General features: G+C 43.8%; 2 protein-coding genes across 2 annotated transcripts in view; both read right to left on the reverse strand.

Annotated features, from left to right (window-relative positions):
* Positions 1 to 11,039: 11,039 nt before the first annotated feature.
* Fbn1 (fibrillin 1) lies at positions 11,040 to 226,607 on the reverse strand. The gene is made up of 65 exons (XM_059261299.1): positions 226,421 to 226,607; positions 197,737 to 197,819; positions 195,988 to 196,086; positions 185,964 to 186,059; positions 182,377 to 182,472; positions 127,054 to 127,251; positions 122,923 to 123,048; positions 114,921 to 115,046; positions 112,074 to 112,232; positions 107,400 to 107,582; positions 106,643 to 106,783; positions 104,692 to 104,811; positions 101,461 to 101,586; positions 99,828 to 99,950; positions 96,451 to 96,573; positions 95,242 to 95,394; positions 91,694 to 91,747; positions 90,132 to 90,257; positions 89,128 to 89,253; positions 88,498 to 88,617; positions 88,141 to 88,278; positions 87,730 to 87,780; positions 85,697 to 85,822; positions 83,475 to 83,702; positions 80,664 to 80,789; positions 80,401 to 80,529; positions 79,429 to 79,554; positions 79,196 to 79,321; positions 77,939 to 78,061; positions 76,832 to 76,957; positions 75,074 to 75,199; positions 68,140 to 68,262; positions 67,869 to 67,991; positions 66,310 to 66,435; positions 64,114 to 64,236; positions 62,370 to 62,492; positions 61,897 to 62,061; positions 60,108 to 60,176; positions 59,889 to 60,014; positions 58,849 to 58,971; positions 58,043 to 58,201; positions 57,319 to 57,390; positions 54,105 to 54,230; positions 51,162 to 51,284; positions 47,935 to 48,060; positions 46,470 to 46,586; positions 45,122 to 45,250; positions 44,170 to 44,289; positions 40,932 to 41,057; positions 37,437 to 37,586; positions 37,010 to 37,075; positions 36,671 to 36,787; positions 34,843 to 34,962; positions 33,262 to 33,384; positions 30,949 to 31,080; positions 28,765 to 28,890; positions 27,981 to 28,187; positions 26,258 to 26,383; positions 25,432 to 25,554; positions 23,316 to 23,432; positions 22,941 to 23,069; positions 22,049 to 22,168; positions 16,976 to 17,207; positions 13,497 to 13,671; positions 11,040 to 12,321 (listed from the first exon to the last, which is right to left on the reverse strand). Exons 1-65 carry the CDS (start codon positions 226,582 to 226,584, stop codon positions 11,932 to 11,934), a joined length of 8,619 nt encoding a protein of 2,872 aa, XP_059117282.1. The 5' UTR covers positions 226,585 to 226,607; the 3' UTR covers positions 11,040 to 11,931.
* Positions 226,608 to 279,262: 52,655 nt separating this feature from the next.
* The window catches only part of Cep152 (centrosomal protein 152), an 83,907-nt gene continuing 74,811 nt past the window's right edge, over positions 279,263 to 288,358 (reverse strand). Inside the window, exons 28-29 of the mRNA XM_059261305.1 lie at positions 287,064 to 287,144; positions 279,263 to 280,546 (exon numbers count right to left, since the gene is read on the reverse strand). Of these exons, the coding sequence (XP_059117288.1) occupies positions 280,497 to 280,546; positions 287,064 to 287,144 (131 nt within the window). The 3' untranslated portion in view covers positions 279,263 to 280,496. The remainder of the gene's footprint in view (positions 280,547 to 287,063; positions 287,145 to 288,358) is intronic.

A 288,358-nucleotide genomic window follows, 5' to 3' on the forward strand; every position in this document is an offset into this window, starting at 1 on the left:
TGTGTACCCCAGACTGGTGAATCAGTTACATTTGTGAAGTGGTTAGTGGGCTGCCTGGCCCATTTTAAAGGCTCCATAAAAGACACTCATTTCTATTGAGCACACGTGCCTTAGGGGCCAACAGCACAGAACAGCACTTCTTGGCAGTCAGAGCTCCCTAAGGAGAGGGCGGTGCCTTAGAAGCCAGAGAAGAGAATGGAATTACTTAGCTGACACACACCCGGATCCTCCTTGGAATCTTCCACCCCAACACAGAAGTCTGACCCAATTTGTTGGGCTCTTCTCCTGAGACCCCCTGGTTCCAGCATTAAGTCCAAACCTTCATAATAGCCTGTGGCTAGGAAGAGGGAAACAGAACTTGATCCCCCTAAGGGAAGCCTTAAACCTTAGCTCATCTCCTCCCTGGGGCCAGGAGGCTGCAATTTCTGTTTGATGGGTGCAAGACCTCCCCTTGGTCAGAGACCAGCTGGGTCATAGTCACCCTGCAATTCATTGTCTTAGTTAGGGGAGAAGAGACCATAACGTCAATGCTGGGCTGAGTGGAAAGTACCCACCAAGCAGACCCTGGACATGATGTCCAGCTGGAGGACTTTTAGAACTTTCAAACATGGGTTTCTATGACATTTCTCTCAAAGTGGGTGTTCACATCAAGCATTTAAGCCAAGTTGGGTGGAGCCACGCATGAGTTAGTTTCAGACAAAGGACATGGGAGCTGGCAGGCGAGGGTGGTAACCCTGGGCAATGTTCACTAGCTCCAACTGAGGCACAGACCCCCCCTCTCCCCCCACGCCACCTGGCCTGTGGCGCTAAAGAATCTCCTCCTGGAAGCAACAACATATCTGTTCCCTCTATTTATGGGACATTGGTGATCCTCATATGTGTTTTTGCCCTGGTGGGAGCAAAAGGGTGTTGTACCCTGGGTGCCACACCCCCGAAGAGATCACCAGAGACACGAACTCACCGAAATGCAAAAGCAAGGTTTATTGGAGCAGTTCAAGCCGCACGGCAGGGACCTCGTCAAGCACCCCATGCAGCGGAGACTAGAGGAGGTGTCCGCCCCTCTGCAAGCTCAGTTTTTAAAGGCAAGAATCACAAGGTTACATCAGTTAAGGGTGCTAGGACGGGTACAATTCTGATTGGCTCAAGTTTTAGGGGCTTTCCAAAATTTCTGTGTTAGCTTACTTTGCAGTTTGGATTGGTTGTTTGTCAAACTTTATAGACTATCTCTAGCATTGGGGCATTATGTAGTTAATCAATTGCTACCAGATAGTCTCTCAAACATCCTAAAATTTGTACTTTTGACCATCTCCGGCATTAGGGCATTCTGTGGTTAATCAGTTGCTACCAGACGGCTCTTCAAAAATCCTGACTTTGTACTTTTGGGTTCCTGGGACCTATGTCAACAGTTCTGAGAATTTTGAAACTCAGTCCTGTTTCAAGCAGGAGTGAGGGGCTTGCTTGAAATGGGGGTGCTTTGGTTCTTCAAGGGAACACAGATGGACATAAAGTCTTTTTTTTTTCTTTTTTTGGTTTTGTAGTTTTGGTGCCTGTCCTGGATCTCACTCTGTCGACCAGGCTGGCCTTGAACTCATAGAGATCCACCTGGTTCTGCCTCCCGAGTGCTGGGATTAAAGGTGTGTGCCACCACCGCGGCTGGAACATAAAGTTTTTAATATTTGTAAAACTGAGGAAGATAACAGGAAATGACTGAGTGCGGGGAGAAGAGGCAGAGGTCTGAGGTCGGGGATGAGTGGCTTCTGAGGGGCACAGACAGGTTCTGGAAAAGATATAGAAGTCCAGGGCTTGTAAACCGTAATAACTGTGTGCATGTGCATCCTCTTCCTCTGCAATTAGCAAGATCTATGCAATACCTTGCTATTTCTAATCTTCTGCAGTCCCCTCTATGACTCTACCTTCACAATATTGACATTTAGGGAACTGGGTAAAGGTAGAGAATCTGGGTCCCAGAAAGAAGTGACTTTCCCTGGGTCAGTATCAGAAAAACTTTCTCTTAGTCAATGTGCCTCTTTCTTGCACTTCCCAAACCACTCCATTGCTTAGGGCCCTCCTGCATAGGATTGTTCCTTTCAACAAGAGATTGAAGTGAATACAGCTTCTACCCTCCTCATGCCTCAGTGGGATAAGTAGGCGTGGCCAGCCAAGTGATTGTACACGAGCAATGATGAGGGAGGAGTCAGGACCTTCCCTGTGTGACCTATCATCTCAGTGCTTCTCACTTCAGACATATGCCTGCCCACTCCATATAGATTAACGTTCCAAATGTTCCTGAAGCAACCCTGGTAGCCAAATTACTGTAGAAGTCACGCTAACCCTACCCCGATAGCCCTAGTCCCTTTCCACATCCAACCTGCCAGCTGGCCAAAGACCACTCTGCCTGGCCATTCGAGGTATCCTTTCCATGTAGAAGCCCAGCTGGGTTGTTATGGCCCCATGAAGGGTCCCCCAGAATCTCTGATCACAGATTATTATGTACTACTAAGTCTTCATACCATAGTTGAAGACTTCTTTCGTGGAAAAGATGCACCACACAACTGGGGGGAATTTACGGCTCCTCCGGGTGATGAAAAGCCCCCTCGGAGACAGAGTGAAGCTGGGAGGCCCTGGATTGTTCACCTCTCAGCGCATTTTTGTAAGCTCACTCCTGCCAAGCATTTCCAGTTCATCTTTTTTTCAGTCATCACTGCATCGTGGGGGCCACGTGGCAAAATGCAAGTGGAAAAGCCGTGTCTGGAAGGATACAAGCAACGTAACACAGACCGCCTCTGTCAGTTGACATTTGGAGAAGTTCCTGGAAAGGGTATGGCGTCAGCCCCCATTTTAAATCTGTCCCTCCCCAGGAATTCAGCCTGGAGTACGTATCACTTCATGTGGTGTGTTTTACCTGTGGGAAGCCATAGTGCAGCTGTGCACACGTCTCCCTGGCTGACTCTCTGTCTCCCGGCCACAAGGGCCTCCTTCACACCCCCTTTTCAGCACCTCACTCAAGTTCCTCTTTCCACTTTATTCCAATGATCCCCCACTCGTTAAAAATGTTTTCTGTTCTTGGTTTAGCTCCACATGGTTTAGCACTGCCGCTAAAGTGACTTAGAAGCCGTGAGGTTTGCTTGGTTTGGAGCCTACAGGAGGGAAAGCTGGGTACTGCCTGTCCTCTGATAGGGCAAGCTGTTCCCCATGGCAACCTTTCCCTTCTGCTAGAGGTTGTCGCAGCATCCTGTGTGCCTGGAGCACTGGCTCTTCCTCTCCTCTTCACGGTCTTGGATGCCATACGCTGGGAGTTGAAGTTCAAGAGCTTCAAGATGTGTTTTGACATGAATTGTCAAAACACAAGGCTTAGCAAATGTTTTTCAACCTGATTCCTGGGTTACCACTTGGAGAACTATGTCTCCAAATAGTCTGCCAGCCAGGGACAGCTGCACAGGACTTAGGGCAAGAAACAGACTTGCATTGTGTTAAGTCAATGAGTTGTGTTTGTTTTTGTTTTTGTTTTCTGACCATAACCGATAAAGGAGACTGAGTCCCACTCTGCCACTGTCAGCTGCATGCTGGGAAGGTGGCTGAGCTCGCCCAGGTTCAGACTCTCCAATGATAGAAACTGATCAAGAGATCGAATTGACGAGGATCAACCACCTCATCATACCCAACTGTGCAGACTGAGTGTGAGGAGCGAATAAGATGCTTCTGAAGTGCTTGCAACATTGTGGAGCCCAAATATGTGCTCTGTCTTATGTGTCGTGTGTTTATGCATGTTTCTACACAGCAGTTTCACAGCTCAATCTTACCACTGGATTGTATGTTCTTTGAATAGTCACTCAATGTTGTTGACTTTCTGTAGACACCAGAGGGCTCAGTACAACTCACAGAGGGCCTCAGTAACTATGTATTGAGAAGGACATCATCATGGCATCTCCCAGCCCATCACGCAGCTCTCTTTATTCTCTGCCACCTATGATCTTCGGCTGCACCAGTTTGTCCTCTGGTTTCTCACAGATCAACACCTTTAAAGTGCATTTTTGAGTATGGCTGCTTCCCAGTGGGTGAGCAAATGGGTGTGTCTCCTTGGATAAAAGTGCTTTTGTGGTTTGTAACACATGGATGGAGGCCAGGCAGGGGAGGGAGGGAGTCGATGACTGAGTTCTTGGAGGACACCATGCTAGAGATGACCTTGTTTTATATTTTTATAAATGAGCTGTAGACATGAGTTATGTGATGAAATCTCTAAGTTGGACGATGTCACTAAAGCCTCCTGCCCAGAATAAAAGATCGAATTGACGAGGATCAACCATCTCATCATCTTGGTATGTTGCAATCTTAGGCATCGTTTCAAGGCATTTTTAAAGAGGACACATATTCAAAGAATAAGAGCAAAGAAGGAATGAATGATGGATTATTTTGTGTCGCTTTAAGCCAACATGATTCAGTAATCTAAAAGAAATTAGACACTGTCTTCCAGTGTCGGCGAGGCATGCACAGCTCCTCTTCAGACTGGTAGTTTTGACATGCCCTTTGCATATATCTCCTCACCTCATCTATAAAGGCTCTGAGAAAAGACAGGATTCTAGGAGCATTCTGTTGACATGTGGAGAATAAATGTCCACCCAGTTAAAAAATCTTCTCATGAGATTCAATTTAAAAAAATGTCTTAAACATGTAGCCTTCACTTTAAGAGTGTATGTGCACAAGCATAAAAAGCCCACCCGGGAGTCGGCAACTTCAACTAGAGTCAAGTATTTAAAACTCATTTCTCTGGCCCAGGAGGAGTTGCATTTAAGGAGAGCTAATCTCAGAGAGAACGTTGGTGTAGTTAGCATGCATTCCAGTATCTCTGGCATTTGGGGCCTTTGAACATATTTTCTGTGATATGAGAAGAGGGAATGCCCAGTGGAGGCAGGCTGCGAGGCAGAGCTAACTGATGCTTTCTAAGGTGAAGTCCAAAGAGACCCTAGATTAAGAAGCATAAACAAAAACTGTGCTGTCTAAAGACAGGACAAGATATGATTGGCACACTGCCCGACACACCAGAACCATGATTCAGGATATTTTAAATCTGTACTTAAGGTGTGCAAATGGCAGGCTCTAATGTTATGGGTTAACTGGCTGTGAGTTCATTGGCATAGTGTGACCATCTTATGAGCGTTAGAAATCCAGACTCTCGGGCCTTATGTCAGCTCTATAGCTGTCAATGTTCATTAAAATCTGCCACAGGAGCCTTGAACATAGACAGGCAGTATTGACTTGTGTATGCTCCAGGCAGGATTTGGTACCTTCAAGCAGATACTCATTAAACACTTATTATTTATCATTGGCTTATTAAGGACCTGAAAAAATTAAAATAGGTCTCTCTTCATATCCAACACGAAGGGAACTCATGTCATGCCTGGAATAGCATTGAAAGGTGATATCTCTGTAGCGTGTCTTTTTAGTGATCTGTAACCACACAATTGTGTGCTTTCACTCAACGCACATAGGCAAGTCCCTTTTCCAACTCTCAGTTGGCAATGGCAGCCTACTTTTTTTGTAATTCTTATTTTGCTTTGTATTTTTATGTGTGGTTTGCTGAATCAGAAGGCTTCCTGGGAGGCATATTAAAGTTTACATTCAATAATCTAATGCATTGCCCAAACCACCCTGTAATTTATACATTTCAAAATGGAACCACTGGGGCTGGGATGGGTGGTGGCCTGGTCTGTATCCCACCATGCAGCTTGCACATTCTTAGCAGAAACTGATGGCTAGAAAAGAAAGTGTTTGTTCACTCCTTAGAGAACTGTCTACTTTGATGGAATTGGATGGTATTTCTAGGATACATATTTCAGAAGGTTTCTTTGACATTTTGCTAGGACCACACTTCATGTTAAAGACATTAGCTTCCTGTGAATAAACCAGCACAGGGGACAAGACTTTCTCATAGTGGCTAGTATAAAAGGGAAATTGTACTTGGAGTCCAGACAAAGTACCCATCAATGTCTACCAAAACTCACTGCTGCCTGTGAGCTGCCAGCTAGTGTCACAAAAGTCCAGTGAAAAGTTACAGTCAGCAGAGGCAGGAGATGTCTTATGTTACTATGTGATAACATAAGGTCCCAGAGATTGAGTAGTAGTAGAAAAGGGGAACATCTGAGTTACCCAGAACAGTAGACCCTTGTCTGACTGATTTTCACAAAGGGTCTAAATCTTCAGAGCAGTGGTTCTTAGTCAGGGCGGCAAACTGGCATCACCTAGAAAACTTCTAAGACTGGTCATGGCTGAACTACACACCCAGAATCTGAATTAATGGGTTAGGGATGCAGCCTAGAACCAGTGATCCTTTTAAAGAGCCATCATGGTTCTAATGTGCAGCCAAGGTGGAAATCCATTCATGTATGGTTTCTTCATGGTAAAAGGGTGTAGATGTGTGTATGTCTTTATTAGAATAATCAACAGTCTGTGTTGTAACAAAAATTCCCAGGCTATCAGAGACTCAAGGCAATGAACTTGATTTCCTGTGGGAAGGACTGTGTGTTTTTGTTTATTGTTTTCAAATAGACCCGGAGATAGTATATATTTGCTGTGAAAAATCCTTTTGTACACTGTGAAGATTTGTCACTGTGATTGGTTTAATAAACAAGCTGACTGGCCAATAGTTGAACAGGATAAAGCTAGGTGGGAAAGCCAAACTGAGAATAATAGGAAGGAGAAGGGCGGAGCCAGGAGTCACTAGCCAGATGTAGAAGGAACAGGAGATGAATGTGCCATGCTAATAAAGGTACCACCACATGGCAGAGCATAAATAAGGAATATGGGTTAACTAGTTAGTCAGTAAGCCTAAGCTATTGGCCAAGCATTTATAATTCATATTCAGCTCTGAGTGGGTTATTTAGGAACTGGCAGGTGGGAGAGAACCTTCATCTACATATATCAGTTCTTCTATGATCCTCTTGGTAAGCACCCTGGCACAGGGCCCCAAACCATCTGTTGAGATATGATCTTTTTGTGGGTTCAGGAGGAAGAAGCAGGGTTGGTGACTACTTAGTTTCTGCCCCAGATAAACACTGTGAAAATATTGAAAACACCTTTCCTTTGTAAATGTGTCTATAGACCCCTAACTTGAGACCATGTCTTATGTTAATGTTCAATATTAACCTTACATAGCAATTTCCTCCTATGCTTATAGAGGCAATACTACTCTAAAGGTCATTTTGGCTATAATTTTTAGCAGGAACTGACAGGATCTAATTTTATAAATGAGCTCACCACTTTCTGTTCAGACCACCACAGTATTTGCTGGGGGTGATACAGTAGATATGGGTTGCTGACTGTGGGGATTGATAGGAGTCCAGACATATACCCTTTCAGATGTGCATGGTAAACACACCCATTTCCTGCATGTTGTCTGCTAGGGATGTGAAACTGATGTTCATAACACACTGGCACTTTAGGTCTCAAGTGATATGTCAACTTCTAGCTTGACAGATTTCTGCTTTGCATGAACATCCTGTACTTTAGTCATTCATTGTCCCCACAGTGATTGGGTACACGCTGCGTTGTTGAAGATTAGGGTGCTTTAGACTCATTTCAACCTCTGCAAAGTGAGAGACTTTTGGTCTCTCTTACTTGTGTTCCAATAAATATCGAAGCAGAGATGAGAACCAGAGAGGCACAGATCCCAAGGCTTAAATTTAGAAAAAATATACATATATAGGAGGTAATAAATATGGCAGGATAATACAGAGAGGGTGACACTGTTACTACCAGTTACCAGACTCAGAAACACAAAGGAGTTGCCCGGGCCCGCTGGCTGGAAAGAGATGGAGTTGAGCAGGTGCAGGACTCAGCCCTCCCACAGGGTTGGATGGCTCTCTCAGCGCACTTCCTTTGTAGGTCAAAAATCATGGACTCTGGGGAGAAAATCTTGTCAATGATCAATGAAGAACATTGAGAACAGTGGACCAGGCTTCCTGGTCTTTCAGTAGGTGTGAGGTCTGTGTGGGCGGACACTGGGCAGGATCTAGAGACGTTTTTTCCTGGGGTGCTGCGGCATAGGCATCGACTCCACCCGGGAGTTGGTGCAGCCTGCAAATGACCCTGGAGCAGCCAGCCCACAAGAACACAGGAAGCAACTGGCCAGAAGGGGCCTATTCTCTGCTGGGGCCTGCAGCCCTGGGGCTTGCTCTTGGGACCACCTGAGAGAAGCATAGAACACATCCAGAAAGGATAGTCTCGAGGCAATGGCAGACATAAAGGTAGCCGCCTCAAGCTGGCTTTGTGCAGTTATGAAAACACACAGTTCTGACATATGAAGATCCCATTAATCCTTGCCACAGAGTTGGCTTTCTTCCCCAGAGTTCAGCTCATCACGTAGACACAACTCCACATGTCTATGACCCCTTTTCAAGGGTGGATGGGAGGTGTGATTATGATCAGGATGTTTTCAAATGTCTCCATTTCCAGACCAAAAAAGTTTAATCATTTAGGTTCAACTTAATTCTCCCCAAGCGAGTATTTTAGGGTGAAGAGGAAACGGATCTCTTCGAATTTCTACAACTCCCAGCACAGCTGCAGAGAGGTCAGGTGGGGATGGAAGTCAGGCAGGAACTGATGAATGGAGACATCTTCTCTGCCAAACACCCCACCTCTGTGCTACTTAATCTTGAACCCCAGCTCTGGTCTGAATTGGAGAACCACTGAGAAACCTTGGTGCCTTCTAGCTGACACTGTAACCGATCCCGGGGGGCAGAGAAGAAGGACGGTGTTGAATACTTGCATGAAATACGAATAATCACAGGGGTAAAAAATAATAATGGCTAATCAGCCAGCATGAATCACAACTTACCTGCTGGGACTTGACTCAATTAGCAAAGATGATACACCATCCATTCTCCAACAATCAAAAATGACCTTTACATGCACATGGAAAGGTCAAGGGTGCAAACAGCCCACCTTCTAAAAAGATGGTCATGGCTTTTTTTTTTTTTTCAGAAAAAGAAATTGGATTCATGAGTGTTTCATTGAAATAACAGATTTTGTGGTATTGTCAGGTCCTGCAGTGTCAAATGGTCTAAACACATGCGTATGCAGACATGTGAAAAGCCAATATTTCTAGTAGTATTGCTCTCCTACCACTTAAAAACAAGCCAGTGAATAACTGTTTCTATTCTGTCTCTAAAAACTACAGTTAAAGCTAGAATAAAGTACATGATGTGGACAAAGCTGACCTGTTATTTGAAAACCCCAGCAGTTTATAGATATGTACATATTTGTATTATCAACCCAATTGTCCTTTATTTTGGCCCATCTAGTTTACAAGCATGATTTCTGAAGTGAGACAGTATTTGTCATGGCAGCATCCAAGTACTTTTGGCCGAGTGAAGCATGGTTTGTTGCACAAAAATGTAGCTGTTTATGCAAGTCTAAACATTTCACAAGGGCAGCTGAGTTCATTTCAGTGCTACTTACAGAATAATTATTGGCGAATGAAATGGGCTGTGGGAAAGACAAGGTATTTTTCAAGCTTCTGAAGAGTGCACAGCATCAGTTCTTTGACTAGCAAAAGTAAAATGGAAAGGTCCAGGACGATGGAAAGGTGCAGGGTAAAACCTGGGGACAGAGGGGGTTTTTCAAGAGAGTATTTTCAATGGAAGAATGAGGGAAATGTTGTGTTACAGTCAGAAACATGGAAAATATGCCGTTAGACACTGCTGGCTCTGGAATAAATAAAATCCAGATTTAGACTATTAAAAATATCAAAGTGCTCTGCCACGTGCCAACTCCATTTTCTTCTGTTGTTTGTTATGAAGAAAATCTATTATTGAATGGAATACAGTTCTGGATAAATTATCAAAGACATTTTCCATATGCAAACCATAGTTTGACATGTGTTATCAATTCTTCTCTAGCAATTTTAATATACTTCTATCACAGAGAGATAGGTGCAGAGTTAAAAGGAAATTCCAAGTTGTATTTTGACCACCTCTTCAAGGCACTGATCCCACGCATTTTCATCTCATCTCTACTGAGCAACAATCATGATCAAGATTCTTCTGGACAGCAAAATCAGAGATTTAAAAAAAAAAAAAAAAAGAGCCTCAGACAAACCAACCAACAACAGTGAACTCCTTAACCTATCCGTGGGCATTAAACAGATGCCAGCACCCTTGTCTAACCTAGCTAAACTCAACACATTACAAGGAAGCCCATCCCCCCCAATGGGTAGCTTTCTCATTAGGAAGGTATATGTTAAACTGAGGCTTATAGCAGTTGATACTAGCTTTGCCTTCTGGAAAAGCATCAATGGTAGCCTACTCCCCTGGCTTTAGCCTAAGCTTCTCAGAATTGGAGAGGACTTTCCCATGGCTTGGAAAATTCCACTCTCATCCTCTCTTCATGCAACAAGTTGAATTCATCTTATTTTCACTACCAGAAACTGTTTTGCTGGCCTGAGGGCTTTAAAACATTTTTTCTCCTATTAACTGAATGAGATTAGCAGTTAAATATTGAATATTGCATTTAAAATAAACCAGCATTTTTCAAGTTAGGACATTTGAAAACCAAGAGTTGCAGCATTCAGTTGGATTCAATTGAACATTGGCTCTCTGTAGTCTAGCACTGCCCAACAACAGATGTTCAGGGGGGAAGATGGAACACCTTGCCAGGGCTGTGTACTTGATGGGAAGGGGCACAAAGGTCAAATGCTCTAAGAGAATGACTGAATTTTATATTTGGAAGTTCTTGAATCTGAGAGTTTAGAAGTCACACGATTGATTAGGTCACAGTTTTTAAATGATGCTACAATCTAAATGTCTTCCTAGTAAGCCAGATAAGGAACCAAGCATTTGGCAATCTGTAATCACTATACAAAGGGCCAACTGAAGATGTGATTTCTTTCCTGGTGCTTATGGTGCATGCCCACAGAAGCCATAGATAACAGACCAAGGATACTTTAAACCCAGAAGACTTTATTTCCCCTCCATAAAGTCCCCTACCCCCCCAGCCTCCAATCCACACAAGAACACAAAAACCAAGGAGTAAACTAAAAAAGGGAGGGAGGGTAGGATCACTTTATTGTGACATCATGACATTAACCCCTTGTTGACAGGAATGACTGAGAGTGATTTTGGCATATTGCACATGCTGGGTGATGTAGGGTGCACTGGTGATCCTCTGGTGGCTGAGGCTGTTTCCTTGTCTTCTCCAACCTCAGTGCACAAGCGGGCCAGTCACAGATTCCACTTCCGTTTGGTGTAGACGTTGAACAAGTCTTTGGTCTTAATAAGCACCATTACAAACCCTCACATTAAGGGCTTTATTATTCTAGTTTATAAATGTTTCAATGATAAAAATAACACGATTACAGTATACACACACTTAATTTACATGTAATGTATTATACTCATAAGTGAGATAAGCTACTGAACTAACTTTGGTTGATTGAAATGAAGTATTTGAGCTGAATACTTGGCATTTTGGTTTCTAACTTGTGTACTTATTACAGTGCATCAATAAATCTATTTTGAGAATTTACTAGCACCAAATAGACATCAGAAACGGCCAACCTACTGCTTGCACTCATAGAAGCAAAGTTTCGAAATCTGAAAACAAATGGACCGTCAGATGGAAACACGTTCCCGTGCGGCAGCTGGAAAGGTAGGTAGGCCGTTGGCATGAATGGCCAACCTCAGTGGATATTCATGTCCCAGTTTCCAGGAATCAACACGTATGGCAAGGTAGCTGAGCTACTCATGAGAAGCCTGAGAAAGTGGTTGTTTGAACTAGGGTCATCACTGTACCTTGATGTCATTCAAGAATAGTGCTCATTTATACAGATTGACTTGGTGAATGATTGTACCATGATGTGAAGGTTCTGGTTTGGAGAAAATAGAATTCTACCTACCTACAGTCGCTTTTATTTTAATTATTTGGTCTTTGGATGGTGAATTAATGAAGCAGGATCTGAATTTTCATCTTCAGGTTATCGCCCAGTTCACCGCTGAGGTAGTCTTTGTCATGCCTGTCCTCTAACTGATTAAGTTCTTTCTTTTTATAAAGTGGAGTACTGCTGATTTGTAAGGAGTAGCTTCCAGCCACTGGCTTCTTCTTCGTGAAGTGGAGGTAGCTGACTCCTTCTTTCTGGTTGATTTTAAAGAAGCCATCTTCATTTCCAGATTCAATCAAGTATCTGTTGTGGTTCGTCAGAGTTGTAAGGGCCGGCAGGAGCTCTAAGATTCGGACCTTGTGGCTGATGTGGGAAATATTGAAAGCAAAGCTAGCTGGCTTCTCCACATCCCAACTCGCGAGACTCACGTTGGCTTCCATCTCCGACCCATCCTGGAAAGACACGTGACAATGCCTTAAATCCAGCTAAATATGTTCTTTAGTTCTCATACTAAAGAAAAAGTCATTCAAGTCTCAAGCCAAATAAGGTTTCTGCCTAGGCTGTGTCCGCTGTGCGGACTCAGAGTACTTTGTTGAAATCACAAATGTGCTTTCAAAGAATTGATGGCAGGAAGAAACTGGAGTTGAAATCAGTTGTATTGAAGGAGGGAGAGACTCTCAGTAGATCTAAAGTGTGGTCCCTGAACGAGTAGTCTTAGCACCGCCTGGAAACCATTAGACATGCAAACGCTTAGCCCCTCTCAGACCTGTTGAATTAGAAACCCTGGGGCTCTTCCCAGCAATCCATTCTAACAAGCCTTCCGGGTGACTCAGATGCAGAGATTTTTTTTTTTTTTTTTTTTTTTTTTTTTGAAGCGCTGTTCATAGATTGTTTTCTTTCCAAAGACTTATTTCCCAAACCACAGCAGGTGGGTTGCAGAGCGGTTACTCAGACTCAGAACTCGTCTATTTCAATTTTGCTCACTGACACAAAAACCATCCCCTTTGAAGGATACACCTATGGACCCACTTCCTGGCTGTGATGAGCTGTTAAGGTCTGTGTTTTTTTTTTTTTTTTTTTTTTTTTTCCCACCTAGCTTTCTGCTTGCCTCTTTGGGACCACATAGGCTAAATGCTCCCAGCCTGGAGCCAAAGAATTGGGTGAATGCTGCATGTCTGACTTGACTTAGCATCATATGTTCCTGCTCACCACCCAAGCTCCCCCACACTCCCTGTGGCTCTTTTTCCGCAGAGGAGCCTCTAGTTTCCAGACCTTGGCTTCCCTGTGTGGGGAGCACTACTGTGTGTGCATGCCATTCTGCCTACTTGCTGTCCTTTCCGCAGACACTGGGTGGGCGTTTGACTTTCTTCTTGGTGAGACAGGAAATGAGCAAGTGTGTGAAAACCTTCCAAACTGCCATTCTCCAAAGGCGGCCAGAACAAACAAATAAATAAAATAAAACAAACCCCCAAAGGCCCACAGCCTCTTGTAAAATGCTGCTAGAGCCAGGAGAATGACTGGGCTTGCTGTCTGGGGAGAGTGTTCACACTTTGGGGTGACCTTGGAGGAATGCACAAGAGCCCAAGAGCCCTTACCTATCATCAGACAAGGAGAGACTCCGACCTACCTGGATGTCCGAGGCATCCGTTTCGTTTGTGCTTCTCCGTTTCCTGCCTCGTTTGGGGTAGCCGTTGATCTTACACTCGTAGCAGGCTTCTGGGGACAGTGAATTGTCATCCATCTCAGTGCTGGTAGGTGGCTCTGGGCCCCCTCTGCCCATGCCCATTCCGGAAACACAATGCCTACCATAGGAAGGAGCACACAGACAGTTTGCATTAGAATCAGTAGCTCTAACGTCCAGCTTCCTGGCTGGTAACATCACATTGTCCACGGGACGATCATCTGCTTCTAAAAAATCATACAAATGCCCTCTGTTGTGAGCTCCAAATACCCAATCCCCTGAGTACAGAGTCCTTTCTCTCAAGACACTGGTTTTCATACTTCCTTATCCCTTCATCTCCCAGCCTACTGGCCTAAACCTTTGCAGTACTCTGCAGAGAGGGGACACACTGAAAACTGAAGATCATGTGTCTTGGTGGATCATTGAAACATGTCTTCTTTTAAGAATCAGGCCCCGCCGGGCGGTGGTGGCGCACGCCTTTAATCCCAGCACTCGGGAGGTAGAGCCAGGCAGATCTCTGTGAGTTCGAGGCCAGCCTGGGCTACCAAGTGAGTTCCAGGAAAGGCGCAAAACTACACAGAGAAACCCTGTCTCGAAAAACCAAAAAAAAAAAAAAAAAAAGAATCAGGCCCCATGGGAGTAAGGAAGCTCCCTGGCAGCTGTACCTCTAGAAGAGAGCAGTGAGTGGACAGGTGGGCCAGATCTGGGGCCTCTTTCCTGGACAACATATTTTTTTTTCTATGCTGTGACCTTGACTTTTATGTTTTAGTTTTTAAAATCAGCACATACTATGTCAGATGCTATTATGACATATTATGGACAGAATGTTTCAGTGGCTTTCTTTCTCCCACGTCTCCCACCATCCTGCTGCTACCTCTGCTCCTACCAGCCCTCCATCCCAGTCTTTTACCGTTTTATGTCCCATGTTTCTGGTTTACGGCCATGGCCTAACCACGGCCTTCACCACCACTGCTGCCCCCTGCTGGCCCAAGAGGGTATGGGGAAGAGTGTCCTGCTCTTTCTCAGGTTCTTGTAACCCACTTCTTCCTGCTCCACTGTCACCACCACGCCTCCCCAACCCCCTTTCTAAGCAATCACATCTATTTGACAGTTTACTCTTGCAGGTGTTACTGCGGCAGGAAGAGAAGTCCAAGTGGTGACTGAGGCTTGATATGGTCCTGTGCTGTGAAGATATGCAGTATTCTCTCTCTCTCTCTCTCTCTCTCTCTCTCTCTCTCTCTCTCTCTCTCTTCTATCTCTCTCTCTCTTCCTCTTCCGCTCTTTCAAGACAGGTTTTCTCTGTGTAACAGCTCTGCCTGTCCTGGAACTTGCTTTGTTGACCAGGCTGGCCTCGAACTCACAGAGATCCGTCTACCTCTGCCTCCTGAGTGCTGGGATTAAAGGTTTGCACCACCCGCGCCTGGCTACACAATATGTTCTCACATACAGCATGAATCAGCACAGAGCTTACCCAACTGTGGGAAACAGTTTCAAGTCATTGAAAACCACTAAGGCCAGTGGATTTGACTCATGCGGAGGCTGATAAACAAACCCAGACCCAAGAGAGATCTAACCCTTATTTCCTTGCTTTTCAGTTACCGAAGCCAAAGGAGCTTCACACAGCATCCGATTTGTTTTTGTCAGGCTCCCTTTCTGAATGTGTTGAGAACCTAGGGATTATCCTAAACCAACCCTTAGTTTGGGGGGTCAAGCTGGCTCAAGTGACATCACAGAGGGGCCAAAGCCATTACGAACGGGTGGATTTCTACCACGAAATGTACACCAATCCCTACTAAACTGCTTCTCTGTGATGACTGACCTACTCTTTACAGCTCATGTCCTTGTTTGTCCACGGATTTTGAAACACACCAGCAAGTCGCTGGCTCGCTGCTGCTGTTTCTCACTACACTTCAGCGCTTCTCTCTACTTCCCAGGGTCTCCCTGGTGCACACATTTCCTTTCCTCTTCACCTAGCAGCATGGAACATAGATAAACAGAGAGGAGAATGAAGGGGGAGGCAAGCCCAAATCTACAGGCTTGGCTTCTTCCTCAGAACTTCCCTCCAGGATTTCCTTGTCCCAGGAGCACCACTTAGAAGAAATATGACTACCAAGTCCCACGGGCAAAGAGCCAGTTTGGAGTATCACAGGTTTTGGTTTTTTTTTTTTTTTTTTTTTGGCTGGGAAAAATGGTTCTGGCATTAAACTGTAAAAAAATAAAGGAGTCAATTGAGAGCCAGACAGACATCTGGGAATTTGGGTCCTGCTGCTGGCATTCCGAGAGCTTCCCACGAAGCATTCTTCTACCTTGACGTTTATACAGACTGGACTAATTCCCTGAAAGCCAGTGTGTCACAAGACCACTGGGTTCATACTTGGTATAAGTGTGAGTGTGTGTGTGTGTGTGTGTGTGTGTGTGTGCGTATGTGTGTGTGTGTGTGTGTGTGTGTGTGTGTGAGAGAGAGAGAGAGAGAGAGAGAGAGAGAGAGAGAGAGAGAGAGAGAATTAAGAAGTTAAGATTCATGAACTAGATGTGCACAAGTCATTAGGGAAGACTTCAACTTAAAAAACTTACTAAAGTTTTAAGCCATTGAGAAAAACAGTGTTCCTTTCTGCCCCAACTGTCACATACATATTCACTTCATTTGGTAAAATTTTCTACCCGGAAATTATAGTTAATTATTCCAACTCATACTTAATGTGCTTTTGATCATTTCTAATGTAACTCAAGAGTGAAGGGCAAAAGATGCCTTAAAAACTGTAAGAGCAGGCCAGGCGGTGGTGGCACACGCCTTTAATCCCAGCATTTGGGAGGCAGAGCCAGGCGGATCTCTGAGTTCAAGGCCAGCCTGGTCTACAGAGCGAGATCCAGGACAGTCACCAAAACTACACAGAGAAACCCTGTCTTGAAAAACCAAACCAAACCAAACCAAACCAAACCAAATCAAAACAAACAAACAAAAACAAAAACAAAAAACTGTAAGAGCTCTCCAGCAAAAGGTATCCATGTGGCTTAACCTGATGGGAACCAGGAGGGAAAGAAAGCATTGTAAGTTAAGAGAGAGCCCAGTGTGCTCCCAGAGAGCCCGATCAGGTGTGTAGGGTGGGCCCAGTTCTGCGGGGGCTGACGCAGCAGTGCATCCTTGGAGAAACCAATTACTTCTCAGCAGGATGTGAAGCTTAATAACACAAGACAGAGAAGCTATACAGTGAGATATGCACAGTGCTGCATTATGCTGTTGGGTGTTCTATGAGTTTCTAGCAATCTGGATACACCCCTTAGAGATGCTCCTCTCAGACTTTCTCAGGGATAACTGGAGTGACCCTGATGGTTATGGAAAATGTAGTTCTCTAGAAGGGCAGGTACTTACGTAGAGATGCACATTTAGTGAGTCATTAATCAAGGGCAGGAGGAGAAGTACTTACCCTTGGCCTATCCGGAAGTAGCCTGGAGGACAGCCGCACAGGTAGCCACCCTCTGTATTGGAGCAGCCATAACTGCAGGGGGCCTGCGATGAGCCACACTCATTGATGTCTTGGCAGCCTCCGCTGAACTGCTCATACTGGAAGCCAGTGGGACACATGCACTTGTAGCTCCCCAGGGTGTTATGGCAGGAGGCTCCCCCACAGACGTGTGCACTCAAGCATTCGTTTTCATCTGCAGCAAAACCAAGAGAACACTACATGTGTGATGTTGCCATAGACTTCCATGGAGGAATTTGGGTCATATTGCTCATGACTCACCAACTGGCCTAGAGGGAGGGAGGGAGGGAGGGAGGGAGGGAGGGAGGGAGAAAGAGAGGGAGGGAGAAAGAGAGGGAGGGAGAGTATGAGGGAGAGAAAGCAGGCAGTGTAGCCAGAGTAGAGAGACCAGCTGTGGAGATGGAGGGAGCCTCTTGGCATGCTGACTAAATATGGTAGAGGGGGTCAAATGCACCTAGTAGGGAACATCCAGGATGGCACTGTGAGGAGCATCAGACTCCAATTCTCACTGAAAGCCAGTGCCAGCATGTTCTGCTCCATGAGAGGCAGGCCCACAGCTATAATTTGGGGTTTAGGGCAGGTGGGGAGGGACCATACAGTTATCGGTGTTCTTGCCTCACAAACGTCTGCAGGATGGTTATCCCGCAAGCAGGGACCCACCACTTCTGCAGATGCTGCCCGTGGGCCTTCCTGTTGCAGGATGTGAATGAAGGTCGGGGGAAGGCTGATATCCTACAGGGGAGTCCACCTCATGTGTACTTCCTTTTCAAAAAGTCCACAAAGGCCTCCAGGTGCTCATTCTTAGGCTATGTCGCACCTCCCGGTATGGCTGTTTTCTCTCTGAATGCCTGTTCAAACCAGCTGTGCCTCTAGTGTCTGAGCCATGACTAAAGCTAAGTGTGGCAAACTTTTCAGGCAGTGACAGGGGACATCTATGAGACACACATTCTGCAGGGCAGCCTACCCACAGAAAGCCTACATAGTCTAGAGGAGATAGGAAAATAGAATAACTCTTAAAAAATGTCTTTTAAATTTTATTTATATATGTACATCTGTATGCCACATGCATGCAGTGCCTATAGAGGCCAGGAAGGGCTCTAGATGCCCTAGAACTGGTGTTAGAGACAGTGTGAGCCACAATGTGGGTGCTGGGACTCGAACCCAGGTCCTCTGGCAGAGCAGCCAGTAAGCCTTAGTCACTGAGCCATCTCTCCAGCCCTAGAAATCTAACTCTCAAAAACTTCAGTTCAAATGAAGACAACTGTGACTTTCTCACTATTTCAGCCTACATGCTTTTGAAATCTCTACTATTCTTCCCTAGACCTGCCATTGTAGGGCATGCTGGGAACTTGCTGTTAAGAGTGGCCACTTCCAGCAGAAGCAAGGTGTGAAAGGAGCGGAGCGCTCCCTGGAGCCATACGGGATAGATAGGATGTGGGGGTGTTTCACATTCCTTTATGGAAGCCTTCTGACCATCCCAGGAGCTTTAGGAATCTTCTCTAGGACTCTACACAGAGCAGCAGCCAGGCCAGGGCCCTGACGGGGCTGTCTAACTGCAGGGACCATGTTCTTTATACCATAGTGGCCTGCAAGGGCACAGCTATGTTGAAAATGGTGTTTCTTCTCTCCTGTAATTAACTTGACCTTCTTCGTTCAGAGAAAACGACGCTCTTTCTCTTTTTCTCCAAATGCTCCAAATAACTAACTTTTTAAAACATGTATTTATCGTGGCATGCACACACATGAGAGAGTGTCACGGTGCATGTGTAGAGGACAGAGGACAACTTGTGGGAGTCTGTTCTGTCCCTCTACTCTGAGGACCCTCAGGGCTGCATTCTTGTCACCGGCATTGGCAGCCACTGAGCCAACTCACCGGCCTCAAACACTTACCTAAGTTGGTGTATATTCATGTACACAGTGAGTGATGAATCTAATACATACATTATCATCCAAGTGTATTGTGCAGTTCTACCACCCCTATCCTCCCCTCCCCTCTCTCCGTCTCCACCACTACCCCTTCCTTTTCCCTGTTCATCCTTCTTCTCTCACATCATGTATGTGAAGTTAGGACATAGGTATGTAAAAGTGGAAGGCCTAGGGTTTTTGCTGATAATACAAATGCTTAGTATCATGTGTGTCTGTGTGTCTAGTATTATTCATGGGCATGTACCCTTCCCTGCTTCTTTCCCCCTTCTCTCCAGTCACTAGCCTGACTTTGCCTATTTGAAGATTCTCTACATCCAAAGAACTCAAGTCTAAATCCAAGGTCCCTTAGGCTATAGGGGTCCTAAAATAGAAAAATCAAATATAACATTGTCTCTGTTCTTTTCCCTTATTTTAAATAAGAAATGAAGTATGATATAGATACCAGTGGAGGCCATAAGCACCAGACCTTATGCTAAGCAAACAGTAAAGAGTGGAGGGTGTTTACTCAAGTAGGAGAATCTGGGATGACCATTCTCTCTTGACCCTCCATGGCCCCCTCTACCCTCTCCACCTGCTCTCAGCCCCCACAAACCCCATCTGTGTGGAGCATCAGAGCCTCTGATCTCTTCTTCTCCACATGGGTTTGGCTCATGGGACCCAGACTAATAAGCCATGAGGCAAGGGTAGATACAGGGCAAGACCTGTCAATCTATCGCTAGATTTATTTTGCTTTTTGCTAATAGGCACAAAGTAGATCAACATTAGAGGAAGGGAAGTAATTCATTACACAAAAAAGATGCTTGTAAATATTAACTCTACCCACTCCTAGACAGGACGATCAGGGAAGAAACCGAGCGCCTCTCGGTATGCAACTGAACTGGCCTAGACTGGAAGGCTGGAAGAGTTCCTCTCTGAGGCAGATGCCAAACTGGAGAGTCTCCAATGGTCCTTTTAACCTCTCCCTGGGCTTCTGTAAATATTCATTTTTATGAGGAACTCTCCTCCCTTTTCACAGACTTTTTATTTTATTTTACTTCTTCTCTGATAACATTTTACAAACATTTAAATTCATATTGCTCATCTGGGTTGGGGCGGCAGGACACAAATGAAGATCAGCAGTCATCAGTGCTCAGTGTCTGCAGCCTGAGAACAACATGCTCACACATGTGGCCTTTGCCATCTGCAAATGCAGTAGTTTGGTTGACATGTACTGTACTTCTGACCCCTTCTGTCCTATATACCCTGGGCAACTGACTCCGCAAGGAATTTAGTTTTCTATCCTTCTCAATATCTTGATTCGTTCTTCTATCTGCAATTTTATTAGTGAGAGTTTCCTCCTTTTATATAAAAAAGAGCATTCTAATTAATTAAAATATCAATTAAAGCCCCTGAAAACCACTCCATAGGACAGATTAAAACCCACTACCCTGACCTGCAGCACCAGGGTCACATGATGTAGGTTAGTGGTGTTACCGGTTGCCAGTAGGAAACTCCCAAATGTAGGATAGGCTTTTTTGATTGCTTTTGGTAGGGTCAAATGGTTTCCACTCCAGCTGAGAGTTGAAATCTACTATTTGCTTCCAGAAAGGAATGGAGTTAATGGCCCCTGACTTCTAACTCAGCCACCAGGATGAGTAAACTTCTGACAAACTATGAATGGGCACCCAGGTGGGTGGTCCAAGAGATCTGCTCTGGATAGCCCCATCCTGAGGGAACCATTCCAGCTCATGACAGCACTCATTGTAGATAACTTTATTTCTTGAGAGTTCTGAGCCCCATGTGGGGTTTGGGGCCAATAAGAACCCCAAACTCCTTCTAGCTTCTTAACTGACTTATTATGACCTGGCCATGATCTTCCTGGAACCAAAAACCTTCAAGGAACTAGATACTGTAGAGAGATCCCCAGTGTGGGGTGTTAACAGTGCAGTGTGGGGTGCTAACAGTGCAGTGTGGAGTTCTAACACTGCAGAGTGAGGCACTAACAGTGCAGTGTGGGGTGCTAACAGTGCAGTGTGGGGTGCTAACAGTGCAGTGTGGAGTTCTAACAGTGCAGTGTGGAGTGTTAACAGGGCAGTGTGGGGTGTTAACAGTGCAGTGTGGAGTTCTAACAGTGCAGTGTGGGGTGCTAACAGTGCAGTGAGAGGTGCTAACAGTGCAGTGTGGAGTTCTAACAGTGCAGTGTGGGGTGCTAACAGTGCAGTGAGAGGTGCTAACAGTGCAGTGTGGGGTGCTAACAGTGCAGTGTGGGGTGCTAACAGTGCAGTGTGGGGCGCTAACACTGCAGAGTGAGGCACTAACAGTGCAGTGTGGGGTGCTAACAGTGCAGTGTGGGGTGCTAACAGTGCAGTGTGGGGTGCTAACACTGCAGTGTGGGGTGCTAACACTGCAGTGTGAGGCACTAACAGTGCAGTGTGGGGTGCTAACAGTGCAGTGTGGGGTGCTAACAGTGCAGTGTGGGGTGCTAACAGTGCAGTGTGGGGTGCTAACAGTGCAGTGAGAGGTGCTAACAGTGCAGTGTGGGGTGCTAACAGTGCAGTGTGGGGTGCTAAAGTGCAGTGTAGAGTTCTAACAGTGCAGTGTGGGGTGCTAACAGTGCAGTGAGAGGTGCTAACAGTGCAGTGTGGGATGCTAACAGTACAGTGTGGGGTGCTAACAGTACAGTGTGGGGTGTTAACAGTGCAGTGTGGGGTGCTAACAGTGCAGTGTGGGGTGCTAACAGTGCAGTGTGAGGTGCTAACAGTGCAGTGTGGGGTGCTAACAGTGCAGTGTGGGGTGCTAACAGTGCAGTGTGGGGTGCTAACAGTGCAGTGTGGGGTGCTAACAGTGCAGTGTGAGGTGCTAACAGTGTAGTGGACTAGGAAGGCTGATGGTGTCGAGAAAGCCTAAGGGTATTTCATCCCAGCTATTCCCAAAGCATTCTTCATCATGTGCTTTTTTTCCTAAGAGATTTTTCCTTCCCTTTGGTTTCAAGTGGGGTAGAACAACTTTCAGTGGGCCGTTGTTGGCTAAGTAACCTTACTTCAGAAGGAAGACACCAGCTCTCTGAGGAGTCGGCAACCATGCCTCTTTTAAGGACTGGGAGCTACTTGCCTACACACTGGTTCCACTGGTAGTGCTGGAGGTAGCCCTGGGGGCAGCTACACCTGTAGCCGCCGATGATGTTCTGGCAGCCATGCTGACAGCGGTGGTTGCCCTCACATTCGTCCACATCTGTAAAAGAAGCAGAGCCTCCCGTGAGCCCCATCAGCAGCTGTCTCCCAGGCCCTCTGAAGCCTCATCCATCGGCCTGGGGAGCTAAAAGGCAGTTCTAGAAATGAATCTCCTAAAAAACTATTCTAGCAAAACATCAGACATGTCTACATTAATATTCAGGGATTCCTGGTAAAGTCTACAGATAAAAATGATGTCAATTCACCCCAGAGCATTGTGGGGTAGCTCTGGAAACTATGTTTGTTTATTTGTACTAGAATTAGAAACATAAATAAGAAAATAAAATCCTAAGAATTAAAATTTAAACATTTAATTATGCATTTGTAGAAGAGTTACTTCCTGTATGTATTGTCCATGTTGGAGAAACCTCAGGGCTCTGGCCCCAAATGTCAGAAGTCAAGGTATTTTTGCTGAGTTATTCCTATTATGTTAGATTGTTAACTAAACAAAATCCTGATCTACACAGAAGCATGTAGGTTTTTTTCTAAAACCGGGGGGCCGTGTGAATAGCCCCAACTTCAATTGGCTGCTCTCTTTGTTCAGAGTCTTTTTTTCCTTTTCCTTCTTTTTTGCCCTTTGGTTTGCTTATTTGTTTTTTATTTTTGGCTGACCTCCAACTTGTGGCAATCCTCCTGCCTCTGCCTACCAAGCGCTAGGATTACAGATATGTACCACCACACCCAGAAGAGATATTAGTTTTTGCAACTCACAGAAGTTGACAGCCACATAGGCCACCTCAGCAAAGAGCGTCTTGTCTTGTCCCTGTTCCTACCTTCACAGCTGGCGCCACTCTGATCCAGTGAGAAGCCCCGCTGGCATTCACAGGTGAAGCTTCCCGGAGTGTTCTGGCAAACGCCCTTGGAGCCACACAGGTTGATGTCAGATGTGCACTCATTGTTATCTGGGAGAAGCACGGGAGAAAGGAGATGACACTTCCCAAAGCTGCTTTGCATTGTTTGAAAGGAAGGGAGGAGGCTGACCCAGGGAAGTCCAAAATCGGGTCAGTAACTTCACACTGTGTGTTCACAGTCCAACACATGCACCCCCACAAGCTGGACATGGTGTACTGTTACCCGACAGCAGAGGGAGTAGAAAAGTCTCTTAGACCAACAGCTGTGCTCCAGACAGGGTTTTCCTTGCTGCTTACCAATGCAGGCAGTGTGGTGCTGGGTAAACCCAGGAGGACATTTGCATGTGAAGCCACCGATGGTGTTAACACACAGGAACTGACAGTTATGCTGCTTGGTTGCACACTCGTCGAGATCTGCAAGAAAATGCAAGATGGAATTCACGTGTGCCCAACGCACTGGGACAGGAAGCATCACTTCTAGTCCTCAAAAGACACCAGGGCAGCACGAGGCCACAGCCAAAGGCTGGCAAGAAGGCAGGTGATGGACTTAGAAAGAGAGGACAAAGTAGCTCTGTGGGAGCCAAGGATGAGCAGTTCCCTTTAGTTAAAGAAACGTAGGAATGTCTCTACAAATTTATTTGAAAGACATTCTAAATGTTTAAATGCATGATAAAATGAAGTAAAAATTCATTCTGAACATTTTCCATAACAGCAGAAAGACCTAAGTAGAGAAGTCAAAAGTGATGTGGAGGCTGGAAATTTACTTGGTCCTTTAATTATTGCTTCTCAACCTGTGGGTCACGACCCTCAAGGGGGTGGGCAAATGACCTTTTCACAGGGATTGCCTAAGACTACAACATGGGGAACTGTATTGAAGGGTCCCCACGTTAGGAAGGTTGAGAACCACTGCCTTAATTCCTTTCTGTTGCATTTAGAACAAACTCATATGAGGTCGTGAGTATGACTTCTTTGGTTAGCAGTTTTTCTTCGAATGAAATAAAATTTAACATCTAGGAAAGACAAAAAAAGTCTGATTTTGATGAGCTGAAAACAAACAAAAACCCTTGCCTATACTACTGACCCAAGGCTATTTTCATCTCAGTGCAATCTCCCACTTTAACAGGGTGTTAAATGCCTGGAAATCCCCGTGTTGTGGTGACCCCCAACTATAAAATTATTTTTGTTGTTACTTCATAACTGTAACTTTGCTACTGTTGGGAATTGTAATGTAATATGTGTGTTTTCTGGTGGTCTTAGGCAATCCCTGTGAAAAAAGGTCATTTGACCCACCCCTTTGAGGGTCAAGAGTGTTTTATCACAAATTCAGCCCCTCCACAGAGGACAAGCGGTGTTAGATTTGCTAGTGGCTGCCTTTGCTCTAGTGGCCTTCCTGGCTGGAAGGACACCTGTCCTAACCTGAGAGGACCTCCCTGTGTCCATCCCAGCATGGAGGACTCTCAGATGGAGCCTTTCTTGAACTGTGAGAAGGCCGACTTGTACAGTTGAAAGGCTGACTGATGTCGCTTCTCTCCAAACCAGATGGCCTTCCCCACTGGGACCCTTGTGCATTTCAGCTGCTGGTGAGGAGACAGAGCCGCGGTCCCTCATAGCTGCCTATTCCACTAACGGGAACCATTCAATCAATACAGCAACACTTGCTGCTCTCATCCTCAAGAACGTCTTCTCTCTATCTTCACCCCTCTTTCCTTTTTATTATAATCAATAACACACACTGTACAAATTAGTTGGGGTTTCACTGTGTTATTTCCATACTTGTATGAACTTCGCTCTGATCTCTTGCAAACTTAAAATCTACCTCAGTGGTTCTCAACCTTAATGCTGTGACCCTTTAATACAATGTCTCATGGTGTGGTGACCCCCTACCATAAAATTATTCTCATTGCCACTTCATAACTGTAATTTTGCTACTGTTATGAATTGTAATGTAAATATCTGATATGCGACCCACAAAGGGGTCAAGACCCACAGTTTAACACTAGTTTAATCAATCAGACACACCTCTGAGATCATGGCATGAAGATCTCCTAGACTACACTGATATTGAACAGACAGTGAATAAATGAAGCCAATGGGAAAGGAGAGGAAATCAATGGGGAATCAGCCTCACCAGAACCTTGGAGAGTTGGTACCAAGGAGCCCCTCATGGACAGCATCCATGATGCTCATAGGTATCCAGCAACGGTAGTTTCTGCTCTAGCCTTCAGCAGCCTCCCTGGCCTCAGCTTAACCCCCATCCCCAGGGACCCACTTTCTACAGGGGCACTGAGCCCAGGGAAGCAAGTCTTCCAGCTTGTCTCCCGATACATCACAGGTAAGTCTTCCAGCTTGTCTCCCATACATCACAGGCATGCTCACCTGTGGCAGGTGAGTGGACGAAGCCCGAGCCCCTCACCTTTGCAGCTCCGTCCATCCTCTTGCAGAATGTAGCCTTTCGGGCAGGAACACTGGTAACTCCCCTCTGTGTTTTTGCAGATAAAATTGCACGGTTTGGGAGCCTGGTTGCACTCATTCAGATCTGTGATCAAAGAAAGACAGAGTAAGAGCCCACTTAGAAGATTTTCTGAATGCTCAGCATCTAGACCTATAAACTCTGTGAAGCATCTGATCATTGCCTCATAATTTTCTATTAAGTATAGATGCGGTTTAGATTTTTCTGTGGTGGTATTGTGTTCCCCAAAATATTGTGCACCCTAATAAACTTTTCTGGGGTCAGAGAACGGAACAGCCACTAGATACAGAGGCTAAAAAATGGTGGCACTCACGCCTTTAATCCTAGCATTCCAGAGGCAGAAATCCCTCTGGATCTCTATGACTTCAAGGCCACACTGGAAACAGCCAGGCATGGTGACTCACGCCTTTAATCCCAGAAAGTGAGCTTTTAATCCCAGGGAGTGATGGCAGAAAGCAGAAAGGTATATAAGGCGTGAGGACCAGGAACTAGAAGCATTTGGTCTGGTTAAGCTTTCAGGCTTCTAGCAGCAGTTCAGCTGAGATTCATTTGGATGAGGACACAGAAGCTTCCAGTCTGAGGAAATGGGATCAGCTGAGGAACTGGCAAGGTGAGGTGGCTGTGGCTTGTTCTGCTTCTCTGATCTTCCAGGTTTGATTTTATTAATAAGAACTTTTAAGATTCATGCAACATTTTTTAGTGTGGGGTTTTCTTTCCTGTAACCGGATGTTTCTACTCAGGAATCAAGCACTGAAAACAAAGCACCTACCTACACAGGCGGTCCCTGTAATATCCGGCGTGTAGCCAGTTTTACAGATGCAGTGATATGACCCTCTGTCGTTGACACACTCCCCGTTTCGGCAAACATCGTGAATAACCTTGCACTCATCAATATCTAGGACAGACATAAATCACAATAATAAACACATTAAAATATATAATGGCAACAGGGATAAACAGGGGTCCCTTGAGTGTAAAGTTTCATAGACCATGTTACTATACCATGGACCAAAGCATTAAACCAAAAGGAGACAGAGCAAATGTTACAGGCGATGGTAACTCATTGAACAGCTAGTGAAGACTTTGTGAGCTGCGGACGAGAAGCTACTCAAACAAAGGGAAAGGCTTACAATAATTGGTCATTGAGACATGTTTGGCCCTTTGCTCCATCTTGCGTTCATTCTTGCCTCCTGTGGGCATCACAAGAGCAAGTCACAGCAGAGGGCCCTTTGGACAGGAAAGTCCAGTGTTTCTTTCTAATGTTGCCTGTTCAAAATAAGAAGGAACGCTCTCTAATATTCTCTTTGTCCTGTTTGAAGTTAATCCTGAAAAATATCAAATTACCTAACACGGGGCGGGGTGAATGGGATCAACTTCCCTCTTTTGAATGGAAATTAACCAGGGCCCTGGGGTAGATGACAGGGCCGGGTTTTTGCAGTTTGCTAGAAAGAGACATCCTTATTCCTGTCTCCATGACAGACAGAAAGGTTGGGTCAGTGTGCACTGATGCCATTAAAGCCACTCCCCCCCACCTCTTGACCCAGCTAGCTCAGGGCACCAACACAAGCAACTTGCCTGAGTTATTATCAGCCCTTCACTGCCTAATAATCATCTAGTATCAGCAGATGAGTGTGCCTGACCCTGTTCACCCTGAGGTCCAAGTAAGCACTTTGTCACTGGTCTCAGGAAATGCGTCTTCCACCATCTTGTTTCAGCATCCTCCAAGAAGCAGGAATTGCTTCTGGTAACTCCATCTTCTCTGGCCCTTTCTTCCTTTACATACCCAGTGCCTTCATCCTGCCATCAGCCACATCTTCCCAATAATTGTTTCCTAACTCTCCTTTATTTTCTTGCTTCTAATCCCCGTCCCCAAGGAGCACAATGGAGCACCAATGGGACCCTTTTCTCAGTCCTTCTATGAACTAACTGTGATCACTTTATAAAAGTGGGACTCACACGAGGCTGGCAGGTCTTCAGAGCTGCCTCAGACACCTCCCCGGCCTCCATTCACATCTAGATTGCTAGCTGAAAGCAGCTTGTGCGTTTCAGACACAAGTGTGCTGATTCCTAGCACACAGCAGTCTTTGTGCTTCTTGACACAATACATCTTGGCTAATTTTGAGTGACAATGAATGCTGGTGGAGGGGAATGACCATTTGTTTCATGTTATTTTTAAAATTTGAAAATGATATTTTATTTCATCTATAAACTATCTTATAGCAGTTTTCTGCTGGACCCTTGCAATGCGGAGGCAAGGATCCAAACATACCAAACTCAGTCAACTAGGCCAAGGGCATTTGGCAAAAGGCCCTGAATGTTTACAGTTCTAGAAGGATTTCTGTCAATCTCAGTCACACAGACAAGACAAACCTACACTGTCAACTCCACATTTCCATCGTTTCCCAGAGTGACACACAGATTCCTTGCAACTAATTCTGCCCCGTGAAAGAAGAGCCTGCACCTTTTGCCAACAACAGAAAAAAAGGAAGTACCTGCTCCATTGGTCATGAAGCCTCGGCCATGAGGACACAGTTTCTTGTAAGCCACAGTGCCCTCGAAAGGGCAGATCTCACACTGGGGTCCCCAGCCTCTCCCTCCATCACAGCAGCACTCGGACTTGGTGACGGGGTTCCTGTTGCTTGAGCCGATCTGGCACATGTTCTGTAGAACCTCTGTGAAGCAGTACCCTTCCCGGTTGTCTGGAAGAGACATTCCATGGCAAGGAGGAATTGAGAGACTTTTCTGAGTGCGTGGGGGGTTAGGAATTTGGTTGGATATAAAAAGGGTGTAACACTTTACCCTGGGCGAAGAGGAGCAAGAAGGAAAAGCTGGAAACAGCAGGGAGAGAGAAAGGAGGCGTCTGAGGGAAACAAGACAAGAAATCCGTGAGTTGGCAGAAAGGCATCGGCGCAGACAAGCTTATAACTCTTTGTGCCCCCAGACCTATGGAAGAACAGTCGCAACAAGCCATGCTACAGCAAAGGGGGCAGGAAATCATATGGAGGTTGGCATGATCACAAGGCCTTAAAAGGCAGCAAGAACACCCCAAGCTAGCAATTCCGTGTGCAATTAGAAAATCCCAAGCTAGCAATTCCATGTGCAATTGGCAAAGGAAGAATTTTGTTGTGGGAAGGTCCTGAGCCCAACAGACACTCAGTCCCTAAGTCATCTCCCAAGGAGGAATGTTTTCTCTTATTTCAAACCAGAAACACTGTTTTCGAGTGTCCCAGCGTGGAGGCTGAGGGAAGGCAACAGCAGGGGCAGGCAGGTACTCACCCAGGCACTCATCCTGCGTGGGGCTCGCTGTGAAGCCATCATTACACTCACAGGTGTAGCTCCCCAGGGTGTTGAGGCAACGCCCGTTCTCACAGATCCCGGGCTTGGTCTGACACTCATTCTCATCTGTGGAGACAGAGAACAGGAATCATCAGACATTTCATAGAAAGACTGTGTTTTTCTTCGTGCCTGCCTCCCTCCCTCCCTCCATTCCTTCCTCGTTCTCTTCTCTCACTCTCTCAATTTACTTTGCAAACAGGTAACCTAGTCACCTGGTTAAAAACTGGAAATCCAGGAAAGGTCAGGAAGAAAATCCATCAAGTTTTCCTTTTCCTCTGTATTCCTCAGCCACCAAACAACAAGCACCCCCCAACCCAACCCCACCCCTGCCCCAGACTGCCAATTTCTGACGTGCCCTTCCAGAGATAGATTATGCACATAAAAGTACACACACACACACACACACACACACACACACACACACACACACTGTTCTTGTAAGGCATCCATGAGCATATTGTTGACACATCTAAAGTCAAACAGCAGCATTTTAGGCACACTTACATTTTTTACTTAACTCTTGCCCTATCTGTACATATAGAAGATTCCTGAAAGGTGAGTTGACACACTGGAGGGGCCACTGAAGCGTGACTGTCATTTTAAAGAGATCTATGACTTCATCAGAATAATGTCAGTAAGTTGTGCTGACCCAGGAGCCTTTTTCTGGATTGATTTTCAGCTTCAACAGGGCTTGTTTGTAACACTTCAGCAATATTATTGAGAAATGATGAGCCATAATTTAATATCCCTGATTAAAAAAAACCACTAAAATAGCTGGAGTATCTTTGGATTATCTGGTGATTGTTCCGAGCTGAAGACCATGAACAAACTCCCCAGTGTTTCTTCCATTTGAGAACAGCTTATGGCCCCGAGAACAGGGATCTCGCTGACAGAGGCCGAGAATGGGGAAATGACACCAGAGCTGTAGGAGAACTGCTTACAAACCCCAACGCTCAGCCAATCCTGATGGTGCAGGCTTGGGAGGCTGCGGTGTGCGGACAGAAAATCAAAGGCTCTAGGGGGACCCCAAGGCCAGGCTGGGAGGTTTGTAAACTCTATCGTGGAATAAAAACCAAAATGGCCCGGGCATGTAGTTTAGTCTGGAGCATTTTCCTAGCACATGGAAAGCGGTAGGTTCAACCCCCAGAATGGAAACAAACAAACAAAAGTCCCACTGCCCATGCTGACCTCAGACCAAAGGAATCTGAATGTGTGAAGGGAGGCCCACCTCCTCTGGAAGCTCAAACTGCAGCTGAGCCTGCCACCTACGGTCCGGGAGGGTTCAGTATGTGACCACTGGTCCCCAATTGGTTCCTCTGAGCTTTCAGAGTCTGCTCTTAAAATTACCACTCAGTTATGTATCTTAGAGAATACCAGGATAATGGGAAACAATCTTTTTGTCACTGACAACATAAAATATATCTTTTGATGTCATTTACTTCTAAAAGTACATGTGAGAGCATCCTATTTTCTCCTGTATTTGCTGTCTCAAGCAAATGTTAAGAAACCTTTTTAGAAGAGGTTGGATGGTAAATATGTTAGGCTCTGTAAGCCCTATGGTCTCTTCTGCAACTACCTGATTGCCTCTGTGGCATAGAAACAACCACTATGACATGCACATGGATTGCTAAAAGTGTGTTTTAATAAAACTTTATTCACAAAAGAAGTGGCAATTTGCCATTCCCTAGTCTTAAGGTTGTGAGTCTCAATACAGGATACACATTAGTATCACCCAGGGAGCTTTTAAATACCTGTGCTTGGACCCACCTCAAGGTAACAGCAGATTTCTTCAAGTTAGAGCCCCTGGCTTAGAGACAGTCCTGGTTCAGGGGGCTCTAGCATAGGATGTTAGTAAGACAATTGAGTCAACAGTGGTGAGGGCAATCAGTGGAAAGAGCTATCTCCTGATGGCCGCATGCACAAAAGGGCAAGGGTCAAAAGTGGGTGACCCAACCCTGGCATCAATACAGGCCAAGAGAATAGGGGAAGGCCAGCCCAGAGGAGAGGACAGCAAGGCCTATCCAGCATGAGCTATGAGATGAGGTAAAGACTCAGAGTTCAGGTCACTTCTGCCCTCTCTTACTTCAAGTTCATAACGAGGCATTTGTACAGAGATAATCTTACCAATGCAGCCCTCTCCGTCAGGCCTTCGCTGGTACCCAGGGCCACAGATGCACATGTAGGTGCCTATGAGGTTCTTGCACTCCATTTGCTTTTCAGTACAGTCATGTTTTCCCTCTGCACACTCATCCTCATCTGGAAAGAATGCATAATCACAACTTACAAACAAGCAGCATTGGATGTTTGCCCTTTAAATCCAAGATGATTATCTCTGTTATTTTAACACTGAACTTATTTCCTTTGGCATCTGTTGGGCATTGATATATTAAAAATGGGAGGGAATATTCTAACCACCTTTGAACTTGGTGAAGAAAACACTTCCTGACAACTGATGACCTCATCAGAAGCATGATGCTCTATGCAGGCCCTTTCTGGATTCCCTTGCTTTATGTTTCATACTTGCTTGTTGAAGCCTTTAAATTCTTATGACTAAATAGAGTAAAAGGGCCCTACATTATTTATTATAATACAATGTTATTTCATAACAATGATAAAAGTATTAAAACTGCAGTGTGATAACATAATGATGTTATGTGTTATAAATATCATGGGTTATAATAACAAAACAAACCTGTTACAAAATAATTATTATGATGTAATATATTATATGGTATTATTTTAATATGGTAGTATTAACTAATCTAATTAGTATAATACAATATCAGAATAGTCATTGTGTAAGTGAAGCTTTAGTTTTAATTTGAGGAAAAGACAAGTGTTCCTGAGTATCTTATTCTCCATCTGAGTTCTCAGAGAGCATCTAAGCTCTCCCTCCTTCATTCCCGTCTCTTTGGATTGGTTGTACTCTCCCTCTCTGCTTTTAATAACATTGCACTTCCCCTCTTCCTTCTTCCTTCTACATTCTAAGCTCAGGCACTTGAACTTGATTCTGCATGGCGAGGCACTCTCAGTCAGGGGAGCTTCCACTTCATACAAAACTGGACGTTAGCCATTTTGAGAGACAAGATGTCTGCTCATTAAAAGAGCAAATCTGGATTCTGTGGTATTGTATTCCCCCAAATATTGTGCATGCTAATAAACTTATCTGGGATCAGACACAGAGCAGCCACAATATTAAACATAAAGGATAGGCAGTGGTAGCACATGCCTTTAATCCTAGCATTCCAGAGGCAAAAATCCACGTGTTCAAGGGTACAGACAGGCATGGTGACTCATCATGCCTTTAATCCCAGAAAGCAAGCCTTTAATTCCAGGGAGTGGTGGTAGAAAGCAGAAAGGTATATAAGGCGTGAGGACCAGAAACTAGAAGCATTTGCCCTGGTTAAGCATTTGGCTGGTTAAGCATTCAGGCTTCTAGCAGCACAGTTCAGCTGAGAGCCATTCTGGATGAGGACACAGAGGCTTCCAGTCTGAGGAAACAAGACCAGCTGAGAAGTTGGCCAGGTGAGGTTAGCTGTGGCTTGTTCTGTCTCTCTGACCTTCCAGCATTGACCCCAATAAATGGCCTTGGGTTTGATTTTATTAATAAGAACTTTTAAGATTCCTGCTACAGGATTCTTCAAGAATAATCCCAGTTCCCGTGATTCAGCCTGGTTCCACGCTCTAGAGATTGCCAGTGTTCAGTAAGACTTTTTAATGGAAATGTGTTAAGGAACATAGGTTTGTCCCCAATTTTTGAAATGTAGTATCTCTTTCTTCCCTTGGGTTCTCAGATACCTGTTATGTTATATCCTCTGAGCATTTTGTTATTTTGTTTTTTAAGATTTTTTTTTTATTAATGTGTAAGTATGTACCTACATCCAGGTACCCTTAAATCCCAGAAGAGATGTCAGATATCCTGGAGCTGGAGTTACAGGCAGTTGTGAGCTGCCTGATGGGAGTGTTAGGAACTGAATTGGGTCCTCTGCAAGAGCAGCAAGCACACTCAATTGCTGAGTCATCTCTTTAGCCCCTCTCGGAACATTTGGTATATACAACTCTCATCATATTTATGATACTAGGATTATTTATTTATATTTTCATCTTTTGTATCTACTTCTACATATTGAGCTCTGAGGATACTGGAAAATATCTTTGTACAGAGAATATGTACAACTTCATAGGATGACTGACATATCATAGACATGTAATTCATAGCAAATTCATTCAAGGTCTGCAGTGCAGCCCTCACTGGGCTTATTGTTCCTCTTGTTACAATCTAGGGGCAAAGGAAGAAATGGCAGCCCTTACATTTGCTATGGATTAGGAGACTACACTCATTTCCCAGCCCTGTCTACCAAGGGAAGCTTTGGGACATCTGCCTCATGCACAGAGACAGAATGTTCTGGCTTGAATGAGCTCTAACAGGACCCTCACCTTTGCACATCCTCCTGTCTTCTCGCAGAACGTATCCAACAGGGCATTTGCATTCATAGGACCCATAGGTATTTACACACCGGAAGGCACAGAGTAGAGGGTTCTGGGCACATTCATTTATATCTGCAGCAAAAGAAAGCAAAATAGTTGATCAATGACACCAAAAATGACAAAAAGAGAGAAATGTACTTTTCTTAAAAGTTGGAAGTCTTCCCTTCCAGAAAGTTGTAAAAATTAGTTGATTATTTTATTTCTGGCATAAATATTATGGTGGCCATATGTCTGCATCTCTCAGTACCGCCCCCAAGCTTGTTGTCCTGGTGCAATTATGAATTTGCATGAATGAGAAACAAGAGGTCCACCTTGCATACTTGGAAGGCTCAGGTTGACCAGTTGCCTCTTCCTTTGTACGTGGACTATGGATCACCTTTGTTTCCTTCAACTAAAGCAATTATGGTCAGAGAAGCTGAGTCCTCTAATACTCTTAGCCACTTCTCCTTCCGCAAACAAAGGTTCCTATGGGACAGCAGGGATTCTTCTGCCCAAACAGAGTGTTCTGGTGATTATATACTTAGAGAAATGTAGTTTACACAGATGCCCAGGTTCTAGCCCTGATTAAAGAATGGCTTTACCTTTACTGGACAAAATTACTCTTCTAGAATTCATGGTATAGAAATATCAGGATGCATTTTCCAAAAGTAAGAGGGTGAAAACAAACCACCTCAATAATCATGTTGCTTCCCAAGAACAATGATGTGGATGGAGAACAGGACTGAATGTCCAGGTCACAGTTTATTCACAACTTCTAAAGGCTTACACCTCTCTGGGGAAGGGCTCCCTTCAGCACCAATGTTCCCTTCCATTCTTTTCTTACCACAGTGACCCTCATCTTGAAGAGCACATGGGTCTTCCGGACAGCTGCTGGGCCCTACTTTTAGAGTTTGTGATTCACTGATCTAGAATGAGGCCAGAAAGTTTGCATTCCTCATAATTTCCCGGGGGAGGGGAGTGTGCTAAGGCAAATTGTCTAGGGACCAACCACTCTTTGGCACTCCCTAGCCTTTCCTTCTTTTCCATACTCCCTTCTAGGCAGTCATACTGACAAATAATTTTCAGATGCTTCTAGGGGTTAGGCAACCTCTCCCTGGGATTGCCTCCAGATGACCACAGGACATCAGTGGTTATCTAGCTCTGTCTGAAGATGTTTCTAAAAAGAGAAAAGGACAACACAAAAGAGGAGGAAAAAACCCTTGGAAACAACAACAACAAAGAGAGGAGATAGAAAATAAGACAGAAGGTGGTAAATGAGACAGGGGTCATACTGAAATGTAAGCAACAGAGACACACTGATAAGCACCCTAATATAGACAGTATAACTTCTGTCAATAGCCTCCTATATTTTTTTTTATACTTCCTGCAAAGATGAGGCCACATAGAGAAGAAATGATGCAACAGTCTGCTAGGCTCAGATGTTCTTGATTCTTAATTAATTATGAAAGCTATTTGATTAGGAACTGTAGTCAAGCAACTGTTCCCATGATCAGCCTAGGCAACCAAGTCTTCTGTACTGGAGGTACTTGCCTTCACATGTCATCATTGGACCAGGCTCAAATCCCTCCTCACAGGTACACTCAAAACCTCCGATCACATTCTTGCAGGTCCCATTTCCACAAGGATTGCCCACGGAACATTCATCAGTATCTGCAAGTGATCCAAGTGGAGATAAAATGAGTGGAGACAAAATGGACTCAGGTATCACTTTTCATTCTGTCCTCGTTCCTGGATCTGCATCGTCTTGCTTGGATCTCCCGTTCTTGCCAGGAGGGAGTGCACATGCCTTCTGATCACAGGTTCATACCTGGAGTTGCCCTTGCTCAATGGCAGAGACAATGAGAGCTGAATGTCTAGCCCTTATCTTTCCCATGTGGTTTTCTGCAGCCTGGCCTTACGAAGAAGTGCATCTTTCACGGGGAGTAGATGCTCTGATGACTAGAATAAAGTTCCTACATGCAGCCAGGGGTTTCTGCTGGTTTGAAGACAAAAATCTCCAACTGTCCCCACATTACATCACTGCACAAGAAGGCTTACATATGATGGCGTCTTGCCAGGTATAAAATAGAAGACTAAACTTACGCAAAATAAGAGACCTAAGGTTAAATAGAATTAATATACTGGATAAAAACCAACATTCAAATAGATTTTGTTGAATCTGTTAAAACCAGATGTTTTACATTAGACAGAAAAAAAAGGCTAGGGAAAAAAAAAGAAAATATGTTTAGGCCATGACCTTTCTAAACAACTGTGGAGAGAGAACACATTTTACCAAAAAAAAAAAAAAAAATCTCTAAAAAATACAGATGTCTTCTAACCCATCCACCTGGAACATCCACTGTTCTTATTCCTGACTTGGGCCTTAGGGAGAACATTTTCCCTTGGGAAAGGAAGAGCCATATTTTTAGAAACAGCACTGCTATTTTAGATATCTAAAGACCAGGGAAATAGGAAGCTCTGGGTAAGGGTTACTTCTAGGCAAGGAGGCTCCTTTTGCACATACACAGTAGCAAGCTAAAGATTCCAAAAAGGTAACATTGATGAAATTGGTTTCTGTTTTACTACTAAACCACACTTGAGGGCCAAGAATACTGTGTCTCCTTTGATTTAATAAAAACAACAGTGTCATTGCAGGTTAGAGCTGCCAGTATAATGTGAAACAAATCACTTCATTTGCACAATGACACACTCAAGTGGGAGAGGGTCGCTAGGACACTCAGGTTCCCACCCTCAGCCTGCACTGCAGTCTTCAGACCTCCACTCCTTATGAGAAGACAGTATGTTTTAATTTGTACAGACAGACATTCAGTGTTGATACCACACTTAATCCATATTACGGCAACATTGCTTTAGAGTCCTTGACCATAACACTTGAATCTAGCTTATAGTCAATGTAATTAAGAGTCAATGGTCCATACAGGAGCCATTCTTGGACATTTTAATGAAAAGTCCGAAACAAGAAACTGAATGGGGTGGGTGGTCTTTCATATTGCCAAATATGCAAGATGCATTTAAAATTTGTATTTCTATATATCAGAAGTATAAATTATGGCCACTAATAGTGCATTTTTATTGTCCTAAGATTCTGTTTGCTGTTGTCCTTTTCAGTATCTCTTAGGACACGTCTATTATCTGCTGTCCAAGTTAGACTACAAGGGCCATGCAAGGAAGGACCGTCCTTGCTTGGTTCACTGCGGGAGCTCCCTACCTAGCACAGGGTAGGGACCAGCTAACCATCTAATTGAAGAATTTCTCAATGGAGGGACAAAGCTAGACTTCAACCTTGGTAGAGCAAAAGCCAAGTAGCTCAATTCTTACATAGTACAATTCCAAAGGAAGAGGCTGAGCCACTACTCACCCACACATTCATTCCCTTCTAGAATGTAACCGAAGGGACACTCGCAGCGATAGGAGCCATCTGTGTTGATACACTGTCCATGTTTACAGACATCAGGCTCTTTGCATTCATCCATATCTTAAGGGAAGGAAGAAAAAACAGTGAAAAACAAGGTATTTTTCTTAAACTATTGTCAGTTCGGTCTGTTCACTCGGTGAATATCTAATATCACAATACAACTATCATCCAAGAGATGTAACAACAACTAGAAGAGATTACTCCTCCCAGGTAGATGTGGAGAAATAAGACCTGGAGGAAGGACAAAGAAGAGGCAGGGAGGACCTAGCGTGGAGCACTCACCAACCGCTGAGTCATCGGGGCCCACGATGATCCCACTTCCAAAGGGGCAGATCTGGCGGAAAGCCTCTGTGATGGAGATATGCACTCATTAGTGGGCAGACCAGAGACAATAACAGGCTTCCTAGGCCCCCATCCATTGTGTAGTTTGGCCACATGCTGCACACACTAAGAGATTGAATAGGACACCCAGAAACAAGGAGATATTACCAAGACTCCAAATGATGTGCCTATTCTTCATCTGACTGATTTGTAGCATAATTAAAAAAAGAAAATAATTACCAGGCTCCTTTGATAAAAATATGTCTAATGGACATTCTGATTACACTTGGAATTTGATGATCCTACTGCCTTTAACTTATACTGTTATTCATTTCATGGTCCTATGTACATGGGATCACGCAATGAGAAACAAGGGTGTTCGACTCACCATCTGGCTCAGTGGGGCACAACTCACAAGGGTCTCCCCAGCCTTCTCCCTTCAAAGCACAGCAGCACTCCTGCTTGGAATGGTTTCTGGATTTGGGTGATGAACACTTTCCACCTTCAAACTTCGCATAACAGTAGCTCATTCGCAGATCTGCAAAGCACATCCACAGTACACTTCAGTTGCTTTCCTACTGAACCTCCACTTTATGACAGCGGGTCAACGCACGCTCTCATTAACCATAGCTGTATTCCATAACTGACTGGAATTACGAAAGAGCTGAGACTGTTAATGTCACAGGGAACCAACAGTAAGATAGGATGGACAAATTTATGTTGCTTTATCCTTATTCCTCAGTTTACCCACTACTTCAAAGTAAGCTGATATGAATATTACAACCACGTCAGTCTTAATAGTAATGACTTCAGGACAGCAACATCCCCAGGTAGAATGACTCATGAAGAAGCCCCTGCATGATGGCTTTTCTTGCATGGATTTTATACAACTTTCAGCAGGCAGACTAAGGCAGGAGAGCCTCCTGGCCCTAAGACATATCGTCATTCCGTATCCTATATACCCCAGAACCAAAGAAAACCCCACACCACAGCACAGAACAAACAAAGAAGTGCTAAGTGTGTGGACTGGCCAACTGTGCCACCAGGGGGCATTCGCTGAAGTAGCTACCCATGGAATTGTGGGGACAAAACTCAAGTGGGACTTTTCTGCAGACTTTACACTTATGCGCACAGCTCCATCAAAATTAAATTTCCAACTGGAACCTGTTTAGTGCCCTAGAAAGAAGAAAAAGGAAGGCAGGAGGCAGGGCTACGGGTGGGTGCAGAAGAGTCACCTTCCTTTCAAAGAATACATGCATTTCTTTATATTCATTACTGCTCTGGCAACACCAGGGAAGAGGAGAGCTCTTTCTTATGAAATGCTCCGATGTTGCATGACATAATTTTGGAAGCCGACTTCTCCAGTTCTTACAGAACAGACTGAGTAGCTCTGAGCAGTGAGCTCATCTAGGGGTCTGGAATGTGTCTTCTTCTTCAAACTTGACTTCCAGAGCCTTGCACAGCTCCTCCTTCATTACACGGTGGCTAAAATCTGCAGGTCTGAGGACAGGCTCCTGCACCCGTTTGTACCATTCCTTTTTTTTCCTTTAGTTTCAACCAACTCTGACTTCTGCATTCTCTCCCATCAGTTTTTCAGCCCAGAAAGCACCCTCTCATAGCAGTGCTTGCCACCAATATTTCCTTTGTGGAGGAATGTCAAGATTCAACTAATGCTCGTTTCTTGCGGACACCCTTTTCATGTGCTTTATTCTTCCAGTTCTTTGTCACGGCCATTGTTCCGCATAAACAGTGTTGTTTTTACCACATCTTCCTACAACTGTCCTTGGATTGCTGACCTTACTCTAGACCCGGTTTTATCTCCTCCACCACTCTCCTCTGCACCAAAAGAAAATAAATATCCTGGATTCAGACGGAGACTCAAATGCATGAAGTCCCAGGTCCATCAAAATGACAGACTCCTTCCCCTGAATCTCGCAGGTAAGAATGTTACTTTTTAATGTGGCATTGAGCACCAGAGTCTGCTCCCTGAGTACAGTGACATTTGGTGCTGCAAAACCCAAAATCAGTGGTTCTGTGGAACTTTCTCACTTTATGGCTAATAGAAGCCCGATTCCTTACAAGAAAAATTTGTCACCTTACAAGAAAAATCCCGGTTTTGAATTTTCAGGTTCTAGCAGAACCTGCACTGAGTAGAAGACTTGCTTTCTTTCTGTCATGTTGATCCTCTAGGTGAGCTTATCATTCAAAGGTGCCCTACACGGAGAAACAGCTCTGTGCTCCCAGGGACACTTCAGCCAGCTCACTAGGATGCCTGTTACCCGTCCATTTGCAAACAGCCTTTTCTGACCTCTGAGATTTCTTTGGAATTATGAAAGTCCCCGCTTGCATTCCTCAGTTCTGGCTGAGTATGTGGCAGGGTTCTCGCAGCTGGACTGGTTCTGCCTGCGATGTCAGCTTGCCCTGTGACAGGCCAGTGCAAATTGAATTAATAGCCTTGGAGTTTCCCCTGGCTTGCCACATCAGCAGACTTGCACCTGGCTTCTCACTGCTTTCTTTCCGAACGCAGGCCAAGCCAAAGACACAAACGAGGGGGCAGGAGTCAGGCTGGATCTGGACTGGCCTGTAGCACACAGGCAGGTTACCTATTGAATACAGCTGTACCCCAATCACCATTCTGAAACACTGACAGTCTTCTGATAGTGCGCTACGAGATCAAATTAACCAGGGAATTTGCAACTTTCCCCTTAATACTTCTGCAATAATCAACTGAAAAAGTTAACCATAACCAGACAGAATAATAATAACAACAACACCGCGGGTGGTGGTGCACGCCTTAATCCCAGCACTTGGGAGGCAGAGGCAGGCGGATCTCTGAGTTCGAGGCCAGCCTGGTCTACAGAGTGAGGTCCAGGACAGGCACCAAAACTACTCGGAGAAACCCCGTCTCAAAAAACAAACAAGCAAGCAAACAAAAAGTGACAAGCGTTCACAGGAGATGCAGAGACAATAAAACTTGATGGTACACACAGGAGGATTGCTTGGGTGGGTACTGGTATGTCTTGGGTGAGCAAACTGCATTTCTACACCATTAAATGGCTCCTCTGGGCTAAAACTTGGCAGGCCTAGAACCCCAAGGCCATATTTTAGAATCTTAAATTATATTCTAAACCTATTATTTGGTGACACGAAGCAAACCACACACACAAAACAAACAAACAAATAAAAGGACAAAGCAACATATGGACACTGACATAAATTCTAAATGTAAACACTTATGGGCCTTCCCCACCCTGTAATTCACTGAACTCGTTTGTATAAGTAGAGCCAAATAACAATTGCATTGTTTAGGAATGTCTAAACAAGTTTCTGGGTTTTAACCAAACATTGTTTTGTGTTTACTTTCAGAGTCCTTTAAAGTTTTTTTTTTCCTTTTATTTTAAAGCTAATCTGGCAAGCCCTTGAATATTTTTGCCACTGACAAGTGTTATTCTGTTTCCCCAGAGAATCTGTGAGGAAAAGATGGGCATCTTTCTCTGGAGACAAGTGATCAGTTTGCATTTTCTCTGTCTGAGGGTCTCGGTTTGCACCCATGTTCATGTAGGCTGCAGATTTCTCTAGCTGATCTCCTCCAGGTTTTGGGGTGTCAGTGACTCTTGAGGACACCCCACCAAGAAGCCTGTGAGCATCTGTGCTTGGGGGAGGGAGAGGGTTGCAAGTGCCAGGGAAGTTGTATAAGCGACTGAAACTTGATGGATGAGTTTTTAACCTCAAAAGTAAAAATGAACCTTTGGGCATATGGAAATCATTAGACCTGTGGGTGAATGAAACATCTTCCCGTTCTCGAAGAGTCAGAGCTTTGCCATGTTTAAAACATAAGACCACAACAAATAAACACCGAATAATGAAAGTCCGAAGCATTTACCTTGGCACCTTCTTCCAGTTGAGGAGAGGGAGAACCCTTCTGGACACAGACATTTGAAGCTTCCCTCAGTGTTGCTACAGGTCCCCAAGGCACAGATTTCTGGTTCTTCAACACACTCATCGATATCTAAAAGAGTTATACATGTCAGAGTCAGAACATCATGGAGACCCCATTACTCACCAAATTGAAAACATACATGTTCAGTGTTTGAGTGGCTTCAGAACCCTTCCAACAGGGAAGCGATTGCCTGTGATATTATTTTAAAGTGAATTTTTAGAAGTTACTTTGGACAGATCTTGATGTAAAATAGAATCTGTAATAACCTTCTAAGAGTTGTAATAACCAGCCCCTTAATCGTGGAGGTGCAGAGTTAGTCACAGAAACGACAAATTCCTTACTCATGGAGGTGCACAACCAATCAGAGGTGTTGCACCAACTCCAATGCCACACTAACCTGGGAGAGAGGTCAGAACTCCAACACCCTGCCTCATCATTGGACAGCACAAGTCCATGGCTGATCTCGGTGTAAGCTGATTTCCCTCCACTCACTGATGGAGCCTTCCCCAACACCCCATGCTGCAGCTTCCCCAACACCCCATGCTGCAGCCTTAAAAACATTAATAGCCATATAAATAAGCACAATCCCATCCAAGATGACTCGGATCTGCAAGATAGTTTTTCTGAAGATACGAAAATCCCTTTCTTGTATAGACCAGGGCTATTCCTTCATCACAGAGCTACTAGAAAGGGAGACACATGAATTAAGGGCTCTTTCCTTCAGCACTTAGTACATCCTATCACTGTAAGGGGTAGCGATTGAGAATTCAGAGTGGCTTGGGCAACCAATGTGTCATAGGAGTTTTCCCAAGAGACTCCTAGCCTGTGTACATTGGCCTGACTGTAATTACATATCCCCTTTCTCTTTCAAAATTATCTCGGTTTAGTGAGTAAGTTACATGATCATTCCACTTTTGGGAAAAGCATAACCACTCTACTGTAACAAACTTACCCATTTCCTGTGACTTTCAGCCAGAATTCATAGTGAAGGAAGGGACTAGTCTTAAATGTGGGCTGTACTGTCTAGTTAAAATTTTTCCAAATATATTAAACATCTCTTAGGTCATGGAACTCTTGTGCTTCAGATCTGTGCAGTTCTGCTTATACCAAGATGTATTTACATGACTTTGTTCTCAAAAGGCCCACCTGAGGGCAAGTCCAGAAACTAACTCCATTACCTTGCCTTACTATTGTAACTACCATCCATGAGATTTTTCTAGAAATAAGCAATCCAAGTGATTATTTTCTTACACAATGCAAAACCAGCCTCCTCATCACTCCATGTTGTAGTGTATATTTTTAATTGTTGTTTTTTGGTTTATTAATGAGTTTAAACTTTTCTTCATTGAATCACTCATCCTTAAACTTCTTCCGCCACTCCCTCTATCCTTTCCTTTAAAAAAAGACATCTTTTGTAAAAAATGCTCAAATATTTCCTTTTGTAGGTTATTTTTATTGTTATCATGAATCTTTTGTTATTACATATATATTTGCATATGTATATGCATATGGTGTACGTGTGTGTGTGTGTGTGTGTGTGTGTGTGTGTGTGTGTCCACACAGATGTGTGTACATACATATGTGTTGAGGCCAGGTTGACATTGAACGACTTCCTAGATCATTGTGCATTTTATTTACTGAGATAAACTCTCTCAGTTGAACTTAAAGCACGCTGGTGTGTCTAGTCTACTGGCCAGCTTGTTCCAGGGATCCCCTGTCTCTATCTCCCAAGTGCTGGGATTATAGGATGGTCACCACACTCACCTGGGCATTGATGTGGGTACTAGATTCAAACTCAGGTCCACAGCTTGTGCCAACTGAGACACCTCCCAACCCTATTTCTTTTTCTTATATTAAAAATTAGCCAGTAGGTACCATGTTCTTAATAATAGGTACAGATGTTGTAGAATGGGCACATATATTGATCATCTGGGGAGTTCTTTTCACTTCTCTCTAGCTCTATTCTAGCTATTTGGGGGAACTTATGTAGTGATCATGAAGTAAGTTAAATCTGTCATGAAGAAAGGCAGAACAAGTACATGTGAGATGCGCAGAGGGTAAACGCCCTTGCCATCATGACTTGAGTGTGGACCTTAAGCCCCCCATGGAGGAAGGAGAGCACTGACTCCCAAGTGTTGTATTCTGACACCCACTTCTTCACACACATACGCAAGCACATGCACACACTCATGCACACCTACACACAGAAATAGATAAAATAAAGTGGGTTTTTTCTTTAAAAAAAAGAAGTGGCTAGAGAGGCAAGTCAGCAGTTAAGAGCAGTGGCTGCTCTTCTAAGAGGAAGCCTGGTTTGATTTCCAGCATCCACATGGTGGTTCACAACCATCTCCAATTCCCAGAGACCTGTTGCACCAGGCATGTTCATGTGCACAGACATATATATAAACATATATATAAAACACCCATATATATAAAATAAACACTTTTCAAAAAAAAAAAGAAAAAAATTTCAACAACTCTTTTAGACTTCATTTTGATAAAATGTTTTTGCTTAAAATATCACCACTGAAAGGTGGTATAAATTGGATTTGTAGTAAAATTTCTCACTGACAGTATTAAAAGTAGAGAAAACCAACCCATTGTGATGACTGGCAGACCTGTTTAAAGGTAGGGCTGTGAACTATGTGACTTCTTGAGAATCCAACCAACCTTATTTATTTATGAAGTTCCTGTAATGACTATCCTTCACTTAATGAGAAGGAATCTGTGCTGAGAGCAGAGAAATGGAATGCCCTGTAAAATCTGCTGAGAATCTATTCCCTAAACACATTCTACCAACCTACAACTGCAGAAATCACAGACAAACTATACAACCGCTTTAACCCAACCTAAGGAGCTTAAGTGGATGTGGGAGCTGTTTTCAGTTGTCAACTATGGCCACTTGAAATCATCAAATTCAGGAACACCATCAATAGGAAAGAGCCAGGGTCACCGAAGCAGCCTGTGCATGGAGAAAACTCACACCCCCAGTGATCAGGACAAGAACTAGCTGCTCCTGTCTCAACAGAGGATGAGGTCATAAGTCATAGCCTCTGACTTAGATTTTAAAAAACAAATATAAAAGTATTCCAAACTGAAACCGCCATTGCAGAAATTTGTGATGTCAGTGATTCTAGAGCAATGCCCCAATCCTTCTCATTTCCCACCAGCAGCCCCTTACCTTCACATTTGTCCTGCTGTAGACTATACCCAGGTGGGCAAATGCATCGGTAGGAGCCATCCAAGTTCTGACAGGTTCCAGGCGCACATTTCCCAGGATCCAGAGCACATTCATTGATATCTGCAGACAAAAGAAACCGGAGAGAGGCTTCTGCTGGTATGATTTCCATCAAACAGAGCAAACTCGTCAAAGGAACCGGAATCAAACCAGAGAAAGCACACAGCTCATTAAGAGCCACAAAAGTCTCCCAAGGAGAAAGCAATTGCTTTAAAAGCTTTCCAAAGTGTGCGATACAGCCAAATTTCATTCTATCTGCCACAAATTAAGTATCCCAAGAAAAGTGTAGTGTGTGAAAGGGGTTTTTATTAAAAGATTCTGTGAACTTACCTCTGGAGAGGTATTTTAAGCAAAATATAATGCATCACAGCTATTATGTGTAACAATTAACAGTTAAAATATTTTCTGTTACTATAATCTAATTTTAAAACAAGAGGAGAAATAATATGTATGCATTTTTTAAAATTAAAAATAAAGTCTTTACAGGTAAGATTACTTTTTTTTTTCCCTCTAGCTGCCCACAGCAGGATTAGAACAGACACTGCCTGATTCTGTGTTGGGCCTCTGGGGACATTTTCTCAGGGACTATTTTCCTTAATTTCTTTTTAATTTTGAGGATTTCATAAGTACAATGTATTTGCATACTTTTCACCTTCCCAGGCTCCCTCCACCTCCTCCCCGTGTTCTTCCAACACTGCTCCTGAATTCATAATTCTATATTTATTTTTTCTGTTTTACACACACACACACACACACACACACACACACACACACACACACCCCATACCTATGCCATTTAGTATTTTCCTTATTTGCACATATCACAGCTGACCCCTCGGGACTGGCCTGCTCCTCTCGCCCATCCTCTCAGGGTCTTCCTGAGCCCTGCACTCACCCACACAGGTCCGGCCGTCGGGAGCCACCTCGTAGCCCTCATTGCACCTGCACTGGAAGGACCCCACCGTGTTGACGCACTGGCCGTTTCTGCAAAGGTTCCCATTTCCAGTTGCACATTCATCAACATCTTAAAAAAAAAAAAATCTTCGTTAAGTTCCAAAGAAAATGTCAAAATCCCAGCCCTCATTCTAAACTTTGGTGGCCTCTGTGGACTTGGCCAAACATAAGAAATTACAACGAAGGTCTGGTTTCAGCTGCAGACCCAGCTACAGGAACCCATCCAAATATGATGAAAAGATTGCATTATCATATTAAAGCTGGTAATTTGCATGATAATTTTGTAGCAGTTTTGCCTTGACCTTGTATATTTTTTGCCCTTTTCCATTTTTTTTAGTTAAAAAATGTAATTGGTATCCACAGAATTAAGTTTCAATGTGAAATTTTCAAACAAAATTTGTTTTTGTGGATTTTCTGCCCCACCTGGACTCCCCCTAGGCTCCTTTCACCCCAGATCTTTGGCTTTCACTCCTAATGTGTACTCTCTGCCTTCCTCATGCTTCCTCAACCCCTCCTGTCCCCCTATTTCTGGTCTCTTTGTTTCAGATTTTATTTTTAAAAGGTAAAACTGATTTACTAGATACATAATTCAGACGAAGCCATACTTTAGAATTGCAATTAGAAGTATTTATAATTAGCCTCTAACTCTAGACAGTATTTGAGTTGCTGCTGTTCCTTAGCATCCCTTCTTTAAATTATTTAGTCTAAGCAGTGGGTTTCATTATGCTGGTTTCATGCATATTATCCTTGCATCTTGCTCTCATGCACATTCCTAGTACCTTTCCCTGTCCTTCCTGCCCTCCCACTGGCCCCTTCCTCATCCCAAACCTTCTCCCTTCTGCTTCATGTCTTATGTATATGTGTTTTCTATAGTACATGCATAGAGCTAAATCTAGACTCTGCATCTGAAAGAAAATGCCTGCCATGTCTTATAAAGGGGATGTGATACACTTAATGCCTTGTTTATTTGAAGAGAGGCTGCAGAGAAGCAACTAGGCAAGGAGTTCCACACCCTTCCACAACTGTGTAATTTAGAGACCTGCTTTTGCATATTGTAACCTAAAGTGTTTATCTTGAAATTTAACTTAAATCAAAGTAGCTATATAGCAGCTGATACACAGTTTAATAAAGGCAATAGGGTTACTAAACATGACTTTTAATTAACACGTTACATTTGACAGTTATGTGACCAACTGTTGGGTAGAAGCTTGCTTGCACTAAAGAGCGGCCTGCACCCTGGTCATGATGCAGGCAGACGCATGACTTGGTGACATCTCCAGCACACTCACCTATGCAGTCGTTGTTGTGAGAAAGTATGAAGCCATGATTGCAGCGGCAGTTGAAGGACCCGATTGTGTTTCTGCAAGTCCCGTTCCCACAGGCGTCTCTCTCACACTCATTTATGTCTAGGAGGGAGAAAGGCCAGAGAGAGAGACACCATGACTAAAGGAAAAAGTGATTATGTGGTCACTGCTGCTGAAGAGCAGTGGGCGCCACACAGAATCTCCCCCGGGAGGCTGGAATGTCCTGGTTGATGGCATCGGTGCCCTGGAGAGGCTGAGGTGAGAGCCTACACCTTGGCAGTCCAGTGCTTCCTCGGTTGGCACGTGGGAGGAGGCGAGATGAGGACATGAGAACTGGACAGGAATTTTATTCTATTTGCTTCTCAAATTCTCCACCCTTGCCACTTTGCGCAAATATTTTCACTTGAAAATGGAAAAACGTCTGTGTGCATCTGGACCTTCATTTCTCGCCACCTTTGGCATACTTCAGCTTTCAGGAACTCCAAGTTACCCCAACGTTGTGACTCATCAGGCTAACCCGCCACTTTGGACACGTCTCCTTTTTCCCATCAGTGATAACTTAGCCACCCCTCTGAACTCAGCTAAGGGATGAGGTGGTACTCAATCTGGCTCAGTTCAGAGGCTCTGGAGCTGTTTGTCTTCTTGGCTGGCCTATGACTCTTCTCTTTGGTGCACTGTGAAGCCAATTCTGGCAACGTGAATATTTTTGCACTTCCCTACAGCAGTGAGCATCTTCCTTACACACTATGCTAAGGGGGAAGTAGAAAAAGGGAATTATTTGTGAATCTGATGGAAAAGTTATTGCTAGCTCCCAGGGCCTTGAATGTGGTCTGAGCATCACATCCAAAGAAGTGGGCCACTCCACCAGCCACCTGAGAATTGGGAAGGCACCGCAGATCTGTTGTGTTCACCCACAGCCAGGCTTCCTAAGCTCTTTGTTAAGATATATTCTTTATTGGCAGTTTCCGGAAAGTTCAAATGGAGAGAGTCTGCTCTGATAAGTGAGCCCTCCATGAATACTATCCAAAGCCACACACTGTTAACATTAATTCAAGTGAAGTTGTTCCAGTACAGTTCTCAATTTATCTGTTAGTTAAACATTGTTTCCTGTGGCTGGGAATGTGACTCGGCAGTACAGGGCTCCCCTAGAGTGCCCAAGGCCGTAAGTTTGATCCCAAACTGTAAGAAGGGGATTTCTACACACTGGCAGTTTAATGAATATCACGGAAGATGGTTAATGTGCTCGGATTGCCCAAGATGAAGTGGTGTGTCACTGTATAGCCACTCTTATCTTTATTTTGTAAAAAAAAAACAAAAAAAAAAACAAAAAACCCAACCCAAAAAAAACTCCCTAATTAACAAACAACTTAGTATTAAATCTTGCACTCACTCAGATGTGAGTCCTTCAATAAGCTCCGAAGAAAAGCATGGACTATGAGCGCACACTTACCCAAGCACATGGTTTGATCTGCATTTGTCTTGAAGCCGGTGTGACAGAGGCAGTAGAAGCTTCCCACCGTGTCGATACACTGCCCGTGGCTGCAGATGTTGGGGATTTCTTGGCACTCGTTCCGATCTGTAAATCAAAGGCATCTTAGGTGGACACTATTTACATCTTCATGTTTTCTTACACAGAGACTTAGGACATGAGATCACTGCACAGCTTTTTTTCCAGGCAGTGTCCTGAGAGTTAATCCTAACTTGAAACGGAGGTAGTGAAGCAGACACAGGCATTCTGTCTATTTCCACTTTGACAGTTAGCTCTTACTTTAGTACCAAGTCAACCAATGAAACAGCTCCCTCCACCAAAAGTATCTTGAAAAAGGAAAAAAAAACAAAAGAACAACAACTTAGAATGGGGAGAAATGTTTTATAAGGTGCCTAAACAGCATCTCAGATTGTGGAATTCATGTCTCCAGGTTTTGTTACTAAAGATCATAGAGACTGTGGGGCTTCCTTTGAAAATTTATAGCGAAGTCCAGCACGTTACGCTGTCACTGAAATGGGATAATGTCATAACTGAATAGATGCTTGTAGCCTTCCTGCTTTGTCTCCCTTCTGGAGTTTTCATTCCAGCACATCCTGGTTTTAGTTGCAAATCCAGGCAGCTAATCTCCTGGGTCTACAGAACCACCATTCACCATCACATCAGAGCAACAAGGCCTGACCCTGGCAGAGATCTTTCTCACAGCCATCTTCAAACAGAACAGATCAATCAAGACACTGTTTAAAAGTCTCAAATGCAGGAGGCATTGGGACCACACAGCTCAGAAACTAAAGCTAGCCTATAGAGAAAACAGTTAACAAATATCACTATTCTCATTTGAGAAAATATTCAAAATGAAGAATGGATGGGCAAAAAAAAGGGCTTTTCACTTTCATGAACTGAAAAGGGAGCTGCCCTTGAGGCAGGCTGGTCACCATCAGGCGTTGCTGGATTTAGGAGGATGTAAGGACCAGATATTTCATCTTAGGTCTCTCCTCTATCCCATTTTATGACTTCAAAAAAAAATAATAAAACATGGAGTACTTGGAAGTTCTGGTGATAAAGCAAAAGCTACCATTTTTAGAGAGCCTACCAGTGGGGTGCTCCCTTCTCTGGGTCTAGAAAACTAGCAATCTGTAAGAGCCAGACTTCTAATCCCCAGGAGGTTACATCTGAGGTTTCTTGGGAGGTTTGGCCAAACTTTGGAGTAGGGGCAGGATCCCAAGCAGAAAGAGCAAGATCAGAAGAAAGTGGCTGGGGATGTAGCTGGGAGAGACATTTCTACAGGGGTAGGATTTGCTACTGAGGTCAGAATGTGACCTGAACTCCCCCTCAGCACCCCCCTTTAATCACAGCTAGGACCAGTGTGACTTGGCATTTGAAACAACGTGCCTATGGATTCAAATTAAAATCTCACAGCATGTTATTTTTATTTTAAATAGAGGCAGAAGAGAATGCTTTGCATTATGCCTAAAAACTACCAGGACAAGGCAGTGCTTAAAAATGTTTTAAAACAGGATGGTGGCCTGGCATGATGGGCAACAACTGTAATCTTAGTGCTCAGGAACTGAGACAGGAGGATTGTGAACTTGAGACCAGCCTAAGCTAAACAGTAAGATCCTGTCTCAAAAACAAACAACAAAAGTTAGATGGAAATGAAGATGTTTCTAGAATAAAATCTTCAACCCTCAAGGCCGAAGAGTTACAAAACTCAAGGGCTCCAATAACTGAGGGAAGCTGAATTGTGGGCTATATAAACTACTCACCCAGGTTTATCCTGATAGTCCCAGATGCAGTCTATGTTAACATTCAATAAGAAAACACAAAGAGCTTACGCTGCAGTAGGCTGTAGCTGGTTGACTTTTGTTGTCTATAAATAGCCCAACTTAACGGCCAGAGTAAATGGTCTAAAATGGCACACTCAGTATGACCAGCCACTCTTTATTTTAACTGGACTTACTTCAGCCAGCTCCAAAGAAATATAAATTAAAAGTAAAATGCAGGGAAGTAGAGCTAGAGTCAAAGGCACCGGGGTATTGTGCTTCCTATCAGCGAGAGCCGAACTTTTCCTGTTCTGTATGTTTACTTTAAGGATAACCTCAGCTCCATTGAGGGAATGCTGACTACTCGCACATGCTCCTTTAAACCCAACAAAACAAATCTTGATTCACAAGGTAATTTTTTTGTTCTGCTCCTACACCCTCTTCCCACCAAGGTCTCATTAAACAATGGAAAACACCCTTCAGAGAGCAGCACACTTCCTACCACTTAATCACGGCTGGCCAGGAGAGCCAAGGAAAACCTGACCATGGTCTCCCCCCGCCCCCCCGAGTTGTTTCATTCACAAATGCACAAAACTCCAGGAAACCCACTTGGAAGTGAGCCCTGAGCAGGGTGACACATTCTTCCTGACCTTGAAAGTGCAACGACTGTAACCATGCTGAAGCTTACATGGAGACCAGGCTGAAGTATTGGTTTGCCTCTGAGTTGCGGCTAGCTATGGGTATCATCAAATGCTGACTGAGTTTACCACCTATGGAAGTTGATGACACACTCCCTTCTTAATTATACCACATCCTGACAAAGGTTGCCAGCCCACCTTCCAAACCACCGGCTTACTGTAGGTAATGGGGAGCTGAGGAGACTGTCGGTGGATGCTGCCTTCAGGGAGGGATTTTTGTCAGTGAGATGTTTGGGAAGACAAGGGTGTGGTGGTAGTGGTGTGTGTGTGTGTGTGTGTGTGTGTGTGTGTGTGTGTGTGTGTGTGCAATCTGTTTATACAGGAAGATCTGCTCCAACTCAAGGGAGTGCAGCCTTCTAGCATAAATGGAGGTGGTGAAAACCTCCCCTGTCTGAGGGAGATTATGTAGAAGCAAATATGATAATAATAGTAATAATTTGGTCATGAACACTAATTTTATATATGTGGGGAGGTGGGAATCTCTGGGTGGGGTAGGGATATAGGCAATTGATTATATAAATGACCTCTGTTTTCTTTTGCAAATATCTCATTTATAAAGCTAAGTTTACACATTCCAACAATTCTCCTGTTTTGTCTTTTTTCTCTTTAGCTACTTTGGGTTTATCAACCTAAACCTTGACTTCTGTTCCTTAGTTTTATAATTGCAGAGGAAGAGCAGGTATCAGAACAGAGATGGCGACAGGACAGGCTCTGAGCGGATGCTACTTACCGTTGCATTGACCCGTGGAGGTGAGGCGATAGCCTGGCTTACAGTCACAGCGGTAGCTGCCTGCGGTGTTGACACATTCAGCATTGCGCTGGCACACGGGGCCGTTTTGACACTCATCGATATCTGGAAGCAGCAGAGAGTTTAATTCGAGGGAGAACAGAGTCTGGTGTTGAGTCCGTGACATATATCTTATTTTGGCTCCATCTTTTGAAATGACAGCAAGGGAAATTTATAGCAGATTCATTCATAATGGCAAAAACTCAAAGCAAGCAGGATACCCTTTGGTAGGTGAATGCATTATAAATGCATTGTGATATACTGAGATGGTAAAATATCAGCCAGTATTCTCGTGAGCTACCGGAAGACATGGAAGACACTCACATGTGGATTAAAAAGTGAAAGAAGCCAGATGAAAAGGCTGAATACTCTTCTGATTCAACTATTTGAATTTCTGGAAAAGGCAAAACTATGGGACTAGAAAAGAGATTAGTAGTTCCCAGGGCTTAGATTGGGGTGGAGGGAAGGGCAGGTACGTAAAACGCAGAGACGCCTTAGGGCTGAGAAACTATGACACAACCATAGTAGATGTGCATCACTATAAAATCATGGTAGATATACATGTCACCATAGATTTGTTTCCATCGCCAGCAAGTCCATTACCAATGGTGGATCCCAATCCCTGGGAGATGAGACATAACAAGCCCAGGAAAGGAACAGAACTTCGAAGACAGTTAAGTCCCAAGGGAGAAAGGCAGAAACAGTGCCTGAGAAGAGGAGACTGGCTGAGGGCCAGCCAAGCTGCCTGTGAGCCTTTTAGCAATCAGCTTGCATGAATTGTCCCCCACGTTGGGGGAGAGTAGGATTTTCAGTGATGTAGCTGCCTATGGCCAGCCATGCTCTTGTTTGGAATCCTTCCTCACCCATGCTCCTGTATATAACTTGGTAAACTTAGTTCTCTTCTTTGGTGTGCTGTCAGTGCCCTACCTCAAGTAAAGAGATGTGCTCAGACCTCCCCAGGAAAAGCCACAACAGAAACACATCAGGATGTCTCTCAGGCCTGTGCTTTTATGGTGGGAAAACGTGACCACCACTGGGGGAGCTTCGAGGAGTGGGAATGTCTGTCTGAGGGGGCAGTGCCAGTGTCAGGATGGACACGGCGCTGTCTGACCCACCAGTTTTGCTCTGATTGTAAACTGTAAGGAAACACAGAATCAACCATGCCATAGAAGCCAAGTGGTGTGACAGGCAGGCGCTTCTGTGACACGCGAGCCTGACATCTGCTCATGCACTTCCTCGTGGAAAGTATAAATATGGAAGTCCCCCAGAAACATTCCTGGAATCCATTCCAGTTTCAGGATGGCTAAGACATGCATGAAATCAACCCTCATTTTCTGATTTATTTTGAAGGCTAAGAATGTGGTGGGAAAACCTCAGAGATGAAGAATTTGTGAAATGGGAACCCAAAATCAGAACACCTAATCTTCTGATTGTTCTCTGAATGGGACTAGTCTTGACACTTTTCTAGGCAGAGCCAGTGGGTGGAGCATGCTGGGTCTTCCCTGGCAACAGGGGATCTTGCCCTGGCCCAGCTGCAGGCTTTCTATCCCACGTATGTTGCAAGGTCTGGGTTGACTTTTTGCTCATGGGTGGCCTTGCCTATGTGTCCTGGCCAAGGGCAGCACTTTTGGCAAATATTAGTGGCAAAGGGGTATTTGGATAACTATCCAATGGGCCTCTAAATGGAGATAAGAGAAAACACAAGGAAAAAGTGGCAGGCAGCCTTAGATTCATACCAGAAGGGAAGGGAACAGCCAAGAAGAAGACAGCCACCACTAGCGTGATAAGATCTGCTGTCCCCTATTCTTCCTACATCGGCTTTCTCTGCAGGAACCCGATTCTTGATGGCTCTTGGGAACCGCCCCCCTGCCCCCCAAGCTGGGACCATGCTCTGAACTGGCTATCTCCTGAAAAAGGCCCAGACTGGCTATCACCTCTGCCCACAACCCACACAACAAGCAGGGTAAGCGATGCGTGCCCAGTTGGCCACAGTGGTTGAAAGTTGGCAAGAGAGTCTAATAAGCCTGTGGTTACTAATGGAACGTAACTCTATGTGTGGATCGTAAACTGTTCCTGATTTAGAGGAAATGCTTTGTTAATGTCAAAATACTGACGTGTGTGCCATAACACACGCTCCAAGGGGTAATAACACAACCTTTCTATAATGTGTAAAACTTGGCTAGAGGCCTGCCGCTCAAGTATTGCGGAGAAACCGATTCCAGTTATCCCAGAGAACATCACCTATTTAATACGCAGCAACGTCTCTTCCACTAAAATGTAAAAGAATGCTGTCTTTCCTGTTGGAGGGGGAAAGTATGACGTGTTATAAGCGAGACTCAAGAATCTCTGTCTATATATATGGCAGCATCAGGCAACCGGAGGTCCATCTGCCTGCATGCCAACATTCTCCATATAAAATCAAATTTGTTCTTCTTGTCATGTAGAATTCTCTCAGGTGTTTGGAATATTGGTTTTACCATTGTTTCCATTCTGGGTAAGTAGATCTCTGTTTTGAAGAGAACACTGGCTTTGACATTTAGCTAAAGATAACTATCCTCTTGTGTTTTCTCTATCAGCTGGGAAACTAATATGTTGTGTGTTGGGGAAGAGGCTCTAGAATGAACATCTTAGTTTCCCCCAGGAGTTCATGAAAAAAAAAAAAGTGTTGTTGTTTTTTTCATGAAATCTCATGTTGGTCTCTACCATGTGCTTTTCTTAATTAATACATTCCTAAAACGTATTTTTGTCAACTCTGGGAGAACTTCCTATGATTTTTTTTTTTCCATTCTAGCTCTTGAGCTGAGTCCAGTGGTGTAGAATTCGCAAGGGTGTTGCTAAGTCGCCTGCCAGGTGCTTCGTTTGTGGATGTGGTACAGTCACACTTACCTTCACAAACCAGTAACTTGTCGTTATAGAAGAACCCCACTGGACACTCACACCTGAAGCTGCCGACCATGTTGATGCACACCCCATTCTCACAGACCCCTGGGATCTCCCGGCATTCATCAATATCTAGAAACAGAGAAGCCCCTTGTGAGCAACAGTGTGGTCCACGAGCCTGTGAGAGCTGAAGACAGGATTGGAAAGACAGACCCACGTGTGTTTATGTGGATTCCATATCTTTGGGGTTAGATTTTGTTGCAAAGCATCCTATTTGTAAGGTAGGAACCACGTTTGAGTGAGCAACTACTGGGCAACATGTACGCCAGATGAGGAGGGATTGATTGAAGACTGTTTCCTAAGGTCAGAGGTTTGGGCTTGTCGGCATCTTCTCCTGGAAGGCTCCTCTACTGCTTGTCAGAGTTTGACAGACCATGTCAGTTGGACAGGCATGTAAAGTATGGGGCTACACTCACAAGCCTCTAGTTCCTGAGGCTTCCGTTACTCTACAGAGGAACTTTGTTTTCTTATTATAATCAGGAGGCTCCGTAGGGAATTTGCTTGTCAGAGTTGTAAGAAGACAGCCATGGGCTAGGTGGAGTCTGTTTATTTTTATTTTATGTGCATTGGTATTTTGTCTGTATGCATGTCTGTGGGAAGCTGTCAGATCTAGTGGAGTAGGAGTTATAGACAGTGGTGAGCTGCCATGTGGGTGCTGGGAATTGAACCCGGGTCCTCTGGAAGAGCAGCCAGCGCTCCAAACCATTTAGCCATCTCTCTAGCCCTAAGGTGGAGTTTATAAGAATAGCAGAAACCTCAAAAGAACACACCCTGAAACCAACCTGGCCGAGACCCCTTTTCAAGAGTTTGACTTTGTCTGAAGCAAACTGACCTCCTTAATGGAAAACACAGCTTGGCGTCTCCAAGGGAGACAGAGGCTGTGAAACTAGAAGGGGGATGGGAGTGGAGGAAAGGTTCTCAAGGGAGGTGAAGTAGGGTAGTGGGATTCCTGTAGCAAGACAGCAGAGGTGGGGCTGACTGGAAGGAGAGAGGGGACCAGCCAAAGGCACAGTGGGAGTGGGACACAGGGAGAGGAGTGGGTGAGAAGTGTAACCACACATGTGTATGGAAAATGTCATGATAAAGCCCACTGTTTTACATGCTAATCTAAACAACCAATTAAAACAAAATCTCCAAGGGTACAATTTCAAAACATCACTATTTCAAATATAGGTAATTTTGTCTTTAGATTCTTATGCCTTTGACGCCAATGTTAAATAGCCATGCGAGGTAACATCACCATTATGTTTTATCTGCAAACAAGAACCAATGTAGAGTCCATTCTTTTAGTATAGATTAAAACATGAAATAGGGTCACCCACATCCGTTAGTTCTAAGTAGGAATGATGTGTTATTACTCAGCTTAGTAAAAACAGTCTGGACCAAATCCCCAGTCATTGTCAGGTACAAAATAGCGAAAGGATGTTATTAAATGTTTTCTTTTTCTTTTCCTGTCTGGATTTTATTTCCATTTGGAGAAGTTTATATTTTAAGACAAGATTAATAAACATGCTATATAGTTTTAGCCACCCAAGAATGGACGCTATATACTAACAGTTCCAAGACCTTTCAGAGGGAGGCTATAAGCTCAAATAAAACAAAGTCTTATAATCATCTAACTATTTTGTCGTGGCAGAATTTGGTAACACTAAGTACATTGCAAAATACCATGTTTCTAGTTGCCCAGAGCTAGAAGCCAAGCAAATTGTGAGTCAGAACTGGGTTCTGGTCCCAGCTCTGTTACTAATTAGCTAGGTGGCCTTGGGTGAGTCCCTTCCCTTTTCTGGGCCTCTGTCTCTTCCAGTGGAAAGCAAGGAATTTGGACAAGATGGTTGGAGGTCTTCCCAGGTCTACTAGTGGATGGTGCTAATGCCATTTCAAGTCTTTGCTGACTGCCAAGTGTTGGGGCCAGGCTTTGCCGGGTTACATGCCTGGACTGCCCATGGAGACCCATTACCATTAGAGGCCACTTACCTCCCAATCATAGATTCTAGACAGATTAAAAGATGTTTGGGGAAGGAGAAAAACAGAGTAGCTAAGGCCAGGTGTTCCATGCCAATGTCATTTAGCAGTTTTTCTTTCCAAACCATGAAGTTTCTTTGGATGTTGACTGGCCTGTGGAGCCATATGGATTTGGCGCTATGAAAGCCTGCTGATTGCTGGCCCAGGTCCTTGTTTTCTTAAACAAGGTCACTGGAAAGGCTGATGTGGATTTCGGCTTTACTTACTAGGAATAAGGCAAGACAAAGCAAGTGGTGGTGTCTGCTGGCAGACGCAGTCGCAGAGGCTTAGGGGGCATCTAGGGATGGGCATAAATCACAGCGGGGAGAAGCTGAGAACGCAGCAGCGTCCATTGACTTTGGTGGTGTTTGCTTCTAAACCGCAAGGGCACTCACTGCCTGTGCTGGCCGACCTTGTGCACCGCTTCTCAATCCACGGTGCTTCTCGATCTAGTCCAAGCTGCTATCCCACCACAGCGTCTGCTTCAGCTCCCATGTGGGACCTCATACTGAAAAGATTTTTTTTTTTCTCTCAAGACAGGGTTTCTCTGGGTAGCCCTGGCTGTCCTAGAACTCACTCTATAGACCAGACTGACCTCGAACTCAGAGATCTGCCTTCCTCTGCCTCCCAAGTGCTGGGATTAAAGGCATGTGCGCCACCATGCCTGGCTCTGAAAAGATTTTTATACCCATGAAATTCTCCAAGGGAGGGACCCGAAGAGAGGTCAGGGGAGGCAAAACTGATAAGCAGGGGGGCTTTGTGTAACAAACCCTCATAAAAGAACTGAAAGGTCATGTTAAACTTGGAAGGAAAGACTGGGGAATTAAGGTAAATCCAACAGCATCTGGCCCTGTCATCCCTTTGTTGATTCACTAAGGTTCATTAAGCTGGACTGTTATTTCCTGAAAAGCTTCCCAGGCCCCTTCATCATGAGCAGTGAAGGCTTCTATCCATTAGGTGGCGCTGCAAAGGGCGTCTCATCGTTTTTTCAACTGACGACTTCGAAACTGCTTGAGGCATCGTTGAACAATTTTTTCCTTCTCAGAAAAGGGAAAAGTGAACCTAGGAAAATGGCAGTGTGTATATCTCCCCGCTTTTAACTCAGTGGCTGAAGCAGAGGACCCCCATCATGCTCACAGGCGCACAGGCTGAAACTCACCCACGGGTAGGCCAGTGTAAATGTCAATGACAAAGCCTGGCCTTTGGCTTCCACAGAGGGTAGCAAATTCATCTGCAAGAGTTAAAGAAAGAAGGGGCAGAGGTCAGGGATGAGCAAGAACTCAGGGAGAGACATAACTATGTAAACAGTTGTGAAAACGTTTCCATCTGGAAATACTGCAGATGTAACCTTGTCTGTAACACAGACACTGAAGGAAAAATGACCCCCCTGACACTGTGGGAGAAACAGGTTTCCTTATCCTCCATCCTGGTGGTTGTGGCTGGCTTTCACGTGAGTTCTCAACATCCCTACTCAGGTCCTTACACTTGTGTAGCAAGTGATTTTATACACAGAGCCTTCTCCACAGCCCAAGGTTAGTTTTAAACACATAAAAAATTATGTTCATTTATGTCTCATATCGGTTTCCCTGATGCTTCCAATGTCTTAATATAAACAATGCCAGCAAGGTTTATGTTTTTGTGATATGTTGAATTTACAGGTCTGGTTATAAATTTGGATGTAAGTTAGGAAATTTATTCTGTCACTTGGCTTTCAGCGGACAGGACCACAGTCAACGGTAAGGTGAATGTTTGCCCTTGCGGGTCAAGTTTTCCCTCTGAAAAGAAAGAATACACTCTCTTCTCTCGTTAGTAAGATCGACTTTCTAGACAAAGTCATTCCTAGCCGATGTCTCGATGGCGGTAGCCATGAAACCCAGTGTCACCTGTGCTCGGGACCGGACACTGCTCGCAGGGCTTATTCCAGGCTCTGCCGATGTTGTAGGAGCAGCAGCACATCTTCTTGGTCATGTTGAACAGGAGCTCTCCGTCACAGGTTTGGTTGTCAGCGTAGTAGTTTCTGTAGCACAGACTTCTTCTCATGTCTGGAGGAAAGGAGGACAAACGCACCGGTGACCCTGCGGGCTCTGCACAGCACGGCAGAGCTTGCCGCAGTCTCCAAAGGCAAGCACATGTGCCGGTCCAGCTGTGGTAAGAGCGTCAGACCATCCCGCACACAGCTTCTCGGCCAGCCATGCTGCCACAAGCAAGGCACCCGGAGAAATGCACTCGCTGGTGTTCTGTGCCACGGAATGACGTAGTGCATTATGGAGTGCATCATTAGCAAACTCGACAGAGCCCTCCACCCACGCTCCCCATAACAATTCTCCACTGCTGTTTGGGAGCGAGTCTCTTATTTCCGACTCATGATATGTTAGTGCTGTAGGTCAGTGCTGTGATGTAAGTGTATAAAGACACACCTACAAGTCAAACGAAAGAAGTGCTATTAAAGCGTTCGGCATCTTCCAACAGCATATTTTACAGAAAAACCCTCGACCACCCACCCACAGTGGCGACCATGCCAAACTTATGGTCTGCAAGCGGCGTGTTGGGGGGGGGCGGTTGAACTGAACTACAACAGTTCAAAGGAGGGAAGCACGCCGATGAGCGGAACAGCGCCAAGCCCCAGGTGCTTGACTGGCCTTTGCAGGCTGGAGTCGAGCCCACAGGCCCGAGACGCACTGAGACTCACCCATGCAATTGTTTCCCCCGTTCACTTGCATGTAATCTGGAGGGCAGATGCAGGTGTAGTTGCCAATGGTGTTGTAACATGTCCCTGGCCCGCAGATTCCAGGAGTCTCACATTCGTTCACATCTATAACCCAGAAGAGAGGGTGTAACGTGACTATGAACGCATCGCTCTGGAACGGGCAGGTGTCCGGTGTCAGTGTGGATGTTGATAGCCAAGAGCCAAGCCTCCATCTAGGGGACTTGAACCCCAGATGTGAACAGCAGGGACTTAGCTATGGGTGTCCAGATTTTCAGCCAAGAAGGTCTACAAAGGGACTCATGCCTTCTGATACGAGGGCTTAATAAATCAGTCCTTAATGTTCCCCCAAAGCACTGAGAGATGGAAACGGGGCAAAAATCTTCAGAAAGATAATGATATACGTCCTATGTTCGTAGATAGAATCTAGACTGAAGCCATCAGTGACAGTCAGCTTCCTAAATCTTCACTGTACAGTAATGTAGGAGGGATTCTTAGTGCATCTCCATTTTCAAACAAGGCGGCTCATAGGAGTATTTGTTGGCTGCAAGTCTGAGCACTAATGCTAATGCACTGTGATGTTTAAATAATTCTTACTGAAGAGGTCTCTCCCCAACTGGTCTTGTGAATCCTGGAGATGGATTCCTTGCCCCCATACCCAGTCCTTGGGCTAATTGTTCTCAAATCGAAAAACGATCAAAATTCTTCATCTTTAAAAAGTTGAATAAGGCCATTTGTTGTATCTTAAAGACAAAGCCCTGCCTGCTAAGGTGGGCTCATCTGAACACACTTGCACAAGTGACAAGTAGTTAAGGACAAGAAGGAGAGCCTAGAACTTCCCTGAACACGGAGATAGGAGGCTTGTTAGTGTAGTGAAAATGGGTTTTCTAAAGAACATGGTTTAGCTCAAGTTTGGCTTATGAAGCCATGCCGTTAACCCCTCAATTTCCGGGTAACTGTATCCTGGTTTGGGGTGTTAGTCATCCTCGGTATTTGAAAGACATTTCCTACAAGGGATCACTCACCATCACACACTCGAGTGTCTTCGTTCAGGTAGTAACCAGTCGGACAGCGACACTGGAAGCTGCCGAAGGTGTTGATACACTTCCCCCCTTGGCACAGCCCTGGAAGCTCCTGGCACTCATCAATGTCTATCAGAAGGAAAACAAGGCATGTCTTCGGGATGCGAACCAACCCAGGTCATCCAAAAGGTGTGCGTATTGAGACAAAGGAGAAACGTTTACCTTCCAATATAACGGTGATGGGGTTTGGACGAAAACCTTCTCCTCCAGGGCAAAGGATTTTATACTCAGCTATCGAAACAAAAGGTTCCACGTGAGTTCCTAACATCTTCAGGAGAAAGGTTGACACATCTGACAGACAATGCTAACCTTCCAGAATCTTTCACTCTTATTTAGCCATTTAAAGCAAGTGAGCATCTTAGCGTACATGGACTGCTTCCTAAACGTAAGGCCGCTGTGCTGATCTCAGAAACCTGCAGTTACTCTCCCAGTCCTACATTCTTGTGAGGTAGTTCATGCTCTATCTCTGTCGCTGCTTTTAAAAACAGAGTTCCCTTCCATTTCTGTTTCCCGCACACTTCACTCCGTCCTGGTTGTCCTTAGCATTCCTTCCTGGGTGTCACCATCTCCCTTAATAATGATCATCAGCCTGTCCCTAAGACCCTTTCCAAACAGAGCTTAGGAGATTCTTCATTCATTGTGTCAGCCAGCCCACTGCCCTCCTTGATGTCTAAGATAGTTTTCTCACTCCTCTGTTCCACACATGTAAAACCCAGATTTTTTTTAAAAAGCTGTCTTTCCCAGCATCTTTGAACTCCCCCATCAAGCCATGAAGATCCACATAGAACAATTCTTTCAGTGTCATGCCTCAGCATATGAATGACAGGGATGCAGCCTATAAAATCGTCCTAAAGAGCCCTAGACTCATCTTTCATAATTATCAGTCTTCCTGAGCTTGGCCCTTGCCCTGGCTTTGGGAAACCATGTGGACTCATATATATTTAAATTCCTATTCTAATTTTGTTGATCATTATTAATTTATAAAGCTGAATTCCATATTCCCAAGTCCAAATCTGGGTTTTCCCTCCTAATCTCTTACTCTCAGTGACATCGGGTCCCTCCCCCCTTTGGTTTTTTTCTTCCCCTTTTGGGTGTCTCCTCACTTAGGACATGTCCTTTTTCCAAAGCGAAGCTCAGAAGTTCACAGAGCGGTCCGCACCCACTTCTGACTTGAACTAAGCCCTCTCTGAAGAGGAAAGAAGAGGTGGTATCTGCCAGGCTGTGTCTTCGGTTCTGCCTGAGTGATTGCATCCATACTAAGAGGTTAACCTGGCCGAGGTCACAGAGCCACCCCTCAGAGGCTCCTAACTTGAACCTAGTGCACATTTCTTATCAAATGTGACTCTGTGCCTTCCCTCGTGGTGGAGGCCCATGCTGAGTTAGAGCTCCTACATTTGGGTCCCATTCTGCCTAACAGACCGAACATTCTCAGAGGGCAGGCCTCTGACTACCTAACCTTTCTCTTCTCAACTTAATTGGTGAATATTTTGAGAAGTAAATGCATGACCCTTCGTCAAGAAATGACTCAACGTTTATCCAATATACCTTGGAAGTGGCAGGCACTGACTTTGGCCAGACTGGCTACGCCTGATCATAAATCAAAGTACAAGATAGAAGCCCCTTTTAAAGGAGACGTATTCTTTACAGCCTTCAAATCGAATTATGAAGCTTCCATTCAAATATACTTGAAGACCTAGCCCTGGAACATTACAGTAATTCTATCTTCTTCCTAGGACAGAAGACACTCCCTGCCCTATGTAAGCTTTTAGGACAAGCCCAAGAGGGAGTCTTTGGACTGCTCTGTACTCAAAGTGTCCTGATGGGAATGACCTGCCTTTTTCTGTCATAAACAGAGACACCCTCAGCTCCCCCTTCAGTGACTTCTGCTTTATGGATCTAGAGAGACCTGGTCTGAGGTGGAGTAATAACAGACCGGAGGCTGTCCACTTACACGTGTTCACAGCAGGACACAGCTCACATGGAGTTCCCCAGGCTTTCCCCAGCGAACAACAGCAGGAAGCCTTGGAAACGCCAACTCCGATTTCATTACTACAGGCCATGTCTCCGTTGTCTCCTCGGGGCCGGATATCCAGATAGCAGTTTCCAGAACGAGTGTCTATTTATCATCCACAAACAAACCAAAATGTCAGGCAAATTCTTCCTCTTGGAGGGGTAGGAGGAGTAAAGTGTCAAACTCATTTCTGAAAGTGCTTAAAAATCATAATTACTTTTGTTAAGAAGCTGAAAAGTGCCCGAGAATATATACTGATCATTTTCCTTCAGAAATGCTCAAAGTATACAGTATGTTTTGAGAAATATTTAAATTTCTATACTACTACTTTTGAAAACATCAGAAATGAACATTCAGTTATACTTTTAAAATAATAAACAGTATGTGTCTCAGACAAGTTTTAAGGGTCTTACCAACACAGCCAACCCGAGTTGGATTCAGCTCAAAGTCGGGTGGACAGTCGCACGTGTAACTGCCTGGAGTGTTCACACAGTTCCCACTGATACAGGTGGTTGGATCCAGACACTCATTAACATCTACAGCCAAAGAAACGGGCGGAATTACCCAGCGTCGGTGTAGACTGACATCACCAGAGGCAGGAGCACCTAGTCTAGGGCCCCTGACAAGAACTCATCAATTCTTAGATGCGATCATGCCTAGTGACGCAACCTCCCACCTCTGAGAGGCGCTTCCCCAGGAAGGAACTGGGTCACAGCCTTGATCCAACCCCCACCCCCAGAACATGTTTACCTTCGCAGCTGTCACCAGAATAAAATGTAACTTTGGAGCTAAGAAAAATATTCCAATCAAGGTAGCTAACGGCAAAACATTGTTTTGACATCGGTCAACCAAAATTTCAGACATAGGTTTATAAAAACAATACATTTAATATGTGTGGCATGTTATTTTGTCAGATTAGAGCAAGATGTCCCAGGGAACATTTGGGAGCAGGCTGTGTGCACTGTCTTCTCTGAACACACATGCAGGAGGCTTAGCATGTTTCTTTAAGCTCATGGAGGCTCTGCCTGCACAGATGCTATCCCAGACATTTCCCTTTTGGTTTCTAGTCCAAAAATATCTACAACATTCCAGATATTTAGGACATGGATTTTTTTTGACAGATTCTAACTCTGTACAATCCTCTTCTCTATTTTCTTTTTTTAAAATTTTCTTCTCTTCTCTATTTTCAATGCTTAAGAAATCCCCTGAACTAGACAAATGGCTTTCGAGAGGACAGCCTGAGGAATCAGGACACTTGTCCGATGGTGTTTCCTATGGTCTGGATGTCCTGATGTCCTCCAGAATGGGACCTGCTTTCTCTGTACCTTGAGTGGAGGGGCAGACTAAGAAAGAAACTGGCCATGATTGTCAGCCTTTTCTTGGTACCAAAGAGAGCTGTGAGGCTGTAATTTTTCTATTTTTTTTTTTTCTTGTGCTCCTTGGGAGTCCTTGGCTCTACAAAAAATGATCTTTTGTATTAAATGGAGCTAAGGAGATAGTTCAGTGGGTGAAATGTTTGCTCTGCAAGTATGAGGACCTGAGGTGAGATCCACTACACCCACATAACCCTAGAACTGGGAGGAAGAAGCAGGAAGGTCCCAGGAACTCATGCCCACCAGTGAGTTCAGGTTCAATGAGAGAGCATGTCTCAGCAAATGAAACAGAAAGCAGAGGAAGACACTGGATGGTGACTCTGGCCTCCACACACCTATGCACAGACTCCTGTACTCCCAACCACCGCCACATATAGAAGAAATGCATGGCCAGCCCATGTGTATCAGGCACTCTGGTGGTCAGTACCCGGAGCAGGGTGGGAAGGTATGGGGATTGCATTGGAAATATACAAGAAGCAAACCAGAGATCCCAGGGCATGGCCTTTGAAAGGAAGCTCTGAAGACATATTCAAGAAGCCACAGCTAGAGCACCCCAGAAAACATCCCTGGGGAGCCACAAACTCATGTCCAAGCCTGTAGACCTGTCTCTTTCCTGTGCCTCCTCACGCCGCATCAGTTTCAAGTCTGAGAAAATGTACCCTCGACTCTTAATGCCTTACTCTTCCTTTGTTTTCCTCTGAAGCTTGTGTGGTCCTGGTGACAGGCCCAGCCATGGCACCCTGGGATACCTGGGAGCCGGTGTTGAACGTGAGCGACTCCTTACCTGTACAGTTCCCACCACTTCGGTCCAGTTCATAGCCGATCTCACACTCACAACGAAAGAGGCCTGGGAGATTGTGACACGTTCCAAAGACACAGATGTTTGGAAGGGAGCACTCATCGATATCTTGGGGGAGGGAGTACAAAAAGAGGGAGGGTTTTTTTTTTTTTGTAAATTTCCATTTTAAAAGCTACTCAATAAAATTAAGCCATGGATATTAGCATTAAGCAAACACATTCTACCTGATATCAATCTAAGCAGTTTCCCTGGACTCTCAGGGGATTTGTCTGCACACAGAAGCCTTGCTAGTGAGAGGCTCTGATGGGCCCCATCACATCCCAGGCCACAGGCTGAACATCTTCTTTGTGCCATTTGATATGGGTCTACATTACTATTGTAAAGCAAGAGCCAAACAGAACAAGGTAGACTAAATTCTTGGGTTCTTATCTATATATTCCCCCAATTTTGGCAGAGAACTAAAATTTTAAGGCCCTTTTGGGGCAGCTTTCAAATTCAGTTTTATCCTCTGTCCCGGGTTCGCCGGTGTGTGCTTGCTGTGGTCCATAGGAGACCCACACACTGCAGACGCCTCTTCCAGGCCCACACCACTGCTTCATCTGAGCGCTGTGCTTGTGATGAATACACCCACTTTCAGACTGGAGACTGCTTTAACTAGGCGTGACCACTCTGCCAGGGATGATTTATATTAAGAACAAACAAACAAACAAACAAAAACCTCCCTGTGAGTTTTAAGAGAAGCAACACTTGCCCTGTGCCTGTCTCTGTCAGGAGAGGTGGGACAGTACCTATTTCCCCTGGGTTTGGGAGCACAGAAGTAAACAAGGCCTTAGGCTCACCAGCATGGTCATAATCTAGTTTCTTGCCTTAGAAATTTTATATCAGGGTGCATTTTTAACATGAACAGGATAAAGAAAACACCCAAGGGTTCCATAACTAAGGGTAGTACAGAAATCAGTGTGTACACACAAATGAACAGTGCTTCTGAATTCCTATTATCTTAACCAGGAAGAGCTATTGGCTAATGCACTAATCGGGGCCTTGCCTAAACGTCTGTCAGTCCTTATCATTTGTTTATTTCTCCTGAAATCATTTTAGTTCACAGTAGGTCCTAATTACTTTTAATGAAGATAGTGTGCTCACATTTGACAAGTGTGAGGAAGGAGAAGAACCTGTTCTTTCCTGATTGGATCCTTCTTGAGTCATGGGGTTTCCAGGACTCTTCCTATCTGACCAACATGCTCCAGAAAGACAGAACTTGAAGCCAAGGGACAAAAGCAAGTGGTGCTATTCCAGGGAATTCTCCTCCAGGGACATGTCAACTTCCATTCTCTGTCCACATATGTGAGATATTTAGAGACTGTTCTAAGATATATTTAGGACATTACTCCACACAAGGAGCACACTCTCTGGTGTCGTTATCTGGAAGCCTTGACTTGTGGAAACCAAAGGCTGGCAGAGACTAACAGCCATGTTTCTGTATTTATAGAAAACCCTCAAACAGAACACCAGGGGTCCTATGCTTTAACAGTTCTTTTTTCCAGAAGTAGGGATGACTGAGTTGCACTGAATTAACTGTGCATGGTCATCTTTCTCTCTTATGTCCATCCTATGGTTTAACCTTGCAGATCACTTGGCCCAGATTTTCTCTGCATCAACAGAAATGGTCTTCCTGAGGGCTTACCCCCTATACTAGTTACTTGTCTTGTTGGTGTGACAAAATACCCCCCAAAAGTAGTAAAGTTAAGAGCGTTTATTTTAACTCGTGCATGTTCATGGAAGGGAAACCACGATGGCAAGAGCTTGAAGCAGCTGGTCACATCATGTCCACAGTCAGGAAGCAGAGAGCAATGAACACTAGCGTTCAGTTCACTTTCTCTTATTTTAGCTAATCCAGAACCCTACCCTATAAAATGGTGCCACCAGAATTGATTTTCACCTCAGTTAACCTAATCTAGATAATTTCTCACAGGCATGCCGAGAGGCTTGACTTTTGCCCCTTCTAAATCCTCTGAAGCCAACAATACTAACCATCACATCCTCTACCAACTGAACTAAGCAGCTTAAATATGAAGGCAAAATGTATTTCAAGTTTAAAATAGAAAAAAAGCCAGTCATGTTTGAATAGGTAAATCTCATCCAGCCCTGAAGGCTCCTTACAGCTTCCCCGTGGTTACTTACCTTCACAGGCCTTCCCGTCAGCACTGGGCACAAAGCCCATGTCACATTCACAGCGGTACCCGCCAGGGGCATTGAGACACTGGCCATTGCCACAGAGGTTCAGGTTCTCAGAGCACTCGTCGAGGTCTGCAGACAGAAACACAAGTCATGCTTTTGCAGCTGAGCGCTTTCCAATGCCTCAGGTCCTATAATTTTTATAACTGCCAAGTTCCTGAGTATAACTGCACTTCATCATAATTCCTGTTTGACAAATTTAAATTCACTGGTTTTTCTCTTTTGAATGCCAATATTGAATATGCAGCAGTATGGGATACAGATTAAGAACCCTGAAGGCTAAATTATCAGTAGTGCTGCAAAGTGAGTATGGAGTCAAACTCATTATTCAGGCTAGGATCTTTTCACAAGAAGGGTCACTCACAGAAAGGACATATTTGAAAGAACATGTCACAGTGCGTGCCCATTTCTCAGGCACTGGGCTCAGCTCAAAGAGGTGACAGAGGAGGCGGAGTGGCAAGGTCACAAGCATTAAATACCAAGCATGTGAAGCATCGATACCCAATAAGTGTAATTTAAATATTTTCCCCAAGATGATAAGACAAAGCACTCCTGGGCTGGGCAGCAACGATTTCAGCTACAGTAAAACTTTCAGTAATCCACTCAGTGGGCCTTAGCTTCTCTCGTACTTACTTGGCACCTTATTATTAATTTCACAGTGCCAGGCAGAAATTAGTGCTTCAATTTATTTAATTAATTTAAGTTTATGCTATAAGTCACGTACTTTATGGACAATGGGTCTATCTTATTTAATCCCAAAGCCTTGAAACAAGAGGTACTGTCTTTGTGGACATGTGCATATAACTATCTGCATAAATTATGCAATCACGTATTTATGTGATCCTACATATTTAAATTCACATAGCAAGTTTATGCTAATTCCATGACTTTTAATTAGAGCTAAGAGGGAAGGCAATTTCATGAGTACATCATAAAGTGAGAGAAAGTCTTATAGAGCAGTTCTGAACTGTTGTTATGCCAATAGGCAGTGATGGTGATGATGTGGTGAAAGTCTGTACTGTTTTCCTCCAACAGAACACCACATCCTCTGCCCTTTCACATCCTCCTACAGCAAGCTTCTCCTTGGGTTTGATACACAGATACACAGACAAGTCACCAAAACACAAAGGTGAACACATATAAAAAGGAATATGATTTGCTTTAGAATAGTGATGCCATTATATAGATCGATGTATGTGCATATAAATGTATATGTGTACATATGTATGCATATATATGAGATGTGAGAGATAGCAAGACAGACAGACAGACACACACACACACACACACACACACACACACACACACACACACTGTGCTAACTTTTTGAGGGCACCTTGGTGACTTGCCTCCAGGTTTTGTTCCATGGGGATCTAATCTCAGAGAAGTAAGTAGTCTTTTCTGTTACTCCACCAGCATGCCCCAGTCTTCAAAAGGAACTGTTGGTCTGATGTGGGCTATGTGCTTTCCAACACAGTCACCCAGTTGTTTCCAAACAAGCCTACCTGTGCAGGTGAAGCCATCTCCTGTGTAGCCGTCCTTACAGAGACAGCGGTACGACCCCATGGTGTTCTTACAGTCTGCGTGTTGGCTGCACATGTGGGTTCCGTTAGAGCATTCATCCAGATCTTAAGAACAAAGTTTACATCATTATCAATACCATGACATTTACACTGAAATAAAATTAAAATTAAATTTTACTTTACAAAATTAATATTTTCGTATTTCTAATCCACACAGTTCATGACTGCAACTTCCGTTGTTTTTCCAGTTCACCTGTGCACTTGACGCCGTCTCCAATCCACCCAGGGCTGCAGCTGCACTTGAAGCTCCCCGCCGTGTTGGTGCATACAGCATGTCTGCCACAGTTGTGTGCTCCGATCTCACACTCGTTGATGTCTGGAAAATGCATAACCAGTGCTTTAGAACAACAGCTTTGGTCTTTTTAATGACTTGGCAATATTTAAAAGCAGATTCTCTCTCATCCTCACCCTGGCATAATACAGATGACTTAGTATCCACATAGATGCTAAGATCCCTCCCTGTTGAGCAGCTTTGTGTTTTAATTTACGAGGAAGCAATAATGTGGTCATTGCATTTGCTGTGGATAACTTCCATTCGTCTCTGTATTTCTAATGGGAGCACCCAGGCACCTCTCAGCAAAGCAAACCTCTCTCCAAGTGACAACTTAAAAGGTGAGTTGCCTAATGCCCTTCTGGTTAGTTAGTGGTCATGGTCATGTTTTTATTGGCAACATATTTTTTTTTACAACAACTATAGGTAATTATGCATTTTTCACATCTTTATAGGCAAAGGAATATAATGTTGACATATCAGAAAACTTTGGAATTGTCTGTTTTTTTATTCTTAAATTTAAAGCATTGTTACTCCATTATGTTTTACTCTTATTAGATCCTTATTTTAGGTATTATCATTTCAATCATGTGCAGAAAATGTTGCGTAAGACAATGTGTAACTCTTCTTAGCTTCCCGAGAGTCCCAGCACACTGGCAACCTAAGCCTTCTTGCATATTTCATGTACAACTCAAGTCAACCTAGAGAGAACTTGGGTAAGACTAAGAAATACCAGAGTAGGTGAAGTTAGTAAAAGATCAAAAATGGTTTCAAAATTCTCCATCCTCCGAAATTTCATTTCAAATTTAGCTAGGATAGACTATACAAAAATGTTATGGTGATTTTTTTTTTTGTTTTGGTTCTTCAAACAAACTCAACATATACGTTGTTACCTTCACAATTCACTCTGTCATTCACTAGGAACAAATATGCATGGAAATGAGTCTATGATTTTGAAATGTAAACCAATGCCTCACACCAAACTCGGGTCAAGAAGAAGACGGGCACAGGGAAATGTCGCAAGAATCTCCAGCGATCACTTGAACAGTGGCTTGAAAAAGACGCCAGGTAAACGAGCTGTGTTTGCCCTTCATTTACTCAGGAAGCTCGGTTCAACAGCTCTAAAGTGTTAAGAAACAAGCGGCTTGTCAAAATGCTTCATCTTAAGCCTAGAATGGTCTTGGGCACAAGCACAAGATACAATAACAAAAGGTTTCTTTTATAGAATTCTTTTTGTTATGTCACCGATAATCAGGACATGAAAATACATAGGAGAGAATGTTTTTACTATCATTTCAAGTTGTTTAGGCTAATTTTAGTGTGGTCTCAAAGGTCACATGAACTGACAGAGGTAACAGGGCAGGACAATGGAGACACACAGCTTTTGAACTTGTGACTGAAACCTCAAGTAACTGGACAACAGAGCCCACCATAACCATAGAAATAAAGAAGGCCGATGTAGGGATAATCATGTTGAATGTCACACAGGCATTTAGGAATGCAAGCCTTCCTATGCTGGTCTCACAGACTCCATAGAACCAACACAGATGTCTCCAAGCATGGTAGTCATATATCTCAGAAGGAAATATACAAATCACAACTTTTGTGAGTTCTGTCTTAATTTCCTTCTTTTATTTGTCATAATATTTAGCAAATAATCTAGGTGGAAAGAAGGAGCTGCTGTGTGTGTGTGTGGGGGGGGGTAGTCTGAGTGTGAAATGTCCCCACAGGCTTCTGTGTGTAAACACTTGCTCCCCAGCTGTGATGCTGTTTGGGAAGGTTGATACCATGGCCTAGGTAGCAGATGGGATCACTTGGGCAGGGCTTAAAGAAGACATCTGCTTCCTGGTCAGTCAAGATATGAAAAGGTCATCTTGTAAACTACTGCCACAGGCAGAGCTGTCCAGCTGTCATGCCTCCCTACCATGGTGAAATGTCCCTTGAAGTCAAGAGGCAAAAGAAATCCTCTTTCTCTTCGGTTGTTTCTATCAGGTGTTCCATCCCCACAAGGAAAGTAATGGAAAGTTTCTAAGTGCAAAGAACTAGAATTCTGCTCTCAGAATTTTTAAATTTTCAGAGAAGGCAGAGATTGGGCCCCGCAGACAGTAAAGGGCAAAGGTAGAGTAAGCCCGGACTCAGTTTCCCTGTGCACTGACACTTCTCTTGGGGCCCAGGTGTAACAAAGATCATTCGTTTACTAACTTCAGTTTTTTTCTAAACTTTGTTTTAAAGACTGAAATGCTGATGAGAACTGTCAGCCTCGGAGAAACATCCACGAACCTCTTCTACTAATTACAATTTCACAGTTAATCAGAGCCTATCGATCTGTAATTCCACACCACCTCTCCAACTTTCTCTTTTTAGTAGCATACATTCACTGTATAAAATGGGTCTGATTATATTTTCATATATATCTACATCATGTTCTTCCATCATTCAACCCCCAACTGTCTCTGTTTTCTCCCTCTGTCCAGTTGTCTACTGGTCAAAGGCAGCACGATTTTCACATGCTTTTACCTTTTCCGCTAATCTTGCTTTTAAGAAAACAACCACTTCTTTTGATAGAGGAATCTCCTTTAATTATTATTATAAAATGTAATATAAAATTCTAAATCAAGAAAATATTTTTAGATTTTTATCATGCTTTCAAGGTGGAAAGAAATTCTGTTTGCAAGAGGCTGTGTGTCGCAGGCTTTGGAATACCTGGAAAAGGTCAGTTCAAAGGTCATATTCAAGTCTCACATGGTGAATATGACTCATCATGTTAAGTAGCTTCCGTGGTCGGTGTGTAAGAAGCAGATGAGAAAGCCAGCAGGTCACACACACACTGCAACCATATTTCTGAGCGCGCGCACACACACACACACACACACACACACACACACACACACACACCAACTCTTATTGATGAGCTGTTTCCATGGCAGATTGGCAAACAGAGGGGAAACTGAGCCGCAGGGAAAACAAGCAAACAAAAGCACTGTGCTGAACCTCTCCTCAACAGCATGAAGGAAACAGCACGCGTTTGCCAAGAACATCTCTCTGTACAAATGTTCTCTTTGCTCCACAAGTTTGCTCCAGACAGAAAATTCATTTTTCAGAATTAATGGGAGCAAAGTAAAGCAAAGCAATTCAAATTCAGGCCGACACTGCAGTCTCTGCAGCCCCACGGGTCCTCTGTCACGGAGGCTCTCATGGGTCCTTTGTGCAGGGCCCCTTGAGGGGCAAGGGTGAGTGAGTTACAAGCAGACTCCATGGCAGGGCTCTGCCTAGCCCAGAAATCTGTCACCCAGGTATGGAATATGTGGTGATCTTCTGTAACCTCCCACAGCCATCATACACAGAGAGAGAGGCCATGCCTGCCTTTCTGCCTCCCGGACACCATCTGCCCCAAGCGTACTGACATACGAGGAATCTCTAGAATTAGGAGTTGAGGAAGAGAGCGTGGCAGCCTAAATGCAAGGACTACTTGGATTTCTTAATTTGGGTCAAAATTTGAGCCAAAACTATTCACTGAAGTGAACACCCATGGAGTTTCCACAGGCTGACAGCCAGCGGAGGAGAGCGATAAGACGGGAGGAAATGGCTGGCTGTTGGTGCAGAAGCCTACGTCTCAGACCCACCAGGAACAGTTCTCATGTGAAAGGAACAGAGAGTTTGAGAAATGGATTTATCCAGAAATCTAGCTATTTCAACAATCCTGATTGTGTCCACCGGTAAAGTGTGCATGTGATGCCAGGTAGGTTCTTAAAATTGAGCTTGTGAAAGGCGAGACCCACTTGGGTGGCACCCTGAAATGACTCTTTATCTTCTTCCCATTACAGCTACTTAGCATGAGCAGCAGAGGTCACAGGAAAGCTGTGACCCCACCCACTTAAGCCAGAGACAGAGGAGCCGCGTCCTAGGTTTCAAGCGAACGTGCATTCTCTCTCCATTAAATCAAACATTCCCCTCAGCAGTATCCACAATTTGGACAAAGCTTAAGAAGAAAAAAAACGAAGCCCTTAGCATCTGTGTGGGCTGGGAATGTGAGTCAGTGGGTGGATTCTTAACACTGCCTATGTGATTGGGAGAAGAAAACATATTTATTTGTTAAAATGGAAACAATCAGTAATGACAAGGGAGCTGGAATATTTAGACAGAGCTGTAATGGAGCCCAGAGGGTGATTTTAGTTCTCATGAAACAAAGTCCCTTCTTAGGAAACAGCATAAGTGTTCTTAATAATTGCTTCCCAGGGTACTCATTTTAAAAATCCTATCTAAATAAGCAAGGGTGGGTGTGTGCATGTGCGTGTGAGTGTGAGTGTGAGTGTGCGTGTGCGTGTGCGTGTGTGTGTGTGTGTGTGTGTGTGTGTGTGTGTGTGTGTGTGTATGGTTAGGATACAGTTGAAACGTCTCTGTTATTTGTAGTATGTCTTGCTTATCCAATTAGGCAAGATAAGTATCTCCGTTTACATTAGTTGTCTAGGATATTATAAACACTTGTCTTTAACACAACCGTCACCAAGGTGACCCAATGGCGCTCAACGCTGTGAGTAACACTGATTTGAAACCAGCCTGAAAGAGCCCTAGTTATGAGGGACTGAAAAGACATTTTGGCTGAAATTTTAAAACTTGTTTTCAAGTGTGTGAGGCTTCCTGCCAGTTCCTGTCTGTGGAAGTCATTTCCGGTCCAGTGTGATACCCTTGGCTGTTACTAACAGGATTATTCACAGAGGATTTTTTTTCTTCTGGCCCTAACGCAGCCCCCTCCTCCCATCGGTCACTGCCAAGATCTTTGTTCAAGGGGATTGTTTGATTAAAGGCAGAGGACCCTGGTTATTTGCTCATGATCACAAACCAGTGGAAGACCCCCAGAACCAAATCCAGCATTCTACTCTTTCAAATGTGAATATCATAAGCCATCCCACCATGATATTGAAGAAGCCACACACCCCAGGGCTTCTTCCTATAGTACTTGCTGGATGGTGTCAAACTGAAAAGTCATTCTAGGGTGCAGTTGGAAAGAATAGGGAGGTACTGGCCCTTCTGAAAAGACAATATTTCTCTGAGTATATTTCTGTTTGTGGGATTTACTGAAAGGTGACTGCTGTACCGTAACACTGGTACTGACTCTCCAGCACGCAGTGAGTACTTCCTGTCCCCCACAGTCTCAGCATCTCCGCAAACTCAATTATAAAAACAAGCCTTTCTGCACACAAAGTAAACATTTCTCTTTAATAGTGGATTTCACGCATGTGTGGCAACAGTTACACAGAAGTTCAGGTAGACTTCATGTTGCCTCTACATGCTGTATCTGGAATAGCAGTAAGTTACAGAACACGGTATCTCTTGTACCTATGATATGACTCCAGCATGGACATAACCTTCCACCATGGTAAAGATCCTTAAATAACCATCCACTGCACATTTACCAGTTGAAATGACTCGGGATAATGGAGTTCTACACACTCTTTCCCTCGAGTCAATGAACACTGTCCCTAGAGACTCTGTCTCTTTGGGATCATCATGATGTTCTGTCTGAACTTCAGTGAGCTTGATTTTTGCCTTTATTCATTACAAAGCAGGATAGAATTAGTCTACCTTCCTCTTCATGCTGCCAGACCTTAGCAAGCCTTATATTGACATTGGCAGCTGATAATAAATGTTGAACCTAAGAATCATTTGTCTCTGAGCGCCTACATGGACGAGTTGAGGGGTTAAGCATTCTGCCAGAAAGGACCCTTAGCCAGCCTTTCTATGAAAAGCAATAGAGGGAGCATAAAAGCAGTTCAGTATTATGCCTCTTTTAATGGCTTGGGCAGGCTGACACTTTTGAAGAATCACCAATAATATTACTGCCGTGTATTAGCAAGTTTGACAATCAACACAGTCACTTTATAACTGATAAGTATACTTTGATGCTTTCTTGAAATACAATGATATAATTAAGAGAAGGACCCACACATTCTCAAACTGCCAATATTAAAGTTTAAGTCACAAGGGCTTGCCCAGCAGCTTTTAAAGTTCAAGTCCAGCCCACTACTTGTTAATTTTTTTTTACAGTTATCTAATTCAAACTCACCATGATCTCCATGATGTTTTAAATGATGTTATATGCCACAATGGGTAACTTTAATATAAGTTATTATAGGAAAACTTTACTCTGTCTGCCACTCCATGTACTTAATTTCATTATTTCATGTTTGAAAACAACAAAACACGAATAAAACAACATCATGGCACAGAGTGGCTTCTTCCATTTGGCATTTAATTGTATAGTCTCCTGAAAATATTGTGAAATGTTTTTCTTAAGTGCTACTGATAACGAACAAGAAGACCGTGAATGGTTCAATTCCCTTATGACATTAGCTAAGTCACATAAATAAAGACTCATTTAGGATAAAAAGCTAACGTGTCAAAGGCACTCTAACTGGAGGAAGGGAAGACTGGTAAGAACCGGTGAAACATAGGGCATTTTCTTTAGAAGACAATGTTAGTTGTAAAATGAAGTGTTGGCAAAGAGGATTATCAAAAGATCTTGCTCTGATAAAGGAGTATGAGCATTCAGGAACTAGCATGGTCACTAATGTGACCTGAAAGTATGATTCTTAACCTATAAAAATCACATCATTAGTCGTGTTAACTTATCCAATGCAACACATCCTTATTTTCACAGATAGAAGAGACCTCATCTTGGGTCTAATAGAGCATGGAACGTTTCAAAGGCACATAAGCTAAATTAATGAATATAGTATACAAAATACCTACAATGCAGCTAAAATGGGAAGTTTAAAAACTTGTGCTAAACTGCAGTCATTATGGCAGTTTCTTAGCTACTTGATATTTTTTTGATTGGTATGAAAAGGAAGCATACCTGTACAGCCCGTTTTTCCTTTTTTCCCTGAATAGCCCATATCACAGTGGCAGATAAACGAGCCTTTGGTGTTTTCACAGGTCCCACTGAGGCAGATATTCGGATTCAGGTCACATTCATTGACATCTGCAAGATAGAAATATGATTCATATATCCATGTTTCTGCTGTAATGGATACTTTCTTCTTGAGATAAAAGAACTATGATAGAAAATTAAGAACAAGTGAGATGCTTTCACTAAAAAAAAATCTTGGAAAGTAAACACTATAAAATATTATATTTAAATGTTTTTACTCAGAAAAAATACATATGGAACTCCATGTACACTGGCATTTTTTTAGTGCTGACTAATCGTGTAACCCGGCTCTTATGTTTCCCACAATGGGGGCTCAGGTGGTCAGTAAATGCACTGACTCCTGCTGAATAGAAGCTTGTTCATGTGATGGTTTCTCTAGGAGCCAACATTCTCTGTGGTAAAATAGCTGATTCTGACCGTGTGATGCCAGCAATTTAGTTTCCACATTTAAAAAAGAAAGGATAGAAGTGGGCTGGAGAGATGGCTGAGCGGTTAAGAGCACTGGCTGTTCTTCCAGAGGATCAGGGTTTGATTCCCAGCACCCACATGACAGCTCACAACCCTCTGTATTTCCAGTCCCAAGTGATTCAATGCCCCCTTCTGGCCTCCACTGGCACCCAGCATGCATGTGGTGCACATACAGACATGCCAGCAAAATACCCATGCATATATTGAATGTGCACATGACCCATCCTAGGCTCCTACTTTTGGCCAAGAGGGAATGACCTTTTCACCAGAAACAACTAAAAAAAGTTAAAAAGAAATTGCACTATAGATAGAAAGAATGCTTTTCTAGGGCCTGGACATTAAGCAATAAAAATACAGCAATTCCTAAAATAAAGAAACTAAATTAAGTGGGTTCAACGTTATTCTCAGATTACCGAGGAACAAATTCTAGGTCTGAGCCTGTAGGAGATGATACCACATAGACCAGATGACATCACAGACCCAGCTAAAACTCAGAAGGGAGAGGCACAGAGAGGGCACCAGTGACGTGCAGGTGACCTCTGCAGATGTCCAGCGCATTGCTGAGCTCACTCATCCACCCCAAGACACACATCACCCAGGCTGGGGGAGGTACTGTCCATCCAGTCCAGCAATCCTCGGCCTTCACAGAAGGCCTACAATGACGCCCCTTGCCCACAGCTAAACTAGAAAACCTTATACTTCCCAGGGACCCAAGCAGAGTTCCAGAAGGGTCTTGCCTCAGCAATGCTGCAAAAAAACAGTTCTGGACTACGTGCTGCCTAATAGTGAGAGGTGAGGAAGGCTCAGCCTGGTCCAGATGACTGACGTAACTGCATTCTCACAGTTCACCAATACTTCTAGAATACAGGCATAGCCAACATTTCCCAAGGTGGAATTTAACATGACTGGCTCACAATAAGAAAAGATCAGGCGCCGGGCGGTGGTGGCGCACGCCTTTAATCCCAGCGCTCGGGAGGCAGAGCCAGGCGGATCTCTGTGAGTTCGAGGCCAGCCTGGGCTACAGAGTGAGTTCCAGGAAAGGCGCAAGGCTACACAGAGAGACCCTGTCTCAAAAAACCAAAAAACCAAAACAAAACAAAAAAGAAATGATCAGGCAGGAGATGAAACAGGGAGACTGAACAAACCGATCTTTGCGTGATTTCACAATACTTGGGACTGAGCAGGCGAGTTAGTCCCTGCCGCCTTCTTTCTTACCTAAACAAGTCTTCATGTCTTCAGACGCCATGAACCCATCATAGCACAGGCACCTGTACTCTCCAGGTATGTTTGTGCACTGGCCGCCATCACAGATGTTGGGGTTATCTTCACACTCATCAATGTCTGAAGAGAGGAAAATCAACAACATGTTGTAGACATTGATACTGGCTCCACTATCCAGTGAGGAAGCAGTAGCTACCCAACCTAAAGAAATTCAGTCTGCCTGAATAAAATGAACGCCTCCTTAGCTCTGTATAAAAGACCCCATCAGGTTATCCTGCAGACAGAGGAGGCAGGCAATCTCAAACTCTCAGTATCCGATCTGAGGACAGGACAGACCCCACACTGATCTGAAAGACCAGCAATAAGCATTTAAACAAATGAACTTGTAATTCAAAATGATTGTAAATTGTATTTTGTCACTGTCCAGTTACAAATAGTTACTTTCAACATTTACTTTGGAGAGTCAAAGTTACATAGAGGTGGGTTTGGGCGGGGACTTTTAAAGGTCAAATAAAATCATTGTGGTTCCTAAGTTCGATTCTGTCCTTAACCAGAGCCAGAATCAAAGGCTGAGTCACTCACTCTACTTTTTATCTCTCCTCGGCTGTCTGACTCCTCCAGCATAAGGTAGGAAGGTAGGAGTGTAAGTTAGGAGAGGGATTCACAAACTTCAGCATCTATCCAAACACACAGATCAGCAAGATGACCCAGTACTTTTCAGTTCAGTAGATGTGGAGGGAGCCTGAGGCTTTGTATGTTCACAAATCTTTGGGTAATGTGGCTACTGCAGAAAACACACCTAGAATTGCACCAGATTAGGTTCAAGATCCAACTCTCCAAGATTCTGTTTAATGACAAAAATGCTTTCTATTCCATTCATTCCAGTGCTGTACAAACTTTTCTTTTCTCTTTCATACAATCTCAACTACATTGTATGAATGATGATCTGGTGCCAAGTGTCTTGCTTAAGACACGCAGCTAAAATGTGCCACAGACAAGGGCTTGAACCCAAGGTTGTTAGATTCCAAAGCCCAGGCCCTGAGCAACTCCGCTGGGGGGAACTGTCACTGAAGGACATAAGCAGAGGGTAAAGGTGCTCACCTGTGCACGATCTCTGGTCTGGCATGAGGGCGAACCCTGGCTGACAGCTACACTCATAGCTGCCTTCAGAGTTTGTGCAGAAGGTCTCACAGCCACCGTTCATTATACTGCATTCGTCAATGTCTAAGAGAAGAGAGGGCAATGTTAGAATGCTTGTTCTCTCCCACACTCTTGTGGAATTTAATTACCGCCATAGAAGTATTAAGGGATGGGACTTTGCGGAGGTGATTAACTATGAGGACTCCATTCTCTGGGTGGCATCGGTGCCATTATAAATGGGTGAATTTGGACACTTTCGTTTTCTTTCTCTCTTGCCTTTCCTACATTTTGGTGCAGCAAAAAGGCCCATGCCCAATGCCAGCATTTTGCTGTTGCTTCCCAGCCTCCAGAGCTGCGGGGCAAAGAATTTCTATCATTATAAATTAGCCAGTCTCAGGTATTCCAGTACAGCACAGAAAACCCGGCTGAGACACCTTCTTTTGTGTTCACAGTTATGGCAATCGTCACGGTCATTGATTCAGTTATAAACTTGAATTATGGCTTGATGGGCTAAGGTTCTGATCCTCTGCAAGAACCCGAATTGAAGTTTTGAGTTGTCCTTGGCTAGATTTCAAAAGAATTTGTGCTGATTTATGGTTTTGGGTGGAAACCATCTAAGACTTGGCAGCGCCACAGGGTGTACATCCCAAGCCAGCCCTAAACTGGCAGCATTTATACAATTCCACTTCGACTTTGGGCATGATAAAGCCACAGGGTCTCCTCTGTCACTCTTCACAGCAGGACTAAACCTACAGAGGACCAACCACAAAGCAAAATTCTTGTCCCACAAAAACCCACACTTCGGGAGTGCCAGACATGGCCTCTGTTTCGGGGAGAGATATGAACATTCCGTGGCCTTCTTGCCAATGGTCACTATTTGAAAACTTGAGATGACCTCCACCACGTGGGGCAGAGACCTCACCTCATGCCTTCCTGTGTTTTCCCTGGCACTTGCCACGCTTAGCTCATCTCAGGGTTAATTGCTTTGACATGCATATGCTATGTTCATTATTCAAAAAGCATACATCAGATGACATATCTTTCCTTCATCTGCTTCTTTGAAAAGTGAGGTGTAAATATTGTGAGCTGCTATGAGATTTTACTTCCAGTGAAACAAGAAAGATGAAGGAAAAGCTTCTAGCTGACAACGGAACTGGGGTGTTCTACAAAGGGAGGAAATACAATGCACCATGAAATAAAAAGGAGGCTAGAACTTACCAACACAGAAGAGCCTATCAGGAGTAGAGTGGTAACCCGGGTTACAGGCACACTGATACTTCCCTATGAGGTTCACACAACGACCATTGGGACAGAGGTGTGCACTCAGTTCACACTCATTGATGTCTGTGTGGAAACAAAGAACAGCATAGAAACGTAAACGTCCGAATCCGGCAGAGGTACAGGCCAAACAACTGACCTCGCACAAGTGGTCTGAAAGAGTTCCTCCTTACCGATGCACGCGGAGATGTTTGGGGACAGTTGGTGACCAGGAGGGCATTCACAGCGATAACTTCCTTCTGTGTTGTGGCAAATGCCTCCTCGGCATAGGAGAGGATCTCTCTGACATTCATCAATATCTGTAAAACGGAAATGCTCCACAGTGAAGATGTTGGTGCCCTGTTCTCCTCTGCTGGTCCCCTGTTCTCCTTCACTGGTGCCCTGCTCTCCTTTGCTGGGCCATGCCCCTTTCCAACCCTCAGCTGCTGGGACTTATGAGTTCCCTTCTGGGAGAACTGCTGTCCACTTCACTCAGAAATGCCTGTGAAGTGAGAGGTCACAACACTTTCCCTCATTAGAAGCAATCCACAGCCAGTCATTGATTAACTGGATTGGAAATAAAAATCCTTGACCTTGTCTCAATCCTGGTGCCATTCATACCTCCAGAGTGCCCTGTAAGGATCTGAGTGTGCCACAGTGCAGCCAGACTCTGTACTGTTCTGCTTCTCTGCCATTCTGAGAGGTTCCTCACTCAAAACAGACCTTCAAAACCCATAACAAACCAAAACACAAACAAACCAAAATCCAAACCAATATCCAGGTCCACCACACTCGTGTGCAGGAATCTCATCTCTGATTCTGCTCACTGGGGACCTGACCTAAGGCAGCTTAGTTAACAGTGTCTTCTAGAACTGTCGGACAGACACCCCTGAGATGGGAGTCCTACTACAGCTTATGTCTGAATTGTTCTCAGTTCATTCCGTCAGGTGTTGAAGTCGCTCAAGGTCTCACAGCTTGCCATTGGAGTCATCCACGATTCTTCAGCCCCCTGGTGTCTTCCTATGAGTCTCCCTCTGCCACAGACTGCCCTTCCTGGTCAGAAGGTTGAGTAGCAAGGACTGCCTGGGACACTACAATCCCTATGAGGAATCCAGGCTTCCCGAAGTCCTTCGCGTCCTGTGCTGGTTGAAGCAGCACACACTTACCCATGCAGTTCTTCATCATCATGAACCCACTTTCATAGCCTTCGTCACACTTGCATTCAAAGTCCCCTGGGGTGTTCACACACTGGCCTCGGCCACAGAGGTCAGGAGAGATGCGGCACTCATCGATGTCTGCATGAAGAACAGCAGGCGGTGATAATGAGGGTGGGTGGGGACAGCCTGACAATGTGAAGCAACACGGGAAAGAGGGAGCGTCTGGAGAGACGCCCCGCATGCCACCGCGGTCGGGAGAGCCTCACACTGACCTGTGCAGTTCCTCTCCTCAGAATCCAGAGCGAAGCCGCTGTCGCACCTGCACTTGAAGCTGCCGATGGTGTTTCTGCACTTGCCGTGCGTGCACAGGCTGGGTATCATCTTGCACTCATTGATATCTTCAGGAAAAGGAAAGACGCAAGGAAGAACAGCTTATGAGCAACCAGTCAGGGCATCTCAGGGTCCACACTTTAAACCCAGAATGCTGGAGGGCCTTGATTTAATATTCAACTTTAAAAATGTGTGATAATCCAGGGTCTAGGAAGGACTCCATAAACATCCCTAGCCATCCTGACTTCCACATTTCAAGAGAGCACTGTTAGGAAAGCTAGGTGTGCTGATTTGGACTTCTAGCACCTTGGTCACTTCCTGGGACACAGCAAGTGCTTCATAATCACTGGCCAATGAATGTCTGACTGGTAAATGCTGCTTAGAGCACACGGACAATGACAAATACAGCATCCACCACAGCCACCACCACAGCCACCACAGCCACCACCACAGCCACCACAGCCACCACCACAGCCACCACAGCCACCACCACAACCACCACAGCCACCACCACAGCCACCCACCACAGCCACCACCACAGCCACCCACCACAGCCACCACAGCCACCACCACAACCACCACAGCCACCACCACAGCCACCACAGCCACCACCACAGCCACCACAGCCACCACCACAGCCACCACCACAGCCACCCACCACAGCCACCACAGCCACCACCACAGCCACCACCACAGCCACCACCACAGCCACCACCACAGCCACCACAGCCACCACCACAGCCACCACCACAGCCACCCACCTACCCAGCCACCACCACAGCCACCACCACAGCCACCCACCTACCCAGCCACCTATCTACCACCACAACTCACCCACCACTGCCACCACAACTCACCCACCACAGCCACCACAACTCACCCACCACACCCACCACAACTCACCCACCACACCCACCACAGCCACCACAGCCACCACCACAGGCACCACAGCCACCCAGCCACCTACCCACCACAGCCACCCTGTCCCCACCACAGCCACCCAGCGACCCATCCCCTACAGCCATCACGGCAGCAGGATGAGGCCCTTATTTGGCTCTCTGATGCTGTCCTGCACACAACTTAGCATGACCTGGAGAACTTAAAGATGCTGTTTACAGTTTAAATTGTTCACAAATAATCCATACTAATTTTCTCAGCATCACACATCATTACCACCATTTAAAGAGCTTCTTGTATATAAGAAGGCCATATGTCTGTAGCATGTGACCAGGTTTTTCCCTACTGGAGCCTTCCCAAAAGCAAGAAACAGAAGTTCATTTCTGCACAACGTCATGACAGCGAGAACTGGTGGGCTAGATCGAGACCCTCGAGGACCTCGCAGTGGAGACTGCCACAGCCGTGGGCCACACTCTTTTGAATTGATTTAAGAGAAGTTTAAGGTAGTCATCTAGAAACTGCCTCTCTGGACAGGACAGTTTTAGGGATCACAGTCTCATAGAGTAACAGTTGAAAAAAAGAAGAGGAGGAGGAAGAGAAGAAAGGGATGGAGATAAGAAAAAGAAAAAAACAACCCTCGTTTTTCACAAAGACAATTTTCAATGTGTATGTACTTAGCTCCCCCTTTCCTGACTTGACTGGGTCATGGAGACCATGATAAGGAGGTCTCCGACTTCCAAAGCCCAACACGAGAGACAGCGGGCAACACCGACCCAACTCTCCACTAACAGCAAACACTGGGGCCTCTGCTTAACAGAATCCTTGGCAAACTGGGGCGGGGGAAACAGCTTACTGGGGAAAGAACTTGCTCTTTGAATCCCAAGCATCCACATAAAAAAGCCAGGGATGTCCACATGGATCTGTCACCCCTGTGCTGGGGACAGAGGGTGGAGATGGGCAGACCCTGGGGCTTGCTGGCTAGCTAGCCAAAGATGGTGAGTGAGCCTTAGGCTCAGGAAGAGACACTGTCTCAAGAAATAAGGTGAAGGAAGACACCATTTTAGCCTCTGGCCTTCATTTGCACACACACGAGTAAGCATGCCCTATGACACACACACACACACAGACACACACACACACACAGACACACACACAAGTAAGCACATCCTACACCACACACACACACACACACAGACATACAGACACACACACACACACACACACACACACACACACACACACACACCACCCCCTGGATAAACAGAATTCTTGGTAACAACATTTTTTTTCATATACTAAAGTAAACAATCACTACGCCATTGTCCATAGAAGTTAACCTAGTCTTAGAATTAGATTAAAGTTATAACTTCTTATTTTGACATGGACTTCAGATTATGGCATGACAAAAAATAATAACATTTGAAACACAGTGAGCTACAGAAATGAGACTCACTGCATTTGGACAAAGAGTACCTCTTAGTGCATTCTCACACCACTCACTAGCAACAGGAATGCTTTAACTAGGGACAAAAGGTCAAATCACAGCATTTCAGCAGGTGGCCTTTGACTTCCCTTCAGTTCTCAACTAGGATAGTATTACAGATTTATTTTACTAGTTAATGGATAGAAGAGGTAGGAGACCTCAAGAAGTTCTGAGAAGTGGGCACTGGAGGGAGCTTACCATTGACAAAGGCGGGGGGGGGGGGGGGGGGGCGCGGGGGCGGGGATAGGGAAGGAGAGCAGGAAGCAGGGATGGGAGAGGGGCAGGAGGAAACTGAAGGAACAGCCACACTGGGCTACACATGTTACATCTCCTGGTCTACAGGGAAAACTGGTCAGCCACATAAGCAACGCACCTTTGAAGAACGGTTTCCCATTTGTAATCTCTTTTGTCGCAAACCCGGGTCCTCGGGGACAGAGCTCCTCATACTCTGGGGTGTTTCTCACTGGACACTCCTCACACTCTTCGGTTCCCCAGGCTGCCCCAACTGAACAGCAGCAGGCATCCATACGGTGACGGCCAGCGATGGGCAGGGTGCACTCCTCATCATCATACCTCAGGTAGCAGGTCTCCAGGCGGATGTCTGTCAGAGGGGGCGGGAGACTGAGGACAGCTGTCCTTCACAGTCCAAAACTACCAACTTTTGTTAGGGAAAATACAACACATGCTCATTTTCTATATCCGTGACTACACTTTTTTGTTTCCCAGATGACAAACAGGGTTATGTAGTAGGTATTCTTGCTAATGAAGACTTTCTTCCTTTCCTCAGGCATGTTCATATCTCCTATTTGTGAAAAGCTCTCTTCTGACTTTGGGTGTTTTTTTGATAATTCTACACAGGCAGCCAATAATGACTGAGCAGTGTCACTTGGCTATTTGTGGACATCTTCTTGTAAAGTCAAGTTCATCACCAATGTATGCATTCCACGATATCTTGGCATCTCCTCTCTACCCAAGAGCAAACTCACTCTGTTGTTGGAATGCATCATAGCATTCGAACACTGTGGCCTCAGACTGACTTCATTTCTGGAGAGGTGGAATACTGGTCTGGAATGAGGGCTTTCCTACTTAAGATTCAAGAGAAAATGGCAAACAAAAGCTATCCATTCTTCTAAGGCGTTTTCACTTCAATATGTGTGTATGTGTACACTCTCCGAGGGTACTCCTATTCCTAGCCCCAAACTTAAGGGACTGTGAAGAAGACTGACAGACCGGGGTCCTGAAGACCTGCATTCTGGGACTGTTCTGCAATAAACTGTTTCATAACGAAATCAGTCTGCCTGAACCCAAATCCCCATGCTGCCTGAAGGATGTTGCAGCCATCTCACAGGAAGTGTCGTGATGCTCCGATGAGATTATGTACCCAAGAACCTCGAAATATTATCCAAGTGCACCTTTCTTCTCATTTGCCTTCACAATGTGGTCCTAACTATTTTTCTTAGTGTTCAGTTTACCCAGTGGTTAAAAAAAAGTCTTCTGAAGCATCTAAGCATCCCTATGTCCAAGTTTCCCAGACTAAGACAGGTAATTTAAAGTAAACTCCACATTAAAGACTGGGGCATCTTTCAATTGAGAATCTAGAAGAATGTTTTCATTAAATAAAAATTCCTCCTAAATAAGGAAAGATTTGGAGTTTGGTTTGCTGATATCCTTAGTTTCAAAAAGACTCTAGTCTCTGAACTCCCTTTCTGTTCCATATTGTTGACACTTTAAAATTCTGTCTCTACAGGTTGCTCTCATTTGTAACTGGCCAAAATTCCTCAACTGTACAGCATGTCTTTTATGCACTAAAGTGGTCTTCACTGGGGATATTCTTCCGAGTGATACAGCGTCGGGTATGTACTACAAGTGATGTCATCTCCAAGGTCAAAGGTAAGAAACCAGAGATCTTCTGGACATCGTCCTGGCAGTGAGACGCCATGGTAGTGACACTAGGAGCCAGGCAGATACCACAGCTAAGAGCCATGGGGCAGCCTTCGGAAGACTCCAAGTCTAGATTCTATGTCTAGTCTCTTCCATGTCACTGGGATGGGATGACTGGATGTGAAGTACCCCCTGGACTCTAGCAGTTGGCATGGAGATTCCCAGACAACCAGTAGAGATAGTGCTGTGCCCTACCTTCCTCCCTCCCCCCTACTCCCCTCCCTCCCTCCCTTCCACCCTCCCTCTCATAGGAGGATTTCTGCTCCTGACATCAACAGGGATTTCCTATAAGGACCTATCTGATCAGTTATAGCACAGGCCTAGAGGAAATGGGGTGCAGCTCCCCATTAAATGCAAATGTTCTTCTCTGTACCACTCAGCATGCATGCATTCTGCAGCTCATGGCATATGGGCAGTGCTGCCATAGCAACTGTGATGGCAGTGATTCGAAGAATGGAGAGAACAACAAGGAAAGACTAAAGCCTTTCCTCCGTGCTTCCTAACTCCAAAGAGTCGGGAAGTCCGTTTGTCAAGAAAGCCATCATAGAGCTTAACAGAGGAGCTAGACACCCCCCCCCCTCTCTCTCTCTGTGTGTGTGTGTGTGTGTGTGTGTGTGTGTGTGTCTGTGTGTGCTGCATCTTATTCATCCTCACCAAGGCAGATTCTTCCTGTGGCATCCAAAGTCATTCCATTGGGACACTCGCACTTGAATGAACCCCTGGAGTTGACACACAGGCCATTTTTGCATACTCCTGGGAACACTTCACATTCATTGATATCTAAAGAAGAATAAAAAAAGAGCATTAAGTCAATATATCAGTGTAGTTAATCCTGGCTTACCCCACTCATAGAGTCACAATGATTATCACCAAAGAAAGGGCCTTTTGGCCGGGCGGTGGTGCCGCACGCCTTTAATCCCAGCACTCAGGAGGCAGAGGCAGGCGGATCTCTGTGAGTTCGAGGCCAGCCTGGGCTACAGAGTGAGTCCCAGGAAAGGCGCAAAGCTACACAGAGAAACCCTGTCTCGAAAAAACAAAAAACAAACAAACAAAAAAAAAACAAAAAAAAAGAAAGGGCCTTTTGAACCTGAAAAGTTCAGAACACTAGCTTGCCTCCCAACAGTCTATACAAACTTCTGATATGTCCGAGTCTGTTCACTAAAGCTAGGAGTCTCTCCACTGGCCTTTGGGGATAGTGTTTGAGTTGTAGAGATGGGGCTCATGGGTTTAGGGGGACAGCTCTGGTAAATAAGGTTCTGAGAGTTATAATTAGCTTTAGGAGACAAGATGACTGGAAACAGACAAATAAGTGTGGCCTTCCAAATTATCAAAGAAGAAAAGGCTTGAGTTTGAGTGTATAAAAATGAAATCCTGCTGGGCGGTGGTGGCGCACGCCTTTAATCCCAGCACTCGGGAGGCAGAGCCAGGCGGATCTCTGTGAGTTCGAGGCCAGCCTGGGCTACCAAGTGAGTCCCAGGAAAGGCACAAAGCTACACAGAGAAACCCTGTCTTGAAAAACCAAAAAAAAAAAAAAAAAAAATCAAATCCTGCTGTGGGATATGTGGGCCGGTCCAGGAGTATTGAGCCCAGGTGGTTGGTTGGTTGAGGGAGAGTCAACACACATGAACACCCATTCATCATCCAACAGTGCTGCCCAGACCTACCAATCCCTCATGGAGCAGTGTGTTCTCTGCACTTAATTTGGAAAAACAGACATCATCGAATTAATCCAAAGAAAGGCAATCCAAATGCCAAAAAGAGGGAGCCTTAGTTAAGAAACACACACATACACACACACACACACACACACACACACACACACACACACACACACACAGTGTTTATTTTAAAGAGGTCACTCTCCAAGCCAAGAGCCTTGAGGAAAAGTCTCACTGCTTTCTTGAAGGAAAACTAAATGGAAATGAAGTTGAATCTACTTTTGGGGGTTGTTCCTGGGGCCTTTCCTCTGCCATTTGTATACAAAACGTGCTGTTAAAGCTCAGATAAGTTATGAACCAGAAAAACGCCAAAGGATTCAGTCATCATTTGGAAAGCAAGCCCTTGGGTGGGGGTTGCAGTAGTCCTCTTTGTTTTACCAGGAAAAAAATTCATTTTGTCCCACATACGGGACTAGCTGTTGTTTTTTTAAATATTTCAGCTGCTGTGTCATTGTCAGGCACTGTGTTAGTCACCGTGACCTATATCTACTCAGGCCTCCTCCGTGAGAAAGAAGCACAGCACACTGGAGAGGGTGCACATAGACCCTGAAAACAGGCAACTGAGCTCAGCCCTCCAAGTCACCCATGAATGTGACACACATAAACAAGCAACGGCAATAAAAAACAGGGCTAACCAAGAACGCAAACTCAACAGTCTGTGAAAAAAGGAAAATCTTGCTTTCTTGCTCCTGATCTGCAGATAGGATTTTGAAAATGCAGCCGCTCCAAACAATGTATGGTCATTCTAAAGCATTTCCAGCCACGCTGTCCTTTGGCTGTAGTGATCTGACTCTGGCAACAGCTTGTGCATTTAACATCTGTTCTGTTCTCTGATTCTCAGTCATTTTTTTTTTTTCTCTGCAGTGCATTTCTCACTGTGAAGTTCCTTTACTCCTTTATCCAGGCTAAGTTAACACAAGCATTCTTCATACACACAAAAATGTATGATTTACAAATACTAAGAAGTACCTTCACACTGTGTGCCTTTGATTCTTGAGTAGCCTTTACCACATATGGGATCTGTGGGGGAAACAGAACAAGATTAACATCTACCTATACTTCCCAGGGGGTGCCTGGGACAGGAGCTGGATTTTGCTGCTATGAATGAGCATGGGATTGCATAGATAAGGAAGAGCAGTAATGGAATAACTCCACTAGCAAAGCCCAGCTTGCGGGAATTGGTGCTTCAGGAAAACACTGCAAGCTAACCACGTGACCACATGGAGCCAGAAAACAGCAAACTGACCAGAATCACATCAAATTGATATCCTTGACACTTCTCTGGTTTCCTTCAGGAATATGTTTTATCAAGGTCATCTTTAAATATCTCATGTGGACCTAAACAAGTGAAGTAACCAACGAGGTGGTGGCTTCTCTTACCAACTTGACATATGGTACACGGGCTCCCCCAGGCAGCACCAAGGGAAGAACAGCATTCGGACTTCAAGGTGGCTCCATTGATATTGATCTCACACCGCCCATCAATGACAGTCTGCCAGCAAGTGCCCTTGATGGTTTCTGCAGAAAGAGGGCGGTGATGGACGGTGAAGAGAAGCTTATCAAAAATTCAGGTATACACTGGAATTAAGCTTGAATAGCATTATAAAACAAGGAACAATGGTCATTTTTAATGTCTCTCCTCTAAACCTCTGTTGCAGTCAAAGCAGCCATTAAGCATAGTAGCACTGAATTAATTATTGATAAACACTGAACGATCATCCTCAACAGGATAAATACCTATGCAGATGGTTTTGGTTGGATCCAAAGTACTTTCAGGAGAACATTCACAAATAAAAGAGCCAGGGCTGTTCTTGCAGACTCCATTAATGCAAGGGCTTGATTCACATTCATCAATGTCTGAAACGAAAGTCTCCATTACTACTGAAAGCTCCTCTTAGGCATAAAATGCATACCCCGATTTCGGCCTTAATTGTTACCACGTATTCTGCATTAGATAGTAAAGCTGGCCTAGACAGGTTTTTCCAAACTAGAAGGAATGTCAAAATACTAATTGAGCATATTTCTTTAGTATAGAAACTGGCATATGGTTAAGTCTTCGTATTCAGAAAAATCTGGAGAAAATTATGGATTCAAATTATACATGCACAACATTTTCTTCATCTATTGAGTGATGGCAAATAAAATGCCAGCTAGAGGCAAATGAAAATGAACGCCCTAAAACCACCATGAAAGGGTGAACAAGATGCCAAATGCAAGTAAATACCATCTGTGGCTAGAGTTTGCACAGAAAGTCCCAACACAATTGGTCTGATTCGCTGAAACAGAAGAGACTCCTACTCCTCAGATTGTCTAAGAGCTTTCCCTGACAGAGTAAAGCACACAGAGCGGACACAAAGGCCCGGTTACCTTCACAGGTCTTTAGGTCCGGTTTGTATACAAATCCCTTGGGGCAGGTACAGACGAAGCTCCCAGGGGTGTTTCTACATTGTCCATTGTCACAGAGTAGACTGTTCAGCACACATTCATTAATATCTGGAAAGACAGCAAATGGGAACATTTGCAAGAGGCTGTCCCTCCCAGGCAGCCCCCTTCTCTTTTGGGTTAGGCCTTCAAGTTCCTAATGGTAAATCAAGTCCACCAAAGAGGCAAGACTCTTGTTCCACTGGTTTTCTCCAAATAGGAGCTTCTTCTACTTGTCCAAACTAGGTATCTACAAAGCCTCAAGCTGCTGGGTGCTATTTAATTCAATTCTTGGATTCTCTGAAAATTAGTAACCTTTACTTTTGTAGTTGTTTTTATAGCATTAGAATTAAAAGGACTAATCTTGCTGGCTCAAGGAACTAAATAAATAGAAAGAAGCCTCAATATGATGGTGCATGTGTGTGTGTGTGTGTGTGTGTGTGTGTGTGTGTGTGTGTGCATATTGTCTATTTAAGTACATTCACTGCTGTGGCTGGAGTAATTCCACATGGCCTTCACATAGCCTCCCAAAGCTGGGGCTACAGGTGTGCATTCCACACAGAAGAGGTTTACAGAAAATAGTCCTAGCAACTAAAGAATGCTGAAGAAAAATACAATGCCCTAGGTTGACGGTTTTCCTCCCAACTAAATGATTTACTTAGTTTCTGGATTCTTCCTTCATTAAAGGCTGTTATCACATGGAAAAGGTGCTTGCTAAAGTTAGTATACAATCATTATGACTGAAAACAAGCCGGGCTTTCTCTGCTTAAATTTAAGGAGTGGCTGGAGAACTGTTTAGGAGTACTAGGAATGGATCTGGAGCCATGTGAGAAAGGCTCCTGACACTCCGTGCTTCCTACACCTAACAGATTCCTCTTTTACCAAGTGAATCTGGCATACGATTCTTCACAAGCTGTCAAGAAATGTCACAGAAAGCAAGCTCAACTTACCGACACAGTTTTTCCCAGTTATGTCTACTTCATATCCCGAATCGCATACACATTTGTAGGTCCCACGGAGATTTTCACAAATTCCATTTGGGCAAATATCAGGATCTAATGCACATTCATTTATATCTACAGCACCAAAAATATTCAAAGTCAATCACATTCTAAAACAATCATTAAATGAAAACAAAACAGTACAGTATGTGCAACGACCTTAGGATTTCTCACTGGGGTTTGAGTTCACTTGGAAGAGAATATTTCTTTCTTTCTTTTTTTTTTTTTTTTGTTCACTGTAAGATAGTATGAATCAAATATTCCCCCATCCCAGACCCTGGAGGGAAGCTGGCATCTGAGCTGTGACTATATGATCACCCATCATCCTTGAATTAAACTGAAGAAGATGCCCTGGATGGTCTGAGCACCAGGATGGAAAGTGGATGATACACAGAGCCCAAGTCCCTGACACTACGTCTTCCCCATCTCTCTGCCTCCCATACTGCCAACAAGGTGATTGCATCATGGCCTTGCTTCAGATTTTTATTAAGTTCAACAGCATTTTCAAACTGAAGCATGAATAGTGTGCTTATTGGCTCTAAATTAGGTGTTCATGCAAGGCCCCCACACTACTATGTGGGGAATTCCTTCAGCAGGTCCCTTTACAGACTGAAAGCAAGCTTGGAGTCTCTGCTTCGGCCCTGAGGAGGCCAGGCATTGCCTCTTCTGTGCTCTCCCATATGGAGCAGACCTCTCCAGTGGTAGAGAGGGAGGAAGAATGACAATACGTGGATGGATGGTCCCTGTAAGTCAGGGTGGTCATTTGCTGCATCTCCACGTCCTTATCAGAGCTTATTTGATTCCCACTGACTCCTTCATTGCCAGCTTCCCTACTTCCTCCTCTCCCTTAATATTCTCTCCTCATCTTTATCCACTCATGTCATGGCTAAGTGAGTTAGCCAGTCTCGTTCCCCCCAGAGCTCCCTAGTCCAATTGCTTAGTTTCATGAGTGAGGAAGTCCTTTCTCCTTCTCACCGTCTTTACACCCATCTCAGTAGTCTCTCGGTTCTAGTCTTTTTGATGACACTCAACATTTCTCCAATTCCTAAACAAATAGTTCATTTTCTTTTAACTTAGCTAGTTGCTGTTACTTCTTGCTACAAAATTTAAGTGGCATCTTACGACTGAACCGTTGAGAATTGGGAAATCTTTCAGATTGTGAATGGGTTAACTGCTTGTCCAACCCCACACCCTCAGCTTTGATTTGATATTGGAAATCCATGAAAGGCTCAGACTGCCACTTCTCTAGAATGAGCAATGCCAGCCATTGTATCTCACCTACAGCTCCCCATCGACTGCCCCAGGAAAGGCCAGTGAGAAAGCTCCCCACCCACAGTCATGGGTGTGCCACAGCAGCTCTGCCATGGGGGCTTCTAGACATCCCATGTACATCACCCTGTGATGACGTAAGGTGTCAGGCCAGACTGTCACAGAGTAACTAGATACCCACAGGAGACTCAGTACTGCCTCTGCACATGCTTAAGTCAGTAAATTTCAAAATGACGCCTTACCAGTGCCTGCTGAGGTCATGCCCGGCCCACTGCTACAGAGTGCCTGGTATTCCGCTGCAATAAATTACCAGACAGTAAATGAGTCCTTGTTTGCAGAACAGGTCAATTCTGCCATTGGCTCACACACATCATTTCCTCCAAAGTAAGGAGAACCGAGCTAGAGTGGTAACAGAAGGCGGAGGAGTCCCCTGGGGGAGTCACCTTTATACGGGGCTTTCATTTGAAGGGTTCCACAGCACCGTTGCCGAGGAAATTGACTTTGAAGGATACAGGGAAGTCATATAGCACTTTCTTGGGCAAAGCACTTTTGGAAAAGGTGTTTTTTCCTACAACTCAATTTGTTCACCAGGGAACACTTTACACATACAGTGAAACGTGCCTGTTAAAATGTGGTTTCTTAGCTGTTAATAAAACTTTTCCCCACCATCCTGGGAATAGTTCTGTTTCTCAGTTCTAGCTGTTTTTCCAGGACAATCAAGTTCTCACATTTCCTCAGTTCTCTGCAGATGCTCTGGGCTCTCCTCACAAGGACACAACAAAGCATCTAATGTCATGTGCAAGTGTATTTTTGGAATCATTGGGATACCATGTTCATTTTCCAAGGTGATTCCACAGGAAAACTTCTGATAAAATGCTAAAATCATGCAGTCTTTCATAGTACACTGACCTGTGCAGAATCACTCCCCAAACTTGTGATAGAATCAGCTTTATAATGCTTGTAATTATATAAAGTTTTATATACCACTCTAACAACATTCAGAGGAGTGAAATGTTGAATGATGAGAAATGCAATCTGGAATCACACTTTATACAAGGAGGAGGCTGAGCTAGACCTTTGCCTGCCCATGGATTTTGGCAGCCAGAATCTGGGTCACAGATGTTTGTGTTCAGGAGACCTGCACAGGGGGAATGGGACTTTAGCAGAGAGAGCAAACACTTGCTGTACTTCTGATAGTGCTAGATATAAATGTGTTTTGAGAACATAAAATTAAAAATTAATCTTTTAGTCAGGCATGGTGGCTCACACCTTTAATCCCAACACTTGAGAAGCAGAGGCAGGAGTATTTCTGTAAGTTAGAGGCCAGCCTCATCTACATAGTGAGTTCCCAGACAGCCAGGGCTACATAGTGAGACCCTGCCTCAAAAATAAAAATAGCACGCGCGCGCACACACACACACACACAGACAACCAACCAATCAATCAAACAAAAACAAAAAAACAGCATTAAAAATGAATCCTCCAAAGTGTGTGTATTGTAACAAATGGTAATTTGAGAAAAGCAGTCAATGTTTTTATTTTTTTAAAAAGCATTTAAAAGGATGCCAAAAGAGAACAAGGAGGACTGCTGTGGGATGTTCGGTATTCAGTGAATGTGTTGCTCTGACTGGTTGATAAATAAAATGCTGATTGGCCAGTAGCCATGCAGGAAGTATAGGCGGGATAAGCAGAGAGGAGAATTTTGGAAAGAGGAAGGCTGAGTCAGGAGACACCAGCCTGCCGTCCAGAAAGCAGCATATAATGGCACAAGGTAAAGTCACGGAACACGTGGCGACATATAAATTAATAGAAATGGGCTGAATTTAAATGTAAGAGCTAGTCAGTGGTAGGCCTGAGCTAATGGCCAAGCAGTTTTAATTAATATAAGCTTCTGAGTGATTATTTTATAAGCAGCTGTGGGGTCCGTGGGGCTGGGCAGGACCGGAGAATACTTTAGCTACAGAGGACCATGTCAACTACTGTATATTTAAAAGCCAGACATTGAAAGACAACATCAAGAACAGAACAAAGCAATATCATAAATAAAGCATAAATATAAGCCAGAAGTTAGTGGCCGTGGCCTTCCAGATCAGCTTCCGCTAAGCCTTACTGCTTCAAGAAACTGGGTTTCTTTAGTGACCTCCTAAACCCAGGTTTTTTCTCTGAGTACAAGCATTCTTTGGACATGCTCATGGTCCAGAGGGGAAAAAGTTAAAGAACGGTATCTGTTGCTTCCACTCCCGGGCATAAGCACAGTCACCTCCCAGCTCTGCTGACACACACCTGTCTCATACATACACAGTCTGTGAGAAACGTTCTTGAAAACTTAGTGCAACCAACGACAGAACACACAGCTAACTATGATTTTGTGCCATCATTCTGTTTGAATAATTTTTATATATGATTGAAGTGTATTAAATGTGTATTTAACTAATTTTTGATGACATACAAATAATCCTTCTTTCTTTTAGGTGGAGTTCCTCATTTTTTTGAAGTCCTCCTTTTATCTAGCTTCTTATGATATTTAATTTTGAACATTGTAATTTCAAAAATTATTTTTATGTATGAATCCTTTGAGATCGTACTTAGGTTAATTTTTAATGAATTTTACTTAGGAAGGAGATGAAATAACTGAATTTTACATGTAAACTCACCAACTGTGGTATTTTTTAAATTTAGTCCAAGCTTTATTTTAGGACAATAAAAGTCAGTTGCTGGGCTACTTTGAGGTCATATTCAAACAGTAAAAACCCACCATCTTCACCTCAGTAAGCTTCTCTTTCTTCCTAAATGCATGTCAGCCTTACTCCCCCAGCATCCTTCCCTCTCTCTCTCCAGTCCTCTTCTTTCTCCCAAAGTCCTTGTTACTGCTTTCAGGTCATATATTCCAGTACTCTCTCTCTCCTCCCATCTCACTGCCCCTTTCTGCTATCCTCTCTCTCTCTCTCTCTCTCTCTCTCTCTCTCTCTCTCTCTCTCTCTCTCTCTCTCTCACACACACACACACACACACACACACACACACACACACAAAATTTGCATATGGGAGACATCACAAGATATTTCAATAAACTATTTTTTTCTTTATAAACATAAATAATTACATCTGCATAAGGCTGTCTAGTTACATCTAATGAAAATTTATTTTATGGGTGAGAACATTGAGAATTCCTTGTCCATATAATTCCATTTCATAATTATCTTTATTAATGAAAGTCTTCTCAAATATTTAAATGAGCAAAAATGCACATGAATAGCGAACCCCTCAAATCCCTCTGCCTGAGATTTGGGGAGCAGAATTTTCACTCACTGCCTGGCTGTCTTTCCACTACGTGTGCCACTCCCTAAAGTTGAATAAAGCCATTTAAGAAAAGTACACCAAAATCAACATGTGGGATGTGAACAAAATTCACAAATGGCCTTCTGGGAAGCTGTTGGAAATATTCAGGTCATCTGAAAGTTATTTACTTTTGCACTGTGTAAAATCCTGCTTTTATAATAGCTCCTGCTTAAAAAGCAAGCATTCTGAAGCTGCATGTGTTCCAGGGAGTGTGACCAGGATTGAGGTGGGTTGGTTCCTACAGAGGCGCATGCGCTGCCTATGGCCAAGGACTGTGAGGACAGGGAGAGTAACGTGTGTCTAAACACTGGCTAGCCACTGCAAAGACCCCCGGAGTGTAAACAAGACACCCCTGGAAGCATAAAACAGCCTTCCCAGTGACTTCTATGAAAGCAAAGATCATGGATGGTGGCAGAAAGTGGCAGTATGAGGGTACCCCCATATCACTCACCTGAATTCTGTGCGGGACATGGCTGGCAGGGTTCCCCAAATGCGTACTCGGTGTTGGCACAGCAGCACTCGGATTTGGTGACAGCGCCGAACAAGGGCTTCACACACTGGCCTCTCCTGTAGCCCCCATAGCATGTGCTCCGCATGTGTGTGTCTAGACAGGAGGAAGTACTTGCCATCATACCGCCATTTTAGACAGATAAGAAGCCCCACATCAGAGCCAAAGCTGCCTTTATTTCTCCATGGTCCCTGTTCTAACTCACAGAGAATGCCTGTGTTCTCAGAACTCAACAACGAGAAAACAAAAATAAAACAAAACTCTAAAAACACATTAGCTTCCGAGCAGCGGGAACCAATGGCCAGAGTCAACCAGTTTCCTCCGGCTATCATAGTTGAGCAAATTGTGAGGCCCTTAAGTGCTGGGATTATTTTTCATTCATTTTTGTCTTCCCAGGCATGCTCAGAGCAGAAACTTTATAAACACTGCATGAAGGTTGGGTCTCACACCATGATAAATAAGACCTTTATTAGAAATGTGGCTTACTTGAAAATAAACATGCAGTTATTGAATGACTAAATTGGGTTTGCTTTCCAAAAAGGAGAAAGTTTAATCTGTAAAAGGGTCATTATATAAACCTGCAGATGTTGGTCAACTAAGCTGTGTTATCTTTATCTCTAAAGAAGGAATTTCCCGCTTTGCCCAATCCTTTCCTAATTCAAAGGGCTTATTGAGTGTCTTTTAAAAGTAATTTGGATAAAAGTCTTGTTATTAAACAAATCTCAAAGCCACATAAAATTATCATTGCATGTTTCTGAATTATCCATGTTTCCATGGCATGGCAACATGCACTTTCCTTGGACATTTAGTTCTAAATTAAAATGTATACCATGAAATGTTGTACCTATACGAACCAACTCAAAAGATCATTATCCACCAAGGAAGGTGGGAGAAAATTGAAGACAGGTATATAGTCAGGGCAGAAAAAGAGGAAGAAAAGGCAAAGATTCCCTGGCCTTTCCTTTATTTAACCTTATCTTTCTAGTCTTAACATTAGTATCCAATTTATCCAAGAAGAGAACTGAATTGGTTAGATTATTGTTCTGCAAAAATCAGTGTATCTTATCTGCTTGGGTAGGACGCATTAGTTATTGACATGCATTGCTGATTACTGGAGTATTTATCATAAATTGGGCTGTGGCCTTTTCTTACCAACGCACACACGTCCATCGAGACCCACAGCCAGTCCGGGAAAGCATTCGCATCTGTAGGAGCCATCAGTGTTCACACAGCGCCCGTTCATGCAGATCCCAGGGGTTTCACATTCATTGATATCTGTAGAGGGAAGAGGCATTTCTTTAACACCACTGAACAAGTTCACTATGACAATACCGGAACACAGGTGCTGTGGAAAATGACTCCCAATGGCCATAGCAGCATGGTAGTGGGATGCTGCTCAGTGTTCTTCTAGAGATGGGAAATGCAGAAATCAAATGAGCTTGCTGCTTTTCCATTAAAAGCCATCTTGATAGAATCCTCCAAAGATGCTTCATATCAAAATAAAAACACAAAAGCCAGACAGGACTGGTGGAGGAAGGAGAATGACCAGTAGAAGACAAAGGACTCTGTAACGCATCCCACTGTAGCCATGCTAGGAATACAGGTTGACGATAAACTGCATCTTTGACTGAGGTTAAAAAGCTTTTCCTTTCCGCAGCCAACCCCCAGGCTGGCATCCCAGCCTTGCCTGGTCCCTCTGGGACAATTAGTGAGAGGCAGACATTCAATGCCCGAAGGAGCACCACAGAGAGAAGAGAGAGGAACACAGGATGCCTTTGATGACAGCCCCTGGTCAGCACAACACTCAAAGCCACTGGGACACAGTAAAGTCTTTCTTAAGCACTGTTGAGGACTTTTAGTGTCGTATGTGTGTCCTTAAGTACTGGAAAAAGGTGTCATTGGATCCATATTAACAATAGTGGAGATTTCCCCCACTGATAGGTCCAAGTAGAAAGGGTACCCAAACTGAGGTTTGGAAAACAAAGATGCTTAGAAACAAGTCACTTTCTAATAGTCCTTTTAAAGTGTACAACTAGAATAGGAGACCGTCCTTTCTCCTCCTCACTTTCAATTGAGGCAAATGGAGAGTGAGGCACCTCTGGGTTTCACTTCCCTTGTGTTGTTTGGCACAACATGCATTCCGATGGTTCAAGATTTCATGTTCAGATGGTATTTAGAACAGCAATTATATTTAAGAACGTGACCTCAGATTGGTTCATTTGTGTCAGGCATCTTTTTGTTCAAGCAGAGCCCTACAGTACACCAGTGGAGCATATATTCTGAAAAGCAGCCTGGAGGCTTTCCAGCAGGACACAAAGTCCTTCAGTCGGCAGAGGCTCTGTTGACTGGGCTTTCGGCAGTCATGAGTTTGTGGGTTCTGTCAGGATGACGGATGAAAAGAAAATCTCATTCCACAGCAAGAAGAGGAACGTGAGGTAAATAAAAGCAGCATGTGATGGCCGCTTCCTTTTCCCTCCTGTGTGTTTATCTGAGCTCTTCTGTACACTAGGGGGAAAAGATGGGGACAATAATATGAACTGATCTCTCTCCTCTTCCCTTCCTCTCTCCTCCTCCTTCCCTCTCTCCAGAATGCCAAGTCCAGGCGAACCAGTGCAGTTATCAGTTCTCCCACAAAATTCAACACTCTACTCAATGGAGAAGACACAGTTTCCATGACTATCAACGGCTTTGGAGCCTCCATTTATCTTTGAGGTCATAATGTCCTAGGAAACAGCATGATTCAATGCCAAGAGGCTGTCACATGGGTCACCAGACCTTGGCATTTCAGATAACCCAGCAATTACATCCTGTCCTCTTCTTTCTCACATGTACAGCACTTAATTTGCACAACCTGATGGTGTACCTTACTGTAGACTGTTTCTGTGTCTTGGACCTTTCTTCCCTGTGTCAGATCCTCCTGGCCAGAGTTCAATGTGCATAGAAACCATTTCCCTACTTCAAAATTTGAAAACCTCAACTGTTTTCAACTGAAGACAGGTTGTGGTAGTTTGAAAGTAGTTGACCCTCGTAAGCTCCCAGGGAGTGTGGCATTCTTAGGAGGTGTGGCTTTGTTGGAGTAGGTATAGCCCTGCTGGAGGAAGTGTGTCACTGTGGGGGCAGGGTTTGAGGTTTTCTATGCTCAAGATACCACCCAGTGTCACAGTGGATTTCCTGTTGCCTTCTGATCAAGATGTAGCCAGCACAATGTCTGTTTGCACACCACTATGCTCCCGGCCATGATGGTAATGGACTGAACCTCTCAACTGTAGACTGTCACCTTAAGTAAATGTTTTCCTTTATAAGAGTTGCCGTGGTCACGGTGTCTCTTCACAGCAATAGCAGACACAGGTTTTCACAATACTATAAGCCATCAACGTGAAGTTCACAGAGAATGCAGGGAAAGAACCAAGGGCTGGGAGCTCTTAAAAGCTTGGAGGCAAGCCGGGCGGTGGTGGCGCACGCCTTTAATCCCAGCACTCGGGAGGCAGAGCCAGGTGGATCTCTGTGAGTTCGAGGCCAGCCTGGGCTACCAAGTGAGTTCCAGGAGAGGTGCAAAGCTACACAGAGAAACCCTGTCTCGAAAAACCAAAAAAAAAAAAAAAAAAGCTTGGAGGGAGCACACCTTGCCAAGAACTTAAGACATGCAAGGCTTTCTGCCATGACATCTCAACTAGAGCTGAGAAGTAGGTCCACTCAGAAGAGGTGCCCTGTGACTTTATCCTGCCTTTTCAGCACGTGAGGCTACATTTCTGAAGCAAAAAACTGTGAGCAGAGGCTCTTGGCAACTTCATAGACTTCCTGAGCTAACGTTACATATAAAGTTCTGAGAAGTTTGATTCCAGTTCATATCTTGTACCTACCTGCAACAGTTACCCATCCCTGACTCCATACAGCAGGAGATAGGAACAAATTTGTCACCAACAACCCTTGTTAGTATCCAACAGCACAAACAGAACTTCCAAGTTTTGCTTCCAATACTTGAAGCAATGAGATCTAGTTCAAAAGTTATCAGGCTACCCCAGGACTCCTGGTTAGTTCTTCTGCTTTCTCCTTCCTTTTTTTTTTTTTTTTGCTTATGTGACTGGGTAAAGCCTACATTCATTGTTATAGCTAGATGAAACAGTAAGGAATACAGCACCACAAGTAAGTCAGCATTTTCCCCCAAGGGAAGATGTGGGGAGTGGCCCAGGGTAATGACCAGAAAGGTCCCCAACTGTCCTTATTCTCCAACTGGAAGGAAAAGGCAGAACTCGGAAAGATCAGAAGGAGCGGCAGACCCACTGGGACAGGTCGACACCTCAGCTCCTAAAATCGCTCCACCTCAGCTGATTCCAGGCTCCTTTGAGAAGAACCCAAACACCCTCTCTGAAATAAGACTAGCCTTGTTTCACTAACCATGGCTGTCTGGATCACTGAACATAAGAAGGAATATCAATCAGGTTTCAAAATCAGAACCCAACCTTCAAGGAAGGTGTGGAGAGAAGGAAAACGGAGGCAAAGACCACACGTGAGGGTTTCCTAGCACACACCTTTGCAGTAGCGCCCGTCTGACGCCAGCTGGAACCCAGGTTTGCAAATACACTTGAAGCTCCCATCTTCGTTGATGCACATCCCGTTGAGGCACATGTTTCTGATGCTGCACTCATCCATATCTGGAAACAGAGACACATGCCCTTCGGTCAAGAGATGAAGGCTGCCAGGTGAATAGAATTCTGGCTTTTCACATTTCTTTCTTATTTTCTGTTATTAAAGCCCAAGGCTAATGTTCATCCAGATGACAAATACAAAGAGAAGACAAGGCACATGAAACAGGTGTCTCAGGTCCAGGCTGACTCAGCCGAGGTTAGTGGGCTCTTTGGAGGATCGCCCTCCACAAATGAACAGGAGTGCTCCCTGCTTAGTGAGCTCAGACTTAGTTCTGGTACACTGAAAATAAAACAAAACTGAGGCTACTGGGAAGGAAAATGTATGTAGGCTAAATCCTGGTACTTTTCAAAAGTAAAAGACTATACCTAGAAATAATATGAAGTTGTGTGGGTCGGGAGGGTCTGGGAGGGGTCGGTGGAGGGGAAAATATGAATAAAATACATAGTATGAAATTCTTAAAAATAAAAAAATCTGAAGAATAATAAAAAGTCGAAGAAAGCTTGTGATTTTAAGCAATTTGAAGCAGATATTGCAAAGATGGATTTAGTAAGCGCTGGACTGGGCTATGGGATCCAGCTGAGCCTACTAATATTTAGACCCCTTTGATCACAGAGACAGTTCTTAATTTCATGGGCATGCTGGTCTGTGAGCTATTGAAGCTATCCCAGGAGGCTTGCACCTCTCAACATGACCTGTTTTCACTTACAGGCTTTTAGTCAGACTCAAGTAATTTATGATTTTTCTTTATTTCTTTTATTTAAAAAATTTTTTTTACCCTAACTGGGAATTTTGGCATTAAGTCTGTGGATTGAATCACTGAGATAATATTCTGCCAAACATGTTCCTAAGAACAATTTTGAAATTCTTTCAACATATTAACAGATTCTTGGGCTCTTTCCTAAAGAAGTTGGAAGACACGATAAGGAGCACGCTCCACTTTTTGCTAACGGCCCACAAAGTGGAAAAGTCATCCGCAGCAGTCACATTTACTTTGCAAGGAAAAGCTGTCCACAGGATGAGTTCAGAAGTCAATACAAAAGGCTGCCTCTCCATACCCATGTTTCTCTCAAAGCAATTCCACATGCCCAGACGCTGATCCGTGGGTCTTATTGCTAGGCAAGCGCTTTACACAAAAGGATTACAAGTGATTATAGAAGATATGGGCTTAAATGTGGTTTCATTGTTATTTCGCTCTGTTTGCTATTGTAGAAAACTACACAATATACAAACTTGATTGCATAAAGATAGGAAGGAATGCTACACTCTACAAAAGCTTCACCACCACTGGGTAGCTCCGAGAGCTCACTGCTACTAGTGTGTGTAAACGCTGTTTGACACACACAAGTGTGACGGTGGCCATGACAATGTGGAAATTTCGGCTTGCCTTTCAGACAGAAGTATGTGAGACACATTTGACAGTTTGACCTTTCACGCAGCACTGGGCTCTGCCTTGTTCAAGGCTGCTGGTACTGAAGCTGAAATGGGAGGGGAGCCGCCTCATGGCCCAGCCATTACCTTCACAGTTCTTTCCATCCCGAGTGACGTGGAAGCCCGCGTTGCACACGCAGTGGAAGCTGCCGTCGGTGTTGATGCAGCGCCCATTGTTACAGATCCGGCCGTTCTGCAGACACTCGTCAATGTCTGAGGTTAAAGGTAAAAAGGATGAAGATCATTTGGAGGACTCGAAATTATTTTCTTTCCCCTCCATTTCCAAACTTATGACCTTAATCTTGGATTTCAATGATAAAACCCATCACCATACATGTCATACCAAATAACAAGGTATGTGGGATCATCAGTATCAGGAAGATATGAGACAGAAAAAAAAATCTTTACATGATCACAATCACTCTTACTTCCTATTAAGGCTACTCAGACGTCAACTGTATGAAGAAAATAGAGTTTTCAAGATTTTTTTCTAGATAATTTATTGAGTGGTATATATATTATCATATTATATTATATTATTATTTATATTGAAATTTGGCTGCTATCATTTCTAACATGATTAAAAGGGAAATCTTATAACAGTAAGAGAAATAATAACAGAAAATGCTATTTTTTGAGAAATTGCTCAATTCCTTCTAATAGTCCTCCATATAACTACAAGCTGTTCTGGACCAAGTATAATTTCATTCATATACACACAACTCTTAGTCTAAACTCTATGCCTATTCTCCCTACCAAACAAAGCATTGGTCCTGTGGGGGATGTCCTCTTCCCCATTTAATAATCATAATAATATAATAATCATAATAGATCTTAGAAATGTTAAAAAATGACATAAACTCAAATAACCTGTACCTGATCTCTAATTTCATGACTAAACATGCACCCCTAATAGACTCGGGTAGCCTACGTCTGGTCCTTCTGTCCTAAGAACTACAAAAGGATGACCCTCAAAGAGGATGGCTCAGACAGCCTTGTCTCTGCAGCATACAATCGTTCCCATGCCTGTTCCCAGAAGATACAGAGACGGGCAGAGCTGGATGAGAGCAACCCGTCCATGTTGAGCGGAGGCCCTGAGTGCCTGAGGGTGAGCATCCTGCACACCCTAGAGAGGAATGTGCATTTATGGTCTGTCCAGTTATCCTGTCTGCCCAGCGTCTGCACGGTGTCTGTGGTTGACCCTCCTACGCACTTTCTTTCCAGCCTGATCCCACAGTGGTTTCTACATGAGCCATTGGACTAGTTGAAGCAGTCTGGGCTTTTCTTCTGTCTGATCTTTGTGCCAACAATCCCTGATTTCTTTTCTTCCCGCTCCTTTATTCTTAATGCTCACTAAAATCTGTCTTGCTCCACAAAGAAAAATAGTAAAAAAAAAATCCACATATTCTTGAACCAACTTTAGCATTCTATAATTTTTTGAGATTAAAATAAACAAGAAAAATAGTCCATCTTTCCTTCTCCCATCTTTCCTTCTCACTACAGAATGCCATAGGGGATACTGTGTACTTCTAGCAATCTAGACAGTACAGAAGTTTATATGCTCAAACTTGCCATTCTCTCTCTCTCTCTCTCTCTCTCTCTCTCTCTCTCTCTCTCTCTCTCTCTCTCTCTTCCTTTGACCCAAGCACATCCTCTAAGTTAAGGATGCAGCCTTCTGGATCCCACTAAAAAAGACTCCTATCCTCCAAATACCACAGATGTGCTCTTACACTCTGGGTGTGTTTAATACCATGTAGAAGATGGTACTGGAGCTGTGGGTCAACCTCATCTCTAACCAGACCTCAGTTTGAGGGGAACAGCATGCCTTTACCCTGGCCAGCCCTTGCTCCAGCCAATCCCTTCTCAACAATTGTTTCTCTTTGCTTATTTAGCAGCAAAGTCTCTTAACAGTGATTTCTTCTATTGAAAAATGTCCAATACATCACTGACATGCTAATTATCTTAACTAACAGCTAAAGTATTAAGAAGATTCTCAATTCAACTAAATACTCAAACTATTCAGATTTATAATTCAGACTGTAGGCTGTTAATAGAAGTATGTAGAAATATTGTGCTTCCAGTGATGGTGATATATCTCTAAATTTGAGCAAATTCAAAGATTTTGAAAGTAGTTCAGGAATGAACATCAAACCTGCTCAATTCAGACAAAGGGCTTTTGCCAAAGGAAGCAAATAAAATCATCTCATATTAGTAGATTCACATTTTTAAGTGGTATAAAGCTCCCTACCTGCCTTGTGTTTAATAGAGCTCACTTATCTTTATCTAGTTTTACTGGATTAATGACACAAGTCAGTCTATGCTGAATGTAGAGATAAAGCTTTCAGTTTTTGAAGGGTGGGCACAGTGTCTTATTCATTTCCACTCCAGAAAGTTACTGCATAAATGATATTTAACCAAAAGCATATTGGACAGCTTAATAAATGATGTGAGAACTAAACCTGTGACAGGCAACATGGACGGAACTCTCACAAGGTCCCACCTCTACATGAAGAGCTACAGGAATCCAGTGGTGTTGAGAGGGGTACTCTGTATACTTCAGGGCCTAAGCTTAGATGAGTTATCTAATCCCCAGCAGCCAGCCCCAAACATATATACACGAATTGGATAGGAGGTGGGGGGCACAGGAGGAGGGAGAGGAGGGGGAGGGAAGGGTGGAAATTATCTAAATACAGTACTGATGTCCCAAACTCTCCAAAACATTGTTTTTCATCTTTAAGTTTTGGAAAAAGTGGAAGAAATAAACCTGAAAGTTGACCTTTGTGAGGGGACAATTACATCAGTGCTTCTGAGATTTCAGCATGTATACAGATGGCTAGGGGATCCTGCCAAATGCTGCCTCTCATCAGCGGGTCTGAGGAAGAACTAGAGAATCATTTTAGGTAATCCTCAGTTGATACTGCTCTTGGCTGCTGACCTCTACAAGGACCAGAGCCCCCCGAAACCTCCTTTCTATGGAGAAACTAATGACATACAATTCTACCAGAGGCTATCCCCGGATTCTGTCACACAGAGTGACCACATCTCCTACTTCTCGGATGAACAACCAGCAGAAATAACTCAAAAAAAAAAAAAAAGTGAAAATAAGTTATTCCCTCAGGTGCAAAGATAGCTTTTAAAATAACTGAATGCTTGCCATGTTTGTTAGCAACATCCTCAAAGAAGTGATATTTGGAATAAGGCACTCAAAAAGCAGCAGGGGTGAGGAGATTAGCTTCTTGCCTTTATGTCTCACTGGATTCCTTCAAGGCAAAGCCTTCATTTGGGACAGATGCTTCTCAGTCCCCAAGAGGCCCTTACCTCTGCACTCTGTCCTGGTGAGTGTGCTCTGGTAGCCAGCTCGGCAGTGACACGTGTATGAGCCCTGGTTGTTGATGCATTCTCCACCAGTACATGGGTTTTTCTCACACTCGTCAACATCTGCAAAACACAGCGTATCTTCGTGAAAGTTGTAACAGCTCACAATTCTAAGGCTTTGTAGGTTTCTTACACATATAAAACTTTTTCCTTTAAGGTAAGAAAATAGCAGAGCTGGGCATGGTGGCGCACACCTTTAATCCCAGCATTTGGGAGTCAGAGGCAGGTGGATCTCTATGAGTTTGAGGACAGCCTGGTTTACATAGTGAATTGCAGGTCAGCTGAGGCTGCATAGTGAGACCCTTTCTCAACAAAGCAAAACTTGAAAAAAGAAAGAAAGGGAATTGCATAATCAAAGTAATTTTTTCCCTTCCCACTACAATATACCATGTCTCTACCCATTGTGAGACTAGCTAAGCAGTTGACCTGCATTCTTTTCCCAAGTCATTTTCACAGAATATGAATATGTTTTGAGATAATAAACATTTTTTTTCTTCTGTGAGTCTTGCCTAAGAAAATCAAACAGACACATGAAAGCACAGGGTTGTTATTCCAGCTACTAGAAGTCTGGGGCAGGAGGACTACAAGTTCAAGGCCTGCCTGCACAACTTAGTAAGACCCTGTCTCAAAAATAAAAAAATAAAGAGAAGAGCAACAGGGATGTTGCTGAGTGGTTAGGCACTGGCCTGGCACACGGGACTCTGGGTTCAACTCTAGTACTGGAAAAAACAAAAACAAAAACAAAGAGACTACCATTTCCTTCATGGGTTCTATTTTTTTTTTATTATAAAGAAAGTATGCCTCATGCCTAAGCATCTGTTCTATTAAAAATGTGAGAACAAAACATGAAGAGCTAGATGGCTGTTTAAAGGGGGTTCTCATGTAGCACCCATCCAGTTGGTCTCGGTAGCCTTAGACCCAAAGTGCTCCAGGTACTTTAAATACTCAGTACCAGGGCCCGCTGGTCTACTTTGCTGTTCATGGGTAAAAAGGTTCAGCGAGGCTTATTGATCTTCAAGTCTCTTGGGGACAGAGTCAGGTCTGACCCTGAGCCACACACTCCTTCCTTCTCCGGTGTCACTTGGGGTGACCTCCAGAGGAGTGCCCATATGAGAAGGAAACAAAGGTTTTAAGAAAACAAGAACTAACAGAACTAAGAAACAAATCTCTTTTAAGACAAAAGAGCACATGCCATCTGGGTGTCATCAGACCCAATAGTCCAATCGTCCTTGTGTTGGACTTCTGAAGACATTGCCCTCCTGAATGTAGAGATGAAGGGCTGTGAGGCCCTACTTGCCTCCCCAGTCTGAAACATACTAGAAGGTCAGGAAATCCTCTCTCTGAGGTTCTGAAGACACACCCTACCAAAACCTAGCTTTTAAGCCCTGTATTGGAAGCCAAAGATAATAGAGATCTATTGTTTGGAGCCACTGTTGAAGGGGATTTGTTATAACAGCAACAGATCACCAATACACACTGAGGTGGATTGACTAGGAATGGCCTCCACAGGCTCAGACTTGAATCCTTGGTCAAGAGTGGTGCCACTTGACAGGGATTAGGAGGTATGGCCTTGTTGGAGGAAGTATGTCACTGGGGGTGGGTTTTGGGGTTTCAGATGCTCAAGGCAGGCCCAGTGTCTCTCTGCCTTCAGATCCAGATATAGAACTCTCCACTACTCTCCAGCATCATGTCTGCCTCCCCACGCAGCTCCCCTCCATGATGACATTGGACTAACCCTCTGAAATTAAAAGCCAGCCCCCATTGAACGTTTTCTTTTATAAGCATTACTGTGGTCACGGTGTCTCTTCACAGCAACAGAACACTGACTAAGACACAGACAATTACAGAAGAATCACAGTATCTCTCAGTGTCAATCAAGAGATCAATGGCATACCGATGCACTCCCCGCGGATATCCAGCTGGAAGCCCTTGTTGCACTCACACCGGTAACTGCCAGGAGTTGGAATGCAGCGCCCATTTTGACAGAGATGGCGGAACAATTGACAGTAGTCAGTAACGTTGAAAGGCAGCACCCCTAGAGGAACCAGCATTGGACGCCATTAAAATGATTCACACCTATGACATCAGCTCTTAATCTGCTAATAGTGAACAAGATGCTGGGTCCTAAAGGAAGAGCCACTAAGGGTGAGCCAGTCACTAGAGCACAGTCCCATTCAGCCTTCAGAGCTGATTGGGGGCTCCTACCCCTGGCACAGGAAAGGTGCTGTAGCCCAGAGGCTTCTCTGCCTGCCTTTTCCCATCCCATCCACCTCCTCACTCTCAAGCCTCCAGTTTGGGGAAATAACTATGCCAGGGAGGTGTTGGCAGGTAACTACTTTGTACAATAAATGACCTAAAGTATAATGTCATGCATCTTCTGCCATTAATTCGCTCTCTGAATCAGTCTTCCCCATACCCTCCCATATTTAATTGAAGATATCCATAACAAAAGAACATTCATATCCGGAACATACAAGGCTCCCATTCTTATTTATAAAATGGGAAAACTTAGAAACATGCAAAAACAATGTAAAAATTTTTACCTAACAACTGGTAAAAATATTTAATGATGGACATGGCACAAACCAGAAGTATGACTTGATTATTAATGCAATGGAAAAAAAATAACAAGGTGGCTTTTGGATTCTTACTTGGTGGTTCCCGTGATGGAGATGGATACGGATAGTCTGGTGGTGGCCGAGGGACTGGGATCACAGACCCAGGAGTAAAGCCAGGAGGAACGACGGGCTGAAGTGGAGGGCCAATGGGTGGGGGAGGATATTCTGGTCTCCCAGGAATTACCAGAGGGACAGAGCACAGCTTGTTGAAATCCTCTGGAAGAACACAACATAACACAACACAGTCAGCAGAGCCATGGCTGTTGGGAGGCCAGAGAAGACGCCTCTTCAAAGAAATCAAAGTGCACTGGCCAATCGGAATAAACACTTCATCATATTTTTAATATCTACATAATAACCACATTGAGACAACAATTCAAAATTTAAACAAAAAATGTCTCCAGAGCAGGCACCATGCGTTCCTTTCAAAATCCAGAAAGACATTTACGCATTGAAATTCACCAGGAAAAATGTTAGGTGCCACTTTCTCTGCCCAGCCCCAGCGTGGCTGTCACAGGGATCTAAAAAGCACATTGGAAGGCTTTCATCCTAACTAGAGACAAGCACAATGACATAGGTGAATGACAATGCTATAAGGAAACCTGTTACATTGTACGTTAATAATTTTAAAACTCATACGCACACAGAGTAAGGGCTAGCAAGACACACAAGGAGTGGAACAGAAGAGGAAGTTCAAAGCCTGGGCTATATGAGGTCCCCCCACTTTTTGGGGGGTAAGACTTTGGTTTTTATTTTATTTTATGTGCAAAGGGAATCCAGTTCCATCTCCTGCAGGCTATGATCACATGAGTCCTTTCAGATCACTCTTGCTGATATATGAAGTACTAGAGGGAAGAAAGGCTGGTGTGGAAAACCAAGGACAAGATAATAATGGATGCACAGGGAAGGTAATGATGGAATCGACAGAGGCCACAACCTGTCTCAAGGATAATTTATAAATAAATGGTAGTGTTTGGTGATGGGATAAATGCCAGAGCCACGGGACTAAGAAACCAAGAATGACGACTAATGTTTTGGTTGCTCAGATAGCTAAATGCTCTTGTCCTTTACCCTGAGAGGGAAGCTGTCAGGAGACAGGGGCTGGTGTGATGGGCAGAAGCCAAACTTCAAGTCGAGCATTTGAGTTAGGAGATGTCACGCAGCCAAATAGAGATAACACACAACAGTTGTTGAAGAGAGTTTGGAGCCCAGGGAAGAAGTTAAATTTTTCATTTATTAGTAGAGAGGTAATATGTAAAGCCACGAGATGGATGAGTTCTTCTAACCAATGTGGAAGGTAGGAAGTCCAGCACAGAGCCCCAGGGATTGGTCTGTTAAAAACAAGTAGATGAACGGAGAAGGGAGGTCACAGTAGTGTGGCTGTGTGAGTGCAGCACAGGATTCTGTATACTGGGGCTCCCTGACTCCATCATGTCTTTCCCTGGGTTTGCACATTTTGGGGTCGAATCCTATTTTTAACAATACCAGGAATCTATCAGAATAAATCTGAGTTGGCACATGACATCTTTTTTCTGAGTTTCCAGAACAGTATTTTAGACAGCATCTAGCTCCAGGTATGTCGGTTTTATCCATTTGCAGCTTCCCTGCACAGCTGCAGATGACCACGGTCCCCTTCTACAAGCAGAATGGTTGATTTTTAATCTTTGCTTTCTGTCTACAATGTCGATAACTTCATTATCACAGTCACAAAGTGATTCTTATATAGATATTTCCTACATAGTGTTAGAGATTAACATAAATTAGGCTAATGTTTTCCTTTACCTATGGACTACTGAAATGCATTCATAACTCAATCTCACGGGACATCCTGCCAATTTACATTTGGCTAAACACACCAGACTCCATGTACTCTACTGATATTAGCTAGTCCATTTCTGAACCTTCTTCAGTCATATTTCACACCTATAACACAGACCTAGTTTAAGCTTCCAGAGAATTCCATTGCTATGCTCTATTATTTATCTGGAATTCTGACCCACAAATTCTTGGTATCTCACTGTATTTGAAAGAGATTTTTCCTTGTCTGTATTTTTCCTGACTCGGGATGCTACAGTTCCTTTTACTAAACCACAGTGACTCTTCCTACAGAATTATCACCTAGAGCACCACATCACTTGCTCCCAGAGGATGTTTTCACTGCATTTCTATGCAACTCTTTAAGTCTGGACTGTATATATGTATGCCACAACCAATTCTTACTCTCAGCATAGCCCCATAAATTACATATAAGAGGATTTCAGTATGTGTTGGATTTAATTGAATCCTGACTATATTAAAGGAAACAATTTGTTTCCAAACACTTGTAAGCACCAGGTCAGCCTAGTTTTAACGTTCTTTCATGATTTATAAGAGAGGTTGGATGGTTATCAGCATTTCTGCTAATTAGGTGACTATATTACTTGAAGAACTATTAAATTCACCTTAGCCATGTACAAAATGTATCTCTTTTTTTTTTTTTTTTTTTTTTGTTTTTCGAGACAGGGTTTCTCTGTGTAGCTTTGCGCCTTTCCTGGAACTCACTCTGTAGCCCAGGCTGGCCTCAAACTCACAGAGATCCGCCTGGCTCTGCCTCCCGAGTGCTGGGATTAAAGGCGTGCGCCACCACCACCCGGCTACAAAATGTATCTTACTGGGCCCTAAACTCCTGCTTTTCTATAGATTAATGATTTTATCTGTGAGCCCCTTTACATTAAGGATCAGCAACCAGGGATAATTTTTCTCAATAATCTTTACCTTTTCTGTCTACATTCAACGTAGAGATGAAATGTAATTTTTTAAAAAAGAAAGAGTGAAAGGCTGTCCTTCTCACATCACCGCTTTCCATAGGCAAGCGCTCAATAGCACTGTCTTGAAAGGTCTGAACAAACGAAAGCTGACCTGCAAATTCGTTTGCATGATCAGTCTGCTTTGCACTATGCCTGTCAGGCTTTGCCTTTCAGCTCCCTACAAAGTCACACACGAAAGACAGTGAGTCTTCTTGTGCGAGGTCTTCCTGCTGACTCCTGCATCTGCTGTCTTTCTTCCTCTACTCCAGGTCTCCACACAAGGAATCCAATCAATGTTATTGACCCCCAAATTGACATATACATTTAAGAAGCAATTCTGGTACCCAAGTCATGCATCCTGGTAGAAAAAGCCATGTGCTTCTAAACAGTGATCTAGTGAATATATCTGTGGCAAATTAAGAGGAACGGTTTTTAGTGTGTAGACAGCATGTCCAAAATGCATGACTTGTTAATCATACGTATGTATGTATAGAGACCTAGGAAGATTGTATTACTTCTTTAATCCCCACATACAATTCTCAGTAATGAGCAGCATTTTATACTGACACCCATGAACAATCCTGTCATCTGCGATGAGAACTGCATGTCCTAAGAGCAACGCTCTCCAAAGCATTTCATCAACTCTGAGTTCCTCCACCATTTCACCCTGCCTCTCAGTGCCCTGATTTAAACATGTCTTTCAGGAATCAAATTAAACAGAGCTAAAAGGTCAGTTTTTAGTTGGAATCTGTGGTGAAAAGCATACTTAATGAGCTGTACCTTCTACCTGAATGTCTCTTACAAGCATGATTTTGCTAAATGCTATGGAAGTCAGAGAGTGTGAGAAATTTAAGATTACAGTAATGACTAATACCTCTTAGTGAGATTTATTAACTAGTGACAGAGCAATACATGAACACAAGTGGGCACAAAGCAGAGCAGTACAGATCTTGAGTACAGCCAAAGTATCAACCAGAACCAGTGTGTCATGAGGATGAGGCCACAGTTCCCGCTGTGGTTATCTTGGCATGTTGGCGGATCAGGCCATGTTTGCACAGACCCTTGGCCCTCTAGAGCATATGTGAACAGCAAGGGTTGTGGGAGAAGGGAGTAGAAGGTAAGGCATGAACTGTGCAGATCTTTTAGGAAAAGAATAACCAATTTACTTTAGAAATACTAAGACTGTTTAAGGGAAACATAACTTATAATTTAATTAGAAAATAAAACTCATTATGTTAACAACTAACATAACTGGGTTCTGATTCGGGGACTCCAAATGCTGTGCCAAATCTTAAATATTTCTTTGTAGGAAAAGGTGTCATTTGGACCACCAAGTGGTGCCTGTGGTCACCTTAATGAAAATATCCTGGACATTTTTCTCTACACCCTCTGAGACACCTGTTAAGGCTATTGTCAGGTGAGCTATACTTTGGGAATTGTATGTGGCAGGATCTCCCACTGGCCACTTGGGAAGCCACCCCAATCATTCAGAACAATACACTTTTAGTGGAAACGAAGGGAATACGGCAGATAAATGAGAAGCTATGAAGAAAAAAATCAGGACTCGGCAGAAGGAAGAGAAAAGTGAAAACTGTTAGGGAAAGAGGAGATGTGTGTGGTAAAGGAGTTGGGCTTTATCCCACTGAACTGGTAAGCCCCACAGGAGGGCCACCAAGTCCCCCAGTGAGACTAAAACAGAGGCTTCCCGAGGTTGCTGCTGTTCCCCGGCAATGAGAGAACTAAGTCGCCAGCAGATATAGAAACAAGCCTTTACCTGTGCATCATCTGGGGGATTCCTCCGTGCCCACGCTTCAATTTCCTGGAATCTTATTTATTTACCTGGGTTTCATTTGGATCTGTACTGCACACTCTGCCATGGCTGAGCTGGGATGTGCTATAGATGCTGTAGACGGGCTCTTACCGGTTGATCTGATGGGACACATCTCAGGGGCAACAGTGACCCCTGGAGACCAGCACCGGCCAGCATCACAACAGCACTGCATTTTGGTTATGGACTGTGGCAGCTGGTTAGAGCAGCGTCCATTTGTCAGAGCCGTGTAGCAGTAACCAGGACGAACATCTGAGAGAACCAAAAAAAAAAAAACCACATATAGCCTTTGTGACTGAGCTTGAGACAACACTCCTTGGCCTCCACACCCCCATGCTTCACCATGGGGCTATGACAGACTGACCCATGAGCAAGTGCTCTGGAAAGGAAGCTTTGAACATCCCACTGGCCCAGTATGCAATCAGAAATGCCTTGTCTTTCCCCTTGCCTCTGCACACTGGGACACTTAGCCAAAATTCCACATTCCATACCCAAGGTGAGAAGAAATGGTTAAAATCAATGTGCCATAGGGAAAAAAAAAACCTAAGAAAATCACTGGTGGTGACAGACACTTATTCCTAAAGACTTGTTTCTATATTAAAGACAGCCTGGGTTGTCTTTGGCTTCAACTACTTAATTTGAGCTACATTAGGCAAAGATTTATCTAAATGCATTGGAAAACAACGTTAATCTGTGGCATGGGTTTTTAGTTTGAAATTGTGCCTCAGACTTGTGAGGTTGTCTTGATGGGATGAGCCAATTTTCAGTCAGATCTAATGCTTATTAATCAGGTTCCCTTTTGTCCTGAGGCCTTAACTAATTTTTTCAAAAGGTTTATTATTAATAAATTCCAAGACATCAATGATTGCAGATTCCTAGTCCTATAGGATCCAACAGTTCTAGATGAGTTCTTTTCTTTTTGGCAGAAAAGCCTCCTGTGAAAGCTGCATGGAGAGGCACACTTCTATAGATCGCTTTTATTGGATTACATCATGTCTGATTGTCATGACAACAGCTGACACACTGTAGTACAACTCTCAGCTACCAAAAAGAGCTCACGGCACAGTGAAAACCTTTGAGACGTCCCTGTGAAAAGAGGGGACACATAGCAAAGTGCAGACACCTATCTCTGTCTACACAAGTGGAGGTTGTGTCTCTCCAAGTGAAACACATCTCTGTGCAGCCTTACACACAATCACATTGTGAAAAACAAATAATATCTGAAATATGCTTCTCATTTGACAGATGGCATTTGTAAAGTGAAGACATTTCCCCAGTCAAAACCCCATCCCTAAGTGCCATAAGTCTGAATATTAAGCATCAAGTTTTGCCACAGAGGGTCGTTCACATATACTTGTTGTCCTAAGAATACAAAGCCTTTAAATATTGATGGCTTTAGTGGTGAAATACATAAAGATAAACATGCATAATTTAGGAACATTTCCATTATTTAAACAAAGAGGGGAAAAGTAAACCTAAACAAACCATAGAAAAGAACTGAGGGTCAACATCACAGATACAAGGTGATTTCTGAGTGGTACTTATAGCCACCAGCAAGCGTAGATGCAATTCCCAGAAATGTTGGTTCTGGTTCCTGTACCTCTGGGCAGATGTCTCAGCAAGAATGGGTTTTATTCCAGCCAGATCCAGGAAGAATAGCTACAGAGGGTGTGCAGATGAGCCTGTTCTGTGAAGCCCACAGTGGGGCGGGCATCTCTCCATGAAAATGGTGGAGTGATGGAAATCCTTCATTCTAACTTTAAGAGCTTCAATGCTTCCAATGTTTACATGCTGTGTTAGTAAATGTTTGGGGCATGGAACCCAAAGACTATGAAGAATGGGGAGATTCTCAAGCATGGTTTGTATCCCAGCTTCAAATGGATTTGGTGGTCAAAACCCAGTTGTAAATACTTGACCAAATTATAAAATGTGTGCATATAACTTGCAGATGGATGGTTTCTCCTTCAGAGCAAAGCTGGGACCCACAGCTGCCCATGGTAAACTCTTAATGGGTTAATGACTATTATTTTGAAAATTAACTGATACGTGTTGTTACAGATCTGGCTGACTAGTATGCTAAATCAACGAATCAAAGACTCTTAGTCAGTGTGATAAAATGAAGACTGTTGGGGCTGAAATTACAAGCTGTTATTGGGTTACTGACAGTCATTGATTTACAAACGGCATCAGCAGAGGACCTGAGTTTGGTTCCCAGCACCTATATCAGGAAGTTCACAACTGCCTGTTAACCCCAGCTCTGGGGGATCCAATATCCTCTTTTGGCCTCCACTGGCCCTTGTGCTCACAAGTTCATGAAGTCACATACACACACATCATTAAAAATAAAATAAATTATTTTTAACAAAGAATACATTAAACCTTCATTTAATTTCTTTCTTCATGTAAGCAAAACACCACATGATGTGTGTGTGTGTGTGTGTGTGTGTGTGTGTGTGTGTGTGTGTATACTGCCCTACCCAGAGTATGTATGTATATATGTAGGTACTGACATGGCTGCCGTGTATGTAGAACCACTGGACACAGATTGAAGATCACTAGTTTCCATGTCCTCGTGAAAAATACCTGAGATGTTTGGGCAAGAATGTTATTTAACCAAATCACTATTTTAGGAAGGTAAATCTGGCAAAGTAGATTGTGTAGAAGCAAGATCAATTAAATAGTACTACAAAATGTCAGAGCTAGATTAACATAGATTCTGGGAAGTGACTAAAGGTAGTCATAGCTGTGCCTTAACTCCCAGACTGAGGACACGGGCAACAAAGCCACAAGCAAGGACACAAGACATCTCTGCTGCTTAACATTTGTGTTCATTTCCACAAATGTTCATCTTCCCCTGTTCCCGTTAACAAACTTATCCAGAGAGATGTTCATTATGGATGATGTATAAAAACCATGCCTGCTGTCTGTAATTAAACCCACCTATGCATCTGGTGCCATCAGGAGAGGTGTAAAAACCAGGGGGGCATTTGCAGAAGTAACTGCTGACTGTGTTTGTACATTCCCCGCCATCACAGACTCCAGGAATAGTGCTGCACTCGTCGATGTCTGCAATATAAAGAAGGTTCTGTTATCTGGAGGGTCCGACATGAAATTTCACGGGTACAAGGATGCAGACAGAGTGCTTGTGAAGTCAAGCCCCCAGACGGACCTGTCTGCACCGAATAAAAGCTGCCCAGAGAAGAGCCGATTCAGACACATGTTCCCGAGGGTTTACCAAATTCAAGAGATGGAGCCAAATAAACCTACTCTCTTTAGAACCTATAGCTGACAGGCCAGCAATGTGTTGATATTCCAAACCCATTTGTTTTGAAAGCTTGCTCTCTCTTTCTATGCATATGTTGTACCATATTAAACTCCTCTGCTAATTATTCTATACTCCTCAATATTTTCTGTATTTCTTTTCAGATTACCCACAGGACAGATACTTCAATCCTTCAGAGGAGACCTCACGACCTGAGCACTGCTTGGGAGTTGGTGACCTGGAGTGACCAGACCAGGGTTAGGAAATACCAACTTGGTTTCTCAGGAGCACATCCAGATGGCCATGATGATGGTCCTATGTTGGAAGAATGTGTATTTGGTGAGTGAACCCCACTAGACACTGGGCGCTCCAGTCAGCTTCCTCTTCAGGGAAGGACTAACTTTTGCTGTTGGAGATGTGGTCAACAGGCTGTCTTTGACTTTTGGTCCTGTCAGGAATCATTGAGCTGCACAGGGCTGCTTTGCCTGAGGTCACACCCTGCCCAGGTACCCCATATCTAATAGGAAATCACGGAAAATTGGGCAAAAGTCTGGTCGTCTCAACCCAATGAGGGACCTCTTTAAAGGCCACTTCATGCCACACCGCCCTCTGCGATTAGTTGATACTGCTTCTGGGATGTGCCACAGCTCACCCAATCTGTCTTCTTTTTCTCACACATTAATCCTAAGGACATTCCTTAACAAATATCCTGAGTGCTACAGAGGCCAAAGTGGATCAGCTGCTAGGGCCTGAAGCCACTGGTCTCTTCCAAGGAAACAGTAAGTGTCCCATTTGGGAAAAAAAATCTAACCATTTCCTCAAAGAGAGTTTTTCAAAAGCCCAAATCTCTCCCTGACATGTATCAGTAGTGGCAAGGGAATGGAGGAGAAGAAATAGAGTGTGCACTGTGCTGTCTAAGACAAACTAGAAGGATAGCCACACCTCTCCTTCTATGCATAGAGAAAGGAAAGGCAGGAAGAACCTCTTGGGAAAACCACTGCAGCCAGACTGGCACTGCTGACACTCAGGAAGGCGTTGGACCACAAAATGAAAACACTTCCCTTCCAGTCCATGTGTTCCTCTTCGTTTAAAAAACAAAACATGGTTCTAAGTGGACCACATTCAAGTACATTCTCATACATTCAAGTCTATTAGCATTCAAGTTGACCCCTACAGTCACAAAGTCAGCAGTGACACCATCTCCATGCTGTTTAGCCTCTTGAAAAGCGAAATCACCCTTCTTCTATGCTAGCCTAGAGACTGAAGCAATGTTTCACTGAGCACAGAGTCAAAGCTACGGTACCTGGCACCATCACTGTGAATCTGCCATTGGTAAAGGTAAAGGTATTCCAGGAAAGAAGCAGCCTGGCTGGGATGCTGCCATGGCACAGTGTAAGACCCAACAACATCCCCCAAGACTGTCCTTACAACAGCTCAGTTTTCAATGTCCTCCTGTCTTTCTGCTGCCCCGCTTATTCTGGGCACAGAGAATCAGTGTGCTAATGATAACGAGCCTGCAAAACTCCAAACCTTATCTAACAATAGGAAGACATAACTGCGAGGTAAGATATTTGTGGTGGTGTGAATGAGAACGGCCCCAACAGACTTACATATTTGTATGCTTGGTCCCAGTGGGTGGAACTGTTTGGGAAGGATTAGGAGGTGTGGTCTTGTTGGAAGAGGTGTGCCACTGGGGATAGGCTTTGAGGTTTCAAAAGACTTGCACCATTCCCAGTCTCTCTCCCATTCCCCCTTCCTTGTACTTGTGGATGGAAGCTCTCAGTTACTTCTCTAGCGCCATGTCTGCCTGCTTGCTGCCATGCTCCCTCCCCACCAAGATGGTTATGAACTCCAGCCCTCTGGAACTCTGAGTCACAGATGAAACATTTTCTTTTATAAGTTGCCTCAGTCATGGTGTTTTGTCATGGCAATTACTCAGCATGCCTTTCCAAAGGGTCTTCAAGTGTTAATATCACATACTGCTTAACAAAGATCATGTGATGATCTGTTAAAATACTTTTTCAGTCTATTAACAAGGACAAATGCTAGCATTTTTGTTTAAGCCACTTACATAATACATTAGTATCAAAAGAAATTAAGATAACAACCAATAAAAGAAAAAGTTATTTTGGAAACATAACTAACTTTGGCAGGCCGTGGGCATATCTTCCACCTGCCAACCAGTGAGACTGGCATCGTCTGTTAAAAATAACAACAGTGATGACAATGAGAGTTCCAGTGTGTTGAGAGCCAGGCCACGTTGAAAATTCTAACTCATCTAATGCTCACCCTGTTGGTGTGGTTACGGGACCTGATTTCCATGTGTCTAATGCTCAGGTGTGCCCCTCTCATGACTGAGGCCTGCAGAAAACTAACAAGAGGTAAACCTTGAAATAGGAAAAGATCCAGGCCTACAGGGGCAGGCCTCTATGCCCAGCTATTTGGGAGTCAGAGGAAGAAGACTCATGGGTTAAAGACCAGCCTAGGCTACAGAGCAAATCCAAGACCAGCCTGGGCAACCTGGTAAAATTGTGCCTCAAAAGTATCAGTAAAACAAAAGGTGGTGGTAGAGTATGTTCCTGATAGGCTTAGGCCAAGGTCAAGCCAAAGAGTCAGGGGAAGCAAACAGGCTCCTCATTTATAGTCACGCTAAACCCAAGTCTCCAACTGGCTAGGACTTGAGAAGTCCACCTTTGCTATATGTCCTCAAATGCTACCGGTCAGGGGCTGTCTGAGAACACACACCTTAATGTTCACTCCCAAAAGTGAAACAGAATGAGACAAAATTGTCACACATGAAGGCGTGTAAATACCTTTGAATTCCCTAATGTTCCCTCCGCAGTGATCTGTTCTTCTTCTGCCTTTTACACTCACGAACCACCCTGCTTCTCAGTTTCATAGCTACAGAATGATAATGGCTGGAGTTGTGATCTCATCCTCATCAGACGATGGAAATGCCTTATGGGAAGGGCTATGTGCAAAGGTTTAACTAGAGTCATGGGCTGGACCTCTTCCTCCTGGTGCATTATCCTCCCAGGCTCTTACAACTCCACACTTACCTTCTTTTACTAAAATTTCAGATCTCCTAAGTAACAGAATCCAAAAACAGTGACTTGAGTATGATTTTCATAAATCAGTCTTTATCAAATGCCAGCCATAAACATACAATAGTTTGGGAGGCCTGCTGGGTGCAGCAAGGACTGGCAGGCAAGAGCTACTTCTGCAGTCTGGAAACCTCCCTAAGTCTCTTCGATGCTGGAGGGGAGAGGCCGGACTACTGTGAGAAGTTCCCCAGGGTGGCTGCAGCAGTCACAGTAGCTTCTGGCAGCTCCCTCCTCCCTGCTGGCTGTCAGTCCTCTGCCCCACTTCTCCCTCGGCCTCACCAGCTCTCATCAGGCTTCTCCACCTCCCTATCCTGGGCTCTCTGGGGAAGAAGACACTTAATGGAGCCTGTCTCAACTCTGAGGAAGATATTCCTGGACACTCACTCAGGTGTCGAGAACTCAGTCCACAAGAGCGGCTTGGCACGGGAACCAACTACCTGATCCTGGATGTCTCCACTGCTGCTCAAGTGGGGGTGGGGAGGCATTCTTTAAAAGAATCAGGCGACACTACAGATTTATGCACCTGTAAACTTTGTTTTACTGCACAAATGCAGCCTATAAGAAACCTTCAATTGACGAGCAGACACTCGATGCTGTTTTAGTCACACCATGATACCATCAATCACAGATCACAACTGGGAAGGACTAAGTGGAGAGGCAGAGTCTGGACTACAGAACTGGAAAGAGCCTCTATGCATCATCTTGTTCACAGAGTTGGCATGTGACGTCACTGAGACCGTATAGTGAACTAGGGACTTTACCAGGCCCAGGCCCACCTTACTCTACATCACTACTCCATTAACTGTGCAAGGGGCTAGCTACACTGAGCAGAAAGGTGAGCACTGTGGCCAGGAGTCCCACCTGTGGTGATGGATCAAACAGCCCCAGGGATGCTCATTGGTGCCCAAGAGGACAGGTGGCCCTAAAGCAAGTAGCCATTAGATAAATATGGCATTACTGCCACAAAGAGAAGTCCCAAGCACTTCAATTCACGTATCAGGGAGTGCATGGATATAAGAACCACAAGGTTAAAATTCCTTTGCATCATGCCATGCTCTTAGGATTGCTGGAGGTTGTGCTGATGATAATTTAAACCCCTAAACATTAAAGGTTATTTATTAATTCAACAGACTCCTTCCAGAAATAAAATTTAATCCCTTAACTACATTTTTTTATTTCTTAATTTCCTTCCACAGTAACCTATGCAAATATGGACTTGGTTTCCAGAAGGGGGAGGTGCATCTGCTCCTTCAGTACATGAGCTCCACCGTCATCAGAAAAATCAGCAAAAAGGTGCCTGTGAGCTCTGATCCCCTTACTCAAATCACAGCTACAAATCCCCATCTTTGACTTTTAAAATGTTTAAAATCTAATATTGAATAGCTCTGGCTTATTAATTTACATTTTAACTGTTCTAAATTGTATGTGCTTAGTAAGCCATATTCTATTGAGTTTTATTGGGGTTTTAGGAAGAAAGGGAGAATTCTGAAGAGGAAGCTCTCATGAAAAGCATTTGAATAAAGCTATCCTGCGGTGGAACAGTGGTGGCTGGCATCTTGGGAATTTGCTAACACCCACTGGACTGAAGCAGCTTTTTTATTTTTAAGGTAATATAAGAACTACACAATTTCTTCATTTCTAAGCCAAGGGAAAACACACTTAAAAAGCCAGTTACAGTGCCAGTGACATGACTCAGTAGGTAAGGGCATCTACTGCCAAGCTTGCCAACCTGAGATTGAACCCTAGGACCCCCACAATGGGAGGGAAGAGCCTACTCCTGCAAGCCGTCCTCAGACCTCCACATGTGTGCCACGGGTACAGGACACATACGAGCCTACTCCTGCAAGCTGTTCTCAGACCTCCACATGTGTGCCACAGGTACAGGACACACACATACACAGAAACCTTTCCTCCTCTTCAGCTGATTACCTCAGGTGTTTCGTCACAGTAATGAAAAGCTGACTCACACACATGGGCACAGAATGAAGTCTCTGTTATGCCAGGCCCTCTTCCCTAGGCATTTAGAGGACCTCTCAACCTCTTTGTGGTTGTGTGCCAAATCCGCTAGGCTCCCTCCCTTCACCACAGAGGACAGCCTGTGCCCGAATGGTGCCATTCCCCCAGTGTGCTGCTCTAACTGAAATACAATAAAAGGATTGAAGGAAGGCACCCAGCTTGCAGAAGGTTCTGGAAAGACCTTCTGATGACGCTTCTACCAGGGAAAGACAGGTCAACAGTGTTCCAACCAATCCCAGGTCAGAGCACACGTAGTATTAACAAGAAAATATCCTACCTAATGCCAATTTGCATAGAAAAATAGAGAAGGAAAAAAGCACCACCTAAATTTAATGTAACCGCAGACGGCAGAGGAAAGATGAACTCTAGTTCAAGGGTTCTGCTCTCTGTCTTGCTACAGATTCCATTGTGCAGTTGAGAATTTGGTCTTGTTGTCAGGAATATTAAATAATTCGCAGGTTGAATTTTTAATGTATGAGATATACCACAAAGTAGGTTTTTTAGCATTAATAAAAAGATCTGAGTTCCCTGTTTTTGTTTTGCCGTGTGAACATTACCTCTGCGTCTTCTGTGTGAAACACACCCATTGACTATTCCTGACTGTTAACTATTTTAATCAAGCAAAAAGCAAAAGGTAGAAAAATCCATTTTTGCTCAGGCTGGAAGTTACTGTGACTCTAGAAGACAAAACACAGGCCAGACAGGCCATATGGTCTCCATTGCCCTAAATCTTAAAGCTGATTGTAATAGGGTATATAGTTGCTCAATATAGTAAGCTGAGAAAAGCTTAAATATGTTAGACGTAGCCCGCTGTTGATATAGATTCTACATGCAAGAAACCTCATTACATTGTCACAAAAGATATCCATAATAATGACTGAATATCCATACCTAAATATTTTTACACAGTTCCAAGTATTAGGAATTAGAATTAAGGGTCTGTATGGTGACCCATGCCTTTAGTCCCAGCATTTAGAAGGTAGAGGCAGGTGGACCTCTGTCAGTTTGAGGCCAGCCTGGTCTACACAGCAAGTTCCAGGGCAGCTAGGGCTAAAAAGTAAGTGTCTCACACACAAAAAGAAAAAGAAAGAAAGAAATATTAGAGATAATAGATCTCATCTACAAAAAAGTGTCAATACAATCCACTCAATGAGCACCAGAGTCAAAACGAAGAAGCCCCTGCAGCTACCTGAATGGCCTCACTCAACATCCTCAACACTCCCATCATCTATAATGGTGAAAAGTGGAATAGGCCTTTGCCCCCACCAATACCAACATCCTCTAGCACGTAGTTACATCTCAGTTTCTAAACTCCATTCTCCTAGAGAAAACCACCGTTACTGTTCTTTAAAACATGGGATGAAGCCTGATTTCCAAAAGGAACTAAGACCATTTCAGAGTTCAACAGTTGAAATAACTGAGTATAACATATTCTTGATTGTAGCAGCAATTATAAATTATGTCAATTAGCCATTTTAGAAACCACTGTAACCCACAAAGGCGATTCTATGACAATTAGAATTAGATGTTTACTGGGCAAGCCATAGTAAACGTCTGACTATAGTTTATTGATTGTACTTTACATCAGAAGTTGTCTTCCATTGCTTTGATAGACTGTGGAATGTACAAGGAGGTTAAGAACCCAAGGAAAGATCTACTCTGAGTAAAGTGTTTCTTTGCTAGAGCCTAAGAAGGTAAATAATACAACCATGCTCAACAAAAACCACAGACTTAGGACTGAAACCTCAGGCCACACCCAGTGGGATGAGAAGCTAATAAAGGAGGGACCTTCTCTGAGCTTGAGATAAGATGAGTCTTTGACTGTTGCCCCCACCCCAGGCTTTCAGACCATACTCCATGAACTCAGCAGAAAGAAGTCAGAGATGTCTACGTATGTTTTGAATGCTTCCATCTCAAAAACAAATCACTGCACTGGAAGCCAGCCCACTTCTGCATATAACAGTAGGGCTAGATGTAAACATGTGTCCTGTGTATACATTGTAGAAGCCTACTCTACGAACCAAACACAAACAGAAAAATCTACTTCAGGTTTCTCCTTTTGCTTGGTGAACATTGGAAAGTTTTTCATTCGGTAGACAATATGTCATGGTCCAGAAAAGGAAATCCTAAGCTCTAACTAGGAGCACACATGTGTATGTTAATATGTCACTCCCTCAAAATTCTGCATGTTAACTGGAAAATATCAGTGGTATAATTTGTAATGGTATCTAATGACCAAATTTAAATCCATGCCCCTAGAACTATACAAAACATGCATCTTGAACATTTTAAACCAAATATCATCCTAAAATATTTCATGTTTTAATATTTAATTTGATTCAGCTGGGCCTCTTATTTTGTGTCTATAAAAGTAGAAGAAGCTGCAAGGGTTTTTCTAGTTCCAAAGGCAAACAATTCCTACTGGACTGTCATATTTATGCTCTCATGGGGATGACGAAGACAGAAGGTCCTGGGTATCATCTGCAAATAAGCTTGCTGCTGATGCCACATTGTCTGCCCTCCCTCATTCCCTGTAGCTGCAAAGCATGAGGTTGCTTACCTTCACATTTTTGCGACACTTCATTAAATTTGTGTCCAGCAGGGCATTTGCACTCAAAAGACCCAACAGTATTAATGCAATTTCCTCCTTGACACAGCCCAGGGATAGCCTGGCATTCGTCCACATCTGTCAGATTTGGGAAAACAGAAAGACTCATTGCAGAAGAAAACTTAATAGTTTATCCACAATCATATTACCAAATTCATGTCAAGGCATCCATCACAGTTTCCAGAATATGATGATAGCAAATGTTATGATTACATTATGTAAAATAAGTTATTAACACAGCTTAGTCAATAATGCTCAACAAGAAGGAGCCCTGGTTTCCCACAAGCAAAGGAGACTATTTCTATTAATTTTGGAGTTTTTTTTTATACACAGCTAAGTAGAACACGTAATGATTAAAATGATCGTTTTTTTTTTTTACTGTGTCATTTTCACATTCAGATCGGCAATAATAATCAAAAGTATCTAAGATATACTTCAAAGTCAAAATGTGATATACGTCCATAAAGTTATCTTTAAGTGTTACATTGAATGTCAAAGGTAACACGAAATTTACTTGAGAACCCTGAGATTTCCACAATAGCTAGCCTAGTGTCTTCATACATATGTCCTTTTACGTTCTGGAAAACTGTCTTGTGCAGGAAAAACTCATCAGGGCTGGAAGGGAAAACTGTGCCGGATAATGTGTGGGCTCATCAACCAGAGCAGAATCCAGGAAGGACCCTCCAAAGCTCAGAGCACATCCCTCTCTGTCACTGCTAAGTCAGAGAAAGTCCATGCCTTTCCACTGTCTGCTCTCACCTCCCTCTTCCCCCCTCCTCTCCAGGTTTCCTCAGATATACCATGGATATGCTGCCTTGAAGTTCTGTAATCGTGGCCCCTCTTTCTGAAATATTCTCCCTATTGGAGCTTCATGGTTGGTTCATCCTGACTCCTCTTTTAGTCTCCAGTGCAATGCCACTTTGCTCCAGCCAGTGTATAGCAACATCTGGTGTCTCAACACCAACCATCCTAATAATGAATCTGTCTCATGGTTCAACACACAGGCTTCCCTGCAGCAGAGACTCAGTCCACCTTGCTCAATGCTCTATCGAAGAACCTAGGGACTAACTTCTGGTCCTATAGACAGTTCCAAATTAACTTTCCCAACAGAAACCTCCTCCTTCATGATGCTGGCTGTCTGGATTCCATTGTAAAAACAGCATATGCAAGTGTATTCTCTCCATTTCTTCATTCAGAACACAGAAAATCCTGGTTTAATAAATGGGAGTCTTAAGTTTCTTCCTCTTGGACTGTCTTGTAGACATCCGTGAGTGCAGTACCCTCTTTCAGTCCTGATGCTGAGAGAAGCAACTGCCATTGGCAGGCTCTCAGCCTATGCTGCTGGGAAAACTCACCCACAGTAAAACGGGAACTAGAGAGGAAATATTTATCTGGGCATAAAAATGCCACTATTTTAACAGAATGTCCTGACCCATGAATGAATGACTATAATGAAACAATTGGAGTATGTTTTACAGTCAGTTTCATTTTTATCTTAGACCAGGATTTTCTGAATGCTTATTAAAATGTTACTTGAAATCACAATTTAAAGTCATATAGACAATTCTAGATACTCTTGTTGATTGTGATTTTTGGTCAACAGGAAATGTGTATGAGGGCAGTTCACCGCTAACCATGTACCCCCAGACTACACCTATATATAGGCCTCTGTCAACCCATTTGCCCACAGCCTACGTCCGGCCCAAGGACTAGAAACACCAGCAAGAAGACATTTTGGCCACATATAACACTTTGAGAATCTCTCCCAGCAAAAGAAGAAATTCCTTTTGCAAGTGATCATATAGACTGCTATTTTGAGGTCATGGATTTTCACTAAGCTACTTTCAGTCTTCCCCACCTTAGGTGTTGAAGAACAGTCATGAGGGAACAGGAAGCAACCTTGGGGAAAATCCAGACCGTCTGAGCTAATAACAAGCTGAGGAGAGTCCCCCTTCCCTATCTCTCCTCTCCTTCCTCTCCTCTCACTTCTGTTGGTGCCCAAACCTTTGACGGTAAACTCACTGACAGGAAGCTGGGAGCTGGAGATCGTCCTTTCTAGTCACTGTCAACAATTCATGGGTATTCCAGCCTCAAAACACAATGACCAACCAATTCCTCAAGACTCAAGACTTTCTAAGAATGAGAGAAATAAGACATCAAAGGAGAGGCTTTACTCCTAGCGGTCCTTGACGAATCTAGGATTTCAAAACAACCTCTTCCGGCTGCTCCTGACATTCAGAGGGACACATTCAAGGGCATCCAGAGGAGTGATGCCTGGGAGGCAGGCACATTCAATTTAGTGCAGCCCACAGCACAGAGGAGAGTCGCTCAAATCCTGTTTTTGTTTTCTGCATCCTAACCTTCGGAATGAACACGTGGGGCAGAGCCAAACTACTACCTACTTCCCTCAAAGAAGCACAGTTTCTGAATTTTACAAAAATATTGCCGTTATCTTTAAAAGAAAAAAGTACTTCAGACGTCTACAGGAAGCAGAGATAGCCTGGGAGTTTTGGGGCCCATCAGTTTGGTGTGGAGTGGCCTCTGCTCACTTCCTCCTCTTTCCTGCCAGACATCCAGACAATGAAAGAATTTACACAGCTGGGGGAACAGAGTCCAAGCCAAAACCGGGATTCTAGGGGAGGGCAGAAGAGTTCTGAGGCAACATCTGGGGGTATTTAAAACAGGGAAACCAATTCTAATTTATTTCTGACTTGTTAAAAAAAAAAAAAAAAAGCATAATGTAGCATGTCGAATGTCCAGAGGAGCAATTTTCTTCAGGTCAGTTAAGTACAACCTCAAGCTCAGGACTCAGAGTTTCAAATGAAGAGAAAACAACAACCACTACCTTGTTCACCGTGTTCCTACACAGCACTGCCGTCAGGCCCACATCACCCACACACAGCTGCTACTCCTGTGCCAGAGGCACAGGGAACCACTCCTGAGGCCAGAAGAGCCGCTGGCAAGGCAGTCTTCGCCAACCTTCCTGGCTTTAAGAACCATGCTACTGAGGGCTTCAGCTGTACTGTCAGGCAGGGGACAGCGCATTCTCAGGAGCTGGGCTGTGTCCTCGGGCAGGGGACGGGGCATTCTCAGGAGCTGGGCTGTGTCCTCGGGCAGGGGACAGGGCATTCTCAGAAGCTGGGCTGTGTCCTCGGGCAGGGGACAGGGCATTCTCAGGAGCTGGGCTGTGTCCTCGGGCAGGGGACAGGGCATTCTCAGGAGCTGGGCTGTGTCCTCGGGCAGGGGACAGGGCATTCTCAGGAGCTGGGCTGTGTCCTCAGGCAGGGGACAGGGCATTCTCAGGAGCTGGGCTGTGTCCTCGGGCAGGGGACAGGGCATTCTCAGGAGCTGGGCTGTGTCCTCAGGCAGGGGACAGGGCATTCTCAGGAGCTGGGCTGTGTCCTCGGGCAGGGGACAGGGCATTCTCAGAAGCTGGGCTGTGTCCTCAGGCAGGGGACGGGGCATTCACAGTTGCTGCACTGTGTCCTCAGGCAGGGAACGGGGCATTCTCAGGAGCTGGGCTGTGTCCTCAGGCAGGGGACAGGGCATTCTCAGGAGCTGGGCTGTGTCCTCGGGCAGGGGACAGGGCATTCTCAGGAGCTGGGCTGTACACCCTCAGGCAGGGGACGGGGCATTCTCAGGAGCTGGGCTGTGTCCTCAGGCAGGGGACGGGGCATTCACAGCAGCTGGGCTGTGTCCTCAGGCAGGGGACGGGGCATTCACAGCTGCTGCACTGTGTCCTCAGGCAGGGGACGGGGCATTCACAGTTGCTGCACTGTGTCCTCAGGCAGGGGACAGGGCATTCTCAGGAGCTGGGCTGTACACCCTCAGGCAGGGGACAGGGCATTCTCAGGAGCTGGGCTGTGTCCTCGGGCAGGGGACAGGGCATTCTCAGGAGCTGGGCTGTACACCCTCAGGCAGGGGACGGGGCATTCACAGTTGCTGCACTGTGTCCTCAGGCAGGGGACGGGGCATTCACAGTTGCTGCACTGTGTCCTCAGGCAGGGGACGGGGCATTCTCCACAGCTAGAGAATGGCCCCCCAGTGAACAGAACGTGTTCCTTGTTATTCCCGCTGCATTACCTTGACAAGCTCCGGTGCGGATGTTGGGAATGAAGCCGCGACGGCAGGGGTGAGGCTGGGCAGGACACATCTCACACGGGTGGCCCCAGGCTCGGCCCACTGTGGCACAGCAGAGTGTTTTGGTGCAGACAATCCCACTGAGCTGTCCCTGGCACATCTGGTTGCTGACCACCGTAAAACATGGTCCTGTTCTGTAATCTGAAAATAAAGAATAAGACTCTCGTCAATGTCCAGAAGACCGAGGGGGACCGGTACACAGAGGGGCAGCTGTGCCCCGGACTGCTAAGCTCCAAGCTCAGACACAAACTTCGGGCAGCTCCCACATCACTGATTGTGTAAAGTCCCAGTGGACCGTTCTACCTCTAAACTTCATTCTACTCACCTACCAAAGGGAGTAACATTGGGTCCTGTCCACTTTGAAGATGCCTTTGTTAGGGTCAGATGAACTTAGAGTAATTCTTTATAACTCTGAATGCTGAGGCAAATCAGCATCCTGGCATTGCCATCCAAGCACTGGGTCTAGAAAATATCTAGGTATCTACATCACATCAGCCCCTTCATGTGCCATAGGTACTTAGTGAAGGGAGAACCATGTGTCAAAGAAACATCTGAACTCCCATTGCCATGGAGAGTGCCCATAATTGCTAAGAACAGAAGCAGCCCACGTGTCTATCAGCTGATGAATGAATGAAGTAACGGGGTGCATACACCCCATCAAGTATTACGTAGCCCTGAAAAGGATGGGATCTTGTCATTTGAAACAGCAGCAGGGAAGGTGCAGTTGGCTATGGTGAACTAACTGAGGCGGCACAGAGAGACGAGACCCGCATCCTGCCATTGACATGTGGGCTTTTAAAAGTTATCACAGAGAAGTTGGGAGCAGAACGGTGGTTCCCAAAGGCTCGGCAAAGTAGGGGGAGAGAAGGGATGGGGAAGACGTCATCATTTGGTACCAGCTGCAGTCAGTACAGTAGTGGACTACAGACAACAGCAACGCAATGTACGTGTCAAAGTGTCCATCAAAAGGAAACGCTGAATGAAAAGGACGTGTTTTAAGTGGTTTAATATTTTTTTACATTTATTTCTATGTGGGGTGTGGGACGGGGTGGCTCGCATGCCGTGGCTTGCATGTGGAAGTCAGAGAAGCTGTGAGAGTCTGTCATCTCCTTCTACCACGTTCATCCCTGGGGTCAAACGTAGGTCATCAGGGTTGGCAGAAGGCACCTCCACCCTCCGAGATATACCACGGGTACATATTATTTCACTCTACTGGCTTTTTAAATTTGCATGTAGTTGAATTCTAGGTATACTTTCATACTCCACACAATATGCTGGATTTCTTCAAAGCTCGTCATCTTCCATAGGTACTAAGTTTAAAAGGGGATTCAAAAATTTACCACTGATCTACTGACTAAAATCTCAGCTTTCGTTTTGTTCTCCCAAAAAGGAGGTCACTGGACTCTGGGGTAGACTACCACAAAGTCATTCACATGCAACAACTATGTGGACAAAAGGGGACACTGAAATCATCTTTACAAACATGGCCCCATGCAACCATTGTCTGAGCCTATTATTTTGCTGTCATAAGATCTCCAACTCCATCCATTTTCCTGAAGATGACATAATTGTGTTCTTTTTTTATGGCCTAATAAAACTCCATTGTTTGTATATACCACATTTCCCGATCTGTAAGTAAATTCTACAGCTCAGCTATTCGATAAACCCAGTGTGCAGGTGTCTCTGTAGTGAGCTCACTTAGCCCTTTTTGGGCATGTACCAGGGAGGGGTACCGCTGGACACTGTTTTTAGCTGGGTAAGGCAGCTTTGCGATCATTTCCACAGTGACTGTGTTCATCGACTCTCCCACCAGCAGTGTGTAGAGGTTCCTTCCCTCTCATCCTCACCAGTTACTTGTTGTTGTTTTTTTGTTTCTCAATAATGGCTGTTCAGCCTGGGGTGGGACGGACTAGCAGTGTTGTAGTACAGATCTGCATTTTGCTGGCGGCTAAGGAATGTGTCACTTTTCTTCGCTTGTATTTGTTGGCTATTTGTACTTCTTTCGAAAGTTGTCTCGTCAGTTAATTTGCCTCTTTATTGATTGAATGATGTGGCAATTTTTGGTGCTAAGTTTTTTGAGTTATTTATAACGATTTGGCAATTTTTGGTGCTTAGTTTTTTAGAGTTGTTTATATATTATGAATATCATTCCCTGCAGGCTATCTCTTTACTCCATTAATTTTTTTCTTTTATAATTTAATATTTTATCATGTACTTTTTATTCAAAATTAAGAAATTACTTTAGACCATTAGGAAACGGCAATGACACACAAATAAGAAATCTAACTGTATACAAACCCTTGATTACATATGATCACATTACATATAATGTACAATGTGTGTGTGTTATTTAAACCACAACATAATGAGTATATGATTATAATCTTCTTTGCAAGATAAAATCTTGTTTTTCTTTCAGGAAATGTTATCCAAACTATTCTTCCAAGTAATTAAGTATTATTCCAAAATATGAGTTTTAGTGTTGCCTAATTTTCATCAACCTATGATATAATTTATTCAATCAGTTTCTTACTGTGTGTCATCGAAATCACTTCCAATTCTTCATTATTATACAAAGTGTTAAGTGTGTTTAACTCAGGCAACAACCATCAAGATTTGTCTCATTTTACATATCTTAAACCAAGTCCAGAGTCACACAATATTTCTATGTGATGTAACAGGGCAGAAAATGTAGGCTCGTCTCCACTTTCCTGCTAATTTTCTGAGGCAAGCACAGATGCACAGATTTGTATTAGCGTGCCATTTCCAATCTTCTTTGCAACAGCATAATGGAATGTGGACTTTAACTAGCAAGCCTTCCTTCATCACTGCTTGGATCTGTACTCATTTCAATAATGCTCTATTTGGAGTATCATATACATGAGTGATGCAAGCATTCAGAGTAACCTGAACATGATGTTTTGTGGGTAGCATCAGCAAAGGCCAGGAACATCACATGATGCCAAGAAAAGTCCCCTTCAGCCCTGCATAACACTGGTTCCAGACCTCAGATGTGAATTCTTGCTTAGACACTCTTAACATTTTCCAGAGTCAACACAAAATGTTGAAATATACGGAACAGTATGAAGTGCAGGGAACAGAGAGGATGCCTGTTAATTCCCACCATGTCTATCAGGCAACTCTACAGCCCACATGTAGGTCCATCCTAGACAAAGATTGTGTCTCATCGATGCTGTTGTAATATCTTATTACATAAGATATTATAGAAATTATTATTCTTAATATAAGTAAAACATGTTATTAGAAAGATTTTCTATTTGCATACCACTCTACAATTACTTCCTTATGAGATCTCCATGAACTAGGGCACCAGGCCAGCCCTTCCCAAAGTTAAAATGCAAAATTGGTGGTTATCAACTAGTTTACTCTAGTTTGTATCACTCTGGGACATCTTGCCTCTATGCGATCCATTGTGAGGGTTGCCCTCTAGTCTCATTAGTTTGGGAGTTTTGTTTTATTTTATTTTTATTCTGCTAGAAAGAAGGCTCAGAAATTAAAAGCATGCACTACTCTTGCAGAGGACCCCAGTTCAATTCTAAGGTCAAAGGATCCCTGACCGAAGTCAGGTGGCTCACAACCATCTGCAACTCCGACTCGAGGGGGGATCTCACGCCCCAGGCCTCAGCAGACACTTGCACTCAATGGACACATAGCCACACTCATATAGACAAATCTACAATTAAAAATAATTTAAATTTTTATTAGACTTATTGGAGGAGGGGGATGTGGTAAGTGTGCCACTGTGCACACACGTGGAGATGAGAGGACATCTTGTGGGAATCAGTTCTCTTCAACTACCGTGTGGTTCCTCGAGATCGAACTCAGGTCATCAGACTTGGCAGCAAGCACCTATACCCACTGAGCCACCTTGCCTAGGCTTAAGTTCTGGGCCATATAGCTGTGTTCCCTGATGCTCAGCTCACTCCCCGCTCTGCAGTTCTGTTAGCTTGAACTGCAGGATTAGTTCTCTTTCCTCCATAATCAGACTTCACCCTGATGCAAACTCGTCATTGACAGGCAAAGTGTTCCTGTGGTCAGTAAATTCCTGTCACTCATGCCCAGCCACTGAACCACAAGCTACGGAGAATCAGAAGGATATAATTTTGGGTACTAGGCTCCAATTATTTAAAACCCTTCCTTTCATAAAAATTATATATAGAAGATTAAGATATCAATTTATTCATGACAGAGAAGTCAGAGCAGACATGTTCCTGCTAGGAAAGCCGGCCAATAGGATTTCAAGTCAACCCTTAGAGTGGGGAGTTCAGAAAGCTTCTGATCTAAAGAAAACAAAAGGGATTGGAAGCAGAAGCAGCTTCATTGCTACTGTTGCTATTTCTGATTCCAGCCACTTATCCTTGGCACATCATAGATCACTTAAGAAGTTTCTGCTAGCCAGGCGGTGGTGGCGCATGCCTTTAATCCCAGCACTCGGGAGGCAGAGCCAGGCAGATCTCTGTGAGTTCAAGGCCAGCTTGGGCTACAGAGTGAGTTCCAGGACAAGGTCCAAAACTATACAGAGAAACCCTGTCTCCAAAACAAAACAAAACAAAACAAAAAGAAGAAGTTTCTGCAAATTAGTGGTGCCAGGAGCCCTGTCCCTGTTCCAACCAGCCTCACTGTGGACTCTTACTCTACAAGGTGTGTCATGGGATATTTTGTTATTAAATTCTTCCCATAAGTGAGGTGTTCAGTAGTAGGCTTTATTAAAACAGAATAAAATAAAAATAAATAATCTATGCTATCAAAGACGTTATAAAAATATACTGATTACAACCATTCCTCTGCAGATCCACCCACTATGTGTCCTCAGGAGTCAGCTTCAGAGAGACAGCAGAATTGTGGCTGCAAGTGACATGGGGAAGGAAGGAGCAGAGAGTTTGTGTTCAGTGAGTACAGAGTGTCAGTTTGGGAAAATACCAAACATTTCTTCGTGGAGATCACCTTCATGGGTGGATGATACCAATTCCAGAAGCCATGGGTTATCAAACAAAATTCCCAGTGCCTAACAGGGGATACCTCCTTACGAGTTGTTGGTCAGGAAGGGCCCAAAGGCTCTCAGAAGAACGCAGGCTATTGCCTTTGGTCTTAGATGACCACCGTAACTAAATGGTAAGATCTTATTGCTGAAAACACCATATATTTTGGTTAGAAGACAGAGGCAAATCAAGCCTCAAGTGGAGTGGAAGCTTCCTCACGGATGGCTGACTTTCCAATGCTGGAATGTGCAACACAGGCAACCGGGGGAGAAAAGTCATCAACAGTCTCACCCCGATGTGAACTTTTCCTGCTACAACACTAACCTGCCAGGTAAGATGTGCACAACGGGGCCATAGCGACGTGCCTGTTGTGGTGATAACCAACTGCTTCCTGACTGTATCTGAGGTTCCCCACACCCCACAGGAGGAAGCTCATACCTAGAGCGTGGACCCGGCCAATGGCCCATGGTTTGGGAGGTCCCAGGCCCGAGGGGGTGAATCTATTGCTTTCATTTTGCTAAATGGACATGATGTCAAACTGTCTCCTATGTTTATATCCATAGATAACCTTGATCAGAGAGGCTTCTTTTCTGCAGAAATGAATGCAGAGGTCCATGGCTGTTCAAGGTGCTAAAACAAAGGACTGTCGAGCTCTCAGTCCCAAGAGGGATATCTGTATCTTGAAAGAGGGGTTGGAAAGAATGTAAGGGCCAGATGATGGAGAGGAGGACTATGAAATGCTACTTTCTGGGAACGATGTGGCTAGTGCGACCTTGAACTCACAGCAGCTGCAGTTACTTGCACTGGACCTGCACAGGGCTAGGCCTGTCAGTACGGGAGGATCTTGTGGAACCTAGCCCCTCTCTTGGGAACTATTGACTGTTGGCAGTTTCTAAGAGAGTGGAGACGTTGTCTTCAGTGGTTAGCCATTGGTGAGCTCCCCATGCCTCAGTGGATAGCTCAACGCCATGCCCACATGGCTGGCCCACAGACACGAAATGAGAGGGGGACTTTCAAGAAGGGACTTGTCAGTGGTGGGAGAGAGCTATCAGAGGGTGGAGGGATGAGTGCAACCAGAATGCATTACACACATGTCTGGAACTGTCCAAAATGAATTTAACTTAAAAGGGAAGCTCTGGAGACGGACAGTGGTGATGGCTGCCCGACAAGGTGAATGGATGTGAAGGGCGGTGATGGCTGCCGGACAAGGTGGATGGATGTGAAGAGCAGTGATCTGCCCGACAAGGTGAATGGGTGTGAAGAGCAGTGATCTGCCCGACAAGATGGATGGGTGTGAAGAGGAGTGATCTGCCCGACAAGGTGAATGGGCGTGAAGGGCGGTGATCTGCCGGACAAGGTGGATGGGCGTGAAGAGCAGTGATCTGCCCGACAAGGTGGATGGATGTGAAGGGTGGTGATCTGCCGGACAAGGTGGATGGATGTGAAGGGCGGTGATCTGCCCGACAAGGTGGATGGCTGTGAAGGGCGGTGATCTGCCCGACAAGGTGGATGGATGTGAAGGGCGGTGATCTGCCCGACAAGGTGAATGTACTGAAAGCCACCAAACTGTCCATCTAAAATGGTCACATTTGTAAATTTTATTTTATGCGCATTTTAGGATAATAAAGAAGACCATGCCACATACAACAAAGCATTTGTTAATATGACTGCATGGGTCTAAGGAGTGACCACTAGAATCGGGGCTTCTTTATTCATTCGACAATCCCTACAGAGTAGCTATGCTGTATCAGTGAGGAGTGCAGTGAAGTCCCTGGAGCACGGAGTTCACAGTTCGCTACAGGAGGTGATCAAGTATCAAAGCTTATCGGGGTCCAGCCTCTACGGCCCTTTCCCAGAGTCTGTGGAAGAATCTAACAACCAGCCGAGGATCTAAACAGGGATACAGAAAGAATCTAAGCACACCGAGCTCTTTAGTCCATTCACTTTATTCTTCTAAGTCAATTCCATCTACACAGCTTCTTTTCTGTTCTCACACTTAGCTCCTCTCCGTCCCTTCTTCTGCTGTTCTCTCATTGTTCTTAGTTCTCTCCACCTTCGTTCTCCCCCTAGTCTCTGAAGTTTCCGGTTTATACACACACACAATCAGGAATTCTCTGGCCAAAGCAAGGTCACAAGGCTTGAATTCTTTCAGATAAGAGTTTACACCAGGCAGTGACTGTCAGGCTTTCTTTTACAACCCAAAAAGGGGAGTGACTAATGGGAGTTCTCTGGTAGGGTCAACTAAGGGCTAAAATCAATTAGGGGATTCTAAAAAGGAATTTATGTGCTCCGAGTATAATCTTAGAAGTAGCTAGGTAAGTAGGTTAGGAGTCCGTATGTCAGTATAAGTCACTAGTAAACTAAAATGGTTTTCTTTTCATTTGGCTCCTTTTCTGTCTCAGCTTTCTCGGCTATGCTGCTTTCTGGTAGGGTGGTGGTGGTGGGGAGGTTACTTGGTTGCTAGGCAACCTGTATCACAATGTGTAGTATTTGGTTCATAAAGGCACTTTCGCTTTGAGTTAATATCTAAAGGGAGGAATCTTTAGAACTAGGGGTAACACCTGGGCTGAGATAAAAATAAAAGGATGAAAGCTGAATTTGCACAAGAAACGAAGCTTGGCACCTATCATCTGCCTGGCCTTGTTGTAGTCTCCTTGGGTCAGTGGGAATATTCACCTTTTCTCAATAACTAGCAGGTGGCCAAACCACCATCCCAGAATTGTAAGCACTAAATCTCTTAAATTAGGGTCGTGTGTTAATAAACCAGGGTGAAGATAAGGAGTTAAGGATCTAATTGTTAGTGGTTATTTTCTCTTATCTGTAGGTGAGATGAGCTAATGCTTATCTGTCTGCAGTCTGTCCTTGGATGTAGAGAAGTATCTCAGATGAAATATTTTTGTCTGGAGATGGCTGTGAGAAACAGGTATTGACTGTGTGATTGTCATCAAGCACAGCTGGGTAATGTTATCCAAATACCCCATTGGGGAAGTTGTGCCCAATACATGATCAACCTCACTGTTAGAAGTTCTTGGGAAAAGAATCAAATGGGAAAGCTGTAACAGCACACAAGAAATTCACTGCAGGAAATACATTCAGAAGCCAATATCACAAATATTCCTTGAGTTTGGCTTTATCCTCTGGAAGAGTTCTTGGCTCTTCCAGGTAATAGCTTTGCCATTGTCAGCTGAATTCCTACTTCATATTTCTGTGGCTCGCAGCAGTCAAGAAATAGGTAAATATATTAAAATAATCATTTCAGAGCCAGGAAGATTTGTGCTTGTTGTATAAGCCTAGTGACCAGAGTTTGACTCCTGGAACCCACATAAAGGTAGAAGGAGAGCAACTCCATGGGACTGTCCTTTGGCTGCCATTCCCATGCCATGGCACATGCATCTCCCCATATACACACATATGCATTGTACACACACACATCATACACACACACACACATCATATACATATATCATATACACATATGCATCATACACACACACATCTATCATACATACACACATCATACACATACATCCATCATACATACACACATCATACACACATACACACACATCATACACACACATACATCACACATACACACATCATATGCACACACACATACATCACACATACACACACACACACACACACACACACACACACTCTAACAATGAATAGAATAATTCTAAACATCAAAAAAAGAATTCCAGACATGAAGTTGTGATTTAGTCTACAAATGGTGGCTGTCTTGGTGAGAGGACCAAAGAGGACTGAGGGAAGGTGACAAAGGAGCAAGCCTAGAGGACGAGGACAAGCTGCACAGAACAGAGCACAGGCTTCCCGGGTATCACAACGACAGCGAGAGTGGTAGCCCCAAGCTGGGAGGCAGCCTGGCTTCATGGGTGATAAGAGGCTACTTGACAAGAACAGATGCTAAGGGAACACCATGCTGCCACACTAGGCAGGAACTGAATTTCACAGGAGGCTCCAGGCAACAGTGAGGAGTTTGGATTCATCTCTAAGTTGGCAGAAAGTCAGCAGTGGACATTACTTAAGGGGCGCTGCCTGGTGGGCTCCCACGTGGAAACAGGAAGCTTTGCAAGAAGGCCACTGAAGGACTCGGGGTGGACATCAGCAGTGGCTTGGCCACTGGTGTGTAGGAATGAGGAAAGGCTATGGACGGCAGATGTTCTTGGGTAACAGGATCAACAAGGCTGCCGGTGGATTGGAAGTGAGGGACGAGGGAAACGACAGTTGATAGCCTGACCCTCCAGCTCATTTATTAAATGGAGAAACTGAGAGGCTAGATTCTGGTAAAAGTAAGTATTAAAAATTGTTCCCTTTTATAACAAAGGAGCTATTATAGGACCAGTGATGGGAGCTGAGAGGGCTGGCCCTGAGTGAAAGGCAATGGTATGTAAATCCCGATGCTGTCAAAACAAAATAAAACCTTATTAAATCATATCTTGACCTATATACTTTAACTGTCTCACTAAATTTATTTTCCTTCTTTTCCTCTTAGTAAATAAGCATTTGCTCATGTCATAGATGTATGGTTGAGACTCTTACTTCAAACGCATTTGGCCATTTCTCACAGAAATCTGAGTATTAAGCACAGACCAGCGATGTGTGATGGAATCCTGGCGCTGTGGGAGGGACGGACTGCCTCCAGAGTAATTTCACTGCTGCTTTCAACAATGACAGCCATGGGAATCCAAGACCACTAGTGTGTGAGCTGCCAGCCCAGCGTTCATTCCGCAGTAAACGGATACACACCACATTCCCATGATATCATTAATCTTGAGAGGTCTAATAGAAAGCATACATCAAGGACAAAAGTTCGGCCACTATTAACTGCACCTGAGAAATGTCTCACATAAATATGGACTTTCTGTAATATCAAGCCAGAATAACGGCTGTGAGACCGTTTACATATACTGGTTGGCAAGCGTTATTTCTTGAGTTGGCATTTCTACCAAATATGCACTTGCTTATGGAGTTTATAAGTCTCTCTCTCTCTCTCGCCTCTCTCTCTCTCTCTCTCTCTCTCTCTCTCTCTCTCTCTCTCTCTCTCTCTCTCTCTCTCTCTCTCTCTCTCACACACACACACACACACACACACACACACACACACACATTAATGTACTATCAAGTAACTTTCAAGGTAGCCCCAGCAGTCTCAGACCTTCTCTTTGGAAGTCAATGCCCAATAAAGGAAATTTCCTGACACTGTTTCCAGCTCAGGGCCTGGCGCTGAACTCAACGGAAGAAAGACACATTGGAAGAAAACACCAACCACATCACAGACACCTAAGTGAACTGTGCAGCAGTGGAGAGAAGGGATGGGATAAGCAACGGGCCCAATCCAGTGATGCAGATTCAATTAGTTAGGAAAACAAAGGAACGAACAAACCCACCTCCCAAACACCGCAAAACTGATCTTAAGAAAGATCTGTTCATGCTCAGTCACCAAAATCTGGTACACGGACTTTCTCAAAGTCTGGGCACACTCTGGAACCTGGTGGCTGATGTTGGTGTTGATTCATGGCCGTCCACCCTTAAACACAGGTGCTCGGACTGAGAATGTGTCACTACAGGATTGTCATGGCCTCTGTGAGGCCTCACTAGAATCAAACAAATTTTGACTTGGTTGTAAATGTTAACTGTTCTTGATCAGAAATTACACAAAGTACCCCGCCCTTTGGAATTAGTCACTGTGTCCCAGACATCGCAGGTAAAGGATCAGAAGGGGGCAAATATTAACAATAAGTGGCATAGACAGATGGTTTCCCTGTAGCCAGTAGGAGAATGGTGTGTAGCTCAGAAACTTCTGGAAATGAAAAGCCATGGGAGAAAAGTGAATATGGCTAGAAAATAATGAAAGACCCCATTGAAAGTAGTCTAACATGCCCCAAGGGACAAGCTGAAGACCATAATTCTCTCTACTTGTAGGAGAGTTTGGCTTTCTGGGTATAGTAACAGGTCTACATTGTATACCTTTGGATATTTATGAGGCACATTAACAATAACTAACATTGAAATTTCCAAACTTTGAAAGTTAGAAATGCACCATTGGTAAAGCATTCTAATTCCACATGCTCTGCATTACTGTCCTGGGCTATCACTCCTCACTGGGATTCTAGACAGGCGCTCTATCAGCAAGCTTTCCTATACACAGAATTCACAGCTTCTGGATGCAACAAGTACTTTTATGCTATATGGCTGTGCAAACTTTCCCTACTAAATTGTATTTTCAAGTTTCTGCACGTGTTTTATGGGTAAAAAGTAGCCCTACTGGGCTATCAGCACCAATTTTGTGCAATCCAAGAGCTGTCACTCAAAGACCATAGTGGGAACTCTGGGATCTAAAATAATCCATAAAACACATGCACAGGTTTAATAACTCTGAGTGCAGGTGATAGTCACCTGTTCTTCCTAGAACTTTGGAATAACGATGGAGGCACACCGCTTTTCATCCTCACACCTGCCTGGGACTTTGGGAGTTAGAGGGCATCTATTGCTTGGGGAGGCAATGCATCTGCATGGAGAAAGGGCAGGTGTGAGGGAAGCAAGGGCACAGGGTACACACACAGCTCAGAAAGCCCGCAAGAGCATTTGCCCCCATGCGCTGCCTCAAGCAATGCTAGGCCTCACACCTGCTCTTGAAGTATGTAGGAAGCAGCGTGCCCCATGTGGCATGAGATAAATTTTTTTCTGCTTACTTACTGACTTACTTCCAGCTCAAAATATGATCTAGTAGAGTGCATATCCTGTGGGGTGAGTGCCATGTACCACTTTCAGCTGACTCTCAGATCCCACAGTTCAGCAGGGTCAATAAAGCACCCCACGATTTAATAAAAAACAGTTGATAAGAGAACAGACTACCTGGTTTCTTGGAGAGAAGTTTATCTTCTTTTCATTCTCAAAGGAAAGTTAGATAGATAGATAGATAGATAGATAGATAGATAGATAGATAGTAGATAGATAGATAGATAGATAGATAGATGATAGATAGATAGATGATAGATAGATGATACATAAATAGATAGATAGATAGATAGATAGATAGATAGATAGATAGATAGATAGATAGATAGATAGATAGATAGATGATAGATAGATGATAGCTAGATAGATGATAGATAAATAGATAGATAGATAGATAGATAGATAGATAGATAGATAGATAGATAGATAGATAATTAAACAAACAAATAAATAAAATGTCCCAGTTAGGAACATATGCACTCTCTTTCCCTGACTCACAACCCAAGAGGACCACACAGAAACAAACTTCATGAGTGTTACCACAAGTAGCTCAGCCGCTGACCTCAGAACACGTGGCAGCTGGTTTTCCGAGAGTAGCAGGTGATTTCTGATGGTTTTACCTGGCCAGCTTATGCTACAGGAAAAGCTAGCAGGCACAGCCAAGTCAGGAGGTCTATGTGCTAGTCTCAGGTCAGCTTGAGTTAGACAACCCACAGGTTTGCTGGGATCAGCGCAGCCAAGAGGTGAACTGTGGGTGGGTGCTGCAGGCCCTTCTGTGGGCCTGAGCTCAGAGAGCAGCGGACAGTGGAAGGGGCAGAAGGTCAGTTATTCTATCTTACAGAAGGGATGGTGTGTAGATGGACGGCTGACAGGAGCTTCTGTCACACATTTGATTACTCCCTAAATAGATCACCATAGTTCAGCTTTCCAGGCCACAGACTTGTGAGAGGACACAGCATCCTTCACACTTGGTGACCCACAAGTCCCAGAAAAATTATTGCCTCCACATCTTTACCTATCCTTCCTTTATAAACTACTGGTCACTGGTAGGTAGCCCCCTTTCCTGTCACCTGTGGAAGACAGCGTACTTGGCATCAGAGTCTGAGGTACCTGGTGCAGGGTCCTCCCATTTGAGCTCTGGCTTCTTCCCTAAATTGCAGCTCCTCTCCAGAGAGGCTGGGTGGACTGTGGTTCCTCAACCCATGCAACCATTTCCTACCCATGGGTCTCTGCACATGTCTTCTTCTCCTTTCCACTCTCTGTTTTCTAGAAAATTCCTCCTCCTGGAAGATTTCTCTGACTACTTCCTCCTTACCCTCTGTAGCACTGAGTAAATGCTATGGGAATCACTCAGGAATAGAACTATCTTTTATCAGATTATGAGCCTTATTGATAAGAATTCTGCCTTATTAAACTATGTATCTCAACTGCCCAGAGGGGTTGCAGGCTCATAAAAAGCACAAACATAGAGGATGGCAAATGATCTATTTTAAGTAAATCTAAATTCCCCCAATTTTTTGCATTATTCTCTTTCTTTACTCAGGCACAACTAGCTATTCATGCTCTGTCCCAGTTATCTCTCTGGGTTTCATGGAGGCTGTGGACAAAATCAGCCTTTACATCAGTTTTCTCTGTCTCGAGCTAGCGAGTGAAACTGTGTATATATGATACCTACCATACTCATCTGTCTTCTTTAACCCAAATTTATCATCTACAGACTCTGTTACTCTTAAAAACAGATGATATCACCAACTCAGACTCCAAGGAGATTCAGAGACTCGTATCCTTTAGTGTACAGGAGTGATCTTAAGTGATCTTTCCACTCTTGCTTGGCCCTCTCATGTCCCCAACAGTTGAGAATTTCAAAATACAGCAAAAATATAAGTAACAGGAATTCTGATTAGATTCAAGGCTCACTCCACAGGAGAGTCCCCACAGCCAGTACTGTAAACCTGATCAAAACCCATGCCCATAAAGATCACACACACCCCACCCCCAGAAGGGACTGAATACTGTCGTTTAGTTAAGTTGACATAGCATCCAACTCCCTTCTAAATACTTATGCTGATATTTGAAGACAAATGCTATCTTCAGCCTTACCCAGAAAAGCATCTTTTTCAGTGAACAAGTAGATAGATGATCCATCACCAAAACAATCCCTATCTCCTTGGCCACCTTCCAGTTAGGAGTGGACTTTTGCCCAGGACTGGCCAATAAGATGCAGGGAGAGGCCTGAAGAGGATAGAACCCAGGAATGTTTTTCACTGTCTGAGGAAATGAGATAAGTCCATCCAGACTACCCTGCCCTTGCCTCTTTCATCTTTCTAGAAGATATGATGCCTGGGAGTACTTTACCAGCTTGCAGGCATGAGGACATTTGTTCGCATCCTAGGACGATAAACAGAAGGAAAGGAGCACTTGGTTCCTTGATGGCATTCCTGAGCACCCAGACCACCGCCTACTGCCATTCACCCCCCTGTGCCCCTTCCCCTCTGCTGCCCTCCTTTCCTCTCCCTGCCTCTTCTCCCTGCTTCCCTCCCTCCCTCCTTCTCCCTCCCTCTCCTCCTCCTTCCTACTCCCTATCTCTGTCTCCACCTCTCCCCTGACTCAGAGCAAATACTCCACCACTGTGCTACCTCTTAGTCCTTTAACACTGAAAACAAAGTTAACTTTGTATTCACCTTGTCTGTTTAAGTTGTGGCTGAGTTTTCTCAGTTTTTACTCCCATCCAAACTCATTTCTGACTGAGACACCAGTCTGTGAGTTTTGTTGCCCTTTGACATTACGTATGAGAGGGATCCAAGAATAAGACATTACAACTCTGAAAATCCTGTAGCCTGAGTTGTCAAAGATTGAGAGCAAAAAGCAAGGTGGGTCAATTGTGCAAATTTCATACAAAACGCAAGTGAGAATCCCAAAACTTTCTTTATCAGCTTGCATTTTGAGAATCAATTGAATGTTCTTTCCTGGAACCTGGGGAAGGCGGCTGGTGTTGGGACATGATTCTGAAAATGCACTTTAACATACTTCTCTCTGATACATGCCTATTTTTCAAGTTAAGTCAACAGAAGAATGGTTACATGCCTCACTCCCACCAGCTCTCTTTTGTAAAATCCATTCCATTTTTGAAAACAAATTTTGTAATATCTCAGTCATCATGTTTGCCCATTCTATTTCCTAAATAGTTGAGATATTTGAATGTGATATACCTATATAGTGCTCTCAACTGAAATTAAAAAAAAAAAAACCTCACAAACCCCTCCCCTGGGTTTCCAAATATTATGTATTGAATTTGATACCGTTACAGTCATAAGGACATAAACAAATATAGAAGATATATTGAAAAAAATGAAGCACCAGAGCTAGTCCCAAACAGTGGCCAAGCTCGAACTGTGCATCAGCAAGAATGGATTAAAAAAGGAGCAAAGGTCTATACAAATGTCTTCAGACATTCATGCATTGGGAAGACACGGTACCAAAAGGTACCTGTTACCATCACAGGAACACAGAGAATTATTCAGTCATTAAATGGGCGACAGATACTTCACATAAGCATAGATGGCCCATGAAACAAACACACAAAAACCAAACTCTTAGCTATGGCAAGGGTGTGTGTGTGTGTGTGTGTGTGTGTGTGTGTGTGTGTGTGTGTGTGAATGAGCTATTGGATTTTTCTCTCCACTTCCTTGTCTTCACTCTGAGTGTGAGAGGACCAACCCCCTCCCACTTCAATCCCAGATGTTGTTATTAATTTGAAAGGTTCGTCCAGATCTCAGAAGGCCTTCTGATGACAAGTCTGATTGGAGAGAACCGCTGAGCCCTTTAATACAGGAAATGCCATAATTATGAGCTGTTTGTGCTTCTAATGTTTATGTATAAGATGAGCTTTGGATGGTCTCACTTTAGAATTGGAAAGAAACGCAGAAGGAGAAGAAAATAGACATTTATGAACACAGTGCTGGCTGCGCCACACACTGACTCACTGAATTCTCAGAGTTCTTGCAGGGAGACTTGTCCAATTTTACAAAAGAGGAAACTGAGGCTCAGAGTTACATTGAAGAACTTGTCCAAGGTTATACTGAGAGTAAGCACCAGATTGAGAAATTCAGATTGGAATGTTTCTGACTTTAAAGCTACAATTTCCCTAATACTTTGTCTTTCTCAAGGAGATCAGGCATGTGACACAGGGGCAAATAAAATGCATGGGGGTTACTTTTCTCAGTGTCACCAGACAAAGTCATGTATGGTGGGAATAAAACCCAGATCTCTCAATCTCACAGCAAGCCCTGTTTGACTTCATCGCTCCTCACCAGTCTCCCTTTTCCCCTGCACCCACGGACTGCATCACAGTTGTTGGAACAAAGCAATGCTTGTATACGTCATGTCCTAAATCTTCCGCTACTTTTAAATCCTCAGCGTAGTCATAGCCATTGTCTGCCTTACGAACTATCCTGATTTTGCTTTATTAAATATATTGACCTGAACAATAAGAACATAGAATCAGTTTGATGTCATCTGAAAAAAGGCACATGTTGAAATGTGACAGAAGTTACGTCTTGAGGGGAAGTAGGGGATACAGTGGAGAAGTCCAAGTCTATGCAGCATGCCTTCATGTTCTAGCTCTTAAGTTGGGGTCATCTTCTTAATATACTATTATTAACATATATGCTGTATATTTTAATGTCAAATCATGTATTGTAAAACAAATAAAAGTTAAGAAACATGCACACAAACACAAAAAATAAGCAATATACATAGAAACATTTGTGTGCCACGAGAGATGGAAGCACCTTTTGTAACTATGTGATGTGGGCAAACCATTTTCTCTCTGATCATCAGTTTTCTTAAATAAGGGTGACAGTGGAATATTTGTTAGAGTTATATGAGACAATGTACTAAAATATTAAATGTAGGTCTTGCTATTGCATGCCATCATAATATGAACAGAATCCATTGCCAAAAACACATCCTTTGATTGGTTTCTGAGACAACAGATTGAATTTGTCTTTACTAGCACATTGCTCTACTATAAAGCCAGATTAAAAGTTACGTGGCATAGCCCACTCACACATGGCAAGCAACAAGGATGTAGAAATTTCTCACACTCTATCTGTATGCCTTCACTCTCTGCTGTCCCTCTTTTGTGTTCCCTCCTTGATCCTAGACTGAACTGTCCCACGACGAAGTCTCTGCCAACCTGGTTGCTTGTTACCGAGGAACACAACCCCCTTAACTCTGCGAGAGTTTCTAGAGTGGTAATCTACATCTAAAGACTCATTCACCCATGTCCACACAGGGCAGCAATCTGGGCAGGCACAGTCTGGCACTGGCATTGCTTAGATTACCTATGAACATATCTGGCTTGCCTCATTCCAGAATTCCCTTCTCTCCTCCAAAGCCTTTTCATCTTTGAAGACTAAATTTAAATATTACATTTTAGGAGCAATTTTACATCAATCTGATGCTCAAGGAAGATGAACCTTTATCTTCTGAGCTTTCACACTGTACTATGCACATGTACCTATGCACAGGGCCATACCACCTTGCCTTGGGGTACAAAGTAAAGAGTATAGGTCACAGCCTCCTGGGTACCAATTTCTCTAGGAGGAGAGAAAGTCTCTTGTCTATCTCTGGACTTTTGTCCTCTATTTGCAACTGTCAATAACAAGAGACATTCAATAAATGTTTGCTGAATCAAACATATTAACTGGGTACAGAATCAGTTCTTATATCCATCTGGGTCATTCATAATGACCAATAAGAGTACACATTCCATAGATGAGTTCATGTGAAGTTAATTAGACAAGTTAGTTAAGTCTCCAACCGAGCAGGTTATCAGAACTGAATGTCTCCGACACACATAAGTGCAAATATAACAAACACACTTTTTAAAACATTTTATTAACATAATACTTTATTGATTATTTGGAAATTTCACATAATGCACCCCCATCACAGTCACTTCAGTCCACCCAGGTGCTTATGACCCACCCCAAAACAGAAGAAGAAGAAGAAATACCAAGTCCAATTTGTTCTGCCCATACGCTCACTGGAGCATGATCAAACTCCCAGTGGCCAGTCCCTAAAGAAAACAGAGTCCTTCCCCAATCACACCCCTGCCAGAAGCCAACAACTGTGAAGAGCTACACTTCAGCATCTCTATCACAATTTTAAAGAGTCTCTTCAATGGCTTCCGGTCTAGACTGTTTCTTTTGGTGGGGGGGGTGGTGCCACAGAAGCCTGCTGTATCTCATTCTCAACTGTGACGCTGCAGTCATCAACCACTGCAGAGGAAGCTTCCTTGCCCTTTATAGTCACAGCAGCACAGATGGTGGGCTTCTCTTGCCTTCTACATGTTTAGTGAGGGTTTCTGGAGGAAGCTTTGCACTAGATATACCACATATACCACTCTAGGATCTGGAGAGTGAAAAATCCTACATGTAGAGTACCAACATGTCTAACCTACACAATTTCCTTCTATTACAAGGACAGTTTTGCTCAATACATCTGCAAGGGGAAATGGATTATCTGTGAATGTAGTTTTCTTCTCATAGATCGCATCTCTACACAATCCAGTCACTTAGGACGGGAAGACCGAGGTGAGTGCTGTAAGCCTCAGAGACTGGTGACTGTCTCTCTGTGACGGTACATCTTTAGAAGACACATCATGACTCATCTTTAATTGCCATCCACTCGTAAGATGAAACCACCATGAAGCAGCAACTAGAGAAAGGACTTAGAGTCAAGTCTCAACTCTGACAGATTCAAATTCCAGCCAATGGCAGCCAAATTCAAGCTGGAAAGTTCTCATGGGTGGAGACGAGGTTTACTAAATGACCCTCTTCGATGAGTGATGTACAAGTCCATCGGAACCATGTGAGTTAAATTCCCCTGAAAAGGCTGGATTTAAACTAAATGGAAAGGTGCTGCCTTCACAGACTCAGGGTATCTATCTACGAAGCTGCAAGAAACCATTTCCTCTGAGACCCTCCCAAGGTTTCCTGACACCTCTATCCAGAGTGCCAGGTTCACCGTAGGCATTGCTTAGGCTGTGGATGGATGAGTGTGACCTGAATACAGCCTACCACTGTCAGCCTAGCACTGCTGGGTCACCATAGGAACCCATGTATATCATAGATGTTCCTTCTCGGGTTGTTTAGGTTTAGGAAAGACATAAAACACTTTGTCTCAAGCATGAGGGATTTCAACGATGCTTGAGTAAGTATCGCCCAGGAAGAAGCAAAGTAACTCCATGTGGACCAACCATGAGAGACAATTAATAAGTTGCACCTGCCCTATCCTTCCGACTTTAAGATGCCCTTCTTCAGTGTGGACCGTTCAGGACAAAGAAGGGCTCTGAGACAATAAGCCCGAGATGAAAGAGAGGAGCTGCGCACAGACTAGGAGTCTACACAGAAGTGGCCATGCTCAGTAGGAAGGGGCGGGGCTCTGCAGAAAGAACAGCCAGTGTGCAGAACACAAATATCTATTCATTCAAGAGTTTGCTAACCTTAAATGAATCCCTCACTTTCAGGATCAGAAAGGCCCACGGGGAACATCTGGCCCCAATTATCCCTACAGAAGAAAACCCTGAAGCTGAGCAGTGAAATGATTTGCCCAAGGTCAATATGGCTATTGAGAGGCAGAGCCGACACGGAACCTGAGTTTCTTGCTTCCCTGCCCAGGACTATTCTCACTAACTCATGTTACTACTTTGGATGCAAGCCTGATGAACTCTGCTGCCAGGTGGCAACTTGTTTCCCTCCAGAGGAGCAATGGAGGGGGCAACAGAGGGTTTTTTTTTTAATTTTTTTTTTCACCTTGGCACATACCAGAGATGGCGTCAAGAAAGCCAGGTTTAAACCAGGTCAGCCAGCAGGGTTTGTCTAAAGCACAGCTGAGCAACCGCCATTCCAGCCAGGATTCCGTCAGTACGATGGGTGTGTCAGCGACAAAGTTGAGCTAATGAAGTTCAAGCCAAGAATTCATTGAGGAGCCTGGGCAAGCGAGGTCCAGGTTGAGGACAAGAAGGGAAAATGATTAGGTGAAGGGTGAAGGGAAGGTTCTAGATAACTGAGTCCTTCTAGGGCCCCTTTCCTAGCCCAGGGCTGCTCTGAACATACACACTGCTTCTGGAAGGTCTCCAGGCTACTTTCCATCACTTGATATGTATGCACTTGCAAAGATGTTCACATTTAAAGAGAACACATAGCCCTCGATTTAAATAGTATGTCTAAAATATAGTCAAGACACAAGCAGGAGCTGATTTGGCCAAAATCAAGGCTCCACAGTCTGAATAAATAGGCTTCTCCTGTAGTGGCCAAGCCATTCACATTGGATGTCCTATGGAAAAGAACTCTTAATCAAGATGGATACAAACAATAATTAGCATCCCACAACCTACTTGAATTCTTCCTCCATTAGAACTGTTAAATTTTTGATCTGATGACACATTTCAGACACCCCTATTCAAACATTTTCTGTTCCTTCAACTATTTCCTGTTCTTCTCTCAGTTTATCCAAACAAGGAAGTTTGGGATGTAAAGAGCCACTGATACAGGGGTACCATTTTGAACATCAATTCAATGTCAACATTGTTAGCACGAGACTTAGTTTTATATGTTAGTAATTCCCGGAGAGAGTGTTTAAATCATTAGCTATATTTCAAGCCAAGACAGAAACTCTTTTGAAACAGGTACTCCCTTCGGGGTGGTGAAGAGCAACCGAAACCAGCTCAGTCATCCCACGGTCCAGCCAAGCAGAGTACCAAGTGGTTTTGCTAAGGGTGAAGGCTGTTTTGGCACACTGGCAATTGCTTTGGAGATTCTCTACTGAAGAAGTTGGGTAGAATCATAAAAAGGCAAAGAAAAATCAAATAAGCTAGGAAAATATCTGGCTTCGGTATATACTAACAGCAAACCAGAAATGTAAGAGTGGCAGAGCTCAGCAGCCTCAAAGAGAAGGTTGAGGGGGAAGGGCTATCAAATGTGTATGCAGAGAAGCAGTGCCTGCTGGAAGAGAAGGCTGAGTGTTTCCTGAGAGCTACTGAACAATGCCACGAGCATCTCTGAAGTCATACAGGAGACCTATAGTTACCAGAGAACTCTGCCTTAGTGACGAGAGTGTGAGCTACAGGGCAGTGTGTAGCCATTCAGGAGTGCGTCTGTAATGACTCACCTTCGCCGTCAAGGTGACTGGATTCAGACTCACCATGGAAACATCCCTCTGGCTGTAGCTATGAGACTGTTTCTAGAAAGTTTTTACTGAGCAAAGAACATCTTCCCTGAATATGGGGTGGGTTCCCGTAGGCTGGGGTCCCAGACAGAATAAAAAGGAGAATGCCAGCTAGCACTGGCTCCTGCCGTTCTGTGTCCTGACTGTTCATGCGACGTGATCAACACTCCGGAGTCCATCTGCCACAGCCACAGCCACTCTTGCTGCCGTGGCACCCTTGCCACGATGGACCACATCCTCAAATTGTTTGTTATATAAACCTTTCCTTCTGTGAGTTAATCTTCTCAAGTATTTCTTCAGGGCAGCCAGAAAAGTAACTAATGCAGCGCCCTTGTCGAGAAATCTCAGTTGCCTGATTTCCCCAAAGGCAGCTGTTGGAGGGATATTTGCATCCACTCGGGAAGCAAGCCTGAAACAGGTAAATAAAAACACCTCACCAGCCCGCACCAACAACTTTGCACACCAGTGACTGCCAAGTGCAGAAGCCTGCTGCTCTCTGCTTTAAGGGACTGGAAATACCAAATGCGGGGCTCAAGGCTCAAGGGAAGGCAGTGGGGGGTGGGCCTTCCACACCAGTTCCCTCTCTCTCTCTCTCCTTCTCTCTCTCTCTCTCTCTCTCTCTCTCTCTCTCTCTCTCTCTCTCTCTCTCTCTCTCTCTCTCCTCTCTCTCTCCCCCTCTCTCTGGCATATGCTCCTTCCATAATTTATTGGCTACAACAGCCTTGTTCCTTTCTTAACAAACTGTAGTCACAAATATTTTATGTCTAAGGAATTTTGAGACCCCTTCTAAAAGGAGCTGGAACCAGTTCTCCAGGCTTGAGCACTTTTGAGCAAGAGCAGAGAGCTCTCCAGAAAGCCTGGCTGATGGAGGCTGGGCTCCCCCAGACTGAAACCCAAGAACTCTCATTAGAAGAGTCTGACTCCAGTGAAAGGCCTGCCGAGGACACAGGCAGAGGACAGACAAGCAGACAGACTCAGAAAGGAGCCAGGGTCCCAAGCAAAGCACAATTTTACAATCTGTGTGAATTCTGCTAACCCAGCCAAGCTGCGTACCTCACTGTGTCCATGTGAATAAGGAAAAAAAAGCAAATTCCCCTGGCTTCCCAGAGCAATCGAGCAAATGCTGAGACTCTGCTGCCAAGCGGTTTCTGCAGCATTCAAGGGCAGAATGGACTGACTCTGGCAATGGAGAAGGGGATGAAAGAATAATGGCATAGAAAGTGAGGGTGATAGGGGGGATTTCATATCTAAGTATCAGAAGATAATGAGTAACATATACTGAAGGGAAAGAGTCAAAGTATTCCATCCTAACAAAGCCTTCTTTTATAGGTTGCTGTCAGGTCATTTAGAATGCCCAATAGTCATTTTCAGTCACCTGTCATCTGTAAGAATGAAGTACACCTATCTCTATTTACTATGTACTGAAGGTGAAGTTTGGAGCCAGAATGAGGAAAGACAGCTTCACTGATGGTGACTCAAATTGCCCCTGTAGGAAACCAGTGTTGCCATGGACATCTACAGAAGTTAGCTATCTTCTCAAGATGCCCATCTGTCAGGCCCATGCCTTCTCAAGCATGAAGAGAAGACAGGAATGGAGGTGTATATGATATACCCCAAATCAGCACAGACTCCTCCTTCATGACCCAACTTTGCAACCTACGAGTCAAATAGCATCTTCCTCAGAAGGCTGTGGTGAGGGTTGGGTGTAGTCATATATAACACTGGCCACCACTAGCCTTCAGATGAGGACATACCACCTACAGTGGTTCCAAGGTTTCAAGAAGGGCCATACAGGGATATGGAAGGGAACTTCCTTTTTGGGCCTCTTTCCTCAACAGAAGATGCTAACAGTGAGAAATAGTTTCATGGACCAAACACCAGTCACTATTATTATTTAGGAGATGGATTAAAAAGGCAAATGACATTCTGGGGGGAAATTGGGGCTTCCAAGTCTCTTGGTAGCTAAGTACAGAATTTGTGCTGTGTGATATAAGATCTGGTATATTTGCAGACATTAGTATGTATCCCCTAGTCTTTGTAGGATGCTGTTCTAAATACAATGCCATTTCCTAACCCCAACGCCTCATGCTTCAATTTCTTTGGGATTTCTGTAATGGACACAGATCATGGCTGAGCTCCAAATATCTGTAGATTATAGGACTGTAGCGATGGAAGGAGCCCTAGATACCATCTCCTACAAGTCACACTGGAAAGAACCCAGTAAGTAGACATCCTCCTACTCCTGGGTGAGCCTTCTTAAACCAAGTCACCCTGTTGACCACATCTCCTCATCCAAATAGGAGAGACAGCAGCACACCGCCCACACCCAGAGCTGCTTCAAGGGCTACTTAAAACAGTGTGTTCACAACAGACAACAACGGAAGGGCAGGGAGAGCCCCCAGCCTGGAGAACCACATCTGGAGAGAGTTGAGAGATTTGTCAGAGGTCACTCAAAACCCCAGTGATGAGTGGTCTGTCAGGGAGGGGCTCTAGGCTTGTGGGTGCCAAACTACAAAGATTTATGTTTTTAAGACAATTAGTGACTTCCTGCAAACAAGCTGGATCAGTAGATTCTGCCTTCCTGCCTCTGACCATCAGCAGTGTTCATTACCCCCTGTTTTGTGGGAAGATGATTCTAGAACACTGGGCCAAATGAGAGAAATTAGCTACAAGCCCTACAGTGAATTTCAATGCTTAAATTGTTGTGCCCTCCTAAATTCTGTGAGTAGGCAGTGCATTCACAGGGGCCAAAGACCAAGAAGTAGAGACGGTATTTACTGAAAATTCTCCCCCACCCTCTGCATAGCTCTTCTCACTTAACAGGGAACAGCTTCATTAATGCCCATCCATTCCTCTGAAAAGGTTTGTTTGTTTTTTAATGAAAACACAAACAAGTTAAACATATTCACCATCAATCCAAGATCCACATTCTTTATCAACAATCCTAACTGATCCCCTGAATTGACAACCTTCTGGTAAGAATTTTCTTAATCTTAATCCTGTGGGAGAAAGTTCTCTCTCTTCATGAGGGGTTTCTGCTTCTGAATGATACCATCCATCTTCAAAGCTCACCCGTAAGTGGTTTATACAGTCAATATATACATCGAAGAGAAGAAGCAGGAAGGCAGATCATTCCAGAACCCCTGGGCAAGTGGCTTTCCCAGGGAGGCAGTCCTGAGGCTATATTATATACAAACATTTGAATTCCTGAACTGGACCCCCAATAACTCTGATTCTCCTGGGATACAAGAATCGTGTTTACTGATGGCCATGGGATGATGATGCAGTGAGCCAATAGACCACATTTGGGGAAGGAGTGGACTAGGTGGACAGTGAGTTCAAGCCTGACTCCTGCCAACAAGTGCATGGCCCCTGCTGGTAACTCTGGCTTACTAGACTACCACAGGATCCACGACAAAAACAGACAGCAGACAAGTGGCAATAATTTCCCCCCCCTACAGGTCTATACAGCAAGGTTATGCCACCCTGGGCAACTTTGACAGACAGTGGACCCCAGAGAGTCTGTGTTACTGTGTGATACACCTACACTGACCTACAGTTCTCTGCTTTATTATTATTGTCGTTATTTTGCTAAATGTTGTGTATTACAAATGGGAATTGAATCAGTATCAGATGCCTCCAAATGGATTAGTCCTTTGTGCTGGGATAGAAATACCACGTCCTGCCAGCAGCCAGGGAAATGCTATCCACTGCCTTGGGATTTATCCAAAACAGAAGAATATCTTTTAGACCAAAGCACTTCCATTCTCAAGGAGAAATGTCTGCTATTTTTACAGATGGCTCTGGGGTAGTGACGGTAAACAGCACATTGCCATTGAAGCATTAGCACGCCAGCTCATACTATTACAGCCTATGGTTTGAGTAGAGCTGGGCCACCAGGTACAGATTAGCCCACACAAACCCACTGGCTACAGTTAGGAAGGTGTCTTACTCAGTGTTCTACTGCTGTGAAGAGATACCATGACCACAGCCGCTCTTATAAAAGAAAGCATATAATTGGTGCTTGCTTATCGTTTCAGAGGTTTAGTCCCTTTACCTTCGTGGGAAGAAGCACAAGGGCACGCAGGCAGACCTGGTCCTGGAGAAATAGCTGAGAGTTCTTCATCTGCATCCACAGGCAGCAGGAAGAAAGGAGAGTCCCTGGGTCCTGCTTGGGCTCTTGAAACCTCAAAGCCCACCCCCAGTGACACACTTTCTCCAGCAAGGCCACACCTACTCCAAGAAGGCTGAACCTCCCAATCCCTCCAAGATAGTGCCACTCCCTGCTAATCAAGCATTCAAACATATGAGACTATGGGGGCCATTCTTATTCAAACCACCACAGAAGGGAAATTTAAACGATTGCATATTTTTGAGAGACTGGAGTTTTTAATGAAACATTTCAACTCCAGCATTCAGAACCCAGCCTTACAGTTTATAGCACAAACAAAACTCCCAATAAACACTTGAGGGATAGAAGAGTGAAAGGGCAATGCGTCAGTGACCCAAGAAAATATCTGCTCCCCATGTTCCTGTCAAGAATTTGCTATAAACCAAGGTTTTCTGGGTTTGGTTGGTTTGTTTTCAATTTTTTTGTATTAAGTTAGGCCTTGACATTTCACACATGTAGATAATACATTGTTTACTCTCCCCATCCTTTTTTCTCCTTCCCACACTTATTATCTCCCCTCCTCCCTACTGCTACCTTTCCTCCATCTGTGACTTCTGATTTTGCTTTGCGATTGGAACTATCCATAGGAGCCTGGTGGGGTAACAAGTGGGTACACAACTCAAGGCAGTGACCTCTTCTCACCCTGGATCCATCAATAGAGAATGAATGGTTCTGCAGTGCGGGTAGGGCCCCCTGAGCCTTTCCTCTATCCATGTCTGCTTACCGCCTATGGGCCCACTCTTATGCAGACTCAGTGCTGGGAGTTCCTGATTGCAAAGGTGGTCTTGCCCAGAAGACAGAGTTTCCGGCCCTCCTCCCTATCTTCCAACTATTGCAATCACTCTGCCCCCTCTTCACTGCCGAAACTCTGAAGGAACAGTATAAATGCCATGTTTAGGACTGAGCACTCATCCATCAAGTATTCTCAGAGTCTTGTACAACTTGAGTCTCCGCTATTTGCCACGAGCTACTTTAAGCATTGAAGATATTTTACAAACAAAAGTAACAGCTAACTAGCTCTTGCTCTTCTTCTCCTCCTCCTCCTGTTTCTCTTCCTCCTTCTCCTCTTCCTCTCTCTTCTCCTTCTCTTTTTCCTCCTCCCTTCCTTCCCCTGTGAATGTGGGTGTACATATGTCACGGTGTCTGTGGAAGTCAGAAGACAATCTCTCGCGCTGGCCCTCACCATTCACCTTGCTTGAGACAAGGTCTCCTGCTGCTCACTTCTGTGTATACCAGGCTAGCTGACCCATGATCTTCCGGCATTCTTCTCTGTGCCTTCCATCTCCCCACAGTGGCACACAGGAATTACAGAGAGCTACAGTGTCTGGCTTTTGTGGGGATTCAGCTCAGAAGAGAAACATAATTTGGGAGAAATATTTTTGAAATAAGGTTATGTGATGAACTTGGACTGGGGGATAACATTAAAAAGGATGATGAGAGAAATGAAGGGTTTATGATAAATAAATTAATGAATGAGTGTCTTGTGAGGGGAATTAATTGCTTCCCATAAACCTGCTATCCTAGGGGAGAGTGAGGAAGCCACTTCTATAAAGTTGGTTTCGAACGAGCTATTTCAAAACCATATTCCACTAGTTAAACCACCGTGAAGCTGCCAAGTGGTTGAAGTTCCAACTACCTACTCATTCCTAAAACATGTATAAAATGAAACATTTTTTACATTTCCAAGAAAGTAGGCTGTACACTGTACATTGTCTATATTTAGTCATCTGCTTATACCATAGTGTAAATGCAGTCTCCACATGGGTCTGGTACTCTTTCCTTGTGGCTCTCTCTCATGTATATGACATCCTCTGCTCTTTCGGCCTCTCTCTGCCTCTTGTCAGCAAAGGTTAACATGTATGCACATCAAATAATCCATTTCTCCTCTGTTTATAGAGGACTACTGAAGAGATATAGAGTGGAAAGACACAGAGAGACTTTCAAATCAAGCATATTCTTAAAATGCATATATTTCATGATACGTATTAATCCTGATACATTTCTAAAACAATCGTCAGACAGGGGGGCTGTGAGATGACATTTGGCTTCTTTAGTAAGCCAGCTATGTTAATAGGGCTCTAGATCTAGAGGGGCCAGTGGGAGAGTGCCATGCACACTCTACACTTAGCCTTACTCTTTCTAAGCATCTGGATCCTTTTACATGCTATAGAGTACCAGTGGGTGGTCTGGAAATTCTAGGGGAAGGCAATGATGTTTGGTCTGGGAGGCGGGCATGCAGAATGCTCCAGGCTGGTGCTATAACTGCTTCGCTGTGGAACATGGAACTTGAGATCAGACCAACTTTCCTCACCCATCATCCTCATCATCACATAGGCCAGCTCCACCCTGCCACTCAGTGATCACCCAAGAAGGCTTTTTACGGAACACAATTAGTGGCTGGACAGCGTCCTGGGCAAGCAATCAATAAAGGAAGCTTATTGGAATCATCTGTTGGGACATGGAGCCTGTCTGCAACACAAAGTCAGGGGGGCTTGATGTGTGATTGCTATGACATCACAGGAGAGATGCTTTTCTGACTCAGTGTCTACATCTGAACTGTTCAGATGACCCAGGACATATTTTTTTTCTAGTTATTGATTTGTTTCCCTTCAGATGTTTGCTATTTACTAATAGCATAAAAGTGATTAGTTAAATCTAAGTGACCTTCACATAGCTATAAAATAAATTTCTACAAAATAAAAATAATAGTTACATAACTACAAAAAAGCCCTTATGATAAAGTTAGAAAAGCATTCACAAAGTCCCTAAGAAACTTAGCTAGACAAACTTCTGGTCATTGTCATTTAGAATCCCGCACCAGGGCGGAGCAGCTGAGGACTGCCGGGGGAGCAATAATGCCTTGTGCCCAATACTGACTGTGCTGCACACTCCAATAACTGTGATACTTCCCACGAACTAAGTATCAACCCAAGTGCTCCACACACACGAATCAGTCACCCTTCCAGGTGGGAGGTGCAGAATTACTGCTTCAGATGGTAATATTTTATTGAGGGTACCATATTCCCCATTGACCTGATTTCAAATGATGAACCACAGCCTGAGCTCAAGGGAAATGGCTCGCTCTTACCTACCTCTTCTCCCTGAATTCAAGCAGATGCGCTGGCATACTGTATACACACTACATATGATAAACAAGTGCCTGAAAAGTTCCTGAGAGAAAAATAAAGTCAAAATCCCTAGATTTTTAAAAATTTTTTTACATATAAAGCCTTTAATTAAAATAAACAAGGCCTGTCTAGAAGATTCAAAACATATATAGGAAATTAGAAAAGAGGAAATAAAGTTTTGTTCTAAGTCCATTGCCAGGGAGAACCCCTGGAAACATTTTGAGCCATGTCTGCCCTAACATTAATGGAAGTGTGTTAGCACAGAACATACGCAGTGTTAGTTAATTAAAAATAAAAAGGCCTGGGCCTGGAGAAATGCCTCAGTGGCTAAGAACACTGGCTGCTTTTTCAGAAAATCTAGGTTCAATTCCCAGATGGTGGCTTCCATCTGTAACTCCAGTTCCAGGTGTCCCCATAGACAGCAAGCACGCATGTGGTACACAGATATATATGCAAGCAAAACATCCATACATATAAAATACAAAATCAATAACAAAAATGTTCAGATAAAAAATTAAATGGCCTGTCATAATGATCGCATTATTACTAAATGAATACACAAAGCGTACACCTAAATATCTTACAGAAAAGGCAAGAAAAAAAGAAATACAGTATCTTTATCATTTAATTAAGTGTTCAATGTATTAAACTGAAAAACGGAAAATGCTAACTTTCTATTCTGTAATTTTATATTTTAGAGTCTTCACATCTCTACACTAAGATAAAAATGCTAGTGGTGCGTGAAATTAAAAGTGTGTCTTACTTTGACAAGCTAACCCAAATAAAATAATAGCAAATGGATATTTCTCTCCAAGACCCTAAAGTTTTTTGAGAAATTTCTAGAACAAGGTTTTCATTCTGCTCTTTTGTGCTGAGGACCAAACCCAGAGCCCCATGTATGCTAAACATGCACTCTGCCAATGTCTGTTCTTCAATTTAGATGGATGATGGCATGTAAGAGCTGATTTGTACTTGAGTCAGGAAAATAAAACTTTTAATAGGGTGGCTGAGTATTTTAAACCCTTTTGAAAGGACTGAAGAAAGAAGGAGCTCTCATACACCAGGGAAACCAGTATTTTGTTCTCTTACCCAAAGACTATGTTATTTATGTGCCCAGCACCTTATGTCAGTTACTAGTCACTTTCTCTGGAGGCTGCCCAAGGTCCCCATCCATCAGTGCAGAGCAGAATCACACTCACACGTGCTGAAGGCTGGGTACACAGGCCCCAGAGCTTGTAAGGAATGAGGGAGAATGTTTCAAATGTCTCCGTAAACGAAACCAAATGTAAAGGAAAATGACATCATTGCATGCTGGCTGGATTCCTTTCAGCTGTTTTGTGTGGACTTGAATTTCACAATACAAACACATACTTTACTTGTCCTTTCACAGCTTAAGCACAGTTAATTATGTTTTAATCAGATTTCCAACTCTAAGGTTGAACAAGATCCCACCACTTCTTCCAGATATTAAACATGGAACAATGCTTGGCTGCTGATTGATCTTTCTGTATCATGCTAACTTTAGTAAAGCATACTTACTCTTATTTTTTCACATCATGTGAAGAACTGTTACAATAGAAAACTCTGAGTTGACATTTCTCTAGGTTTATGAGAAAGAAAATGTGAGTTTAGTCATAATTCTCCCTTGACATAGGTACTTAAGATCACAGACATAAGATTTGGAAGGGACCTGAGAGACCTCTGTTCAAATCCCTCAATCTATAAATTTGCAGTTGGAGCCCAGGAAGGCTAGGAACCAAGAGAAACAACTGTTATTTAGAGAATTACGATGGCTGAGCAGCAATATAAAATCCAAATATAGGGGCCAGAGATGTGGCTTATCAGGTTAAGAGCATGTAGTATCATTGCAGAGGACCTGAATTCAGTTTTTAGCCCCCACAGCAGGCAGCTCACAACCACCTTTATTTCCAACTCCAGGGACTTGTAGCTAGCGGCCTCCACAGGCACCCACACATATGTGCACAAACCCCACACAGATACATGCATATAATTATAGTTACATCACATATATGTTTTACTATTTCCATTTTCTTTCATACCCATGGACCTAAGTACAGTATGCTGACAGTGCCAGCACCTGGAGTTTGATGGACATGCTGAGGCTCAGGCCAGACTCCCAGACCTATTCAAGAAGGACTGCTTTCTACTTAGCAAAATTCTTGGACGATTTCTACATATATCCACGTTTAAGAAGCCCAAGCCTATATCCATTCTACTTCAGGTTGGTTCACAAATTTATCAGAATTATTTCCTGTCTGTGAGGAGGTAAATACAACAATTAAGAATAAACCTTTAGAAGACAGGCATGGTGGCATACACACATAATCTCCAGAACGTGGAAAACAGAGCTGGGAAAATCAGGAGTTCAAAGTCATTGTCCCCTCTATAGCAAGTTCAAGATCAGCTTGGGCTATGTGAGACACCAGCTCATAATACCAAAGGAGAAAAAAAACAAAACACATAAGCCTTTGTACTTGTATCAATTTGTCCCAGTAGTTTCAGACAGGCTAAATCTATCTTGTAAAGAGGAAGTCTTTATAAGCTGTATTTGTATCTGTGTAATTTTTCAAATGATTCATTTTTATTGTATTTTATAAGAATATCAGCTCACAAGAAATTAGAAATTGTTTTAATGGAATTTCACCAAAGACAGAGTAAGAAGCTCTACACCATCCGTCCTTCCCCTAACTGAAACCCTGGGAAAACAGTTGACTTACTTCTCAACTTGTCTATGAGCCCATATTCTCTTAATGTGAAAACCAGGATAGACAGTGAGAGAAACACTACAGTTCATCTCCTATGACCAGAGATGCAAAGACTCTGAACACAGCACAACGGAAGCAAAAGAACAATACATTATAAGCATTATTTGCCACACCAGGCAAGACTTCTTATAGGGATGCAAGGCTGGTTTAGCATCTGAAAAGCAACAACTATAATGTACGATATGAATGGGCATTGAGAAAAACACCATTAGGTTGATAGATGCCGACAAAGCATGTGCCAAGCCTAATGTCCACTTGTTTTAGTGAGACTCTGTCATGTACATGTGTGTATACGTGTGTACATCTGGCTCGAGGATGCAGCTCAGTGGTAGAGAGCTTGACTATCATGATCAAACCCAGTAACACATTCACACGAGAAAGGGAGGAAGGGGAAGAGAAGGGGAGGGGGGAGGGAGGGAAGGTCCAGTCACAAGTGCAGGACCCCTTCCTATGAGCTGTAGAAAGGGGGGACTCAGAGGCCTCTGGAACAATAAGGCTAGGACTACTGCTCTTGGCTGCCCACCAGAATGTGATGGTAGGATCCCATTGTTGAAGACCTCAAGCACACCTTGGCCTCAGGACACCGGACATCAAGCTGGCACTGGGCTGGAAGCTTTCTCCCTGCAGGCAGGCTTTCAGTGTTGGAAGTTATGTGCAGAGCCCTCGGGGAGGAAAAGCCATCCACAGCCCTACCCAGCTATGACCTCTACAAGCTACAATCTGCACATGCCAAACAAGACGGGTCCCGGGTACAATCCTGGTGTGGTTATGGTGGAGTAACCAATCACTTTCTCAGTGGACTTGAGGGTCCATAGAAGGAATTCATGCTGATACTGTAAACCTAGTAAAAAGCCCATGGGTGAGGAGATTCTAAGCCTAGCAGGAAACCTACCACTGTTGTTTTGTTAATGAACATGTCAAACTACCATCTAGGTATTTGTGTTTCTACCAACAGATTAAGGCTGTTATCACCTTTCATCAGAGAAGTTGTTTGTTTTGTTTGTTTGTTTTTTTGTAGCAGGGTGGAGTAGCAGTTAAGGCAGGAATTGGTAATCGATCCAAGTACCAATAATATGTGATGGCAGAGTGCTCAGACCTATGTGAAATATCCATATTACCCTCTCCAAGGCTCAGGGATTGTCACAGAAGAAGGTGAAAAGAATGTTTAAGAGTCAGAGGATAGGGAGATGTGCAGTAAGAATGACTATTTCTAAATAGGAGGTGGATCTTGCACTTAGAAACCCACTGTAGCTGAGGCTACCTGCAGAAGACCAGCAGAGGACTGGACCCAGCAATACTTCATCATGGGTCAGAAAGGGGCTCGTGGGACCTCTTTCTTCCCTGAGGGATTTGTGGAAGTTAGTGATTGCTGGGGGAGGAGGTATCACTTTCCTCAATAGTGTAGGCCATGATCGTGCCAATAATCGTGCAAATAGCACTAGTTAAACTCAGTGTGCCACACCGCACATGCACACATGCACACAAAGAAATGGAAGTAGAAGGGGACACATTGAGAAGGCTTTCAGTGGACGAGGGATGGGGATGAGAGTAGACTGTAATGGGGTTTAAAAACAATTAAAATGTATTATATGTGTATGAAACTGTCAAAGAATAAAAATAACAATATTTTATCATTTAAAACATATTTATATTAAAGGCAATTATGAGAAGCAAGTTTCAGACTAGGGAAAATGTTTGCATTTAATACAGGACTTCCATCAAAATAAGAAACTCTTAAAATTCAGTAAGAAAAAAATTTTAAATCAACAAAATAGTTAAATATATATATTTACCAAAGAATGTATATGAGTAAGCACATGAAAAGATGTTCAATATCATTTGTTATTGGGGAAATAAGAAAGTTTAAGCTATCATTCCCCACAAATATAATGAGTGCAATGGAAAACACAGGCAGTAAGGAGTGATTAAGAAGATGCAGAACCACTAGAATGCTGCACACTGCTGACGGGGATGGCAAATGGTACAGCCCCCTTGAACGTCATTTGGCTTTTTGTTGATGAAGTTACTCAGTGGGTTTCTGGGTACCACGCTGAGATAAAAGCAACAAGCTCAAGTGTCCTGTTGCACAGAAGGCTGATGTCAGAGGGGAGCACAAAATTATTTATAAAATTCATAATTTTTATTTTTAGTTACATATACTTGTATATATTAGAGGAATAAGTGTTCAAAACACATATACAGTGTTCAGTGATCAGTTAAAACTAATTGACACCTATCACTTTAGTCTTATATCACTTATTTGTGTTAGTATCATTCAAAAGCCTCTCTACCAACTACTGTGAAATAATCAATTGTTGACGAGCATTACTATTCTACTGTGCTACAAAGAATACTAGACATTATTTCTACTATTTAGCTACAGCCCTGTACCTACTGGCCATCGGTGGGCATGGGGTAGAGATTTTCTCATAATAGATAAGAGGTCACTCTGGCAGGGAGTGAAAGGAATTGAAAATTAGACTGTGGTAAGGGCTATATCACTCAACTAGAATGTGCTGAGCTATACACAGAACAAGTTTATGCATGTAAATGATAGCAATGTGCAGCTGTTTTGAAAAACATTAACTGGTGAATCAATTCTTCTATTTATTTACCTAAGAAGCTGCACAGACTGTCAACTGACTCCACAGTAAACTTTACCATCTACAGTTAGGCATCCAGAGGCAATGGCCGCACTTGTAGGGCTTGTTGGAAGTGAGCTTTGTGTGTCTAACCACCTGAGGCAGATTAAACTTGTCCCCAAGCAGGTTTGTCTACCCATTTTAGAATCCATTTTCTCCAACTGGCCCTTCAACCTGAAATTTTTGTTTTGTGCCTCGGCTACTACAAATGTCAGGAAAACTTGGAGAAAGGCAGGAGAAATGGGAAGTGAGGTACACTTGTAGCCAAAGAGGTTCCGGGTGAGGAGGGTCCGGGGGAGTAATCACATCATTGCATAAATCTTGCTTAGACTGAAGTCCGTTCTTGGTCAATTATTGGATCATTTGCCTTTTAAAAACTCCTTTAAAGATGGGGGGAGGGGAGGGAGGGGAAACTGTGGTTGGTACGTAAAATAAACAAAAAATAGTAATAAATAAATGAATAATAAATCAATAAATAATAAAAACTCCTTTAAAAAATAAAATGATGATGTTGCTATAAACAGTATTTTAATTTACTCTAGAACAGCAGAGTTGGAAAAGAAGGCCTTTCAGCTAGCTAAGGAGGCAGAAGTGGCCTACATGTGCTGGCCAAGCCAGGCAACAAGCAGCTGCCAGCTAGGCTGCAGGATGAGGGGTGAGCAGGTCCCCTAAGCCAAGTGATTGGAAGGGATTCTGCCTGTGGATGAATGATTGCCGACCAATGCTGAGCACCCATTTTTTTCTTGCTGGAAGGTAGAGTTCACAAGTCCAAGACAGAAGCCAAAGGTTTGGCATGACCTGGCCAGAGAAACAGAAAGCATTTTTGAGAAACAAATGCCAGATTCTCATCAACAGGAGAAAAGCAGTAGGGATGTGGAAAGTCCAAGGTTAGACCAACAATCAGTGCTGTAAGTAACACTTTCAGTAAGAGTCAGGCTCCCATTGGGAGATGGATCCTGGAGTTCACTGCCCACCACTGGTCTCACACTGGATTGGAGGAGACACAGCAGAATCCTGCATCCCACCTAGTGTCTGTGCTTAGCCTGCAGCAAATCCAAGTTAAGCAAAGGCATCAATACATTTAAAAATCAACATAAAAACTAGAATGTAAATTAAAATATTTATCCAGTCTCCGGAAGCTAAAGGGATCTGTAATCCCAAGAACAATAGATGAAAATATTACCATGTAATAGTGAATAAAAATAAAAGTATCTAAATATTGAGCTGGATATAGTTTGGTTGGTAGAGTGCTGGCCTACCATGAATAAAGTCTTGGGTTTAATCCTGAGTGCTGATCTCAACACTTTAGGGGTAGGGACACAGTGAGCTCAAGGCTAGCCTGGGCTACATGAGACCACGTCTCAAAAAAAAAAAAAAAAAAACCTGACTACTAACAGAAATTAAGCATCAAGAAAAAACATTTCAAGTAAATAGAATAAATATTTAAGAACCTAATCCTCTGAAGATCTACTGTCAATTGATAGACTGAACAAAAGCTTTAGATCTGCTGTTTATTGGTAGGATGAACAAAGGCTTTAACTTTGTATTATTTAAAAAGACCACATGCTGGTTGGAATGAGGCCAAACCAGAACTCAGACGTTCAGACACATGTCACACTGACGAGTTATACTAAGTGATCTAAGGTGTCCAAACTGTGTCTCAAGAAGCTATGCCAAATACAGAGAAATCTCTGTGCACAAAAAAAAAAAAAAAAAAAAAAATGTTACTCATTGTGACACAGCAGAAAATGAAGTTCAAGGACAGATTCCCAAAGCTTAACAAAACAGAGACGTGGGGTCACACTGCTTCTTAAAGGGGTACAGAAGGACAAGCAGGGAACACAGACTGCAATCTACGCTGATGGCAGAGGAGATCATTAGCTAAAGAAAACCAGAAACAGACTCAAGGACACCCTGGTGAGACTGCATTAGCATGGTGGGCGCTAGACAAGCTTTGGCAAATGTGAAATCACAGTTCTACGGAAAACAGCCCATATTCACTTCCCAAGATGTAGCTCTCGGTTACAGTTTGTGGTCTAGCAAGGAAATGTTGGGTTCTCAATGTCTACTTCTTTTAGGGAGATGTTTGACAGACAACTAAGGGAACTCTCTTGTGCTTCTCAATGATCCTGATGTCTCAGGAGAGTCACTCCTAGCAAGTGGCAGAGGCGGTGCTCTGAACTCAGCTAGGATCCAAGGCATTCCTTCCAGAAGACAGCAACGGTCATTCTTTACCGCAGGCTGCAACCAGGCAGAACCCAGAGGAAAGAAATTCTGAGCAGGGCCCTGTGATACCCCAGCACAGGATGAGGTCACTTTAGTCTCATCCCAGCCACAAAGATCAAGCCACACTGTACGTAGCATGGACCACGGAACTAGATTTTTCTCAGGCCATGACACTGACCTACTCACGCTATTTAGGAATTTAATGCAGGGTTAGACACGGGCTTAAAAACCAACAGCAGAATCCACGTTGCATACACACTAGAGGAGGTGAATCTATAAAGTGGAATGACCCACTGATGCATCCAAAATGGTCTGGGAGTCCTGAAATCATTGAATACAGGATTATTAGCAATCAGTTTCTCATCTGATAACCAGTAAACATGTGTCTGGTGGAAGGAAAGAGTGGAACACAGTTCTTTGAGCATATACTGCAGACTGGGCATGGCCGTGGCGGCAGGAGATTGGGCCACAGAAGGCTTACCAGCTCCAGACACTAAATGACACAGGGACTCTTGCATAAAGTAATCTGGACTTTTGCCCAAAGGCAGTGAGCAGATACTTGCTTTAGAAATATAATTTTGATCTGCTTCTTCAACAAGTACATTTTAAGCACATATTTGATGTGAGTACCATGTATGGACACATCAGGGCCCTGAACATTTCCCACAAACACACACACACACACACACACACACACACACACACACACACAAAACAACAACAACAACACCCAGACCAATATAAATGTTATAAGCTATAAAAGATTTGACAAAATGTTATAAAATGACCAAGAACATGAAAAAGCTCAAGAATGCAGCAGTTCCCAGGGGCTCAGAACAACCAGTATCATGAAGGCCACCGTCACTTTGTTCACATAATTCTAAATATCAGCTCAAGTGAACAATAACTGATGATGAATCCATCACATACAAAGATATTAATAGTAAAAACTACTAAAAATGAGAGCTTTTATAAGATCAGATCAACACAGAAATATCCATTTACTAATAGGTACTCCTAGAGACTAACTATAAAGATAGTTTCCACTAGGGAACACTCTCAGATTGGAGAGTGGAAATGGTCTGTGTCTGCCATGAGGTACATGGAAACTCCAGTAAATGACATGACAGACCTGGTGTGCTCTTAGAGGAACTCCCTGCCCACAGCCAGAGATAAGAAACCAGGGGAACTGACTGGGGAGACGGGACCAAGAAAAAAATAAAACATGCAGGAGGACCCCTCCAGGAAACCCATTGCCCTCTGTATATGAATCTAAATAGTAAACTAACAAAGAACCTAGGCTGAAAGAGGCACTTTTGATACGGACTTGACAGCTTTGAACTTGGTTATCAAAAGCTACAACAGGAGCTGGGGGAATGACTCAGTGCGTGACTCTGTGAGTGACATGCTTGCTAGGCAAGCCTAAGGACCGGAGCTTAAATCCCTAGCACCCCCACAAAAGCTGGGAGCAAGGAAGGCATCTGGGACCCCAGCGCAGGGGAGGAGGGGCAGGGATAGGTGGACCCCAGGGGCTAGAGGGTTGCGCAGTAGATCAGAAATAGCGAGTGCGAGGTTCAGTGAGAGACCCTGTCTCAAAAACATAGGATAGAGAACCATGAAGAAACACCCAATATTAACCTCTGACCTTCACACACAAGCCCACAGTCGCATACGCTACCCCCAACACATGCACACATGCACGCGCGCACAGGGAGAGACGGTGAAGGGAAAGCTGAGAGACAGACGCGAACTTCAGGCTTGAAATGACTCCATCCATTCACTCAACAAAGTTTACCACCAGCTACCTGGAGTAGCAACTTTGTTGTGACTACAACAAAGAACAGGAATGTGGGCCCGGTGGGGAAAGTTCCTGACCTCATGACGCCCCATGGCCTAGCAACAGAACCGAATCATGCAAGCTGTGCAATGTGGAAGGAGTCACTGAGAACTGCCAGCACAGAGGGCAAAGCAGGGGTCTTGGAGGATGAGCTGCTACCAGGGGGAAAAAACCCACTGGTTTCTGTGTCTCAAGCTGGGTATCCCCATCACAGAAAGAAATCACCTTTTTCCTCTTCAGCTACCCAATGGCAGATCTTCCAGAAGTCAGAGTTCTCAAGGCAGTTTAAGCCTCAGCCTTCTTTTTATTCTGATGCCCAGCATCAATTGGGCCATAAATCTGTCATATACTCCCGCTAGTTTGGGTCCCTCCAAGTTATAACCCATGCAGTCTGGCCAAGACACGGAGACTCCCAGAATGCTTTCATCACATCCCAGCTGGAAACTCTTAATTCATTATTTTCAATCCTCGCCAATACCTCCTATGAGTACTCCAAGTACAGGAATAACTAGGTCACAATCATGTTCTCAAGATCCCGAATCCCTAATTGCAATTCCCCCATGATAAAAGAATCTGCCTACGAATTCATGTGAACCGAGTTCCTTCCGTTCTCAAGCCAAATAACATTTTCTCTTGTGTAACTTGAGTCTGAAATTTGGTTCCCAAAACAAAAAGGCATTTTAAGTTTATGAACCACTGATTAACTCCAAGGAGGTGGGCGTTTAAACAGCTCCTGCCGCTCTTTGCTGGTCCACTCCATTTATCATTTTCCTCTTCCAGTTTTCTCCGTTGTCATATACTGTGGCATTTTCACAGTAAGGAATACAGAAACTTGCAGACCAGCCTCTTAAATAAACAAAGCTTGTGCTTTCTCAGAGTTAAGTGGCCCTGAGAATTCTCATTACCCCTCTAGTCAACGGTGCTATTTCCACCTTCATATTTCATGTGCTGGTAACTCTCCATAGCACATGAGTTGATATGGCCAAGGAAGTAAGCTGGCCAGGGAAGAGGAGACGTCCTGCTTGGCTCCTTCCCACGGGGAACATACTGGTAACATCGGTACACTTAACACATCTTATTGTAAAAGCAGTCTTCAGCTGGCACGGATTGATGCGCAGCTTAACAATTCAAAGGAAATTAGGCTGTTCCTATGTACTTGTTACCAAAGTAACGCCTCTTCCCACCAACACGCAATTCTGGGGCATGCTGTTTACAAGATCTTAAAGACTGGAGTCCAGGAGGTGAGTCTAAGCAATCATGAGGGGGCCGTTATTCCAAAATTTCAGAAGGAGAAAATACTTAAAAGTCCAACCTTGCGGTTGGAAAATCTTTCAAATTCATTTTTAAGTTTTTCATTAAAACGGAGAAGTAGAAAGGATAACTGTGTCTCCGTGGTAAAAAAAAAAAAAAAAAAAAAAAAAAAACTGAAAGTATTCTACATCCGTGTCTGTGCAGAAAGGAAAACGGCTGAACTGTTAGGTACCTTTACTGGTGATGTTATCTGGGGGCCACAGGGCAGTACTGTGAACTGGACTCTGGAGGAGACCCTGACTCCCCCTCTGACACTGCCCCATTCATGGGTGCTCACTCTCCAAAGTGTGTTCTGTGACTTATCTTGAAGTTAACTATGTGAACTCGGAAAATGCATCTCTAGCACAGTAAAACTCCAAGACGCTTTCAAGGATCTGGTACCAGCAGGGGACTGTGGCTTTGTAGGGGAGACAGGAAGGAAAAGCACATTGAGAGAGCCAAGACTGTCAGGGAGGAGGGCTCTGTGTCATGGTGATGGAAGAGAAGAGAAAATTCTTTACACACTCATCATTGGTCATTGCTAATGCTGCATCAATTGAATTTAGGAGTCACTCTATGAAGCTAGACAGCTATATGATTCTTATTAGGCTGCTGCTTGGTTTTAATGACTATAATATTTTCCTTTCGTTGCTGTGATTTCAAATACAGCTGTACATGTATTTACAGATAAACCAGGGAGAAATTTGGCATGCTTCATTTTAATACTTGACAAAGTCTCAAGTCCTCCAAAGCCAGTCTTCTGAAATCCAAAGGCACGTGGAACCCACCAAGATGATGAACAACAATGGTCAGAATACTTCCGAAAAGCATTCACGTCAATGTGGAGATCTTTCGTTACTCTGTAAGTCTCACCGCAACCCACACTGATCTGAGAAAGAACCGAGCACAGTGCCCATCTCTTCACAGTCTCAAGGTGGGAAAAGCAAATTAAAGCTTGGCTCCTCCAGGCTGCTTGTCCTAAGACAAGCTGTTAACTGGTGAGTGTGCCCAAGCTTCAACTATTCTCAGTATATCAGGGTAGATGACTTTTCAGAACCATCATGTCTTATAGCGCTGTCATCAATATTAACTTTATGAGTTAAGAGGGAGTCTATTTTAAAAATAACTTCTAAGCTCAGAAAGCTCTGTATAAAGGCAATTATTATTCTAAAATGGAATAAGTTATTGAAAGATAACAGAGGGAAGGAATCCAGACAGCCATGTAAAGGACGGAATTGTGATGCATTGAGGAACAGCTTCTCCATTGTTCCTGGGCAGCTGTGGGCCTGCCCTGTAGGTCCTGCGCAATGCTTTGGGCGAGAACTCTTGCTGTGTGTATGTAAGGTATACTAACCATTTGCATTGCTTTAAAGAACTGCCTGTGCTGTGTTCAATACTGTTATTACAGCATAAAGAAGAATCCAGTGTGGACGGCTCTATAGAGAGGGTGATTGGAGGGAATGCCAACGCTTGTCCAGTCTTCTTCCTCTGAAGTTACTGAAGCTAAAAGCAAAAGCTTAAAATTCCCACACGCCTCTTTTTACTTCTCACCCAACATCTTAGTTTTCTTTCTTTTTACTCTGATTTTTCCACTTGCTCCTCAGGCACCTACCCACACTTTGACACCATCAAAGAATGTACAGCCTATGTACACATCATGGCTGAAAGAACATACATAGTCTTGGCTTCTGACAATCTAACAGTTGTGATAACTGAAAGTCATCTTTCATGATGTTTGCTACTTCCTAGCCCCAGAAACAGAACACAACCACTGCCTGTTAGCCTTCAATCAAGCACCCCAATTTCCACTGCCCTAGGAAACCTGCCTTATATAATCCTGTGCCCATTTCAAAGGTGTTTCTGTCCAGTCCCTACACTGGCCTGTGCACTCTGCATGCTGCCTTCTCTGTGTGCCTTGGCAAAGTAAGACTCAGTCTATGGATGTAGATAACCCCACAGGCAGGAAGTGTGTCTTGCTGCACACCCCAAATAAAGCATGGGAAAAAGGATACCAGATGTACATTAGGCTGTCCCAGTGATTCGAGACTGTGCCAAACACCACACACCCGAATCTGAGTTTCTTTCTGAAGTCAGATCTTTTTGTGACCAAATGTTTCTCAGGGGAAGAGCATTGGCAGCATACTAATCATGTCACTCTAGGCTACCCAAAGGAGCACACTGAATTCCTGTCATTCTCAGCCCCCTCTTTTCAGCCACAGATTAGCTCCAGTGACCATCCTGTTAGATAAACTAAGGCAACTTCATACTCACACACAGCGAGTGGAAGGAGAGGCAAGCACCCCACAGGGAGAGTGGCTGGAAACATACACAATGTACAGCAAGGCAAACACTTACTGAGAGTTTTACGTTGTTGGGCTGTTAACAGCCACGCGGCCACTCACACACTCCACTGTGAACCACAGAATAAAGTGGGAACAGAACAGATCCATGCTTTCAACACGAATTGAACACGTACTGGGTGTAAGGCATTTTCTAGTTATGTGATAAGACAGCCCCAAATCTTTGTTCCCACGGAGACTTCCAGCTTTAAATTCTCAGTTGTTTCCACGAAAAAGAAAGTCCAAATCTCCTGAGAAACAAACCAAACTGATCACAAGAGAGAAAGAAAGCTGATTCTCAGCCTTTCCCTGGCTCCTCGTTTCAACACCCTGTTCTCGCTTCATACCCGTAAGAGGCCAGCGAAGTGGCTTAGTGGGTAAGGGTGTCTGCTGCCAAGCCTGATGACCTGAGTTTGATCCCCAGAAACCACACAGTGGGAAGAGAGAACTGACTCCTGAATGTTCTCCTCTGACCTCCACACACCTGAATGTTCTCCTCTGACCTCCACACACGCATCATGTACATGAACACACACACACACACACACACACACACACACACACACACACGATATCTCAACCAGGACCACATTTTCTTCCTACTTAAACCATAGCTTGATTTCCATCAGGTCTCACACCTCTTATATTTTAATGAAAACTATATTCACCGCAGCCTCAGCCGGAGTGCCTACCATACAACAGCCCCTTACAACTAAAGACAACCTCTCCCAATAAACTCAATCCAAAATTTCCTAGTCATATAAAATTGAGAATTTTAAACACTGATCTAAAGACTAAGAGACACAGGACAGAAATGACAAAATGTCAATCTAAAATCAAAGAGGTGTGGACTGAAAGGAAGGAATAAAGACAGTTAACACCAAAGGGTTCATTAAAACTAGCTAATGAATGAGAGGGCTGGCCACAGGTGCTGAGGGGTGGGTGAATATCCCACTGGCAATTGGGCTATGTTTGAAGCCACAGACCTCACTTCTAAACCCACACACACACAAACTTTGGGGTTGGTTTCTGGGGTTCCCTCCAGCCTGTTTCTCTTGGCTATAAAATAGGATCAACTCCTGGGACTGGATGAAGTAGGGATCTATACGCACTACAGATGGAAGGACCACGTAAAGTAGGCTTCATGTAGGTAGACGCGAACACTTTCCAAGAATTAATTCACTGGCTGTGTTTGACACTGTTCATGGTTTCAAAAATTAGAGGATCTTCAATATATATATATATATATATATATATATATATATATATATATATATATATATATATATGACATGACAAAACCCGTTATTTTTTATACTAACCTAAAGCCTAAAAGAACCCTACCTACAAGGGACAGAGGGTAGATCAATCATTTCTTAATTCACTCACAAAAATTGTAACAAGTGCTTCCTGAGCTACTGGATGCTAGACACTGAAATAGGCAGTGAACAAGACAGACGGTCCCTCCTCGTGGAATAGAACCACACTAACAAACTAGCAAGCCCCTAGTTCATTCCTATATAAGCCACTCGGTGAAGCCTGGCTTCTCCTCTTGTAAACAATGGGGTCATTATCCGCTGTTTAATTTTCAATATCTTTTAGAAACAGTAAGAACTTGTCCTTCTAAAGCCCACAAAACCACATGTGGCATTCTTAAACATGACGTGCGTGACCAAACAGTATGTTGCTAGGTGGCTGTTGTTATTCCTCACATAAACTATTACAAATGTATCTAGTGACTGAGGAGGCAGCCATGACTCGTCCAAATAGCAAATGATTTATGGAGGGCAGAACTGCTGTTGTGACATCCAAAGGCGTTCCCAAGGGATAATTCTGCAGGCATCTACCCAAAAGCATGCGTTGTCTCAGAATATGTGGTGCCTAACAATTCACTTCCATGGTGTCCTTGTTTTTAGGTCACCCAGATTCCAACTTAATGATGGTTCCAAGGAAAAGCTCAGATCTGCATAAGCACAAGAATTAGAGAAAGAGCAATACAAGTAACAAAATTATCAAGATCCCTCTGATTTCAAAGAAAATTGCTAAGAACTCTGTCACCTTCTCAGAGTCAGTATTTCAGGCTCATTGTGGCATTTTTAATGTCTGCAATCTGAGACTTAGGCTATTAATGTACTGAAGGAAAAAATTCATTATACAGGACTCCTTACTATGTCCAGACTATGGTACCAGTGCCTGTATCTTAACATGATGCATTCAGGTCCTTCTGTGCATGTTCTGCCATGAGGACACCTGTTTAGGAGATGGGGCAATTGTATTACATCTACTATTGCAGACACATCCTCTCTCACCAATACATCACAAATAAGTTTACATCTCCCCCCCCCCCATAACAACTTCCTTTCCGCTTAAGATGCCTTAAAATGAGTGGTATGTGCATGTGAGTGGTGTGTGCATGTGAGTGGTGTGTGCATGTGAGTGGGGTGTGCATGTGAGTGGGGTGTGCATGTGAGTGGGGTGTGCATGTGAGAGCAGGTTCCTGTGGAGGCCAGAGGTGCTGAACCCCTTGGAGGTGGTGGCTGTGAGTTGCCACCTGATGTGGGTGGTGGGACTAGAACAGGGGTCCTCCGCGAAGAGCAGTATGCCATCTTAACTGCTGAGTCGTCTCTCCAGCACTAAGATGCCTTTTTGTTCAGGCTGAGCTTCGCAGAACCTAACACTAGCAAAGACGATGTGAAAGTTGTGGGTTTAAATTACTCCAGTATTTTGGTTTCCCAAGCTTGAGTCTTCCAGAACCAACATTTGTATTGCTTTGAAATAAAAAAGAGTGGCTTCTGGTGCCGTGCCTGGAAACCTTTCTCACTCCCAACCAACCTGACGGTGCTCTTTGTACACTCAAGGTATCACCCCCACTGAAAACTGCGTATGAACTCTGTGCAGCTGTTGTGGATGCTTTGCAGTTGACTTTTAGAATGCCACATTTGTAAGGGTGGCACAGCTGTTGTTGGAATGTGAAACATTCCCCAGAATCTCTCCTGTGTGACCTTGGTCCCCAGTTGGTGGCGCTGTTTTGGGGAGGGTTGTGGAACCTTTAGGAGTTGGGGCCTCTTTGGAGGAAGTGAGTCACTTCTGGTGGGACTCAGGGTTTGTTTATCAGCCCTTCTTCCCGTCTACTCTCTGCTTCATGACTGTGGATACAATGTGACCAGCCACCTCCAATTCCTGCCGCCATGCTTGCCCTGGTGGACTGTATCCTTTCTTAAACTACAAGTCAAATCAACTCTACTTTCTAAGTTGCTTTTCTCAGCTGTGTCGCAACCATGAGCATAGAAACAGACACAGGGCTCCGAAGAATCTCATATTTTGCTGCTGGTTTTTGTGAAGCGGAAGGGTTGCATTCAGTTTGGCTGTATGTGTCAATAAGAGTAGTAAAACCTCTCATAAACTTTATCTAACGGTAGACAGCCAACACTTCTCAGCCATGATCGGCATTTCATTTTATTGAGGATTTTCCTAACCTCTTTCCCCTCCATCTTTTGCATTTTGCCCTACTGTAGTATCAGTCTGTGTAACAACTGCATGGATAGCTGGGTGTGTTCAGGAAATGCATATGGTTGGTATCATAGTCAAGAGGACTATTGGCTGCCTGTGAATAGATCCAAAAGAACTATACTGTTCAAATAAAATAACAAAACTTCCAAATGAGAGGAGGGGTGATCACTGCGGAGCCTCTAAAGATGGGTCTAAATTCATTGGTACAGACCCTTTCGTGAGGACATTTGTGAAGAGACAACATCCAGGCAAGATGACCTTCACTTAGAGGAGAGTGAGAACGCCAGTGGCCAGGAACGCGTCGTCAAGCCCCGTGTTAAGTGCTTTCTGAATTCCTTCATTGAATCATCTCAGCAATTTCACTAGGCAAGTCCTCTCACTACACCCATCGTACAGATCAGGGAAGTAAAAGTACTGGAACACGGGCAGTTAGTTGCCCAAGGCCAGCAAATGGAAGAATTTCTCTCCGGGGCCTGGGCTCTTACCCAAGTATTCCAGGAATGGTAAAGCAGTTAAGAAAAACTACATCTCCTATATTTGCATTTTTATGGTAACATTAAAATGATTGTCATACAACATTAAATTGGAATAGGGGCTCCTTTGGGATAAAATGCAGTTCTGGGAATGATTTCCCTATTATTTCCTCTCATTCATAAAAGGTAAAGAACAACAACCCCGAAGTCTTGAGGAGAGCCCACATCCAGTGGCTCGAGAGGGGGCCATGACGTCTTTGCGTTGCTGCCTTCCACAGGCTTTGTGAGAACTTGTCCTGCTTGGCAAGAGGAAACATGACAGGAAGGAAGCGGGGCTAAGCAAGGTCCAAAGGGCCAGCACCTATCCTACTCCAGGTTCTGAGCTCTAAAAATAATATCTTAAAGAATTTTCTGTGGTGTTTAAAGACTGTCTTCCTCAAGGAGGACAAGTCAGTTTTCCTGCACGCTGTCCTTACAATGTGTCATTACAATGCTGTGTGTGTCTTGGCTCCTATTCTCCCCACACTAGAGAAAGTTACAAAATACTTGCCTCTTTATACGTGAAGTTTGTAAGTCACATAAGTAACAACTGGATCAAAACTTACTGTCGAGGGATCCTGCGTTGCTTTGGTCTGAAATTCATGAGACTGGTTTAGAGGATGGGATCCTGAGAAAGTGTGAGCATTCCACTGTGACTTGAGGAAAGAACTGATTCCTCAAAAGCAAGTGCGTACTTATAAAAACACCTTCCCCTTGAATAAATGTGACCCTGACTTGCCAGCCTTCACTTGAAGCCTGGTTCGGTGTCCTGAAATAGCAGAGGTCCACGGGGCCTCTGTGGGACCAGCAGGCAGGGGCAACAGCTTCCCGCACAGAAACAGACATTGTCCTGTTTTATAAATTGAGTCCTTAGAATATTTTCATTTCCTGAGGAAACAAATATCCCAATCTATTGTCTACTTTTAAAGTTCCGAAACAGTTTAGAGCAAGGGTTGTTGCTGAGGAAACATGGCGGGAAAGCTAGTGAATGCTCCATTCATTCACTTCCTCCACAGAACCTCCCCCCAACACAGACCAATGACAGGCATCTACAGTCATGTCCATAGGGGTGTAAGGTATTTGTTAATCTCATGTTCAGAATTCTCATCTCAGGATGTTGTATCAAAAATATGGTTGATATTTACTGGTACTTCTCACCTGCCTCAATATTCCACAGTTAGATTATGTGAATCACCTGCTACTTAATAAAGTCCACTTGCTTGGCTGTGCTAGACTTGCTATTTGATGAGAAAGGAGGAACCTCAGGTATAGGCTTTTGTCTTTTATGGGGAGTACCAAAGTGTGGCTGAGACACCACATGTAAGCCAGTATTTTATTAGCCTTAAAACTATAGCAACTTCTGCAATTCCCAGATCTTGCATTTAAAAAATACTAGTTTTTTAAGAGGGTGAATAAACTCATTCCTTAGCTATTAGCAAACATCATTTAAAGACATCATCAGCATATATCCTCTAACACAGAGTCTTGGCCACACAAACTAAATTTAATCTTGAATTTTACCAAATTCAAGAAAACTAAGAAGTCATTATAGGACTAAAAAGGCTGAAATGGGTTAATGCAATCCTTAAAGTGAACACCAAAGACCAAAAGTTTAATAGATGCATTAGCCAACAAACTGAAATGTGTGCAGGGTGTGGAAGGCCAGAGGTGCTGATTCCGGTGGAGACACCTGGAGACTGATGGGGTCAGCTGAAGGAGAGACAAGGCCATGGCTGTTAGACACACATGTAAATTTATGGTCAGTTAACCCTCTCAAAGAATGAGTGTCTGTACAATGAGGCTCTTCCTCCAAAACTGCCCAGGTGTTTAGATGGCCACCTCTGCTCAGTGGAGACAATGTAAGAAGCAGATGGTGAAGCCATTGCCATGGGCACTCGAAGTGACCTCCGTCAATATAATCAGAATCCAGAGCTTCAGGATAAGGAGATCAAAGACGCCAAGGGAGAGAAAGAGGATGAGTCTGGATGGATGGATTTGAAAATATCTACTTTTTAACCCAAACTAAGTCAACATATTTTGTTTTGCCCAGGAGTTCATATTGTAATACTTCTAGTGCCTCTCAAAGAATAAGGATGTAGTATAGGATTTCCAAAATTATATTGACCATAGAAACTGCTTTTCATGGACCCCTCTTGGGACTAATGTTCTACAAAAAGTACTTTGGTGCATCAGGTGGACCATAAAGCTCTAGATGTTTATCCAATATACATTCATAAACCCCAAAGATGGACTCCCTAGAGACCATGACTGCCAGGGAACATAAGCACCAAGCATTCTATAGTACTCCCGACTGAGCATATAAACCTGGTAAGTGTCTCTAGACTGCAATCCATAAGATAGAGCTGAAACAGTTTCAGAAATTGACTAATCCTCTCCCAATTTATACATAGAAAGGACAGAAGTCAAGCAGAACCACAATGAGCAGGGGGTGGGGGGGGATTTCAGAGAGACCTGTACCCAGCTCTACTTGGGAATGAGACCAGATGACCTTTAGGCTCCATCTCCACTCCCATAAAAGGATGCTCCCTCCATCTCCACTCCCATAAAAGGATGCTTCCAGTAGGGAGTCCTCCTTTTGCCCCAGATCAAACTGAGTCTCTGAATATCTGTGCACTGTCTTCCCACCACCATCTGCAGTACTTCCTGTCATCTCTGATACCTTGCTGTCTACCTCATGCAAGTCTGTCTTTGCAAAATATATATGTTTATTTATTTATTTACTTTAAGGCTGATGATAAAAGCCATGTGTTACTTCCCGTTTCCTCACCATGCATAGGTCAATGTAAGGCCTTTATTAAACACTTGCTGTAGTTGTTACATCTGACATGACTACGAATAACTCTGTTCATCACTCATGCCGAATTCCAGTAAATGGTCCTGATCAAGTAGACTGATCAGAGGCTCATAGTCCTAACTTGGAGATTCATTCACATTTTGAATATCAGTGCTGCCCTTCTTTGTTTTTCATGCAAACACTGCTTTCTGAAAGGCTGAAGGAAAAAGCAGCAGGAGGGAGGGAGGACCTCACTTAGGGTTGGCTGTGCACACCAGAAGCAAAGCTCTGGGCTGGGCTGCCCAACAGTGCAGCCATAAGTCACATGTGCCTATCTGATGCTTCAGACTGAGATGTGGCAAAACATAGGTTTGCTTTTCAAAGACTTAGTACAGAAAAAAGAAAGGAATATATGACATAATCTCTAATACCATCTATTAAAATTAGACATATTGGGTTAAAGTTAAATACACTTTAAAAGTAGATTTTGGCTTTTTCTTTCTTTCTTCATGTGGCTACTAGAAAAATTAAAATTATGACTTTTGGGCATTCCAGACTAAGAAGTTCCCCCATATTAAATGTGGCTACTCATTTACATAACCAGTTTTCTCTTTTAAAAAGTTCACAAGGGACCAGCAAAATGGCTCTAAGTGGGGACAGCACTTGATGCCAAACCTTATTTCCTGCATTTGACCCCTGGGCCCCACATGGTGGGTGGAGAAAATGGACTCCCAAAAGTTGTCCTGTGACCTCCACACTTGTGCTGTGGCATGTGTACAAGAACATGTACACACATACACACACACAATAAATAAATAAATGTAACAAAATGTCAAGTTCACAAGAACTGAAAGATTAAAACTGGAAACTAATTGTCTCTGAGGATGAAATAGTGCTTGCAAACTTTATAGCCGTAGTGCATTCCTAGCTTTGGGGCCGGAGAGGTGGCTCAATGACCATTTACTGTGCACACATAGGGGCCTGAGTTTCAATCTCACATAAGAGGCTGTACAGTTGCAGGGGATCCTGTAAGCACAGCACTGTGTGGAAGGTGAAGACAGGAGGGTTGCTGGGGCTTTCCGGCTGCCAGGACAGCTCCAGGCCAGGTGAGAAATCCTGTCTCACGAGGGCAAGATGGACACTGATAGAGCAGGACACCTGATATCCTCCTCTGGGACCTGCTGTGCGTGTGTGTGTGTGTGTGTGTGTGTGTGTGTGTGTGTGTGTGTGTGTGATGGTTTTAAATGTTAAATTCTTACTTTGCTAATAAAGAACACGTAAAGATGAAAGTTGCAAGTGAAGCACCAAGAGCAACAGGTGACACAGTCAAGGTCAAATGTGACACTACGGTGAAGAATTCCCAAAGGGGAATGTGAGGGTCCCTTCACTCGGTGAATGTCAAGAGTGGCAAAGCATCCACAGTAGGTGGAGACAGGACTAGGCTATCCCAGGCACTTCCGGGGAGACTGGTGGGAGCCCACTTTATGATGCTAAGTCACCAACGAGGCTTCAAGATTGTTCCTACCAAATGCATGTACATGGGCCCTGCCCCGTGGAGGACACAGAGCACCGGGGACTGCCTTATGTGGTTATATGAATGGGGGCTCCAAAGATGGGTTTTCACTGTGCCCAAACTGGCAGATTTTGGTGGCAAAAGTGAGCAGGAACAAGCGTTTTCAGCTGTGGGCTGGATGGGTGAGCTGGAATCCTTCCCCAGAGGCTGCAAAGGGAAGGCTAAAGGGACAAGACCTAAGGAAGGTGAGGCAAGCCAAAGCAAGAGCAGGGTGCTTCGCCCACATTAGGAAATCTGGAAAGGACCAGAAAATGCCCCACATCAACAGAAAAGCTAGCCTAGGGTGGGAGAGAGAATCATGGTAAGTTTGAGATAGAAATCAGGCAATTTCTGATTGGACATCACCAGTCCTGTGGGGCATGTGTGCCCTTTTGAACACACAGTGGCTCAACCAGAAACATGAACTTCTTTGTCAACAGGTATAGTTTCTGAACTGAGTCTAAGAAAGCCAGGTGTATTCAATGATCTGCCAACTGCCCACTTGTAAAACTACCTTAGTCACAGGGTCACCCTTGGGGCATTCTGTCTCTTCACATTGTTGCTTTCCATTAGATTAAATATCAAAGGTGAGGCTCACAGAAAGTTTCAACATGTTAGTGATACAGCTATTGCCTGTCACCTTGTGGGGGACATCTGCAGCATTCAGAGCTCTGACTCCCGAAGGCCTGAGTTGGTCTACAGCACTGGGATCTTTAGTGACAACCTTTTAGTTAAAAATGACACAGAAGCATGAGAGGAAACACCCCCAATGAGAAAAAGAAGTTCATCTCCATTTCAACAATCCAGGAGAGTCAAGGAAAGAAGCACAAAAGACTCCTCCATTCACCAGCTCCCTAGACTCCTCCATTCACCAGCTCACTAGACTCCTCCATTCACCAGCTCCCTAGACTCCTCCGTTCACCAGCTCCCTAGACTCCTCCATTCACCAGCTCTCTAGACTCCTCCATTCACCAGCTTCCTAGACTCCTTCAGTCTATGTAATGCTGCTTTCCGCTATTTTCTGCTTTTGAATATTTGGCTTTTGGATTTTGTATTAGTGTTCATGACAAGTGGCACTGCGAAATGTTTTATTTTTTGAGTACGGCTTCTTCTACATAGTACAATGTTCTCCAGGCCTATCATCTGTGAGAAATGGTAGTTTCCCATTCCAAAGGTAGCTAGTGTTCTATTACACATAGGTGTGCCAGTTTCTCTACCCACTCACTTACTCACGGACGTGAGGCCATTTCCACAACCCTAGCCACTGCCAGTGATGCTGGAATAAGCATAATACTCTATTAAGTTTTTTGTTAAAGAAGTAAATTTTTGTTGCTCTTATTACCAACAAGTGAATGTATGAGAAGATAAAAGAACCGCCCTACTATAAAAGTCATGTTATTGTGTCTATGCATACTGGAACATTGTGTTGTAAACCCCAAATACACACCATAGGATTTATTTAAAACAGATTTTAAACCATGTATGGTGATGTGCACACCTCAGCACTTACTGAGCAGGTACTGAGGCAGGAGGATTGCAAATTTAAGGACAATCTGGGCTACATTGCAAAAACAAACACTCAAAAAATAAAATTTTTTCTTGGATAAAGTGGTGTATCTAGACAGAGCTATGTGACTGTCACAAATCTGTATCATATGCACTCATCTTTCCCACTCACTAGACACTATGGTCATTGCCCTTCTTGACTTTTTGTAATACTTATTGGTTGCTTAATATGTATATCTAATCAAAACCATTTTTTATAACTTAAGAGAAGCTAAGTGATGAGGACCAGGACTCCTCAAACACCAAGACATCAAGCAGCCTAGTGGTTTATTCACTATTACAAAAACAAATAAAGCCCTCCCCATCTGCATTACCCATGAAGCTCCCCCACGAGACAGGCCCATCAGCCATAGCGCCGGCTCCATGCTACCTCGAGCGCACTGTGAGTTTTTCAACAGTGCTTTCCCTGTACTTCACTGATATGCAGTTAACAGCTAAAAGTGTTTCTGGAGTGAGTAAAGATTCCAGTATTGTCACTGCCATGGAGATGGGAGCAGGGATTTGTCAGAACAAATGCATCCAGATGCAGAAGGCTGTGCACATGCTTTCAGTCTGTGTAGTCCTTGGGAGCCCATTAATATACATAGCAACCAGAGCAGATTTGCTCTTTCCAAGAGTGGACTTGTGCCTTTAAATCAAAATGAGAGAAAATTCCAGACCCCTGTGTTAGATACATCCAAGCAATAGTCAAGGCTACCTTCTTTTGGTTTTTCAAATTATTTAAAAGAAACTTGGCTGAACTGTAACATAGAGGGAAACTGCCCTCCCAGCCTTAACGTTTTATCTTTAATAAGAATAGTAAATGTTATTTTTATTATTATGCTTTTTGAGACAGGGTTTGAGGTAGTACAGGCTGGTCTTGAACTCACTGTGTAGCCAAGGTTGGCATAAAACTGGTAAGAATGCTAAGCTGTCCACACACAGGCAACCAACACTGACTTACTTCTAGAATATATTGTTCATATCCAATGGTATATCTCTAGATCTCCTAAAGATGTTAGACTAACCCAGTTCACATCCACAGGTCATTGACTGCACATCACGCACTAAGGATATTGAATCCATAGTTGCTCTTGAGCCTACATTCAGTGGAGGAAAAGGCAATCTGCAGTTTTATTATAATTTAGTGGGTGCCATTATCAGGAGGGCAGGGAGAAGAAGTGGGGGAGGGAGGGAGGAAGGGAAGAAGAAAGAGAGAGAGAGAGAGAGAGAGAGAGAGAGAGAGAGAGAGAGAGAACACAGCTGGAATAAAGGCTTCCCAGAAGTTCATTTCCAAACACAAAATGCCTCATCTCAATGAAAACAGAACACAACTAACCTAAGAAGTTATTCCATTAAATACAAAGAGAAGCTGTCCCTGCTTTGACATGGACTGTCGCGATAGGTCCTGCACATTCATCTTCTGTTCATGAAATCACAAACACATAATTGACTAAAGGACATAGGACCCCATTCTTTAAAATCCAGACTTCTAGAAGAGCACAAATTAATGAAGAGTATAGAAAGGAAAATGCATTCTGCAATCCAAAAGGCACTCCCTCTTCCTGTGAGAGAACAGGCGTCCTTGTCTCCCTTCCCTTGCTGAAGGTCAGTGCTGTGTTCCTGGGAGAACAATGGAGGGTAAAAGCTAGGGAAAGTCCACTTCCTCTCCCCAACCTCCACTTCTACCAGTATCTGGAATGCTGCCATAATCACTAATACTTTGTAGCCAGATCCTTCCACACCTAAATGAAGTCTACTTAAACACACCCCAAACTTGGAGACTCCACCACAAAATACACAAGTTTTGATTAGGAATTTAGTAACTTCGTGTATTCAGGCCATTTCTTCATCTTTGGCAAACATCAAATTTTTGACGTAGTCATGGGCATGGATCAGCAGCCCACCTTGCTTCAGGTTGCCCTCATCAGCCCCTCCCACTATGGGTGCCAATTATTCTTTGTGGCCAACTACTGACCACTTTGTTCAAAGAAGAATGTTTGTTTTTTAAATTAGTTCTCCAGAACAAATTAAACTCAGGAGCAATGGTTAAAGAGTTCCCTTCACTCACCACCAAACCACACATCAACAATTTTAATACAGCATCGTCACTGAGCAAACAGTAAGGCCACAGGAAGCTACTACCTACTACAGGTTGTCCTCTTATTGCTAAGGATGCCACTGGATGTGTAATTAGCTCTAGGGCAATGATATACATGTGCAAGTTATAAAGGGAAACTATTTAAACAAAGACTCTGAAAGGATGCCAAGATGCAGCACAGTAGTCACGCCAATCACACGTCACAGGGCATTACTCTGGGTGGCCTGAAGAACAGAAATACTGTATCATTTATCCAGCAATCACAGAAACTGGCCTAGAGTTGCTTATCAAAACATCAGTTTGTTAGAAAATAACTGAATTTAGGTCAACATGGACAAGTTTGAAAAAACTAGAGAACTTCTCACATACCACAATGCTCTTCATTTCTCTCGGCTACAGAGCTTAAGTGACACACATCAGCCACACAATGCCTAACATTTGCTTTCTATCTTAGAACAAGATCTTTATACAACTTTGGAAAAAAGTGACCATTGTAATTTTGAAAAGTTCTGGAGAATTTTCTTTTGTTTTTATTTTTGGGACAGGGTTTCTCCATAGAGCACTGGCTGTCCTGGAACTTGTTATGTAGACCACCCTGGCCTTGAACTCACACAAATCAGCCTACCTCTGCCTCCTAAGCGCCAGGGTTAAAGGCTTGTGCTACCATGCCCAGCTCCTGGGGAATTTTCAATTGCAGTTTTTTATATAACACAAACCTTTTAACCTTCACTAAATAACCGAGAATGGGGCTAGAGGTAAGAGCACTTGTTAAGCAAGCAAGAATCACTGAGTTCAAATCTCCAGCAGCCATATAAAAGGTGGGAACACTTGGACCAGTCAATCTATCCAAAACAGTGAGCTTCATGCTCAGTGAGAGAACCCAACACCATTACATAAGGTGGAGAAGGAGAGAGGGAGACACTAATATCCTATTCTGGCCTCCACATGTATAATATGGGTGTGCACATACGTGTACACAAAATATATAACCCATAGACAGATAATTTTTTAAATACCAGTTTTAAAACACAATAATAAAATAAGGAAAATTAAAACTAGAAGTGATGAGAAAATGGTTATGGCTGTAGAGACAAAATTATTAACAAAGCCAGCATTCATTAAGAACATTATATATCCTTGCATAATGAAATATCATATTTGCATTGATAGCTAGATAAAGCAGGCAGAAATTTTCTTTTAATTGATAGCAGCAACGAGAATTAAATTTGAAAACAGAAAGTCCAGATTCACATGAAAGCTTATTGATACTGCTTTGCCCTTAAGGCCATCACTAGACGTCTCTGAGCTTTGGTCTTCTTGTAGGCGAAGGTGAGGGTGGTTGTCCACACTTCCTGGGCTGTGTTGAGTGCATGGTCATAAGCATGCTCTTAGCAGACCCTAGGAGCCCCTGCAGTGAACTGTGAACTCCAAGTCTGTCACTCTGCCAGGGTCAGTGGCTCTTCATGTGTGTTTCTCATTCTAAATGTTTCCCTTTCTAGACGTGTGCTTGAGGGGAATCGTACCTCCAGTACCAGGGTCATGTGAAGTTCAATAGTTCACCTTTATGGGAAGTAGTCCTCTTCATATCTCAGTGCCTGCCCTTCTTACATATAAGCTTATTATGGAATACTACATCCCGATGCCAAGAACTGCTGAGTAGCACACAAACTCAGAGCCACTGTCTTGGCCTCCTGAAGACCTCAGTGACAATTCCGAAGTCATAACACCCAGCCAGCCAACTTCAGAAAGTAGCTACATACTCAATGCCAGTGTAAGCCAGTAACACGTTAGTCACCAGAATGCCTTTATACAAATCACTCAAAAATCACTTTACCTCTTTCACACTGGGGTCCAGTAAAGCCGTATGTGCACGCACACCGATTTGGGGCCACACACCTCCCTCCGTTGAGACAGCCACTTTCACAGACAGCTGCAAGACAAGGAGAGAAAGTCTCACAACAATGCACGTGGACCCCCCAGAAAGGGGAACAAACATGGCATGGACGATCACCCCGGTGTTTGCTTTGAACAGACATTCCCAGTTGCAGATCCTTATAGGAACCTCCCTGGACAGGTGACTCTGTACCTGGGTCACTCTTACGGTCTCATCACGAGCAGCCCTGAGAAATGCTTTCAGTTCTGCATCTAAAGTGGCAGCTTCTAACCGACTTCACCAGATGCAGACTGCACGTGAGCAAGTGGACTCTTGCTCGTGGTTAATGTTTAATGTTTAGAGGGTTCCCCTGAGGAGCAACAACATTCCCACTGACAGCACCATTAACTGCAAGTGACCAAATGTTAATGCTGGGATGCAGCCGTTTAAGCATTTAATTATCTTAATGGATAATTAAGATCCACTGGAGAGTTGCAACAAGATCTAGGACACTACTGGTGAGGCGGTCCTGAAAGACTAGTGTAGGAACATGGTAATTGCCCTCAAAAAAAAAAAAAAAAGCATGACTAAGAACCGAGAGCTTAAGTCCTCCTTAAGCATGACTTGGTCCCCCCTGCACCATTTCCTCTACCTCCTGCGTGGGTGACCTCATTGTAAGCATCTTCATGGGTGGTGGATACTTCCCTGTCCCGGTTAGCTTTTTGTCAACCTGACACAAGCTAGAGTTATCTGGGAAGAGGAACCTGAATTTAGAAAAATACCTCCAACAGATTGGCTACAGCAAGTCTGTAGGGAATTTTCTTGATTTGTGATTGATGTGGGAGGGCCCAGCTCACTGTGGGCGGTGCCATCCCTGGACAGGTGGTCCTGGTTGCTATAAGAAAGCAGACTGGCCAAGCCGTACGGAGCAAGTCAGTAAGCAGTGCTCCTGCATGGGCTATGCTTCAGTTCCTGCCTTGAGTTCCTGCCTTGACTTCCAGTGTAGTACTCTGAAATCCATCACTTCATATCCCTCCTTTCTCTCCCTTTTCTTCTCCACCAGGTTTTGTTTTGCTTTTTTGACCCAGTAAGTCACTTCTTCATCTCATCATATCTTAGCATCTGCTCTGCCCCAGGAGGCCTGAATGTACACACTTCTTAGCACCAGAAATTGAGACACGAATCCCTTCACCACCATAAAAAATGGAGAGGAGTTCTGTCCACTACACTCCTTTGCCTCTTGACTCATAATCAGGGCATAGTAGACAGGTTGAAGGAGAAAACAAGATGAGAAAGTGCTTAGGCCAACTCTCAGTTTTACAGATGACGAAGCTGAAATTTAAGAAAGGTTTTCCAGGTTGCATTCATTGACATCTGTCCATTCTGGGCTTTGGGCTAAAGTCCATCAGGGAGAGATGCCTGCAGATCTCCTGACTCCTTCCAAAGGCCAAGGACTCTGTCCCCACCTCTCCTTCTGCAGCCTGAACCATACAATCCCTCCTACTTCCCATTTTTCCCATTCAGAATGATCTTTTTCACGTAAATCCTTGTCAAGTGAGGTGGAGAAAGCTAGTATTTCATAGTGTTAAACACACAGACTGTGGTGTGAGGCCACTGGGGCTCCAATCCCAATCCCAACCCTGCTCATTACTGCCTATGGATCCTCAGAGAAATATTTGAGCCCTGACTTCGGCAATATGGGGAGCTTCCAACTCAAACGGTTATAGTAAACCAGTTAGTACAGGTTGAGTTTTTTGTTACATTTTATTGACTGAGTGAGTGAGTGAGCGAGTATGTGAGCAAGTGAGTGAGTGCGCACACACCACGACACATATATGAAGGTTAGAGGCCAGTGTAAGAAAGCTGATTCCTTCCTTCCACCATATGGGTCCCAGGGCCTGAACTCAGGACACCAGGCCTTGGTGACAAATGCCTTTACCAAAGAATCATTGTGCCAGCCCCAAGAATGTAGCTTTGAAATGTACCTGCCACATAGTAAGGTAGCATTAGTAACTCAGCAAGTATAGTTCACTGTTATTTTGTGTTATCATTACTTTTTTCTGTCTAACTTGCAAGGAACAGTAAACCTATAAAAAAAACTTGGCCCATGGCTTCCTGACTGTCATGTCCCCCCTCCCCCATTGCCTGTCTCCACACTTCATCTCTAGCATTAACCAAGCACCCCCTCTAGCCCACACCCCATGATATGTCCTGATCCAGGGCTTCAACCCACACTGGGCCTTTTGCTTAAAAGGCGTATGACTGACTCATCACCTGATGGGTGAACTCCTACACACCCCTCAGGACAGAGCCCAAATCTGCCTGAGCCTCCTTGACTCTCTCCTCTCTACAAGTTGGGCTGCACAAAACTCAATATTCTTGCCACATAGCAGCATGGGGGTAATCACTAGGCATTAAATAAATGTTGGTTTATTTATGGTAGCATTTTCATCATAGAAAATATACATACAACAGCAAGACTCAAAACAACATGAATAATAACTATTTATTAAGTAAACATGTATAATGGAGTTAACAAAACTGTGGAATAATTAATTACATGAAAACACTAAAAATATTTAGTATAAAAGATCTTGGGCCTAGAAGGGAGCATTCTGATCATAAATTTATGGACTATTTTACTGTTGCTATCTTGGACCCTTCCCAGACTTTCTATAGGGTGAGTAGTTCATCCTGCAGAAATGAAAAAGCTCGTAGGATGAGCTCCCATCCTAGGCAGTCTGCAGGGACTGGTAGAGTGCAGACATGATCACAGGTGCTCGTGAGTGAACCAGCAAACCGGAAACACAGAGTAAACACTGCAGTGCCAGGGTCTGTCTTGGGGAGCTAGAGAGAGGCCGACATTATTAATCCACACAAAGGACATGTTTGGGAAGAAAGATGAGATTCACTTTAAAATATTTTTGAGCTGTTTCCTGAAAATGCAGGTAGAGACAGTCAGGAAATCAAGAGGTGGGTGTTCGGAACTAACGCTGGGCTTCCTTTCTGAAGAGAGGAAAATGCTCTAAAACCAGTGACGGTTGCCCTGGTAGACAAGCTAACACCATGGAGCCCTATAATTTGCAAGGGTGGAGTGTGTAGTTTGTGAATTAAGTAATTAAGAAGAAGAAATCTGTACCTGTAAGTCTAAGGCTTGAGGCCAGGCAGGGGGTAAAGGCAAAATACAAGAAAGTGAAGCACACAACTTCCCATCAACATTCAGGATGGAAATCTGGCACTATCTGAGGTGATCTGTTCATCTGTAAGGGTCCCTAGACATCTGCAAAAATGTGGTGTCCCTGTCCTCAAAGCAAATTCACAACACCGGCCTTGGATTTCCACAGGTCTACATATGACCAGCATCTACTGCGCCACAGGTCTACATATGACCAGCATCTACCACGCCACAGGTCTACATATGACCAGCATCTACTGTGCCACAGGTCTACATATGATCAGCATCTACCACGCCACTGGTCTACATATGACCAGCATCTACTGCGCCACTGGTCTACATATGATCAGCATCTACCGCAAGTTCTACTCACGCTGTCCGCAGTGCGTGCCAATGTACCCCTTCTGGCATAGACAGTGGTCCTCGTTGCAGCTACCTCCGTTCATGCAGCGAATGTTACAGTGTTGTACTTGAAGGAAAAAAAGAAAAATGATTTAGTTTTGCAATCTGAGTGCATAGAGGGCAGCCTTTCACTAGAGATGATTTGTAGCTATTTGACAAGAGAATGAAATAATTTATTGGGATTGATATATCATGCAGATAGCAGAAGGGTCCTAATTATCAGGGCTTGTTATGTTATGTATAAAACCATTTACAGTGCAATGTTTTCTTGGCATCGGCTTCAATGGGGCTAAATGACTTCCCTAATTTAGCAGAACTTACAGCTCAATGTCATCTCTGTAATTTATACCAATAAGAAAGAAGTCCCCAAGTGAAGACACATGACAAGGTTAGGGTGGCAATGATTTCTGTGAAAAGATTCAGAGTCTGAAGCATCTGGCCATGGGGACAGTCAGATAATAAATTCCGCCAATTTTTGTCCCATTTTGGTGGTAGGACGAAAGGATATACTAGAAGCATTAAATAGCCACAATGTTTGATAGGTAGAGATTAGGGGTGCTCACTGGATTGAACTTGGAAAGAGCTGTTCATTTAAACTGTAACCTTAATCTAAAGACCACTGATATCTCAAATTCATTCTGTGTCACATTCTCACCTACAGAATTGTGCAGTCCCAAGCCCTAGACTATGGGTGGACACCATTAGACCTGAGACAGTGATACTCTAAGAAGTGGAGTCTTAAAAATGGCTGATACACTCTCCTATGAGAGATAACAGTCACAGTTAGGATGTGCTCCCTCTAGCATTCAGGCTGTCTCTATTTCAGGAATGTGGATGTACTGATAGCTGGTCCCTACTCTCTAGAGGCAATAACTACCCTACCTAGAGAAGACGAGGCTTGGCTAAGGACAACATGAGTCCTGTTGGCACGCCTCTACACTAGGAGGCCATGGTTGGGCCATGGAGGTTTGGCTTCTTCTGACCTACCCTAAGTGTGGGAGTCAATTCCCATGGGAAAGGACCCAGTGGCTTTCTGTCTATGAAGAAGCGGGAACCAAGGGCTACGCTGATGCTCATTCTCCGGCTGTCCTCCTGGGATGTGCAGGCCAAATCTTCTCAGAGTACAGCAAAGTCCTCCCCACAGCCGGCCTCATCAAGGAGAGGTCCTCACAGCAGTACTGGGAAGTGACTGCTTGACTCTGGGGAGGGGCGGGGTGGAGAGGGAGATGGGGGGTGGTGGAGGGGGAGGCCATTTGTCTAATGAGCTACAAATACTCTGAGGTCAATCTTAGCCTGACAGCAGGAAAGGAAAATTCAAACTCCAGTTCCTACTGCGCCCTCTTAGACACAAAGGGGAGAAGTCAAGTTGAAAGTGATCTCCTTTTCAGGACTGTTTCTCTCTTACTAGAATATCATGGAAGGCTCCATTTCTCCTGAACCAAAAGATCCCTGCCTCCCAGCACTCAAGGCCTCTTCAGCAGGTCCCAAGAGCCCTTCAGAGCTCCTGAAACACACTCCTGACCCGGGAACCCATCATTCAGTCCCTCGACAAATATGTCTGAAAGCCTACTATGTGTCACACAAAGGCTAGGCCCTCTGAGCTGGTCTCTTCTGTTTCTGTCCCTAATTCTTAGAGCCCAAACCAAAGTTCTCATCAAGTCCCACTTGTCTCCAAGACCCTTTAAATGTTTCTCTATTCCGTTGCTCTCCTGTGACTTCTGTTCTCTCTTCCCTCCCACACCAGATGGGAGGTGGTGAAGGTGAATCCCTCTGGGAGTACGTGCGTGCATATGTACGTGCGTGCCTGAGTGTGTGTATGTGTGTATTTTCCTTGTTTCTCCTTTCCCTGACTCATTTTTCTTGAGAGTAGGGAGTGTCGTGACTATTAATTACCTCCCTCAGTGTGCCCAGAGCGGCACTGTTAATTCTGTTGGCTTAGCTCTCGCCACTTAGTAATGGCAACAGACGCGACCCTTGACAAGCAGCTGGGGCTGAGAAGCTGGCCTTTGTGTCCTCCGTGCTTATACAGCTAAAGCAAAATTATTCAGATATTTTTATCCTCTCTTCCTCCAGCTACAAAAGCTAATAGCTCCCCCTTGAAGACCCTGCTACGGACGTCAGGCAAACCAGCCTCACAAACCATTCCTTGAGGCTCCACTAAAACCTCTCAGCCAAGCGCTTTTTAACTCAAAAGCTAGCTACAAGCACACAAAGGGGGAAAAACTTTGGATACTATTCTAAGCGGGTCAGGAAATGGTGCACAATTGCTTTAAAATTTGGTGCTATGCTTAGTTCCATCCTATCTTAGAAAAACAGAGAGGATTGGGGAAAGGCAGGAAATGACGTCACCCTTAGAGCCAAGTCAGTGCACAAACTGATTTCAATTAAAGTGGTTCATGCCAAGACCTGATTTCCATTCCCACATGAGCAACAAAGCCACTTAGCCACTTCGAGACTTCCAACAGAAAAAGAACAGAACTACCAGGGCTTGGACGGTGGCGTCCCAGTTACTTGTTCAAACTGAAAGTCAGAACGAATTCTCCCTTTCAGGAAGAGTGATTACGTGTACATTGAAATGCGACAGATCAAAAGCCTCCCTTGATAGGGCTTTCATTTCTTTAAACCTCCTCTTTCCAGTTGAAACTTTTCCAGGTTAAAAATATTATTTCTCTTTTAAAAAACAAAACCACCCTGGAAGACTGTTAAGGCCGTGAGTCCTCGGGTGCGGTGTGCAAGCAAGGTTATCAGCAGAATGGAGGTCTCCATCACTGCTATTCCATGGATGGGTCTTAGAGCTGAAAGAAAAGGGCTTCTTCCAGAAGCGGGAGTGAGCCTGGCGTAGGGGCTTATTTCTGAAACACCACAGCACTTGAGGCTGAGGCTGGAGTGTTGGCATGAGTTCAAGGCCAGCCTGGGCTACACAGTGAATTCCAGTAACATACAGACTGATACTTTGTCTCTAAAGTTATTTTTGAAAGGTTGGCACAGACCCGGCATTTCTGTGAGAAAATGGAAGAACTAGATACTTGGCTTCACCTTTGTCACCCAAGCTGGAAACAGTTTAGAGAACCTGGACTCACAGACAGGTTTTCATTTAGATTGAATCCTGCCACTGGTGCCTAGTCTAAATTTACTCTCTAATTTAAACAGGAATTCCAGATGCTTTATAATTAGCAGACAAGAGCCTGTGTGATGAAAAAAAATACACACATCTGGAAAGCAGAGCTCTGATTGCACCTATAGAAGCAAGTGTCCTTCGCTGGATGTGCTAAATGCCTAAACTCAACCCGTGTTGAGATTTTACCAGAAACGGAATACTAGGAGAGTCTAGTCTTTCTTGGGCAAGCTGAGGCTGTCCTGGGCAGTCAGATCTCCAGTGAGAAAGCCCCACTAAAGATGGTGGTCTCAGACCTTTCCACACCAGGCTCCATATCCTAGAACTAACAGAAACTGTCAACATTTACCTGTATCCACAAAAGGTCCCAAAATAAAATTTGGAATCAGTCAGTCCTTTCGATCATTCAACAAATACCAACTGATCATCTTCCATTGACAAGGTAACAAGAGGAGGACAAAAGCCTTTCTTCAGAAAGCACAGTACAAACTCATTCAAACGACTAACTCAAAAGGAATGGCATGCATGCACCACAGAAAGGAAGAGATGCCGGGTTGACATTTGGCTCTCAACATCTCAGCAGTGAGTTCCTTCGGAATGTACTAGGCTCTGAAGACCAACCAACGTGTCTAGGCAGACTCAGCCAGCAGAGAGAGCACTCGGGGAAAATTCCAAATATGCAACTGTAGGCTGAATGTGTGTTTTAATTTCATCACTGGGAAAAGCACAAACAAGCAAATGAAATAGCCAGACAAGTCCCTGGATCTACCCCTGAGACAACAATCCACCAAGGTGGCCCAAGTCACTACAAGATGAGAAGAGTTCTCATTTGAACTGATAATTCTTTTAGGTGCATAAATATTCGTGAGTGTCTCCAGACACACACAGCTTAGAACAGGACCAGAGCATCTCGGAAAAATAAGTTACCTGAGCTAGAAAGGGTCCAGGAAACGACAAGTTGAGTGACATCTGTGACAAGATGTTTCCATAAAGTCTGAGCAGACAGCAAAACAATTCACCAGCCCCAAGGGTAAGTCTGGGCAGCTTTTAGGTACTCGTCCTTGTCAGTGGAAACCCTACAGACCCCTAACATGCTTTCCCCAGAGTCAAGCCTTCCAGAGCAGCTACAGCACTAACCTGTCTTCCTCTGAGCCCACTCACATTCTGGCACGTGACTGCACCACCCTCTCAATCTCCCTTGGGTTTCCTACATTCTCAGACCTATCCTGGAAGTACTAGTGTCCCCAGACTCAACTGGAATGGAAGTAAACAGAAAACGACAAAACTTGACAAAGGAAGGCTTCTACTAGATGGGAACACCCCTCAAACTGATGTGCAGATTTAATATCATTCCTATCAAGATCGGCAAAGGTTGTGGGGGTATAGGTCAGATCCAGCTAAACTTTTTGTGGACAGGTAAAGAACTGCCAAAACAGTTCTGAAAAGAAAGAAGAAAGTAAGAGGTGAACTTATTTTATCACGTGGTGAAGGGTTCAAGGTTGTGACAGTGCAGAAGGAATAGATCCGTAAAGGTAGCTGAGAGCCCAGACCCACAAAAACATACCCAGCTGACTGTCAACAAAAACACACAACTAATTTTCCTTAGTCAGATTTCTATCACTATATCAAGCATTTGATTCAATCAACCTGTAGTGGGACAAGGGTTACTCTGGCTCACAGCTTTGGAGACTCCATTCTGCAATCTTGGTCCCACTGTTTGGTGTCTGCAAAGAAGTAGCACACTGGCAGGAGTGTGTGGTGGGGTGAGATGACTCCCCTTGGGGCAAGAGAGCAAAGGAAGGCAAACAGAGGACTGCAGTTTCACAATCACCTCTCAGGACATCCAGGGACCCGAAAACCCCTCCTTAGGGAGGTCTCATCACTCTCCTTGACCTTCATAAGACATTTAAGAGGCAAGCCACAGCAAAATCAAATGCCCAAAGGATAGAATTGTGGATTTCGCTGGAGCAACTAGACACACATAGGTAACAACAGAATCTCACCTCAGCCTCACAATTCACGCCAAATGTATCTCCACTGCAGTCACAGACACAGATATAAAACTGTAAACATTTAGAAACAAGTTAGAGGAGAGTCTCTGCAATCTAGCACTAGGCAGAGCATTCTTGGCCAGGACAGCAAAAGCATGAAAGAGCAAAAGAGAGGCTGATAAATTAGAGTTCGCTGGCTTTAAAAACCTGCTTCGCGGAAGAGCTGATGCACCATCGATGATGAGAAAGCCAGCTCTGGAGGATGGCTTGGGAGGAAAGAGATCAAAGAGGTCATACAACAGACCGCGCTAGGACTGGGGCCCATACAGCTCTCAAGACAGTCACAAAGAAGCACGGTAAGAGAGTCTAGACACAACAAATGAAAGCGCATCACTGGCAAAGACACACAAGAGGCAAATGAACGCGTGAGAGGGTCATCAACAAACAAACACACGAAATGGTCTTCAACACCGTTAGCCTTCGGGGAAATGCAAATTACAACCCCAACTAGATATCACCACAAACCTGAAACTAATCAGAATAGCTGAAACTCAGTAGGGAAACAATGTTGAAAGCTGGGAAGGACACAGAACCTAGATCATTCATACTTGGTGGGGAGAATGTAAAACGGTGCATCTTACACCAGTTGGCTACCCAGTACTAAATGCTCAGTCCTAAAAACATACACACAAGTAACATTATCCTGATTAGGCAGGTTTTATGTATGTATTTAGGGAAATATATATATATATATATATATATTTATATAACACCAACTAATGAAAAATGAGGCCATGAACTTGGAAAAGAGCAAGAAAAAGTTTATAAGAGGACTTGGAGGGAGGAAAGGGAAGAGGGAAATGATGTAATTGCATTATAATCTCAAAAACATAAATTAAAACTGTACAATTGTCCAAAAATAGTTTGACAGTTCTTAAAAAGCTAAATCTGTCACACAGCTCAGAAACTGCTTATTTGGGGTGTGCACATGTGCACACACACACACAATACCCTAGCCCTTGAAAAAGTGTAGAAGTCCTTCATCAGGTAAGTAGCTGTCCACAGTGGGTGGCACCATTCCCATGCTAGGATCCAGGACTGTACAGAGATGGAAGAAGCGAGGCAAGCAGAGGCATGCGTGCATTAAATTACGGCTCTCTGCTCTTGACTGTGGCTGAGATGTGACGATCTGCTTCAAGGCCCTGTCACCTTGACCCCCTGCCATGACAGGTAACCTGAGATGAGAGCCAGATAAATCTTTTCTCTAGGGTAGTTTTACTATAACAGTGGGAGACAAAACTGAGACAGGTCCTTCCAAAGAGGACCAGGAGCCTGTTTACCCCACTGTCACATGAGCACATAAAGAGGGCGACAACGAAGGAAAAATATGCCCTTAGCAGACATGAGATCTTCTAGGGCAATTCTGCTCTTGCAAGTCCCAGTTTCTAAAGCCATAAAATGAAGTTCCGTGATATTTAGTTATGGCAGCCTGAAGCAGCTTTCTTTTTTTTTTTTCAAGATAAAATACTTTCTAAATTTTTATTTATGTGTATGTGTGTGTATCTGTGAGAATGCCTGAGTAGACAAGAAGAACACGTTTCTCCTGGAGCTGGAGTGACAGACAGTTGCTGAGTCACCTGGTGAAAGTGCTGGAAAAGGAACTCAGGTCCTCTGCAAGAACAGCCAGAGCTCCTAACCCCTGGAGATGGCTTCTCGCCAGCCCTCTGAAGAATTTTATTTGTTCGTTTGTTTACTTGTTTATTTATTATGTGTGTGGGTATTTTGTCTGCACCACGGAGGCCAGAAAAGGGTGTCCGATGCCCTGGAGCTGGAGTTATAGGCAGTTGTAAGTTACCATTATGGATGCTGAGAACTGAACCCTGGTCCTCTGCAAGAGCAAGGAGTGCTCCTTACCACTGAGCCATCCCTCCAGCACCCTGAAACACTTCTTCATCCTAGTTATTATTACAAGTTAATATATATTCGCAAATGTATGTGTATATACATATTTAAGGAGAGTTGATGTAAACTCAGTCAATAAACATTATAGGACTTTAAAAGAAGTAAAACTGCTCAGGACCCAGCCCTGGCCTCAGAAACTGAAGAGGAGTTCTAAACAGAGCTGGAATTAAAATCCAGAAACAAAACAAAAAGACATGCCTCTGACTTTGGCTAATCGTTCTTTTGCTCCTGTACCTTAGTGGCCAGTGGCCAGAGTGGTGCTGAGTCTAAGGGAGCTAGCTGAGCCTTTCCGATCCCGTGAGAATTTTGCTGGCTGTCGTTCAAAACCTGTAGAGAGATGTCTCTCCGTTTGGGTTCCACAGGGCGTTCGAGTCAAGCACCACCTGTCAGAACAGCTTCCTTCCTCCCTTTCCTCAATCAGATGAGGACAATAAGAGCTCAGAGGCCCACAGTTGCCAGCCCTCCATCACACCATCACATAATAAGTAGAATTTTTTTCATAGGCTACAGTGATGAAGTGATTGGAGACAGACCTATCCAATCTGCAGCCTGCAGGCTGTGTGTGTCCCAGGGTAGCTATTAATACAACCAAATACATTTGTAGACGACAGCATTCTAGCCTAATATCAAACAGTTAGACACACTGAAAATTGACCCCTCTTAGCAGAGCAGGTAGCTGTATGAAAGCGTCTTGGTGATTGATGGTATCCCGTTAGCAGGAGAGTCATCATGTGATCTGTATACGCTTATGAGTATTACAGGCTGGCCACACCTTCTGTAACACAGCCCATCTATTCCACTAAACATGGTTTCAAAAGGCCAGAAGGGAATTTTGACCAACCTCAGCTATACTTAATTTTTTAAACGTTGCCATCTTTAATTTTTTTCAAGCTCTTAAGACAATGTTAATTCTGAGAGTCCAAGACAATCATTTTTAAGACTCCATATACCTCAAAGATCTTGATGAAGTGATAGCCTCTTCTATATCTACACACAGCTCCTGGGCTTTGCCCAGTGCCCAGGCAGCACAGACAGATCCGAAGTTTCCAGAAAGTACCATCCACAGGGCTCAGCAGACTCAAGTCTCTAGCTTAAATCTGGCCTAGGGTCTTGCTGCTCTACTCCTTCCAACCTCAAGGCTAGTTTGAAGCATACCGGGACCACACAGATACCACCTCTGGTCTTGTTAAAACCCTGTCCATGTCTCATGATTTTTACTCACAGAGAAGTCAAGAGCACTCACATTATCACTGAATTAATTTTCTATCTGGACACTCAGTTGTAATTTTTCTTCCCTTAAAGTGCTAATCAGATAAGAGGCCAGTCTAAGGGAAGGGTTTTATTCCTCTCTTGATAATCATGCTCTTTCCAACACTGATGCTGTCCCCCCTCAGCAGCTGTCTGAGGTCTTTCTGGTAGAGGTAGGGATGTCCTGTATGTGCCTGAAACTCCCGGTTGACTTCACTCTCTCTTTCTGTTCCTCCAACTCAGGTGCGCTTGATGGGTAGACTCTCCTTGTACATGCAAAACCAAGCTAAGGTCAAGTAGGAATATGCCATGCTCAGTGTGTGGAGTGAGACACCCAGCCCATGAGGATACTGCTATCCTGCTCTCCAAACAGCTTTATTCAGTATTAATCCATCTTTAACTGGGTTCCAGCAGAAGACAACTTCAGCAAAGGTAGTTTGCTTGGGAGTGATTCCAGGCAGCACCATTGGGGGCTAAGTCCTGGTCAGGAATTACAGGAGACAGTGCGTCACAAATCTCAGAGCTCTTCAAACTGGGAGCATAGAAGCCAGGGCACTGGTCCAGCACCCTCTCCACCAATCTCTCACTGACTGAAAGTTGATTCTGTGTCCACTGACCCCGAAGCCCTTTTCACTTCCTCTGCTCTAGACCATCCCTGGACAGAAAATTGGTGACCAAGCTTTCAGGCCAATTTCATGTGCTCCCCTGTGAGTGCCAAGGGAGGTGCGTGGGCACCAAGATGGTCTACTGTGCCAGACAATCCATCTAAGCCAGCTAATGGGCTAATAAAAGCCATAACTTCATATGAGGCCTCTAAGCAGAGAGGGAATCTTGACACAATGTAGTCTCTACTTGCACCAGACGGAAGAGAACACACTCACTCCATCCCAGTGTTCCTGAAAATGTCCTCAAATGTGGACTAGCAGTAAGGGGGGTGCATTTTCTCCCCAGAAACTGGGATGAAATAGAAATACACATTTGTTTTGCCTTGGCAGTAGTTGGGATATCGAGGGCTGTTTATACAGACATGAACTTTAACTTTTTAAACAACTAATAAGAACTCGCCTCCCAGCCCCCACATTTCCCCATTCCAATACTTTGGATACCACACTTAAAATAAAAGAAACAATAAAACCAGAAGGCAATGGCTCTCTAGCGTAAACTGAGTATGTTTATGTGGCCAGACAGAATAAATGCCATGTCTTATGTCATGTCCGCATGTCACTGCCTCTCATGTTTTCCTCATGGAAAGGCAAGTCTCTTGAGTTTCAAATAAGTTTTTCATCAGATCAGTTTCATATTTCAGTAGCACAAAAAAAAAATGGCTAGTTTCCTGGAGCCAAAAATGTTCATTATATGATGATTTCAGTGACCAGCTTCCTCCCCCAGTGTTTCTATTAGAGATACAGAGATGAACATGGCTGTACTGACATAGAAGGCCATCATCTTTATGCTCTTCCTACACCCCATAGGCAATTTTCCTGCACAGAGTGAAGGAGGGAAGTGGGAGGCTAGATCCAGGAGCGTCTTTCCAAGAATTCTGGGCAGAGTAGAGAAGGCAGATGTTCTAGCGGGGGAAAATGTATTGCAGGGAAAGAAAAAACCTAAAAGCAAATTTAGGAGAAAATAGGGCATAACCACATAAAATAATATCGTCTCTAATGACATGTTAGACTCACTGGATCTGGAGCCACAGGAAGGCGATATCTGACCGGACGGGCAAGTGCACATATTTGGCCTCGAGCAGAATCCATCCCCACAGGAATGCCGGCAAATGGCTGCAAATGAAATCAGAAGTCTATCAGCACACAGCTAGGCACAGGAACTCAGCGCTCAGCTGAGGGGCCTGGACCACTGGCCCTTGGGTATTCATTTAAAAAGTAAATCTAATGGAGTAAAGAAACCCTGGTTTGAAATCAGTAACTCCCTTATCAATATTGGTAGCTCTGCCTTTCTGTTCATTCAACAGGACCCAATAGCTCAAAATCCCTGGACAGGCTAATGAAGAGAAAACAAAACAAATAAAAACCTTGTAGCTAAACATATTTATATTCTCACAAGAACTCTGCTCTTATATTAATTTATAATTTAATAATGGAAACCTTATAACAGTGTTCTTGGCAGATGATTTTATTGTAAATGTTTCATTGTTACTCTGTTCTGAATTATACTGACAGCCTTGAGGGGAGAATCCGGAATCCACCACTTAGTGCTGATTATACAGTCGGGGAAACATTCACATCATCAACGTCACCCAGAGCCAAATGGTCTGCTAGTGTCCAAAGAGCCAATTAACTGACAGATGACTTAGAGTTATCAGCAGACTAAGACTCTGTCACTACTTCTTAGACTTACTGGGACAGTATGCACCTTTGTCCAAACTCAAGTGTCTTGTAAGATGCAAATGTGATGTAAAAGGCTAAAATAATATACAGGGAAGAATGTGCATTGAAACATGGAAAGGGATTTCGTAGATATGGCAAGGTGTTACTAGATGGGCTATCACAGAATCACAGCAATGTTTATTTTGATGCCTAATGAAAACATTCTACAGGGAATTTCAAAGAACTAGGGAAAAGGATTCAACTGTCAGTTCCTTTAGAGAACTCCATATTCTATCATCCCACCTTAGTAAATGTTTGTTTATTTACTTTATTTTAGTGTGTGTGTGTGTGTGTGTGTGTGTGTGTGTGTGTGTGTGTGTGTGTTTAAACAAGGTGTCTAATTATAGCTCTGACTGGCCTGGAACTTGCAATATAGACCAAGCTAACTTCAAATTTACAGAGATCCAAACTTCTTTGCCTCCCAAGTGCTGGGATTAAAGTGTATACCACCATGCCTGCCTTTGTTTTAAAAGACATGGTCTCATTAAGTAGCCCAGGCTGACCTCAAGTTCTCAATCCTCCTGTCTCAGCCTCTGGAGTTCTGGTGCGTAATGTCACAGCCAGCTGGGACTCAACTTCGGATCATTAAAATAAGTCCCTGCCTTTGCTCTTTGCTAAGAGCTAGACCTGCGTTTGCCCTCAAATTTAATAGACGGGGTTTGGGGAGGCCTGGGCATATAACAGCCAAACAGGGAGGAATTAGTGAGGAAGTCAGCAATGAGGAGCTTTTGTTCAAAATCCCATTAACATGATTACACTAATCTATGCAGCCAGGAGCAGCATGTGCAAACAGCACACAACTTTAATCAAAGCGTCCCCACGGCTTCATTCTGTAGATTTAGAAATGTTCGAAAGGAAATCACTGATTAAAGAGGGCAATGCTTTGGAAAGCTATTGTGTTTCCCAGAGGGCATTCAGAAAATGTAGGAAACTCTTAGCTGCAGGCGGCTGGGCTAGAAACACATCAATAGTATTCGGCAGCAAGTATCACCCTGCAGCTAATGCCACACTAACACGCGAATGACAGGTTATCTGTTTACTTACGAACAATACACTGATTTCCACCCGGTAAGGTTTTCCATCCAGGACAACAGTACGCATTATAACGCGATCCACAGACATTGGGTCTGAAACAAAAACACAGAATTCCATACTTTGAAAAATAAGATATAACCAAACAAGAGAGAAGGAACACCCAAGTTATTAAGCAGAGTGAATCCCAGCAAACAGAGTAAAATCTGGCGGCCCAATCAAGTTGAGTAGTTTAGGGCATTTGGAACATTTTAACATAATGATATGGTAGGAAGCCCTTAATACCAGCATATGCACAGTACAGCAGGCCATGAAAACCCAGTGATGCCAGAGAGAGGGCCCACCACCTCAGTGCACGGATGTGAAAGCCCATGGAGCTACGTAAACATTTAAACCAACTTCCTACAAACCTGGATACGAAAGATCATGTTAAAATCTGTTACATGCAAAGTTGTAAATGTCTACTCTCAGAAACTACATCTTTTCCCCCTCTGGCCCAGCTTACCTCTAAAATGTTACCACATTCTTCCTTTCACAAAAATTACAGGAATTCTAACTCTACCATCAGTCAGGAAAAAAGGGGGCCAAAACATGTAAATATTTCTTTAGCAAAAACTTAGAAACAGCCAATACCAGAAATCATTGGAAAATAAAAGCTGTGTCACTCTGAGTTCACTGTTTACAGACAGCTTGTCACATGTCTTGGAGCAAAGCCTCCATTCAGAATCCAGGGGCCAGGTCTTTAATAGTTCCTGAGGGCAACTGGGTGAAAGTGTGGCTACCCCTGTATCAGAAAGGCAAGATGGAACACAGACTGAGAAGAAGCTGGCCCTCCACTGAGTGCATCCTCCGAGGCTAAACATCCATGCCAGTTGCTGGCAATAGCCAACTACAAAGTTCATGTGTTGAGTGCTCAGACCTGAATGGGACCGCTATATCAACCCCTGACCCAAGGCTCAGGGGACATCATGGGAGAGGGGACAGAAAGAATATGAGAGCCAGAAGACTGGAGGAGAGCAGTGAGCTGCTGTCCTCTGGACCTGGCATGGTTGAGGTACTCGTGGACTCACAGCAGCTCTGGTTATCCACTCAAGCTCAAGCCAGGCAAAACTGCAGAATGGTTGGGGAAGGGATCATGGGACCTCCCACCCCTAGTGGAGGGACTTTTGGAAGTTGATGGCTGCTGGGGGAGGAAGTCACAGCCCCTCATCCATGCCCACATTGGCAGCAGTAATTGGACTCAGTAGGTTATTAACTAAAAATGAAGAAGAGGAAATGAATGAGTTGGAGCAGAGACATGGGGGTCTGGGAGGAGCTGGAGGGAGGGAGTGGGGGGTGGGTGTGATAAAAACATAATATGAAATTCTCAAAGGTTAAAGAGTATTGTTTTTTAAAGAATCACATGTTTTACAGTCAATTTCACAAAACAGAAGACATTCCGAGGCTTTCTAGTATAAATACCACAGTCCCTCAAGGATAAATCTTCAACACAACTGCATGACTAAACCATATTTCTCAGCTGGGATACATCCAAAATCTAGATGCAAAGCCCTCCTGCATGAACTCTATCCCCTTCTCTACCTCTTGCAGGGCAGGGGACTCAGGTAGAGTCTGTGCCTGTCCTTAACTTTTCTATAATTCTAGAAATTCTGGAACAATCTACAGCATACCATATGCATTCCAGACTGCCTGATGTCAGGGTCAGAGGGGAGCATTGAGCTGACAGAACAGAACCTTGAACTTCATACCTAGCAGCGTGAAGTATGAGTGTCTAGACTCCAGAGGCATGAATTCATGGCCTCTCTGGTCTTCATTTATTTCAGCACACATTGTGATCATATAACGTTTGCCTTGCCTCCAGTGTGTGTATGCATGTGTGTGTGCATGTGGGCATGCATGCAGGCATGTCCATAAAATGATGGACATCCAGGTCCTGGAGGTAAGAAGGAGAATAAAAGCACAAAGCGCCATTACCATCCAGATGGGGTCATCTCACCTACTCAGCTTCCTCAGAAAGAGACCAAAGTGTACTAGAAATGTATCTGTGAGACAGGAGAGAAGGCTCAGTACCCACATGGCAGCTCACAACTATCCCAGGGGGTCAGACATGCTCCTCTGGCTTCCACGGGAGTCAAGCATGCACAAAGTACACATACATACGCTGTGGGAATTCATTCCGCCAATGGCTTTGGGGGTACAAACCCTAGGATGTGGCTTTCTATGTACGTGACCCCTTAAGAGCAGAGGGAGTTGAGACGTGCACTCTCTCACCACTCATACAATTAAAGCTTTAGGAAAACATAATTTAACTGCATGAATCTTGTCATTCAGTCCTGCATGTGACGAAGTCTCATTTAGTCCCTCGCGTGACAAAGTTGCAGCCCAAACTTAAGTACGCAGAACATTCTGGGCAAGTAAAAGCTTGGAAGGAAATGTACAGGAAAATAGGATACAGGGATATGGGGAGGAGGGGACTCAAACATTCTAAATTCTATCAGCTTAAAATGACAGTCCAGCCAAACTCAGTTGCCTCAACCCTTCCCCATCAACTGCCCCTTACAACAGCTCTGTTGAATCCAGTCCAGCCCCCAAACCAAATCCTGGGTGGCTTCACAAGCCCCCTGAGCCTTTGCATGGTGCCCAGTGGTTAAAGGTGCTATGTTTCTTCGAGTAAAAACCAGGACTGTCTGACGTAAATGAGTCCATTTATGGAGTGACAGCACGTATAACACGGTGAAGGAGCTAATGGTAGAGGCCCCAGGGTCAGTCATTTCAGTCCTCCAAAGCAAGATAGTCAAAAGATTTTCCCCCAAGGTATCAAAAAATGTTAGCACTGTGAACATCATTGTTTTTCTATATTTAGAATCATTCTATCATCCAAATCAGGGAAGACTATGGAATTTACCACAGTTACAGAAGAGGGAGTTAGTGTTCTAAGTCTTCACAGTGTAAAAGTCACAGCACCGAGCTGGGGAGAGGGCTCAGTGGGTAAGAGCTCTCGGTGTGCACGGGTGAGAAACTGAGTTCAAATCTCCATAAAAAGCTGGGTAGAACCACCCACGTGCCTGTGCCCCCAGGCACTGATGCAGGCACAGACGGGAGATCCAGGGGGCTTGCCAGCCGCCAGTCTAGTTCTACATTCAGTGAGAGACACCGTCTCAACAGACTGAAGGGGTCAGTGATAGAGCAGGGCCCTCGACATCCTCCTCTGGCCTTTACACATGTGCACACAGACAGGTACACTGCAAGTATACTCAGACATTAAATTTGTTTAATAAATAAATAAGGGTGTAGGTGGCATGAATTCAGGAACAAATTGGAAAGAAAGGTTTGGAAATCAGACGACTGAGCCAAGAACCACAGGCGCTAAGAATATTACATGGTATCTAAGAACAACAGACAAATAAAAGTTATGTTCTTGAGTCCAACCTGGTCAACATAGTAAGTACTAGGCCAGCTAGGACTACACAGTGAGATAGATCCTCTACCCCACCCCACCCCACCCCCGCCACAACAACAAAAACATCAAACCACCCCACCAAAAGAAAGGAAGCAGAGGGGATAAAGCATGCATCTCTCCATGAGCTAAGCTGTCACATTCCATTGTAAGAAATCAATGGCTACTGAGTCCGGACACAGTGGCACAGGCGTAGTAGATGCCACCACAGAGACATGTGCGAGAACTGAAGACAGAAAAGACCGCTGGGGAGGCAGTGGGGAGACCGTGTGCTTCGCAACTCGCTTCCTGCCCTTACACCACTGCTCATGCTTCAAATCTTGAATATTCGGCTAATAATCTGATCCTCATCTTCAAGCTAAGGCATCATTACTTTTAAACTGTGAATGCGGTCACCTCTCAGCAGAACATTATGTTTTATTAGAAGGGGGAAAAAATCCTGCTTCCTTCTCCAAGCCCTTCAACAGAGCATCACACCATTTTACTACAGCTTCTTTAAAATCTACAAAATTTTGGACTGTGGTTGGCTTAATTCACATCATGACTTTTTGTTTGATAATTTTATTTTTACTTTCTTTTTTGTGTTTTGGTTGTTGTTGTTGTTATTGTTGTTTCAAGACAGGTTTCTCTGTGTAGCCCTGGTTATCCTGGTACTCACTTTGTAGACCAGACTGGCTGACCCCAAACTCATTGATCCTTCTACCTCTGCCTCCTGAATACTGGGGTTAAAGGCATGCTCCACTATTGCCCAGCCAATAATTTTATCTTTTATAATAAATAGCATACTTTTACATTTTCAGTTGTTTCAACCAACATCATCATCGGATGACAGTTTTTAATCTGTCTCTCCTTTGGCTCCACAGAAAGTGTTATAGATACACAATTTCTTCCCTGTGACTTCAGTCTGGAGAATTGTGAACTAAGGGAAATGTCTTACACATGCTGGGTAGAATTTGTTCTACTTGCACACAGACAAAAAAAAAAAAAGCTCTAATCTAGAAACTAATGAATGTCTTGTTTTAGTTGGAAGGCAGTAAGACATGTAAAAGGAGACACGTTGGGCTGTCTTCTTTATAAAGGTTATTACTCTAAGATTTCAGTACAAACAACATTTATAAAGAAGACACATTTTTAATGAAGTCACTCTTGTGTAAATGTGAGTATAGCACGCACATGACTTTCTCTTTCTTTTCATCATCCTCTCATCTGATCTCCTTGAACGTCATAGCTAACTGCTCTGTGCAGATTAGCCTTTGACAAGTTAAGAAGAATTAAAATTCAGAGGGAACAGAACTTTCCACTAAATTCTAGGATTCCTTTCTTATGTTTTCATAGCAACTCTTTGAGGTGAGTACTGTTATTATTATCTTCTACTCGGAGGAAATTAGGGCCTCAGGAAGGTTAAACCAACTACCAACATCCCGTATCTTAGAAATGCGTCATGGGTGAATCTGAACTCAGGAAGTCTGCACTTGGGTCTATTCTCTTAACCAACAAATTAGGGCACAGATATATTCAGAAAGGAAGATGATATTCTACTCAATGATAATAAAAGTCACAACATGTCTACTGATAGACTAGAGATAAGGGATAAATTGGTTTTTACCTGTATTCTTACTGTCCATGGAATAAGAGGGGAATGTGTATATATACTACTTCATCATTGGGATACTTTAAAAAAAAAATAGTTAGGTCTTCATCTGTAACTTCTCTTCCCCAACTCCATTACCCTGGGGGATGGTGAGCCTCAACAGGCTTGCTGTTGGAGCCAGTTCAGACACAGCACTTGGAGGCTGTGTGGGCTAACTAAAGCCTCTCTCAGCAGAGCAAACAGCTGGGCCCTACCACGTCTGACCACATCATTGCAGGAATTGGCCTCTGTGCAAGATGTCTGCAGATGTCCACATTCCTCTAGCCAGAACCCACTTCTGCAAGTTTGGCCTGTCTAACAGCAAGATAGCCTTCTGCTTCCTCTCCTAAGTGCAAAGCCTTTTCCAAATAGGGTGGGTGTAATAAAAACAAAGTCAGAGGGCTTTTATTTCATGTAAGAGTTTCCCAGCCTCTGCAGCAATTAGATACTTGCTTAAGGTAAGGGCAAATGAGGCTGACTCTGTGCCACAAGTTACATGCTATTTTGACCTCTAAAGAAACACACTTTGACCACTGAGTATAAACACAAAGAAGAGTCAAGAAATCTGTACTGTCATGTAACAAAGGGTGCCCAGGACCCATGTGACATGTACCAAGATCATATCTTAATATCATACAGCTCCAGAGTTAGAGCCTTTCACGCTCCAAACTGTCCTAGATTGTGGAGCAATAAAAACACCGGAAGTGGTTCCATCTACAGTCAACTACACATCATAAAGCACACAGCCCAGCATGCTTCTCCCATCCCAGCCACCTCCCTTTGTTATTTTAACACCTTTATCCTGATCCTCTGGGCTGAAAGCAGAGGTCAAGTCTGCAATGATGTGAATACCACATGTAACTGTTCCAGCCCATCTGCCAGTCACAACAGTGTGAGTAATGGAGGCAGCTTCCATGACCGCCTCAGGCCTCAGCCAGACACTCGGGATCAGAGACACACTTCTGGCTTGTCTGAGCCGACACGACCCAGGACACAGACAACCCTGACTTCCTACTTGGAAGGTACAAGCCAACCAACCTCTCCAATTTACTTCAAGAACCTTTTCTTAACAAAAATCATCAAAAATACTATTCTACAACAACCTAAAAACAAACAGAAAGACTAGTTAATGCTCTGGTTTTAATCCTTTGCCCCCTGCTTATTTTCTCTGGCGCCAGTCAACTAGTGACGCCAGTGTCTTCTCTCCCCAAACTACGGCCTGGTGTCTTTTTCTCCTCCTTCCCTTCCTTCCATTTCGGCCTCCTTCCCTCCTTCTCTTAGACCCTACCCTTTTCTTCTCTCCTTAGTGTCCATTTTCAGGATATCTAGAATGCAATGTTTTCTTACCACCTTCAACTCCCTGAATCCAAGATCACATAGCTCACCTTCTTGTGTAGCCGGCAAGTTCACCACCATGTAAATCAGATACATGATCAACTCGCCACTTCGCCCCAAATCACAAAGCCGATCAAGAGTGTGATGTGCCAAGCATGGAACCAGCTCTGTGCTCTCATCCCTCAAAACACATCTGTCCCAACATGACCGAAATCATGAAAGGATTCCAATTAAGGGGCATTCTATGAAACACGTGACCATCCTCAGTGGTGCCACAGTCATTACTAACAAGATAGAGCTTAAACGTTCTCTGTGGCTTAAAAAGCCATACTGACTAAATGTAAGATGTAATATGGTAGGTACCCTGTGATGGGGGCAGGATAATTAGGCAAAAGGCAAGGGAAAGGATTGAAAATGGAGTTCAATGAAGTGACTATGCATCAGTACTTGTTCATTGATTGCAATGAATGTGCCCTGAGAGGCAAGATGCTATTCACAGGGGACACACACCAGGCCCTCACTCCTGGCCCATACAGCCCTGGAAGGTGGAGACACAAACAGCTCTTCAAACCTGGGAGGCCACTCTCAACTGACAGCTAATTTAATCCTTTTAGGACCTCTCTCGGCGACTGGAACATCCACATGAAAGTGTTTTTCTTGGGGGAAAGAAAGAAAGAATTTAAAGCTCAAAATGTCCCCGAGGTTCATTATAACAGGAAATCTGAAGCTGGGCCGTGAAAAGCAGCGGTCCAGATGTTTAAAGAAAGTCTCTAGGTGCGGCAGGTCCTGATTCCTCTGAGGCGCCGAGCACTTTCTGCTTCTGGTTCTCTGGAATAAATAGTCCTAAGAACACAGGACTCTGCTCAGATGCCTGGGCCACCTGAGTCTCTCCCAAAGTCCAAGCAGAAAACAATTAATTTGCTATGCTCTGGGGCCTATCCTCTGGAGTGTGGTTTGTCTCTGGACACATGAAAAGAGCTCACATCAAGTTCACAGACAGAGGAATTTTAGCCCCAAAGCAGGAACTAGTTAGCCCTTGAGGGGTAAGGAACACTTGCCTAAAAAAAAAAAAAAAACAAAAAAAAAACAGAAAAACAGGCAGTCTCAAACTTGTATCTCTCAAACCTCTGAGAAGAGTAGACCAGTAGCATCATGAAGGGGCTACTTTTCAGAGTCCTGCGACCCTGGACTTTACCCACTGAGCTCGAGGTTGGCCATCACAAACTCATTGATGTTTGTTTTCACTCCTGAAGCCAGAGCTATGGTAGATGAAATTGTAGAAATGACTGAAAACATCAGATAAACAGAAAGGGCTAATGGGAGCCTTGAAGGGCTGGGCAGTCTGGGGTAGCATATGAAATCCCCTGTTCCCACATCCTTGGTATCTCCCGTACTTGAACTGGGGAATTAAGACAAACCAGGGTTCTCACACTTTGCAGAAAATCTCACACCAAGAGTTCTGCCTGGTGAGATGATCTTTTCAGAGGGTTCTTGACGCCCCAGGGAAAGCAGCTATGGGTCCAGCTTAGAGGAAGCAGGGATTATAGGAGTGCAAGGTGATTCCAAGCTTTAGTTCTGAATGCTGGCAGCTCCTGGCTGCTGAGCAGATTGGGGCCCTAAAACTTCCTTTCTGTCTATTGGTATCCGAAGGTTGGAACCGCCTTCCCAAGAGAAAGAGTGTGACTAGGTGGTGGTTTGGTCCCCAGACTAGACAAACAGCAGGCTCTCAGCTACTTTATCAGCTAAATAGACCATTGTGGACTGCCCTGGGAACATAACCACAGCTTACAATGTTTTGTGGGAAACATTCCATAGCAGGGAACCTGAAGGAAACTTGGCCATGTAATAGTATGGGCCCGGAGAACACAGGCTGGGGCAGACCAGGAGAAAGGGTTCCACGTGCATTGCCGTAGAGAAGCCATCATTCATGCTAGGTGAGGACTTCTAGTATAGCTGCCTTGGGGTCACCATGCTGCTGTCAGTGGCCCCTCACCTATGATCTATAAACAAGCCCAATACTTTTTTTGGTTCCCCAAGGTGAGTTGTGATGGAATGGAACTTTGGTTTGTCCTTATAACCTGAGGCACGGGGATGGAGGGTGGAGGGAATTGGGGGTATCAGATGTTCAAAGATCCTCACATTAAGTTTCTAAAAAGTCAGAGGAAGTTAGGTAAAGGTTCACAGTTAGTATGAGTGTCACAGCTCTGAAGGAGAAAGTATCCTGTCAATTGGGAGTCAAGGAACACCACCAAGTCACACCACACAACAAACCTCACTTAATATTTATTGGGAAGGATACAAGAGAGTAGCTACCTCTGTCCAGGAGAGAATCAGCAGAGAACTGAGCAGGGTGCAGGCTTATATAGGGTTTCTTAGAGGCGGAGCTTTCCAGGGTGGCCTGGGATTAGTGGGAATCTGGGGCCTGATCTTGGGGAAAGCTGAGGGACTGGTGGGATTCTGAGGCCTGATCTTGGGGCTTTTTTTTCTGTATGGCAGAGCTTGACCACAGGAGTCTCGAGGGGCTTCCAGTTAGCACAATTATTTCACTGAAGCTAGCACCTGGTACTGTTATGGTCTAAAACCTGACAGCTCTTTTTTCACCCTTACAATTAAAAGTAAAGTTGTAATCATTTTCATATATGCATATGGAAAAGCAATAAAAGCAATGTACATTTTAAGGGGATTGATTAAATTAGTGATTTATCCAGCTCCTGTCATGTCATGCTACAAAATAAAAACAGTAATTAGCAAATTTGGGTGAACATTATAACTTACAAAATGAGTTTTTCCCCCGAACCCTATCAGAAAAACACACTGCCCTGCTCATTTGCAGATGAGGAAATGGAAAAACTAGACTAAGGACATAACTTGTTTTAAAGGCTACACTATGGAGACTTAAATCACCAAGTAAAAGGCAAAAGAATTTATGAATAAAACATTGCCAGATTCGTGCTGAAGAGCTTTGGAGCAAAGAGCAGAAAGATGTTTCTCTAATAGTCCAAAGAAGATGTATCTTGCTTTTCACTAATCTGTGCAACAGTTTTGTGCTCTGGTTTTCTTTTATTAGGTCTGCAAAACAAAACAAACAAAACCCACTTCTTTTTAGACTGATTATACAACGTGTGTTGTGGTGGGGTTGATGTGAAGGGAATAGATCCGTGTTTCTGTTACTAACATAGTTCCTGCAGGGTGAGTACACGGCCAGCTCCCCTGATTAAAAAAAAGTGTTAGCCAACTCTCAAATGGTAAGGGTTTGAGGAACATGCCACAAGTGTCTGGGTGGGTAGGAGGCAATATAATGATTCAAAATCTGCTCTCAGCTGGTTCCAAAATGCCCACTGACACCCACTTGAGCACTGAGTTTGACTTGTCTTTGGAAAAGTAGAGGCAGGCACACTGCCCAGTGACCTGGCAGCTAGCTAACCTTGCTTAGGAACACAGTGGGCCTCATGAAGTCGTGGTGACCCATTTCATGAGAGTCCCTACCCACTTCCAGCATCACAGATCTCCCCTAAAATCCAACATGAAAGCTTTCTCTCACCCAGGTGATAGCAGCATTGTCCTCTACAGGTGCCAGGGCCAAGACACGTGGGACAGTATTTATATTTCAAACTACAAATCATTTGAATGAAAACTAAATGCAAAGCTTCAACAAAGCAATGTCCACTGACTAATGTGACATTATTCATCCACATGCCTCTGGAGTTTCCAAATCTTTGTAGTCATACCCACTGGAAAAAAAACCAAAAACAAACAAACAAACAAACAAACAAACAAACAAAAAATAGAGCCCTGGTATCTCCTGAGAGATTTTTTTTTCCAACGGATGGTAGACATGCCTCCAGCCTTTGGGAACAATGTCCATCTGCAAGATGCAGCCCTCACACTGACAGTGTACCTGGCACAGGCACACACTACCCTCACCAACACTCAAGGAAGATCCTGGATGGCTCTGGCTCTCGTGTCCTTTACTAAGAGAGGCTGGCTGTGCCGGTGGATTTTGCAATCTCTCATCCAAATCACGAAAGTTATACTCAGGCATTAGTTAGTTATGGTTTCTATTGCTTTGAGGAGACACCATGACCAATGGCAACTCTTGTAAAGGACAGCATTTAACTGGGGCTGGCTCACTGTTCAGAAGTTTTGGCCATTATCATCGTGGCAGGAAGCATGGCGGCACACAGGCAGACATGGTGCTGGAGAGGAAGCTGGGAGTTCTACATCCGGATTGGCGGACAGCAGGAAAGTAGTGAATTGCTGGGCCTGGCTTGAGCATCTGAGACTTCAAAGCCCACCCCTAGTGACACACTTCCTCCAACAAGGCCACACCTACTCCAACAAGGCCACACCTACTCCAACAAGGCCACACCTCCTAATAGTGCCACTCTCTATGGGGGACATTTTTATTGAAACCATCTCAACTCCTGAGGCAGAAATGCTGAAATGAGGGTATAAACATTTCCTTCTGGACACTGAGTGAAATTTATGTTAAAACCCTCTTCTTTCCAACTGTAGTGAAAAACAGTTGCCAACTCTTTATAGCATCCTTGTGTGAAATTCCTTCTCTTAAAATAAAACTAAACCAGAGTGGTGCTGCATATCTGTAATCACAGTAGTCAAGAGACTGAGACAGGAGGATTACCATGAGTTTGAGTATAGCCTGGGCTACATAGTGTACTCAGATGACTAAGGTCACCCAGAACTACATGGCAAGACCCTTTCTCAAAATTAACTAATTTTAAAATAAAATAAAACTTTGTTTCCATTTTGACAGTTATAGAAGATCAAGGAACCAAAGGATTCTGGCTATGGAATAGACCTCCACAGAGTTATCTCCTTTCATTTGCCCCTCAAGTGCCAAGTTCACCCTTTAGAAACTTCCCACAGTCTTCAGTCTTGTGATAGCCAATCATTACTATTCCATGTTTTGCAATTTTTCCATATCCCTTAGGGTCATGGATCAAAAAAGCAAACTTGGCTGGCTATGAACCTTGAGTGTACATTCAAAACTACTTTACAAGCTTTACAGCATTAATAAACAAGCAAAGAATGGCAGAATAAGAACATTTCCTGAATAAATCAGTGGTTCTAGAAGATGAACATCGATGGCTAAAGTCATGGAGGGAAAGACTTGCATTATAAAAGTGCTTCCTAGAAAAACAGCACAACCCATTTATCAAGTCTTCTTAACAAAAAGTTTGCAGAGTTCACAGCAAACACAATAAGCCCACATCAGAGGAACGCAGTGCCTAGGCTAGGAAAGGCGCCATAGCAGCACACTCGAAGAGTGGCCCACAGTCTAGATACTACCAACCTCCAGTCATGCAAGGAGTCTGGGCTGGAACGGAAGTCACCTTTCTGCACTGAGAAAGTCTTACAATGGAAAGACGCCAGTTGCACTGAAGAATGTTCTCAGTGCCTAGTGACTTTACCCCTAGACACATCCTTCTTTTCAGATGACCAGTACAGGTTGGCAGACTGGCACTGTGAGCAGCCCTGCTGCTGCCACTTTCTTCTAGAAGTAGATTATCAGAAGAAAATGAGAGAGAGCCAATCTGCATTTTAAAAAATACATAAAGGGTGCTGGAGAGATGGCTTAGAAGTTAAGAGCACTGACTGCCCTTTCAGAGGTCCTGAGTTCAATTCCCAGCAACCACATGGTGGCTCACAACCATCTGTAATGAGATCTGGCACCCTTTTCTGGCATGCAGGGACACATGCAGGCAGAACACTGTAAACATAATAAATAAATAAATCTTTAAAAAATACATAAAGGATGCATAAACCAATTACAAAATATGGACTTTATTTAGACTCCAATTTCAATGAACTATAAAAATAAAAAGTATGACTTAATTAAGGAGATTTTAAAACTCACCAGATATAATATTTAAAAACCAATGTTAAATATGATATTGGTGTTGTATTTATGTTTCTTGAGGAAGTCTCACCTTTTAGAGGTTGAAATATTAACAAATATACGAAATGTGGTGGGCATGTAGAAAGAGTGCTGTCTATAAAATGCTTGCATGGGAACGTGGGGACCTTGTTGGATCCCCAGTACCTGCTTTCGAGGCAAGGTACAGTAGCGTGTGTTCATAATCTCAGAGCTGGGGAACAGCACATAGGAAGGTCCCTGGGGCTTGCTGGCTAGTCAGTCTAGGTTACTTTGCAAGTTTTGATGAAAAGGAGAAACCTCAATCCAATAAAATAAAAGGGGTGGGTGTCATCTAATGAACGGCCCCCAAGGTTGTTCTCTGGCCTCTTCATAAACGTAAATACCCACACCAACACTCAGACACACAAAAGAATGTTTCAGGGGTTCACTTCAAAATAATTCATGGCGGCAGGAGAAGTAGATAAAACAAGATTAACTACATGAGTTCGTGTGTGTGTGTGTGTGTGTGTGTGTGTGTGTGTGTGTGTGTGTGCATGTAAGTTGTGTAAGTGCAGTATACCTGTGTGTGATATGCCTGTGGATGCATATAGACATAGGTTCCCATGCCCATACATGCAGAAGCTAGAGGGGACATCGAGTGTCCTTCTCTATTACTCTCCACTGACTCCCTTGAAACGGGGTCACCCACTAAACCTGAGCTGGGCTGGTGGTCAACAAGCACCAGCAATTCTCCATCAGGTGTATGCACCCATACTCAGCTTCCTGTGTGGGCTCTGGGGATTTGAACTCGGGTCCTCATGATGAAAAATAAGCGCTCTCACCTGTGGCACCATCTCCCCTGCCCCAAGTCTGACTTTTAATTGAGAAATGGGAAGCTAAGATGTCCCTGCCTCTTCCTCCCTAGGTCTGTACAAACCTGACAGTCCTCACATTGAAGAGTTAAACGGCGACTTTGCGGTATCATCGGGTCCATCCTGACTGCCACAGTCTTTGATAGTCCATCAACTCCTTGCTTGTTTTCTTCCTTCTTTCCCTTGACAAATCATTTATATCTAGTGTATGCCTCAGTAGTCCTCAGAGAGACCAAGACCCAGACTGGAAATGACAAGAGTCCAAGCCAACCATCTCCAACAACTGATGAGAACTAACCATTGTGAGGAGGATGCTGACCAGATGGGGAACCCAAGAACAAACAGCTTGAGCAGACCTGTGCAAGTCCTTAAGCGTGCCGGCCACAATCCATTCTCACAAACACCCTCTATCTTTCTCAGTGATGAACCCATTCATTAAGAAATGCATTTGAAGGGAAAGACATTGGTCTGTGTTAGGCCTAGAGGGGATGGATTTGGGCTTTTCTGTACCTGGAAGTGGTCATAGTTTACAGTCACAGGGAATATAAAATGTGCAGGATGGCATCACTCAGCAAGGAATCCCCAACGTTTCCTGACACTTCAGTGAGTGAGAAGGTGTAATCATTTGTTTTCAAGGAAAAAAACATGAGAAGATGAGTCAGCCTGAGCTCAAACACACCTAGAGTCTTGCTTTCAAATGTTCAGCCATGTCTAGACTGCTTACAAAAGGATACAATGACTTACATATTTTTATAAGAGTACAGAAAAAAATTCAAAGTTTTAAAGGAAATACTTATTTTATTTTAGGTTCATTTTTCTCCTGGAAGTTGATGAAGCATAGAAAATACTCATATTTGCTTTTATATTTTTTATTGTTTTTAAATAAATGTTGATTGTCATTTGGTTACCTATAATAGCATTCTATCCACCCTCGTTGCCACACGGGGACACACCAGGCACTGTAGTAGGAATGTGTCCTGCACCGTGTCATTAAATCTTGGACAACACAAAAAGGTGTGTGCTATAATTTTGTTTACAAGGTAATAAATGAGGCTTACAGAGGTCACGCCACTTGTCTGAGGTTTCTTCCCAGTAGGTAGTGGAGCCAGGATCTGACCCAAGCATGTCTATCCCCACATTCCCAAGCCTCCCTGAAAGCATGGCCAACGGTGATTAGTGTTCATTGAAAATGACTCCTCTATCTTTTAAAATATAGTCCCACAAGCAATACCACTCTACCCCATTACCCACAACCAGGCTCAAACAGGAAACAGTGTGAGGTAATTATAGCATATCCCCTAGCCACCAGCTCTGGGGTTTTATGACTGAACTGCCAAATCACTCCTAGCCAACTCTGCAGGAAATGTTCAGACACTTTCTCGGATTCCAGCTAAAACGTCCACTGTGTGGCCCTGGGGAGTAGAGCGCTCACAGGGTGGTAATGGGATATACAATTTGCAAACTCGAGGGCAGGGGCCTAAACTCTCGGGTGTGAAACAGCAGCAGTCGGGGGAGATTAAAAACTACTTGTGGACTTGAAGGGTGTATGTCAATTCTCCCCTTGCCTGGCCCTTGTCCACATCCTCTCTGACTTTACCCATATGCATAGAGAAAGCTATTCTAAATGGTAGGTCTGTCCAGAATTGTTGAAGAGTACTATCAATGGCTTGAGAAGTGTGTTCATTCTGAAAGCTAAGGATTCAGTCCAACTCAAACACAGCTAATGCTCAATAAAATTGTTATTAAAATTAAGCAGGTGTTCTCTAGACTTATGGGGGGCTACAGAAGAAAATGCAAGAATTCAAAACAATGTTTTCATGTTGGCATATTTATCTCATAGAGTCTAACTGCATAAATCAGTAACTGGATAACTGAATATGCAAGTTATAAAGGAAAAGATTGTGCTTAACTGCAATCCAGAATTGTCTTAGCCCATGCCAGATCTCCAGATCCCTCACCTGTCAATTAGAAGTATGAGGGTGGGGTGGGGACACAGAGGGGCGAATCACTCCTTCGACTCCCAGAGATGGCTCCTGCTTTCCTTTCGTCTAACTCTCTCCCTGATGCCTTTATTAAACTAGGCTCCTTTAGAAACCCTTCTTCCTCCCAAGACTACTTAATGGAGCCTTTCATTGATGGGCAGGTAAAGCAAATATCTAAAAACTACTACAGAGTGCTCTCCTACCAAGTGTCGCCTAGTGAGATACTGATCACACTGTGAAAGAAAGAAAGAAAGAAAGAAAGAAAGAAAGAAAGAAAGAAAGAGAAGAAAGAAAGAAAGAAAGAAAGAAAGAAAGAGAGAGGGAGGGAGGAAGGAGGGAGAGAGAGAGAGAGAGAGAGAGAGAGAGAGAGAGAGAGAGAGAGAAAGAGAGAGAGAGAGAGAGAGAAAGAGAGAGAGAGAGAGAGAAAGAGAGAGAGAGAGAGAGAGAGAAAGAAAGAGAGAAAGAAAGAAAGAAAGAAAGAAAGAAAGAAAGAAAGAAAGAAAGAAAGAAAGAGAGGGAGGGAAGAAAGAACTCAAGTACACTTGGGCATCATGTCACACACTTACAATCTCATCACTTGTGAGGCAGAGGCAAGGGGATGGCTGACAAGTTCAAAGCTAGCCTGGTCTATACAGAAAGTTCTAGGCTAGTATGGTCTATATAGCAAGTTCAAGGTCAGCCTAGTATACATAGTGAGACCATGTTTCCAGAAAGATAGAAGAGAGAGAGGTGTGGGGGGAGGGGAAGGGACAGAGACGGGAGGGAGGGAAAGAAAAGAAGGAAAGTGCCATGCTCACTATGTCAGAGGTTATCTCATACCTAGAATATTAGAAGACCTGAAGACAACAGTCAACTCTCCAGAATATGAACACAGAAAGACGTGATGCACTACCCAACATCATGCTTCCACTTAAACCAGATCTGTCCCTCTGTGGTTTCTACAGCTATGACATAAAGAAGAAAATCTGCTGTGGGATGGTCTGTATGTCAAATTGCTCTGATTGGTCAATAAATAAAACACTGATTGGCCAGTGGCTAGGCAGGAAGTATAGGCGGAACTAATAGAGGAGAAAAGAAAGAACAGGAAGGTGGAAGGAGTCACTGCCAGCCACCACCATGACAAGCAGCATGTGAAGATGCCAGTAAACCACGAGCCATGTGGCAAGGTATAGATTTATGGAAATGGATTAATTTAAGCTATAAGAACAGTTAGCAAGAAGCCTGCCATGGCCATACAGTTTGTAAGCAATATAAGTCTCTGTGTTTACTTGGTTGGGTCTGAGCAGCTGTGGGACTGGCGGGTGACAAAGATTTGTCCTGACTGTGGGCAAGGCAGGAAAATTCTAGCTACAAAAATCTGTACCACGGGTGCTTTTGAACGGCCCTTCTCTGGGTCTTGGCTAGCATCTAAATGCTCCTAAAATTCATCTCTCTCTAACTCATTTGTAAACATGCTTTTCACAAATGCCACCAAGAAAGACTTTAAAGGTATTCCCAAAGGGGCTGGAGAGTGAGCGCAGCAGTTCAGAGCACCTATTACAGAGATCTGAGTTTGTCTCCCAGCACCCACATTGTGTGACTCACAGGATCATGCCTTCTTCTGAACTCCTTAAGTACCTGCACTCACAAGTACACAGCCACATACGCATACTGATGATTAAAAATTAAAGAAATCTTTTTAAAGGTATTCACAAAGACATAATCCTGTTGAGGTCTGGCCACGCAATCTTATAAATCAGCACTGGGAGGACACAGCTGGCTGTGGACATCAGCCATTGCCCACAGTACTATTTACACAGTGCCACATTCACAGGTGCATAATAAGCCATGGGTTATCCTGCCTTCCCACTGCATTCCTCTGGGTATTTGCATGGAATCTTTTCTGTCTTGGACTGACTCTCCTTCAGAAGCCCTAAAAAGGCTGAAGGCCACAGGTCACTGCCAGGAGTGAGGAAGTTGTCCCTGGAAACTCGGCCTCTGTTCTGACCAGCCCCAGCCCTTGGCTGTGAGGCTCTCACTCCAGAACCTTCTCCTCTAGCCTCCCTTAGCTTTCCCCCTTCCCTCCTATAACAAAACCTTACTTGTATTTTTCTTCTGGAAGATTCCAAGTCTCCCACATAAATAGGCTTCCCTGTTACTTAAGATGCATTTATTTTTCTTAATTTTCAAACTCTAATATTTCTCTCTGCCCTATTTTATTTATAGCTGCAGTTATAGAGTTACCTTTAAAAGAAGAGAAGGAGGAGATGAAGACAATGTGGATGATGCTGTAAAAGCTAAGGCAGATCCAGGCTGGATGGTGGTGCCTGCAATCCCAGCCCTGGATGATGATGTAAAAGCTAAGGCAGATCCAGGCTGGGTGGTGGTGCCTGCAATCCCAGCCCTGGATGATGATGTAAAAGCTAAGGCAGATCCAGGCTGGGTGGTGGTGCCTGCAATCCAGCACCGGATGATGATGTAAAAGCTAAGGCAGATCCAGGCTGGGTGGTGGTGCCTGCAATCCCAGCCCTGAATGATGATGTAAAAGCTAAGGCAGATCCAGGCTGGGTGGCCTGCAATCCCAGCCCTGGATGATGATGTAAAAGCTAAGGCAGATCCAGGCTGGGTGGCCTGCAATCCCAGCACTGGATGATGATGTAAAAGCTAAGGCAGATCCAGGCTGGGAGGCGGTGTCTGCAATCCAGCACTGGATGATGATGTAAAAGCTAAGGCAGATCCAGGCTGGGTGGTGGTGCCTGCAATCCCAGCCCTGGATGATGATGTAAAAGCTAAGGCAGATCCAGGCTGGGTGGCCTGCAATCCCAGCACTGGATGATGATGTAAAAGCTAAGGCAGATCCAGGCTGGGAGGCGGTGTCTGCAATCCAGCACTGGATGATGATGTAAAAGCTAAGGCAGATCCAGGCTGGGTGGTGGTGCCTGCAATCCCAGCCCTGGATGATGATGTAAAAGCTAAGGCAGATCCAGGCTGGGTGGTGGTGCCTGCAATCCAGCACCGGATGATGATGTAAAAGCTAAGGCAGATCCAGGCTGGGTGGTGGTGTCTGCAATCCCAGCCCTGAATGATGATGTAAAAGCTAAGGCAGATCCAGGCTGGGTGGCCTGCAATCCCAGCACTGGATGATGATGTAAAAGCTAAGGCAGAGACAGGCTAGGAGGTGGTGCCTGCAATCCCAGTCCTGGATGATGATGTAAAAGCTAAGGCAGATCCAGGCTGGGTGGCCTGCAATCCCAGTCCTGGATGATGATGTAAAAGCTAAGGCAGATCCAGGCTGAGTGGCCTGCAATCCCAGCCCTGGATGATGATGTAAAAGCTAAGGCAGAGACAGGCTAGGAGGTGGTGCCTGCAATCCCAGCCCTGGATGATGATGTAAAAGCTAAGGCAGAGCCAGGCTGGGAGGTGGTGCCTGCAATCCCAGCACCGGATGATGATGTAAAAGCTAAGGCAGATCCAGGCTGGGTGGCGGTGCCTGCAATCCCAGCACTGGGCTGATTCTGTGCGGCCACCTTTGTTACTGTTGTTTTTGGCCTCTGCCTAGGATTACAGGCTTGTCACCACACTCAGCCTGGCAAAGCCAATGCAGGAGAGTCATGAGTTCAAAGGCAGCCTGGACCACATAGTGATAATGTGTCTTTTAAAAAAGGAAAAGGATGAAAGTGGAAGGAATAGAGGAACAAAGATAGTGATGAGGAAAAGGCGAAAAAACAAAAAAGAAAATCGTCCTTGGGAATGGGCGCTTTATTAATATAGAGATTGTCATAAAACTTAACAACAGACCAAGTGTATCCATAGGGCTGACATAAATCCTGTCTCCCGACACCAGTGTCATAAACGGCGATACTATATTTGGAATTCGATGTGTATATTTGAATGTGAGTATGACTGATGGTCTAGGAATTCACAGCCCTCCAAAACACTGACCCAAACCACTTGTCTAAGGGGGCAGTTCTCCCACCCTGCCTGCCCTGTCTGGAATACATTTCTGGCTGGAAATGGTGGAGATGGGGAATTTTCCTTTCTCCCTTCTGCTCTGAGGGGGCTGAGTAAACAGACTGAGTGATAACTTCAACCAAAAATACCACTTAGTTGAGAAAGTTGCAAAGTCACAGGAAACTTAAAGCCAGATTTGCCGTGGGGTAGAGTTGGCACAACCCGTCCGATCTGGTTTTCTTCCGTGACAATGTGGCCACTCCTTTTAGACAAGCGTGAGGCAGCTCAGCTCCTTGACAGCCTCAGCTCCACGGGCAACTGCAGACCTATAGTTGGTTATTTTTACAACCCCTGGTTCCAACACCAAAACATAAACAAAAACAAAATGGGACGATTATCCAACAAATGTAGAAAAATGTGGCTGAAAAAATAAATAAAATTGAAGGTAAAATCCCTGTAGGAGCAAGCACAAAAATGCTGAATATTTAAGTTAATAAACCAGAATGGTTGCACATCAACCACTCTAAAGGGAAGGGGGGGGTCTGTGTTTTTAGCGCTCATATGTAAATAAATGCACCCGGTCATTGACTGTAATCTCATTTCTGATGGCCACATGTGATTTCAGCGGGGAGCTGTGCATGAGGAAAGAGTACTGCTCTTAAATGCTGATCCAACTGAACTGTGCTGCCATGCTATCCATGGAGCATTTTTATTCAGACATCACACAGCCAAATACAATGACAAGTCCACATCCTCACCGTCTATGGAGAACAAGGCCAGGCAGACTAGATCAAGCTGGAATTAAACTGAAATATTGCATTATCCCCCTCGAAGTCCATTGCTTCATTCTGCTTACTCGTCCCCAACAGTGGTCACAAGAGTTCCCCCTTACACTGCAGAGCACACTGCTCCTCACATACAAAGGCAGCATCTGCTGTCCATGCCCTTGAATCTGGGCAAAGCCTGTGTGACGGTTTGAACAGGAGTAGCCCCCAAAGACTCATGTGTTTGAATGCTTGGCCCACAGGGAGTGGCACTATTAGGAGGTGTTGCTTTGGTAGAGTAGGTGCGGCCTTGTTGGAGGAAGTGTGTCATTGGAGAGGCAGGCTTTGAGATCTCATATATGTTCAAGCTACGCCTAGTGTGGCAGTCTCCTTCTGCTGTCTGCAGATCAAGATGTAGAACTCTCAGCTCATTCTCCAGCACATATCTGCCTGGATATCACCATACTTCCTGCCATGATGATAATGGACTAAACCTCTGAAACTGTAAGCCAGCCCCAATTAAATGTTTTCCTTCATAAGAGCTACTGTGGTCATGGTGTCTCTTCACAGCAATAAAACTCTAACAAAGGCAGCCTGCAACTCCCATGGAATTCCAGGGCATACAGTTACAGGTTAAGTTTGAGCAGAATCTAGTGGCTTCCATTTTCATGCGCATGGGAGGGAGATCCAGAACCTCTGCATAAAGAGGCTGACTTTGTTTCTGGGAGATCGTGCAGAAAGGCCACCAATGGAGGACAGTCGGAGACCACAGGAAGTGAGCTGAGGAACTCAGTCAACACTCTACATGAGCCCATCCAAGCCAGCCAGCCAGCCTGAAGCCATTTGAGTCATACTACATTAGAGATATGGGGTTCCAACATGCCACCAAGAGATAGCCCCAACAGATGCAACCTTGAACAAGGCCTACCAACTGAATCAGGGGCTCAGTTTTCCCATTGACAAAAACACACTTAAAGGCTTCAAGCTTAAGGGGCAGTCCCAGGCAGGAGACTACATGGGAGAGAATTAAAACCCGAGAAACCCTCACCAGAGCCAAACTTATTTCTCTCTATTTAGATAAGTCACACTAAGGTAAACAGAGTGGCAGCCCTGCACTTACACGGAAGCACCCTGCTATCACTCACCCTGACCAACAGACACTATGAGGTGCAGAGACACCTCTAAATTCCTGACCCACAGAACTGAGAAGCCATAAAGTTGTTCGAAATGACTTCTTACATAGCAAAAGACAGTCAAAACATGAATGAGAGTTGGTATCTCCTGGGAGTGGGTAGCCCAGGGTGATCTGTGTCCTGTTCTTTTCTCGGAGATGGGCCATTATGTCTTCATGTGTGAGGAATTCTCATTTCTAGGTAGATAAGAGCATTCTAAATGCCTCCTCCCCTTTGCCTCTTCACACCAACTGCTCAGTTGTACCACCTCTGTTGTGTCTAGGGCAACTGAGCCTCTTCTTCATCATCATCAAGCCCCCTGCCTTTGCTCAGACCACCATCTATTCTATCTGAACCCCACACTGCTCCTTAAACTCCCTGCCTCTGGTCTCCCTGCACTAACCACATGGCTTTCACACCACTGCTTCGGTAACACAGGGCTGATCCCGCAGCCACCCTGGAGCTTGGCTCATCTTCACAATAGTCAGGAACACGATGTTTCCGCTGACCCCTCTCTGCCCTGAATGGCATCATCTCTTTGTGCAGGCTCACAAGGTGTCAACCCTCAGACCACACTTCACAGTGCCAGTCAGATCCCTTAGCACAAACTCTGCCCGCTGTGCCCAATGACCCACCATCCCAAACACTTCAAATCCTCTTCCCCTTGTGTCTTTTTCCCTCAATCTTTCCCCGTTATGTCAAATTTCCATAACCCCTAATTTATATAATTGGCCTTACCCAGTCAGTCCATCAAAATTGATCTGAAACCTTATGCCCGGTTCCTAAGAATCCTTAGAGAAATAAAATACACGCGGCATCTACCTCCCCATCCTTGAGGGGTTCTCGGTTGTGGTGGACAGCCACCATTTTATTGTACAACCAGAGGCTGTGGAACTCTCTGAAAAGGGCCAAACAGCAAATATTTCGGTTTTTCTAGTCTGTCATGTCTGTCAGAGCTACAGCACTCAAGTGCTGCAAAGATGGGCAGGGTAACGCGCACTCAGGTGTCCGGGCTATGTGGCAATAAAACTTCCTTCTCAAACACAGCTTGGTCCACCGTCTGCAGACCAGGGAACTTTTACTATCGCATCTTTTCTGATTAATCCCTTTCCAACAGTGCTTCTGTTGGCCTGTAACAGGAGACACCTTCAACAAATGTTGAGTTGTGCCCACAGGAGAATGTTCCAGGGGAAGAAGGTGTCAAGAGGATAAAAGAAAGAAATTTACCAGCTATAAAACTTAATTTACGCCGGGCGGTGGTGGCGCACGCCTTTAATCCCAGCACTCGGGAGGCAGAGGCAGGCGGATCTCTGTGAGTTCGAGGCCAGCCTGGGCTACCAAGTGAGTTCCAGGAAAGGCTCAAAGCTACACAGAGAAACCCTGTCTCGAAAAACAAAACAAAAGAAAAAAAAAAAACAAAAAACTTAATTTAGCCGAGAAGCAACAAAATGCTAAGTTAAAAGTTTGTGAAGCCAGGTTTCCTAACTCTAGTTGATTTCCCTAGGGTAATGACTGGACCTCTACATTCTTTGTTTTTGTTTTTGTTTGTCTGCAACCTGTTCAATGTGCAAAGACGTTTAATCTCCCTCATAAGGAGTTGTGCATTAAGGGATTAATATTGTCAAAGCGCAATCATCATGGATGCACCAAAGCTTGCTATTTTAATAATAATTGCTTGATTTAATATTTAAAAATTGTCTGTGAGTTTGCAGGTAAGAAATGTTAAAAAAAAAAAAAAGAAGCAAATAATTAAATAATTCATTTTGCCAGCAAGAATGTGAGATACACATCGGCCTCCCTGAAAAGAGATATATGTTGCATAACTCTACCTAAGAAACATTTCTTACACAGAATTTGAAAACAAGAGATTCTGGATGATATAAATAATACATAATACTCTCAGCTCAGAAACTGGAAAGTGCAGAAGGTTGTGCCTGTGATAGTTAGTTCCACCTTAGTGAAAATACAGCCCTAATATTAAAATATAATACATGCACCATCCAAGGTCCCTGATGACCCTGACATCTTATGATCCTTTCTGTTCTATTAATGTCTGACTGAAGTCTCAGAAAACATTTTTATTTAACTAAGTAATAAGGTTAACCATACTTAGGATTTTTAAACTCTTACTAAAGAATATTAGAAATGTTTAATGGAATTTCACCAATATCTTAGTCATGCATCTTATATCTTAGCCCACTGACACAAGAAATCAAAACCATAACTAAAATTAATTAATGAAGAAACTTGAATATTAAAGCACTGCTCATGTTCGTCAGGAGGAATGGATTAAATGGCCCACCTTAGAGACACAGTGTGGATTAGGTGAACTACTATACAGAGAACATATATAGAGCAGTGTCTGTCAGAAACGCTATTGAAGCAACACTTCATACAGTATTATTACACAGGGTCCTGAGCCACTGTATAGAGATATGATCTTCTTACTTTATAATGCTGTGAAATGGGTACATGTTTAGTGAAAACTATACTTCACATTTTGAGTTTTGATTTCCCCCTCCCGCGAATGACCAATATATGACTCCAAGTCCTTGGCAGCATTTATCAGGGCTGAGCTCCATCAAATCAAGGCACATTGGTGCTGCAGCTGTGGCTGGTTAGCCTAACACCAGACCCTGTGCCTTCGGCTGCTTCTCTGTTAGTGGTTCTTGGTCTTCTGTAAACTATGAAGCCCCTTCCAAGCCATGCACTACACATCTCTGGTGTTCCACTCAGCTAAGTAAAGACTGGTCAATCGAGGCTTCTGGAATTAGTGATTCTTTGAGAATCATTTAATGATATTAGTGGTAAAATGCTTGTTATTTGACTCTTGCCTCTTGGACGATTTTACAAATTAGTGGGAAATGGAAATCGAGTCTAGGGGTTAGGGAGATAGCTCTCACAGTAAAATGAGGGCTTCGGTTCCATCCCTAGCACCAACTTAAAAAGCCAGACAGGCAGTGCAGACCTGTAACCCCAGCACCAGGAGGCAGAGACAGATGATTCTCTGGCGCTTACTGGACTGACTGTCAGTGTAACCTACTCAGAGAACTCCAGACCCTCGGGAGAAATTGGGCTTCAAAACATAAGGTGGATGGCTCCTGAGGAATGACACCCCAAGCAGACCTCTGGCCTCCATATACATGTCCAATACGTCCCTGTGCACCCATACACATGTTACACCCACACACACAAGAACACACACACATCCCCATACATAACCACACAAGAGACAATCACGTTTTAATAATTATGAAACAACAAATGTTCACAGACCTTTTAGGACAGGCTTGATATATTATTGATTTCAGCTTTCTCAAAGAATGCTGTTAAAGTAAGCCTATTTGCTGGGCAGTGTCTAGAATCAAAGAAATTGTTAAAATAGTTTACTTGTCTTCCAAAAAAGCATTCACATTGAAAACCAAAGCTAAAGCTCCCAGAGTGTCTTGGGTAAATTATTTGGTTTTGAATGTATATTTTAATTGTTTAGCATTTTGTTTGAGTAATTATAGGTTATAAATATAATGCTATGATTTTTTTAACAAGGGAATCTTTCAATATTATTTAAAATTCCAATTAAGTGTAAAGATAGGGCTGTACTTCCATTCACTTCCCCTCTCAAATCATGATATTGTATATGTTGACGTATGTTTTTATTCATTTACCTCATTAACAGCTTACTCATTTCTTTAAATTATCTCTTTGTCCAAAAGGCATAGATGAAAAAATCAAATAAATATTTCATCTCTTTTTATTTAAAATGTGGAATTACATAAACCTCAGCTTAAGAAAATCTGTTTTTTAAATCGTGTCCCAATCTATTAGCTTCCTCTTCTCATTAATGTGAAAATCAAAGATGCCATTGTCAGGGGCTTCCCCCATGTGTAAGGAGGAGACTGTGACTTCAGATGAGTCTTCAAGTTGTTTTTGTGAGTCAAGTGAGCTCTGAGTCAAATCCTATGTTCTCCCCATCCAATTTCGTTAAGAAAGACTTCCGTATAATTAAGAAGTTTGGAGTTTGCCATCACATAATCTACCCTGGCTGTGAACTGTTTCATATGTGTTTTTCTGGTAATAAGAACTCTGAACAATGTAAACAAATAAACAAAGACCCGAAAGAAGCATGAGAAGGGGGACAAACTTTGTAAACCACAATGGGACTCCTGTGCCTGTCAACTATAAATCTATCAACCTGTCAGCCTGTCAGCTTATCAACCTGTCAGCCTGTAAACTCATGAACCAGCAACAGGGACACAAGACTCATTCCCTGTTACTGGAGACTTGGGAAAAGAAGTTTCAGTTTAAGGAATGTTTCCCTTTGACATGAAACTGTAATATTTCCTTATTTGGGCGTTAAAGCAATAAGGCAATCATAAAGAAAGGGTGTATAACTATTGCTTTCTAACTAGAATTGATTTATTGGTGATGGTGGTGGTGGTGTTGCTGGTGGTGGCAGTACTGGTGGTGGTGGTGGTGGTGGTGTGGTGGTGGTGGTGTGTGTTACTGAGCCATCGTCCATTTTTTTTTTTTGACTAATTGCAGTATTAAAGTGTAGCCGAGAAAATTCCTATGAGCTGAAACGCAGAGTTAGGACTGCATTATTTCTCAAGTCATTTCACACATGTTAAGCAATGGCCAGACAAAAGAAAACTACTGTAGGTGTTTACTATTGGAAAACGATTTTTAAACTTGCAAACTCTGGGCCAGTGGGTCAGCTCTGTAACAGGTAAAGGTGCCTACAGCCAAGCATGTCAGCCTGAGATCAATACCCAGAACCTAATGACGGAGTAAGAGAATGGACGTCTGCAAGTTGTCCTCTGTGTACACACACACACACACACACACACACACACACACACACACACACACACTGTATTGCACACACACATATAATAAATAAGCAGAATGTAAAAATAAATAAACATGCAAATTTTCACTGGAAAAATTGAGGAAAAACATTGTTTTTGCTGAGTAAATGGAGAACACATTGATTCCATCTTTTTAAATTTTCAAAAAAAAAAATAGAGGATTTCCTGTAAAAGCAGAAATTGGCAACTTACTAAGAAAACACAGCAAAAGCTGGGAAAAAATTTTAAGGATCCTTAAATTTCCACAGTGGAACAACTTTTGCTGCCCAGTGAGAAGAGAAAAAGGGAGACAGCACCTGCCCTGGGATGCAGGGGAGAAGCCAGCTGGGGCGGCACACCTAGTGAGGGAAGCCGGGCCTGCCAGTCTGCAGAGCGAGGGAGAGGACAGGAAAAGGACACACACAGGTCTTAAGGCCAGCGTCTGTCACATCAGAGGAAAAGCCAAAGGCAACAGGACACCGTATGCCAGACATCGGTGCATGGATGCCAGCGAGGTGTCAAAAGTCATAGCCTTGGGGACTACAGACCACCTCCACTTCAGAAGCCCAGCATGTCCATCAAAGCAGCGAGCAGGTATCAGCACAGTCAGGGGTTAGTTTTGAACTAGACAACTTTAGTGAGCACACACAGAAGCTTTAAGTCACAACTGTGCAAATGCCGTGCACGGCCTGCTCTTCTGATGGTTTACGCAGCACAGCACGGCTGAAAGACCATCCTGTGAGACTAACGGCAGTGAGCAAAGAGACTTCAAAATCCGCATCAGAATGAGTAGTACGTTTAGAATCTGTAAGAAAACCTTGACCCAGCAGCTCTACCTATATTTCTTTGTGCCACAGATAAGCTTATGCACATACATGTAAGTATACAGAAAGATGTTGTTAATAGCAAAATATTTATTATAATCTCAAGAGCTGTCATTTGCGACCTATTCCACAGTATCATGGGAATCTACAAGCCAAGAGAACACATGTTAACAGATGGATACACTGAAGATGTATAAAAAGTGAAGGCCCACATTATATACAGTACATCCACATAGTAAAAAAAAAGGTGCACACATATATGTTCATATATGTGTGTGTATATAACACGCATATATGCAATGCATATGTGGCTATGTATATATATAATATATACAATAATATATAATATATGTAAAATATATAATTGAGGTATCTGAGATGTAGGAGGGAAATACTTTTAATTGTATATCCTTTAAAATTATTTTACCACATCTATACATAGAAATAGAGACAGAAAACCTTATAGATAACATAAGAACTAGGAATGCTCATAATGGCTGTTCTACTAATACTATGGGTTAAAAAAAGATTTATAAAAACTATAATCTCTCATTTATATGTACACATATGTATATGTGCATTTATGTTTGTATAGATGTGAGCAATGCCATCACAATAGATACTAAAATGATAGTATGCACCAGAATTAGAGTTTGAAAGAAAAATGCTGAGCCAAACAAAGCCCTCTTGAAACATGTTAAAATCAGCTTTTCCACCCATTTACTGAACTCTCTACCAGCCTTCTACCCAGGGCAACTGTTGTCTGATGCTTGGTCGGGATCAGTAGATTTTATTGCCAATGTTGTTGGAATTCTGGGTCTGTTTCCCACAAAGGTCAAGACAGAACTGATTCTAGCTATTTGGGGGGATCAAACAATCACAAACGTATTACCACAGCATAAGCGCTTTGCACTGATGCTCATCTGGTCCCTCGTCCAGACAAAGACTCAAAAACTGTTCCATAGACCCCACTTCTGCTTCTTGTACTGAAGCCATTCAAACACAAGATTCACTACATACACACAAAACAGCCCCCCTTCGGACGGACACACACACACACACACACACACAATACAGTGAACACCTTCATCATGACATCTGGGGCCACATAAGTTACAGACCACTCAGGGGAAAAGTACCCTGAAAATGACAAGAAACCTCAGCATATGCACTGCCTGGGGTCACTGAGCAGGTTCCTCCAAGGGAGAGAAGAGTGGCCATGAATTTCCATCCGACCACTTCTATAGAGGCTTGAACTTAATCTCGGAGACTGGTATTATTAGGAGTTTAAAAAATCTTAAAGGAACTGCATTTCCACTCTCCCTCAGCTTCCGAAACGGCCAAGCCTCAGACAGCCAACCTGTCTAATTTAAATTGCTAAAACACTAGGGTGTGGGAAGCTGGTGGTACAAGGGTTTTCCAAGTAGACACCACATCAACCCGTTTAGGGCCAGCCACAGCGACATCACTCCAGCAGTGACATGCAGAGCTCACACAGTCCAGACGCTAGTTCTCAGAAACCTTTGCCCTGCAGACTTCCAGGGAAGACTTCTGGAAGGGAGCGCACAGCCCTGATTTTCATGAGCATGACCATGCGTCTTGTCTTGGTCTCTGGAGTCTTCCTTTCCTCGCTGCTTCCCAAACAGCTGATACCCACACGGAAAGCACTTCTGCCTGCACTCTGCCGGAATTGGTATGCAGCAAAAGCAGTGGGCTTCTCCCTTTCTCTGGGTTTCAGCTCCTCCCCTTCTTCCACAAGGAGCCCTTCTCGCCTCCCCAAATCTGCCTCAACAATGGGCCAGGACTCCCTCCAGCCAGGACCCCTCCTCTGGGGCAGGAACAAGGCGATTTATCTGAACAAGCGGTGGTGACCAAGGAATCTTGGCACTTCCAGGCGGCCCCCAGGAGGTCTCACCCGGGGTCCTCTACCGGCCAGAACCCGCCCTGTCAATTGCTGTGGGTCTTAAAGTCCAAGAAGGGCGAAGCAGCTGAGCGTTTCCCTTACCCTTTCAGCGCATCGTGTCCTCCACCGCCTCTTCTCTTGGCCCGGTTGGCTCTAGTCTCCTTCAGGTTCCCAGCCTCCAGATTAGCGTCCGCCCCATGGCTCGTATAGGACGCGAGGAGCAGGGCGAACGCCAGCGCGACCTCCAGCAGCCCGCCTCGCCGCATGGTGCCGCCGGCCGCTACTCGCGCCGCCGCCGCCGCCGCCGCTGCGCCTTCCAGCGCCCCGAGCCTCCGGGGTCCCGCTGGTCCTGCTGTCCCGCCGCAGGGGTGTCCTCGCCTGGCTCCTACCGCTTTCTTTTCCCGACGCTGCTCCCGCTTCGGGCAGCCCTTGCCCTGCAACACAGACAAGTCCCCAAGGCGGGCGGGGGGGAAACACTCAGGGCTCTGGGATGCTGGAGCTCGCAGTCCCCGCCGCCGCCGCCGCCGCCGCCGCCGAGCCCAGCCCGCGCGCCGCCTGCGCGTGGCGCAGTTACTCGGATGAGCAAGGACCGTTCGATCCCAGCTGGCTATAGAGCCAGAGCCAGGCGACCGGGATCCTCGGAGCCTGCGGCCTCACGGCGCCACATACCGTGTCCCCAGGGAGCCCAAGAGTCCCGTGAGCCGGCTGCCTACACCGTCTTAATGGCACTGATTGCGCACAGTGAGGGCTGACGCTCCCCCAAACAGGGTCCTCTCCGCCCAGACACCCGGCCACAGCCACCCCCGCCAGTCCCCTGTATCCAACGTGGAGCCAGGCACCGCAGCCCCAGGTCCTGCAGCTGTCAGGCAGAGAGGGCCAGCTGCAGATGCTCGGGACAGCCCCTCACCCTGCCCGGCCTCATGCCCTAGGTGCCGCGCAAACAGCCCTCCAGCCCCCGGCTGCCGCCTGACCCCGGCAGGACCCTGTGACACCCACTGGACCAGCGGCTCGGACTCCCGGGCGGCGTTGGCTGCTCTGCTCCGCAGCTGTCCCAGCCGTGGCCGCCTGTGGCACCCACAGTCTCTGCCCCAACTCCGCGGCCCCCTCCTTTCCCACCTCTTCAAGTATCGTCCGCGCAGCGGTTTCTCGCGAGAGAAATACTTTTTTAAAAAAAAAAGAAAGAAAGAAAAAGAAAATGACACCCCCCCCACCTCCCCCATCACCACCCCACCCCCGGCCCCATCTATCCTCCCTTTCCACTCCCCTCTGCCAGCCACCGCCCGGGTCCGGGGCCTCCCTCACTTGCAGGATCAGCGCAGTGGGAGGAGGCGGAGGTGATCCAGTCCTGCCAGGCCGGGATATTCCGTCCCAGGGTGGGGAAGCGAGGGAATGGGAAGAAGTGGAGTAGCGGTTTGGACCGTTCTGCGGCTGGAGGTCTAGACCCGAGATTCCCGTGATCAGAAGCGCGGAGAGCTGTGCCACCTGCACCGAGAATGCGTGCTAGACACCTTGGCCACCGAGGCCCAGGAGGCCCTGGATGGAGAAGGGCCCTGTGGCAGTGGCCCTCGCTTAGGGGCCCAGCCTCGTGTGCCTCTGCTGTCCTGCAGGCCCCAGGCTCAGGCAGGATGTGTCACAAGGTCACGATCTCTGAGCCAACCAACAGGTTGGTGGAGGAAGGGGCTTGCCAATGTCAAGAGCCCATGAGCTGGCTCTTTGGAGCCCACTGGAGGAGTGGTTCTTCAGGGGCTCAGGGCAAGCCACTCGCCTGGGCTAAATCCAGGATGTTGCAAAAGTCTCAGTTCGGGCCTGTGATTTGGGTTTCCAGCAATCCTCTTGCCTAACCCTCAGTTAAAATTGGGGTTTCCTGGAAGAACCCTATTTTTACATGTACATGCACTATACAGAGCACAAATACACACACACACACACAGAGAGAGAGAGAGAGAGAGAGAGACAGAGAGACAGAGAGACAGAGACAGACAGAGACAGAAAGACAGACAGACAGACAGACAGACAGAAATAACCAGAATGCACAAGTACCCAAATGTCGCCTGCACTAGAGTTTAGCTGATCTGGGAACCCAATTAGGCTCTACCACAGGAGCCAGGGATTCCCAATCACCAACTGTCATGCTCTGGACAAACAGGTACCCTAAGAATGCATGCATCTTATTGAAGGGGATTTTTCTTGTTTTCAACATTGTGTCCAGATATGAGATTATAGCAATCAAGGCAACTTGATCTGCATTTCAGGATGGACCACACATTTCAGGACGGTGGCCTTACTCTAGACATGAATGGGAAGATGAAAACACTGATTAAAACTCACAATTCCTTAAATATATTGTCTGGCTTGATTAAGGTCTTACCCTCAAAAATCCTCTTAGCAGATCCATGAACCAGAGATTTGATCAGACATCCTCAGTTGAGTAAAGAATCATTCATTCAAGGGCTAGAAAATGGCTCAGCAGATCAAGCGCCAAGCCTGATGATCTGAGTTCTATCACAAGATCTACATGATGGGAGGAAAGAAAAGATTCCTGAATGTTGTCCTCTGATCAATGTACTCAGCACATTCATGCACGTGTACACACACACACACACACACACACACACACACACACACACACGCACGCGCACGCGCACGCACATGCACACACAATGAAATAAAATAACCATTCACTCAAGAAGTGGATCTGAACACCATCCATGCCACCTTATCATTGGATGAATCAGAATTACTTGCAGGTAAGCCAGGAGTTTCAGGCTCCTCAAACAGCAGGTGGGCTGCAGGGAAGGCAGGCTGGAAACAAATAATATCTCAAATGTTACATGCCAGCAAACACAGGGCATTGCTTAGAGGGCATATATGAGGGTGACTAGACCTAAGCTAGGGCTGATAGGAAAGGCGTCCCTGAGAAAAATATCATCGCATGATGACTACTTAGAGAGCAAGGATTCTGAACTATAGACACAGTAGGATCTAGGATATACACATATGTAATGTACATATAATAGGATATATATTAATTATGTATTATAGGAGATATAGATATATATAGATATAGATAGATAGATAGATAGATAGATAGATAGATAGATCATCAGATATAAGGACCCAGAGGCTCTGTTTTTTAAAGTTTGTGGTCGATCTTGACATGGATATTTTTCAAAGCTCCCCAGATACAAAGAGGTGGCACAGAGATTATTATGGGTGGGAAAGGGGTCCCAGCAGAGGAACCATGGGTTAGCAGAACCTAGGCTTCTGGAGGTCAAGGAGGATTTTGGCCTGACTCCTGTGTATCCGAGCTGTTCAGCACCCTTTCTGTGTTTCGGAAACTGCCTGTTTTCAGATGGCATGCAAGAGGCAATGTGACCCTCTCTTGGAGGCTACCACTCAGCGACATAATCGGCGGGGACAGCTGGGTGCAGGGCTCTTCAAAGGCATTTACCCTGGCAGCACAGACCAAACCCCAACAAGGGTTCCGTGTGTCTCAGGATCACCAAGTTCTCCCCCATAAGTGGAAGGCTGGCAGGGGCTGCAACAGTCAGTGTGCCTGCCTTTCACTTTCAGTTCCTCCTCCCCAGGACTTTTTCTGCAAGAGGGATCCATAAATATTCACTAAATGAGCCAGTGGGTTTGCTTTCTAGATTGCGATATGGTGGTAACTTTAAATCCTCACCCCATCCTTCCTTATTATTCTCTGTACTAGAGAGAGGATCAACACAGTTCTAGCCACTGACAGCCTTGATGGTACCTGGGGGTGCCTCAGTTATCCCACTACTTCCTTGGGAGTGAATGAAATGAATCTTCAAGTAAAACTAAGTTGGCTGATAGCCAATGTATGTATTTTATTACTTAGTTCATTATTCATTTGACCAATTTGACCACAGGCAAGCACCACCTGCTAAACACCATATCAAGTATGAGACTATATTTCCATCATTTTTCAGAACTTTCCTTTACTGAAGAAGTATCTTTAACAACTTATTTTTTAAGTATTTTCCTATAATCCCACCATTCTAACAACTAATTTACTTTTCTCCGTTTCCCACGAGTCTTTGTCTCTGCGGTACATCTGACATAGTCATAACCACGGAGTCTAGGATAGTTTTGTCTTCTGTGGAACAGAGAAGAGGATTTGCTCACACTTCAGGCTTAACCTTTGCATTTTTGCAGATGGGGGTCCCTGGGTGAGGTTCGCCTAGCCATACTTCTGGCAGAGAGCATGTACAACTGTTGAATTATGTTATTGAAATAACTTTCATTACCTCAATCCCCCAAAGCCAACAGTTCCTCTCCACCCAAAACAAAAGCTCCGTTTCCCAGTCTTCATTTCGCTTGTGTTTTCCATGAGTTCTGGGTCCCACCCTGGTATTGCTTGTCATTTTTTTTTTCTACCAGACATAACAGATACCAGCCCAACAGCAGAGGAGAATAAAGAAGAGGCCTGGCCAGCAAGAAGGGATACAACATTGGATCCATCACAAATTAAAAACACGCCCTCCCTGAGTACCACTCAACACATGTTTACTAAACACCAGCTCTGCGCCATGCCATGGTCGATCCTGCAGCTGCTGTCCCCCAAAACCCCTCCACCCAAAACCCCTCCACCCAAAACCCCTCCCAGGGTGCTTCACCTTCTCTCAGAAGAGGGAAAGGGACTCCACATCTGCAAAGTCCCCCAAAATGGCAAACAATAAGCTAAGAGGCTAAGAAAAATAAATGTCTTCAAGCATTTTATAGGCAAAAACTCAAACTGTATCTTCGGACCTTGATTGACATTTGAGTTTCCTTTAATTTTCTTAAGCAATGAAGCATTCTGTTGATCTTTTTTTCAATAATGTAAAAGTATACAGCTCACAAGTATATGAAAACAGGCATTTGGAGTGAGAGTGTCCAGTAAGCGGTTTACCAGTACCTGGCCTGTAAGACAAAGGTCAGCACAGAAAATGGCTTGAGGAATCCTCCCAAAGCTGGGTGTCACCAAAACAGGGGCCCCAGAGGAGAGAGGTGGGTGGGGTGGGATGACTAGTCTGGTCAGGAAGATTTAATGGACGAGATGGGATTTGAGTGGTGCCTTGAAAGGAGGGGTAGGGTTTGGCTGCACAGAACTGTCTTGGGAGAATATTCCAGACACACGAAAGAAGGAGGCAAAAGCAGAAAGGGAGGAAAGAGTTGGGGCCAGAGGAGACAGATGAGGTATTTTCCCATCCTTCCCTGGGACACACCCTGGGCTGAGTGTCTATGAAGGGCAGCAGGCTACTGTGGACCCGTGGGTATTGTTTCTTAAATGACTGATTAATCACACCACATGAATACTTATTATCTCCATCACTGAGAGCTGGAAGAATTGAGACCCATCTGACCTCTGTGTTCAAACTGATGGAGGGCAAACTACACTCAGTTTCCCCTGGGTTTCAATTAGTCACCTACATTAAGAAATTTTAATAGAGAATGAACTTTTTCTCAGGACCCGAATACTAGTCTCTTTATACCAGGAAACGCATACCCTAGCCTCCTGTCATGGGCAACCTGAAAGTCCAGCTCAGTTAGGAGCGAGGCAGTCTTGCCAGCAACATTATCTTTGTCTACATCTGTTTTTACTTTCAATCTCCATTTTCTCCTAACAGTAATTAGTGGATACTAGTAATTAGTGGATATAAAAAATGTTTTTTCCTAGCTGACTTTATCTATTCCCATGATTTCACCCCCTGCTTATAACATACTATTAAGTCCCAAGTCTGTATCTCCACCCGAATGTCCCTGGAGCTTCCAATGCAGCTGTCCAAGTTCCTGCTGGACGCCTCCACCTACTCCTCCCAGGGACAAAGTCATTGTGCAGTAGCCTCTGAACCGGCCTCCGAACTCCCACCCAAGTGCTCGTGCCCTGGGATAATCCCCTCCCCCTGAGCATGGGCTGGGCCTGCTGGGTCCCCTCTCTTCTCAGTGTGGCAGAATGGAGGGGCTATCACTTCTCATATTACATTGGGGCTCTTCCCTCATTGCTCTTCTTCCCAGTCACACTGACGGAGTCAGCGGCCTCATTGTGAATTGACCTAGAAAGTCCCAGTAGCATAAAACTGAAGAAGCCACCAGTCACTGAGAACCCACGTTCCCAGGGCACAGCCTTCTGGGAGCTGTGTTCTAAGGAACACATCGAGGAGCTTGGGCATCTTCAGACACCACTGTAATCCCAGCTAATGGAAGTCAAAGAACCAAAGGATTGGCAAAGCAGTGCTCAAATCACGACCCACAGAAATTGTGAAAAAATAAAAATGAGTGTTTGGAGCCTCTGGATTTTGAGGCCATTTGCTGCACAGAAATGGATAACAATTACTAAGCAATACGCCTAAATGTGGCTGAGAAGTGGTGGATGGTGCATACCTTTATTCCCAGGACTCAGGAGGCAGAGGCAGGCACACATCTCTAGTTTGAGGCCAGCCTGGTCTACAGAAGGAGTTCCAAGGACAGCCAGAGCTACACAGAGAACTGCTGTCTTAGAAAATTGAGAGCCAAAAAAAATTTTAAAAGAAGAAGCCTAAATATGTTGCTTCTTGTGAATTCTATATTTTAATTGTAAGGACCACTATGTACTCATCTATGCTGATAATGGGTGTCTCAGACAGCCTTCATTTGTGTTTTTCACATCTACTCAAGCTCAGCTGTTTTAACTATTTTTTAATCATAATCAACACTATTTAGTAGTCTTAATTTATTCCCTGTGTGTTCCATCTGGACCTCAAGCTGTCTGTACTATAACTTGATCTTGCTCAATTTCTGCAGAATTCTACTAGCAACCATATTCATGACATCATACTGGGTATCTTCCCATAGATAATAAACCCCTGGGAAGTGTCCAGAGTGATAGAATAGGGGATGAGGAGAGTCTGAAAATACTGGAAAATGTTTCCCATCATCTGCAAGTCAACCACATGAATAGGACTACAGCAAGCCTGGGACTAGAGGACAGAAGACCTGATCCTTGCCTTGCTACTGATCTGCTGTGGTCTTGGCATTTCCCTTGGAGGAGACTTTGTTTCCCCTTCAAGAAAATCTAAGGCTTAGACTTCAGTGGACAGTGGAGCTATGGGTAGGTAGCTTCAGGGTGAACTAATCAGCTTGATGAAGTCTCATACGCTGTCTCTAACACACACCAACACTTATTCAGGGTCTTCCATGCCTTAGGAATCTGGAGTGTCTAGTTCCTTGAACGATATCTAGACATAGAAACCTGTGGTTTAGATAAGCTCAAAGACTTTTTACTGTTCTATTCTGTTGTTGCTAAGCAGTTTGTAATTAGACATCAATTCTATTAAGTTATAAAACATGCAAACATCTTGAAGGAGTATTTTGTGGGTGTGTGCACCCATGCTTCATTTTGTTCTCATTTTATTTTCTTCCCAAACCCTGATGGATCTCTTTGCAGTCACTGAGGTAGATTCACTCCACTGGAGACCATGACAGTTCCACAGGAACTGGATAAAGAGCGGTATAAAGGTTGAAGAATGTCACAGGCAAACAGCCAACCCAGGGACTGGATTCTTTTTTTTTTTTTTTTTTTTTTTTTGGTTTTTTGAGACAGGGTTTCTCTGTGTAGCTTTGCGCCTTTCCTGGATCTCACTCTGTAGACCAGGCTGGCCTCGAACTCACAAAGATCTGCCTGCCTCTGCCTCCCGAGTGCTGGGATTAAAGGCGTGCACCACCACCGCCTGGCCCAGCGACGGGATTCTTAAACTCATCATAATGCATGACACTCACAAGATATTAATAAATGTAAGATATTGTCCCCCAAATGACAGATGATGAGGGGAGGGAGAGGAGTGGGGGAGGGGGAAGAGGAGGAGGGAGAGAGAGAGGGGCAGGGAGGGAATGCCTTTCTTATCTTCCCCTAAAAGCCTGTCTCCACACAGTGTCACATCAAAAGGAAACAGGATGTTTTAATGAGAAAACATCTGACAATCTTCAGCAAAAAGTAAAAGACAATAATCATCTTTACTAAAGGCCTTGGCTGAAGGGGAGAAAGCCATTGAGCCCATAGGGGGACTTTATCCTGGGCTGTAGAAACACCAAGTGCCCCTCAAGGCTCTCTCCAAACCTTTCAGACCAGCACTTCACCTGCCTGCGCCCTGCCTCTTCTCTGCCGCTGTCTAGTCTCCTAGCATCACTCAGCCTGTCCACCCAGCCACCAGCCCTTGGTTATCATGGTATGAACTCTTCTCAAGAAAAAGTTTGGCCTGGGATCTACCTTCAGTAATGAACATGATGAGGTCATAGTGACATCTAAGAGATTTTTAAGCCTGGACATCAGGAAAATGGGCACCAAAATCAGGTCTGATAGTGCAGGCCTATAAATCCAGCTGCTTGTGAGGTGGAGGCAGGAAGATCACATATTTAAGCCATGCTTGGGCTTCTAAGTCAGTTTGGGAAGATTCGTGTGACCCTGTCTACAAATGAACAGTAAAAAGAAAGTTGGGTGTGTAGCTCGGTGGTAGAGCACTTGCTTGGCATGGGTTCAACCATAAGTCTAGCAAAAGAGCAGAGAGCCAGAACAAGCTTTTAGGGGTGGGTAGTAACCTGAGGCAATAAATACAAGAAGGCAGGGATTCTGAGTTCTAGATGTTCAGAAGGGGAAAGATAACGGTATAGTCCAGTGACCAGAAGAATGTCTGTGGAGAGAGAGGGGTTGAGGGATGACAACCTGAAGAAATCATTTACAGCTGGACAGTAGAGCCCTCCTCTCTCACAGGAAGAAGGGCTTTTATACAAGGGAAGGCCAAATCCAGGGACAACACCAGATGGCTTTCATAAAGGCAAAGAAGAATGAGAGACGATTACAAGAGGGTCAAGGCCAGAAGACTGAAGAATGTAGGGAAATACACATCACTAAGGAATTCGGAGAGCTGGGAGATGCCTCATTGAGGAAAGGTGCCTGACACCCTGAGCTCAGGCCCAGGCCCCACATGGTGGGAGACAACTGACTTCACACGTCATTCTCTGACCTCGGCATGCATGCCACAGCACAAGTGCACACATACATACATAAAAATAAGTGAATGCGGTGTACATACTTTTAAAACAATTTAGAACATGACAGATGGGTGTGATGGCATATTGCCTATAATCCCAGCAGGTGGGAGGAAGAGGCTGGAAGATCATGTGTTAGCCGTCATCTCAGGTACAGAACCAGTTTGAGGACAGCCTGGGCTACATAAGATGCTGTCTGTAAAAAGAGTGAATGAATAAATAAGTGGATAGATGGATAGATAGATGATAGATAGACAGACAGATAGATAGACTTATGAACATTTGAGCATGCATCTCACACAAAGAAAGAAAAAAGAAAGAAAGTGAATCCAGCATTGAGTCTTAGTGGTGAGAATGTCCTCCAAGTATGTGACAGCACACAGGAAAAAAGAATGGGAAATTATAGTTCAATTTCACAGTAGAGCCGTGATGGCTGAGTGAATAATTAAATCTGAGAAGCTACGGACAAGGGAAAGCCAACGCTGACACAGATTTGAAACCAGCTGTCTGGGGAGCGGACAGCAATGGGGAGGAGATGCAGGCGGGAGAAACTGAACTTGGAAGGAAGATGATGAGTCTGCCCCATGCTCCGTGGCCGTTCTGAGGAGATCCCAGTGAGGAAAGGCAGGCTTTAGGAAAACATGTCAACTTTGCCAGTAGACAGAGGCAATGCTGTATTTGCAGCAACACTTGGGATTTGGCTGTGTAAGCATCTGTAAATTATATTTACTAGCTATTTCTAACTGCATTCCCCACATTTTGATTTGTATTAATCCTGCAAACTGACCTGGAAGAGAAGACCGTCTTGACAGCCAAAATTTGTTCTTTGAGTTTCAGATTCTCATGGTCAGGGGTAGAAATTTTAAGTAATTATGAAGTAAAGGAGGGACACCCTGCAAATATCAGAAACAACCTCTGCTGCTGGCCGAGAAAAAGACAAGAGACAGACATGTCTCCACCTAGAACAACAGAACTGGGGAAGGGGAGGTGATAAGGTATTGTTTTGTATCACATCCACTTCTGGATAACCTGTGAATCAGAAATACTACAGCTGCCTGTGGGTAACCCAAAAGACTATCAATCAAAGCAGATGTTCGCATCTTTCCTTTGAAGAGAGAATTGTTTGTTTTAAACCAGTCTAAAATACACCATTACACAGGTGCATTTTGAGTTTTCAATTTAAGATTTGAGTCTATACTGGAATTACTGCAAGGGAGTGATGAATGCGGTCAGAGTGCATGACAAACCCACAGAAAACCTCCTAACGGAACCCGCTGTTCTGTACAATAAATATACACTAAGAAGTTATAAACAGAATTCCTGATGGCTGGATACCTAGAAATATACTTTGTATTTGCTGAGTAGAAGTGAATATGGACATGGTGCAGTCTCATAATTCCAGCTACTCTGGAGGCAGAGACAGGAGGGTTGAAAGTTCAAGGCCTGCCTGGGTCATGTAATGAGTCCCCATCCCCAAATAAGTATAAAGAGGTGTGGGGACACAGCTCAGTGGTATAGCACTTGCCAAGCACGCATATGACCCAGAATCAAAATCCATGCAAAAATCCCCAAAATCAAAAGGGAAAGAAAGAGAGAAAGAAATGTTTATTTCTATTCCCTGCGTGCTTATTAGCACAAGAGAGCAGATGCCGATATGAGCAGCCGTTAGTCTGGGGAACTTGTCACTGTTTTTAGGATCATGAGCCTCTTTTGCTCCCCTGGTGACCCAGGGAACCCAAGTTGGACCCTTTTCACAGTTATTTCTCTGCCCTCTGGTCCCCACCAACCCCCACTCTATGTTTCCACAGATCCCGCTCTGCTGAGCATCCTGCTTTTACTCAAGCCTTATCTCAGACTCAGAATGTGTTTTCTTTCCTAAGTAGATAGATAGTGCTGTTCTTTGCCAAGATCTGCACGGCGGGGCCTGTGAGCCCATCCCCCATCTCCTGGGCTGTTAACTGCTAACAGTTCCCAGCTGTACCCCTCACCGAACACCACTACACTGGCCACCGGGAACTGCCTAACCTAACCCAAGATGACGCCCTGAGGGTGAGGCCCCGTTTTTTTTTTTTTTTGTTTTTGTTTTTTTGTTTTTTGGTTTGTTTTTTTTTTACATTCCTAAAAGCCTGTTATGGATAATCCAACACTTTAAGATTAAAAAGAGATAAAACATAAATTACCAATATCAGAATTCAAAATGGAGACATTACTAAAAGTCCTATATACATAAACAATAAATGGCAACTGAAAAGGAGTGAGGAAAATTTCTTACCAGGCATAAATTACCAAATGGATGAAAACATAGTAAAATGGCTAAAAGGACCTTTAAAGGGATGAAACTTGTAATTAAAAATATTTCACCAAGGCTGGGATGTAGGTCAGCGAGAAGGTTCTTGTCCAGCAAGCACGATGCCCTGGTTCAATAGCTCCTGGCCACTCAAACACTAAAGAGAGAAATAGTAACAGCTTCATAAAACTCATTCAGAAAATAGAAGTAGATCAAACACTCCCCAACTTGTTTTATTTTTATTTTATTTGAATTTAGTAAAGTGTAAGAAAGTGTGCTAATAATGAATGCGAAGGTAGAGAACCAGATACCATAGAAAGAACCAGAGGCAGAGTCTAGAATGGTGAATCCAATGATAGAAACTCAGAGTATACCAGCTGAGCGAAATGATAGAACTGAGATGACAGGGGCCTGTGAGCTGGCTCAGCAGAGAGAGATGCGACCATCAAGCCCAGTGGCCTGAGTTTTATCTGCAGGTCCCCACATGTGGAAGGACAGAAGCGTCCCCCTCAAGGTGTCCTCTGACTTCCACACCCATGCTATGGCATGCACGCACATGCTACACTCTCCCAAGCAAATAAACATGCAACTTTAAACAAAGAGAGAGAAAATACCTGGGAAGCTTAAATATCAATCAATAAAAATGATCTAAGATGAAGACAGTGAATGAAATGAGTAAAGATTCAAAGAAAAATAGAACTTCCCGGACCTATGATACCATACCAGAAGGTCTAACATGCATACATTTGAAGTTACAGAGAGAGGAGAAGAAAGTGAAAGCATAAAATTTTTTTTAATAACTTTGTACAAGAAACTGTTCTTGTTTGGAAAGCTCTATTTATAGATACTCAACAAATGTAAGACCAATAAATAAAAAGAAAATTCCACTTGCTTTTCAATAAAACTGATATAAATAAAAATATTGAAAGGTGGCCAAATAAATGATATATTCATACAGAAGAACAGTGATGTAAATAGATATTGTCATCTGTGGTGGTTTGAATGAGAATGGTCCCCATAGGCTCATATATTTGAATGTTTGGTCCCAAGTTAGTGGAACTGTTCGGAAAGGATTAGGACACGTGGCCTTGTTGAAGGAAGTATATAACTAGGGGTGGGTGTTGAAGTTTCAAATCCCACACCCACACCCACATCCATTCCCAGGTGCTTAGGAACTATCCACTTAAAAAAAATAGGGTCTCTCATGACCTGGAGCTGTCTGAAAGACTAAGCTGGCTGGCCAGAGCGCCCCGGGGGTTCACCCACCTCCACCTCCCCAGTGTGAGATTAAAAGCCTGTGCCACCACATGAAGCTGTTTCGATAACACTGGGATAACACTGAGGTTCTCATGCTGTGCACCAAGGGCTTTATGACTGAGCCATCTCCCAGGCCCGTGAAGCGGCATCTTTAGACTGCTGAACAATAACAGGAAAAATGCATTAGTTCAGGGAGCTGGAGAGATGACTCACACCATAAAGTGCCTGTCACGCAAGCCTGAGGACCCGAGTTCAGGTCCTCTGAAACCAGGTTAAAAAGCCAGGTACAATGGGCACGTGTCTATAACCCCAGTGCCAGGGGACACAGACAGGAGGATTCCTGGAGCTCACTGTCCGGTTAGTCTAGCCAACTGATGAGCTCCAGGTTCAGTGACAGACTCTGTCTCACAAAATAATGAGGGGGGGAAAAGCAATACATGGGAAGTGATAGAAGAAGACACAAAACAGTGACTTCTGGCCTCAACATGTTTTCACACATAGTACACTTGCACCAACACACATAAGCGTGCACACGCACACACACACACACAAACAGACACACACACACACACACACACACACACACGTACACACACACAGAATAAACAATAAGAAATTATTGGCTCAAAGTTCTATGCCCATCAAAAATATACGGCAAGGATGAAAGCTAAATTAAAGGTATTTTATTAACATTGAAAATGTTATTTTTAAAATGTGAAATGCTAGCCATGTGGTGGTGGTGCACGCCTTCAATCCCACCAATTGGGAGGCAGAGGCAGGTGGATCTCTGAGTTTGAGGCCAGCCTGGTCTACAGAGCAAGTTCCAGGACAGCCAGGGCTACACAGAGAAACTCTATCTTGAAAAAACAACAAACAAAAGGTGAAATGCTTAGGAAAAACAAAATATGTAGAAGATCTATACATGGAAATAATAAAATACTTCTAAAAGAAGTTAAAGAAAACCTAAGTAAATAGAAAGATGTCTGGAGACTGAAAGACTGAAAGACTTCATACTGAGGTCACCTTTCTTTCTACAAATTGATCTACAGATCTGTAACCCACAGACAAATATAATTCCAATTAGAGTCACAGTGAAGTTTTATGCATAAATAGAAGACTGAGTGTGACAGCTATCTTGGTTGTCACCTTGACATACCTGGGAAGAAAGAACCCCCTCCTAAAGAATTGCCCATCAGGCAGGTGGTGATAGCACATGCCTTTAATCCCAGCACTCAGGAGGCATAGCCAGGTGGATCTCTGTGAGTTCGAGGCCAGCCTGGTCTACAGAGCAAGATCCAGAACAGGCACCAAAACTACACAGAGAAACCCTGTCTCAAAAAAAAAAAAAAAATGCCCATCAGTCAGCCTGTGGACAGGCATATATCTGTGGGGCATGTTCTTGATTGGCAATTGATGTAAGAGAGCCCAGCCCATTATGGTCAGTACTATCCCTAGGCAGATGGTCCTGGAATATTATAAGAAAGACAGTTGAATGTGAACCAGAGTGTGAGCCAGTAAACAGCCTTGAGTTCCTGCTTGGCTTCCCTTAGTGAGGGACTCCAACCTGAAAGCTATAATAAATTCTTCACTCTAAGTTGCTCTTGCTGTTGGTGCATATCTTAGCAACAGAAATGCATACTAGAATGTGGAGTTAAATGTATATAGGAAAAAAATAAAGGGCCTAGAATAGCCAAAACATTTTCTGTCTTGTAATTCTAGCAATTGTTGAAAGGGGATGGGGCACGAAGTTCCCCAAGTATATTGTTTGCCTATCTATGTCTCTTTTCAATCTAATAGTGGCTAGAATGCCCTTCCAATGCATTTTCGGTGGCAGAGAGACTCATACAGCTTAGGCTGGCCTTGAGCTTGCTACAAACCGAAGGCTAGCCTGAGCTCCTGATTATCCTGACCCACCATGCCCAGCTTAGTGCAAGTACAGCCAAGAATTACTCCCCATGTAGACCAAGCTGTTTGTGAACGCGTGGCAATCTTCCTGGCTCTATTACTTGAGTGTTAGGGTTAGAGACCTGCGTCACCACCACACCTGGCTTTGGTCATAAATATTCTAAATTCTATACCATGTATATTACAACCAATTCTTCTGTTGCCTTTTAATTTTGTTGATGTCTTTGGCAAGCAGAAGTTTTTAATATTTAAAAGTGTATTTTTATTTTTATTTGTGTGTGTGTATGTGCATGTGTGTGTGTGTGTGTGTGTGTGTGTGTCTGTGTGTCTGTGTGTGTGTACGTGTGTTTATACCATATGTATGCAGGTACTCAAGAAGGCCAGAGACATTAAACCCCCTGGAGCTGGAGTTATAGGTGGTCGTGAGCCACCTGACATAGGTGTTGGGAACCAAACTCAGGTCCTCTTGAAGAGCACCAAGCCCTAACTGCTGAGTGACCTCTCAAACCCAGAGAAGTTTTTATTTTTGTTGAAATTAAACTTACTATTTTTTTCTCCCTGACATTATTCCTCTCTGGGAAAAAAAAAGAAAGTCACAAAGAGATTCTCCAATAAAAATACTCATTATATAGTCAAGGATGGCTTCGAACTTCTGATCCTCCTGCCTCCACCTCCCAAGTATTGGGATTATAGGCACGTAATAGCATCTGGTTTTATTCATGCTGGAGACAGAACCAGGGTTTCATGTATGCTAAGCAAGCGCTCTACCAACTAAGCCATATCCCAACCAGTCTAGGTATTTTCAAGTTGATTTTTTTTTCATGGTGTGAAGAAGGGTCAGGGTTCATTTTCATCTACAGAACTATCAGGTGTCCTGGTAACATTTATTGGCAAAATTGTTCTTTCTTCATTGATTTGTGTCAGCATTTGTATCAAAAATCAGCAGTTGATACACATATGGGGTATTTCTGGACTTCCCTGCTCATCACAATTTGTTTATTTCATCATAGTGTAAGTCTTCTAATTATAAAACTTCTATTTCAAAATTGTTTGCCTTAATTTTTGTGTCCACCAAAACTATTCAGGCTATTCCTCCCAGCTCCTTCCTCTTATAACTAAAAATATTCCTGGATGTCATAGCTACAGGCACACACAGTCTCGAACGTGTAGCAAAAGAAAGGTGACCTTCATACATACAGGCTTCAGGACGCAAGGGAAAACAAGGTAGTAAATTCTTAGTGAGTTTCTTTACCGAGCTCTTGTGGAACATGTGAACCTTGAACTGCAGACAGCTCAAATCCAGAGGCTTAAGTGGTAAAGGTCATTAGACTCATCGAAGAATGGGGAAATGCACGTGCCCTCTCAACAAAAGTCCTTCTCAGTAATATCCTCCATGGTGTTCAATCTTGATTGTCAACTTGGTGGACTTGGAACCTCCACTGAAACAATCTTTCATGAAGGATTACCTAGATTAGGTTAATTAGCGTGGGAAGACCCACCCTAAAGGTACCATTCCACAATGGGGACACTGGGACTGCATGAAAAGGAGAAAGTGAGCTGGGCAGCAGCATCCATCACTCTGCTTCATGATTACGCTGGCAATCTGGCCAGCTGCCTCCTGCTCCTGTCACACACAGGCACCCTGCCACGGTGGGCTGTCCCCCTGGATCTCTGAGCTTTCACCAGGCATTTCGTCACAGTGATGAAACGTTTCTATTCCACCAATATTACTCTCTCCAAATGTCAGTGCGAAGACAGACTCCTTTCCCCATCCCGCAGACACAGATGGAGAGCTTTGATTTGGGGGAAGGGTGCTCTGTATCTCATACCAGAGCGATGTCACAGGCTCCAGCAGTGAGTTGACCTCCACACCTACTTGGAAGCAACAAGAGTTAATGAGGGAAGAATTTCTGCACCAGATGCTGTAGTCTGTGATCCTAGCACTCAAATAGTAGAGCTAGGAAGATTGCCATGAGTTCAAGGCCAGCCTTGTCCTCATAGTGAGTAAGTAATTCTTGGCCTCACTTGGCCTAAAGAAAGATTTTGTCTCAAAAGAAACAACAACAAAAAAAAAAAAGAATAGTTAGGACTAAAGAATACTTGAAATTCACTTAAAAGAATCTAATTCTTTAAATGTACAAGATATTCTATTTCACAAAAGAGCTTGTGTAAATGGCACACAAAAATTTGACTAACACTGTGACTCAAGAGGGGAACTGAGATAAAAGCCAGTATGAGATCACTGCACATGGGAGGGAGCCTCATTTCACTGAGCAGAGCTGGGACACATAGATGAGGACTGGAGAGCTGCAGTTGCCACAAGCAACAGGGTCTGGCAGTTCCAGTCTCCAACCCAGCCTCCTCCTGCCTAGCTTCCAGAGTCTCCAAATTCTACAACTCAAGATACACATTTTGTAAAAACTTTCAACATTCATAACTACTTTTCTTTTAATTATTTATTTAGTCTTATGTGTATGAGTGTTTGGCCTGCGTGTATGCTGGTGCTCGGGTAGCCAGAGAGAACAGATCTCCTAGAACTGGAGTTACAAACATTTGTGAATCTCCAAGTGGGCGCTGGAAATTGAATCTGGGTCATCTGAAAGAGTAGCCAGTACTCCTAACCTCTGAGCCATCACTCCAGCCCCATAAAGGCTTTTCTTGTGCAAGGGTGAGACCAGATTTTGAGCAGAGGATTCTTGATAAAACATCACAGATAGCAGAGCTGAGGGAAGAGGAAGAACAACACTACACAGAGTGGAGGCTGAGCATGCTGCATGTGCCTTTTGAGCATGTCCCTGAAAGCTTAGTTAAGTTTCAGGGTTTTGTTTTGTTTTTTGAAGATTTGCTTATTTTGTTATTTTATGTGTATGAGGGTTTTGCCTGTGTGTATGTATGTCTGTGCACTATGTGCATGCCTGGTGTCCTTGAAGTTCAGAAAAGGGCATTGGATCCCCTGGGACTATAGTTATTGATGGTTGTAAGCTGTCATATGAGTCCTCTGTGAGAGTAACACATGCGCTTACATTCTGAGCCATTTTTCCAGCTCCTAGCTTAAGTTATTAAAAGTTTTGTCAAAGCTACACAGAGAAACTCTGTCTCGAAAAACCAAAAAAAAAAAAAAAAGTTTTGTACTGTCTTATTTTCTGGAGTGCCATTGTCAAAGTGAATTAACTCCTACCAATAAGAGAAAGTTATAAAGTGCTTTACTATGACCCAATTTTTTTTTAATCTTGGATAAATTACTGGTCTATGAGCCAGTTTCTCCTAGTTTGAAATAATGAGATTGCTCATATCCATGACTATTCATTCCTAGGGTGGGGTGGAGGCCATAATCAAACGAAGTAGTATTGTCCAAACTGAAGGCTTCTGACCCGTATGAACCCAGGTCCAGTGAGTAGCAAGAGTAGCTTTGTAAAGGAGGGGAGTCCCAGCCGGGGCTGCCGTGGGTGCTGAAGGGAATACCTATGAGATAGCAGCTTCACATCTCAAGGAAACACAGCAGTGACCCTGATATAGCTAGCTGTTCACGCTGTTCAAGGAAGCCATCAGTACTCCCTCATTCCCATTCTGTCCCCATTGTCATAACCCCAGACTTGAATGAATGCCCCCCCTCCCTGGAGTCCCTCAGCATTCTGGGTTATAGTGATCCTGCATATTTCAAATTTACATTAGTCAGCAAGTGCCAATGTCAACTCCAGAAGTCACTATCACTCAGAACTGGTGGTGAAATAACTTTAAAACTAAGTCAGGGGCTGGAAGAAGGCTCAGTGGTGAAGAGTACTGGATGCTCTTCCAGAGGACCTGGGTTCAAATCCTAGCACCCACATGGTTGGTGGCTTACAACCATCTGTACTCCAGTTCCAGGGGATCTGACAGCCTCTGAAGGTTCTACTTGCATGTGGTGCACAGACATGCATGCATTCAAAACACCCATACATATAAAACAATTTTCAAAAAAATTTTTTAAATATTAAATCAGGAATATAAAATACCACCAAGAGACCCCCCTTCAGAACACAAAGAGGGGAGACAATGAGAGCAAGGGGAGTGCTCGGGGCTTCTTTTCCTCGTTATTCTTTCAAGCAGAAATTTATATCATATCAAGAAATGTCAAGGACTTTTCAAATCATATCTAGAAGAGTCGCTTAATGTCGTTTCTTTAGACAGAACTATCCCTCAACCGTATAAGTCAAAAATACACATCAATTTTAGATATTACTTAGTGGCTCATGTCAACCATGTATTTTATCTCTATGCCCACAAAATAGCCACAGATAGATTTAGAGACATGTGTCTACTTGTCTATCTATTTCCTAGGAGGGAGAAGAGAGTGGAGAAGGGAGAGAGAAAGGAGGAAGAAATGGGTTGATGTTTCACTGAGAATAGCCTCTCTCTGAAACAGGCCACATTTTGTAATTCTCTGAAAAAGAATAAACTCAGTAAAAAAAAAAAATTAAAGAACTGGAAAAGATAACTCTGTTGTGAGTCATTGTGAGAAATGGTCTTAAAAGCATAATCAGGAGTAATAGAACTTTTTCTCAAGATAGATGGTCCAGGACAGAAGCAGGCAACCCCACTGAGGATGCAGCCGAGCTTAAGTGTAAAGCAACTGTGACCAATCCAGAGAGGTGGGAACAGTGGAGTAGGGGTAGACATGCCAGGATGCATCGGGGGACGCACAGGGAAGTGCTCAGATAGACTGAATGTGTGGGACCTGTGCCAATCCAGAGAGGTGGGAATAGTGGAGTAGGGGTAGACGTGCCAGGATGCATCGGGGGAACGCATAGGGGAATGCTCAGATAGACTGAATGTGTGGGACCTGAGGAAGAAAAGATGATTTCCCGATGGAATGACCAGTCACCAGGCATCTTCTTAGAATAGCCTAGGAGGGACCATGGGTCACAGAGAATCCACACTGAGCTGAGTGCTGCTTAGAACTGGGTCACTTTACCCTTCTGTATGCATTAAGTTGTTATAGTTGTTTTTTTTTAAAGTCCTAAAGTGTGAATTTTAACAGCAGAAATCAATCCTTAGGAAATAAATAAAAATCATAGATTTTTATGTAAAGATATTCACAGAAGTAGTGTTTCTAATACTGAAATATTATTAGCAGTCTTACTGCTAATAAAAAGACTACAGTTAAATCTATGTAAAATACTTATATGCTAGTTTTAGTCATATCCTAGAAAACTATTGATTATGTGGGGGAATGGTCATAATACAGTGGTGAGTAAAAAAGTCAGAAGTGCATCATATGTGATGGTTGATCCTGACTGTTAGCATGACTGCACTAATGTCAGCATGAAGTGGCTTAGGAGACTTACAAAGCACACCTACGGACCTATCTGTGAGAAACTTTCCTGAGAAGAGACTATTAACCAGAGGAGAGAAGCCGTCTTGAGTGCAGGCAGTGCCATCTCATAGGCTGGGGCCCCAGGAAAGTAGAGGAGGAAAGAAGGAAGCCCGGTTCGTAAGGGCTCTCCATCTCTCCGCTTCCTGGCTGCATCCATGAGCAGCTCTGCCCACCATGCCCTCTCCACCATGATGGGCTAAAACCTGAAGCCAGAAGCAAAGCACATCTTTCCTCCCCTAACCTCTAACAGAAGTGACGAATGCACCATGCAAATGTATTCAAGAGCAAGGACTATACACATGTACGCAGTGCAAACGGCGAAAGCACATGCCAAAACACTGCCTTGTGATAAGATGATGGTGGAGTTGGATGTTCTCATTGAGCAAATAAGTGGTTCTCAACCTGTGGGTTACGACCCCCACAGGGTTGTAGACCAGATATTTACATTATGATTCATAATAGTAGCAAAGTCACAGTTATGAAGTAGCAGTGAAAATAGTGTTATGGTTGGGAGTCACCACAACATGAGGAACTGTATTAAAGGGTCGCAGCATTAGGAAGGTTGAGAACCACTGCTCTAACTGATTTGCTACAGGCACTATGCACTAAAGGTACATTAATAGAAAAATAATAATTTATTTGAATTTATGCCTGTGAAAGCCACAGCTGAGTTTCTTTCATTCTTGAAGTCTTTTGACTATTGATTGCTAAGCTCTGTCCCACTGTTTTTCTATATTACTTACCAGGTAAAATAAATCACTCATTTTCAATTTAGTTCAAAAGAGAGATGATAAAGTTGGTTAGAACAAAACCAGGGGGATTTGATATTTGAGGGAACTTTCCAGAAAGATAATGTGTCCAATATGGGAACTTTCAAGTTCAATAAGAACAAATAACAACTATCCACCCACGTCTGTTATTGTTGCTACCTCAATACTGTCTTGAAACCACGGACAGAATATTTCATCTGTCCCATGTCTATGAATTGTAACATCAGGAGAAAAGCATTGTTCAATGACCGCTGTTTCAAAAATGTGTCAGGATTCCTTGTAAACCCTGGGAGGCAGAGATAGAGCCGTTTCTGGGTAAAATGAGTTCATATTACAAGAACTTTGTCATCAAAGGGCAAAAATTACAGCTCAGGCTGGCAAAGTCTTCTCTGAGTGCTCTGTGTTTGGGTCATCTGGGAAGGCTCAGGGCACAGCTCCCATGAGACTGTTCATTTTTCTAGAAGCCTGGGGCAAGATGACTTTGGAAAGAACAGCTGCTGCATGCAGGCAGGCTGGAGAGCCCTTCACTGGCCACTGGTTCCTTGGTGGCTGCAGGTACCCCAGGAAACATCTGCGCTTCAGCTGCCAAGTCCAGGTTTTTACTCCTAAGCAGAGGTATCGGGGTCAGGAAACCTGAGGCCCTGCTTCGGTGACAGAAGGAGAGAGGGCCTCTAAGGAAAAGGGCTTCTTGTTCCTGCTGCTTTGGGTTTGATTGTGACAGGTTCTGACTGGCCCTCTGCCCTCTGCCTCTTCCCTGGCAGAAGAGTAGCACCGAATTATTCTAGACACAAGGTAGCTCACCCAGGGCCCCTAGCAGATCTCTGATCCTTGTTCTAGACTCTGAGGTACACAGGGAAGGTGGGGGGGTTCATAAGGCATGTGTCACAGGGGAGGGGGTGGACCTATGGTAAAGGGATGTGTTATAGCGCCTGGGCCCTGGAGACTAAGGGGTGTGAACAAATGGGCATGGGCCAGAGCTCATGTTCTCTCGCCTGACCTCTGTGGTTATAACCACCCCACGCTAAGAACACAGTGGCCAAGCCACATCATGCACTCTTCTGTGTCCCACCAAGTTCTGGGTCTGGTGTTCTTCAAGGTCATGCAAATCTCAAATGACCAGACGTCTTAGCGTGCCTTAGATTGATTGGGGGTGGAGGTGGGCAGGTTTTTCTCTCCCCCGTGGAATGAAAAGGAGCACACTTCCACCCTCTTGACTTCGGAGAACAGTGAACTAAAATGATGACCGGCCCCTGTAACCCCCGTCTCATGAGTCAGTTCAATGAGAGGATTGCCTTGCATATCACTCATTAAATTGTTCCAAAGCGATATTAAAAAGTAAGAAGGACAAAAATATAAACTAAAATTATAGATAATAAATCAATAGCAATGCTTTGATTTTATAGAAGAGAATATTCAAGTATTTGGAGTGGTTTCTGAGGTTTGCATGTTATTTAAAATAAGATAATTAGACTTGGCTGGGTTTGATACCTAGTGGGACACTCGTGGTTTGGTTTCTGTATCTCGTATGTGACACGTGATGATTACAACATCTGAGGTCATGTTGTACAATACATAGTACCACGAATGAAGACAGAAATAAACACAGAGCCATCCGGCACTCAGATTCGTGACAGTCAATTTCTATTCACCAAGGAACAGATTTTTTTAGCTCATCGAGTTGGAGGCTAAATATATCGCCAAGGGATTAGGGCCATATTCCATTTCTTCTAGGCAGATCCCTTTCCATGTTCATAGCCACAACATGACTTCTCTCCTATGTACATACATATGAAGTCTTAACCCTTTGACATGAGACCACCTTTTTGAAGATGCCTGAACTTCTCCAGTAAACTAGGTGCTTTCTTTCTGAGAAGACTAGATTACTAGAAGCTTTTTTTTTTTTTTTTTTTTTTTCGAGACAGGGTTTCTCTGTGTAGCTTTGCGCCTTTTCCTGGAACTCACTTGGTAGCCCAGGCTGGCCTCGAACTCACAGAGATCCGCCTGGCTCTGTCTCCCGAGTTCTGGGATTAAAGGCGTGCACCACCACCGCCCGGCAACTAGAAGATATTTTAAGAGTCAGTTTTTTTCTTTTATTTCTGTCTTTTTTTTTTTTTTTTTTTTTTTGACACAGTCTCACCATATAGTCCTGTCTGGCCTGGAACTCTCTCTGTAGACCAGGCTGGCCTCGAACTCACAGAGATCCACTTGCCTCTGCTCCCAAGTGCTGGGATTAAAGGCGTGCGCCACTGCTCCCATGTGCAGCAAGAACCCAGCTTCTTATTTAGTTAACGTTTTCAAGTGAACATAAACTATGTGGTCAGGAACACCAGAACAAAGCCGCTGTGCATGGGAACATATAATGTGTCCACGTACTCAAACTTGGATCCTCAAGTGCCGCAGCAGCATATTGGATGGGGGGTGCGTGGTGGTCAGAACCGTCTTGGTCAGTTTGTGTGGCTATAACAAAGTATCCACACCCGGGTAAAAGGAGAGAAGAGAAGTTCATTTATCTCACTAACGCAGCCCGGGAGGCCAGCTCCCAGAACTGCTCCAGGCTAGTGAACAGAAGACCTCAGAGTAGCAGGACTTTAGAAAACTTTTTTTTATCTGAGGGTATTTAGAAATAAGTTTCTATCTATCTGACAGGTAAATAAGGAAACACACTTTCTGAAGGTAACTTTCTCTTTTACTTCATCTTAAAAAAAATCCTCTCTCTGAAAATCTCTCTGTCTCCACATAGTTATATTCCACCCTTGGGTACCAAAGTGTAGAGTTCAGTGCAGTGTAGAGAACTGAACAGTGTAGTACAGTGTCCTGGGAAAACTCATGGGAAGAAGGCCGTCAGACAGTGAAGGCCCAGAGAGGAGGCGGCACTTCAGTGAGTGTGTGATCCATTTGGGGTCAGAGGAGGAAGGATGCTGCCAGCCTGGGAGGAAGGGCATGAACATAAATGAAATTACTTTTGTGCATTTGAGGGACATCACCCCTGCATGATGACGAGCGTAGCTCGTGTGCTGAGAAAAGTGGAGAACAGTGTTGGGCTGGTGAGGGGGAGTCGCACACAGCAGTACCCCTGGAGCCCGGCACATTTGTTTGCTATAAGCAGGGAGCAGCAGGGCAAATGTCCCCTGGGATGTTCAGGGGGCATTTGTCTGGTGCCCACATGCAGGATGGACTGGGGGAGGCTGACACCTGAAGTCAGGGAGGTTTCCTGAGAGGCTAATGTACCATCCAATGAGGAACTGGATGTGACCTTGAGAGCAAAGATAGAGGAAAGGGTCAAAGAAGTCAGCAGACTCGCTGACTAAGGAGAGAGACACGGGAAGACAGGGTCCCAAGTGGAACCAGGAAATTGAGAGTGGGGAGGCTGGTGTTGGCAACAAAGGTATCAGAAAAAGGTACACCGCTAGTTATGGAGAAAGTAGGTCATTTTTAAACATCTTGATACAAGTGAGAGAGCTGAAAAGACCCATTTTGGCATGGCAAAGCTAGGGGATACAGGACTGGAGGAATAAAACAACCTGGAAAATCATAGTTTTGTTATTCAGTCATGGTCGATATGATGTAGCTTAATCTTTCTGTTGCTGTAACACAAACAAGAGACTGGGTAATTTATAACGAATTAGAGGTTCATTCAGCTCACAGTTCTAGAAGCTGCAATGTCCAAGATCAAGGACTCCCTCTTGTTACATCATGACACAGTAGAAAGCATCACATGGAGAGACAACACACAGAAAAGAGATGAGGGGTGGGAGTGGGGGGTCCAACTACCACCCTTCTAACCAGCTCACCTCCACAATCTGTACATGAAGGAACAGAGAGGGCGTTTAAAAACCATAGACTGAGTGAAAGCAAAGTAAAATATGAACAGGGAATGGGCTGGCAGGATGGCTCAGCAGGTAAAAGTGCTTGTCTGGAAGCCTGAATTCAACCCTGGAACTCACACAGTGCAGGGAGAACACTGACTGCCGCGTGGTTGTCCTTCACCTCCATGTGTGAAGGACATGGCATGTATGTACCCACAGAGATAAAAGAAATAAACGTGAAAAACTTTAATGCCAATGAAAGACTGCCAGTAGCTTAGAAAACAATGGCAAAACCTTAGACCTTTTCAGAATCCTGCTAGAACATAAGCCTCCTGAGGCCAGTGACTTTCATTTATTTATTTTTTTTTTGACTTTTATTCTTGATTTGTCCATCAGTCCTAAGCATTAGAATGCTGTCACTAAATAAATCTTTCTGTTAAATAAGCAACTAAATGAGTGAGCGGACAAGGATGGTGGGCATTCAGACCATAAGGGTCACTTTGCAGAACTGGGCGGAGTCTTACATCTCTGCGGCAGAGAATGGGAAATAAAGTCTTCTGTATCTGGAGCCAGCGTTCCATAAACAGGCTTCTGCGTGGCTGGGAAAAGAGTGTCACTCTGGGGCAAGGTAAAGGCTTACTGGAATGTTGATAGTTGCCTTTTCTAACCCTCTGTTAACAGATAGCATGCTGCGTGAAGAGCGGCCCGGCACAGCGGGGTGACCTCATCCTTAGAAGTCCCTGAAGCATGCATAGTCACTGTTTCATTCCAGGCCAAGCCAATCGCACTCCTCCCAGCACCGAGCTTCAGATGGGACCCGCTGGGATGCTGCCATCCCAGAAAGCATCATGTTCCAGCTTCACATACTTTCTGCATGTGTGATACCAGGGTCTCCCTCAAAAGGGTGGAGTCTTAGCTAAAAGGGGCCCTTTATTCCCATCCCTTAAGGGGCTCACCATCTTGATCTTGTCGGGTGGTTTCCGAGAAGTTACATTTAATAAGCTGAGTGAGTCTGTCTTTACTCAGACTTTGGCCTCTCTGAGTTTAGATGACTAAACTTTTGTGATTTCTTACTCCCCTCTGGTTTGATGGGTGGTGTTTCTGCCAGAAGGAGGTAAGGCAGTCCAAAGGTTCTCTCTCACCATCAGGAATCCTGTCTGTTGTCCAAACGCCTGACGAGAAAAGACTTGGGGTCAGACACAGGGAGGGTTGGGAGGCATCTTGGGGACCCTCTGCATTAGAGTCTTAAATTCATGCAAACAATGGCTGGGTAGATGAGTGTGCCAATGGATGAGAGGAGTTCATATCAGATCTAATGCTGCACCCAAAGGATTCACAGGGGTGCACTGTACAACCCATTTCGGTTAGACGAAGAACACATATGTGAACTGGTGAGAAGGTGGTTCACCAAGAAAGTGCACTATGCCGGGAACCATGAGACCCAAGTTCCTAGATACTTGTATATATCAAATGACTGCGCTAGTTGATCTCTTGGACTCTCCTTTCTTTATCTGTAAAATGGGTAGTTTCCATAAGACCTTCTGTTCTCTGAAGTCCCAAGAGTTCCTCCTCTTTACTTCTTGTGAGAGTTCCTCAGTACTTGGGCATGCTGTGAAAACCAGGGACGGGGGAAGGGGCCTGGAATAATTTGCAGCTGCGTATGGGGCATTCTTTCTGAGCATGCCTCCGTTGAGTGCGTGCAAGAAGAGACTTCCAGAAGTGGAGTCTCAGAAGCTCTCCTCGTGTTGGCTCCTCCTCACTGAGTGTGTGTCTAGGAAAACACACAGGGGCGGGGGAAGGGGAGTGGGGGAGAGAGAGAGAGAGAGATTTGATCGGAAAGAGATACTGGACATCTTCACTTCCTTTCTGTCTGTAGGGGATTTTCCTGCTGTTGGAGGGTGGAAAAACAGACGACTATTCATGAACATCTATTCCAGCCCAAGACACACTCTCACTTCCAAGATGAGCACTCCCTGTGTCTCATCTTATCCTCCTGGCAAATGTCACTCTAAACAAAGCCAATATGGACACCCTGGCACTGAAAAGCTGGCCATGCCCACCCCGCCAGTCTTTCTCCTTACAAACTTCTTCCTATCTACTTTTGTACATTCTATTCTTCAAAATGTGAAAAGGCATACCTATGCTTTGTCTTGGATATAATGCCACCCCAATCCTTAGACGTTTTCCTTGTTTTCTGCCCCAAGCCACCATGTGAACTCTCTTCCTTCAGGTCTCAGCCCAAATATCAAGGGGAGTTAACTGCCCTATCTGAAGTGGTCCCAAGCCACCTGCCATGATCACATGTTTGGGCTGTATGTGACTGTGGGATAGTCCTTCCTGGTAGAAATTATATTTATATTTATCTACTTGTCAGTCTCTGTATCATCCATTTACATGTGATTATGGTGAGAGTTATACTATGTCTTGTCTTGTTTACCATACCATTTTCAGTGCACAGAAGAGCACCCAATTGATGAGGCAAAACAAACAGTTGATAGATTTTTTTTTTTTAAAAAAGTGGTTGTACAAGTTTCCATGGCTCATTAGTGAGAGAGCTACACGTGATGTTAAAATCCCTTGGTTCTCAGTTTTTTCTCCTAAGCCACCCAGTCTGGGAACAGACCTGTCAGTGGACCACTGAGAGAAGAGAATACTAGTCTAGTATTCTCACGCTTCAGGATGGCGTGGCTGAAAAAGCAGTTGGTCCAGGTCTGATTCAAACTCCAGCACTCATCAACTTGCTCAAATCACTCAATGTTAACTTTCCAAGAGTCTTGAGGCATCTAGCCTACAGTCTTATAACATATGTGTAGCATCAGAAAATTATATTCACAGAACCCCAGCATGTGAATAAGGCAGAGAAGAGTCCAGAACCCAATTTCCAGGTCTGATATTCCCTCCTGACACTGTCTTGGTAACAATTCTGTAAAAATATAGATTGAAAACTCCCGAGCAACCCAATTACCCATCTAGTTCAAGAGACACTCTGTCAGGGCCATCTAGTCTATTGTTGGGATCGTTACTAGAAATTTTAGCTGCCTCTTGGATTAAGTATCCATTTCACAAAAGTAAAAGCCACCCCAGGTCAGTTCTACAGCAATAGTTAAAGGACCAAGAGCAGTAAGATGGGGCCTCTATCCTGAACAAGACATGTATAGGCTCTAGGACCAGCTAGAAGTGATCCTGTATAGCCCCAAGTGCCTGACCTGGAAGGTGAGGATGTTAACAGTACATCATAGAACCATCATAAACATGGCAACAAATTCTGCTAAAAGGGTCTTTTCTTTTTTTCTTTTCTTAGATTTATTATTTTTATGTATATGTGTGTCTGTGTGAGTTTATGAGACCATATGTATGCAGGAGCTTGAGGAGTCCAGAAGAGGACAATTGGATCCCCTAGAAGTGGAGATACAGGGGTTGTGAGCCATCGTGGAATTCAAGCCCTCTGCAAGTGGTTAATTCTCTTAACCACTGAGCCAGGTCTCTAGCCCATATGCTAATTTTTAAGTAAGATTAGCCAGAAGCACAAAGTTACTAATTTAGAAAACATACGATGCCCACTTCCTTCAATGCCTTGAAACTTTGTAATTTTTCTTGGCCAAGCAAGCTGGGTGCATTCGTTTTGTCTCAGGGCTTACAGAGTAGCAACCTCAGATGGAAGTATGTTAGCTATGCATCCTTTTCCAGCTCCACTCTAGACCTGCTGTAGCTGAACCTGCATTTGACAAACGTCAGGTCCTTTGAGATACTTAGTGGGGTTCAGTTTTCATCTGTGGGGTGAGAGAATTATTCACTCTGCGTGCATCACTAGGGTTCACTAGAAAACTGACTGGGATGTTGCTATTAAAAGCACCTAAGAGCAAACACACACCGAGTTCCCCAACCAAGCAGTTTCTTTTACATGTAGAAATGGCCAGCTTACGGAAGGACTAGCACTGCCCACTGTCCTCTGTAAATGGGGAGTCCATTATTAAGTGATTGGACCATCAAGCTATCTTTACTTTATAAACAGACATCTTCTCTGTGAGCTTCAGGGACTCAGTTACCATGGTTCCCGCCTCAGGAAGATACATCTGTCTTTGAGTCTCCCTGGTCCCTGTGTGGTCATCTTTCCAACTTCAGTCTGAATATAGTTATTACTCCTACTCTACTTTATGGAGTGCTTTCAGTTGGCCCCATGATTTAATGGATTTAAACACATCATTATTGCCATTATTTCATATCTTATGTGCCTAAAATAATATATGACACATTTTAAAATGTATCTAAGGACTTATTTTTTGTTTTATTATCTAGAAATTAATAAAAAATCTACTTGTTAAATCTTGCCACCTAGGATATTGAAGCAAGTGTTGGTTCAGACTAGCAGTTGGGTGGTCAGAACAAAGTTTAAGGGGGCATGTTCTGAGGTCAGTCAAAGCCAGACACCCCAGGAGGACAGGAAATGCTACATATCAGCAAAGCCAGTACCCTCTTAGGTGGTCCAAGACAAAAACAAATGACTCAACAGCTCAAAGCCCCCAGCTGACTTCATAAAGCTGACGAATCTAGGCACAATTATGAAATACTTCCAAACGTCTTCAGGGGGTCTGTTGTGGTTCATATGTTATTCAGGAAATATGAGAGAAGTGGAAAGAGTCAGGAGGTAGCCTTGGAAGGGAGAATTACAAGGAGCTGTGGCAAGGATTCACCCAGTCAGCAGCATGCCATCCCTCCAGGTACCTAGATAGGATTTCCCAGCTATTTGGCCTTCTCGTTACTGGAGGGAAGGGGTTGCTGAAAGATAAGCAGTGATAACAAATGCCCATTGGTGAACACCGACACAACCATTGTCTTTACTACCTGTGGATCTCAGTTTCTACTATAACACCGACCCCTGCTGTGTTCAGTAACTTCTGAGTGTGGTCCGTTTCACAGGCTGTACTAGGATGAGAGAGGCTGGAGGGAACATGAGTATCGGCACCATGAACAGGAGCACTGGTTGGGCATGCAGACATTGGCTTAGCTCCCATGTATCCCCCTAACAAGAAGATGATGCCTATCAAATCAAAGCTGGCAGCAAACCCAGAGGCAATAAAAACATCTGGGCATAAGGGAAGGGCACGGCTGGAGGGTGTGGCTAGGACTGTCCTGAACCCCCAGAGCTCTTTTTACTTGGTCTTTCTTCCTGAGATAAATTAGAATGGCTCTTCCAAGGCAGGAATCATGCCTGGCCAGCAAGGATAGCCCTAGGAAAGCAAGTGCATATGGCAGAGAAGAAAAAAATGGTTTAATTTAAAACTCTGGAGGTGTGGTGGGACTGTGAACTGTTGGGACTCTAACTTTTCAAAGAAAGGGGTTATCTGAAGACTCAGCGGAAAAGCCAGATGATCACATTTACTGAGAAAAAGAGGATTCTGTAGATGAGACTTTTCTCTGTCCCATTCTGTCCCATGACCACTTTTAAATAGTCACTCAGAGGCTTATATTAATTATAAATGCTCTGCCAGTAGCTCAGGTTTATTACTAACTAGCTCTTACACTTAATTCTTATCTATGTCTAGCCACATGGCTTGGTATCTTTTCTCAGTATGACATTCTCATCTTGCTTCCTCTGTATCTGCCAGCAACTCTGACTCTGTTTTTCCTCTTCCTGGAATTCTCCTAGTCTAAACTCTCAAACACAATCTCTTCCTGCCCAGATATCATCCAATCAGCTTTATTATTAACAATGAACATAATCCACAGCAGGACTCCTGCCTCAAATGTTCAAGTCTCTCTGTTGTAGCCATATCAGTTGTATGTGTCAGGGAAATTTCAAAGTGATATACTACTCGATATGTTTATAGGTCTGAAAGATTTTCAGTCTCTTCATATGAGTTGACTTAAGTTTTACAATTAGCAGGCATAGTAAGTGGGCAGATCTTACTGTGACTGGCAGGTGAGATCAGCATTTTATGATTGTCTTTCTAATGGAAAAATTTCTACATACATATTTTAACAAATGCAATTTTCAGTAATAAGCATTTCTAACCATAATTCAATAGTCCTTAGAAATATCAAAACAAACCTTTCAGGTCTATGAAGTGAAGTCCAGGCCTGCCTGAGCTACAGTGTGAGATCCTGTCTCAGAAAAACAAACAAAAATTCTTTCAATATATTTTAAAACAGATCTACACAGACATTCTCCAATTACAATACAGAGATTAAGTTTTAAGGCCAGTGGTATATATAAATATCTGCTATATGTAATCAATCTAAACAGAGGCTATGACTAATTAGTGCTTTGGTTTTCTAGTTCATGGCATTCCTTAGCTTCTAAAAGGTTTGATACTTAAAAAATAACTGGGTTTCTTCATTGGAGGAAACTCGTGTCTGGTACTGTAAATCTGACCGAGAACTCCTGACTAGGGAAGCCGTGGGTCCGAGGAGGGAAACTGCTACTATTATTCCGCTAAATGGATATAACATCAAACTGCCCTCGAAATTCACATTTCTCTACCTGTAGATCATTGCAGCTCTTGGACAGATTCAGAAAGCTCCTCTGTGCGATGCACAGCATTTAACACAGACTCACAAATAGTCAAGGTATAGAGAATAAGTGTATATGGAGTGCTCAGCCACAAATGGGACATCTGTATCACAGCCCCCTTCCCTTGAGACTCGGGGAATATTGGGAGAAAGGAAACAGAAAAAAGTGTAAAAGCCCAAGGTTAGCGAGAACCCAAGTGAAATGGTGTCTTTGGGACATGATATAACCACTGCTCTTGTGAACTCACAGCAGCAGCTGTGGTTACCTGCACGAGCTCAATCCAGTCAGCATGGAGAGGGAAGGGGCCCACGAAGCCCCACCCTTAGCTAGTGACAGTTGGTGGCTGCTGGGAAAGAGAGAGTCAGTTTTCTTTTGGGGTGGAATTTGGTCCCTGGAAGTTTGACCACGCTGCAGTGGATGATGCCACATCCAAACATATGTGGGCACTACTAGTTGGACTTTAAAAAAAAAAAAAAGGACATGAAGTTTTCAGAGAATATGGGAGGGCCATGAGGAGCTGGAGGGGCAAGTAAATATAATTGAAATACATTGGATGTATGCATGAAATTCTCAAAGAGTAAATAGACGATATTTTAGAAGGATAACTGCATTTCTTGTTTTAACTTTAAACCAAGATGAATTCAAGACATTTGAAGGTTTCTAAAATGTATTAAGTGCCTTCTACATGCCAATTTTCATTCCAGACAACATTCCCATTTCAGAATTGAAAACAGTTTTAGGCAAGTTAAGCAATGTGCCCTGAGTGACAGTCTGGGAGGGAGACACAATACCCTGACTCTACAGCTCCTCAGTTTCCGGTGTGTGCCCATTAGCTTCCTCGCCTAGTCAGGACTGCACCTCTAGGTAAACTCCCCAGTCCTCCAACTCAGCCTGGCTCCCTGTTGGCCGCCCTTCTTTGGAAATGGAACCAAGAAAACCGCCATTCCTACTTCCCACCTGCGGGCTCTCTGGCTGTCCCCATTCCTCTCTGTGAGGTGTCACCACCAAGAGCCATGGAGGTGTCCCTGTCTCCTCAGGCTGGGATGATGGGACTCTATAAATTACCAAACACTTCAAACAGGCCCTTAATACTTTGGGGCAATAAATGAATGTTACTGTTTTATTCTTGAATTCCTTCCTTACAGATCCAGCCTCTGGAATTCTAGACAGCTTGAGGGATACCACCTCTTTTTTAATTCCCAACTTCCAGATTCATTATCAAGAATCTGCATGTGTCTCTCCCCTGCCCGCCCCCTGCCCCACATTCTAACGATTTGATTTGCCTTTAGAATCCCTATCTCTTCTGATAAACAGAACATTGGTTGTTTCTCAAGGCTTATAATCTCTTCGGGCTCCATCCTTCATGATTAGTGATTGCCTCATGCACACAACATAAACTAGATCACCAGGGTAGTCTTCTATGTGTGCTCAGATCTCTAGATCTTAATACAGCACCAAAGTTTCCTTTTAAATGTCTATCAAAAACTAGTAACAGAAATGGGTACTCAAGAGTGGAAAATACAAAACAGATAAAGAAAAAAAATGATCATGGAAGATGGGACCCAGGACATTTATAATAAGAATCTCAAAACCTGTCAAAGATTTAAAAGGTCAGGAAGGGCGGGAAGCCTGTACTGACTCTCAAAAGACAAAAGAATAAAAAGCTCCAGAGGAGAAGACTGCAAGAGGAGGGAGCAGTGGGAGGGGGTGATGACGTGCCTAAGGCAGAGGTCAGTCCACAGCCCTGTCTCTTGGGGTTCGGTGACATTCTCTGGAGTCCCTCGACAGTCTCTCAGCAGCTGAACCAGCAGAATTCTGGTACGCCTGCAAACAAATCAAGAAAATGTAACATACAAACCTTTGAGAATTATAAATTGTTAATAGTACACACATGGCGTTGTACTTTTTTGGATTTGTCTTGTTTTGTTTTGTTTTTTCAAGACAGGGTTTCTTTGCATAGTCCTGGCTGTCCTAGAACTAACTCTGTAGACCAGGCTAGCCTCAAACTCAGAGATCTGCCTGCCTCTGCCTCTTGCAGTGCTGGGATTAAAGGCATGTGCCACCACTGCCCAGCTGGTAGAATTGTACTTTTTAAATTAATAATAAAACTAGTTATTGATAAATTCACCATGCTGTGCTGTGTAGAAATGTCCTAGTAGACACAGTCCAAGCATTTAAGAATGAACCCTTTCAAATTATACATATGACGGGCTTGGGGTGTGAGGCAGTGGGTAGAGTGCTTTCCTTAAAACATATATGTTAGCATGTTAAAATATTTTGATATAATATAGTTTCTCAAATTTCAGCAAGAAATGCTTGTGTCAGACTATTAGCATCTGTAAACATCAGTTCAGAAATGGTGCTAGGACTGTAGGAAATGGCCTAAATATTTGAAAATGTATGACACATTGAAGGTCCTTGTGGGGATTTACAGCTAAAGTAATTTAATAGAACAATGAAAATTGTTCCTGGATTTATGAGGGCAAATGAGCTAACCACTGTTAGTTGGGTGTGGGAAATGGCAGATGGTATTTAATGCCCAACATTCTTAGACTCACTGGGAAAAGCTGCAGGGCGAATGCAGGGTCTTTGTCACCCCGCGGCCCCCCCCCCCCGTGCTGTCCTCCAAGGCAGCCATCTTTCTCTACTAGGTACCAAGCTGGGTTTATTTCGTATCATTTGAAAAGAATGGACTCAGTTCAGTGACAAATAGTTACAAAAATTAATCACGTATTTTGAGCACAATTAGCAAGTTGGTTTAACAGAGACAATTGAAATAGGAAGCTCAAAGAGAAAGACAAATTGGCAAGACCCAGTTCAAAGGATGTGAATGAGAAGAGGCAGGGAAGTTTCTAGAACATCAAGTGCTGGTGATAGGACCTTGAAACACTTCATTGCAATCTTAAAATGTGACATTATGTCAAACTGACTCTTTCTATCCAGTGTGTGTTGGGGAGTGGGGATCTATAGCTAAAGTCTTGAAACTTTTTGGCATGGGCCTTTTAAATTAGACTATTCCAATGGCTGACATGGAATTTGCCTGCTATTCTTGTGAGTTGATGTCCTAGAATTTCAAGACATAAATCAAATGATTTTTCCCTCAAAGGTTTATTTTCAGTGCTACCTACATTAGCTTGTCTGAAAATTCTAAATAAGACATCTTGCCTAAGGGGTTCAATGGAGGAAGAAAAAATGAGGCTGAACAATTAATGAAGTCTGCCTGGCAAGAATCAACTGATCCCCAATCAATTGTTGTAGAATTTTATTTGAAGATATGTTACATTTGTTTATGCCATGGAACATTCGTTTTGATGATGCGAAGATGTGTTGCATTCTTTTATGTTGCGTTTGTTTAACTCTGTGAAGCTGTGCTACTGTGCCTGTTTAAAATACCTGATGGTCTAATAAAGAGCTGAATGGACAATAGCAAGGCAGGAGAAAGGATAGGTGAGGCTGGCAGGCAGAGAGAATAAATAGGAGGAGAAAACTGGGAGGAAAAGAAGAAAGAGCCAGAGAACGAGAAGAGAACGCTAGGGGCCAGCCACCCAGCCACACAGCATGCCACAGGGTAAGAGTGAAAGTAAGATATACAGAAGTAAAAAAGATAAAAGCCCAGAGGCAAAGGTAGATAGGATAAGCTAAAGTTAAGAAAAGCTGGCAAGAAATAAGCCAAGCTAAGGCCAGGCATTTATAATTAAGAATAAACCTCCATGTGTGATTTATTTGGGAGCTGGGTAGTGGGGCCCCCAAAAGAGTAAGAAACAACCAACAACAGACAATGCTATGTGGATTCATTTCAAATAACTTGTATAAAGGAAACCATATAACATTTAGAACTAGATGTACATGTTGGTGATGGTGAGTTAAGTATATGGGTCTAATTTCAGAACTAGAAGATTCAGGAGAATCACCCATTTGCCCTTAACAGAGTAAGAAAGTAGAGTGAGTTTTTTCACTAAGAGAACAAATGCTGATGTCTAAATGAAGTGAATTCCATGGTGCATGCATCAGGCCTCTGTGACGTGACACATTTTGTATTTCCTGGGATGCTGGGGAAATAGTTGAATGCTAAAAACATGTGCTTGGCTCTATCCCCAGGGGATTGAGTAACAGAAAAGTCAGTAACAGACCAGCCATTAATGAAAAAAAAAAAAAAAAACAGTGAAACTGTGGAGTCTCAGGACAAGAGATTTTAAAGGTGGACAATCCACACTCCAATCTAAGGGAAGTTTTCTTCTATTAGATGGATCCCTTCAACAAATCAACACGCTATCATTTCTTCCATCTTTAAAGCCAAATAAGAATTTATAATGTGATTGGTATACACCGTACACCAGTATGGAAATGTCACATTCTATCAAACAAATATGCATAATTATTATGGGTCAATTAACAAATATTTTTAAATAAAATTTAAAAATTTAAAAAGCCAAGTGCATAAACTCTGTCTCAAACAGCAACAACAAAAGAGCCAAGTGTAGCGACACACTCAAGAGGCAGAGGCCAAGTGGATTTCTGTGGGTTCAAGGCCATCCTGGTTGACATAGCAAGTTCAGGTTAGCCAGAGCTGCACAATGAGATGTTCTCCAGCCCCCCAGCTAGAGTGACTTTCCTGGAAAGTGATCCACACCATATTACCCCTGTTAAAAGTGTCCCACAATGTCTTACTCTGAATAAAGTTTGTCTTTAGAAGGGCCTATGAGACCCCCTCTGATCTTGCCTTTTTCAACTCAAGCCATTTCCACCCCAGCCCACACCTTCACACCACTGCTTTATGAGCAGCTTTCTTGCTCTTCTCAAAGGACCTTTACACCTGTGCACACCTCTACCCCAAAAGTGCTGCCAATGGGACTTTTCTCCCTCAATTTATTTTAGGTCCTTGCTTAGATGCCACCTGATCCTAGAGCTTTCTGGAACCACCTCCAAAAGATACCTTACGCACTCGTGAATGTAAGAACCCGCTGCTGTCTGCAACATTGTTCTCACCGCATTTAAGGCCAACTTTTCATACCAGATGGACCTGATAGAGAATTTATTCATGTGCCCCTTCCAGTGGCCCTTCCATGAAAGGAGCTTTGTCAACATCCCCAGTGTCTAGAACTCTGCCTGAAACACACTTAAAACATTTTTAAAATAAAAGAACAGCTAGGAATAACTAAGAATGTTTATCCATTCCAACAGTAAATACAAGCTTGGCCTGTAAAGGCCAATGTCTCAAGTGATTGCGATCTGAACGGGAAGTTTTTCTTGGCCATCCACCTAAGCATTTGCACTTACAGTATATGACTGTGGAATCTTATGTCATGGACCATCAACCACAGGAAAAATTAAAACCAATCTCTGGCCACAAGGAAACAGAAAGCAACAATTAAGGGCTAGAGACATGATTAGACAATTAGTCACCACCGGCTTTGGCCAGTGGAGTAACTGAGAACAAGACAGAGCGAGGCTGGAGTCATTGCTATGTGCTGCCTACCTCTCAAACACGGGGTTATTTACTCACCATTCTTCTGAGGACATTGATTTGTAAAATTCAGCTAAAACCCCCAGAATGGTAAGAATTTCATGGCATAATGTCCCTAGCACAGTCCCTGGTACAGGACAAGAATTTAAAATATACTGGCTTTACTATTTTCAATATATCTTCCAATCACTACTCCATTCACTTTCAGGATACTTTAAAATAACACAACTGGTTACATACATCTCACCAATGGAATTCCCTGAGGGGAAAGAGTGTGTTCACTGGTCATGCTCATGAGGTTTTTTCTTCCCTGCCTCTGGTAGAAATATATTTGCACAGAAACCTACATGTAACACTATTAAAGAGTTCATTTCGTTGAGACAATAAGGATCACATAGAGTCGTTGAGAGCTGGGGAAATGGCTAGGTCAGGTAAAGCATTAAAGCGTGAGGACTGGAGCCAGAAACCACATAAAGCTGGACAGGTAGCATGTATCTCAAATCCCAGTGCTCACACTGTGAGCTGGAAAACACAGAGAGAATCCCAAGAAGCTAGTGGACCTGGTAGCCTGGTACATGAGGTGGAGAACAGAAGGCCCTGTCTCAAAGATGATGAAATCTGTCATCTGACCTCCACATGCACTCACACACATGAACACATTCAATACATAAAAAGATACAGAAAGGTTATTGAGAATATGGAATCACCTGTATGAACTGTCTATTCAATGAACTATGCGCACAGGCTTGAACTCTCCCTGCACACAGCCGAGATCTGTAAAGTCAGGGCCAAGCCTTCTCAGTGAGGTAGAGCCTTACTTTCTGTGCAGCTCAGGCTGTCTTCCTCTGTTTGTCTCAGGAGGGTCTTTCTCCCTGGACCTGACCAGTCTGTGCTGGGGTCTCATCTTCTCTGCTGCTTTGCTTCTGCTCCCAATCTTAAATCTGTTTGTTATTCCTGAGTGACTAAACAATACAAAAAGGAACCCCTTTCCCTTGTGTCCATCCAAGAGATCTATGAAAAGGTCACTATGAACTCACAGTAAGGTTACAGAAAACCAAATTAGCACAGTGTCTGGCACAATGTTCTGTAGACACTTGGCACACACCTAAATGTGTGTTTGTGCTAAGAATTGTGACACATAGACCCCTCCCTGGATTCTGCTTCCTGCAACCCTACCCCAGGCCACACCATCCCAGCTAGTCCCTGGCCCTGTTGCTGCTAGGCCATGCCCCCAACCTTAGCAGACTTCTGCCACTGAGGCATAGACCACACCAACCACAACAACCCTTCCCCAGAACTCCATCAGACTCCATAGGCCCATATACTGTCCACACCAGTCAGAAGAAGAGCCCCAGCAGCTCTACCAGAGGCCAGGCTGGTCCTAGGTACCCCAGAAGAAGACTCAGGCTTTACTGGAGGCCAGGCAAGATCTAAAGACCCAAGAAGACTTTAGCTTTATCAGAGGCCAGACCTAATCAGGAGACCCAAGGTCCCAAAGCCACAGTGGAGAGATCCTACTGGACCTGAAGACTCAACAGTCACCAGACTATTGGCCACTTAGGCCAAAAGACCAGAGAGGAAACAGAAATCAAGGAACAAAACACCCATCTAACAAAGACAAATACAGGAATCAACACCTAGACCTATAATCATCCCAAATCCAGATGCCTAAATGCCAGTATAAGAACACAATCAATAATAGAAAGGGCAATATATCACCACCAGCATCCAGAAATCCTATGACAGCAAGATCTGCATATTTCAACACAGCTGAAGCACAAGAAAACAATCTCAAAAATAACTTTATGCAGGTGATAGAGGTCCTTCAAGAGGAAATGAAAAAACTCCCTTAAAGGAATGGAGGAAGAGACAACGAAAAATTGGAGGAAATCAGTAAATCTGTTAACAAATGTCCAGAAAACCAAGAAAAAAAACAAATGGTTGATGGAAAAAAAAAAAAAACTGTTCAAGAACTGAAAATGGAAATAGAAGCAATAAAGAAAACACAACCTGAGGGAATTCTGGAAATGGAAAATGTGGGTGAGCAGACAGGAACTACAGATGGAAGCATCACCACAGAATACAAGGGATGGAAGAGAGAATCTCAGCCATCAAAAATACGATAGAGGAAATAGATTCATCAGTCAAAGAAAATGTTAAGTCTAAAAAATTCCTAACACAAAACATCCAAGAAATCTGGAACACTATAAAAAAAGCAAACCTAAGAATAATAGGAATAGAAAAGAAGAATCCCAGCTCAAAGACCCAGAATATATATTCAACAAAATCATAGAAGAAAATGTTCCCAACCTAAAGAGGGCATACCTATAAAGGTATAAGAAGCTTACAGAACACTAAATAGACAGGACCAGAAAAAAAGATCCCCTTGCCATATAATAACCAAAACACTAAACATACAGAATAAAAGAAAGAATATTGAAAGCTGCAAAGGAAAAAGGCCAAGTAACATATAAAGGCAGACCTATCAAAATTACACTCAACTTCTCAATGGAGAGTCTAAAAGCAAGAGGAGCCTGGACAGACATCTTGTAGACTCTAAGAGACCATGGATGCCAGCCCAGACCATTATACCCAGCAAAACTTTCAATCATCATAGATGGAGAAAACAAGATATTTTATGAAAACTAAAATTTAATCAATATCTATCTACAAATGCAGAAGGTACTAGAAGGAAAACTACAAAACATGGAAGTTAGCTGCATCCATGAAAACACAGGCAATAGATAATCCCACACCAGCAAAACCCAAAGAAAAGAAATACACACACAAACACACACACATGTGTGCGCATGCGTGGACACACACACACCACCTCCACCATCACCACCACTACCACCACCTCCAAGACATAACAGGAATTAATAATCACTGGTCATTAATATCTCTTAATATCAATGGTCTCTATTCACCAATAAAAAGACACAGGCTAACAGGATATGAAACGGGATCCATCCTTCTTCTGCATACAAGAAACACACCTCAACATCAAAGAAAGACATTACCTCAGAGTAAAGAATTGAAAAAAGATTTTCTAATCAAACAGACCTAAGAAGCAAGCTGGTGTAGCTATACTAATATCTAACAAAATAGACTTCAAACCAAAATTAATCAAAAGAGATGGAGAAGGACATTTCATATTCATCAAAGGACAAATCCACCAAGATGATGTCTCAATTCTGAACATCTATGCCCTAAACCAAGGGCCCCCATATTTGTAAAAAAAAAAAAAAATTACTAAAGCTTAAATCACACATTGAACCCTGCACATTAATAGTGAGAAGCTTCAACACCCCACTCTCACCAATGGACAGGTCATCCAGACAGAAACTAAATACAGAAATAATGGAACTAACAGATGTTATGACTTAAATGGACCTAACATATATCTACAGAACATTTCACACAAACACCAAAGAATATACCTTCTTCTCAGCACCTCATTGAATCTTCTCCAAAAGGGACCACATATTGGTCACAAAGCAAGTCTCAACAGATACAAAAAAAATTGAAATAACCTCCTCTATCTTATCAAATCACCATGGATTAAAGTTGGAGTTCAACAACAACACAAACAACAGAAAACCTATAAACTTATGGAAACTGAAAAACTCTCAACTGAATTACCAAATGGTCAAGAAAGAACTAAAGAAAGAAATTAAAGACATCCTAGAATTCAATGAAAATGAATGTACTACATAACCAGACTTATGGGACACTATGAAAGCAGTGCTAAGAGGAAAGTTCATAGTGCTAAGTGCCTACATAAAGAATTTGGAGAAGTCTCATACTAGGGAGTTAACAGCACACCTGAAAGTTCTAGAACAAAAAGAAGCAAACACACACAAGAAGAGTAGATGACAGGAAATAATCAAACTGAGGGCTAAAATCAATAAAATAGAAACAAAGAGAACAATACAAAGAATCAAAGAAACAAAGAGTTGGTTCTTTGAGAAAATCAACACAATAGATTATCCTTTATCCAAACTAAGTAAAAAGCAGAGAGAGAGAATATCTAAATTAACAAAATCAGAAATAAAAAGGGAGACATAATAATAGTTATTGAGGAAATCCAGACAATCACTAGGTCATACTTCAAAAATCTATACTACACAAAATTGGAAAATCTAAAAGAAATGGAAAATTTCCTTGATAGATTCTACTTATCAAAGTTAAACCAAGATCAGATAAACAATTTAAACAGACCTATAACTCCTAAGGAAATAGAAGCAGTCATTAAAAGTCTCCCAAACAAAAGCCCAGGGCCAGATGGTTTCAGCACAGAATTCTACCAGACTTTCAAAGAAGAGATAATACCAGTACTCTTCAAATTATTCCACAAAATAGAAACAGAGGGAACATTGCCAACTTCTTTATAGGAGGCCACAGTTATCCTGACACCCAAACCACACAAATACTCGACAAAAAAAAGAGAATTACAGACCAATTTCCCTCATGAACATTGATGCAAAAATACTCAACAAAATACTGGCAAACTGAATCCAAGAACACATCAAAACTATCCACCATGATCAAGTGGGCTTCATCCCAGAGATGAAGGGATGGTTCAACATATGAAAATCTGTCAATGTAATCCATCATATAAACAAACCAAAAGAAAACAAAACACAAGGTCATCTCATTAGATGCTGAAAAAACCTTTGACAAAATCTAACACCCCTGCATGATAAAAGTCATGGAGAGATCAGGGCTACAAAGAACATACCTAAATATAATAAAAGCAATATACAGCAAGCCAACATCAAATGGAGAGAAAAGTGATTTCATTAAAATCAGGAACAAGATAAGGCTGTCCACTCTCTCCATATCTTTTCAATTTAGTACTCGAATTTCTAGCAAGAGCAATAAGACAACAAAAGGAAGTCAAGCGGATACAAATTGGAAAAGAAGAAGTCAAACTTTCGCTATTTGCAGATGGCATGATGGTATACATAAGCGACCCCAAAAATTCTACCAGAGAACTCCTATAGCTGAGAAACACCTTAAGCAAAGTGGCTGAATACAAGATTAACTCAAAAAAATCAGTAGGCTTCATACATACAAATGATAAAAGGGCTGAAAAAGAAGTCAGGGAAACAACACTCTTCATAATCGCCACAAATAATATAAAATATCTTGAGGTAACTCTATCTGAGCAAGTGAAAGACCTGTATGTCAAAAACTTCAAGTCTTTGAAGAAGGAAATTGGAGAAGATATCAGAAGATGGAAAGATCTCCTGTGCTCATGGATCGGTAGGATTAACATAGTAAAAATGGCCATCTCATCAAAAGCAATCTAAAGATTCAACGCAATGCAATCCCCATCAAAATTCCAAGACAATTCTTTACAGACTTTGAAAGAGCAACACTCAACCTCAAATGGAAAAACAAAAAGTCCAGGATTGCTAAAACAATCCTATACAATAAAAGAACTGCTGGAGGTATCACTATGCCTGATCTCAAGCTCTACTACAGAGCTATCGTAATAAAAACAGCATGGTAGTAGCATAAAAACAGACAGGTGGGTCAATGGAATCAAATGGGAGACCCAGACATAAATCCACACACTTATGCATGTTTGGAATATTATTTTAGCTATATAAGTACGTGTTATATCTGTTTATGCCATAGAATATTTCTTTAACTGTGCAAAAGTATGTTACATTTGTTTATGCTGCATTTGTTTAATGATGTAAGGATTTGTCTTTAATTTTGTAAAGATGTGTTGCATTTGTTTCACCTTGCCTGCCTAAGACACTTAATTGGTCTAATAAAAAGCCGATGGCCAATAGCTAGGCAGAAGAGGGATAGGCAGGACTGGCAGGGAGAGAGAATAAATAGGAGAAATCTAGGCTCAAGAAGAACAACAAGAAGAGAACGAGGGAGAAAGAGAGGGACACACCTGAGGCAAGAAGCCAGCCAGCTGCCAGACAGACAGACAAGAGAAGCAGTAAAAGTAAAATATACAGAAGGAAAGAAAGGTAATAAGCCCCGAGGCAAAAGGTAGATGAACAGGTTAATTTAAGTTAAAAAGAGCTAGCCAGAAATGATCCTAAGCAAAGCCAAGCATTAATAACTAATAAGAAATCTCTGTGTCATGATTTGGGAGCTGGTTGGTGGCCTAAAAGAGAAAGCCTGCTACATGTGCACATCTGATTTTTGACAAAGAAGCCAAAGTTATACAATGTTAAAAAGAAAGCTTCTTCAACAAATGGTACTGACATAACTAGACTTCATCAAGTAGAAGAATACAAATAGGTCCATATCTACCACCCTGCACAAAATTCAAGTCCAGGTGGACCAAAGATCTCAACATAAATCCAGTTACACTGAACCTGATAGGAAAGAGAGTGAAGAATAGCCTTGAATGCACTGGCACAGGAGACCACTTCCTGAATAGAACCCCAGTAGCAAAGACACTAAGATCAACAATTAATAAATGGGACCTCCTGAAACTGAAAAACTTATGTAAGACAAAGGTCACTGTCAATAAGACAAAACAGCAGCCTACAGAATGGGAAAAATCTTCACCAACCCCACATCTGACCAAGGGCTGACCTCCAAAATATATAAAGAACTCAAGAAACTAGACATAAAAAAAAATTCAATTTAAAAATGGAACCTAAACAGATAATTCTTAACAGAAGAATCTCAAATGGCAGAGAAACACTTAAAGAAATGTTCAACACTTTTAGCCATGAGGGAAATGCAAATCAAAACGACTCTGAGATTCCATCTTACACTTGTCAGAATGGCTAAGATCAATAACACAATTGACAGTTCATAGTGGAGAGGATGTGGATCAAGGGGAACTCTCCTCCATTGCTGATGGGAGTGCAAACTTGTACAGCCACTTTGGAAATCAATATGGCAGTTTCTCAGAAAATTGGGAATCAAGACCCAATGATACCACTCTTGGCATATACCCAAAGGATGCTCAGTCATACCACAAGGACACTTGTTCAACTATATTCATAGCAGCTTTATTCATAATAGCCAGAATCAGGAAACAACCTAGATGCCCCTCAACCAAAGAATGGATAAAGAAAATGTGGTACATATACACAATGGAGTATTACTCAGCTGTAACATCAGGAAATTTGAAGGCAAATGAATGGAACTAGAAAAAAAAATCTTCCTGAATGAGGTAACCCAGACCCAAAAAGATGTACTCACTCATAAGTAGATATTAACTGTAAAGTAAAGGGTAACCATGCTACAATCCACACACCCAGAGAGGCTAGGTAACAAGGAGGGCCCAAGGGTGGATGCTTGGATCTCCCAGGGAAGGAGAAATAGAAGAGATCTCCTGGTAGACTGGGAGTGGGTGGGGATGGAAACTTGAGGGATTGAGTTGGGCCAGGGTTCGGGGGAGAGTACTGAAAAAGATGACTGGAAAAGGAAGGCTTTGGGGTCAGGTAGAAACCTGATGAAAGGGAAATTCCCATGAGTCTACAAGGATGACCCCAGCTAAGACTCCTAGCAATAGTAACTATGTAGCCTGAACTCGAAGGAGAAATAGAAGAGATCTCCTGGTAGACTGGAAGTGGGTGGGGATGGGAACTTGAGGGATTGAGTTGGGCCAGGGTTCGGGGGAGAGTACTGAAAAAGATGACTGGAAAAGGAAGGCTTTGGGGTCAGGTAGAAACCTGATGAAAGGGAAATTCCCATGAATCTACAAGGATGACCCCAGCTAAGACTCCTAGCAATAGTAACTATGTAGCCTGAACTCGCCGTCTCCTGTGACCAGATTGGTGACTACCCCAAATGTCATCAGAAAACCTCCATCCAGTAACTGATAGGACAGATGCAGCGACCCACAGCCAAACATTAGGCTGAGCTTGGGGAATCCTGCTGAAGAGAGGGAGGAAGGATTGTAGGAGCCAGAGGGGTCAAGGACATCACAAGAAAACCCACAGAAAACTAATCTGGCTCATAGATACTCATAGAGTCTAAGCCAACAACCAGGGAGCCTGCATATATGTGACAGATATGTACCTTGGTCTACTTGTGGGACTCTTAACATTGGGAGCAGGGTTTGTCCCTGATGCTTTGGCTGGCTCTTTGGAACCTATTCCTCCTACTGGATTGCCTTGCTCAGCCTTAATACAAGGGGAGGTGCCTAGTCTGACTACAACTTGATATGTCATGCTTTGTTTATACCCATGGGAGGCCTGCCCCTTTCTGAACAGAAACAGAGGAGTGGGATGGGGGTAAGGGGGAGGAGAAGAGATGGGGGGGGGACAGGAGAAGAGAACGGAGAGGAAATAGCAGTTGGGATGCAAAATAAATTAAATTTAAAAAAAAGAATTGTGACACGTAGATTAGGGAATTACTCCCTGAAGAATGCTTTCCATTCCAGGCAGTGGTGGCACATACCTTTAATCCCAGCACTTGGGAGGCAGAGGCAGGAGCATCTCTGTGAGTTCGAGGCCAGCCTGGTCTACAGAGCAAGTTCCAGGACAACAAAGGCTACATAGAGAAACTCTGTCCCAAAACCCCCAACCCCCAAAAAGAATACTTTCCAAGTTATTTCATCATGAGAGCCTGGGATCCCCAGCACCTTCAGAAAAAACTGGAGATGGTCATCTGTGAGCATCTGTATCCCAGTGTAGGGGAGAAGAGTCAGGTGGCTCCCAGAAGCTCTCAGTCAGCCTACCTAGAATGGTAAGTTCCAGGTTCAGTGAAGAGACTCTGTCTTTAAAAAATAAGATGGAAGCTGGGTATAGTAGCCCACATATTTAATCTCAGCACTTAGGAGACAGAGGCAGGCAGATCTCTGGGAGTTTGAGGCCAGCTTGGTCTACATAGCAAATTCCAGGCTTGCCAGGGCTACATAGTGAGACCCTGTCTCAGCAAATAAACAAATAAATGAAAACGTAGAAAGCAACTGAGGAAGACATTCTAATAGCAAGCTCTGGCTACCACAGGTGCATGCACACATGCATACTCCTACACACATGTGTGCTTACACACAAACACACATGCATCACACACACACAAACACGCACACACACACACACACACACACACACACACACACACACAACCAGATCTGTGGCCCACCAGGGACTGAGAACAAGAGACAACTTTCCATGCAAACAAACAAAGAAACATAGTATTAAACATTGCTAAAGTGAATACATGCCATTTCCTCTTGCCTTCTACCAACTGTTAAGACTGACTGGCAACCAGCTTCAACACCCACTTCCTTCAAAGTGTTTCCTTATATTACATAGACAGGAAAGGAAAATGTTCCCCCAAACTCCCTTGCAGCTAGGTTCTACATTTGAAATTGGCTAAGCCAGTTAGCTGAGTTTGCAAGGGTGAGTTGGAACCTTCTAGGACACCACCTTGCTGTTGTGCCTTCTAGGAAGTTACAGCTGTGGAGTTCTACATAATCGTGAGCACACGCATGGTTATGTGCCAGTCAATAGTTTTGGCTGCTAGAAGTAGGTGTGACCATGGTGACAGAAGCTTCCTGAGCTTTGGTTTATGACTATGGTATTATAATTTAAATTTAATAGTGGCGTCTGATTCTTGATCCTTTTCAGTGTCTTGAAAAGACCCTTTCTTCTTGAGTGACCCGAGTCATACCTTGGGTCACCCCCTTTCTTCTTGAGTGACCTGAGCCATGCATTGGGTCACCCCCTTTCTTGAGTGATTTGAGCCATGCCTTGGGTCAGTTTACCCAGAACAGACTCTGAAGTGAGGATTTATATGTAACTTATTGAGGAGATGTTTCCATGAGTGACCCATAAGGGGACAGGGGATGTGACAATGGAAAGGGGAAGAAGCTGAGAGAGGTTATGACTTTAGGTAGAGCTCCAGCCCCAGCTCGTACCTACCGAAGTCCTCTGGAGGGCAAATTACAGCTCACAAATGGACCTGAGCTGAGGGGGCTTTCAAACTTACTATCATCTGCTGCCGCTGGCCACATTGAAGAGAGGGAAAGGGTGCTGTGTGCTGACAGAGTACTCCAGGGCTCTGAGGGCAGTCCTCTGGGGAAGCACAGGTATTTACGACAAAGACCGGCAAACATGGGGGAAGGGCACACAGAAACATCCCAGTGGTCTTGGGAAGTGGGACAATCGTCAAACACAGGACCCTCTGCAGGGTCATGTCTATGACTTGCACTCAAACCCTGACAGACAGGAAGCCACAAGTCATAGATTCATCAGGTGACAGTGACAAGTGCCACACATGCTACTGAAGCCCACAACTAAAGTGCATGTCCACAACTGTCACCATCTATGTGACCAGGACTAAGCAAAATGGCTTGCTTCAGCGAGCCCTTTGGGCTCTAGATTTCTACCTCAGATAAAGAGGGTTATTGAACATGTGAGCATTTTCTTTCATATTTGTGGGCATCCAGCAAGTAAAAAAAAAAAAAGCCAAACAATACAACCCAACATTGGCAGGGGTCTTGGCACCCTACCCCTAGTGGGGAATACAGCTATATTAAAGCCACAAACTCCACCTTGCCAAGCAGACACCATGGGTAGTCCAGTGGTTTACCGTGTGTCAGAATGCTTCCTCTCCAATAGAAATCAGAACCATTTTCCTTTCTATCTCTGTCAGAATCCAATGCAGATTTACAGTTACACAATATACTTATTTATCCAAAACATCTTTCCTCCTTCACATCATCATTTTGACAAGCAATGGTTTGCCCCAGCTGATCAACAGACCATCACTAATTCCCTTTTCTTCCAGTGTTTATTAATTTTAAAACCTCACAAAATTGGAGAAGGCATGTCAAAAATTTTGTATAAACTAATTACATTACTGATAATGAAAAAAGCTGAAATTCTTTGTGATTTTCTGAGGGAAGTTCACATCAAGTCTTTTCTGGCAAAGATGTGACTAACAACAAAAACATTGCCTGGGATAGCATCTGCAGAGACCGGGAACCCAGCCTGCATGAGAGGCAGCCATGTGGATGTGGACACCTCCAGGAGTAAAATGAAAAGTTGTCTGTGGGTTGCTTGTATCAATGAACTTTACTGATACCTACATATTCTCATTAAAACCCATGACTTCCCAGTTGGCTTCAACAGGAGAACCCTTGAACTTTCCCCCCAGGAAGCCCCATTGGCAGAATCCCACACTTGGTCAGTCCACGACTGTCCTATGCCATACTTATTGTTACCTCACAGCAAGCTTTTGTATTTCCCAAGTGGGCACCAAGTGCAGTGAGATGGAGGAAAGATGGTAGTATTTTAACTTTAAACATGAGATTCTGCCATAGCTGAACTAAAAGAAATCTGTAGTTTTAATGTACTTTTAGTATAAAAAGGAGCTATTGTTTAACCCAAAACTCTAGAAAATAGCAACAAATCACAAGAGTAAAAATGACAAATATATTCTTTCTTAAAATTTTATTTAGAACATAAAATAAATAAAAAATAATAAATCTTTAATAATAGCAAGCAATTATATATTAGAAGTCTACGTTTAATATAGATAAATTATAGATAGGTGTAGCTAGAGTTTTCCTGCCTGGCCCACAGTCAGGACAAATCTCTATCACCTGCCAGTCCCACAGCCTCAGACCCGACCAAGTAAACACAGAGACTTATATTGGTTACAAACTGTATGGCCGTGGCAGGCTTCTTGCTAACTGTTCTTACAGCTTAAATTAATCCATTTCTATTAATCTATACCTTGCCACATGGCTCGTGGCTTACCGGCATCTTCACATGCGGCTTGTCATGGTGGCGGCTGTCAGTGTCTCTCTCACCCAGCTTCCTGTTCTCTCAATTCTCCTCTCTGTTAGTCCCGCCTATACTTCCTGCCTAGCCACTGGCCAATCAGTGATTTATTTATTGACCAATCAGCAACACAATTGACATACAGACCATCCCACAGCAGATAGGCATATATTTGGTTTTTTTTTTTTTTTTAAGATTAAAACCATACAAAACTTTGTTGAAATAAATGTGTACTCACACAGAAAGCTCAGCAAGTAAAACCATTAGGATCTGGCAAGGGTAATTCACTTAAGAACTGTAAAAACTCATAAGAAAATGTCAGATGAAAGTATTGCAATGCACTTTCAAGTCTCTATGTAAAAGCTTTTCCTCTAAGGACAGAGAACTGCATTAGCAAGCCTCTGCTGCATAACAAATACAGCTATGACAATGTGCATACTACTGCTCCTGTGTGTCAGCTGATCTGTTCCATGCTTACTCCTCTGCAGTCACCACTGGCTAGCTACGTAGTTCTGGGATCTTGTTTAGGCTGTGTCTGACTCCAGGCTGGTCTAGAACAGTCTTGGATGGGCTACTGGCTTTCTTCATGTGGTCTCTCACTTCCCAGCAGGCCAGCTTTGGGTGATTCACATAGAAACAGCAGATTTCTAAGAATAAGAAGAAAATGCACCAGCCATTTTAAGGTCTGGGCTTTTTAACTGCACATATTACTCCCATCATATTCTACTGGACAAACCAAGTTGCAAATGTGACTGAGTTAAGACGAGGTGAGATCTGGCATGTGCCAGACCTTGTTGACGCCCCATGGAGTTTATGCAAAGTGTGAAAAATCTCTAGCTCATTTTTATGAAGCTGGTATGAGCTGATATCGACATATCAAAGAAAACTAGAGATTATTATAACTTCTGACTGTAAGAATTGGAAAACCTTAAATATAATAGTAGTAAGCAAAATATGGAGGAACAGTAAGAGGAAAAAACCCACAATCATTGAATGGTTTCTTTTAGGAATTCAAGAATGGTTTATAACAAATGTATACTAATATGATTGAGCACAATGGGCAAGTGAAAAAGATATTCAATCACCTTGATTAAAAACTAAAAATATGTCTGATAAATTTAGCATTTAATTATAGTCAAATAGGAATCAAAGTTCGAGGCCAGCTTGGTCTACAGAGTGAGTTCCAGGACAGCCAGGGCTACACAGAGAAACCCTGTCTCAAAAAAATGAACAAACAAAAAGTAATAGAATGCTTAGCCATGTTGGGATTGGTCAGGTAAACACTGCAGACAAAATGGATGAAAAGTTCATGATTATTGAAGGCATCTGGGAAGCAGAAGCAGAAGCTAATCACACATCTCTTTTCTACTGATACTTCAGACTCTTTATGGTACTAATGTATTTCCACAACATATTTTGTTATCTTTTTAAGACGGGATCACACTACACACCTCTGGCTGTCCTGGAACTCATATGTGGACTAGACTAGCCTCAAACTCACAGATCCTCCCTCTGCTTCCCAAGTGCTGGGATTACGGGCGGGCACCACCACATCTGGCATTGACTCCTCACTTTTTTAAAAAACAGCTTTATGGTTTATTGATGTGTTTTCATATTCATTGTACATAGTGATGTGTTGTTCAAATCTTAGATGGTCTTTAAAAAAGAAAAAAAAACCCAGAGTCAGATATCAGGGTGAAAGCTGAAAGATCAGAGAAGCAGAACAGCCAGCCACTAGTTCTACAAAATCCTCAGTGGAGAGTGAGTTCCTGTTTCCTCACACCTTATATACCTTTCTCTGCCCTGCCATATTACTTCCTGGGATTAAAGGCATGTGTACTTACCAAGCAAAGGCATGAGATCTCAAGTTCTAGGATTAGAGGTGTGTGTCACCACTGCCTGACTGTGTGGCAGGCTCTGTCCTCTGATCCTCGGGCAAGTTTATTAGGGTACACAATATATCACTACAGTGATGGGTTTCAGACAGGCCAATTCTCCCATGTGTATCATTATTACCTTGTCTACACTCAGCCTTCATCTCTCCATTTCTCCCCTCTTCCCTTGCCCTGCCCCAATCTTCTTCCTTTATCCAGTCTCCTTTCTGCCTCCATAGCATTTATTGTTTGAATGATTTTATGTATCTATGCAAATCTAATATCCAAAATACAGAGAGAAAACATGGGATATTGTTATCAGTTTGTCTTATTTCATTTAGTAGTAGCAATCTTCAGTTGCATGCATTTTCTTGAAAACGACAGAATTCTTCTTGGAGGCTGAATAAGTCTTTTGTGCATATATTCTAGATTTTCTTCGTGTGCTCATCTGTTCATGGACACCTAGGCTGACTCCATGACTTACTGTGGATAGTGCTGCAGCACCCACGATGTGCAAATCCCTCTGTGGTCACTTGGCTTAGTGTCCTTGGCCATATAACTAGAAGTGGTACCACTGGCTCATATGATAGTTTCCCCCCTCTTATGGAAAATAGATTCTTTTCTCATATAATATATCCTGATTACAGTTTCCTCTCCATTAAACCCCTCCCCCTCAAAGCTCAGGGAACCCTGTGGAAGAGGAGGCAAAAAGAATGTAAGAGCCAGAAGGGATGGAGAACAAGGTTCTCTAAACCAACTGAGCAAAGCTCACATGAGCCTACAGAGACTGAAGCAGCAGCACAGGGCCTGCACAGGTCTGCACTCGGTCCTCTGCATATATAGTATAGCTTTCAGTTTAGTGTTTTTATGGGACTCCTGAGTGTGTGAACGAGTGGGTCTCTGATTCGTGGGCCTTCTCTTGGGGCTCTTTTCTTTTTCTGTTGGCTTGGCTTGTTCAGCTTTGACGTGATGATTTTTGATTTATCTATCATATTGTACTTTGTTATGTTTTGTGGTTACCTCTCAGAAGCCTGTTCTTTTCTAATGATAGACAGAAAGGGAGTGGCTCTGGATGAGAGGGGAACTGGGAGGAGTAGAGAGAGGGGCAACTGTAGTCAGGACTCTTCACTTTTAAAGTAAACAACACCTTAAGAAACTCTGGAAAACACTGCTACAAAAGCATTCTCTTTTCAATCAGATGTAAGGCAGGAATGATGCTGCCGTCACTATGAACCAATGCCAGTCTAGAAGTGCCAGTCAGTACAATTAGAGATGAAAAGAAGGGGGGCAGGAGGAGGGGGAAGGGAGGAAGAAGAGGAGGAGGAAGAAGAGGGGAAGGAGGAGGTGGAGGAGGGAGTGGAGGAGGAGAGGGAGGAGGAGGGGGAGAAAAGAAGAGGAGGAGGAGAAAAGAAGAAGAGGGAGAAGGAACAGGAAAACAAGTATATATGTGTTTGGGAAAGGAAAAGTCAAATATCCTATATGACTCTCCAAAACACCTGGAATACCACTTGGAGTAGCTTACATCTAGAACTTCCCCGGAGGTCATGTCTTAAAGGCTTGGTCTTCAGCTCGTGGTGCTGTCAGTAGATAATACAGCCTTTGAGAGGCAGAGCCTAAAGGGATGTTTCTAGGCCACTGGAAGCATGTACTCAGAGAGAACTGTGGGGCTGGAGAGATGGCTCAGTGGTTAAGAGCACTTACTGCCCTTACAGAGGACCCGGGTTTGGTTCCCAGGACCACATCAGTCAGATATTCAAGTTTATTCTTGCTATCTAAATGATCATAGTGTGCAATACTGGTAGCAGCATTTTGCAAATTAAAGAGGAGGATAAAAGGCCTAGGAATATATATTTTAGAAATTACTCTGGAAACCAGAGGGACCTTATACTACTGAAGAAAGAAGCAGCCATTCAATATATTGCATTGTAACCACAGTCTCACTTCCTGGGAATATATTGACCAAAAATATTCCTAAGAAGGGAAACATGAGGGACCTGGCTCAGTGGGTAAAATGCTTGCCATGTAAGCATGAGGACTTGAGATCCGACCCCCAGTGTCCACATAAGCAGTCCCGAGTATCTGTAACCCTGATGTGGGAGGCAGGCATGGACGGTAAGAGGGGATGATGACGAGCAATTCCCTAAAGCTCACTAACCATTCGGCCTAGCCAAAACGGCAAGCTCTGGGTTTGGTGAGGAGAGACTGGGGAGGACACAAGGGCACTGACCTCTGGCCTCCACAGGCCCTCACACAAGTCTTCCTGCACACTTGCAAACTCGTAAATATGCCCCCTCGGATGCTTGTACAGAAAATAATCACACAACTTTAGAGAAATAAAGCTTCGAAGCACTGAGGGATGATTCAGTAGATGAAGCACTTGCCGTGGTCCAATGGGCGACAGTCCTGGGCACTTCTAACTGTGGAGCGTGTCATTTCTTAATGGTACATATGGAGGTGGAGCTGTTCTCCACACGCTGACTCCCTGAAAACTGACTGGCATATGCAATAAGCTTGCACTGACAAGCACCTATTATGCCCCTGACACAGATGTGCTTGCGGAAGCAGATGGGGAGGAAGTAATATGGATTGCATTTATGTCAAAACTAGATACAGCCTTGACCCTTCTCAAGAGTAGCCAGAATTCTAAGGTATCTACAGATAAAATGCAATGCTGTCAAGATCTGCCTTAAAAGGCCACAGGAATGAAGCTGTGTACAGGGAAGGACAAGACAAATCCAACAGCCCATCTGCATACATCCCAACACTCGACTACATGAGCGTCTCAAGCAGAGCCAAACTCTGACTAGCATATTGTCACCAATATGAACATTCAGCTTCACACATGCAGGCCAGTCGTTCTCATTTAACGGACAAGGTGACCACTGACTCCTCAGGGACTGTCAAGCCCCAGGAGGAAGCTGTTCAGAGCCCCCACAAAAAGATGTCCTGGAACCAGTGCGAAGTTTAGCCTTGTTGCTTTATTCCGGTATCAACTTAGAGTCATTCACAGAATGGGGGCGGGGTCTTACTGGTGCGCATCCAGCTGGTGAGGCATGCTTCCTGGTTGTATTTCCCACAAGCCCATCCCCAAGTCTTCCAACTACAGCCAAGCTGCCCCGCTGGGACTCCTCTAAGAGGCAAATCCAATCACCACAACCTGCCTTCCCCCTCAGCCAAGGTACTGAAAGTACTGCTTTGCATTCTGGGACTCTTCCTGTCTCGCCCCCACCCTCCCATTCCCGTGTATGTTTCCAGTGTTGCTAAGCAACAGGTCATGAGCCCACCTAACCGGGTTTTGAGATCATTAAAGGCAAGCCAGAATGGCTATAAGAATTCCATGAGTTTTATCTTCTAAGTCAGCAGCTATTAAGTGGAAAATATGCTAGATCCAAAGTCCCCAAATCTCTATCTTTATTTCCCCTTTACTCTAGTTTTAACCAGAGGTCATTCTCATTAAAGGGCCTCTGGGGTCTTTGACAAATCTAAGTTTTATAGTTGCTGAGAGATCCTTGGCCCTCTCCGGCCCAGCAGGCCTGCCAGTCACCCAGCTGCTATCAATTAACATTCCATCAGTTTCTCTGTCAGTTTGGGTTAGGCTGACTGACTCACAGGTACAGTCTGCTTGGCAACATTCTGATCTCACAATGTGCTCACCACAGAGCTGGAATTTTTAATGAAGTTTCATTCCAAAGAAACAATTTAATGAGCAGTTATTATGTGAAAATCATTACTCAATAAATTTGATATAATCCCAAGGACATTGAACCTCATTGTCCTAGTTAGTGATAGATAGACTAATTTTCTAAATAGATATTATTAAATCACTTTCTGTATTAGACAAAAAAAAAGGTTTTTTTTAAAAAAAGTAAAAGGAAAACCAAGAAAGACAACAAAAGAAATAATAGAAACAAAATAAAAGACAAAAAGAAGAAAATATCAAGAAGAAATTAAAAAATAGAATGACAAGAAAGAAATGGAAACAGGAGAAAACACAAAGGAAAGACTCGGGAACAGAAAACCATGTTATTTCTATTTCCTTCAACACAAAACTAAATGGCTAGAAATCTACTCCTGATACAGTTGTTTTATGGTAACAGACTTGATAGTCACATATATTTTTGTATAAAGCTTGAGTCACCAAATGAATAGTCTATATGATAAATAATCCCAGGAAAATCCTCAGAGGCTCCGGTCATAGGAGAGTGTTGAAGCTGAAGAATGTGTCTGTCAAGCCCTGGTGGCCTGTGGGGAAGAACAAAGGAGAAAAGGCACAGGGTTCATCACAGAGCCACCTCAGAGACCTCAGCATGGTGTGGTCTCTGGCAGGCAGTACCTTACCGGAAAATAAGAAAGAATGAAAGGCCCCAGAGGCAGAGTGTAAAGAAACTTACCTGCTTCCCACTCTTCAGGTAGCAATTTCAAGCAGAATCATGACTTGAAGTTTATGTACATGTGTGCATGTACACACACAGACACACACACAGACACACACACACAGACACACACACACAGACACACACACACAGACACACACACACACATACATACACATGCTCACTCAATAAAATACTTGCAAATTCAATTCAAGACTACATCTAAAAGACCCATCATGCTTAAATCAGCTTTATTCCAGAAATGCAAAATGGTTCACCATATGTAAGTCAGTAAATGCAGTATATCACAGAAATGGATTCAAGCACAAAAATCATAAATCACTTCGACAGATATAGAAAAGGCCTTTGACAAAATCCAGTAACCCTGCAGTGGTGGCACACACCTCTAATCCCAGCACTCATGAGGCAGAGGCAGGTAGAGCTCTGTGAGTTCAAGGCCAGCCTGGTCTACAGAGCTAGTTCCAGGACAGCCAAGCCTACACAAAGAAATCTGTCTCAAACTCCCCCCTCCAACCAAAAAAAAAAAAAAAATCAATATCCCTTCATAATAAAAGCCTTAAAGAGACAAGGAATACAGAGAACATTGTCTGCATTAACTACTTTCCTATTGCTGTGATAAAACACCATGACCATGACAACTTATAAAAGAATTTGAGTTTAAAGTTCCAGAGGGTTAGAGTTCATGATGGCGGAGCAAACACATGGCAGCAGAAACAGCTGAGAGCCCACGTCTCAAACCAGAATCAGGAGGCAGACAGCTCACTGGGGATGGGGGACAGAGGGAGGCTTTTGAAGTCACAAAGTCTGCCCCAATGACACATCTCTTCCAACAAGGCCACATCTCCTAATTCTCAAACAGTTCCACCAACCGGGTACCAAGTATTCAAACATGTGAGCCTATGGGGACCATTCTCATTTAAACCACCACAATACATTCACTTAATAAAGGCTATATACAACAGACCTATAGCCAAAATCAAGCTACATGGGGAAAAAAAAACAAAAGATTTTTCAATAACATCAGAAACAAAACAAGGGTATATATTCTCCATCTCTATCCAATAGAATGCTTAGCAAGAGCAATAAGGCAGGAGAAGGAAATACAGATTCAAAGAATTAATATGAAAGCATCAAAGACACTGGATGGCCAAAGCCCTCCTAAGCAAATGTATACTGCTGGAGGTATCAGCATAACCGATTTCAGGTTATACAACAGAGCTATAATAATAAAACCAACATGGCACCAACACAAAAACAGACACACAGGCCAATGGGCTAGAATAGGACCCAGGCAAAAGCCATATGGCTATAGCTTGATTTTTTTATAAAGATACCAAAAATATATATTGGAGGAAAGACAGCCTTTTCAACACATGGTATTGGGAAAACTGGATGTCCACATGTGGAAGAATGATGGTATGCCCTTCTCTCTCATTCTGCACAAAAATTAACTCCAAATGTATCAAAGTCTTTAAGGTAAAATTGAAACTGTTAGATGAAAAGGTAGGAACAACATTTCAAGACATCAGCATAGGTGAGGGCCCTCTGAGGGACTCCAGTACCTCAAGAAATGAGTAAACAATTAACAAATGGGACCACATGGAATTGAAAAGCTCTGCACAGCAGAGGGAGGGGTGGGTGAAGAGAGCCTGAAGAAAGGGAGGAACCCAACAGCTGTACATCAGACCGAGGATTAGTATACAGAATATACAAAGAATGGGGGTGGGGGGTGGGAAGCCCTAAACTATAAGAAAACAATCCAATCAAACAATCATCTGAGAACTTATGGGGGGGGCTGCCCCTACTTTTCCCCCCAGGGTACACTTAAGCAGGGAGAAATAAGGAATATGTAGACAGAATATGGAGGACAGTTTCTCTGTGTAGCCCTGGCTGTCCTGGATCTCACTTTGTAGAGTAGGCTGGCCTCGAACTCAGAGATCCACCTGCCTCTGATTCCCAAGTGCTAGGATTAAAGGTATGTGCAACTACCACCCCAGCAGTGAATGTTTCTAAAAAACAAACAAACAAACAAAAAACCCTAAAACAGAACTTTCATCATAACCCAGCTACACCACTGAAAGGACTCAAGCTGTACCTACTGGGGCAACAGCGACAGAGGATTCATCTCGCCACAGGGATGCTTGCTCATCCATATTTACTGCTGCAATAGTCACAATAACAAAGAAATGGAATCAGCCTGGACGTACATCAAGAGACGAACAGATAGTGGAAAATGTGGAGAATATACATAATGGAAGCTCATTCAGCCATAAAGAAAAGTAAAATGAGAATTGGGAAAATGGATGGAACTGGAAAATATTATAAAGTGTGGCCACTCAGCTCAGAAGCACAGCATGTTCTCTCTCGTATGCAGAGCGTACAGATTCTACCTGTTATAAATGCACATGTATGTGGGGATGAGTATGTCTAGAGCCTGGGAAGCTAGGCAAGGCCCATGAAAAGGAAAATAATCTCTAAGGGGAGGGAAGAATAATAGAATGCATGTGATACAAAAGCCAAAGGTGGGTAACTGGGGATGGAAAGCTGTGGGAGTTGGGCAGGGAGGTGGGGGGAGGGTCAACCAAACACAACCATGCAAGAAAAAGCAATAAACAAGAAATCAGCTACTTGGCAAGCTAACTAAATCCTAAAATTAAAAACAAAACACCCTATATGAGTGGCTAGAGCTGCTGTCAGATGCCCTAGGCTGCTAAATGAAAACCCCGGTGACAAGGGCGGGCTACCGCCCTAAGACTCCCAAAGCCCTACTGACAACTTCCGCTGCTGGGGGCTCCAAGCTTCCTCCCTGCTGGCTAGCCCTCAGTGGAGAAAAGTCTGTGCAGACTACTAAGAGAGAACTGCCAGCCTTACTCAGTGTAGACCTGTTTGCAACAATATTGACTGGTCAGACAAGATGTGCCCACTGGTACAACAGAGGCAAATCTGTTATGGGGTAACTAACGGTTTCCTGATTGGAGTTGAGGTTCCTTCCTTCTTCTTCCCTTCCTGTTCCTCTTCCCTTCCCTTCTTCATTGTCCCTTTCTTCCCTCTCCTTCCTCCATCCCTCTTTCCCTTCTCTCCCTTCCCTTTCTCAATAGCCTCTCTCATTTGCTTTTTGAGACAGGACTTCACTGTAGTCCAGGATGGCCAGGAACTCACTGTACAGTGGGCTGCCTTCAAACTCAAGGAAATTCTTCTGCCTCAGATTACAGGTGTGATCCACCACACCCGACTTATTTCTTCAGTCTTTCTGTGGATAGATAATTTAAGGCCGACAGACGTTTTTCCTGTGATGCTCTTTAAAGGTGTTGGTGGGGCTGGGGAGATAGCTCCGCGGTAAAGTGCTTGTTGTGGAAAGATGGAGGTGAACTTGTTCCCCAGAGCCCTGTGGTAGAACATTGTTTTAAGGTGTGTTACTTTTGCTTATGCTCTGGAACATTTGTTTAATGATGTAAAGATGTGTTTGATTAAATAAAATCCACCTGCGATCAAAAGGCTGCGTCAGCAACTAGCTGACAGGAAGTGGTAGGGAGGAGCCAGGTGGAGAAGGGTTTATAAGGAGGGGCGAGGAGAAGCACGAGGGCTTTTTGGAGGAGAGCAAGGAGAGGTGAGCTACTTGCTATTCAGCCTCTCTGAGGAGCAGAATTCCACCTCAACCTTTGAGTCTTGAGTTCTTTAGAGGGATAGAGGTTTAGTTAAGTTCCCTTCATAGCTTTGCAAGAGTCGGAGCCTGAGAGAACAGAATTCCCTCCGGCTCTGGCCCTTGCGGCCTGACCAGCCTAACTGCTGCTGGTAGCGGTGGAGTTGCAGTTGCTGATTCAGATAGCCATAGCTTAAAAGGCAGCAACAATTAAATAAAAGGATAATAGAGCCCGACAAAAAGCTGAGCATGGTGGCATGCACTTGGAATCCCAGCACTGGGCAGAGACAGGAGGATCCCTGGGGCTCACTGGGCAGCCAGCCAGTCTAGCACCTCTGGTCTCACACATGCACCAACGCTGCATGCATCTATACATACATGCATGCACACACACCCAAACAGTGTTAGTTTACTGTTTTAGGATTATTCCTGTGATAAAATACCATGACTAAAGCAACCTGAGCTTTCAATATTCCTTCTTGAACACAAATACAAAAGTCGACTGTGAAATATACTCAAACTTAGAATCACAAGCAGTTTATTTGGATCAGACTTTCTTCCCTATTTTATACAATACACAGACTGAATGTCCAGCATGGGAAATATTTCAATTTTGGAAAATTAAATATGTATCTATATATTTATATCTATATATGTATGTATTATGTTGAGATGAGACTTGAGATTAAACATGAAATTTCCTTAATGTTCTTATTGTCTTAGTCAGGGTCACTATTGCTGTGATGAAACACCATGACCAAAAGCAACCTGGGGATGAAATGGTTTATTTGGTTTACACTTCATCACTGTTCATCAGTGGAGGAAGTCAGGGCAGAACTCATGCAGGACAGGAACCTGGAGGCAGGAGCTGATGCAGAGGCCATGGAGGAGTGCTGCTTACTGGCTTGCGCCTCATGGCTTGCTCAGCCTGCTTTCTTACAGAACCAAGAACCACTAGCCCAGGGTTGGTGCCTCCCACAAGGGGATAGATCCTCCTACATCAATCACTAGTTTTAAAAATGCCCTACAGACTTGCCTACAGTCCCATTTTATGGAGGTATTTTCATAATTGAAGATCTTTTCTCTGATGGCTCTAGCCTATGTCAAATTGACAAAAAATTAGCCAGCACAACTGTCTCTGGTCTCTATTTCTGATGAGATCTAAGTTATTATACACATCATTATTCCCTTAGAAATATGGTTGTTTTCTCTGGGTATGTCCAGGAGTTTCCATTTATTTTTATTTTTCAGAAATCTGTGTTGTAAGCTTTTTAAAACTTATAATTTACACAAAAATTGGGCTTGGGTAGGATTACTTAAAATGTTCTATTCTCTTTTCTGCCTCTCCTCTGAACTTAGTATTTATATATTAAGCCTTCTGACACATTAATACAAACATCCTAGGTTCCGTTTCTCTTGAGTCTTTGATCACTGTGCTGCAGATAATTCTACAGGTCTATGTTCAAGCTAAGTGACATTTTCTGTCACTTCCTTCACTGTTAAGCCCATCAGGTAAATTTTATATTGCAGATAATTTAATCTTCAAAGTTTTGGGCTTTGGTGGGTTTTTTTTTCAGGGTTTATTTCTTTGCTGAAATGTCCTATCTTTTCATTTACTACAAGCATATTTTCCTTTACATCATTGGGTATAGTTCTGAAAAACCATCTTGAATTTTTTAATCTGACCATTTCAACAGTGTGATCATCTGTGTTGGCTGTTTTGCTTCTCCTATGCTGGGTGACTCTGGATCACACACAGGTGAAGAGTGTGGCCATCAGCGGGTGGGGACGGAGCTGGACTCTGACACATCCCCCGAGCATTCATTACTTACTATTTTTGCTTTGTGTCAGCAGTTTGTTAGACTCGAGCCGTAAAGTCCCATTTCTTGTGCACCAGCCCAAATCCCCCATCTGTTACTTCACCCTTAACTAAACCACTTAGAACCAGCCCTATCCAAGAAGAGTTGATGGGTTCACACAAAGCTGGTGTAGTTTGTGCCTAGTTTGATTTCCATTCTGACTTCACTTTCCAATGCTCACCTTGAACTCACTGATTCTTTATACATTTTAAGTGGGCACCTCAGACTCCATTTGATCAGCTGCAGTCAGTTAAAAGCTGTATAAACCCAGAGAGCTAGATCTTTGTTATCTCTTCCCTTCAAACATCAACCTCTCTCTAAAGTCTAATTATACTCAGCCTGCTGCATCCAGGCAGTTGGGTTTTGTGGCTGTTTGTATTTTGGTGCAGAGTCTGGAATTGTGTGTGTGTGAGAAGCAGTCTAGTTAGTTACACCTTCCCTGGAGGCAGCTGCAAGTGTGCACGATCTCAACACAGTCACCGCTTTTCCTGTGATGAGCAAGAGTCCCTCTGCTAACCACCAGGAAAGGCTTTGTCTCCCATTGTAACATTATTATTTCTCAGCCCCCAAATGAAACTTCTTTTCCTTGATGTGAGAGTAGAGAAAAATTAACTCCTTGGAGAACAAGTGGATGTTTTTAAAGAGCGAAACAGGACTGAGAATCCCACAGCAGAACTTGGTACTACTGAGCAGGGGCAGCAGGAGCTAAAGGCACCACTGAGCAAATACTGCAATCAGCAGGAGCTAAGGAAGGGCAGATTAGGGTGGGTATTTTCACCTCTAAGCGTTCTGGAGCATTCTTACCCTTTCCTTACTGGGCCAAGGCCCACCCCTCCCAGAGTAGCAACACCATCAAAAATACTTACTAAATTTGACCTCCAATTTCCTCCAAGGTATAAGCCTCCTCTCATTGAGCCGGTGGGCGTCTGAGTGTAGGTGGTCTACATCTGTGGGCAACACACACTTGTAAGTTAAATACTGAGGTCAGCTATGAAAAGCAATCAGAAGCAGACTCATCCTGGGCGAGTCATAACTCATCTTGTGGGGAGGGGCAATCAAACTCATTGATCTTTGTTTTTTATACTGACATTTTATAGACTTGAACAGAAATTCTACAATACATGAGCAAGCTTTAAACACACTTTAAATCCGTTCCTCTAAAATCTGCCGTCCTAGACCCAGGCCATCACGTGCTGCCTGAGACCACTAGAGGGGAGTAAAGCATTAAATGCGACCACAGTGCAGCTCCACCTGGAATCCTGGGTGGCTCATGCTTCCAGCTGCTGCCTGTTTGCTGCTTCCAATCAACCCCACTTAACTGCTTCAAAGCACACAGAAGTGAGGGAATCCCCGTTTCCATATGGACATCTTCCTGTGAGCTTTGAGAGCACACATTCCTCAAGCAAGAACAGCTCCTCAGACACCCGGGCATGCTCACTCCAGCTCTATTTCCATGATAGAACCGTTCTTGGAAGAGCCCAGTGTTGAAAACAAATCCTCATGGGAAGCAACCATGGTGTCCCTGCTCCTTGTTTTCAGAGATCTCAGCACGCTGGCTGGCAAATTCCTTGCCTCTAGAACAGTGGTTCTCACCCTTCCTAATGCTAAGACCCTTTAAAACAGTTCTTCATGTTGTGGTGCCCTTCCAACCATAAAATTTCATTGGTACTTCATAACTGTAATTTTGCTAATGTTATGAATTGTAATGTAAATATCTGATATGCGGGATAGCTGATACATGACCTCCACAAGGGTTGCGACCCACAGGTTGAGAACAGCTGCCCTAGGTGCTTGATCTCCGAAGCCAGTTGCTGGGGAAGGGCAGTGGGCACAGGAAGAAGGCTGCCCTGTTGGGATTGCTCTGGAGAGCCAGCTTAGAGGGCCAGGTATTAAGAGAATCCAGGCACACATGTATTCTTTGGTTTCTATTCCTGGGTTCCTCAAGTTATAGGTTCCCAGTAGTTACAGAATGATAAGGTCAAGACACTGTTAACTTCTGAGTCAGGTAGCCATGAGTTTGGTCAATTAGTTGATTTCTAATAGTGACTGAAAACTAGTAATGCAGTCTTCTTCAGTCACACATGGCAGCTGTGGCTACAAGGGGTAGAGAAATCAGGTTCTCTCTCCCTCCCTCCCTCCCTCTCTCAGTCTTTCTCTCTCC

This window comes from Peromyscus eremicus, chromosome 4 (genome assembly GCF_949786415.1).
Source record: "Peromyscus eremicus chromosome 4, PerEre_H2_v1, whole genome shotgun sequence".
In the NCBI taxonomy this organism is placed as follows: Eukaryota; Metazoa; Chordata; class Mammalia; order Rodentia; family Cricetidae; genus Peromyscus; species Peromyscus eremicus.

Coding starts and splice junctions, on each gene's coding strand:
- Fbn1 (XM_059261299.1), bottom strand. CDS start 226,584: ATGCGGCGAGGCGGGCTGCTGGAGGTCGCGCTGGCGTTCGCCCTGCTC. Junction 46,587..47,934: donor AGATCAAACCATGTGCTTGG/GTAAGTGTGCGC, acceptor TCTCCCTCCTAG/ACATAAATGAGTGTGAGAGA. Junction 33,385..34,842: donor TCCAATGATGACATGTGAAG/GCAAGTACCTCC, acceptor CTTTTGCTGCAG/ATATAAATGAATGTGCCCAG.